This window comes from Kogia breviceps, chromosome 12 (genome assembly GCF_026419965.1).
Source record: "Kogia breviceps isolate mKogBre1 chromosome 12, mKogBre1 haplotype 1, whole genome shotgun sequence".
NCBI lineage: Eukaryota > Metazoa > Chordata > Mammalia > Artiodactyla > Physeteridae > Kogia > Kogia breviceps.
In genome coordinates this window covers 21,449,145-21,737,502 of record NC_081321.1, presented here as the reverse complement: position 1 = coordinate 21,737,502, position 288,358 = coordinate 21,449,145, and the positions used below count along the sequence as shown (strand labels likewise).

General features: G+C 40.9%; 6 protein-coding genes across 26 annotated transcripts; 2 read left to right on the top strand and 4 right to left on the bottom strand.

Moving 5' to 3' along the window:
- Positions 1-14,841: 14,841 nt before the first annotated feature.
- KLHL42 (kelch like family member 42) lies at positions 14,842-35,769 on the bottom strand. Its single transcript, XM_059081557.2, has 3 exons — positions 34,782-35,769; positions 24,454-24,647; positions 14,842-20,291 (listed from the first exon to the last, which is right to left on the bottom strand). Exons 1-3 carry the CDS (start codon positions 35,657-35,659, stop codon positions 19,840-19,842), a joined length of 1,524 nt encoding a protein of 507 aa, XP_058937540.1. The 5' UTR covers positions 35,660-35,769; the 3' UTR covers positions 14,842-19,839.
- Positions 35,770-39,798: 4,029 nt separating this feature from the next.
- MANSC4 (MANSC domain containing 4) lies at positions 39,799-53,219 on the top strand. Of its 2 annotated transcripts, none has more exons than XM_067008950.1 (4): positions 39,799-40,100; positions 41,392-41,944; positions 44,551-44,685; positions 47,079-48,870. In XM_067008950.1, the coding sequence occupies exons 2-4, from the start codon at positions 41,716-41,718 to the stop codon at positions 47,750-47,752; spliced, it is 1,038 nt and encodes a 345-aa protein (XP_066865051.1). In that variant the 5' UTR covers positions 39,799-40,100; positions 41,392-41,715; the 3' UTR covers positions 47,753-48,870. The 2 variants fall into 2 exon arrangements, with proteins under 2 accessions (XP_066865051.1, XP_058937552.1); XM_059081569.2 differs by lacking the exon at positions 39,799-40,100 and adding an exon at positions 53,169-53,219 and having other exon boundaries at positions 41,640-41,944; positions 47,079-47,763.
- On the bottom strand, positions 52,013-96,253 carry MRPS35 (mitochondrial ribosomal protein S35). 3 transcript variants are annotated; one of them, XM_059081570.2, is made up of 8 exons: positions 96,099-96,252; positions 92,760-92,806; positions 91,242-91,409; positions 89,099-89,159; positions 80,894-81,033; positions 71,492-71,601; positions 69,766-69,835; positions 52,013-52,296 (listed from the first exon to the last, which is right to left on the bottom strand). In XM_059081570.2, the coding sequence occupies exons 1-8, from the start codon at positions 96,208-96,210 to the stop codon at positions 52,027-52,029; spliced, it is 978 nt and encodes a 325-aa protein (XP_058937553.1). In that variant the 5' UTR covers positions 96,211-96,252; the 3' UTR covers positions 52,013-52,026. The 3 variants fall into 3 exon arrangements, with proteins under 3 accessions (XP_058937553.1, XP_066865052.1, XP_058937554.1); XM_067008951.1 differs by lacking the exon at positions 96,099-96,252 and adding an exon at positions 95,798-95,850; XM_059081571.2 differs by lacking the exons at positions 69,766-69,835; positions 71,492-71,601 and having other exon boundaries at positions 96,099-96,253.
- A 7,780-nt stretch (positions 96,254-104,033) lies between these two features.
- REP15 (RAB15 effector protein) lies at positions 104,034-104,847 on the bottom strand. The gene is given in 3 exon segments (XM_059081584.2): positions 104,034-104,190; positions 104,192-104,728; positions 104,836-104,847. Coding segments are annotated over 3 exon segments (705 nt in total). The 3' UTR covers position 104,034.
- Positions 104,848-105,717: 870 nt separating this feature from the next.
- Positions 105,718-286,230, bottom strand: PPFIBP1 (PPFIA binding protein 1). 18 transcript variants are annotated; one of them, XM_059081534.2, is made up of 31 exons: positions 285,997-286,230; positions 228,936-229,029; positions 174,590-174,688; positions 169,546-169,751; positions 156,424-156,510; positions 155,208-155,321; positions 154,051-154,182; positions 149,621-149,713; positions 149,207-149,299; positions 147,724-147,838; positions 145,968-146,000; positions 144,228-144,289; positions 140,801-140,885; positions 137,824-137,978; positions 127,913-128,028; positions 127,269-127,325; positions 125,935-125,995; positions 125,578-125,607; positions 122,227-122,398; positions 121,715-121,747; positions 119,556-119,706; positions 119,193-119,321; positions 117,069-117,219; positions 116,259-116,370; positions 115,343-115,431; positions 112,283-112,405; positions 111,608-111,733; positions 110,826-111,014; positions 109,165-109,344; positions 107,931-107,996; positions 105,718-107,559 (listed from the first exon to the last, which is right to left on the bottom strand). In XM_059081534.2, the coding sequence occupies exons 3-31, from the start codon at positions 174,651-174,653 to the stop codon at positions 107,473-107,475; spliced, it is 3,111 nt and encodes a 1,036-aa protein (XP_058937517.1). In that variant the 5' UTR covers positions 174,654-174,688; positions 228,936-229,029; positions 285,997-286,230; the 3' UTR covers positions 105,718-107,472. The 18 variants fall into 18 exon arrangements, with proteins under 18 accessions (XP_058937517.1, XP_058937519.1, XP_066865042.1 ...); XM_059081536.2 differs by having other exon boundaries at positions 140,810-140,885; XM_067008941.1 differs by lacking the exon at positions 149,207-149,299 and adding an exon at positions 283,897-283,971 and having other exon boundaries at positions 285,997-286,175.
- Positions 186,671-210,720, top strand: C12H12orf71 (chromosome 12 C12orf71 homolog). Its single transcript, XM_059081574.2, is given in 7 exon segments — positions 186,671-187,086; positions 187,402-187,559; positions 208,413-208,529; positions 209,410-209,722; positions 209,724-210,069; positions 210,426-210,577; positions 210,579-210,720. Coding segments are annotated over 7 exon segments (1,644 nt in total).
- Positions 286,231-288,358: the final 2,128 nt, after the last annotated feature.

Sequence of the window (288,358 nt, the reverse complement as noted above, 5' to 3'; positions counted from 1 at the left end):
AATTCATACTTTCCTGCCTTGTGAGACCAGTTGCCACCAGGAATAAACCCGGGAAAAGTGTGAGGCCTACTGTGGAGCCTCAAGAGGCCTGGGGAAGAAGGCTGGAGCCACATTCCAAGCCTTGGGGGCAAGATGAATGCCCTCACCCTTGAGGGCTGCCTTCATCTCACCACACGAGTCTGGGGGCGAACACCCACCCGAGCCATGGTGGAACCGATAGTCTCTTCCGAGGCCCCCTTTCATCTACCTCACAAAGCCCCAGACAAACTGGCACAGCTCACAGGGTTTTTTTTGTTTTTGTTTTGTTTTTTTTTTGCGGTACGCGGGCCTCTCACTGCTGTGGCCTCTCCCGTCGCGGAGCACAGGCTCCAGACGCGCAGGCCTAGCGGCCATGGCTCACGGGCTTAGTTGCTCCGCGGCATGTGGGATCTTCCCGGACCAGGGCACGAACCCGTGTCCCCTGCATCGGCAGGCGGACTCTCAACCACTGCGCCACCAGGGAAGCCAACAGCTCACAGTTTTTAATGAAGCTCTGGCTCCAGGCTAGAGCCAAAGGGGCATTACAGACTCAGAATGAGGTTCTTTCATGCCCTCTGAGATGGTGATACAGAAGGCCAGATTTCTGCAACAGCTTTCTGCTGCAGAGCTCAGTACTGGTCATGTAATTCATTTCATTTTTCCTCATCAAGTCTTGGTAGCATCCAGAATGGATCATTTCCATCTTTGTTTTGAAGCAGACCTGAAGCAGGGTCTTGGGTAGTTGAGGTGACCAGCTAGTACTAGGGCTAGGACGCAAACCTCTTGAGTACTGACCTTGTGAGGACATTTACGGAAAGCTTACAGAAGGCCAGGCACTGCTGAGCTTTACATGCATTGACTCATTCACTCACAGCAATATCCCTATGGGAAACCTACCGTTTTTCTTTTTTATGGATGAGGAGCCCCAAGTACAGAGAATTTAAGGACGTATAGTTAGTGCCATTTTGTCCCTCCTTTGTAAACATGGTGTCTTTCACATCGTTCAGATAGGAATGAATAAGGCGTGATGAGCATGGTTGGACACTTGGAGGATAAAATATTTTGAAGTCAGCTGACCCTTGTTTAAATCTTGACTCTAATACTTCTCAGTTTCTTCATTTATAAAATGAGGCCATCTATAGACTCAGGGTCTCTGCACTGGACGATACGAAACAATAGAATACAATCTAAATGGGGTCACTTAGAACCATGTAATTTGATGTTCCTGTCAAGACTTCAGCAACTCCAAATTATTTATAAATTGTTTGCCTTTTTTCCTCCAGAGAGAGCATGGTATTGGGGGGGGGGGGAGGGAAGGGTGATGCCCTTTGATTATTCTTAGGTTTGAGTCATGATAAATCCGCATACTGGCTGTGTGACCTTGAGCAAGTCACAACCCCTTGAGTTTTCACATCCCAGTCTGGAATTGGGAATAAACTTTTTCATCTGGAATAATTGTTATAAAGATTTTGTTACCTGGAAGTGGAGTACCATAACGAAAACCTAAAATGTGAGAAGAGCTTTGGAGCAAAGCAGTGGGTGGAAACTGGAAAAGCTGTAAGGATTGTGAGGAGAGTGTTTGTGAAACATTAAGGAACCTTGAATACACTGTTCCTATAATTTGGGACTTTGAGGAAACTGCTAGGGGAGGACTTAAAGGAGATTGAGGAAAATCTTACTGGAAACTAGATCCTCGTTATGAAGTGGCAGAAAGTTTAGCAACACCATCTCCTGCAGCTATAGGAGAAAGTAGAAAATAAATATATCCAATGAACTCGGTGATCCAGCTGACGATATTTCCAGCCAGAGGGTTAAAGTGGTACCTGTTTTCTTCTTGCTGCTTATAGGAAATAAGGCTATCACATGAAAAACTGTTAAACTGAACATGCCAGGAAACCATTAAAACCACAAAAAACAGTGGTTTTGAACATTTTCAGCCCTTCCAAGTGACAAACAATGATAAATTTTAGAAAGTGCTTTCAAGCAGAGATCAAATACAGGACACTTCCAGGAAAACATTGTCCCTCAGAGTACTATTCATTTAGATTAAGGCCCTGTAAAGACTTTAGGAGTTTTACTCATGTTCAAACAACGCGACTTTTAAGATGTTTAGGGACATTGTCACTTAGTAGAAGCTTAAGCCTTTAGGAGGGCCTCCCTCAAAGAGATTTATGGGTTTTTATCTAATGGAGTAAACCCCAAGAGGGTTCACAAAATGCCCATACATTTTTTTAAAGAATTATTTCAGCTTTGACTGAAAGTTACAGAGTAAAGGATAAAATGAAAAGAGGCCATTGGGTCCCCAAAACTCTACTGACAAGAAACAGGTTGAGAAAAAGTACTCAGCTGCAAACACATGTTTATTTTCATGAAAGAGTACAGATGACCCAGGGGACAGAAGCAAGAGTACAGAAGACAGAGCCAAGAGTGATGTAGAATAACTCCTAGTCAGGAGTATGACTGAGTCCTAATCAGGGAACTTCCATGTTTGCCCAATTGGAGTTCAGAACAGCTAAGGATTCCTGTGTGCCTCTTAATTTCCCCATTTTTCAGCAGAAATCTCTATGGTGGTTATCCCATGCCTACCTAAACATTGCTTGTTCAGTGTGAGTGTCTTTTTGTCCACAGGTCTACAGAGGGAGAGCAGCCATACTCAAGGTAACTACACCTGTCAAGCCTCATCTGCACCTAAACCTAATTTAGATGACAATATTCTAGACTTGGAGCTGATGGTCTAATGGGATGAGATTTGGGGGACTTTGAGAAAGGGATGAGTGTATTTTGCATGTGGAAGGGAGATGAATCATTAGGACCCAGAGAATGGACTGCTGTAGCCAGCTTCCAAGATGGCACCCTATCATTCACACCCATGTATTACCCTTCTACATTGCACCAGAATTTTTCTGTGTAATAGAATATGGTAGAAGTGGTGTTATGTCACTTCTAGATTAGTTTATAAAGGACACTGTGGACTCTGTCTTGTTCTCTCTCTCTTGGATCCCTCACTCTGGGGAAAGCCAACGGCCCTGTTGTGGGCAGCTCTATGGAGACGCCCACATAGTGAAAAACTGAAACCTCCAGCCAAGAGCTGTGAGAATGAGCTTGGGATTGGATTCTCCAGCCCAGTAAAGTTCTCAAAGACAACCGAAGGCCCAGCCAAAATCATGATGGAAACCTCATGAGAAATTCTGAGCCAGAATTACCCAGCTTAGTTGCTCCTGGATTCCTGAACCTCAGAAAATGTGTGAATAATAACATTATTTTAAGCTATTTTAGAGTAATTGGTTATGCAGCAATAGGTAACAAATATAGATAGCTAACGCAGAAAAACTTCTTTACAGTGTTGCATTAATGTGGTTAAAAACAACAAAGGTCGGAAACAACCTAAATATCCATCGACAGATGAATGGATACAGAAGATGTGGAATGGAATGTATGTACAATGGAATACTACTCAGCCATAAAAAAGAAGAATATAATGCCATCTGCAGCAACACGGATGGACCTAGAGATTATCATACTAAGTGAAGTAAGTCAGACGAAGAAAGACAAATATTATATAATATTGCTTACATGTGGAACCTAAAGTATGACACAAATGAACTTATCTACAAAACATAAACAGACTCACAGACGTAGAGAACAGACTTGTGGTTGCCAAGGGGAAGGGGAGTGGGGGAGGAATGGATTGGGAGTTTGGGGTTAGCAGATGCAAACTATTATATATGTAATGGATAAACAACAAGGTCCTATTGTACAGCACGGGGAACTATATTCTGTATCCTGTGATAAACCATAATGGAAAAGAATATGAAAAAGAATATATATATATGTATAACTGAATCACTTTGCTGTACAGCAGAAATTAATGCAACATTGTAAATTAACTATACCTCAATAAAATAAATTTTTTAAAAAATGTCTGTGTGGTGAAAAAGATTTATTACCTAAAGATGCATTTTACTAAAAGACATGGAATATAATCATTAAGAGCCATTTGCTACATGTCACTCTGTGTATGCAAAGAACATGAACATAAGGAAATGCTTTCTGCAGTCAAGGTGTCATCTCTGGAGAAAGGAGCACAGACCTATAACCTATGAGTCTTCAGGTTGGTAAAAATCCTTTGCTTCTACCAATGTGCCAAGAATGTCTTCTGAACAAACTCCTATTGATACACTTTCGGCGCCAGAATGGCTCGATAATTGAAAAAAAGAAAAGCTAGTGTTTACTAATCTGCATGCTCCCCACCTGGGGGTATGAGGGGGACTGGATTTCAATCCACTTAAAAGGGCTCAAGAAGACATAGGCTTGGGTGGGAGCAGGGACTGGGCATTCTAATGACCACAGCACAAACTCTGGATCCCTACTCACTCTCAGGAAAGGGTTTTCAAATCCAGTGTGACAGACAGTCAGGGTGGAGGCTGCAAGAAGAGACAGGGGGCTGGAAGAGCCTAAAAAGAGTAAATTCTGTGAACCAGAAGTTTCCATCCTATTGAGGATAACGGAGGCATCTCCCTAGCGCCTGACTGTGACACAACAAGCTGGAACTGGCTGTCACTAAATAAAGCAACAGGAAAGGGAGGACATTCTTGTCAGCAGTCCCCAGTTTCAGCGGGATGTTTTGACTACAGAGCAGCACTCGTCACTGCGAACTGACAGCCGCTAACCTTCTACACGTCAAAAGACATCTCCTTGGGTTCTTTTCTTTCAGAAACCTCCATCTCCTGCCTTCTTCTGACCACATGAAACCCTGGGATCGTAGGACCAAATTTGTTTTTGAACCTATCCATGGAGCCCTTTAGATGCCTTTCTCTTTCATTACTCTCTTTCTCTCTTTCTTTTCCATGTGAGTTGAGTGCCAGTGAGAGAAACCAGATGGAAACTAAAGCTCTCTGTTGATGACTGAACAGGTACACCACAAACAGCAGTGTAAACGTTCCAGCCCGCCGTCTCCCACACACCCAGACTGCCCCAAACCCCACCTGGGAGGACCAGTTTCAAGCAGAGGGAGGATGGTTCCATTTCTATGCTTATTGAGCCTGGTAATATTTGCTTAAGAACAACATTTGAATAGAGGCCCCTCAGAAAACTCACATTTCCACATTTACTGGGGGATTTCTGTTTATTACCAATGAGGTTCAGAAACCATTCTGTATACTTGCTAAGTGAAAATAAGCAGCCTACAAAGGAGCAGGCCAGGAATCATAACATTAATAACCCTTCGTGAGCATTTACTGTGCCTCAGGACCTGGGGCGGGCACATCAGGTCCGGATAGATGAACGTACGTGAGATGAGTTCAACACGCCCATTTCACAGATGAGAGACTGAGGTGCAAAAAAGGCGAAGGAACCGGTCCGAGTGAAAATGACTACCTCTGGGGGGCAGGGTAGAGGTGCGGTGGGAGAAATCTTGAACTCCTGTCTACTCTTAGAAATTATTTACCATTTTTATCATTTGATGCGTTTTAAGTGACAAGGAAATAATTTCATTTTTTTTAAAAAAAAAGCATTTGCTGAAACTCACAGAGCTGGTAAGCGACCCAGGAACCCCAGAGCCAGTTTATCGGCCCAGCCGGCACACAGCCATCGGTGTGGCAATCGTTACGATTGAAACGCTAATATTTAATCAAAGGGCTTGGGGACGTCTCCGGAAGGCGACCCTCACCAGCAACAGGGCAGCAACCCTGGGATAATGGCTTCTACAGTACAGGGGGGCCAACGCAGAGGTTCCGGAGCACCTCCCAGAGGTCGCCGTGCAAGTTAGTCAGACCCCGCCCCGCCTAGCACCAACTTCCGCTGTACCTCTGAGCTGGAAGTCAGTTTCCAGTTCTCTGCGGCTATTCATAACTTTCTCCAAAGAAATAAAAGCCAGCTTTGGAAGAACATACGTGTTACCTTGGCCACGTCATGCACGAATACACAAACACCCTTTCCATCGAGCCAAGACTATCAGTAAATAATGTCGTTTGACTCAAAACAGGGCATGAACGTTTCTCAGTAGGGCCAGCCTCGTCTGGACCAGTTCAGATGACTAAGGAACCTCAGGAAGTGGAACCATGAATCAGAAAGCGACCTCCTTTCCTCTGACTCAATGCTGAGCTCATGAGCCCAGGTGGTGCTGGCGGTACTGTGCTCCTGGAGGTGCTAACTCCTTGCAAACATCCAAAACCCAAGGAAAAACTTATGATCTTCACTGCTGCTCCCTAAACTAGGCTCTAAGATCACACTGTACTAAGTGCGGAACATGTATTATTTAATCTCATAACAGTATATGGTCCCCGTTATTTTCCCTTTTTTTTTTTTTTTTTTTTTTTGCGTTATGCGGACCTCTCACTGTTGTGGCCTCTCCCGTTGCGGAGCACAGGCTCCGGACGCGCAGGCCCAGCGGCCATGGCTCACGGGCTCAGCCGCTCCGCGGCACGTGGGATCTTCCCGGACCAGGGCACGAACCCGTGTCTCCTGCATCGGCAGGCGGACTCTCAACCACTGCGCCACCAGGGAAGCCCGATTTTCCCATTTTTAAAGCTGGAGAAACAGTTTCCGAGAGCTTGCCAAAGCCTTCCAACCAAGTTTGTGCCTTACCAGTGGTCTTTCTGTTCTATTACACTGCCTCACATAAGAAAGCAATAAGCAAGAATTAAAATGGTGTAAAACATTCTGCGAGCCTCTTACTCATAATTTTGACTGTGATCTTTGTCACTTCAGTTTTGATAAGCTCTATCGGTAGTAACATAGTTTAAATACTTATGTCATTTCTTCCATTCTATTCACAAACTTGGGAAAGTACTACTTAACTTTGCGTGCAGTTATGATAATTAGAGCATTACCTATTTTTCTCTCATATACCAAGAGGTCTAACATGTATTAATAAATTCTTAAGAAGGAAATAAGCAGTGAACTTTTCCAGGAGGTATTAGCACCAGCCTCAAAGGCAGTGCATGAGTTGCCCACACTTTTGGGGGGTCCACTGAACCCCGCTAGGAATGACAGAGCCACAACTGACCTCACGTGGGCCCTGTGGTTACAGAGCCTGGGCTTTGTGTGGTTAACCCCTCAAAAGCAGTTTGAAGCCTCTCAACGTATGCACAATGCTTGCAATTCAGATTTTTCCCACTAGGTGGATGGTAGTGCTTTGTATACTTATTAATGGTTTTGCTGAATAACTAGTAAGCTTTCCCCAGGACCTGATAAACATTCAAGTTTATAAAATCAGTTATACCAGCTTTAATTAAAGACAGTGAGCTCCACTGAAAAACAAGATTTTATCATTTAAAAGGGGCGAGAGAACAATAAAACCGGGTGGTATAAAAAAACTCATCTATAATATCAAATCCCACTTAATTATGCTATTTTGTAAAAATAACCTTTCTTAAATAAGCATGAGAAATAATTAACCTGATTTGGGACAAAGAGAAGTCTTCAAATTGCTATAATTTGGTGCTTAACTCACTAAAATTCAATTACTGCTAATTATTGTTGAATCTAATTTTGGTTTTACTTTTTCTAATTTTTAAAATAAATTTATTTATTTTTATTTTTGGCTGCATTGGGTCTTTGTTGCTGCGTGCGGGCTTCTCATTGTGGTGGCTTCTCTCGTTGCAGAGCACGGGCTCTAGGCGCGCGGGCTTCAGTAGTTGTGGCCCATGGGCTCAGTAGTTGTGGCTCGCGGGCTCTCGAACACAGGCTCAGTAGTTGTGGTGCACGGGCTTAGTTGCTCCGTGGCATGTGGGATCTTCCCAGACCAGGGCTTGAATCCATGTCCCCTGTGTTGGCAAGCGGATTCTTAACCACTGTGCCACCACAGAAGTCCCCTCTATTTTTTTTTTAAATGAATGCCTCACCACCACACCTTTTTAAAAAATATTTATGTATTTATTTATGTTTATTTGGTTGCACCCAGTCTTAGTTGCAGCACGTGGGATCTTCATTGCCTAGTTCATGTGGGATCTAGTTCCCTGACCAGTGATCAAACCCAGGCCTCCTGAATTGGGAGCACAGAGTCTTAAATACTGGACCATCAGGGAAGTCCCTACTTTTTCTATTTTTAAGAAGACAACTTTAACTTTTTTTTCCCCATGTGTGGAGCCTCAGTTGTCAGGAGAGTCTCAGGCTGCAAATACAACTGAGATGAGAAGCTACTACAGCTTCTCGTGTTGCAGCTAATCCACGTCGTAAAAACTCCTCGAAAGATCTTACTTCCCAGGCCCTCCTCAGTCTAGTTTTCACACAAGACTTAAGGAAGACATAGGTGGCTCTTTGATTTGTTCCATTTCCTGGTGACTATCCCCATGACTGTCCTTTATAGGAAAGACTTAACTTCTCCAAGAAACTCCTTTCCATTTTAATTCCTAGATCTTTGAATCCTAGAGTCAGCATTAAACTATAATAGTGATACTACTAATAAATATAATAGTTGATGCTTAGGTTGTGCTTAAAACAGACCAGTCAATATATAAGCATTTTATACATTTTAACTCATTTTAAGCTATGACACATGAAATATTAAAGATTATCTATAAAGCACTCCTAAAGAGCTCCATACCTCCTTTTTAAATGTTTATGCCAAATGTCGATTGAATTATGCCATTTTTAAACAGAGATAAACAGAGTTTATATGTTCATATAAATCTTATACCTTCATATGCATAGATATGTAATCACATATATGCACCTCTTCTCACCACTTCCTGTAGCTTACTTTCCCAGGTGGTTTGTGGATCTCTGAAAGGTAACCTTCCCTTCTGACCCCACCTGTCATTCCTCCACTGTACCTTTCTACTCAAGAGCATGGTTCTCTGATCAGCAACATCTACATTTACCAGGAGCTTGTGAGGGCGGGCTTCCCGAGGGCTTCCCTGGTGGCGCAGTGGTTGAGAGTCTGCCTGCCGATGCAGGGCACACGGGTTTGTGCCCCGGTCCGGGAAGATCCCACGTGCCGCGGAGCGGCTGGGCCCGCGAGCCATGGCCGCTGAGCCTGCGCGTCCGGAGCCTGTGCTCCGCAACGGGAGAGGCCACAACAGGTGAGAGGCCCGCGTACCACAAAAAAAAAAAAAAAAAAAAAAAAAAATTGTATCATCTCCAAATAACATCTCCCTTCCTTAACTACTTCACACTTAATGCCGGTGTAGGATAGTGGACACTTAAATTTATCACTCACATTCTAGTTCCTTTTCCTTCTCCCAACAGCTCCTTTGTGTCCCAGTCCCCTAGCTACACACACACACACACACACACACACACACACACACACACACACACACACAGATACATCTGTATATCCTTTCTCTCAAGCGGGGATCCAAGAAAGCTGATTTCAGCTCTGGCCCCAGAGGGAGATCAGTGACCTTTGCTATAGAAATCAGTTCATTCCATACTCCTCAGTTCCCCCCAAACACAGTGTCAGTTCAGTGTTACCTAAGCCAGTTCAAGCAGAATGAATCTCAGAACTAACACAGGAAATGCTGTAACAAAGATGATCTTTTCCCCACTGGATGTGCCATCTTGAAACCGCAAAAGCAGACAGCCTCATGAGGACACAGGAAACCTCATACGTGGGGATATAGTTAAACTGCTGGATCAAAACTTGACTTAAGTCTGTGCTATCCTTAGATTTCTCACTTATCTTCTATCTAATGATTTCCTTAATTGCTTAGGCCAGTTCATTCTGAGTTTTCTCTTACTCACAGTCCAAAACATCCTGGTAAATTCAGCCAGCACCCAAGTAACATACTATTCTAGGCTCTACGGCACTCATTTCTGGGTCGATGTATAATGCGACTATATGAACACCCTCTTTTCTCTAATTGCATTAATGTCCACATCTATCCCTGAACTAGACTTCAAGTTCCTGTTAGGACAAAGTTTTTGTTTATTTTATATGCCAATGGCAGCCTTGCTAGTATTTGCTTAATAAATATCTGTTGATTAAGCATTTACCAAGTTTGGGCTTCCCTGGTAGCCCAGTGGTTGAGAGTCCGCCTGCCAATGCAGGGGACATGGGTTCGAGCCCTGGTCCGGAAAGATCCCACATGCCGTGGGGCAACTAAGCCCACGAGCCACAACTACTGAGCCTGCACACCTAGAGCCCGTGCTCCACAACAAGAGATGCCACTGCAATGAGAAGCCCATGCACTGCAATGAAGAGTAGTACCCGCTTGTCACAACTAGAGAAAGCCTGCATGCAGCAACGAAGACCCAACACAGCCAAAAATAAATAAATAAAATAAATTTTTTTAAAAAAAGAATTTACCAAGTTCAACTCAGCACAAAATATGCTAGAATTTAGGACACTGACAGCTTTAAAACAATTAAGTGTCTAAGGGAAAAAGAGCCAATTTCTTCACCACACTGGCAGAATTCAGTTCCTTGTGTGAGATTCTCATTTCCTTGTTGGGTGTTAGCAGGGGTTCACTTTCAGCTCCTAGAGGCTTCCTGCCTTCCTTGCCGCAGGGCTACCTCTATCTTCAAGCCAGCAATGGCACACTGAATCTTTCTCATGCTTCTAATCTCTAGTTTTCTCCATTTCTGACCTCTAGACTTGGATTTAAAGGGCTTTTGTGATTAGGTCGGGCATACACAGAAAATCTCCCTATCTTAAAGTTAATTAATTTGGGACTTCCCTGGTGGCACAGTGGTTAAGAATCCACTTCCCAATGCAGTGGACACGGGTTCGATCCCTGCTCAGGGAACTAGATCCCACATGCATGCTGCTACTAAGAGTTGGCATGCCACAACTAAGGAGCCCGCGAGCTGCAACTAAGGAGCACATGTGCTGCAACTAAAGGAGCCCGCCCGCAGCAACTAAGACCTGGCGCAACCAAAATAAGTAAATTAAATAAAATAAAAAGAAAGTCACCCATACTTTTAATTTTAAAAGTATGGGTGACTTTAATTAATTTTTTAATAAAGTTAATTTGGGATATAGCGTAATCACAGGAGTGCTATCTCTTCATATTTGCAAGTCCATATTCAAGGGGAGGAGATGATACGAGGGTAAAGAGTACAGGGATATCTTAGAGCTCTGTTTACCACAGACCCCTACCTTTTAGCTTGACAGATGGATCCCCCAATACAGACTACATCTCCCAGGCTCCCTTACAGTTAGGTACTGCCATGTCCCTACTGCAGGCCAGAGAAATGTGGTAGAGCAGCTTCCCAGAAACGTCCTTAAGATACTGCTGGTGTCCAATATTTGTCCCCTTGTTTCTGGATTCCTTCTTGCCACCTGGAATATGTAATTCAATGTCTGGAACTTTTTCAGCAATTGTGGACATGAATGACCATAAGAATGGGAGTCACATACAAGGATGATGCAGTGCTAGGGTAGAAAAAGCCTGGGGCCCTAATTCTGTAGAGAGCTATACCCAGAGGTGTGCTGTCCAATGTTAAACAACAGGCTCTTTGCAAGGCAAAACCCTGACTTGTAGCGTTTGCCAATTTCTGTGACGTGACTACTCCACCGTAGCCGATTTCGAGTCACCCATGTGACATCAGCGAACACAGAGTCGGGAAGAGATGTTACCAACTGGTTCTCACGAGCCGGAACAAGCCAGCCCAGCACAGCACGGGCTGCGCCAGCTCCACGCTACTTGCCTCCAGGCTTCTGTTTCATCAGAGAACATTAACTTCTCTTGTATTTAAGGTATGTTACCTTAGGGTTTCTGTCCCATGCAAATATACCTGGTCCTAGGGTAATTTTCTCTAGTTCTCTCTCGACATTGAAATTTTCTTCACTTGGAATTTTGTCTAGATTGATGTGTCCAGCTCAAAGCAGGAGAGTGTATGGGCCCAGGGTTTACTCTACACAGCTTTCGCAGGAGCTGCCGTTTCACCCAGCCTCCTCTTAGAAAGACTGACCCCGCTACTTACACAGCAGAGCTTGAATAACTACAAAGCTCAGAAGGAAACCGGAGGGTGATTGTGTCAGAGAAGCAATCACCATGCTTGACAGAGACCCCTGGGCAGGCACCAGGGTGGGAAACATTCTGAAGCCATGCAACAAGTCCACGAGCACGTGACATCGAAACGCCACTTTACAAAGCTGCCTTTGAAGATTGGTGATTTTCAAGACCCGCAACAGAGCAGAGGAGACTTCAGAACAAAGAAACATCAGCACTACTAGAAAACACCTATTCACCTCTTGGAAAACAGAGCTGGGAAAAGACACAGACATGCCTTTTCTTTAGGTTTTAGCGGCACAGGATCACTGTGCATGCATCTGCCCCAGCGCAGAGGCTGGCCATTTACCCCCAGCCCAGAGGTGATAGCTAGCATCTCCTCTCCACAACAGGAATTTGTACCAGGGGCACTGGGCTACTCTGTGGCAGGACACCTTGGTGTCCCTACCTGAACCCTCACTCAGCAATGACACCAACAATCCCGGGAAACGCAGGGTGGTCTCTTTTATTCCAGTTCCCTTCGTCCCAGCACATCTTCCACATAAGTCTGGATGTGGACTTCCTCCCCTACTTCTTTGGTATAAGCTGTTTTTGAGTAATGGATTTCCTTATTCAATTTCCACAATAATCCCATAGAGTGGATACTGCTGTTACCCTTCTTTACAGATAAAGCAACCGAGGTCCAGGGAGATGCAGTAGCCTGACCAAGCCTAGACAGCTAGAAAGTGGCAGGACTGGGAAGCAAACTCAGCCAGTCTTGCTCTGTAGCCCATGCTTTTAACCCTCCTGCCTGCAGCCAGGCGGCCACAGAGGGTCACATAATATGTGCCTTGCAGAACTGCAAAAGCCAGAGTTTGTTTCAACCAAAGGTGCATGAACAAAACAGTCAGACTGGGTTCTTGGAGGAGGCAAAGAAATAAGGTGGGAATTGTATCCCCCAAACCCCTCCTGTCACGTAGAGGCAGCCATCTCCACGAGAGCAGCATTCCCCGGGATGTAGTCTGGAAGGGCAGAACGCCACTGCCTCAGGTTGTCCCAAAGCTGAGGAAGAGATCGGAGCCATCAAGCTGAGGAAGAAGGGTGGAGACAGAAATCACAAAGGTGGGCTCCAAGTTCAAGGAGCTGGGCTCCATTAGATCTGGGCCACTGGCCCACAGAGTTGCCAGAGATCAGATGTACCAGCATCTCATTGGGTTTTTAAAGGGTTTTGTTGCCAAGGAAATGTCTGTGGCCTGCAGACGGGGGCCTGGGATTCCACAGCGCCTATAGAGGGTCTCAGGCTTCCTCCCCACAGCTCCCAGAACCCTGCCAGCAGGAAAGCGGCCGCCACCTGGGCACACCCATTCGCGCACGGCCATGGAACTCCCTGCTGCGGAGCAAAGCAGAATCATGGGCTCCCAAGTTGCCCGGAAACCCACTCCACCACCAGGGCCCTTGCCAGCCACTGCCTGCAGGAACGTGTATGCCATTTGGACAAGTGACTGTTGCATGCCACTTTCCCCTCTGCCTTTTCCCAAATGGCAATTTGGGACCTGCAGTGCCTCAGTTTCCTCAACTGTAAAGGGGGGTAATATTCATATTTACCACATGGGATTGCTGTGAGGATTAAGTAAGTTAAATAGAAAAACGCCTAGATTTCCTGGCACAGAGTAAGCGCTCCGTTAGTGTGGGGTGCGTACGAAATAGTCAAGTTCTTTGTTAGTTTATAGACATGGTCACCTGTGGGCTTCAGAGGGATGGATAATCCCTGACAACCCTGGAGTTGGGACTCAACGAGCTGCGATGTCACCTTTGGATACAGTAGCTGGATCTGATTTTTGATTGTTTCCCTTGGGGAGAAGATGAATGTGTCTTTGATTTTTAATAGGGTAGTAGTAGTAGTTTAAGTTGGGTCATCCTTAAAATTGTATGTATAAGAAGGGCATGTGCGTGCACACGTGTTCCCACAGGTGGGGAAATCAAAGGAGAGAAGATGGACATCGGCGACTTCCCTGGCGCTCCAGTGGTTTGCACTCTTTGAGTTTCCACTACAGGGGTCCTGGGTTCAATCCCTGGTCAGGGAACTAAGATCCTGCTAGCCGTGGGGCGCGGCCAAACAATAAAATGAAGAAGATGGACATCCGTGGGCCATCATCTAGTAACTGAACCCCATTTTGTTTTATTTTTATAAATTTATGTATTTATTTATTATTTATTGGCTGCGTTGGGTCTTCATTGCTACGCGTGGGCTTTCTCTAGTTGTGGCGAGCGGGGGTTACTCTAGGTTGTGGTGCGCGGGCTTCTCATTGAAGTGGCTTCTCTTGCTGTGGAGCACGGGCTCTAGAAGGGCGGGCTTTAGTCGTTGCGGCACGCAGGCTCAGTAGTTGTGGCGCACGGGCTTCGTTGCTCCGCGGCATGCGGGATCTTCCTGGACCGAGACTCGAACCCGTGTCCCCTGCGTTGGCAAGTGGCTTCTTAACCGCTGGGCCACCAGGGAAGCCCCTGAACCCCATTTTGTGACACTGGCCCCCAACTCCTCTCAGCCTCGCAGACAGCGTCATAACTAACACAATAGAAAAGGAGTTGTGTGTTTCAGTTTTCCTGGAGTGAGGGGCGCTTACAACAGTGGGAAATGGTAGAAAATACGAATTGTGGAGGGCCACAGCTGCTAAACGGTGAGATTTAGACTTTGTTCTTTTATTCGGAATTGTAAGGACTCAGAGACCCTCCTCCCCATCCCTCTTCTCCCAACACTAGCAGCTCTCGCGAGACGCCCCACGTGACCCCTCCTCCAGCCAAATGTCACCTCTCTAACTGGCTCACGTGATCGTCAGGCCTTCCAGGCAATCAGCAGCTCCCACAGCGGGGGGGCCTGTCTCACGCACTGTCTGCCTCCTCCCAGCCCTGAGTCCACAGCTCATACTTCAAGGACAACATACACTGATTCAGAACTATTTTATTTGAAGATATTTTCTTCTGTAGTTCTAAACACAAAGGAATGCTGTTTGAATAAGTGCTCCATAGGCATCATCGTACTGAAATGAATCATGTGATGTGTTTACATTTTAAGCCACGCTTGAAATTGAAGACTCGATACAACCTTTTTAACAAAGAATCAGTCATAACAAAACATAACTATTCATTCTACGGATTATCATTTTGCCTAAAATGACCACGAGATATGAAAACATTGCAGAGACATCTAAAGAGCCCCCATTAAGTATTTTTTTAGAAAAATGACACAAGAATGCAAATGACATTTTCTTTCTCTTTACTAGTAAGAGACTATGACATCCATTTGACAAAGCACCAGCCAACTCCATCAAGGTCATTTCAGCACCCTTTGCAACTCAAAATTGACCGTATTTTACATTTAATCTGTCTCCTACAGGAATGGATAAAAATGGTTACGTCAAGTGCAGAAGTCAGCCTGTGTCCATTGGTGTGTATTTTGTATCACGTTCCTAAGTTAACACCAGAAAATGAAAAATAAATACTCTCATGTGAATGAAACATACCCTTTGACAGTTATCACAAAGGCAAAAAGTCAACTGACGTTCAGTCAGGACTAGTGTTTCAATGTCCATTTCTTTATTAATACTCTTTACGGAAGTGTGTGTTAAAGGCATAGGTACAAACGCACACGTGAACAGCTTGCTTCTCTCCCAATACCTGCTTCCCTGGCTTTGCTCCTCCTTTTCATGGGATCAAGCTGCTGAGCTCTCAGCTCCATAAGCTGTGGAGCCTAGTAAGTATTTTAAATAAAGCATATCTCATATCATTCTTTTCTGAAAAACGAAGTACAGAGAAGACTACGGAAAGTAGTGAGAAAAGAGCATACTGTGAAAAACAGAAACCATAGGATGGAATGTTCAAATCTAGAGAAAAGCTGGTTCATGATGACTGTTAGTCAACCCTAAAGTAGGGGACAGATTGGAACCAGGACTGAAGAGGCAGGAAGGCCAGGGAGCCCCAGTGTGCCTGACAAAAGTGGGCGTCTTCCAGACGAACAGTCTAGTTATGACCGTCATGGCAAACATTTTCACAAGGCTGTGAGCTCTTCAAGGCCAGGGATGGTGGCTTACTTATGTCTGTATCCCCACTTCTTAGCACTTTCTTTCACATGATAGATATTCAATACATATTTCTGGGAACCAGGGAACTGAGCTGAATCAGCTCACTGCTTTCAAAGCCATGCTGGGTGGTGTCTACACTCATGTAACTCATTCACTCCTCTGCCTAAGGCAGGGATGGCAAATAGACTTCATCTCACTCTGATGGACTGGTAGTGGATGCCTGGAAGCATTAATGACACAGATTTTAAGACCAAGTCCTGTCCGGGAGGAGAGGAGTGCTGCTCATTTACAATGCCTCCTTGAAAGAACGGTGGCACAGATGCTCTGTATTCCCACCCCTGGTGCAGGAGAAAGGCATCCAACAACTCACCCATATTCCCTTTCTGCTGCTATGCTGTCTCTCGAGTGCTCTGCATTAAGCCACTGCTTATTAAATGCTGGTCGACCAGGGAGGCCAAAGCCTTTCCACTTGATTTACCTGTGCAGCCAAACAGGTAGAGTCATGAATTTACCTGGAAATCTGAAAACACGGCATCCACACTGCTCAGTAATGGTTTATTGAAAGAGAACAGGCATTGACTTGATTACTCTCTCTGTCGAGAAACAGCTTTATCCATCTCAGTACAACTTTAATTGATATCTAAGGCATTTGGAATTACTTGCGATTTTGGTTAAAAAAAAAATGGCAGAGTGAAATTCTCTTTGGTATTCATGCTTAATCTACATCTACTTGCTTCTTACTAGTATCCATAAACTTCTCAGTACTTCATTGTTAAGATTTAACAAATATAGTTGAAATAGTCAACTCCTACACATTCATCAGAAAAACAAAGGGAGAGGCCTCTGAAACTAAGGGTGCAGAAGAGAAAGCCAGAAAGAATGACGGGAAGAACCAACAACCTTCCTCTAACAATTCACACTCAGGACTCATTCGGCCATTCAGACCATTCTCAGTGAAACAGGCCGCTTCTGGCACGGTGGCCACCACTGGGGTCCTCCCAGTAACTCCCCTCCCCACAGAGAGGTCAGCACCCCTCAGAAGCATCTCTGAAAAGAAGGAGAACATGTATAGAGAAAGAGAGAAAACAAGGGGAGACTTTCAAAGCAACATTGCCTTCATCACAGGTACAGCCTTTAGTATAACATTGGCACCAGTGAGCGAACAGGGCTAAATTAAAATTACCCTCAAAATGCCAACATAGCTGATGTGTACAGCAGGAAGGATAATGTCCCAAATCCACAGATCTGTCCTACTGTACTTTCCACTTTGCCTAAGTACCACTGGCAGCCCTAAGGAACAGTCTTGTTAGGAGTCTGTGTATCTTAGAGAGAGCTTAATATGCCAGATGCGTGCAAATGCAAACACACACACACACAGATGCACATACACACACACACATCAGACCTGGTTTATAAAAAGAGCTTTGTGGATCAGAGTATGCCTTCACTTGGTCCAAGCATCTAATTGTCAGCATTCGGAAAATGGACCCAAAGAATGTAATGAGGAAGAAAACTGGTTGGCAGGAATAATACTGTATTTTTTTTACAATGTGGGTATTTACGAGCTAACCTCCAGTTGTTTGTCCAGAATTAATTCGACTGGCTAGAATCTTATGAATGTATAAGGTTAAGCCTTAAAGACGTTAAGATCTATAGTAACAAAAGTTAATGCTATCTAAAATAAATTAGATTTTTAAATATATGTAATGAAATACTTGGTCACTGGAAATTCAATTCTATAATGAATATAAATTAATATAAATCTATTATTAAAGTACCATTTCCAGGAAGATTTCAGTTCAGAGTTGTTGGCTAAGTATTTGAGAACAAATGGATATGACTTAGAAACCCTTAAGTCGTGTTGTAAGGAGAGTGCCGATAAGATTTGGTAACAAGATGCAAAGATCTGTCTCCAGGTCTGCAATAAAGACACCTCATTTTACCTAACAGAAGTATTCCTGAAAAGTTATGCAACTAGAATTTTTACAAGTAGACCCTAATTTTAAATATACCATAATATATGTAAAGGAGGCCACAGCTGCCCCGAAACCCTGTGGCGACTCCTTGGGTAAACTGAAGCCTGTCAAGGCTACTGCGTCCTCTGTGACAGCTGCATGGTGAATACATACTAGAGGCGCTCAGCACGTGTACCGAGTGCATGAATTTGCTGCAAGTTTTTCTTTTGCTACGGGAGTTTCTTAAAGAGAGGCATGCTGAAACGGGAATGTCAGGACAGAAAGATAGGGTCCAGCTCACAGTTTAAACGTATTCCATCACAGAAAATCAGAGAATCTCAGAAAGTGTTTCTCAGTGAAAATAAAATTTCTTCACGTGCGTGTATACAGGCATATCTTATTTCGTTGTGCTTCACTTGGTTGCACTTCGAAGATAATGCGTTTTTTACAAATTGAAGATTTGTGGCAACCCCACCTTGTCAGGTATAAGGGTTGGCATTTTTTAGCAATAGAGCATTTGTAAAGTAAGGTATGTACATTGTTTTTCTAGACATAGTACTATAGCACACTTAACAGACTACAGTATAGTGTAAATATAACCCTTATACATGCTGGGAAACCCCCACATTCTTGCAACTTGCTTTATTTGTTTTATTGCAGTGGTCGGGGACCGAACTGTCTCCGAGATATGCCTGTATATTTTTAAAGAAATGCTGATCTGTAACTGGCAGGAGATTGCATTCATTTGTTAACTGACTTACTGTAAACAACTGCTTGAGCTGGGTTCCACAGGATTTAACAACCAAGGCAAGCAGAGCACCTTAACAGATTCCAGAAATCCTACCAGATGCCATTCCATCTCTGTAGGGGCTTCCTCCCCTCTCTCCAGCACACACGTTTCAAAGCTACCCTCACCTTACCCCACAAAAGCAAAGCATGAATTAAAAAGCCGAGATTAAATTAGAAAGGCACCTGACCGAAATATAAAGTTACTATTTCAAACTTTAAAAAAAGAACTAAGTCAAATCCAGTCAACAAAAGTAACTCTCAAAGGCATTTTTTCCCCTTATTTGGTGCTTCCTTCCCTTCTCACTTAAATTTAAGACTCGATTTTAAAAACATAGAGGTCTGTCCTTTTAAAAGAACAGAATGAAACAATATATCCTCTTTTAAGAAATACAGAACGCCTAGCAATACAACCTATCTGACCACATAAATCTGCAATCTGCTACATAAATGAAATAAGAGGTTATACCTTCCTATTTACTCAGCATTCATAAGTGTAAAAAAAGACTGGAAAAATAGCTGAGAATGTTTTTATGCAGGTTTTGGGGAGGACCGGGTGCTGGGTTCCACTGGTATAAGTTGCCTGGAAAGTTGTGTGCAAATAAAATATACGAACATAGAACGTACTTTAAACACGCTGCAATACACACGGGTGTGAGCGGGGGAGACAGACAGTGTTAATGTGTTTGTCAAGTAAATTAATAGCCGAAAACATAATCTCTCACTTAAGGTATCAATGACATTTCAAGTGACCTAAATAAAACTGATTTTAAAATCATCTTTACCATTCATGCCAGTTATTGACTTTGGCCCTTTACCACGCAGGCACAATGAATCTTCTTCACGGGGATCAGTTTCAGTCACTGGCCCAAGGGTATCACATCTGAATGAAAACATTATCGGGGATTTGCTCCCATAATTTAAAAATCAATAATTAAAAAAATAATAAAGTGGGTCTCTTTTTTCCACAAGTGTTCAAGTAAGCCTATTTACAGCTTTTGTATAAATGGCCTAAAACCCACATTTTCCCTTTAAAAAAAATCAGTCTCTCTCGAAATCGGACATTGCTTTTTTTTTGTTTTTTGGTCTTGAACCAGGTCTCTCTGAAATGCTAAGTCAGGTCAGTCACGTCTCCGCTTTCTTGGGCAGGTAAAGTGAGGAGAGCAGCAAGTTGTGCCCGAAGGCTGGGAAACGCCTAAAGGCTTCCCAGCCGTCCGAAAAGATGTTGTACTTGAGGAAGACTCGGTGTTCCAAGCTGGTGGACAGGGTCACGTCTCTGCTCATGATGTAGATGCCGTCATTGTGAAGCGCGCACGTCAAGTTGAGGCCCGACTTGGACGTGTTCTCCTTGAGGTAGAGCCACTGGCGGGTGAAAGTGTTGTACGACTGCACGGTGAGCATGTCCTCGCTCTGGCTGCCTCTCCGGGTGGGCCCCAGCTCGTGGAGACAGCCGCCCACGATGTAGATGGTCTCCTCCACGGACACCATCTGCTGCTTGCGGATGTGGACGTCGCACGTTTCAAAGAGCGTCCAGGTGTCGGCGGAGGGGCAGTACTGCAAGATGTTCAGGTTCCGGTCTGAAAAGGCAGGAAGAAGCCGCATGATGACGCGGCAACCGGGAGCGAGGCCGGCTGCCTGGGCTGGACATACGCGCCTACCTCCACCTGCGTGACTGGCTAACAGAGAGGCAAAGCTATCTCGGGAAAGCCGAGGTTGGGGAAATCGTTTCCGAAATGGCTGGGAGGAGATCCGTGCGGAATCCTCCCCACCGGCCGGCCGTTCAGGTACGTCCCCTGCCTGGGGGGCTGTGAGCGTCGGTCAGGCCAGGCCAGGGAGGCGAGCCGCTGTGACGGGAGCATCCCCTCCTCCCTGGGACCCTTGCACCTTTGAGAACCACCAGGCCAGCGCACAAAGAATCCGAGCCTCATCGGTATCTACGGAATGACTGACTGCTTAACGCAGACAGCGGGCAGGGCCCCAAGAGGATCTATCCTTGACAACAGATGCTACAGAACAAGCCAAGCGAGCCGAGCAGGATCTCCGGAGCTGTCTAAAGGAGAGGACGCGGAGCTGCCAAGTCAGGAGAGATGCAAGAAAATCTCACCTCTGACCTTCAAGCCACAGAATCATTGGCAATTCTGTTTCCCAACTGTAACACCAGAGACACACTGGCCAAGGCCGTTCCCCCTTCCCCGGCCCCGTTTCACAAGAGATGGTTAATTATCGTGTGGATAATATCGGATGGTAGATGAAAGCCTCCCCTGACCTCATTTTGAATAGCTTTTTCAAGGAAAAGTATTGCCTACTCCCTTTTTGAAAAATGCTTGTGAAATTTAAAATATCTAGTTTCATTTTTCTTTTTTTTTCTCCTTTTCTCTTCAAGGAAAGAATAAATGGAGTATTTTAAACTGAGAAAAAAAATTTTTTAATGCTCTGAATTAGCCAAAATAATGAACTTTCTGTAAACAACAAAATCAGTGTAAGAGACATGCCAGCTTGGGAACTGAGGTCCAACTAAAGCGCACAGCCTTTTGCTGGCTGCGGAAGCCGGGAGGAGTACTTCCTCCTGAGACAGAAGGACCCACCCGCAGTGGGCAGTAATTAGAGCTCCACTGTGCTCTCTGCTACCAAGTCAAGTATCTCCTAAGAGGGCACAGAGGGAAGGGAAAGAAGTCCAGATCCAGTGTGTGCACCCGTCTGGAGCCTGCAGCAATGTCAAAGTTGTTACGGCTTCTGTTTTCCACCAAGACTATGACCTCCTGCTGTTTCTTTTCTTTGTAGCGATTGTGATACAGCAGCTCATCTTAGGAGTCAGCCCTGGGGAGTTTGGTTACTAATCTATCCAACTAGCGCTGCTTAGTAACCCGGCTCCCCGCCCCACGAATAAAGGACTTATTCTAGCAAAGCTTCAATGTATTTATTTCTCAGGTCCAGGTCTGAAGGTCCTTCCAGGTCTTCTGTAAATGTTTTCTCTCCTCACCCAACAAGGGCTCCGACCATGATGAGGTCGTTTGAGTTGGCGGAAAGATCTTCCTGCTTTTACATTTAGAGTTGATTCTGACATTTAACAAATCACCTTTCTTCCCTTTACTGGTTACTACTACTTTCTATCGAATTTCATTTCTTCAGTGCCGGCCAAAGAATTAAAATAATCAAACAGCTATCATAAAAATCACAAACTATTCCTTACTAAATTTTAAAAGTCTCACCTAACGTAAGAAGTCGGCAGGCTACGACGCCAACTTTAAGTCCTGAATTTTTTTTTCATGACAATTATGACTTCTTGTTTTTTTTTTTTTTTTTTTGACTTCTTGTTTTAAAGACAAGGAACTATTAGGAAGTGCTGGGAAGAGGAGCCCAAGCAGAGGAGGAGGGGGGCTTCAGAGGACGAGAACTGCCCTGCCCTCCCATCGTAGAAAACTCATTTTCAGTCCTTACACAAACAGTCATCCATCCGCGTCACCTAACCATCCCATCGTGGGGATTTGGCGCGGGGGAAGCCGGGACAGGAACACAGTGGGTGGCCCAAGGGAAGAAGGCACATTAGTAGTGGCTTGTGAAACTAGAAAACACACAAGCAAGGGTTTTCCAGGTCAAATCTACAGAACATTTGCTCAGCCAGGGTCATGGAAAAACTAGGAAATCTACCAGCTGCATAATCTTCAGGTTACAGGGCTGCCTGTCAGTGCTTCCCTGGCTCCTGGTTAGAAGAGAAGCCAAGGGATATGTGTGCATCGGGTCAGCCCACAGGGCGCATTCCGTGTCACAAAATCTAGGGAGGAATCAGAATTCTTAGAAATGTGCAAAAGTAAATAACTGCATTTACTTTCCTAGGAGAGAAGACACACAGATACACATAGAGGTACATACGCGTGCACAGGAATTCCCCCGGATCTATGGTTTAGTTAAGTCTATAAAGTTGATCACTGGAACCTGAACACCAACGTCGAAGGTGAAAGAAATGACTGCTAGGTCTCATTTTCTTTCAATTATCCGTAAAGGAAAAGCTGGCAATTATCTCATCATCAGTGGAGAGTCACTAGGGACAAGTAATGAAAACTTGGAGTGAAAAAGAAAAAACCCTCACTGTTCTCCTCTTCCCATGTCACCACTGCCTCTTCTTAAATGCATAAATAAACATGCCACCTGTAGAAAGCTGAATGGTGACCCCCTGAAATGTATGTTCATCTTCTAACCCCCAGAACCTTTGAATGTGACTTTTTTTGGAAAAAGGGTCTTTGCAGATGTAATTTAGAATTTAAATGTAATTTAAGAATCCCAAGACGAGGTCATCCTGGATTACCCAGCTGGGCTCTAAATCCAATGAGATGTGTGGCTTTATAAGAGACAGAAGAGGCTCCTGACACCTTGACTTCAGACTCCTGGTCTCCAGAACTGTGACAGAATACATTTCTGTTGCTTTAGGCCACCAAGTTTGTGGTCATTTGTTAAGTCAGCCACAGGAAACTAAAACACCGCCTACCACCCTCCCCACCAATCAGCTGCTTAGAGGTACTCTAAACAGTGTTCATCAAAATCTGTTGCTGTCACCAAAAAAAAAAAAAAAAGTAAATCAGATGCTCATAAAATACCTTACATTTAACTTCTTCCTCAAACATATAACCCCAAAAGAAGACACACCTGGTTATGTTGAGAAGAATTTTTGGCGCCTACTTCATATTATTATTATGTGGATTTCTGTTCTTTGCAAAGTTATAAATGGTCACATGCAGCTTCCTGGGGCCATCAGCAGCACGCCTTTTATCAGCCGGGGCTGGAGAGCTCTGTCCGGCCCATATCACACCATACAGGGGTGATAGGTTATCTCACTACGTCAAATATAATGGTGACTCTACTACTTCAATGTGGCTAAGAGTCCAGTTATGCCTTTTCTAAAAGTTCTGGGCATTATACAGCCAGACAGACCAAAAGAAGAAAGAAACTGCCTTGGCCATGAGATAACTTGGAAACAACTGCTTTAAGGGAAGGAAAGAGATAACAAGAAAGACACACATCTTCCTGGTGGCCCACCATTGCCTTTCTTACTGTTAATAATAGAAAACCAAGTAACAGAAAACCAAGCTGTGAGATGCTTCCTACCAAGACCAGCAGTATCAAACCTCTGGAGAAACTTTTCATTTCCACATCATTAACTATAAAATGCCCACCCACAAAAGTGGAACACACATATGTACGGTTTAATAAACAGCACAACCCCTTCCCATCACTGGTCAGGAAAGAACTCTCTTTGTGTACTTGCTCCTTCTATGATATGGGAACAACAGCCCCTGAGCTGAATTTCTGGAACCTGTATCTGATATGCTTGTGCCCAAACACAAGGGAGAAAGTGAAAACAAAGACCTGCAAGAATGCTGCGGCACTAAATTCCACAGTGCTGGACGGGGCGGATTCAGTGTGCGTTTGAGAGAAGGATGGGAGTTACCCAGCCAAGTCCCAGGATGGCTGACCACGAGGTGGGGTTTCCAAAGCAGGAAGAAAATACATTTTGTTCACAGCTCCCCCTCCCCCTTTCAATTTTCATGCTCGCACAAAGGCATCAAAGGCCCCTCCTGTCCAAACTGCCCCTGTCATACAGGATGCTCTTTTTTCCAGATATGTAAATATATACTATGTAATACATAAAATCACACTAGAGGGTTTCCTCCAGCCCCTCCTGCCCTTTCCCCGGCTGCCAAAGCTCACGTGTAGGAGGACCACTTACTAGGCCCCTTTACTTACCTCTCGTAGTATATCCTCCAATGACATAAATTTTCCCCTTACACTCACACGCAGAAAACTCAGCCAGAGGGTTTGGTAAGGGTGCCACGAAATTCCAGACATCCTGCTCAGGGCTGTAACATTCAACGTTAGAAACGGCCTGCCCGCCAATGGCATAGAGTTTTGAATTAACAGCCACGAGTTTGAAGTTAGACCTGAAAGAGAGACACAAAGGCCCACAAAGTCAGTTCTTTTGATCATTCAGAAGACAGGGACTTCCCTGGCGGTCCAGCGGTAAAGAATCCACCTTCCAACGCAGGGGACGCAGTTTCGATCCCTGGTCGGGGAACTAAGATCCCACATGCCTCGGGGCAACTAAGGCCCATGCGCCACAACTACTGAGTTCACACGCCTCAACGAGAGAGCCCATAGGCCGCGAACTAGAGAGCCCACGCGCCCTGGAACCCGCGCGCCCCAACCAGGGAGAGAAAACCCACACGCCGCAACTAGAGAGACGCCCACGCACCACAACGAGGAGTCCGCGTGCCGCAACTAAGACCCGACGCAGCCAAAAACGTAAATTAATTAAATAAATAAATGATAATTTTAAAAAAGAAGAAGTAAGACAAAAGGGACTTTCCAGTCCAGTGGTTAAGACTCCGCACTTCCAATGGACTGGGCACGGGTTTGATCCCTGATTGGGGAACTGAGATCCCGCAAGCTGCACGGTGCAGCCAAAACGAAAATGTACAGCTTTTGAAAACAAAAATTAAGACAATATAAACAAGAAAAAAAGAAGTGAGCCAATGGCATGATCTGCTAAAGCAGCGTGAGGACGCCGCTGGGTATTTGAAGGAAATGAGCTCTCCAATTTGGGTGCTATTCTGCCTGGGGACGAAGGAATGACTGAATTTCACTCTTGTCCCCAGGAATCCACAAGTTCGGTGCATTCTCCAAACTTTAGCTATTGAAGATAAGCAATTCAATATAACAAGGACTCAACTTGCTTTGCTTAAACCAAGAACCACTTTGTATATGCTAAACTCAATACCTCTATACTTCAATTAAAATAAATTTAGGGGCTTCCCTGGTGGCGCAGTGGTTGAGAATCTGCCTGCCGATGCAGGAAACACGGGTTCGTGCCCTGGTCCGGGAAGATCCCACATGCCGCGGAGCAACTAAGCCCGTGAGCCATGGCCGCTGAGCCTGTGCGTCCGGAGCCTGTGCTCCGCAACGGGAGAGTCCACAACAGTGAGAGGCCCGCATACCGCAAAAAAAAAAAAAAAAAAAATTAAAATAAATTTAAAAGTATGCTTCAATAAAAAATAGAAAAAACCCACAACATTGTGGATCAACTATACTTCAATAATAAATCAATAATAAATACAATAAACTCAATACCTCTTTCAGGAGTGGAGGCAAGTACCCACCCCATTCCCTTGCCTCTCTCTATTCCCAGTGGGTGGGTCCATCCTAGGTACACACCAGTGCTACCCACACAGACAAGCACATGCAAAGGTTGTTTGCTACAGGATGGTCCAGACGCCCCTTTACCATGAGTTCACCTAAGCAGATCACTCACCCATCCTCCTCGATATGAGGGCATCTTCTATATTGCGTCACAACATATAAGGTAGGGGAGAGGTAAGCACTGAACTAATTAAATATTTTGATCTGGCATTCTTAGGGTATTCACACATGTTAACTCAACAAACACCTCTATCAACAAATGATCACCTATAACAAGAGTTAATAATTTTAAAAAGAGAAATGCATTGCTTTTAAGGCCCATATTCGGTAATACAATTAAACTCTGCCTATCGGCTTCAGATACTAAATAAAAGCCTCATGACTTCTGAATTGGAAAGAAAAAAATTAATTCCTTTCAATGTAGTACATAAAGATTAATGGACTCCTTGAAGGCCAGGAAGGATATAAGCATTTGGAAGTGCTGGGTCAGCTGACCGTGATACGTGCAACCATCTCAAGTTTACAGTAACACAAGAAGCAGCATAAAGCAGGAGACCTGCTTCTAGACCCGCCCTGCTGATAACCAGCGATCTGACCTTCGTCTCCAGCGTGGGGACCATACCCATCACGGGGTGGTGGAGACAATTACACCACACAGCTTATCAGAAAGTACTACACAGAGAAAAGATACCATCACTATAATTTCCCAGTTTTCTAGAGTTTGAAATAAAGAAGCTAGACCCGGTGAATTTGGAGGCCTCATCTAATGCCAACACAACGAGTTCTTCAAAAGTAACAACATCCTAAGAAAGAATGCGGGGGTAGAGGCTCCAAATGGAAAAAGCATGTAAGAGGGTGGATTAAAAAGTAGCAGCGAACAAGTAGCCATCCATGCCTGATCTCCTGACAGATGTTTAATAAACAATGGTGCATTATGATCTAGAACGTATGTTAGTAACAGTCACCTACTGAAAAATTAAGATTTTTTTTCAAAACTCCCTGTAATGTTTACATTACATTAAACATGAGTTTTAGCTTAGTTTTGTTTTTCAAATCAGAGAGTAATTAGAGTACTCTTCATCAAGAACCTCATATTGTCCCCTAAACTCAGCCAGCCACTCCGTTTTTCACGCCAATAGATTTCACCGGGGTGTCAGTTACTGGGAGGTCCTTGGTTCGTGTTGCTTACCTTTCCTGCTGCCAATGGTCCTTAAAATCTGACCACGATGCCCTCTCTGTGTGTGCAAATTTGGGGATCCGAAGGAAATAAAGCTTAAAATTTTACCAGCCCACAATCTGTTTGCTTCCCAAAGGTACGCAGAGAGTAAATTTTTGTAAGATCAAAACAGTTTTTGGGGCTTCCCTGGTGGCGCAGTGGTTGGGAGTCCGCCTGCCGATGCGGGAGACACGGGTTCGTGCCCCGGTCCGGGAGGATCCCGCGTGCCGCGGAGCAACTAAGCCCGTGAGCCGTGGCCGCTGAGCCTGTGCGTCCGGAGCCTGTGCTCCGCAACGGGAGAGGCCGCAGCGGTGAGAGGCCCGCGTACCGCAAAAAAAAAAAAAAAAAAAAAAAAAAAAACAGTTTTTGATATTCCTCCAGCATAATCATTTGTCCTAAGCAATAGGTAAGGGGCTTCTTTCTGAGGCTGAACGAACAGGCAGTTAAAAGTAAACAACTCTGTCTCTCCAGACCCCAACATGCTCAAATGCACTTGAAAAGAGAAACACTTTTCCAATATTGAATTTGTTTTATGATGCAATTGCCTCCCCCAAACAGGCCCCTTGACGAAGAGGCAGACCGCCAAGGATTATGAACCCAGGCTTGTACAGGGAAGTCTCAGCTCCCCTACTCAACAGCTCTGTGAGCTTGAACAAGTCATTAAATCTCAGTTGATCTGAGTCTCAGCAGGGAAAAGAAAAGCACGTTGTAAGAGTTGAAAAGGGTAACTTGCAGAAAGAGGTCACTAGAGGGAATGCTTGCCTGCATGTCACTGCCTCCGTTTCTTAACCTCAGGAGGATGGGTTTCTCATTTGTCAACTGCAATAGTCACTGGCTGTGATGGACAAAGTGCTGGACTTCTGCACAAAGTGCTCTCGCTTCCACAAATTCTTGCCTTTTCCCATTTTCTGAAAATAACTTTTCCACTCTTCACATTCTGAAGGGTAAAGGTATGAATCCAAGCTATCACTTATTTTTAAAAAGTATCTCTAGTTGCGGTGAGCAGGGGCTACTCTTCTCATCACAGTGGCTTCTCTTGCTGCGGAGCACGGGCTCTAGGCGCACGGGCTTCAGTAGTCGTGGCACACAGGCTCAGTAGTTGTGGCTCATGAGCTCTAGAGCACAGCCTCAGTAGTTGTGGCTCACGGGCTTAGTTGCTCCGCAGCATGTGGGATCTTCCCGGACCAGGGCTCGAACCCATGTCCCCTGCATCGGCAGGCGGATTCCTAACCACTGCACCACCAGGGAAGCCCCTACAGTGTTTTCTTAATGTTGATCCCTGACATACTCCATTCAGGAGGCAAAAAGAATTTTAAATCAAATAACAATTTGTTGTAGCTACATACTTGACTTACAGTAAATAGAAATGAAAGTGAGAAAACTGAGAGGACGATCTAATTTCTACTTCACTTAGAAGAAATAAAAAGCTTTTGAAATCCTTAAAAGCTGAGGAACACGAACCAAGCCAAGCACCAGCACACAGGTATCAAAGACTAACAAGAGCTACTATAACCATCGGAAGGGCAGGATGATTTGGGGTCTGAGTGGCTTAGAGTGCGGGCCCTGTGATATGTGCAAGTTAACGACACTCACTGAGCCTCAGTTTCCCCTTTGGGAAAATGGGGCCAATAATAATGCCCATCTCAGAGAGATGCTGCGAGCAGGACACAGGGAGGACATCTAAAGTAGTGACCACGACATGCAGCCCTGAGTGAGAGCTCAAGAAATGTAAACCACTGTTAGGATTTGTTGCTTGGAAAAGTTGTTACCATTAGGGAAAAACTTAGAATCGAAGGTAAGCTCCTTTCCCTGGCCCTTTCTCCAGCTCTCCGGGGAGGACTGGGCAGCCTGTGGACCATCAGGGCCTTTTGTCTCCTCTTTCCCCTCTGCCACTTCCCCCAAGCATTACCCTCCCCTAGGGACCAGGGAGGGGAGAAGGGAAGGTTAGGGGACAGAAAAAAAAGTCATGGTTGCTCCCTACTACCTACCATCTCTGAGAAAACCTAATGCACAAAGCAGTTTAAACTGCTGCCCAAAATTATACTGGGGGGGGGGGGGGAGGTGGACAGACATATAGTTTACTTCATACTGTCCTCGTGCTCCACTGCAATTAACCACAGGGGACAAAATCTCTCGAAGGTTTCATGACTCCAGAAATGCTCTAAAGTACTAAACTTTGGCTCAGGGGAAAGGTGACAGTCAAAGCTGACAACTCTAATTCCTTCTCTGCCGGGAGACTTGTTACAGAACAGGATGGCACAACGCGACTCCGATTTCAGAGCAAGGGTGAAAGGCAACAGAAGATACTAGAGATAACTCTAGAAATAGAGAAATTAATGAACTGATGGCTGCATCAGTGCCAGTTCCTGCACGTTACTGCTGATTAAAGTGAGGAAGGGTAGAAAGCAGTTCTGTGGGCACACAAGCCTTTACACGTAAAAAGTTATGTCCTGACAACCCCTGAGATCAAATTCACGTTCAGACCACCGGGCAGCGTTGTGTACTTGGACTTCAAAGCAGCCTCTCCAACAGTGCTGTGTACTCACACTGCTGTTTTCAAGCAGTGAGCGCAGCACTAAACGTTTCTTTGTGTTTTCTGTTCGTTTTTGCTTTTGCACCATTTTCTCCAGGGTGCAAAGGGCTTTAGAAAATCTCCCAGTCCCAGGGTTCCCGCCTATCTCTTGTTATTTAAGATTCTGGGATCACTGCACTGTTCAGTCCCTGGGGAAAGCGGGCTGCTCTGCCTTTGACCCCTTTGTCAACCATCCGAATACATCGCAAAGGCAGTGAGTCCAGGCAGATGTGAAACGCTGTGTAACCAGAGGCCTAAAGGTGCCCTTTGTACTCCAGGTTCTAAGTTTCCTCCAGTGTTTTCGGAGCCTGTGTTGAACGCATTATCCAGGGATAATCCCACTCTAGGTTTCATTTTTATTTGTCTCGTCATCCAAACTCAACTATAAACTCCCTCTGGGCAGGAGCCATATCGTATATCATATCATATCTTTGTTGTTTATTCAGTAGTGACTAGAAAAACGCTGGCACAGAGGCTGAGGCACACGTAATGAAACTCTGAAAAGCAGTGCAGCAGCGTGAGATATCCGTGCTCCACTTCTCGGGAGAAAATCACTTTTAAAAGGAAAAGTTAAAGGTCTGCATGAAGATGGTCACTGTCAGTCATTAAGCCAAAACTTATAAACTCTCTAAACGGTAATATCTAGTCAACGGATATTTACATTTCGGTTACTCTACTTTTTACACACCTTGAGCAATTTACTGCCTGTGCCTCAGTCTCTGCCTCTGTAAAATGGGAACCTGCCTAATATAATCCTTGTGAAGAATAAGTGAGAGGATACATGCAAAGCGGTAGGAACAGTACCTAGTACAGAGTAAATGTTTTTTTTTTTTTTTTTTTTTTTTTGTGGTACGCGGGCCTCTCACTGTTGTGGCCTCTCCCATTGCGGAGCGCAGGCTCCGGACTCACAGGCTCAGCAGCCATGGATCACGGGCCCAGCCGCTCTGCGGCATGTGGGATCTTCCCGGACCGGGGCACGAACCCGTGTCCCCTGCATCGGCAGGCGGATTCTCAACCACTGCGCCACCAGGGAAGCCCCCAGAGTAAATGTTTAATTAAATGTTTAATTAAATGTTACTATTATTTTTCAGCTATTCTAAATAACTATAATGACTGTTACAAGATAAAAATATTCACTGTAAAGTTACATTTTAAAAGAACAAAACGTATATAGATATATATACATGTTCACTTTTATTACAATAATGTAAAATATATTCCACGATTCAAAAAGGCCAAGCATTTTTAAGCATCCATGATTTATTGGACACCATGTTAGCAGTATGGATATACATAAGCATTGAATAAGCAATAGGCCCCAATTGGAAGGGAGAGAAACAAACATAAACAGATTTCAATTCAAGGTGAGGAGTGTGCTAGAAAAGCATGAAGTTTGATCATTTAGCCCAACTGAGGGTTCAGGAAGGGACTCCTGGGTGAGACCATGTCAGATCTGAGTCAAAGTATGAAGGAGATAAAGAAGGATACAAATTCCGATATGGAACCCAATTTTAAAAAATATAATGAAAAAAAAGTGTAGGGAAAGAAAAAGAACAATAATAACTAGAAAATACCTAAGAATAATTCTAACAAAAAATACACAGACCGTGCAACGGTAATAAAAGAAACCTTTTCTGAAGGACCGAAAGACCCAAATAAATACATGGAAAAACAAGCCATTTTTCCAGCTGCAAAGCATCAGAAACCTGTGAATCCTCCTCCAAATTAACCTATGATACAATGTAATTCCAGTCAAAATTCCGACAGGACTTGACAAGGTAATTCTAAAGTATATCTGAAGGAGAAAATGTATGCCGAATAACCAAGAGAATTAAAATAAAACACAACAAATGGGTGTCTGTTCTACCAGACAATAGATTCCCAAGCTACAAAAATTTAAAAATGTGCCATTGGTAGAGGAATGGCCAATCTACCAATCTGAAAACAGGAAAATTAGCATAGAATAATCGATTTAGCAAATCTCAGTGAAGAATTAAGGCTATTGGGACATTCAGAGAACATGTTATAACCTTATAGTATGCCTTATATGAAAATAAATCCCAAGCAGATTCAGATGTCAAGGTAAAGTGGCAAAACTGTAAAAGTAATAGAGCATGAGATAGATGAGTATTTAGATAGTCTTGGCTTGTAGAAGCCTTTCCTATGCAAGATTAAAAGCTCATAGGACCCACGTGACCAATCTGACTACAAAATATTTAAAATCTCTTCCTATTAGAATACCCTATAAACCTGAAGTCCAAAACTGGAGGCTCACAAGGCCAGTTGTGGCCTACACTTTGTTTGTCTACAAGGTTTGTGTTGTTGTTGACTTGTTTGCTTTTTAAATGGAGTAAGTTGCCAACATTTAAAAATCAGGATATCTGGATGTCTGGCAACACCATTCCTCACACCTCTGCGGCAGTAACCAGCTGTGGCCAAGAGGTGGCGCCCTCTTGCGGTGGGTCAGTAGCTCTCTGGTTCATCATAACTCTCACCCACCCCTCTACTCACTGACTTCACCGGCCTGGTCACTCAAAGCATTTCACTTTTGAGCCTTCTGATAAAGTAAAGGCAGGGGAAAAACATGTGCAACACGACCTAAGAGACAAGAGACTAATATCTATATACATGAAGAGAACTTCTAAAATGAATACGAAACAGATAAGCCAATTTTTAAAAAAACGGCAAAGGTCGTTTATAAAAGATATACAAATGGCCAATAAACATATGAAACAAACAACCTCTCTTCCAAGCAGAGACATTCACACCAGTGTTTTTGCCCATTAGATTGGTAAAAATTTAAAAATGATGATAATGTCTTATCTTGGCAAGAGTATAGGGAACTGGCAAGCTCCAACACTGTTGACAGGAGAGGAAACTAGAACAATTCTTTGATGGGCGATTTGGCAGGAGCTAGCGAAATTTTAAATGCATGTACACTTTGCCCCACCTATCCAGGGATTCTAGGCATTTGCCATATAGAACTAACTCACATATGCCTACTAAGCTAGGCACTCGAATACCAAGATGTTCAACACGGCATTGTTTATTAACGGCAAATGGAAACGACCTAAATGCTCATGAATAAGAGAAGAACTAATTACAGTACTGTACATCCATAGGCTGGAACACTGCACAGCCATTAACAAGAGTGAGGTAGATTTACATTCGATGATATAGAAAAAACTCTCAGGGTGGAAATATCAAGGGCCATAATAATCAGCATAAGCTAATCAATTTTAGAGTAAAAATATGTGTAAGATGCACAGACACCCCAACATGTATATAGATACGTGTATACATTTTCCCCTGTTAACCACTATCACCATTTTTATAAATATACCTTTATAATGTATAAATATAAATGTTTATCTACTTTTATAACTATAACATGTCTACAGATACACGTATTTTTTTACTCCATGGCTTTTCATGTCATTTACAATTTTTCTAAGCATGTATTCATGCATTACTCAAATCCTTTTTCTTTCCCCCCTAAAGAGGACAGTAAGGGCATTCCTGGGGGCGGGGGGAAAGGACTACCAAGGATTTGTGGAGAAAAGAGAATCCCATGAGGTGCCGTGTTAAGAGTTGTGGAGCTAGGGGTGGCGTGTCAAGCACCAAATGTACAGCGGGAGACACGTGTAGAGTTGACAACCTGCTGGGCCTTGTACCCCTAATCTGAGCACCGCCCATCACCCCTGCATGTTCCTTTGTTCCTTCAGCTAAAGCTCTTAGAATCTGTTTAAAAATAACACTCTGATAGCAAATTTTGAATACATCGTCCCAATGGTGTAAATAATGCACTAAAGAAGGGCTGGAAGAAAATAAGCCAACCTGTAGACGGTTATCACCTCCAGAACAGAGGGAGTGGGAGGGACAGTCTTTCTGCTTCTTCATTCTTTGACATTTTCCCAGTTTTCTAGAATAACTATGTATTCTTTATCACCGGAGAAAAACACTTTCCAAATTGAATTTTATATTATAGTAGAAATAATGCCAGTGGACCCTCCCCGCCTTAGGCTGGCGGGGGGGAACCTTGAGTCAAGTAAATATGTGTAATGACCTTCCCATTCCTGTTAAGAGTTTTTTTGGGGTTTTTTTTTTTTTTTTGCCTGGTGAGTCCCCCAACTCCTCGTTCCACACTTCAGAGCAGGAACCCTGATGGGGCTTGAGATGGGTACAGGTGGACGAGAAGAAAAGGTATTCCTGTCCTTTCTTGGGTTACATTGATTCTTCTTCCCATTTCTGAATAGCTCTGGGCCATCTTGGGTCCTACCATCTTTTTTTCCCCTACCACTTCTTCCTATAATGCTCTTTGCTCTTGTTTCCCAATACTTTTCCTGGCTCTGTTCCTTCCTCCTCCCTCCAACCTCCTCCTTTTCTCTGCCTTTCTTCAAGTCACCCAAGTGCATGTTGGGAGGGATTTGCAGAATGGGAAGGGAGAAGGCTGGCATGGATGGTAATGTTCTAATTCTGCAGGTGACCAATGCCAGGCTCAAGTCTTGGGTCCATAATTCAGGCTGTCTGGGGAGAAAAGTGATATGCAAAAGAGAAGATAAAAAGTAAGAAAGGTAATCCTGTATAGCTAATATTAACACAAGTCCAATGATTATTTTCCGATCATAGACTGGTGCCCTCAGTATGGAAAGCTTCAAAGTCATTAAGAACAAGATCCTCCAAAGTCAGTGTTACAGGTTACTGCCCGCGTGTCATTATAACCAGGATTAGTTCCTAAAAAACAAAAAAACGTAAAAATACAAGCAAAATTAAAGAGAGCTTTCTTTTGAAAATATCCTTCTAGGAAACCACAGACATCTTTTTTTTTTCCACTGAGACGCCAAAAAAGGCAATTTGTCTAACGGCGCAATACCTGCAAGGAAACGACTCAGCTAGTTGACCTCACTAGGGCCTCTGCTTCCTAGCAAGTTCTTAGTTCATCGGGAACTCTGCCAGAGTCAAGGCCAGCAACACTCCCGAGGATGTCATTCCCACCTCAGCACAACCTCCTGTGACTGCCCAGTAAACACGCGGGAACGGAGTCCCGAACAGGTGGATGCTTGGAAAGCGGCAGAGCGGCTGGGTGCTTACCTCTTCTGGTTCATGGAGGCCACCTGCAGCCACTCGTTGGTGCTGGGGTTATAGGAATGCGCCGCGGAGATCTCCTGGCTGGTGATCCTGTAGCCGCCCACGATGAAGAGGTAGTTGTCCAGGATGGCGGACCCGTACCCCCTGACATTCACCAGGTCGGGAGGAAGGTTGTTGGCCAGCGGGAACCAGCGCTCAGTCATCTCCTCGTACCTGAGCATGGACGGGGGCTCCCCTTGGTAGGGGTGAGGGGCCAGGGGTCCCCCCAGGAAATCCCCCAGCGCCACGAGGACAGGAGTTCCGGTCATCCGGGCCTCTCTCAGCCTCTGCTTCAGGCTGACATCCCCGGGGGCTTGAGGAGAAGAGCCCAGGAGGTGGAACTGGGGCTTGCACAGCACCTCGTGGAAGTGGACGGCCATGAAGCGTAGGCAGGCCTCCTGCAGGTCGGGCAGCCCGTACACCTGCGCCAGGCGGTACAGCTCCAGGCAGTTGGTGAGCCGCACCTGGGACAGCAGCAGCTGCAGCAGGGACGTGACCTGCAGATACGAGGCGGCCTCCACCAGCTCGGACAGCAGGCTCACCTCGTCCATGTCCTCCTCCTCCTCCTCCTCTCCGACACCTCCCGGCTCCCCGCGCCGGCCCAGGAGCCAGCCTTCGCGGGCGCCGCCGGCATTGATAAAGTCCAGCACCAGGCGCAGGCCGGGGGCGCTGAGGCCGCGCAGCTGCTGCACCTCGGGGCCGCCGGCCTCCGGGCTCCGGGCCTCGCGCATGCCGGAGCGGTAGAGGGCGCGGAAGTAGTCGCTCTGCTCGATGAGCTTCCTCTTGCTCACCGGGTAGCAGCGGTCCTCCAGGCGGATCTGCACCATCTCCTCGGCCGACATGGCCGGGGGCCCGGGGGCGGCCGGAGCTCCCGCCAGCTCTGAGCGCCCGCCTCCCGCCCCCGCGCGCTGGCCGAGTTCCGGGGCGGCCGCCGAGCGCGGGTGCCGGGAAGAGGCGTCGGAGGAGGAGGCGGCGGCGGCGGCGGCGGCGGCGGCGGCGCAGGGCCACCCGCGCCCGCCCGCGCCCGCCCAGCCTCTCCGGGCCGAGGCGGCCCCTCCTCCCGGTCCCGGGGGCGGCGGCTCGGCCTCGCCCCCCGGGACCGGCGGCCCAGCCCCTCCGGCCTCCGTCCGCGCCAAAAAAGGCCCGGGCGGCGATCGCTCCCCGCTCGGGTCGTCCCGGGCCGTCGGCCGGGAGGGGATCCCAGCCCCCAGCAGGCAGCCTCCTCCCACGCCTGGCTTCTCACTTCCGCCCGCAGGACCCCCGCCGCCTGGCTTCGGCTTTCGGGGAGGGTAGGAGGTGGCGGGCCTCGAGAAGGCGCGTCCCCGCGGCCGCTCCCCGCGCGCCGGGCGCCGCGACCCTGCCGCCCGCCGGATCTGCGGCGATGCTCCGGACGCGCGGGAGGCGGGACGAAGCCGGTTGCCTTTTCTTTCAAGGAGCCTTACCAGCGGGAAGGGAAAAGGAAAAGAAACGGCCGTGGGAGGAAGGGGATGAAATAAGTCGGGGTCCGGGAGTCAAAAAGACATCACATCTGGGATCGCCAGTCGTGTCGAGTCCGGCATCGTGTCCCGGGGGGGCCGAGGCACACGGGCCATCTCTGAGCGTGTAGGTGGCACCTCGAGCTGATTCTTCGGAATGGTCATCGCGTAGGAGCCATCTTGCAGGAAGAAGGGCCAGCCAGATGGCAGCAGGTTCTGCAGGTCTCGGCGCACGGGGTGCCCCAGAAAGAAAGGGCTGGGAAGCAGAGGAGCTTGTATTTGCTGCTGGCGCCTGTTCTCTTTATGCTATTAAAAGAAGTGCAACTCAACTAAATAAAGTTAGATCACGTGCCTTCTTTCAAATATTTTCTAACAGCCATTGCATTCCCAATTTCAGTTTGGTTGGACTAGCCATCACGGAATGTTACCTCTGGGCAAAAGGTCTGGCCGCTTTTGCTCATATTTGCCTGCAGAGGTGGCTTTTCTTGCCACCCGCTTACCCCTCCCTTACCCCTGCCCCTGCAGTCTGAGGACTTCATAAGGAAGGATACCTCTTCCCCATCTTCTTACACCGAACATTGCAAATAGAAAGCTCACCCCAAATAATAAGGATCTTGTGCCGCTCATGACCTATGAATTAATCCTCAAAAGGGGGAGTAGGCGGTAATTGTTAGGTTACCTTTGAGTAGAAGAAGGGATAGTATTGGGAGGGAGCAGAGTGTGTGTGTTGGGGGGGGGAGAGAATATGTATTTGGACTTTTTTTTTTTTTTAACAAGTTTTAGCTTTCTTCATGAATGACAAGTTGTTAAATAGTAACTTCTTCATAAGTACATTGCCCGGTATTTCAAACAAAAGATACCTCCTACAAAGCTAATTAACATTTTATGTTAGGAAGGGGAAGGGTTAAAAAACAGAGAAGAAAGTCATATCGTAAAACATGAAAAATTCTTTCAACACACTGTCAGTTACGTTTGCACTTCTTCCTGTGTAATTAACAGCTTCACAGTGAGGTGTTGTCATGCCTTATTTTCTTTATAATACACCATGAACAAGAAACTAAAATTCTGAAGACAGAAAAAAATTCTAGTAGATTCTGGCCTCCCTGGGAAAAGTGAAGGAAACAAAGATGGACCTATGAACTTGCCTCTTTCAACGTATTTTCTTAGATCCTGGGGAAAACGTCTAGCTTTCACCTTGTTTCGCCTGGCCTTTAAATCCTTACTGATAAAATTCAGTTCTCACCTGGCCCTTTCACACTCTGTTCTCAATGAGCGTGTAGTGGAGACATCTAAGGTCCTTTGGGGGTAGGTGGTCATGAATTTAGCATCCTCTAATGTTCCATGTCCAGCATTAGGCATTTAGCTGGGGAAATTTTGCTGGAAGTTGCCCCCTGTGTCAGTCTTGGACCTGGGATTTATTTGTCCCTCCATCGGCAACAATGCCAGATTCAGTGGGGCAGCAAAGAACAGGCTCTTAGTCTCTCCTCAGTCCCTTTAGAATCTTTCACCAGTGGATGTTTTTGTTTCCCAGCCATCATAGATATGCCTCAGACTGGTATTCTCTTGCTTTTTAAAAACAGACCCAAAAAAAGAAAAATCACGTGCATTAGAAAGGCAATTCACGGACACTAATATTATCAGAGCAGATCTTGGGCAGGTAATCTGGGGTGTCAGCTTGACAGTACTGGGCACTGATCCTGTAAGCTTTTGGGCCCCTGACATAAGGTCATTTAGAATTGAAAGCCTCTTAAAGATCAAGTCATTTTAATAACTCACAAAGTAAGTTTTCTGTTAAGCTAGAAATGCAAAGTCAGAGCAAGATAAACTTTATTTACAAAAGGCCTAAAATTAGTTTTAAGCTTCATGAAAATGTTGCTTGTCTATAGCTGGAGGTATACTTTTATAGTTATCCACTGATGAATGAATAATAAAGAGTGGCCTTTGTGGCACCATGATTCACTTCAAACACATCATGAGCTGTTTTACAAAAGCCTAAAGTAATGGTCAAACACAGAGTTAGGCTATTTCTTTGAGAATTTTTATGGAAGGTATACCTTTTGACCTAGAATGGAAAAAAATCAGAGTACAAGATGTTTGTCACAGTGTTGCTTTGAATAATAAACAAATTGAAAAACAATGTATAATGTTAGGAGTAGCTAACATTTATTGCAAGTTTATTACATGTTGTAAGTGCTCTTGGTGGATTATAATCGTGTGTGTGTGTGTGTCTGTGTGTGTGTGTGTGTGTGTGTGTGTGTGTGGTACGCGGGCCTCTCACTGTTGTGGCCTCTCCCGTTGTGGAGCACAGGCTCTGGACGCACAGGCTCAGTGGCCGTGGCTCACGGGCCCAGCCGCTCCGCGGCATGTGGGATCCTCCCGGACCCGTGCACGAACCCGTGTCCCCTGCATCCGCAGGCGGATTCTCAACCACTGCGCCACCAGGGAAGCCCTATAAGCTATTTTAATACTCCTTTACAGCTAAGGCTCAGAGTAAATTTTGGTACATGGGTAGAATGAAATACCATAGAGCTATTACAATTTTAGATGTAGAGCTTTCTTTAGAGACACTGGACATGTAATTTTACACTAGATTTTTTAAAAAGTTTCTGAAACAGTGTGAATCCATTTTTGTAAAATTGTATATAACTATCTATTTTTTGAATGGAGATGTCTGGAAGGATGTTTACCAAAATGTTAACATTGTAAGATCTTGAATGGTTATTATTTCTTATTGTACTGTTCGGTATGGTTGGGGTTTTTTAAGTGAATGCATGTCAATTTAATAATTAATGATATATTCCAATTTCTGAGGCCCCATTTTACAAAATGATTTCCGCCAATTTTATGAACTGATGAAATGAAAATGTTAAGTAAATACTACAATTAAGGATGACATATTGACCTTGTTTTTTAATCTTTTGAATTTAGGAAACCTATGCTATTACTTCACTACCACTTAAAAATTGTTTATCTCTATTTTTTAGTCCTTCCAATACTTCTAAATCAACTTTGTTTCTTTTTTGTTTTTTTAATAAGCAAAACTGAAATATTTTGCTTTCATTAAAGCATAGGGGGCAATTTAAATGAGTTTCAAGTAGCACAGTTCTTAAAATGATTCTATTTAATTCAGGCTGAGCATTTCATGTAGGCAAAACTTTCACTTTTTTCAGTCACCTATTTCAGTGTTTTCCAAACATCTTAGGAAATCACCTGAGACACTTTTTATAAAAATAAGAATTCTGGTTCCCACACCAGAGGCTCATGGGGGGATGTTTCTCCTCTACATCTCAGTTCGTTGAAGTTTCCTCCCTCTGTCCCTGCTGTTCAGTTTTTAACCTCTCCTTTTCAAAATACCCAGTTCCAAGAAGTTCCCTGTTTCCAGACTCAATGTTGATCAATCACCCCAAAATTTATTGTAAAAATTTTAGAGCCTGCTTTTACATTGGAACTTGTAGATTCTTTATTTACTTATTTATTTTAATTGTTTATTTATTTATTTTTTGTAGATTCTTTAAAATGCAACCTTGGTCTCCCCTTGAACATCATCTGACAGCAAAAGGATTAAACAACTGTGGATTGTTCCATTATCCCTGCAGGGAACATGAGAACTTCAAGGAATTATATATCACAGGAAAGAAACCACATTTAATGCGACTAAAAGATGTGGAGGTTGGAAGGTTAGAAAGTTGACTTTCCGGTTTATGTCCCCAGGGCATGAACTAATCAAAATAGCTATGGAACCTCATGGTAAAACAGGGAGTACTCTTTTGTTCCTCATCTGTCTCCTGTTTTGCCTGATTGCTTGCAGGTAAGCAACTGAAACTTGCTTTCTAAGAGAAGTTCATTAGAATAAAATATTTTTTATTTTTAGTGCATTTTATGTGGCTTATGGAAGGTAAGGTGTTAGTCCATGATATAATTTTTGCTCAGAAGAAAGTGAAATTTTTTTAAGTTATTCTGTCTTTTGACTGTCATCCTCTTTAGTACCAATCGTTAATACTATGATTCTAAAAATCAAAAGATATGATTATTAAACTTATTAGTAGACAGGTGAAGAGATGAAAGTTCAAAGAATGTTAACATTTTTGTGTCAAGTGAGTGAGTGTGCAAAAAAGTATAAGAGAAACAGATCACAAGAGAGAAAAAATTTCATCTTTTTTTTTTTTTTAAAGAGCAGTATGGTACTTTATGCCCCAAACTAATTACCACTAATGCTTTGTATAAAAATGGATACAAAAAAGCAATAGTTTCATGCTTTGAACTAATTGCATCTTGGAATGTATGTGACATGGAACCGTCTTCACAAAGGAAGCCATTTTCACTGTCTTTAATATTTTTTTCAAATGTTTTGGCATTGCAGTGGAAGTAACTTTATTAATATGTAGAAATTTAAAACTATTTCCCTAATGCACATTTCTTGTAACTACATCTGCTTCAGAGATGCCTTTATGTATGTGCTTTCCCAAGGACTTCTTTGTAACTTGGAAACATAAATATCAGAAAACAGATTAGGCAACTCCCAGTTTGAACTTCATCACAATTTTCAACTATGCTTTTTAGTCTTGATTGAACAAAATACACTTTAATGGGTGTTGTGCTCCATCTACATTTTAAGGATATTCTTTTGGCTGGATCTTTAATCTTCTTTTTAAAAAGCTTGCAGCTGGCCTTTGCAAAAAATGCCTGGCACCAAGAAGTGACCAGGATTCATATTCAGTGTTTTCAAAATCACTGCAAAATCTAAATTTTTTATTTCATTTTCAGTTTTCATTTACTTTCGATTTTTTTTTTTTTTTTTGTAAAAACAGAGAATTTAAACCCATGCTCAAAACTAGTTTTCTAGTGAACCTGAATATTAGAACTTCAAATCAAAGAAAAAAAGATAATTGAAAAAAAAAAACCCTGCAGTCACAAGTTTCTTAAAAAACCTTACAGAAGTGTCCTGACAAAATGATGTCTTGTTTCTGGTGAAATGGATCCTTCCTTTATCTGACATCAAGTGACTAAACTATTGTTTTCCTCCGAAAGACCCTTGGCTAGGATTTCAACTTGCCTTTATATTTACTTAGTAAAAGGTGTCTGTGACTTCACTTTCACAGAAAGAATAAAAGCAGAGGGAAGAATCTACGTCTTCCAAAGGCTAAAGGACAGAGTATTGAAATGGCCTGGAAAGTGTTCAGCATTAACAGCAGCAAGTCAAATGTTCACCTGGGGTGCAACTGGGAAGAAACAAAAGAAAAATCAACGCGCAGTCAAAGAGCCGCTTCATTTTTCTAGAAAGTGACCCTTCACAGAGTTCCAAGGGAGCCTTCTCCCTTAGCAACAGCCCCGAATTCAGCTCCAGAAACCGTTCTACACCCTGATGGTCAGCTGCAGCGTCCGCCTGGTCAACAGACTTATTGCCGAGCCTTCGTCCCAGGGAAATGCACGTGGTGGTGGTGGCAGCAGACGTGATTTTGCTCTTAAGCATGGGGTGGACCTCAGACTCTCTCTGCTCACCCACTGTGTTTTACAGAGACTGCTGGATCCGACGCTTCCCGGGTCTCCTAATTGATCTGGAGGAGTCTCAGAAGCTGGGGGCCCAGTTCTTGAAGTATTACACCGAGAGCACTGGTCAGAAGTGCAGTCAGAGCTGCTGTCTTAGGAAGGATGGTAAGTGTCCAAGATAGACCTGAGCAAAAATCGGGGGAAACTTCCAGAACGAGGACCTAAGAAAGGACCCTGAGGCAGAGGGTGCAGTGAACAGCTGACGAGGACTAGAGAAGATGCCCCGGGATGAGGGAGTGGGCAGAGAGGGAGAGACACTGAGACTGATTTTGCAGTTGGGGCCAGTGCAGGCTCCATTTACAAATCTAGGAATGACCCGGGAGGCTATGAACCTACAGGTAACAGAGAACCTCTTCTCTTCACTAAAGTGCTAAATGAAAATATTGCCTCGAGGGCTGGCTAACAATATTTCTATAGCCCAGAATGTAGCATCTATGATTTCAAAAATATTTCCTTTTCAAGGTTCTTTTGGTGATATTGGTATCGTATCACACTTTTGAAACGTGCTTGCTTGGGTTGACCAAGTGTGGGGATGGTACCGAACAGGAACTTAGATTGTGATTCATGTTTTGAAAGAAATAGGGAAATGTATGTCAACTAGAAAAAGAGGAAAGGAAAGGAAAGGAGGGAGAGAGAGAAAGAGAGAGAGAGAGAGAGAATGAAAGAGAGAGAGAGAGAAAGTTAGTTTTCAAAATATCCTAACAGAATTTTTTTTTTTTTGGTCTGATATCTGGATTCAGGGTTAAATATCATTCATATAATATAATCAAGGCCTGTAACTAGGAAAACATTTCATTGTTGCAGAATTTCAAGTTGCATTTGATTAAAGACTTCATTTTTTATTTTTCCAAGATTTGAAACCTACTTGGAAGAGACAACAAAAGCAACATAGCACTTTAAAATAATTCTCTTGTTGTTCCACACTTTCTTCTCGTGATTTCTTACCGACATTAACTGCCAATGCCTCCTATCCAATTATCCATGTAAGATTTCTGGGATGCAAATTGGAGCTCTTTGGAGAGTCTAAACCGACTGTCAAGAGACCACAGTGTGAGAAGTTGTCACAGGCTTAGCCCTCAAAAGTTAATCAGGCACAGAAGAGAGCAATTAATTTATTAAAGGGAAATTTTGGAAAAGGTAGCAAATCTAGATATTCTGCTTTCAGATGCTTATAACCCCAGAAGCCTTCACTGAGAGGAGATGAGGGAGGGGTGATACCTTTTCAGCATTTTCCCGTGGCGTGACTTTACCTGACTCTCCACACCAGGGAAGCTGTGGCCTCTGGACTTCCAGGGATACTAAAAGCATCCAGTAGAATTCCAGGATTTTAGAGCCTCTGTGGCTTCCAAGTTGTGGCTTTCTTTCTCCAGAAGAAGAAAAGGCATGAACACACATCCCAGTTTTTACCTAGAAGCCAGAACTTTAAAATACACAATCCTGCAATAGCTAACCTACTCAGACTCTGAAATATGCATGAAGAATGTAAAAGATCTTGAGAAATTGCTCCCTACAGCATCCACTACTTTCTTATCAGAAATTTAGATGTCTAAATTTGAATATCCTTTCTTCCTTTTCCTTAAACTTTACAGCACAGGCCTCGGGGAATGTATCTGTAATCTATAATGTATTAGCAATGTATTATTAATTGACTTTTGTCCTATTCTTTCTCCTTCTGGAAAAATAAAGAATGTAGAAACACGGGGTGTCCCAGAAGTAACAGGGGAGACGGAACCCCCGCAGTTAACCTTACACAGCAGCAGAGCCGTTTCTGCCAGCAATGCCACAGCAGCTGCAGGCACACTCGGAGGTCTGGAAATTGTACACTCTCCCTCCGTAATCTCATTTTATTAAAGAAGCTGATACCTTTGGGCCAATGAATATTTCCCATCACACGGTTCCTGCTACGCTACAGCAGGAGTTAAATCTGTGCTGCAGTGAAAGGAGGGCAGACTGAAGATTTGCATTCAACAAATCTGACCTTCCCGAAATAACACGGTATCTTTTATGGAGCAAATCTACTTAGAAAAGGGGAGCCGGCGAGAGCAAGTGATGAGCCCCTCCCCACTAGAATCCCAAATGCTAACCACCTTGTCTCTCGACTCCCTTCCTCTCCGAATGACACCGATCAGCTTTTCACTGGACGTGGCTTTGCAGCATGGGGCTAGCACACGCCTGCTGCAGGGGTAGAGGTAACGTTCACCCAGCCTGCTGCCTTTACGCCACCTGGGCCTCTCCCAACAACACGGGTCGGGTCATCACTGTTTTTGCCCTTTCTATCACTCCCCCTTCTGTTACAGGCTTCGTCTATTTTTTTCCTCTTTCTCTCTCTGGTGAACTTCAGTACCTTAGTATTCTGAGAGGGTATTGCATCTAGAAATCCGATCTATATAAATCCCCAGAGGTTTTTGTAGCCAACTGGATTTTCCTGAACATTAAAATACTGGGACTGGGAAATGATTCCAGGTAATCTGTAGCATGGGACGTGTGAACGGTTACTGAGAATATTGGTAGCTCTTTTCTTTTGAAGAGGCCTTTTCCCATGTTCACAGAAGCATTTGCGATAGTTCATAATGTTCTGTAAGATGTCTGCACATAGCCCTGCGACGTACTGTTAACCCAGTGTTCTTGAAAGAAATGTAAGCTACTCAGAGCTCATCAAGCTGCTGAAATCAAGACCATCTGCAGATGTACTTTGCCTGCTTCCTTTTCAGTTTCCTGTAACTTGGCTGTCTTCTTCCACGAGCCTATTCATGGCGATGTCAACTGCCTCCATATTCACTGCCCAACCCTGGAGAGCTGCGTATTGGAGCCCGGAACCAGCGCCATTTTGTACAACATAACAGATGGTAATGATTTATGTCCTTTGTATGTATTTTGAAGAATGTCAGTAATATTTTAGTAGAGGCATATAACCTAGGAATTGGTTGGCAGTAGCCATGTATGAATCTAAATCATTATTTTCCCAGTGAACTCTGTCTGGAAAAGTTTGGGGCTTCCAGGGCAGAAAACTAAAAGGGAATTCCCATTAATTTGGTATGTTCAGCAAGGATGAGTTCACCCCAGATAACAAATCATATGTGACTGAACAACAGCATTGTATTTCATTTATTCCAAGAGCCTTCAGCAAGAACCAAAATAGGTATTTCTACTATAGTGGTTAAGGATACCACTAGGAAATAAAGAAAATGCTAAATGTCAGTTCTGAGGTTCGCTGATGCTGTATACAAGGATTCTACAAAGATGGATGTCAGGGATGGGGAAATGCACTTACTGCTACACATGAGCATAGCATTGGTCCCAAGATTATGACATTTTCCTTTAGAAAAATACATATTTCAGTGTCCTTTCCCGTGTATATAATCTCAGTACAAATCAGTAAACATCCAAGAATAGATTTTTTGCCAACACAATACAAAGGAGGTGAATTTCTTGATCAGTCTGTACTTATTGAACACATAATGTTCCACGCTGTGCTCCACATTGCAGGAGATTACAGCCGTATCTCTGCCCTCGAGCTCCTCCTAATCTAGTTGATGCAACAAGTCTTACAATTAGTGCAAGACATACAATTAAATACAAAAATGTGTGATGCTGCCTCAAGTACGAAGGCTCAAAAGAAGGGGAGACTAAAGAAAGCTCAATTATTCAGAGGAGGCTTCATGGAAGAGGCCAGGTAGAGGCAAGATAAGGAGCTCCGTATCACACCCCAGGAAAGCACAAACACTGGTGTGGCTCCAATAGGGGCACGTTTGGGGCTGCAATGGAAATACGGGTAGGATAGGGCAGGCCAGGTAACAAAAGGACAGAGGAGAGTTCTGGTTTGACTTTGTCAGAAATATGGAACCAACAAAGGTATTTCATGAGAAAGCACTATCATTAAAGTGATGTCTGGTTATCTTAGTCCAGGAAAATTATAGGTAGGATGCAGATTAGAAACTGCAGTCAGGGTAATCTTATATCTGGACAAGGTGACTGTAGTTGCAACGAAGAGGAGGGATGGTTGCTAGCATATCGGGAAGGGCTTGGATAGCATTTAGTTACTTTTTGGAATAAAGAAGAGAACTGAGGGGTCGGAAATCCCGTTGCAGTGCAGAGTCCAGCATGGGTGACGGAAGAACGATGATGCCGCTGAAAAAGACCAAGAGGCAGACCAGATGATGGCTTTGAGAAATGCCAGCGGTGACGTGAGATGTTTAGGTGGGAACCTCCAGTAGAGCACAGGAGAACTGAAATCAGAGTTGAAGAAACAGGAAAAAATTGGGGATGTGGATTTCAGGGCCATCAATGTAGTGGTGACAGTTGATGAGGATAATGTCTTGGTGGCCGGGGGTGGGAGGGTGGTCGGTATGGGATGACGAGAAATACAGCAGAAAACCAAGGACTAAAGACTAAAGATTATCAGACAATCAGTGAGGACCAAGGAGAGAACCAGCACAGAGGAAGGGAGAAACGAGAGGCAGGCAGTCTGAGATTAAGTGCCAAAGGAATTTGGGGTCCAGGGAGTCACGGGAGAAGGATGCAAGGAGAGGTGGCCACCAGTATCAAGAACAAGAGAGAAGCCCAAGCAGTGAGATACAGTGATCAGGAAACAGGGAAAGCACTGACCACCCCAGAAGCAGAACTGGCAGGATAGTGAGGGTGGAAACAAAATGACAGAAGGCACTGAAACAAAGTCAGAAAGGAAAGCAAGGGAGTGGGCGGTGGTGCGTTGAGAGGGAGAGCAGCCCAAGAGAGACTGAAAGGTAAACAGTGTGACAACTCTAAAGCTGTTGAGAGTTTTTGAAGCCAGAGGGAAAGGAGTTTTACAAGGAGAGAGAGAACACTGAAGGCCCGCAGGCACTGGACCCGCGGGCACTGGGAAGGGATGAGATTTAGGGCTCTGCTAATAATTTTGAATAGTTACACTTCTCAGGCCCCATTTTGTTTGACTTTAATTGTCATAGTATCAAATGGTTACTGTTTCTGCAGCTCTTGCCCAATACTGCTGTTGTTCACAAAAGCCCTGGCACTTTTCTCCACATCGTTCGTTTGCAACAGAAAGTGTCTTAGAAAGTTAAGAAAAATTCAAACGTGGCTAGTATGTTTCTAAGCCTTTCAGAAGTACGCAGTGGTGGAACTTGAAATTAGCTTAGTTCAATAACTTATAGCGGCAAAATCTAAGACTTCTCCAAACTGTACTTTAAGGTCCTGTCTTCTAAATTCAAGATAAAATTTAAATGATGCCTTATTTATATTTCAGGTATAGATCCAGATTTGCTGGTTTTTGAACAATCACTGCCCACATATCTAAATACCCGTTCTTCATCTAACATACAGGAGAGACTAAGGATTCTAAAAGCTATGTATTTAGATGAACAACAAACGACCATGATGAACCAAATGCTACCATCAGTAGAGGCCCCATCATCAACCGCATATCAAGATTTGTTTGCAACCACAAATAATACTAGGTATTCCAAGGAATTAACCACAGACTCTTGGGCCAGATTCATTTCTCTGAATGACTCCATTACCACAAACATAAATATGGTGTCAGCCAGTACTGAGTTCATCAACAATCCAGATAACAAGACTATTTCTCCTTTCTTCGTGCCTATAGACACAAAACTTTCTCATATGCCTGTTCCATCCCAACTCAACAGTAGCAAACAATCACTGAACAAAACCAAAGGGTACAACAGCAGAAACCGTACATCTGAGAATGAAGACACAACCCCTGATGGGGCACCTGTGACTTCCAAGACGTGGTTGGTTCCTGTGGCCCTCTGCACCTCTGTCATCTTTCTCTGCTGTTGTGTAGTCAGCCTGGCATCTGGATGCTGTCGAAAGCACCAGGGCCAGTATAAACTAGGACAGAGAAAGTCAGGATCCAAGCAAATTAAAAAATGTACCATTCTGAAGGAGCGCTCTTAATGGTAAAAGAGGTGTCAGCACTGTAAGCTTTTAAGAGTATCATTTTCAGTTTTCTGTAAGACGAGGGCAGTTTGGTTAAAAATAAATAAATAAAAAGCACAGATACCCATTCTTACCGATCTCTAAAGAATGCCAATGTTTGGTAAACATAATTGCTTTTTTGATTATTTCCATTTTTTGAACAGTGTACCTTTTGCTGAAGTTCCAAAATTCTGATCTCTGCAGTTACTCAGCACCATGTAAGAGATAGTTTTAAGTGCTGTACATGTATTAACTTGTTGATTCCTTGAACTCTGTGAGCTAAGTATACTACTGTTAACTATTATACTGTTCTTATCACATATTAGAGATGAGGAAACTGAGGAAAGAGAGGCTAAGTATCTTGCCTAAAGTCACACAGCTAGTATGTAGCAAAGCCTGACTTAATAGACAACATGGTTCAGAGGTCCATGCTCAGAATCACTGTTGGACTACTCGATGAGTATGGAAAAAAGATACAGGGAGGAAAACACCGTAACATCATATTTGGTTCCTGTCAAGGTCATATTATTGTCACATATTTTAATGAAATATTTTAGTGGCTTGAGCAAAAAAGCACTATAAACGATTACAGTTACTAAGCCATGAGCAAAAGCTTCCTGATTTTTATATAATTTTTTATGTTCAATTGATTAATCTTTCTCAATCTTAATCCATCATCATCTTTTTCTAAAACTGACATGCCTCTCAATAATTATGGCACTAAGATCTTTGAGTTTTCTGTTGACTTCTGTTGAATAAATCTTGGGAGTTTTAGTTTATGTCCCTCAGTTGTATCAATTGTTTTCCCAGGTGCAAATATCAGCTCTAGGTATTTCAAGCTCTGTCCACTTATACCAGATTCAGCCCCTAAATCTTATACTCCGACTCTTATGTGTAGAAAACTGTAATTCAAGTCTCTAATGATCTTAAACTTTAGGCCCTTAATCTCATCTCTGAAAATATTTTTTAATGTGAGGACATTAAAAGACAGCCATTTAAGCATAATGAATAAAGAGGAAATCCTATTGTAAGATTAATAAAACAGTACTCTTCCCTCAGAATATTAACCACAAATAAAAGTCTGAATTTTTAAAATGTAATCGATTTACATTAATTTGCTATTCATAACAAGTATCACAAACGTTATCAATTTCTTTCTTAATACATTAGGGAAAAAAACTCAGGCAATTTAGGGGGGGAATATCAAGATTTAAATTACCTTAAAATATTTAAGTTATTCAGGAAGCTGTCTTTAAAAATTATTTGTATATACATTCTTTTAAAAGGTTATTTAATTTTCTTTCAAATATATACAAACTGTTTGAAGGTTTTCCAACTAGGGCTACCAAAAAGAAAAGTTTTTTCTTCCTTGGGATTTCTCAGAATTTTATTTGTTCCCTAAAATTGGTAATTGTTTTATAGAAATGACCATAATTTGGGAAAAACATATTTACCTTTGTAAGAAAACAAACACACTCCTTCTCTTCTTCAGCCCCTACCTCTGACCATCAGATAAACTGAGTAAACTTAAGACTGTAGAGGTGACCTGAACAGTCAGCCAAGACAAAAACGACTGGGCCTAGAAACCATGGCCTTATTGGAAGCCGAAGGGACCAAAGAGAACTTCTGAATAGAATTTAAAACTTTAAGAAACAAAGATCACAGGGCCTAGTCAACAACTAAGGCTAAGGTTGTTACCACCATTTAGGAAATAACCATGATATCGAAATTTTTCCAGCACTGAAACTGCTAGACCTTTGGGGAAAAAAAAATCTGTAATAGTCCAGTATTATGACATATTTACCAATTTCGGAAAGAAAATATGCAAAGAAAAATCTAAAGCTCCCTACAATTAAGAAAACAGGTTTGTTCTATTTCTTAGTTGCCTATGTGTTTAAGCGCCTTCTGAGCTATCAAATTTAAAGAGTTTTAAGTCAGAAGTGATTGCATATCATCAGTAGAGCAAAAAGTGTCCCCTAGAATCCTCATTGTAAGGATGAATATGATGTTCACTGTATACATTAGATCAATTAGAGCTTAAGGACAAGAGTCTAAATAATGACAAAAAATGCTGTTTAATTATTGCTAACATTACAATGACAGCAACGGCTACCCTTTTGAGGCAGTTTTGTATTAATCTTACAGCTCTAAGATTTTGCCATTAGCTGTCAATGCCACAGCCTTAGAGTCTTCAGGTCTTTGCTCGGAGTTAGCCAAACTTGCAAAGGTTAAAAGGGCACAGTCTTCTACAAGACCACCCTTGCTTGTGACACCAACTATACGTTCGGGGTATGGGGAGTCCCCAAACCACTCTCAGGTTCGATAATTCACTAGAGGAATTCACAGAACCTAATGAAAGCAATTATACTCACAGTTATGGTTTATTACAGGGAAAGGATATAGATTAAAATCAGCCAAGGGAAGAAGCACCTAGGATGAAGTTCAGGAGTGTTCCGAACTCACAGGTTTTGGTGTCCTCTCCCCGTGGAGGCAGGATGCATTACTCTCCCAGTACCAGTGTGTGACAGTATGTCCAGAGTATCACCAACCAGGGAAACTTACCGGAGCCTCAGTGTTCTAAATTTTTATTGAGGCTCCATTACATAGGTTTGACTGATCAATTACCTGGGCAGTTGATCTCAACTGCTGGGTGGACTGATTTACCAAGAGACTCAAAGCCCCCCAACCCTAAACACATGGTTGGTCTGCCTGGCATGCCTAGGACTCTCAGGTGTAGCGAGCCCCACCTAAAGTCCATTGTGACTGACTCCTGCCCTAACCAAAGACACTTCTATGAGGTATGACAGATTATTACCTCCCAGAAGCTGACGGGAGAGGCCAGATTCTCTTTGAGCAAGGTCAAATTCTTTATTACATATCATTACTCCATCTGCCTCCATCTTCACTGTATTATTACTACAGGATTGAGGACCCTAATCTACCACCTCTTTACATGTTCCCAAATGACAACCTCTCCTCAGCTTCTACTGTTTTCAAATGTGTCCTTCTTCAATCCTGTTTCCACATCTGAGTTTTCCTCAACTCTGACTCTCTAAGAAATGTAACACTTCAATACACTTACGTATGCTTTAAACCTGATCTAGAAATTCAGTTGTATCTACTTTGTTTCTTATTCGCTATTTCCATCCAGTGGAATGGATGGAACTCAAGGCCCTATTGTTGTCCTTTATAACCTACGGACTCTTGGCCTTGCTAATACTAAATCATATCTTCAATTTATATAAATCTTTTGAGCAACTGTTCCAAAATTCCTTTTGGCATTTTATGTTCTCAAATTCTGTCAACCAAAATAAGTTTTAGGCAAATAACAGCCTCCATAATTCCTTTATTTCAATTTTAAATTAATCACTTGTCGACAACTTTAAGTGGTAAGAAATGACTTAGAGATATACTTAAAAGTACTGAATTGACAGCTAAATTAAATGAAATGTTTCTTAGGGCAGTTATTTTGTCATTTACTCCAATTAAATTCAAGGTCTTTATACCTCATCTCTTTCCTGAGCTGTGGAAGTTCTAGCTGGGGCATCCAGAGAGATGAATACCAGCGAATCTCCATTTCCACTTTTCTGCTAGCTTGGGCTTGGAGAAATGAGCCAAAGAAAATGGAAAGCAGGATGCTAAACAGAATTGAATCAACATAAAGTGACCCCAAAAATAGAGGAATGGAACAAACTTTTTAGGTTAGAAAATACTGCCAAGGACCTGTTTCTAATCAGAATCAGCATGTGCAAAAAACTCACTAGGCAGATAGCAGTTATGTAGACAAAACACTGAACTTCAGTCAGGGGACTGGGTTCTGGGCCTAGCTTCCCAAATAACCAAAATCATTATTCAAAAGCAACCAATAAGTACTAATCTGTAGGGAAAGAAATGGAGCAGGTGACAAAACAACAACATTGTGTGTGTGTGTGTGTGTATATATATATATATATATATATATATATATATATATATATATATATATGAATACTAAAGTTGTTATGGTAGAAATAAAATCCAAACACTTTAGAACTAGAAGGAATCACAGAGATCGAATTAGTCTGATTGCCCCAGTACGTAAATAAGAAAACTTCTGAATAATCACTGCCTTTGTACTAATTTAGGATGAAAGGAATAATTTTAACTCTGATGTAATAAAACAATGGTTTTTTAACATCTTCAACTGTATATCAAATTAGATGATTACATATCTATCATAAAATTAATAAATCAAGGCAATTTTTCTATATAATTCATGTCAAATTTAATAGCCTCTTCACTGATTCTTTGTACTGAGAAAGGGTATTTTCACTGTCCCCCTCATTCTTAAGACTAACAACAGACTTTCTGTACTCTTCAACTTCTTCAGTACCAAGGAGCTCTTCTTTACTTAATTGCAGATTTTTCTCAGCAGCTTTAATTTGGAGAAGGGTTTCCAGGATGTTTTTTTCTGAGGCGCTATCTTTCCATACATACTCTTCCATGTCTGCTTCAGTCTTCTTTTTCTCCCATTCTTCAGTTTTCTGAAAGGAAAAAACGAGTTCTGAATTCTGAAACTTATGACTCCAAGTCTGGTCCACACTGTGTGTACACCCTGACTGAGCTCCCTTATCTGGCACTGCTGTCCACCTGCACCAGCAGCTTTGGGCTGCACACTCTGTCACAAGAGCACCTCGATACCACTCACTAATTCTACCCACATAAGTTACACCTTATCTGCCCTGCAAAGTGCACTTACAAAGCAATACTGCTTCCCAAAAGATGCAGAAAACTCACTCCCTGCAACTTTCCAGTCCCTAAACTCTAACACATCAAACATTTCAAATTTCTGAGGTTCCAAATATGAGAGTTGAAAGGAGACTGTATTTATCCCTGTAACATGCCTCTGGGAATGACAGGGAAGACCAATTATTACAGTAAATTTAAAATATAAAGTTCATGTGATTTTTAGTCATAATGACTTGATATATTCTGGAATTTTGTCTTATTATCTTTATTTTCTGTTCCTATAATGGAAACAATTTTCATTACTACTTACTTTTTCTTACAAAAATTATTACCATGTTATTTTAGGGAACACTGGTCGGTTTTAGATTAATATAATTCAGATTTATGATTTAAATGAAGATGTAACACTCTGTGAAAAAAATCAATCAACACAGCTAATATGTAATATGCCCTGGTTCAGAGAAGTGCTGAATAGCAGCCACATTCTTTCCAAATTAACACATAACAATATTCTGAGCCACAGGCTATTATGGAATGATCCACTAGACTTACAACTTTTGAAGGTGGTAAACCCTTCCAAATTATAAAGTTTTTAAAGTATTAAAAGTGAGGCATATTTGTAAGGCTGTCAGAAATAATACTTTAACTCTGAAAACTCTTGAAACAGACCACAGCTTGAGCAGACAGAGCTCCAAGGCTCCTCAGAGCCAAGTGAGCACCAAGAAGGAGGCAAACAGTCTCCAGCCACGCCGCCCTCCCAACCCCACTCCTGCTCCAAAAGCTCACGAAAAAAGCACTAGGACATTTGTCCCTCAAGGAGGAAGAGGAGCCCCACCAAAGGCAAACAAGCCACTGCGGATGCCACCGACTCAGCGAACCCCATTCGGATCACTAAAGCCCAGGAAAGGAGCTCCTCCACCACCGCCACAGAGACCCACAAGAAGAAGAAACCCTCCTTTAATCCTTTAAACTGTGTACTCTTTCCTTTAAGAGAAACAAACGGATGTAGGGTGTTTCCTCAGATCCCAGATTCCTGAGCGAAAGTGGGGCCTCTGTACTCGCAGCCCCCCTATGTCTGCCCCACCCCCCTATACTGAATTTATGGCGGAGGACAATGTTCCAACTTACATTCTAGAAACATCTTATCTGATTGAGAATCTGCTCTGCACCCTCTTTTTAGCTGGTAGGGCGGCTTTCGCTTGGCAGGGGGACAGGGATAACATGAAATAACTTCCTTCCTATTATGTCCCGCCCCCAGAGCCCTGTTGCAAATAACTCCTAACAGCCAAACTCTGAAATTTGTACATTAAAAAAAAAAACTGACAAAATTACCCCACCATACCTAATGTTTACTGTAATATATAAGGAAGGAATAAAAAAAGTCCGAAATTAAATATATCACCGGCCTGTCTACTCTTGCCAATGCTTTAAATGTTCAAGACACTGTCATAGTTTCTTCATAATTCTAACTTACAAGTGAAATAAACTTAATTTAAGAGGTCAACAAACACATTTTATTTTATTTTTTTTATTTATTTATTTTTGCGGTACGCGGGCCTCTCACTGTCGTGGCCTCTCCCGTTGCGGAGCACAGGCTCCGGACGCGCAGGCTCAGCGGCCATGGCTCACAGGCCCAGCCGCTCCATGGCACGTGGGATCTTCCCGGACCGGGGCACGAACCCGTGTCCCCTGCATCAGCAGGTGGACTCTTAACCACTGTGCCACCAGGGACGCCCGACAAACACATTTTATAAAGCATTAAGTAAAAGTCACTCCATCTCATTCTGAACTGTTAGAAGACAAGAATTAAGGGACTTGTTTAAAAAATTATGTTTCACCCAGGTGTTTCTGGATTTTAACTGACTTGAAATAGATGCTTAATCAGAGGAGATAACCAAAGTAAATCCACTAACGATTTTCAACATTTGTTATCTTCCCCTTATATTTGACATATACAATTCTACATTGGTTTGCCAAGGTATGTTCATAGGTGTGCCATGGTATCGATTCCCTGAGCACTCAGGTGCCACGTGAGCCTGGTGCAGCTGGGTCAGCCACAAGCATCCTCCCTCCTTTATTTATCTCAGTAAAGAATTTTTCTGTGTGTGCAGTGACATGAAAAAGGTTAGGAAATCCTAAACTACAGGATAATGTACATTTATACTTACTGCTGTTCTAAATAGTCTTTGGTAACGGAAAGTCACTTATACTCTGTGAAGGCCATGGCTTCCTACTAATCCTGTACAGATACAATGCAGTGCTGGGCTTCAGCTACAAGCTAAACAAAACTCTAGTTTTCTACATATTCTAGCTTTAGGATCCAAACTCTGCACAACTAAATATAAATTCCAAGATAATAATAGTAACAATACCCCAAACTGAGTACTTACTATATACCAGGTACTTTAATACTTACATGTATATATTAATTATTTAACATAATTCATATTAAGACATACTGGGTTAGATCTTGACACCTCTACTCAAAAATCTAAGTTTTCTATACTCAGAAAACTAAGTATCATAGAAGTTAAATAGAGGGGCACGGTCACCTGGGAATGTTTCAGATTTCAGAATTTTTGTATCTTAACTTGTAAAGTTAATGCAGCACGCACACAGTAAATTTTGTAACATCTCCAGAGGAGGTCTACGGCAGCACCCCCTAATCAAATATATTACTACTTTTCTAGCAACATGTATGAATATTCACACTAAATGGGATTAACAAAGGCTATAAATAGCTTCTCATCCGTTCAGAGTTCATTTTGCCACCAAATAAGTTATGAAAAGACTAGCAATTTCCGAAGTTTTCATTTCAGAATTACAGGTAGAGGGCTTTATACCTGTGATTCTCTCAAGGTCACACAGGGAGGGGTATGGCACAGTATTTACCATGGGCTTTGGTGTTTTATAGAACTGAGTTTAAATCCTACCTTCATCATTTACTACTGTGACAGGCTTGCATTTTACAAGAACTGACTCCCCAGAACTGTTCTGAGGATTAAAACAAGTAAGGAATAGCTACATACTTAAAGAGTACCTGGCTCACAGTAAACACTAAATAACCATCTACTACTAATATCACAACTTATTAAGAAGAAGAATAAAGAAGAGTAGGATTCAAACCCTTGCTGGCACACCTCCAAAATCTATGTTCCCATGTCAAGGGCGCCACTACCACCCCATCAAGCAGTAAAGCGCAACTTTAAAGGTAAATATAAACACAAGAAGTGTCCAAATGTTTTGCCATCATTATTCCCAATCACAAAATCATATGACTGATATTTATCAAATGTAGATTTAAAAAATACAGAAACAAAAGGTCTTTATTTATCACTGATAGAAAGGTAATATTTTTCATGATGCTTATTACTTCTTGTCTTGATAAATGTTATCACTGATTAGATTTAATTTTCTCAGTTAATAGCCCGTTCTTAAAAATAACTGAATTATCTCCAGTTTTCCAGCAGTCTCCTCTGGGTGAATGCTTTTTATGTCTAACCAAACGTAGAAAACACAAAAACATACACAGAGAGAATTTACCTCTTATAAAGACCTGTCTCAAGAAAAAGAAAGCTAATTTTTTGAAGTCCTATGTTACATGTATCAATAAAAAAGATCTTTAGAATTTCTGTTTTTCAAGCAGGAAGAATAAAGATTAATTGTTATCACTGTATTTTCCTTTTGAGGGAAATCTTTTCTAGTCATTAATACAGAAGTTTTCACAGATGGCTGCCATCCGAATGGGGCTTATCAGTGAAGAAAGAACAGAGCTCTACGGAAGAGCTGTTGGTTTAAATGATACGTTACGAAGCAATCCCAATGGACCTCTCATAGGGGCCCCTTGAATTCTGGCTCCTGGTTCGGCTTGGCTGATGGGAGGCACCAGCAAGAGACCTAGAGAATGATGGAGAGGGAGGTCAGGGTTGTCCTTCCCAACTCTCTTCCTGATGGAGGGTATGGCCCACAGTTCCCGTCCAGTCGCCCATCCATACAGCTCTCTCTCTGGTTCTGCAGCACCTCGCTCCCCTGCCCCTTCACATATGCGGTGTGATGGCACCCCACTCTCACCACCCCTGAGAACTGCACCCTCACTTGTTTCTGTTACTGACCCTTTGTAAAATGTCTCAATAAAATATCCTGAAAAGGAAGAAAAACAAAAAAGCAATTCCAAAATCACCTTCTAGTAATGACAAAAAGGTAATAACATTGTATATAATGCTTGTCACTTCAGAATATTTTTCATATAAGAGGTATAAATATAAAACCCTTGAGGGAAAAAAAACTCCAAATTTCTTTCTTTTAATTTTACATTATGATTTCCACTTTCAAATAGGATGTAAAAGGTCACAGGATGCCTCTGCTTTGGCTACAACTGGAAAAAAGCCAGGTAATCAATATACCAGAGTTTTATTTTTTTAATTTTAAAAAATATTTATTTTATTTACTTACTTATTTACTTATTTATTTATTTATTTTTGGTTGTGTTGGGTCTTCGTTGCTGCACACGGACTTTCTCTGGTTGTGGCGAGTGGGGGCTACTCTTCGTTGCAGTGTGCAGGCTTCTCATTGCGGTGGCTTCTATTGTTATGGAGCATGGGCTCTAGGCACCCGGGTTTCAGTAGTTGTGGCATGCAGGCTCAGTAGTTGTGACGCATGGGCTTAGCTGCTCCACGGCATGTGGGATCTTCCCGGGCCAGGGCTCGAACCTGTGTCCCCTGCATTGGCAGGTGGATTCTTAACCACTGCGCCACCAGGGAAGTCCCACCAGAGAGTTTGAGAATCAATTAGGACTAGATGAATGTGACTTCCAGGCTGCAAGCATATGGGGAGCATCCTTCTGAAAATCCCTGCCCATTTTCTTCCCTGAGGCCATTTTCCAATTCTGTATCAGGCTGGCCCTTGGCCCACACAGAAGGACTCTACTCGGGAAAAGAGAAATGAGCAAGGTTTGAGCTGTTACCCAGGGCTTGTATGACAGATTGGATTTGAAGAGCCCCAAACATGACTGGTTTTAGTTCTGGGGCTACTTATGGGAAGCTGAGGAGGCTGAACCAAGCTTCTGAAGAGCAAATCTCCTATAATCTCATAGTGTTTAGGAGACAAAGTCCTACTAGAGGGAGGAAGTCGTTTCACACAACCAATCTCCCTCTCAAGACATCTTCCACATTCTGCTGCAAGGGCTAGAAGTTAACAAGTTAAGCTCAAAACTTCTGAAGAGCACAAGTGACTCTTAACCAGACTTTGAGATGTGGAAGCAGACTAACCAAGTTCCCAATCAGAATGCCTGAGAAGAGACAAAGGTGAACTAAATCTTAAAAAACTGTAACCCAGCCCTGCTCCAGCTCAATTCTGATTGCATTAAAAAGATAAGCCCCTGACCCTCTCTGCCCAAGAGAAAAAAAGAGGAAATTCTTTCTGATGGATGACATCAACTGGAGCCTCTATGGTTCTTTTTCATATAATGTCTGTCATGCAATAAACAATTACCAGACACTTGAGACATTTGAAGAAAAGAAAATCAATCAATACTTCTGATATCTGCTGCGTGTCCTTCTAAATTCGTTTTTTTTTTAAAAGCACAACTATGATTACACTTCATTTATAATTTTGTACCCTGACTTGTAATTCACTGCCAAATTTTTATAGCTTCTGAAATTACACCCAGGATTGAAGTGGGCAATTGTTTAAGAGCTTCTTTTTGTGAAGTGTAGTTGACGTGTATTAATTTTAAAGCATAAACAATAACACATTCAAATTACTGGGGGGGCAATTAAAAATACCAATGTAAGCTCAAATTGATCACCATTCAGGCAGTTTGATTAGTTTGTAGACGTCAATTGTAATAATTTAACTATTAAACATTTACAATTTCACCATTTAACTTATGTATGTATATAATAAATATACATATATAAAGTCTCTTTTCTTCCCTGCCTACCATGAGAGAACCTGCTCTGACTACAGCCCTAGAGGAAGGAACCTTCCATTCATTCCACGTGATCCTGTTCTCTTTTCTCTGCAGCTGGCTCAATTATTTACTCACTCATTTGTTCACTCAGTACATATTTATTACACAACTACCGTCCCGGGCACTGTCTTGCCCTGGAACTGCCAATCTAGTAGGAAACCTAGAGTTGAGGAGGAACTGGGCAGATGAAGACTGTGATCCCAGTAGAGGAAAGAGCATCCATAAAGGCTGGAGGCAGGAACGAGCTTAGGACATTCAGGCCTGAATGAAGGCCAAGGTGAGGAAAGTGGCACAGGATGAGTAAGCACCTTACATATATTAATTAATTTAACTTTCAAAACAACCCTATGAGGCAGTACTATTACTATCTGTTTTACAAATCAAGAAATTGAAGCCCAGAGCAATTAAATAATCTGCCCCAAATCATAGTGCTTCTTAGTGGTAGAACGTATTCCAAGGAACATAGAAACACGGAAAAAAGAACAAAAGAATAACTTAATTTGACCCTATTAACTTTTTTCTCCTTGTAAGCATGAATTCAATAGAAAGACAAACACAATAGCTACTTCATGCAATGGTCAATGAACTCCAATCTAATAGAAAGCAAAGAAGTATCTGTTCCACTAAATACACAAATGTGTCACCTTCTACCATCTTATTTATAACTCCCTTTGCCTAGAACATGAATCACGGTAATATTCCACTTCTCATGATTACAAGTAAGGCATTGTGCTAGATGAGGAAAAACAGTTTTACCAATTAAAAAAATTCAAGTTACTTGAAAATCATAAAAAATAGGAAGAAGTAAATATCCATAATGGATTAAAAAGCTACTGCCAATACTTTCAGTTCTCAAAGCTAAATTTTTAACTGAGTATGTCAAGGAATTCAATTCAAATCAGATCAGTTTTTAAAAAATTTACTGAATGCTGATATGCCAGACATTGTACTAGAAGCTGGGAATATACAGATGAATGAAATACACAGTCCTGTCCTCAGTGACCTCACAGTCTAATGGAGCTGGGCAGACATGTATACAGGCAATTACCATAAAAGCAATAAAAGGAATGCTAACTGACAGAGGGAGAAGGGAAAAAGGATGGGAAGAAACATCTGAGACAGGTTACATCTGAGGTGTATTAAAGGATTCCTATGAATTTGCAAGTCTGATCAACTTGAAAAGGGATTATAAGCAAAGAAAACAAACAGCATATGCAAAGTTATGAAAGAACACATTATGTTCATTATGGTACAGGATACATAACCTACAATTCCTGAGTAGCTGGTAATGAGGTGGTAAATTGCTGTGAATAGACATACTAAGTAGTTTAGATTTTATGCTAGGTAATGGGGAACCACTGAAGAATTGTATAAAGGGATATGATACAGCAGACTTGCTTTTTAGAATAATTACTTTAACAGCAATCTGGAAGATGGATGAGACAGGAAAATCAATAAGGCTATTATAGCTATTCAGGTAAAAAATGATAAAGACCCATATCAGGATAGTAGCAGTAGGGATAAAAAGGAGAAAATAGTTTTAACAGATATTTAAAAGCTAAAACTGAAAAGACCTGGTGACTTATTAGATATCAGGGGAGAGGGGGAGGGAAGAAAACAGTATAACTTTCAAGGTTCATGACTTCAGTCACTGGGTGGGAATTTTTCTTAATGGCCTTTAAGTATATGATAGACTCCTGAGCATCAGATATAAAATGAAGTCTTACCTGAAGGCAAACAGATATGAGAAGTGTTATTCTACTGTATCATCAACCCACTCAAGAACAGCTGCCTACTGCCTACCACGTCAAGTCAAAAAAAAAATCTATGTTAGTGTATAGGAATGCAAGAGATTTCTGTGCGTTAATTTTGTATCCTGCTTCTTTACCAAATTCACTGATTAGCTATAGTAGTTTTCTGGTGGCATTCCTATACACTAACAATGAAAAATCAGAAGGAGAAATCAAGGAAACACTCCTATTTACCACTGCAACAAAAAGAATAAAATACCTAGGAATAAACCTACCTAAGCAGGCAAAAGACCTGTATGCAGAAAACTGTAAGACACTGATAAAAGAAATCAAAGATGATACAAACAGATGGAGAGATATACCATGTTCTTGGAATGGAAGAATCAACATTGTGAAAATGACTGTACTATCCAAAGCAATCTACATTTTTCACAGAACTAGAACAAAAAATTTTACAATTTGTATGGAGACACCAAAGACCCCGATTAGCCAAAGCAATCTTGAGAAAGAAAAACGGAGCTGGAGGAATCAGGCTCCCTGACTTCACTACAAAGCTACAGTAATCAAGACAGTATGGTACTGACACAAAAACAGAAATATAGATCAATGGAACAGGATAGAGAGCCCAGAGATAAACCCATGCACATATGGTCACCTCATCTTTTACAAAGGAGGCAAGAATATACAATGGAGAAAAGACAGCCTCTTCAATAAGTGGAGCTTGGAAAACTGGACAGCTACATGTAAAATAATGAAATTAGCTCACTCCCTAACACCATACACAAAAATAAACTCAAAATGGATTAAAGACCTAAATGTAAGGCCAGATACTGTAAATCTCTAAGAGGAAACAGGCAGAACACTCTTTGACATAAATCACAGCAAGATCCTTTTTGATCCACCTCCTAGAGTAATGGAAATAAAATCAAAAATAAACAAATGGGACCTAATGAAACTTAAAAGCTTTTGCACAGCAAAGGAAACCATAAACAAGACAAAAAGACAACCCTCAGAATGGCAGAAAATAGTTGCAAATGAAGCAACTAACAAAGGATTAGATTAATCTCTAAAATATACAAGCAGCTCATGCAACTCAATATGAAAAAAACAAACAACCCAATCCAAAAATGGGTGGAAGACCTAAATAGACATTTCTCCAAAGAAGACATACAGATTGCCAACAAACACATGAAAAGATGCTCAAAATCACTAATCATTAGAGAAATGTAAATCAAAACCACAATGAGGTATCACCTCACACTGGTCAGAATGGTCATCATCAAAAAATCTACAAACAATAAATGCTGGAGAGGGTGTGGAGAAAAGGGAACCCTTTTGCACTGTTGGTGGGAATGTAAATTGATACAGCCACTATGGAGAACAGTATGGAGGTTCCTTAAAAAACTAAAAATAGAACTACCATGTGACCCAGCAATCCCACTGCTGGGCATATACCCTGAGAAAACCATAATTCAAAAAGATACATGTACCACAATGTTCATTGCAGCTCTATTTACATTTGCCAGGACATGGAAGCAATCTAAATGTCCACTGACAGATGAATGGATAAAGAAGATGTGGCACATATATACAATGGAAATTACTCAGCCATAAAAAGGAACGAAATTGAGTTATTTGTAATGAGGTGCATGGACCGAGAGCCTGTCATACAGAATGAAGTAAGTCAGAAAGAGAAAAACAAATACTGTATGCTAATGCACATGTATGGAATCTAAAAAAAATGGTACTGATTAACCTAGTGGCAGGGCAGAGATAAAGACGCAGATGTAGAGAATGGACTTGAGGACACAGCAGGGGAAGGGGAAGCTGGGACGAAGTGAAAGAGTAGCATTGACACATATACACTACCAAATGTAAAATGGATAGCTAGTGGGAAGCAGCTGCATAGCACAGGGAGATCAGCTGGGTGCTTTGTGACCACCTAGCGGGGGTGGGATAGGGAGGGTGGGAGGGAGGCTCAAGAGGAAGGAGATATGGGCATATATGTATACATACAGCTGATTAACTTTGTTGTATAGCAGAAACTAACACAACATTGTAAAGCAACTGTACTCCAATAAAGATACTAAAAAAAAAAGAAATTCAAAAAAAATCTATGCATGTATGATACACAAATCCTTCCTTTTTCTTGCATTTTTCATTCTAGTTCCCATACCACACCCTCAGTGCTGACACTAGGTACATGTAAAAAAACTGTCTTAAAAGAGACATACCAACCTTCTAATCAGTTTCTTCATTAACAATACTCAAAGACTAGGGAAATTATTCACAATCAAGAGCTCAGCAACAGAGCCTTTAGAATAAAATATGTCTGGGTCTCACCTCTAGATATTTTGATTCTGCATGGAATCAAATTTCTAAGCATCTGTAGCTCAGAAAAGCTTCACAGGAGAGTCTGATACAAGCCCCAGCTGAAAACCGGTTATGGAGACAGATAAATTTTCAATTAATAGTTAAGTCTGAGAACTAGCAGCTAAAGTTTGGGTTTGATTTCATCTCTTTTATTTCCTAATATTTTATCATGGAAGTCAAAGTTGAATAAAACTAAGTAATATGATACCATGGAAAGCATATGAAACTGTGAAGCTGCAATTCAGGTCTGAGCTCCTTAGGTTCACAAAGTGTGCAAAATGCTTGATGTCTCCTCTAAGTCTTAATTTTTCAGTGACTATAATGAAGAGGTTGTAACAGATAAAATTTTTGATTCCTGATCTTTAAAGTTAGTACTAATTTAAAATGGGTGGCCATGCTAAATGCTTCTGTTGTTAAAAAAGAGACATAGTATTTTAAAGCACTTTAAAAAACTGGAACAACTCTTCCTTCACCCCCACCCCCTTTTTGGTTTCCTTTTTGTATTCATCCAAAGTGATCATTTGAAACAGCACAGAGGTGAATAAAAGTCAGAGACAGAGACACAGTTGACTCTCCAAGCAACACCACAGATCCACTTTTAAAAGAAAGACCAGATGTTCCATTTTTCTGGAATCAAGTGAAAGGTAACATGCAAACACTCTTTACTGGTACTGGTCTCTCATGAATGCTCAGACTCTTCATGGTAGCTCAATTAATATGTTTAACTAGTTTTTTTCTTTAATGAAGACTTTAATATTAGTTTATGCATAATTAGTTAATATGTAAGTTAATGCATAAGTACATTTCACCTTAAAGTGATGTATCTTGCTAGGAGTAGCCAATATTATCCTACAGATTCCATTAACATATTAACATTGTCAAATATAAATTAGCATCATGAATTAAACTCACAGAAGCAAATGTTTGTAGAGAACTTCCAAAATAATATAGCATTAGAACACTTTTTCTTTAAATATTTGAAAAGACACAAAATCAAATGAAAAACAAACCTGACCTACATGTAGCCCAAAATCATACATGCATGAAAATTAAGTATCTCAAACTGTTGCAAAGATATTTCTTACAATTGGGGCATAATTATTGATTATTAATAACTATTAATAGATCATTAAAAAGCTATACCAGTAAGCTAATTATTGCTAACATCTAACAAGTATGCTACATTTTTTATATTACTGAAAAGGGAGTTTATTTGTTACTCTGTCACTTTTTAAAGTTGAAAACCTACTTCAAAAGTCCATTTTTGGATCTCCAAAAGAATAGACAATGTTTTAATAGCTGTTATTAAACATTTAGTTTAATATTATTAAATGTTCTTAAACATGTAGTTAACTAGCACTGACCCAGATATTCTGAAGAACAAAACACAGTAAGATCAGATGCATGTTAATGAGTCTTACAAGATTAGTTAAAGGACAAAACATACAGGGAAAACAAGCCATGGAACATGGACTAAGGCAACTTTTGTAGTCAAGAAAATAAGACAGTATAATTTGCGATCTATGCAAAGTAGGAGTCAAAGAATAAGAGGCTCAAATATATCTGATAAATGATTAGTATCCAAAATATATAAAGAACTCATACAACCCAACAGCAAAAAACAAACAAACAAACAACCTGATTAAAAAATGGGCAGAGGATCTGAATAGACATTTTTCCAAGAAAGACATGCAGATGGCCAACAGGCACCTGAAAAGGTGCTTAACGTCACTCATCATCAGGCAAACGCAAATCAAAGCCACAGTGGTACCGCCTCACACCCATGAGAATGGCTATTACCAAAAAGACAAGAAATAACAAGTGTTGGTGAGGATGTGGAAAGAGAACCTTTGTGCACTGTTGGTGGGAATGTAAAGTGGTGCAGCCACTATGGAAAACAGTACGGAGGTTCCTCAAAAAACTTAAAAATAGAGCTACCATATGATCTAGCAATTCCACTTCTGGGTATTTATCTGAAGGAAATGAAAACTCTAACTCGAAAAAGATATCTATACCCCCATGTTCACAGAAGCATTATTTATAACAGCCAAGACATGGAAACAACCTAAGTGTCCATGAATGGATGAACGGATAAAGAGTAAGTGGTGCATATATATGCAATGGAATATCATCCAGCCATAAAAAAAGGAGGAAATTCTGCCCTCTGCGACAACGGGGATGAACCCTGAAGGCATTATGCCAAGTGAAAGAGAAAGACAAACACTGTTACGATTACGTGTGGAATCTAAAAGAACAAAAAAGAAACAAAAAAACCCTGAACTCACAGAAGCAGAGAACAATTGGCGGTTGCCAGAGGCTGGGGGTGGGAGGTGGGCAAATTGGGTGAAGGTGATCAAAAGGTACAAACTTCCAGTTATAAAATAAGTCAGTCACGGGGATATTATGTACAGCCTGGTGGCTACAGTCAAGAACGCCGTGCTGTGTACTTGAAAGTTGCTAACAGTAAATCTTAAAAGTTGTCATCACAGGAAAAAAATTTTTATTAACTTTGTGTGGTAATGGATGTTAAGCCGACATACTGCGGTGGTCATTTTGTGTTTTATACACACACACACACACACACACACACACACAATCATTATGTTGTATACCTGAAAATAAGATATTATGTCAATTAATATCTCGGTTAAAAAAAAGAGGTTCGAGTGGGTATCAAAGCCTTGAAGGATATACAAGAAATAAATAAGTAGAGAAAAATTAAAAATTAAATAGTAAATTATATAACCTTTATAACATTTTTTATAATATTTATTACTAAACCAACTTGCTTCTACTAGTGTTCCTCAATAGAAGAGACAGTGTTTTCTCCTTAGGTATTAATCTCCATATCCAACAACACCAAGCAAATAAGAGGCAACCAGTAAACATTTGCTCATCAATCAATAAACAGTGCATTTTAATGAAAGCACATTTAATATTTGCCATGAGAATGGTTTACTCTTTCATAAACGCTAAAACACTGAAAGAGGTGCCTTTTCACACACCTAGTAAAATGCTACTACATCAGTTCAACATTGCCCTCTGGATACAAATCTACACTCTGTAAATAAGCTCTACTACCTGTTCACAGCCTGGCTCTGAATTATTTTTCAGTCTCATCTCCTACCTCTGCCCTGTTGGTCGTGTACCCTGGCCACATCAAACTTCTGCCTGCTCTCTAAACCCACCAGGCCTAGAGTCCTTCACCTACTGCACACTCCTACTCATCTTCCAAAACCAGTCACCATTTCCATGATGCTTCAAGGGAAAATTAATCCTTGTATGCACCTCTCACAGCACTATGTTCCAACCTCCCTTACCTAGTGTAACAGACTATATTATAACCACCGAATCCCTCTAGGAATAAAGGTACCTAAAACAGAGGCTCATTCATTTTGATAATCCGAATGATACCTATCACTGTACCTTGTAAACAAGAACAAAATCATTGATGAATACTAAGAAGACAAAACAATGTCATTCAAGCATTCTCTGATATAACCTGGAAATCTATGTGTATGTGACACACACAAAAGATCACTATGAACCCATAAACCACTAGACTAAATGGCATTATGGCTCTGCAAAAGGATTCATCATTTTTATCAGAAATGCTTGCAATAAGGTCCCCTTTAACAACAAAGTGAGTATAAAATTATCCCTTTTATCCATTTTGTTACATGACTTTTCAGAACCAGCTTAATACAAACCTAGATATATTTCTGACTGGCAACAAGACTATCATGAAGTCCAAATCAGACAGCCCAAAATTCAAATTTTAAAAAGCAACCATTAGCAATTAAATATCAAAATCACCCAAGAACCCTTTGAATCTGATTTCAGATCTCTACATTTTCTAAAGCAAGTGTTTATTTTCTTTCCCCCACCACTGTCTGTGTTCTAGTCTATCTTTTGTGCAAGTCACTTTGTAAAATGCTTCATTCAATCATCTCTTAACCAAATCACTTGTGGAAGGTTTAAAGAACAACATGCAACGAAGTTAACATTTATTATCAGTTGTGTCAGAATGTGAGTCAGATACATGTTGTAAAAATTCAAATACAACAGGGCACAGAGCTGACTTGATCTGTATAAAGTCTTTTGGGAAGTTAAATGTGAGCTATACACAGAAAGTGAAAATAAATGAATTTGAAATTCTAAGATAAATCTTTCTTCATTTTAGTAGTTAACAACGTTAATAGCCACCATTTAATGAGCACCCACTATTCACCAGACATTTCACATAAATTCTCCCTGATCTATCCAAAAGCCCTTAGAAGAAATCTGAGCCTGACATTAAATGGATGGCCAAGGTTATTACACAGGTAACAAGCAGCGGGATTCAAATCCAAATCTGAATGGTTCCAAAGATTAAAACCTAATTCACTTCTGCGCTAACATTGTGTAATACTGAAAGATTAAACCAAATTTCTACACATCTCTTTGCTTCTCTGAACAGCTGACGAATAAATGGTTTAATGTCTATCTGTTTCTCAATACCTTCTTAGAACTGCAATAATCATTCTGTGAAGCATTACTAAGACTCTATGCCTGAAGTCTATGCTTTGTGAAGTCCATGCCTTTTGAATATGAAAATTAATAAAGAAAACCTCAATTAAAGTTAAGTTGGGAATGGCCTGTAGAGGGAGCTCTCATGCATTCTCACACTCCATTATTTGCACGCACTGACCTTCACTTACATGCCCCACTGGAAGAAGCACACCCTGCACTCTCAAACAGAAAGTGCAACTACTTTACAATCCCAAAGGAAGAATTTCTCCTTGCTCAGCAACAGCCCAGGCAATGAGAAGCATCTCAGCTCCATAAATGAAGTCATCACCACCCTAATCTCCTACTTTCCTCCCTTGAACTTTCATTTAGAAGAGCCCCTCCCAACTCCTTCCTTTTCCCTATAAAAGCAGGCTCCCTTTTCTTTGTTCTCTGGACTTACCTACAGTTCACCATAAATTGCATGTCCCAAAGAGCAATTCTTTGCTGTTCCTGAATAAACCCATTGTATTGTTTTAGAAGTCAACAACTTCTACTTTAATAATTCTATATAATTAAACTGTTTTGAATAGCACACAACAGTAACTTTCTTCTACTGGTCTAAACGCATACTTTTTCAGAGAAGTTTCAATATTATGTTACATAAAACTACCAACTGCTTTCTCTCAATGCTACTTAGAGGTAACCTCCACGGAGTTTAGCTTTTAGGTATTAAATGCTCTGAAACTAGCCTTAAAAATAAAGGAATGAATTAAAAGGGGCTCTTTAAATATTTGATTAAATACCAGGTGGTAACATCAATTTCAAGTATGAATTCCATGCTGGTGAAGGAAAAAAGAGTTTCAATTCAAAAAAAATTCTGTTCCACCAGCTCCGCAAAATTTCACGGCTCATCTGCATTCTCTTAAAGCTTCTTCACTGATGGTACTTGTTTAGAAAGGATCAAGAGCCAAGTTTAATATAGGAATTATTTAATTATGTTTAAGACAGCTGTATGTGGCTACTTACTCTGGCATCAAAGTAATTAGCATTAAGATCAAAGACTTCTTGCATGAATCCAGAATACAAACTTTTTGGATTTTATGTCATGGAACCACAGAAAGAATCCAGTAAGTCAACTTTCACCGAATTTATTTATGCCTGTCATTTCCTTTGGGGCAAATTCATTTTACAGGCTGCTGGCAAAATAAGAGACTCAAAACTAGTTGGCTTTTATTGTTTGGTATTAACTCTTTAAGCAGCAGCCATAGAGCTGAAGCTAATTCAGCCATGTTGTTGGTACAAAAGGGAACTGAATGACCTCAAGCCAAAGGCATTTATAAAATCAGTTGACAGGAAAGAGATTAACTGCTATTATGATGTTGCTCCTGAAGCTAGGAACTAGAAAATCGGGATGAATTATGATAATTAGAATACCTCAAAAGCAGGGAAGAGCTACCAGCTACTTTCTGTTCTTTACTAACCTCGCAACAAAGTTTTATTTTTTTTTAAGTTTTCCACTCATCCCCTTGTGCTACAACTGTTTTATTATTAAGATCAATGAAATCTGTAAGAACAGCTGTATGTGTTCACAGAATTTCTTAGGGATGAAAGGAGTTCCAAAGATCATCTAATACAACTAACTAACATCCAAAGAGTACATTCCTTTTGTCATATCCCCACTAAGTAGCCAATGGATGGAACATCTTCTACCTATTAAAGTAGCCCACTCCATCTTCAGATGAATCTTGTAGAGAGATTTTATTCAGTAAATAAATCTGTCTCACTATTGCTTCTACTTTGTTGTACCCTTAAAAGTCATGAAAAACAAATCTAACTCTTCTTTCATATGAAGTCCTTTGAACGTCTAAAGAGAGTGAGTAACTCTTTCTCCAGCTACCCCATTCCTTCAAATGTTCCCAACATGAAATGCTATTAAGTCCCATGTCTATGTTGGGCAAGCTTCAAAAATTTTAATTTGTGTGCAAATCTAAAATTATTTTCATTTTTAAAAATATTATATAAAACTGTGAGTTACCAAATTAGTTATCAACTTTAAATGAGTTGATGCTCATTCACAGTAAAAAATTTCTCATAAATGTGTATACTTATATTAAAACTCAATAAATTCAGTCAGACACAAGACCGTTTTTATACTATTTAAATAATTAATTGCCCTTAATTGTCTGTAATGTATACCAGTGAAATGTTCACATGAAAGGCTATTTGATAACTAAGATTTTAATAAACATTTAAAGTAACTTTCTACAAAGTTTGGGAGCTTTATTCTACAGTTTATTTGAATAACAGGATGAATTATATAGTTCAAGTAATATAGATGATGATCTCCCTTCCATAACATTGACAACTCTCACCTAAAGTCTTACAAACAAACAAAAAGTAAAAAATTCTGAATTTTTTAGCCTAAGTCAGAAACTCTGAATTTTAAAGGCATTTTAGTCATCTGATTTCTGAAGGTCCTCAGATGGACTGAATTATCTATTTCAAGATACTCACTTTCAATGTCATTAGGAGTTATCTATAACATTTCACATGTCCTTAGCTTAAATAGTGGTTCATTAAACACTCATCTGAGTGCTGGCTACACAGACTGTTTTGAAAGGTTAACATATCCAAACTACAATGACAAAGTTATTAAACATTCATACACAATCACTTACCCAAGACTCATGGTATAAAACTGTTAGTAGATACATTGCATAATCATAATTCTGTCTCTTTAAGGGGCACCTTTAAAAGACAGAGAGGGAGGAAGTCAAAATTCTAAAAATTCAGTACATGGAAAAATTTGCAAAGTATACAAATACTAAATACAAAGGATAAGTTATATTCAGGAATTCCCTATCTGACTTAGGAAAATTCTGTTCTTGGAATAAAAATGATCTATGTAGTTTATGACTTGAGGATATTGACCACTGATGTTATTTCTATTTTTATTTAGAGGATATCTTTGCTTTAATCACTAACAAAGTTATTTATATCTGATAATAGCGTTACATTATTTTTAATATGAATGTGTCCAATCCAAGTGTCCTTCATGATCTCAGGGCTAAGAGTCTGCGATGGTGTGAACATACCTGCTGAGTTCATTTAAAGAATACAGAGAGACTGATGCTAATCTAAATGTTCACCCTTATTTCCCCAGAGCTGATTTTTTAAAAAATGAACTACACTACACAATGCTATATATTTTTTGTTATCATATTTAAAATGAAACTAATGACCTAATACTAGATAAAATTTCTACATAAATAAGAGCTGGCATTAACTTTTAGGCTAATAAAATAATACAGAAAAGGAAATAATTACTTCTAATTTCTTTAAATATAAAATTATCATATGACAATTGACTTTAACTGGACTCTGTTTATTCTGTACTTAGGTTTAATAGTCCTCTATTCTACAAAGTTGTTACCATAAAACACACACACACACACACACACACACACACACACACACACACACACACTCTGACACTTATAAACTTAGCAAAAAAAACATTATCAGAAACTTACAGAATTTCTAACAATAACATTTTTAAAGTATTTTTTTAAATTGCACAAACTAAAAACACAGCATTATTTTACATTCTGTAAAGCTAAAGCTAGCAAAAAGATATTATTCATAAATTTCAAATTTATTTCTCCTATATGGTAATAATCTAAAATCATGGTTCCCAAGCTTTTCCCACCTCCACACTGTTGCCATCTCTGTATGTATGTCATGCTACTTCTTTATACCACTAAGAAGCAAAACATAAAACCTAATTGATACTGACACCTCCAAATGCTTCGAAATTAGGATAAGGAGGGAGAGAGGATATCTGCCCACTTGTTTTTCTTTATATTTTGACATAATTTAGAAACAACCAAAGAATAATTCTAGAAATAAAATAACCATTTAGCAAAAACATACCAATAGCCTTTCTTTACCTCAAATGACCTAATTTATAAATTCACATACAATAAATACTGCTTTTACAAACTTCTATGCTAGCACTGAAATTCTGCTTATTTACAAAAATGCCTTGATAAATTAATTTCCATATTTAATTTAATAATTTTGATTTTGAAATATAAGATTGCTATACTTTGACTTTGCAGAAACCTGATTAAGTATTACTCACTGGCAAGTCATTCTTTCGTTTCCATCTAACATCTTCCCTGCGTTTTACATACACAAATATATTAAAAATAACAATTTAACTCAGCTAGGCAAGCCTCTCCACGCACGTAAGATCACAGCAATAGGGGGCTAGTGTGAGGATATTAAAAATACGAATGAGACAACTTCTCTGACCTAACAGGTTAACACAAGGACTGCCAGGGGACTGGAGGACAATAAAGCAACACATGTGATAGATCTGCTGAACTTTTCTTCCTTTACCTATCTGTCTTGATGGTAAGCACATCTGTGCTCTTGCAGTATCGATCTCCTACAAGTTTAATAAGTTTCTTCTTTGCGTGATCATCTAAATTCAAACTGGAAAGTTTAACCTTAAAAATACAAGAAAAAAAATTTTAATTACTTAATATACTTTGTATAATGAGAAAACAGTGGCAAAACTATTTATACTAACATTAAAAAAGAAACCAAAGGAAACTTTTTCAAACTCCTTCCTTTACAGAATTAGTAATTCACAAGTATCATGAAGCCTGATCTTACTCATGGAAAAAAAAAATAGTGGGAGCAAAGTGTTTGGAGTTCTTTGAAAGTTCTGGGCATTAGTACCTTTCCTAAAAGAACCAATGACATGTCTCTTAAATAAATGAAATTACAGTGCTTATGAGTATTACTAACTAGTAGAATTCAACTCAATTAATGTCAGTAAAGCTGTTTATAAAAATAAATGGATGAAACACAGGGGCTTTAAGAATTTCTACCATGCAATTATGAGACCCATATCACTGCAACAGTTTAGGGGCTTTTATTTTATTTTATTTTATTCTTGGCTGCACTGGGTCTTCATTGCTGCATGCGGGCTTTCTCTAGTGGCAGCGAGCGGGAGCTACTCTTCGTTGCAGTGCACAAGGCTTCGCATTGTGGTGGCTTCTCTTGTTGTGGAGCACAGGCTCGAGGCATGCGCACTTCAGAAGTTGTGGCATGCAGGCTCAGTAGTTGTACGCGGGCTCAGTAGTTGTGGCTCGCGGGCTCTAGAGCACAGGCTCAGTAGTTGTGGTGCATGGGCTTAGTTGCTCTGCGCATATGGGATCTTCCCTGTCCAGGGATCAAACCCATGTCCCCTGCATTGGCAGGCAGATTCTTAACCACTGTGCCACCAGCAAAGTCCCAGGGGCAATTATTTTAAAAGCTACAGATGTCTCATGGAAGCCAGAATACAGCATCCATGAAGGGTCAAAACATTTGAAATAATTCAGCTCAACATTTCTCAAAATGTTAATACTAGTCCCAGAGGCAGCTAAAAAGAATGATTTCTTTAAAAAGGCTGTTTCTATTGAGTCCATTTAGGAAATGTTGAGTTAAACTGGGTTCTTCACAGCAGAATTTCTTAGAGGAGGCAACATGTTAAAGAGCATGCTGAATTTCAAGATGCAGCATTGTTATGCAATAATTCCAAAATTTATTTAACCTCAGATTCCACTTTTCAAGGCACAATTCATGAAATTAGTCTGCCTTAAAACATATTTTGGAAAATGCTGGAATAAATGAACATACTTTTTAATTTGCAGAGGATTATGTCTTGGGCTGAAAGAATTATTAGAGATGAATAGGTTTGATCCAGGAAAAAAGGTTAGACTACAATACAGGTAAATAAGGTAAACAACAGACTAGTTTTCCATGGAGAGCATTAAGAATAAGCAAAAATCAGAACTGTATGAAAAGGCTAAATAAGGTTTTGAAATCCCACCTATTTCTTCCCTCTAGCTTCAATAACCCTGCATTTCACTCAAGACAACCATAGCATAAGAGCTTATTTATTTTCCCACTAGACTGCAAACCCTTGAGAGTAAGAACAATAGCTGTCTTGTTCCTGGCAATGACCTAAAAAGCATGCAACATATTGGCTGGATGAATACATAAATTTTAAAAAGGGAAGATATGTTATTTCTTTTTTAAGCACAGTGAATTTTTTTATTTGGATAGAAAAAATAGGAAATAAAAAAATAAATATAAATGCACTCAAAGAACATTAGTAAGAACATTGACTATTAAATATCAATACCACAGAACGGTCATATGTTGCAGGCAATGTGAAATTACCACAGTCCCCTGAAAAGAATTTATGTCAACAACCAGGTTATTAGCTTGATGGATAAAATAAGCAGTTTTATGATGATTCTGATTGTTAGCAATATGGAGAATTACCTATAAGAAAATCATAAAACGTACCTACATTATGATTATAATTATGAAAATGTATGTATATCTGCATGCATACAGATATAGTACAGAGAAAGAAATAGATTTTACATTCAGATACTGAGCAGGTAGTGATTTTCCCTTTTAAAACTCTCAATAAAATCATGATGTTTAACAATACATTTAAAAATTTACCATTTAAAAAATCTGTGTTCTAGTTTTTTATGTAAGAAGCAGTCAAAAACATGTGGAAGCAATGCTGATCATTACTGTGACAACTGTTTTAAAGCTCATTTTTCACATTAATATTTTAATGGTCAAAAATGATATAGTCTTATGCCAGAAGCTCATAAATATTTTGCAGAAACAGCTGTGCAGCGCACTCACGCCACCTGCTAGCACTCAAAGGCACTGCAAAATTGTAGTCTTTAACCTGGACTAGTAGTTTTACATTGAAGTTGAGTGATATTTATTTGTCATTCTTTTTCCAAAATTCAAAAGAATCCTTAGACTTTACTTTTTTCAAGTTACTGTATTTTAAAGAGTCAACATTGTACTATTAACATTATCCCCCAAACAACATTCACATTTCAAATCATAGTTATAGGTGTATCTTCAAATGTCTCATTTAAAAGAACTACATAAATTGAAAAATGTCTAAATGTGTAAAATATTTTCTTCATTTACAAGATTATGCAGTTAATTAAAGAACTATGGTATTACACATAAGACAAGAACTGGGCTTGATGTCTAGATTTGCTACCTATCAGATAAGTGACCTTAAACAAATCATGTGATCTTCCTGTCTGTTTCCTCGTTTATAAAATAGAAAGGATTCACAGAATTTTTGTCAGGAATAAATGAGATTAAATAGAAGAAAGCACATTTTTTTTCATATTTTCTCATCTTTTATTATTTTATTTTATTTTTAACTTCTTTATTGGAGTATAATTGCTTTACAATGGCATGTTAGTTTCTGCTTTATAACAGTGAATCAGCTATACATATACATATATCCCCATATCTCCTCCCTCTTGCATCTCCCTCCCACCCTCCCTATTCCACCCCTCTTCAAATCCTATACAAATGTTATTTTTAATTCTGAACTACTTTTATGATTATCAAAAAAATATGATACCAACTTTCCTTCTCTGAATTTAAAAATTTGAGTATCTCTGAAAATTATTTTATAATATTTTATTACCTTCACAGTACTGCATTAACTCATGCTGGACTACCCATGGTTTAGCCTTACTGTTTTACCTACTTTTACCCTTGAACCACATGACACCACCCTGGACACCACCCCTGAGCCTCAACCGTCAGCAGGTAGAGTGAAAAGAGTCCACAAGGGCCGACAGGAGTCAGGCAGAAGGGATACAAGAGATCGAGGAAGGTATGGCATGGTGGCATGAGACAAAAAGGAGACACACAGGGATGGCAGCATGATATAATAAGTGGTAACTGGTGGCATACTTCAAATAAAGAGTGAGATTATTTTTATATGAAACAAAATAAGCAAATTTAGAACCAGTAAGGACTTTATATGTCTATTCTAGTACTGAAGACAAAGGCCCACAGAAATTAAGACCAAAAACATGAATTAGAATCTAGGATTCCTGGGAATTCCCTGGTGGTCCAGTGGATAGGACTCGGCACTTTCACTGCCTTGGGCCTGGGTTCAATCCCTGGTCGGGAACTAAGATCCCGCAAGCCGTGCAGCACAGCCAAAAAAAAAAAAAGTCTAGGTTTTGTAACTCTGAGTTCAGAGATTATTTTTTTTGTCATAAAACAGAGCTCAACTGTCGTTTGTTGTTGTTACCATTATTATTAAAAAGAGGTAACATTTATTAGGTTCTTAAAAATGTATCAGGTATTATTATTTTATAATAGGGACACTCAATCTGTGGAATGATATCAGCAAAGTAGAATTTTAAGTTCTTTTTCTGTTTTCCTTTTGTTGATCTATATTTTATGAAATGTATACAGTAAATCTATATAATCTTTTGTGATTTTAAAATATTTTCAATGTCTCTAAATACATAAATATATTGCTATGATATTTAAACTGTCCTATGGAATTGAAAAAACACTGGAAAGCTTCATAAATTCATTTCATAAAGATGGTACAAACCTGATACCAAAACCCAAAGAAAGAAAATTACAAATCAATTATGGCTATATCACTGAAAATATTTCTAAAGCTTCAAGTTTGTCTATTTGTTAGCAAATAATGCAAAGATGGCTGCAGAGATTTTCAACATATTTTTGCAGCACACTTGGAATGTTCCGATTTAAAATACAGATTACATGGAGTACAAAAATGAACTTTTTGTACTGGAAGGCCCCTCAAAAAGGTGGGCAGTCATCCTCCAGGATAGGAGAATCAGAAGTACATTAGTCAGGGCTCCCTGGAGAAATGGCTGATTCTGGGAACGGTACAAGGAATATATAAAATGAGCTAGGAGCATTCTGTGGTGCCAAAAAATAAGGAAGTGTTTAAAAAACAAATGATGGGGCATGACAAAGGAGCAGAGGGGCCAGCTGAAAGAGTGCCCAACTGCCAAAGATGAAACCATTTGAGCAACAAAATAAAGTGTTATTGGACCATAATTCCAAAGGATAAAGTAAAAATCCATGAATCCACACTGATACAAGCAAGTGACTGAGTAAATAAATGAATGGAGGAGAACAGACAAATACCCCACATAGAAGAATTCCAAATAATCTATATATCTCCCTCGAGGCAGTGGAGCATAACTTCCATAAGTGTGGGCTGTGCACAGTGACTTCCTTCTAAAGACTACACTGTGGAAAGGAAGAAAAAAAAGAGTAATTTTATAGTGGAGAAAACTGGCCAACACTACTTCAGCCAGGTGATCTAAGATGCATCATCAGTGGTAAGTCATGTGAGGAGCCTATACCCTTGCTATGATGTGACGAGAACGGCACTTAACTTCTGAGGTTTTCCTCCCCAAAACACCTAACAATCTAACCATGAGAAAAACATCAAACAAATCAAAACTGAAGGACATTCCACAAAATATGTAACTGGTACTTCTCGAAACTGTCAAAGTCATCGAGAACAAGGAAATTCTGAGAAACAATCACAGCCAAGAAGAGCCTCAAGAGACACGATGACTAAATGTAATGTGGTACCCTGGATGGGATTCTGAACAAAAAAAAGGACATTAGGTAAAAACTAAGGAAATTTGAATACAGTATGAACTTTAATTAATAATGTATCAAAACTGATTCATTCATTAGTTATAACAAATGTACCACAGTACCATAAGATGTTAACAACAAGAGAAATTTGGTGTGAATATGGCAAACTCTGTACTATCCTTGAAGCTTCTCTGTAAATCTGAAACTATTTTAAAAGTAAAAGTTTAATTTAAAAAATGGTTCATCGGGTAAAACTGCCCATACCTGCTGTGTGAAAAAAGACACATGATGTGCATCAAGACTCCGTTAACAAAGGTTTCCAATACTAACTTAGGAGTTAGTTACTAGGGCACCTGTGCAATGGCATGTGGCATGTTCCTGGTAAGTGAGAGGAGGGATTTGATATTCCTCCAAAGCAATATGAGATTAGGACAAATAATCCTAAATAAAACATTATCACAGCAAATCAGTCAGTGGTAAAGTAAAAGAATAATGTACCATAAACTGATCAGGACTCAGAAATGGTTCAGTAATTGAAAATCAATTAATATCATTCATTACTTTAAAAATTCGAAGGAGATCATTTCAAAAATGCTAGTAAACTAGGAACAGGATACATCGTTAACACAGTAGGGATTATTATCTCTAAACTGAAATCCAATCTCAGAGGCTAAATACTAGAGGCATACCCATTAAAGTAGAGAACAGCACAAGGGACTACATAAACATTTCAGAAACTCTGTCTAACGCAAAAGACAAAAAGAAAAAATAAGCTACAGATATTTTAAAAGGAGAACTACAACTACCATTAATTATCATTTATTTCTTGAGAAATCACCCAAGGAATCAACCGAAAAGTCCTAATTTTGGTCTCCAAACACCAAAGTTCACTAAAAGGTATCAGAGCTCCTGGAGAAATAGCTAATTCCAGGTCTGGGATAAGGAATATTCTATATAGTAAGGCTGGTCCATCTTGTGCCAGAAGGCAAGGAAATTTTCCAATGCTAATGGGCTTGTAATAAAAGGACATAGGAATCAGTTTAGAAGAGATCCTACTGGCCAAAGTTAGGACATACTTTGAACATCAAAAAGAATATGATTTTACTTGATCAAGATTTGCTGAATATACCCATCTACACATTACCTGTTCAAGGCAAAAGCAAAAAATGACAACCCATAGCCTCACAATGGAAAGACCGGGTTGTCAGCCTCTTAACCAAGTGATCAATCTCAGCATACTAAGAATGAGGCAACCAGACTTTACGTGCCCTCTCATGTAATGCAATATAAAATACACAGCAACATCTATCAAGTATTCTTGTCAAAATAGCTTACTGTAATCTAATCAGTCCCTTAAATCTAACTTCCACTTTATAGGAAATACAGAAGATAGAGACATAAGGTAAATGACACCGGGATGCATGGAGGCAAATTCAGAAGGCAGGAAGCGCTGCAAGGATAAAATTTCTGTCTCTTTACCATGTCTGTGTCATGATGGGGATCGCAGCTTGGGGGAGCGGGAAGTGGCGGCATGAGGTCCTTTCCTGTTCCAGATTTTAAAAGACCTAAGTGATGTTATAAGCAAATGTAACAGTGCTTGACTGGATCCTGGTTTAAACAAAAAAGCTATTTAAACATTTTGGTGAGAAAACTGGGGAAATCTGAGCATGGAGTACACATTTTAGATGATATTAAAAAATAACTGAAAATTTTATTAGCTGTATTAATTATATTGGAATTATACAGGAAAATTTTATTAATTTTTAGAGATAACACACTAACATATTTTAGTATGAAAAGTCAGATATTAGTAATTTTAAAGTAAACACTTAAACCAAAAACACACAAATAAACACACAGGAGTGTGTATGTGTATAAGTGTATCAAGCACTCAATATTTTAAACTCGTCAAAATATTAATTACTATTGATACAACAATGTGCCATGTGTATGGGTATTTATTATACTACTCTCTCTAAACATTTGGAATTTTTGATAAGAAAGGTCAAAAAACAGAATTTGGTAAAGTAGCCAAGTAAAATATTAAAAAATAACTATACCATTTTTGACAAGGGTGTCAAAACAATTCAATGGAGGGAAAATAGTCTTTTCAACAAATAGTGCTGAGACAGATGAATATCCACATACAAAATAAAGTCGGTTCCTTACCTTACGCCATATATAAAAATTAACTGAAAATGAATCACAGACCTAAATGTAAGAGACAAAACTCTCAGAAGAAAACATAGGAATAAATCTTCACGACCTTGAATTAGACAATGGTTTCTTACATATGGCACAAAAAACACAAGAAACAAAGAAAAAAATGCATAAATCAGACTTCATCAAAATTAAAATTTTTGTGCTTAAAAGAACACCATCAAGAAAGTGAGATGACAATGCATGGAATGGGAGAAAATATTTGCAAGTCATATATCTGATAAGCAACTGGTATGAAGAATAAATAAAAAACACAACTGAAAAACAAAGTCAAATTACTCAAAAGATAGGCAAAGAATTTAAAGACATTTCCCCAAAGAAGATACACAAATGGTCAATAAGCACATGAAAAATTGCTCAACATCATTAGTCATTAGGGAAATGTAAACCAAAACCACAATGAGATACTTCACACCCATTAGAATGCTGAAAACTATAAAGACCGACAACAATCATTAGGGAGGATATGGAGAAACTGAAACCCTCAAACACCCGCTTACGAAACAGTGCAGTCACTTTGTAAAACAGCTTGGTAGTTCCTCAAAATGTTACACATGGAGTTACCATACGACCCAACAATTCCACTTCTAGGTATATAGCCAACAGAACTAAAAACCTACGTCCACACAAAAACCTGTACACAAAGGTTCACAGCAGCATTATTCATAACAACCAAAAAGTGGAAACAACTCAGATGTCTACTGACTGATAAGTGGATAAATAAAACATGATGTATCCATAAAATGAAACATTATTTGGCAATTTAAAAAAATGAAGAACTGATACATGCTATAACAGATGAAACTCTGAAAGCAAAAGTATACATATTGTAGGATTCATTTACAGGACATATCAATAGGCAAATCCACAGAGAAAGAAAGAAAGAAAGCAGATTAGCTGTGGAGAGGAGCCTGGGGACAGTGAAGAGCAGGGCAGAAGGGGGACTGACTGCTAACGGGTACGGGACCTCTTTTTATGGTGATGGAAATTTCTGGAGTCAGGTAGCGGTGATGGCTGCACAACTCTGTGATATACTAAAAACCACTGAGCTGTAAACTTTAAAAGGAGTAATTCTACAGTATGTGAATTATATCTCAATAAAGCTGTTATTAAAAAGACAAAAGAAGTATATAAGAAATCAATATACCATCAAAATGGGCAAAGGAGCAAAAAAAAAAAACCACTTTACAAAGGTATACATTCTCACCTTCATTTGAATTCAAAGGCATACATATTTTAAATATAAGATATATTTTACCTATCAAGCTGATAGGTAATAATAATATCTAGGCTGGTGAGAGTACAGGAAAACATGCTTTCTCACCATCTGCTGGTGTTGTATTTGTTACATCGCCTGCAGGAATTTTATAATATATAATCAAAAACCTTTTACAATATATATCAAAAATCTTCAAAAGATCTATATCCTTTGACCTAACTTCTCATTTTAGTAAGTTATCCTAGGAACATAATCAGGAATATATACAAATATTAATCTCAAGAATATTCATTATATTTTTCTAATAAAGAAAACTGTTAGAAAGCCTAAATGTCCCATGATATGGGTAATTTAAATAAATTATGGTACATCTATGCTATAGAATTATTTGTTTGTCTCTCCCACTTCAGTCTCAGAAAAGGACTATGTCTATGTCTGAATTGATCAGTGTTGCACCCCTAGCCTCAAACATTGTCCTGGCACATTAACAGACCCTCATTTACACATTATTCATTAAATAGCGTTTAATAACACTATTAACATTAAACAGTGTTTAATAACATTGAAAATTTTAAATTCACATTGTTAAACAAAATTTGAGCAGACGACTAATCAAATATAGTATCATCCCATTAATATACACAAAGGTTGACTGTATATATACTAAAATGAGCTCCTGTAGACAACAGTGGTTATCTGAGTGGTGGATTTACAGGCAATTTTATTTTATACTTGAAAAAACTTTTATATTCTCCAAATTTCTAAGATAAATATGTATCAGTTTTAAAATCATGCATACAAAATACTATTATAAAATAATATGCTCCAATAATGCTTATTTTAAAAAAATTAACTCTTACCCTTAATGTCACTACTCGTGCTTTGGGGTTTCGAATAGATGGTCCCGCTGATACATAACCAGCTGTGTCAATTTCAATTGGAAAATGCTTCCTGCATTTCTCATCACTGTCTAATGCAGCTGGCCACTCGGTGCAAAAATCTGAGAGTTAAAAAAAAATTTCTCATTTATAGTTTTGCAAGTAAATTCTCCTTATAATGTATGCTACCCGACAAAATCAAATTGTTGAGGGAGATCACCTTTCAAGATACACGAAATGAAACATGAGAAAGAACAGATTCTCTTCTGCACTTATATATACATCATCATCCTGCATGTGTCTCTTTTCTTCCTAAGTGAATCCTAATTAGGGAATTCAATTAAGGGAATGATTTGGATAGTTCAGGTTTGGTGGGGAGCAGTTAAAAGGGAGCTATGACTTGATGGAAGTTTATTGTATCTTTGCACATATCTGTTATGAGACAGTTTATTTCCTCGCCAACTAAATGCAAGCAGTTCATAGTGCCCTGAGAATTACTGTTTTTGAAAAGGCAACAGATAATATTAATTCACACCCAAATGAAGGTTACTAAAAATCAGCTGAAGGGAAGTGAAAGAAGCTCCGAAAAAACTCTAAGAGGGAATGCCCTGGAGGTCCAGTGGTTAGGACTCAGCGTTTTCCCTGATGCGGCCATAGGTTCAATCCCTGGTCAGAGATCTAAGATCCAGCAAGCCTCGCGGCACAGCCAAAAGAAAAAAAAAGCTCTACTGAGACGTGGTCAACCTTCTTTCAGAAACTGAGTTCAATGGGGCCTCTAACTGTAACAGGTACTAAAGCCTCGGTCACCTTTAAACGATCCTTCCAGTAATTCACGTTTCTTCGATGTGATTTCGGAGCCACTGGGGCTCAGTAGAAAAAGGAACAGACCTGTCCTCACCTTCTCGCAAGACAGCTAGCTAGCCTAGAGAGGAGTGGGTCTGAGTCTGAGACCTGGGCTACAACCGAAAGTTGCAAGCACTGAGAACACCGCTCACAGCACAGAGGTGTAAACTCAGGCCTGAAATGAAAAAAAATCTTTAAAGGAAAAGAGAGAACCCTCAGCCTCCCCTCCCGCAGCTATCAGTGCTACTAGTATTGAGGGACTTCATAGGTGGGCAGCTGATTTTATTTTGCCCTACTCCTATCAAGTTAGCATGGTACAGGGCTCTCAGCTTGGGATGAAAACTTCTGGCATTATCAGGTTCCCCTCAATAGAAACCTCATTTCCTAAATAGCCTCATTCTAAGAAAAAGTAATTGGTTTCTTAGGTCAAACACATTAGACCCCCATGGATCCGTGCTTTCTCCAATAACATTTTCCCTCAGCTAACAACTTGCTTATAATAAGCACTATATTTAGCTCCCATTTAGGCTTTAATAGCAGTCAGCAAAATGTCCCTCTGGATTACAGAGACTTTCCAAGATCTGGGACTAAATATACGTTAGCAAATTAAGTATAGCTCACACCATTCCCTAAAAACTGTGTTTAAGAGATCAATACTCACACACTTTGAGGGGAAAGAAATATCTTCGCCATTAAGAACATTTTGACATTTAAATAAAATGAACAGAGCAAAATTACTGAGGTTAAATTTCATTCTCATTATGAACTAATTCCAGTTTCCTGTACTATAAATGCAACACTGCCAGGCACTTTATAAGACAGACTAGTTTGGGGAATTTTATGAGTTACTGGATTTGTACCGACTTTTTTTTTTTTTTTTTTAAACTTTGGGTAAGTCATTTCAGTCACCAGATGATAATTACAGCTTTTAAATTAAATTACCTGATTATATGTTCAAGAAAACACAGCCAACTGAAAAGTACATAATAGACCCCTATTAGCCTCTTATTCATCTGATAGGTAGAGCAACAGACTAGACTTCAGAAGACCTTGGTTTTTACTTAACTTCTGCCACAATTATTAAAGTTTTGGTAAATTACCTAACTCTCCTGTGCTTCAAATTTTCCATTTGCAAGTTAGATACAAAATCTGAACTGACCTACTTGAAAGAAAACTGAGAAGAAATATTTGAAAAGCCTTTGAGTTATTTGGAAGATAAAACCTAAATCTAGAAGCTGGCAAAAGTGTAAAGGCAAAATTAAGGAAAGATTAAAACATTCACTTAAATACTGTAAAATATAATGCTACTCTTCTAAATATGCTGTATGAAAGCCCTTCATTTGAAAATTATTAAGTATTTTAGAACTACCTCATTACAATGACCAGTTTCTAAATTATAAATGCACATTTAAAAATATTGTTTAAAAAGGAAAAAAACTGAATTTATCCCAGGGTAACGCATTTGTTAACTGGCTTTACAAAGGATCAAAAAATGATGTATGATTTGTGTCATATGGGGCACAAATGTGCAACGGTGATCTGTGTCAGTCTAATATCAGGCTAATATCAATGAATATAGAAATATACAAAGGGACAGAAATGCATCCTAATGTCCCAAAACAAAAGACCACATAAATGAATGAAAGTAGCAAGAGATTTTTCTTCCCTCATTTCAAGAGTAAGGTTATTATTGCTACTTTTTAGCCCTCTTTTTAAAACCTCTTTATTTTCTCTTCTTCCTCATAATTTTCAATGGAAGGCCCTCCCAAAAGCTCAAATTTCATCATCATCATGTTCACTAACTTATTTCTCCTTTTAGCATCATCAGGCTACCTGTGAAGTTTCTAGGTTTCATTTTCTTTCCTGAAAAGACTTAACAAGTATATTGAGCATGTATACATCACCTTTAAATCAGCATAAATTTAAGACTTCAAAGGTACTAACTCTTGCATTAAACTACACAATCAATAATAGCTACAAACCTAAAACAACTCAAATTTGCTTACCTATATATAGTCCAATACAACTAGAACAAAAATTGAATTGGAATATTGTATATATATTATGAACCATGAACAAAAAGTGCTCTTTGCCTTTACCTCCATGTATGTGGGAAGAAGAAAGGTGGTAGTAGAGGTGAGTAAAATCTCTATTTACAACTAGCAATCAACAGATTTTGTTGAAATTTAACAAGTCTAGAAATGGAGGTATAATCATATTCAGGTGATTAGTTCCATTTTATATATATCAAACTATACATGTAATTTACATGTATATATACTATGTATACAGTATATATAATATATATTCTTTATTTATGTGTTTAAAGAATATATAAAATTATACACACACACACACACACACACACATACAAATAATAAGACCTAAATAATGACTAAAAGAGAACATGTCTGGAATGAGGGACCAGGGAGGGAAAGGAGAAGCAAGAGACTATTACTTTTCATCATCAGCTCTTGTACTATTTAATTTTACCACAGGTATATATCACTTCTAATTCTTTTAAAATTTTGAAAAATGTCTTCAAGATCACCCTTTTCTGTAAAGTATCCCATTACTGGCCCCACTGACTATTCAGCTACTCAGCAGCCTCCTACACTATCTTCAGTTTGGACCATATTGATTTGCATCTGTTGTTAACACTCTACAATATTTTCTTCAGCCTTTTTAGGTATAAGCTTTCTATAATTCAACAATAAGTCCCTAACCTACCTGAGCGAGGATTATGGTTTCTGATCCCCAGAACTTATTCAGCAGATAACTGCAAGTTTGTACTCTTTGAAGATCTCCCTTTTCCCTCCACTCCTCAGTCCCTGGTAACCACCACCCTACCCTGTTTCTATGACCTCAGATTTTTCAGATTTCAAATATGTGGTAATTATATAGTATTTGTCATGCTGTCTGACATATTCCACTTAGCATAATGCCCTCAAGGGTCCCTCCACATTGTCACAAATGGCAGGATGTCCTTCTTTCTCGTGATTGAATAATATTCCACTGTTCGTGTGCACATGTGTTGTGTGTGCGTGTGTGTGTATACACCACATCTTTTTCATCCATTCATCCATCCACCGATGAACACTTAGGTTGTTTCCATATCTTGACTGTTGTGAATAATGCTGCAGTGAACATGGGAATTGAGATATCTCTTCAATATTTTCTTCATTTCCTTTGAATACATGCCAAGAAGTGGGATTGCTGGATCATACAGCAGCTCTATTTTTAATTTTTTGAGGACCCTTCATACTGTTCTCCACAGTGGCTGCATCAATTTGCATTTCTACCAACAGTGCACGAGGGTTGCCTTCTCTCCACGTCCCCATCAACCCTTGTTATCTCATCTTCCTGATGACAGTCATTTTAACAGGTACTGTGCTTTTGAATTTTTTTTTTTTTTTTTTTTTTCCCTGATGATTAGTGAAGTTGAGAATCTTTTCATGTACTCACTGGCCATTTGTATGTCTTCTTTGGAAAAATGTCTATTTGATTCTTCTGCCCATTTTAAAATCAGATTGTTTTTTTACTATTGAGTTATATGAGTTCTTTACGTATTTTGGATATTAACCCTTATCAGATATATGATTTGCAAGTATTTTCTGCTATTCCATAGATGGCCTTTTCATTTCACTGATGGTTTCCTGTGCTGTGCAGAAGGTTTTTAGTTTGAGGTAGTCCCACTTGCTACCTATTTTTGCTTTTGTTGCCTTTGCTTTAGGTGTCAAATTCCAAAAAATCATTGCCGAGACGAATGTCAAGGAGCTTACATCTAATGTTTTCCTCTAGGAGTTTTATGGTTTCAGGTCTTATGGTCAAGTTTTTAATTCATGTCAAGTTGATTCTTGTGTATAGTGTTAAAAATGTGGTCCAGTTTCATTCTTCTACATGTGTCTGTCCAGTTTTCCCAACATTTACTGAAGAAACTATCCTTTCCTGCTTAAATATTTTTGGCTCTTTTGTCATAAATTAATTAACCAAATACACATGAGTTTATTTTGGAGCTCTCTGTTCTGTTCCATTGATCTATGTGTCTGTTTTCATGACAATAACATACTGCTTTGATTAGTACTATCACTTTGTAATATAGTTTGAAATCAGGATGTGTGATGCCTCCAGCTTTGTTCTTCTTTCTCAATATTGCTTTGGCTATTTGAGGTCTTTTGTGGTTCTGTACAAATTTAAGGAGTTTGTTCCATTTCTGTGAAAAACACCATTGGTATTTTGACAGGGATTACACTGAATCTGTAGATTGCTTTGGGTTTTATGGACATTTTAACAATATTAATTCTTCCAATCCATACCTTATACTTACTTGTGTCTTCTTCAATTTCTCTCATCAATATTTTACAGTTTTCAGTATATAGATCTTTCACTCCTGGTTAAAAGTATTCTCTTATTTTATTTTGCATTCATGTATTTCGTTTTTATTTTATTTCTTCCAGTTTTACTGAGATATAATCAGCATGCAGCACTGTATAAGTTTAATGTCTACAGCATAATGATCTGACTTGCATACATCATGAAATGATCATCACAAGAAAGTCAGTGAATATCCATCATCTCATACAGATACAAAATTAAATAAATAGAAAAAAAAATTTGTTTTCCTTGTTATAAGTACTCTTAGGATTTATTCTCTTAACAACTTTCATACAGAACAAATAGCAGTGTTAATTATATTTATTATGTTGTACCTTATATCCCTAGTATTTAGTTACCTTATAACTGGAAGTCTGTACCTTTTGACTGCCTTCATTCAATTCCCCCTCCCCTGACCCAGTATTTTATTCTTTTTGATGCTATTGTAAATAAAAGTATTTTCTTAATTTCTCTTTTAAGAAAAAGAGAAATTTAACTTACAAATGTAAAATTAAATTACATTTAAATTTTAAAAATTAAATTTTAAATTAAATTACAAATTTAAAAAATCTCTTTCTGGGGCTTCCCTGGTGGCTCAGTGGTTGAGAGTCTGCCTGCCGATGCAGGGGACACGGGTTCATGTCCCGGTCCGGGAAGATCCCACATGCCGCAGAGCGGCTGGGCCCATGAGCCATGGCCACTGAGCCTGCGCGTCCAGCGCCTGTGCTCCGCAACGAGAGAGGCCGCAACAGTGAGAGGCCTGCGTACCGCAAAAAAAAAAAAAAATCTCTTTCTGAACTCCCATGTTCACTGCAGAAAATGCAACTGATTTTTGATACCGACTTTGAATCCTGCAACTGTACTAAATTTGTTTATTAATTTTAATAGTTTTTTGGGAACCATTCAGATTTTCTATGTATAAGATAATGTCCTCAGCAAGTAAAGACAATTTTACTTGTTCCTTTCCAACGTGAATATCTTTTATTTCTTTTTCTTGCCTAACTGCTCCGGCTAGAACTTCCAGTACTATGTTGAACAAAAGTGGTGACAGTGGGTATCCCTGTCTTGTCCTGATCTTAGAGGAAAAGCCTTTAGCTTTTCATGGTTGTAATATGGTATTAGCTGTGGACTTGTTATATGTGGCCTTTATTATGTTGAAGTTTGTTCCCTCTATACCCACTGTGTTGAGAGTTTTCTCATGAAAGGATGCTAAATTCTATCAAATGCTTTTTCTGCATCTACTGAGATCATCATATGATTTTCATCCTTCATTTTGTTAATGTGGTGTATCACGTTGATTTACTTGCAAGTGTAGAACTACCTTGCATCCCTGGAATAAATCCTTCTTGATCATGGTGTATGATCCTTTTCATGTACTGTTCAATTTGGTTTGCTAGTATTTTGTTGAGGATTTTTGATCTATGCTCATCAGGGATATTGGTCTGTAATTTGTCCTTATCTGGTTTTGGTATCAGGGTAATGCTAGATTTATAAAATGAGTGTGGGTGTTCCCTCCTCTTCTACTGTTTAAAAAGAGTTTGAGAATGATTGGTAATTCTTTAAATGTTTAGTAGAATTCACCAGTGAATTAGGAGTTTGGGATTAATATATACGCACGAATATATATAAAACAGATAACCAACAAGGACTTACTGTATAGCACAGGGTCCTATACTCAATATTTTGTAATAACCTATAAGGGAAAAGAATATGTATATATTTATATATAAACGTATAACTGAATCACTTCGCTATACACCTGAAACTAACAAAACACTGTAAATCAACTATGATTCAATTTAAAAAAAAAAAAGAATTCACCAGTGAAGTCATCTGGTCCTGGACTTTTCTTGGTGGGAGGTTTTTGATCAGTGATTCAATCTCCTTACTAGTAACTGGTCTGTTCAGATTTTCTATTTCTTCATGATTCAGTCTTAGTATATTATATGTTTCTAGGAATGTATCCATTTCTTCTAGGTTGCCCAATTTGTTGGCATAAAAATGTTCACAGTAGTCTCTTAGATCCTTTGTACCAATATTTCTGTGATACCAGTTGTAATGTCTCCTATTTCATTTACAATTTTGAGGCCTCTCTTTTTCTTGGTGAGTCTAGTTAAAGGTTTGCCTACGTTGTTTACCTTTTCAAAAAACAAGCTCTCAGTTTCACTGATCTTTTCCAGTGTCCTTTTAGTCTCAATTTATTTCCACTCCAACCATTATTTCCTTCCTTCTACTGACTTTGGGCTAAGTTTGTTCTTCTTTTTCTAGTTCCTTGGGATCTAAAGTGAGGTGGTTTATTTAACATTTGTCTTTATTCTTAATGTAGGCATTTATTGCTATAAACTTCCCTCTTGGAACTGCTCTGGGGATATCCCATATCTCAAGATATTTTTTTGATTTCTCTTTGATTGCTTCTTTGAATCAATATGCGTTTGGGGGCATGCTATTTAATCTCCACATATTTCTTAATCTTCTAGTTTTCTTCTTGTAATAGATTTCTAGTTTCATATCATTGTGGTTGGAAAAAATGCTTGATATGATTTCAATCTTCTTAAGTTTATTAAGACTTATTTTGTGGCCTAACATATGATCTATCCTGAAAAATGTTTCATGTGTACTTGAGAAGAATGTGTATACTACTGGATGGAATGGAATGTTCTGTAAATGTCTGTTAAATTCACTTGATCTAACATGTAAGTTAAAATCTGATGTTTCATTACTGACTTTCTGTCTGGATGATCTACCCATTGTTGAAAGTGGAGTACTGAAGCTCCCTACTATTACTGTATTGCTCTCTATTTCTTCCTTCAATTCTGTAAATATTTTCTGTATATTAAGTGCTCCTACTTTGGGTACACAAATATTTACAAATATTATATCCCCTTGATAAACTGACCCCTTTATCATTAGAAATGAGATTCCTATGAAACTAATAAAATATTAAGTTCATATTACAAAATAACCACATACCTTTAAGAGCTTCACAGTGCTTTTTAATTGCTACAGGAGTCAAATGCAGAAAATTGGGAATCTAAAATAAGAGAATTTTAAAGGATAAATTAGCTAAGTGTCTTTGTGTGTGTGTGTGTGTGTGTGCACGCGCGTGCATGTGTGTGTGTTCGGGTGGCCATGCCACGCGGCTTGCAGAATCCTAGTTCCCCAACCCGGGATTGAACCTGGGCTCCAGCAGTGAACCGAGTCCTAACCACTGGACAGCCAGGGAATTCCTGCCTAAGTGTCTTAAAAACATGAAACAGACAGTTTTCTCACAAAACTAAATCATAAGGCCCACAAAACTTGTAATAAATAAAATCTGTTTTTTTTAAACAATACTGATTCCATGTCACAGGTGTTGTAAATTCAAGAAATGAATTTCCTAAAATAAAGATTCAGTACCAAGTATCTTAAGAGAATGATGGTGGAGAAGAAACATTATTTTTACAGTATTATTCTTGCCACAAATCTACAGAAGTATATATTTCCCTTATAAAACTGAAAGCACTTTAGGACACAGACCATTGTTTAATAATCCTAATTCCCCTGGAATACATATCACTGAGATACAGTTTCTACTTTATACTTAACAGACATTTTATGAATTGAATGGATGAATAAATGAAGTGAGCAGATCTTAAATGAACAGTTTAATGAAGTTGGGAATATCTTTATGATACACTGAGAGGTTCTCTAAACATTTATAGGGCCAATGGAAATTTAGGTAAGGTCAGAGATTTGATTCCTTCAAATAAATAATTAACATTTCCTAGTATATTTCTTAAATAATGTTAAGCATCTAAAGAGAAAATTTAGTTTAAAGAAACTCACTTGGAAAGAAACTTTGAACAAACAGAAAGTTACTCTAAACATTATGTCTGGAATCTTAAGTGCTAATCAGAAAAGGAATATTTTAATCAAGAGAAAAGAGGCAACAAATATTGGGATTATGAGGTGGGTGACTTCATTTTCTATACTTTTATTTTACTTGCTTATTTATTCTATACTTTTATTTTTGAAACATGATTCAAAATCATAAAAGGAAAATATAATAGCTAATGCTTACACAGCATTTATACTGGCACTGTTCTATGAACACTGTACATATTACCTCAGTGTACAAGCTTGTTCAATGGGACTTACTAGGAACAGATCGTATCATCGGACTAAGCATTAAGGTGATTCTTAAAAGGGATGGCATACATTAAATGTTTGGATTTTTATGTTTATTAAAATTCCATTTACAACCATCATTATAAATATATTGCTATTCTCTTTCACCAAGTGATATTTTCCACAGACCTTTTCTTTAAACTAAGTTCAATTCTTCTCTTCATTTGAAGAAAAGATTAGTTTTACAGGTGTTTGTTTTCTCGTCTCTTGGAATGTTCCCATTTCCAAATTTCATCTGCCTATCTCCAGCAGCAAACAAACCCCTCTTGATATTACGATCTCATTTTTTACCAGCAACTTTTAGCAAATTTTTGTTTTTCATGAACACTCATTTAGCAGAAAATACAATTCCTTGATGATAATTTCATAGTATGTAAAAGGAAACCACCTAAGATATGCATTCCCAGGCTACGCATATTTGTATTTTCTTTAAGAAGTCTGTTTTTCAGAAATCATTATAGATGCTATCAACTCATTACAGATGCTATCAACTGAAGCATTTAACATGACCTATTTTTCTTCAAGAAATAAAGAAGTTTAAGGACTCTAACAATCCTACTAAATAATTTTCTGTAGAAGTTTTAAATCTCTTTTTCAAAAGTAACAACTTCACCTCCCAGTTCTCAAACTCAAATTAGGTTATTTCACTTTTCTTAGTTCTGCTTGAAAGACACAATATAGAAAAGATACAATAGAAACGAAAAAGCCAAAAGGAAGCCATAGGACCAATCAATTACATTCTTAAATGCCTAGGGTTCTTTGAGCCTTCTTTGCCGAGGATAACCAAAACATAATGTCCATTATTTTCTGGAAAAAGATTGAATTAAAATACAGTAAGCTGCTATGCACTGAACCTTGAAGTGTTGGGAGAGAGGGTAGGTATCAGAGGGAGATCAGCATTTCTTTAGATATAAGTTTTAGTCAATGAAACAGCAACTTATCTTACCTTTAAAAGTTCCAGATTTCCCTCCTTAGCCATGGGCACCCCTCTTTTTACCGGATAACCCATTCGAACAGGAAGAGGTACTGCTGAGGGTTTAAATGGCGCTGCAACAGGGTAAACACTAGGCCAGTCCTGGTCAACAGCCATTTTCTCTGTCCTAGGAGGTAGTGCCTGAGGAATGTAAAATAGTTTAATATTTTAAATATAAACATATTCTTTAATTTTAAAGCAAAAAAGCTGCAATTAAGAGAAACATAAGAGGATTTACAACCTACATAAAATCTGACCTCCCACAGCTAATGCTGCTGAAATGAAAACACACTAAACATACCTAAATATCTCTGGCACAGTTTCCTTAAACCCAGTAGCAAGGATCCCCTTCAACAGCACATTTCCTTCGCAAAAAAATTTCTCTATCTTATTTATTTACTTAGACTTTTTTTTTTTTTGCGGTATGCGGGCCTCTCACTGTTGTGGCCTCTCCCGTTGCGGAGCACAGGCTCCGGACGCACAGGCCCAGCGGCCATGGCTCACGGGCGTAGTTGCTCCGCGGCATGTGGGATCCTCCCGGACCAGGGCACGAACCCGTGACTCCTGCATCGGCAGGCGGACTCTCAACCACTGCGCCACCAGGGAAGCCCCTATTTACTTAGACTTTTAACAAACTTTCTACATATTGTTTATGAAGGGGTAAGTAATGATATATTGTGAATAAGTTTTAAAACTTTGATGAAAGTCAGTACATGAGGTGACAATGAGACAAACTTGGAAATAAAGGAAATAAGAAAAAGGAACATAAAGAATAAGAACTCAGAAATAAGTAAATTAGGATTAAACTTAATGAATAGATACATAATGAGAAATAATATGTTTCCTAGGCCCAGAGAATAACTACATGATATTTTAGTCAGTCACATTAACATATTTATTTTTTAAACTGTATTTGATAGACAGGGATGCCCAGCATTCCCTTTAAACCCAAAACGAAGGTTTGAAGAGGCAAAACTAGGCAACACCCATCTAAGTAATATACATGTAGTATATGTCCTGGAAGCAGTTAATATTCCTGTGAAAATGACTACTCTATTCGATTATAATTGGTGCCATTTAACTTCCAGCTAACGTGCCTTTGTTCTGACTCCATGCTGCCTAAGTGACCGTATAATTTGGATTCCTCCACAGATACCTACAGGGTGAGACCAAACTGGTTAGATTAACGCATACATCCCAGGCTGCATGACTGTTCAAGGCATCATCAAAAATAATTCTTTATTCTGGTTTATATACCTATTTCCTGGGAGTATGTGAGTGAGTCCACGTCTCAAAGATGATCCATTCTCAGGGAACTGACAACAGGCAGTGAAAGACTAGAGCCAGGGCTGTGGTAGTCACCCAGTCAACAGCCCCTTGAGAAGAAGCCTTCTCGCGCAGCGCCCTTCTGCCTCATAATGAGTATCTGCCTTACTTTAGAATTTCAAAAACCAGTAAGACAGTCTATACTAGAGTACGTTAGCTGCTTACCTTTCTTCTCGGTGGCCTTTCATATCTGGATGTTCTTTCTGTTGTAGCTGAAAGACAACACAACAGTTACAGAGAATTTTATAACACAGAGCTGTTCAACATTGTTCATGATCCCACAATTCTCACATAATTTAAAGTATTCAGTAATATAAAAATGAAACAATAATCCATTTTCTGTAAGTTCAGGGACTAAATCATTTTAATGAAAATGAAAATTCAGAAACAGGTAAGAAAATCCAAGAGTTACTTGAATATAAAATATATTGTGATTAACGAAATGGTGAACTCATCAACTAGAGCAATATTTTCAGTAACTTTTAAGGTTCATCATCAAATAAGCTTACTTTCCCAAGATAAAATATCTAATTAGAAATAAGTATTTTGCATCTTTAAAAGTAACTGGCTTGAAATATTCTAATATATACTTGCTCATTTTGAAATTATTCTGTTCTTTACACACACACAGACACAAAACAACCTTCAGTTTTCCTTCTCTACTGTTTATTAGCACTGCCAATGCTACAATACCAATAATAACAAAAATCACAGCTATTCCTAATAAATCACATAACTGTACAAGAGGGTAAATTACTTATACACAGTATCTACCTTTTAAAATATTAACTTATGTCTCTCTAAATTAATGTTTTGCTATACTAAAATAATATATGATAACCGTATTTATTCAGCACTTTCACATGTCCAGACACTGTGCTAAATGCTTTTCATTATCACATTTAATCTTATTCTTCACAATAACTATAAGTACTACCATTATCCTTATTTAGAGGTCTTTTAGCCAAGAAAACTAAAGACCAAGTAGTTAGAGTGATGACAGCATAGCACAAAAGACCTCACATTCTGAACCACTAACTCTAGCTTCACAAGGCCCCATAACTACACTGAACTTCCAGTACCAGGTCCCTGAGTTTTTCTCTGAACTTTCTGTTCTGTCTGTCTACAATGTGCCTCCCTTTCATCTGCCTGCCTTCTGTCCCCTACTTCGTCTCCACTTCATCTCTTCATCTGACAAATTCTTATTCATCTCTCAATAGTAATTCATTGATTCATTCAAAAATTGTTTGAGTGATATTGTGTACCAGCAACTCAGAAGGCAGCAATGAACAACAGAAACACAGTCCTTGCTCTCACTGAATGCAGTCTGTCAAATAAGGTAACTATTTAGCAAGTAATTTCAATACACAGTTATAAATATTAATGAAGAGTACAGCAGGGGACCCAATCTAGTCAATTAGTTGGGGAAAATATCCGTGAAGAAGTGGACTTCAAGCGAAAACCTTAAAGACGAGCAGGAAGTAGCCATGGGAATAGGCAAGTAGAAAAAGTGTTCCAGAGTGAGAGAGAAGATGGAAAATCAAAGTAAACAAGTTCAATATGGCTGAAATTTAAGAGTAGGGCATAAGGAGTGCTAAGAAAAGTGATATTTAATAGGTCAGAGATATACTTAATAGGCATCTCAACTAAAACACATCATAGGCAGAGCTCTTGATTTCCTTCTTTCAGTCTTCCCAGTCCCTCTAAATAGTATAACCATCCATCCAAGTTCTCACGATAAAAATCTAACATGCTTCCTTGAGACTTTTCCTCAAGCTCCATATCAAATCCGTCAGTAAGTCCTGTTAGCAGTACTTTCAGAATATATACCAAATCCAACCACTGTTACTTCAATCCAAGTCACTATCATCTCATTTGGAGTACTACATCAACTCCCAACTGGTCTCCTGGCTTCCACTCTTACCCCTGGCTCTCTACAAGGCAGCCAGTGATCTGTTAAAAGTAGAAATCATATTATATCACTCCCTGTTCCAAACCTACCAATGTGATCCCAAACTTATAACAAAATCCAAGCCAGATGCCCATAAGCCTTTACCAGATGAGGTCATTACGTATTTGTCTGTTATCTTATACTTCCACTCTTCTCTTTACTCACTTAGCTCCAGCCACGCTGGCCTTCTTTCTGCTCCTTGGTCACACCCCTAAGCTTGTTCTCACTTTTGAGCTTTTGCACTTGCAATTCCCTATGCCAACAATGCTCTTCCCGCAGATCTGCTCAAATGTCACTCCCCCAAAAGTTCTTTCCCGACTACCCTATCTTATCCTACAGCCACTATTCCCCCAATCCATCATTCTCAAGACCCTGCTTTATTTTTCTTCATAGCACCTAACGTTGTACTGACACTGTTTCCCTGTTTATGATCTGATTTCCCCCCAAGAATGTAAGCTTCATGAGATGAAGGGCCCTGCTGTATCCCAGTACGTAGAACACCACCTAGCACACAGTAGGAGTTAAGTATTTGTAGAATGAATAGATGAATGAAAGATTAAAAAGAAAGTGTTAAGACTAGAAAGAGCTACTATGATGCATTAAGGAATTTACCATTTATCTCAAAGCAATGAAAAACCATTTGTAGATTTTGAACATGAGAGTGGCAAGTTAAGATTTGCTTTTTGCACACCTCACTCTGGCTGTTGTGGGAATTCAAGGTAGGAGAACAAGAGCAGAGAGACGAGTGAAGAAACTATCGAGTGAAGAAACTATCGTAGAAGTGAGAGAGAGCGGCCTAAACTGGACAGTTAGTAGTATGAACATTAGACATATTACAGAAAATATCACCAGGATAGGACCTGGTGAATGACTGGACGCGACCCCTCGACTGAGCTTTTCCTAACTCTTGCGGGCTGCTCCTCGGTGCCCCCCGCCCCCTTACTGTATTCACGCTTCTATTACAGCACCTCACACTGCACAGCACTTCTAGTCTATGCACAACTAGACTTTTCCACTAGATTCCTCCAGGGCAAGAACGGTATCGGGAACCCCTAAAATCTCTCTTGAAGGAAGGTCATCTCAATAATGCCTACTGAATAAAGGCCAACCCCATTTGGTGGCATAGCTAGCCCTGGAATTCAGAGCTGTAGTTTATTCTAGGACACTTGTACGCTTCTCTTAAATTTCGGAAAAATCCGTGGTTCAACACTGCCCAACAAACACTACGAGCACCAGAAAACCAGGGAGAGACCTGTGCCGGTGGCCCTAGGAGGGAGCATCTGAAAGCGCAAGTCATGCAGAAGGGAGGGAGAAAGCTCGCGGCGCCCAAAGGACCCGGAAACAGAAATTGGCTGCCAAGAACCAGGTGACACTCCGCAGAGGGCAGACCCAGATCCGCGGCTTTCCTACTAGGCGGGCCAGCGACAGACCGGCAGAGGACGTACCGGCCTCCCTGGGGTGGCTCTGGCTCCGCCACCGCGGCGGCCATCATGGGCCTGTATTCCGCCCTCTCACCTCCCCCAAAGCCCGGAAGCGACGGAGCAGACACTCACACGGCCTTGGTCTCGGAGAGCGAGTGGCCGGAGACACAGAGGTGGAAAAGGCTCGAAGAGTTCTGGCCCGCGGCTGCAGGACCAGGTACGCAGGGAGCCGGGCGGCCGCCATGGCTGCGAAGACGGCAAGCGGGAGGGCACAAGAGCGCTTCCGGGTCAAGGGGCGGGTCTGAGGCCCTATTGCGCAGACTCGCCGCGTCTTGCCCCGCCCCTGGGGAGAAACAGGAAACACGTGGGCCTGCGAATTCAGAGCCGAGTGAAATGTGCAAGAAAATACCCCCCGCAGAGAAAAAGTAATGAAAAGAAAGTAAAAAGATTTTTTTTTTTTTTTTTAAATCGAAGCAGTCAGTCCAAAGACAATTGTAAATAAGGGCCATAGGGATGGGAGAAATGCGGCTTACAGAGGGCAGGTGAGGGCAGAACCTCAGATGGCCCAAGAGTCAGGTAGTCTACCCTAAGCCCCTGCTTCTTCGCAACTGCTGCTTTTCTGCACTTTCTTGAATTAAAGGAAGTCTTCAGCTAGTGCAAGTGATATGCTTTGAGGAGAGAGGCAGTATCCGATAGTAATAAAAGGATGGCCTCTTGAACCAGACTAGTATTGAGTTTAAAACTTGACTTCACCATCTTTAGGATGTGTGGTCCTAATCAATCAAACGTCTGGGTAGAATACTGGCATACACTGAGCACCCCGTGCGCATAGGCTGTAACTGCTATCAATGATTTGGTTAGCTTGTTTGTAGATCGGATTAGAATTACAAAAAGGCAGAACTCATCAGGACCTAGAAAATAATGGTTATCCTTTAATGAGAGCTCTTATTTTCTACCCTAGAATGGATTAACATACAACTCTTAATAAAATTATCCTCTCTTCTTTTCAATCAGTATATATAATACTCAAAGGACAAAAGTATGATAACAAGAACAACTGGAAACAAACACAACTGTCTCTTGCTAAGCATACCAAGTAGAGCAGAGCTGTGCAGGTGTCCCAGGGTATTCTACCTGTGAACATCCAGTGTGCCATGGGCGTCAATAGTATGTGGCATGATAGGGACAAATATTTGTAATAAGCACCATCCTCATCTTTTCTGACCTCTTATTATCCTATTATTGCTTCAAAGCAGAAGTATGGTGTATTAGGTGTGTATTTGTTTGCTAGGGCTGCTGTAACAAAGTACCAGAAACCAGGTAACTTAAAACAACAGAAGTTTATTCTCCTACAGTTCTAGAAGCTAGAAGTCCAGAATCCAGGTGTTGGCAGGGGATGTTTCGTTCTGGATGTTTTGAGGGAGAATCTGTTTATGCCTCTGTCCTGGTTTCTGATGGTTGCTGGCAGTTTTTGGCTTTCTTTGGCTTGTAGACACATCACTCCAATCTCTACCTCCATCTTCACATGGTATTATCCCCTGTCCTCCATTTTTAAGATTAAAAGCATGGCCTTTAAATCAGATGGATGTGGGATTTAAATCCAGGCTCTATTTCTTTGTGATCTTGGGCAAGTCCACCTAACCTCTCTGAACTTCAGTTTCAGAGAAAATGGGAACAATATTATCTTCTTGAGGACCACAGCGATTAGGTGAGTAACGTTTCAGAAGGCATAATATAAAGGTGGCCATTAGAATTAAGCTCAGGGTCAATGCAGCAGCCACTTTTTCTCTCAATTTTGTATATTTTAGTAGGATAAAGTACAAGGCCTATCCCATAGAAATTTAAGGACAAATGAGTAGGAATCCTTATAGAATTAGTTCATATCCAGAGACTTCTCAATTTCTGAACAAGATGTTAAGACACTTAGTTCCTTGTTCAAACTGCTTATGCTTTCTTTTGTTTTACTCTCTCCCTTAAGACTAAAGTAGATCGATATGACTGGAATTAGAAGAGCCAGAAAAATACTGATTGTTTTCCCTGATATCAAGTACTATGAAGTTCATTCTATAATGAAAGTTAAAAACTCACCTGTAATGCTATCAACGGGCAATAATGCTATCTGTTTCATGCAGTGTATAGAGTAAAGCATGTACTGTTATGTACATAGGAGTTAGTAAGAATAACATAATTTTTCAGTTAGAAAAGATCTTAGAGGTGCAATCACTCAATTATGATAGAAATCTTTTCATTAGCTTTAGTGACCAAATAACCCAGAATACTGAAGCTAGGCTGGTTTCATGGGCTTGTGACTTATACTTAGAGGAGACCTGTGCTTGGCTTAATGCTCTGCTGTCCCTGTCTTGAAATTTTTAATAGTTTTTAAACAAAGGGCTCCATATTTTCAGTTTGCACTGGGCCCCACAAATTATGTAGTCAGTTCTGTGTAGATCAATTTTAAATATTAAGATTTTTAATAATTGGTATTTGAAAACTACATTAATCCAATGACTTTGACAGAGCTTTTTTTTTTTTTTTTGCGGTACGCGGGCCTCTCACTGCTGTGGCCCCTCCCGTTGCGGAGCACAGGCTCCGGACGCGCAGGGCGCAGTGGCATGTGGGATCTTCCCGGACCGGGGGCACGAACCCGCGTCCCCTGCATCAGCAGGCGGACCGACTCTCAACCACTACGCCACCAGGGAAGCCCCAGAGAGCTATTTTTAATCAAAACTAACTTTATAAAAAGTGAGTGAACCAAACTTCCAGTTTTAAGATAAATAAGTACTAATGATGTAATGTACAGCATGATGACTATAGTTAACACTGCTGGATGGTATATTTGGAAGTTGCTAAAAGAGTAGCTCCTAAAGGTTCTCATCACATGGAAAATGTTTTTTCTTTTTTTTTTTTTTGCATCTATATGAGATGATGGATGTTAACTAAACTTATTGGGGTTATCATTTCATAATATATGTAAGTCAAATCATTATGCTGTATAAACTAATACAGTGCTGCACGTCAGTTATATCTCAATAAAACTGGAAAACACTAACTCAAAAATAAATAAATATGCACTTACAGAAAAAAGTGAGTGAACAAAGTATGTCTATTCACAAGCATGGTAAATTGACCATATGCAAATATCCAGGCATGCAACTCAAATATCCATCAAAACAGTATAGATTAAATACTTTATGGTGTATACATCCAACATAGAATACTACTTAGACACATACATCTTAATCTTAATACACATACATCTTAATACATCTTAATGTATTGAACATTAGAATTATCAATACTTTAGGAGGTTAAAAAAAAACTGTCTAGGCCTCTCTCTGAGATGCTGGTCAATTGGTCTAGGTGTGTTTGCAGACTTGGTGGGTTTTTTGCTTTTGTTTTAAGTTTCCCAAGTCAATCTAATATGCAGGCAGGACTGAGAACCACTGATGTCAGCCTTAAAAAGGATGAAGTGGATGTAAATGTATTAGCATGGAAATTTTTCCTCAATATATAGTTTTTAAAATGCAAGTTACGGGCTTCCCTGGTGGCGCAGTGGTTGAGAATCCGCCTGCTGATGCAGGGGACACGGGTTCGTGCCCCAGTCCGGGAAGATCCCACATGCCGCGGAGCGGCTGGGCCCGTGAGCCATGGCCGCTGAGCCTGCGCGTCCGGAGCCTGTGTTCCGCAACGGGAGAGGCCACAACAGTGAGAGGCCCGCGTACCACAAAAAAAAAAAAAAAAAAAAAATGCAAGTTACAAGACACTTATAATTCCATTCGTGTAAAATACTTTCCATATGCACTACACATTCTTGAAGGGTAAACAGTAAACTGGTATGGGGTGTTGGTGAGACTCCTGAAGACTTAACTTTCTATACTTCTGTACTTAAATTTTTACATCAAAATGCAGATTTAAAAAAATGAGAATACAGTATTTTTAAAATCAGCCAATGCTTCACATCTTTGTTTTCATTAAAAAAAAAAAAAAACATGGTGAGTCTTTGACTTATATCTTACAACTATTTATTTTTTTAAATTTATTTTTTAAAATGTATTTATTTTTGGCTGTGTTGGGTCTTCGTTGCTGCACGCGGGCTTTCTCGAGTTGCAGCGAGCGGGGGCTACTCTTCGTTGCAGTGCGTGGGCTTCTCATTGCGGCGGCCTCTCCTGTTGCGGAGTACGGGCTTCTTATTGCGGTAGCTTTTCCTGTTGAGGAGCACGGGCTCTAGGCGCACGGGCTTTTGTAGTTGTGGCATACGGGCTCAGTAGTTGTGGCTCACGGGTTCTAGTGCACAGGCTCAGTAGTTGTGGCACACGGGCTTGGTTGCTCCGCGGTATGTGGGATCTTCCTGGACCAGGGCTCGAACCCGTGTCCCCTGCATTGGCAGGCAGATTCTTAACTACTGCGCCACCAGGGAAGTCCCTCTTTCAGCTATTTATAACACGAATGTTTACAATTTGTATTAGACTTTTCAAAATTTTGGTAGGCTTACACTTCAGTATAGAAAATGTTGTCACAGGCATTGTCTCCTTTGAATTAGTTGAAGTCATTCACATTTTACAGATAAGAGAACAAAGAGTTAAACCACTAGACTCTGCTCTTAAGAGAATTGGGGCTCAAACCCCCATCTGATTCCAGTCTGAAAACTCTTCTTACTCTGTTACACCACCTTCTGGATAGCTAACGCTATACAGCTTTGCTGCAGACAGGGGTCACTATACACAAGGAAACATAAGTTGACTGAGTACCATAACCTGCCAGGCTCATTCCAACTAAGAATAATTCGGAAGCAACTGACAAAGGATTAATCTCCAAAATTTATAAGCAACTCATGCAGCTCAATAACAAAAAAACAAACAACCCAATCCAAAAATGGGCAGAAGACCTAATCTTCTCCAAAGAAGATATACAGATTGCCAACAAACACATGAAAGAATGCTCAATATCATTAATCGTTAGAGAAATGCAAATCAAAACTACAATGAGGTATCACCTCACACTGGTCAGAAAGAATGGCCATCATCAAAAAATCTACAAACAATAAATGCTGGAGAGGGTGTGGAGAAAAGGGAACACTCTTGCACTGTTGGTGGGAATGTAAATTGATACAGCCACTATGGAGAACAGTATGGAGTTTCCTTAAAAAATTACAACTAGAACTACCATACGACCCAGCAATCCCACTACTGGGCATATACCCTGAGAAAACCATAATTCAAAAAGAGTCATGTACCACAATGTTCACTGCAGCACTATGTACAATAGCCAGGACATGGAAGCAACCTAAGTGTCCATCGACAGATGAATGGATAAAGAAGACGTGGCACATATATACAATGGAATATTACTCAGCCATAAAAAGAAATGAAACTGAGTTATATGTAGTGAGGTGGATGGATGTGGAGTCTGTCATACAGAGTGAAGTAAGTCAGAAGGAGAAAAACAAATACCGTATGCTAACACTTATATATGGAATCTAAGGTAAAAAAAAATGTCATGAAGAGACTAGGGGTAGGACGGGAATAAAACACAGACCTACTAGAGCATGGACTTGAGGATATGGGGAGGGGGAAAGGTAAGTTGGGACAAAATGAGAGAGTGGCATGGACATACATACACTACCAAACGTAGGGTGGATAGCTAGTGGGAAGCAGCCGCATAGCACAGGGAGATCAGCTCGGTGCTTTGTGACCACCTAGAGGGGTGGGATAGGGAGGGTGGGAGGGAGGGAGACGCAAGAGGGAAGAGATATGGGAACATATGTATGTGTATAACTGATTCACTTTGTTGTAAAGCAGAAACGAACACACCATTGTAAAGCAATTATACTCCAAGATGTTTTAAAAAAAGAGTAATTCTTGCTTAACAACTTGAAGAGATGTCTCTCGCACCCATTTCTCCCTGCTTATCGAAGACAGAGGGCTAAAATGCTTTCCTTGAACGTTTGGTTTCCTGGAATGAAGGAATGTCATATTTAAGAAGTTTGGAAATCAGCGTTCTAATTGTGATTATATTTCATCCAACCATTAGCAAATGATGTAAGCTTTACCATCAACTCCTCCTAATCTGACCTCTTCACCCCGCCTCCTCTGCCACTTTGGTCCAGGCTACTCTTTTCTCTCCTCTGAATTATTATAACAGTTTCTTAGCTGCCCCGACCCCGGGGCTCTGCCACTCTTTCCTCCCTGCAATCTAGTCTCCACCCAGCAATCAAGTGAGGTTTTTAGTGTGTAAGTCAGATCAAGGCATGTCTGTCCCCATATCACTCAGAGCAAAATCCAGAGTCCTTACAAATATGATCTGCTCCTCCTGTTTGCTGGCTCCTTCTCCGACCTCATCTCCCAACAATCTCCTTCCGGGTCACTCTGCTCCATCCACACATCCTCTGTTGCTACGCCTCAAACACATCAACTCCACTCCCGTGTCAGGCCCCTGGCACCTGCAGTTCCCTATGCCTAGAACATTCTTTCCCAGATACCTGCACTGATGCTCTCTCTCTCTCCATTCAGATCGCTGGTAAATTGCCCCCTTTTCTCTGGGGCTTCCCTTAAGCACGTCATATAAAATAGCATCTCCTTCACTCTCTCCCCTTACCCATACTTAATTTTCCTTTATACCACCCCGACATTTATTTAAATATGCATTTAAAATATATGTGCATGGGGCTTCCCTGGTGGCGCAGTGGTGGAGGGTCCGCCTGCCGATGCAGGGGACACGGGTTCGTGCCCCGGTCCGGGAAGATCCCACATGCCCGGAGTGGCTGGGCCCGTGAGCCGTGGCTGCTGAGCCTGCGCGTCCGGAGCCTGTGCTCCGCAACGGGAGAGGCCACAACAGTGAGAGGCCCGCATACCGCAAAAAAAAAAAAAAAAAAAAAAAAAAAATTATATATATATATATATATATATATATATATATATATGTGCATGTATTTGTTAATTGTCTATCTTCCACCATTAAGAGGGAAACTCCCTGAGAGTGGGGACTTTGCTCTTTTTAATGCTGGACTGGCAGGGCATGGAACAGGGCCTACCAAGTAATCGGCATTTAATAATCATGTGGAATGAATTGATCTTCCATGTACACTTTTAAGCATTTTTTTTTTCTTTTGCTTCTGTCCTCTAGAAGCATGGAGGGAAAATTATGTTTCCTTCCCTACAGTGCTGTTATAATCCCACCCAGGCTTTTTTTTTTTTTTTTGCGGTACGCGGGCCTCCCACTGTTGTGGCCTCTCGCGTTGCAGAGCACAGGCTCCGGACGCGCAGGCTCAGCGGCCATGGCTCACGGGCCCAGCCGCTCCGCGGCACGTGGGATCTTCCCGGACCGGGGCACGAACCCGTGTCCCCTGCATCGGCAGGCAGACTCTCAACCACTGCGCCACCAGGGAAGCCCCCACCCAGGCTTTTAAGTAAAGATGTTTTTTATACGTGAATACACTTTCCTTACTGCAAATGCTCAACAGATGTTAATCATTATTACGAGGGATCGTTAAATGGGTCACTGTGTTTAAATCATAGGTAAAGCTAACACTTGAGTCCCAGAGGGATCCCTCCAAGGTCCTCTCTGTGCAGAGGAAGCAGCTTGGGATGAGGTGGGATCAGGGTAGAGAGGAAGAGAGCCAGGCTAGGTTTTGCTTAGGGGTCCTGAAACGAAACCGGTTGTGTCAATGTCATTAAACCTGTTCTACCCACTTCCCACCCACAGGAGTCAAAACACACTTTACACTTTCAAATGCTAGACTTACTCTACCAAACACACAATTTATTTTTCAAATCGAACTTTAAGGATGACTTTATTATCCTCTCTTCCCACTTTAATTGTTGAATAATAAATAAAAGATTAAGCTAAATTGTTACATTTTCCCTGAAATACAGGCAGGATTTTTTCTCTCGATAATCATGATACTAAGATGTTTTGACCCAGGTGATGGTTTTCATTCAATGTGGGGTCGGGGGAGAGGAGAAAAAAGAAATCCCATGAGAGGATAATGTAAGAGGATGAACTTGCTTATTAAAATAAAATATTTTTTTCCTTTTTATCTTACAGGCCCATCTCATCTCACATAGCCAGTTCAGAGGATGCTAATATGAACCTTGCCCACCTCTCTCAGCCCGTCTTGCTTACTCAGACAGTTTCCAAGCAGTTCCCTGATGGAGACACAATCTTCAGTTTCCAGGATGAATCGTGCCACCGCCGTCCCTCCCAGCAGATGGCCCCTCACAGTCTCAACGTTTGATACTGTCCAGGACAACAGTATGTCTGATGTCTTCAGGCTATCCTGGCACACCAAAGATGATAAACAGGCCCAGACAATCCTCTCCTATCAAGTTACAGAATTCCTCCAGCTTATCAAACCTACTTCTATTGCTGAAAGACCCCTCTGCCCTGGATTCTGGATTGGAGGGGTCACAAGGCTCAGATTCCACGGGAGGAAGAGAAGACATCTGTAGAGTCTGTACCGCCAGCTGGAGCCTTATTTGCTTATCGGATCCCCAAAAGGTCCGAATCCAGTCCTCCCCGAACAGTAAGGTTTGGTGTTTGGTCATCTTGGTGGTAGTAAGCCAGCTGTCAATGCCTTTTTCATGGCAGAAAGTGACGAAGTGGATTAAGAAGATCTCATTGAGAGTGTTTGGAGCTGGGCATAGATTGCTCAGCGTGTCTTCAAATCCAAGATACTCCTTCAGTTTCTGGGCTGCACGGCCTATAGCTCCACCGACCACCTCACAGATGCCGAGAACCTCTTTGCCGTCCTTCAGAGCCAACTGCTGCGATGGTTTTGGCCCCGTTTTCCCTGCACCCACTCAGCACTACTTCCGCGTATCAACCAGGCGAACTGCCCTTTCTCAGAGTAAGAGTTTTGCAGTGAAGTCACATCTGCTAACATGGTCCCAGTTTTCTAACTCTTCAGGGAAGCATATATACACACAGCTAAACAAACATATAGGTCTTCCCGTTTGTCAGCTGGATGTGTTGTACTCATACAGATTCCTGCTGGTTTATTAAGTTAGAGATATTAACTTTCACAAAAAAAAAAACACATCTGTCTTTTACTTGTATTCGCTCTACTTTTAATATTTGGTAACCTCTTCCAAGACATGTTTCCTTTTTCCAAATTTTAGTTTAATTAAAAATAGCACTTAGGGCTTCCCTGGTGGCGCAGTGGTTGAGAGTCCGCCTGCCAATGCAGGGGATGTGGGTTCGTGCCCCGGTCCGGGAGGATCCCGCATGCCACGGAGCGGCTGGGCCTGTGGGCCATGGCCGCCGGGCCTGCGCGTCCGGAGTCTGTGCTCCGCAATGGGAGAGGCCACAACAGTGAGAGGCCCGCATACAGCAAAAAAAAAAAAAAAAAAAAAAAAGGAGGGAGAGAGGCAGACTTTTCATTCTAGATCTTTAAAAAAAAAAAAAAAAAAAAAATAGCACTTAGTTCTTTAAAGAACCATACATATAGAACTCACTTTCTTCTACAACTAACTTCTCCAAACCTGTAGGCAAGTCATTTCCCTTTGCTTTTCTGATATCCCTCTGCCATGAGTCCTCAGCCCCCAGCTCAGCTGCCCGTGTTTCCCTTCATACAGAAGTTTCTCAAGCAAAGGCCTCAAATTTCTATGTGTTGATACATGCTATAAATCATACTCAAGCAAATTTATGGGAGTTTGTGAACTGTAAAGAGTTGGTGTTACTATTCTCTAGAGCAGAAATAAAGGCTACTGGTTACTCCAAGCAAAGGAAAAGAAAGTAACAGATGATAAAAATATGAGGCAATTATCAATTGACTTTATTTCTTTTCATATGGTAATACCAGCAGTGCATAATATTTTGTAAATAAAATATATATCATCAAAAAAATTTAACCATATCACATATCATCAGTGATGTTACATTGTCCTGAATAAAGAATACTTGGCATCTATAACAGTCTCCTGGTTATTTTTAACCAGGTTTGAATAACAAATTGTTTTGCAAATGGTGACACATATTCACATTAAAATAAAACACAAATATGGTAAGAGTCCAATACAGTTACCAAATAATGAATGACAGGGAGCAAAAGAGTATTATTAGCATTGAACTATTTTAGTTATGAATAAATAGTAATTTAGTATCACAGGTTCCTTGATGAAAAGCTTGGTAACTTGTTAGCTTGAAAGATCATACCACTGACATTCAAATACAGTTTATTAAGCAAGTCCACTGACATATACTGAACGACCCACCCTATGCCAATTTGTGAAAACCTGTCTTTACTACCATTGGCTATCATGAGTAATGATGAAGTACTGAATACAAAATAGAATATTCTTTCTAATGCCTCTAGAAAACAATAAACATAATAACAGTTTTTGTTGCAGCTTTCTATTTTCTTTATAAAGATTATCTGGGACCTGCGCTACAGAAAAACATGAACTGCATTTTATCATCACAATATAGCCATTATGAAACTAATTTTGCAGGCTTTGAGTTACTGAACTCTGATTGAGACAAAATATTCAGACAAGTATTCAGCTTTTAAAAAAAAAATCCCATTCACTAATAGCCTGAGAAATGTACAATTACTAACATTAGGAAGACTGTTAGTATTTTGATGTAATGATATATTTAGCAAAGAGGAAGATAAGAAGCTTAATACTGTAAAGGGCTTTGTTTTGTTTCGTTTGTTTCTTCAGAAATGATCTCTACAAAATTTAGGGGAGTTTCTGAATGCATTCAAGTTAATAGTATTTAAGTGTCCCTTAAGTTCTCCCTTATGAGGTAAGAGGATCCAAGATTAAGGCTGAAATTCTTAAAAAGCTATTCAACAATTTTGTGACGTATCATCAAAAACGGGGTATTTCATATATGTCAATTCAGTTTTGGAGAAAGAAAGATCACTCATGACCTCCCCAAGAACCAGCTGGTATACGAAAATTTTGATCACTGTATTTTTTTTTAATGTGATCTTTTTATCATCTTCCTTATGTCACAAAATAAAAGTTCTGTTTTTCTATGTACTAAGTATATACATATATTTAGAAAAATATATAAAAATGGGACAATATGTGGAGGCATGTGGAGGTGTGGCTGGCATTTAGTGGGCACGCTGAATGCTTAAAGAGATTCCACGTGTTGATTTTGAAAGCATACAACGTCCTGCTTCCAGGGCTGCAGTGCTGTCAAAAATCATTCCCTCACTGGTTACTGCTTCCCAAACCCTCCACGCTGTGAATGTAGATGGAAACACTACGGCAAAATACTCATATTAAATGCAACACTTTAAATATAATATATCACAGATTTTTTTTTCTTTACATTAAATAGAGGAAAAACAATTATACTCTCATTCACCAGTGTCTTATTTGTCATGGCAACTTTAGAATCGGCACCTATTCCCTGCTTTCCGTTTCCACTTCTAAACGAGAAGTGGGAACGATGAACGATATACGGTCTGCTGCTCATTGTAGATACTGTGAGTGTTTGAGAAATAAAGTGGAACAAAGATGAAGGGCTCCCCGCGCTCATCCAGGTGCTGCGGTCAGACGTTTGAGTCTTCATCGGTGATGCTGGCGCTGGGGGAACGGGCAGCAAAATCTTTAAACATGTCGTCTTCCTTTAACATGTGCTGGAAGACAAGGAGGTGGGAGTCACACACACCGAGTGCCACGAGCTCTGCACTACCGGCTCTCCACGACACACGCAGTCCTTCGGGGTCATTGTCAAACTTATTTTTATTTATTTATTTATTTTTTTTTTTGCGGTACGCGGGCCTCTCGCTGTTGTGGCCTCTCCCGCTGCGGAGCACAGGCTCCGGACGCGCAGGCTCAGCGGCCATGGCTCACGGGCCCAGCCGCTCCGCGGCACGTGGGATCCTCCCAGACGGGGGCACGAACCCGTGTCCCCCTGCATCGGCAGGCGGACTCCCAACCACTGCGCCACCAGGGAAGCCCGAAACTTATTTTTAGAAGAACATTTGAAATTCGTTTTACAACTTACGGTTAGATTGTTGATGCCCTCGGAGAATGCACCTATCTGTCTCACTGTCCCTTCTGAGTCCTCCATCTGCAATGAACATACCATGCCATGACTACTCATTTGCAATAATTTCAAGGAAAGTACAGCAAAATGAACACAAATCTAAGAAGAAATAGTCCAAGTGGTACTGGACAGGAGAGGAGCCACAGAGCACTCCTGTTGCGTCTCCTCCCACTAATGCAACTGGATGTTAAAAATGAGAAGAAACACTTTACCGGCACATGTAGCCTAATGCTCTGATGTTGACCATGGCAACAGCAGACTGTTCGAAGGCAATATTCAGATGCACGCCCTCATACTGAAAAGGCTAAGAAGTATGAGCTGTCGATTCCTGACTAGTGGTTTTTTTTGTTTTGTTTTTGTTTTTTTTTTCCGGTACGCGGGCCTCTCACTGCTGTGGCCTCTCCCGTTGCGGAGCACAGGCTCCAGACGTGCAGGCTCAGCGGCTATGGCTCACGGGCCCAGCCGCTCCGCGGCATGTGGGATCTTCCCGGACTGGGGCACGAACCCGGTTCCCCTGCATCGGCAGGCGGACTCTCAACCACTGCGCCACCAGGGAAGCCCCCTGACTTGTTTTAATACATAGATTTCCTTAACACCGAGACGGTATAACATAGGTAAATAGCACAGGCTTTGAAACCAGCCGGGCAGGTTAGAACCCCAGTGATTCTACCAGCTCTTCTATCTTGTGTGAGTTACTTAACCATTCTGTGCCTCAGTTTCCTTATCTGTAAAATGAGGATAACAATACTCCCCACGTATTAGGATTACCCTGAACATTAACACGTTACGTGCTTAGGGTAGTGCCTGGGATGTAGTAAGCAATCTGTTAAGTGCTCGCTTTTATCTTATTATTATCTTTATTTGTAGGCATGTAAGGAAAATGTCTTTGCCTAGCAGACACAGTGCACAAAGTTTTCATTTAGTGTTTCAATGCTGGAAGAACTTTTTTTTTTTTTTTTTTTTTTGTGGTACGCGGGCCTCTCACTGTTGCGGCCTCTCCCGTCACGGAGCACAGGCTCCGGACGCGCAGGCTCAGTGGCCATGGCTCACGGGCCCAGCCGCGTGGGATCCTCCCGGACCGGGGCACGAACCCGCGCCCCCTGCATCGGCAGGCGGACTCCCAACCACTGAGCCACCAGGGAAGCCCCAATACTGGAAGAACTTTAAAACAGGCATATAGGGTTACGTTTACCTGCTCTAACCGGTCCAAGTCATCCTCATCATACAGGTGCATGTCCAAACCAGGCTTAAATCCTTTCTTAGATGTACCTCCTGAGGCCTGTCCCAATTCCATTGGACAAACATATTCCTCCCCATCTTCCTGTTTCTTCTTTCTCAGATTCCCAAAATTGCTGAAGGTGAGTTTCTTTGGCTTTTAAAGAAAAGCAGGCAAAAACATCCAGGGACTTGATAAAATTCATATGACAAAGGATCAATAACACGTATAATTTAATTATTCACACTACAGAGAAAAGCAACTGGATGATTAAGTGGGTATAAGAAAAACAAAGGCATCCTAGGCATATGACTGACATGCTAATGTGATCAAGGATCCTTATTATGACTCTCAGAAGATTAAGCTTGTCCTCCTTATTCACACCAACTAGCTGGGTAGTCACTGTGAAAAGCAAAATATGCCAAGAGCCTTAGTTTTGATAGACAGACCTTATTGCAGTGAGATTTCTCAGGGCTGAATTCAATTTTGCAAGGTTTTCTAATCTAAGATCAGCAATAGAAAATGGCTATTACTGTATTTTCTTTTTGGGTAAGGCTATGATTATCCTGTATGCCTGTTATGCTTCCATAACAGGACTGGTAACTGCTGAAAAGAAATCTGCTCTACTGGAGAGAGAATTTCCAGTGAGAGAAGAGAAACTCCATCCTTTCACTGGATAGTCCCTGAGACTATATGTTAAGGAGATGGTGATCAGGCTGACGCTGAGAATTTAAATAGAACAGAATCTCTCAGAGATTTCAAATCTGGTACATCTTTTAAGGGAGAAAGGGAGCTAAAGAGGAGGCGTTGGGTAGGTAAAAGTGGTTTAAAAAAAAAAAAAGTTTGTGGAGGAGCCACATTTGTGGAGGAACCAATAAACCCTACCTCTACATTCCGTTAATTGAGAAAACGGACTCAGAAGAGCTCACGGAAGAGTGATTTAAGGAAGAAAAAGTGATCTGAATTTTGTACGATCCATGAATCCAGGTAAATCTGGAGATACCCATTCTCTGCTGGTCTACTGTGGATCATTTCTTTTTTTTTTTTTTTGCGGTACGCGGGCCTCTCACTGTTGTGGCCTCTCCCACTGCGGAGCACAGGCTCCGGACGCGCAGGCTCAGCGGTCATGGCTCACGGGTCCAGCCGCTCCGTGGCATGTGGGATTCTCTCGGACCGGGGCACGAACCCGTGTCCCCTGCATCGGCAGGCCGACTCTTAACCACTGCGCCACCAGGGAAGCCCTGTGGATCATTTCTTAATGATCTTTTCCTAGCTTGCAAGGCTGGTTAATGATACGTATGAGAAGAAATCCTCCTCTTATGCTTGATTTGTCCATAGGATAACTGCGGTCAAAACCGGGCCCAAGTCATGGGCTTTCTGCATTGGCAAAACGTCAATTATAGAAGCCAACATCAGGTTCCTTATATTGTTAACTCTAATAAAATAAATGATTTGAGCAAAGATTCCCCCCAGAAGGAAACCTTCAAAAATGCATTTTCCTAATTACTCTTAAAGATGCATTTACCTTCAACCCATCCACAAAACTTAGTAAACCTCAGAAAATGGGATAGCCAGGTAACAGTCAAAACTGAGCCTTTGCTAAAGGCAACTATTAAATGGTAGGAGCTTGAACCAACCTTCACTTTGGCAGTAGCTGTTAAGAGTACATAATCTGGTAACTCCATGGCATCCCGTTTCTGGTGTTGGGCCTCCGCACCGATCAGAAGGTTGAAATGAGTGGCCAAATGTCTTCGCAGCAGGGTCTTGCTTGGTGGGATGTTCAGTAACTGAGCCATTGTTTCCACGTTAAAACGAGGTTCTAGAACCTACAGGAAAAATTAAGATTCTTTAAGACACCAGGTATCATGTACATGCCTGCATTGTGCTTTATCATCTGCAAAACTCTTTCATTTAGTTATCTCCAATGGCCCTCTCAACAGCTCAGTGAGACAGACTATGGACTCTGACCTTCGATTTAAATATCTTTTCTTTGTTTTGCCTAAGCTAGTGAGAAGTAGAGCTGGTCCTGACCTCCAGGCATTACAAAGTTGGGGCTTCTGCCTCTCTGAAGTGGTACCTTTGGGAACTAACTCCTTATGCAACATCAACGTGCAGAAATATAGTCTGTATCTTTGCAGGGATTTTACAACATGATCATACGAGAGCCAGTGGCCAGATGTTATCCAACGTGAAAGAAGATAATGAAAGAGAAATGGGTTTAAATCCAATCTAGAGTTATATGATATAAATAAACAATATGGGACAGAATACTCTGAAGGAAAAGATTCACTAGAAATGTTGCAGGCGAGTTCCGTTAGATGACTTTAGGGTCATGACCAGCAACAGGTAATAGCCTACTCGTGAGACTAATGGAAACACAATGATAAGAAGTCGGTTTTAAATGAAAACAGAGTTTTACCATGAGCCCACCATGGACACCACTGCCTCGGAGATTGGGGGCATATTCCGCCAAGTCCACAGAGCGCAGCCACTCCATCACGCGATGATTGGTCCACTGCTGAACCTCTGATGGGGTGATGCTATTCTGTGGGAACAAAGCACCACCCAGAGCTTCAGTCACTGACTGTGAGGTTCCAAATATTAAACCTGCCATGTTCATTCTGAAGAGCCTGCCTCATGGAGCGGAGTCGTTCTACATCCCGCTAAATGCTGATAGAGAAAAAGGTAAAAAGGTGTTTGCTAGTTTGAATTCTCCTTTAAAGAATCCGTGTCCCAGAGTTTTAAGTTTCTTGCACACTAATAAAGCAGTGCTTTAGGAAAGGTAGTCTTTACAGTGCTACTTAACTTTGGGGCTGAAGGAGGCAGGAAAATAAAATACACCCAAGAAAGGAGGAAGGAAAACTAAAACACAATCTTTGGCTTTAGTTATATAGGTAGAACCATCACGGGGGGAAAGCAAGGAATATAGGAAGACAAAGCCTAAGAAGTCAATGAGGCTGGATTTGAGCCTCTGAGGGAACCAGACGCTTTCCTCCCCTGAAGGCTCCAAGAGGAAATGGGTCTTAGTGTCTCCACACGGGCAGTCACATGCATGGAACGTGTATGCTGTGTAAACCTCAACCTCAGATGCTACCTCGTCAGAGGGTCGCCTCCGCAGACAGTTTGGCTCAAAGTTATTGATCCTCAGGACCTGGATGGCCCTCTTGATACTGAGATGATGGAGCACGCTCATGACCTTCAAAGACAGTAAGTCATCCTGCAAAACAAAGCAAAAAGGCGCTCACTGAGCAGACCTAGAGCAGGAGAACCTTCTCAGGGAAACCTCAGAAAACTCAAAAGCAGAAGTGCACCTCTAACAATAGGCCTCAAGGGCTTGTCAGGATTTTCAAAGCTTTTATGCAGTAACAAAACTCTTTTTCCTGTGCTGAACAAAATTTTCTCTAGGACCCCAGTATACAATAGAAGGGAACCAAAATTCAGGTTGTCCCAACTGAAGCTGACTTCTTCTACCTGTTTCTCTCTCCTCCACTGAGATAAGATTGTGGGACTACACAGCTCTGAAAAACACCGTTTGAAAAGCACTCGCTAGGCCACTACGAAAGGCAACCTGCTTCGATTTGATTTGATAAAGCAGATAGCTGAGAGCAAGCAATGTTCACCAATGACCAAGAGAAGGTTTTCTGAGCTAAGGCACATCACAGTTTGGGGGAAATCCAGAAGAGTGCTCCTATTATACTATCCCCCCAGCCTCAAGAAATCTCTGGTTCTAGAATATTGTGCTTTACCTAGCAGACACTGTGAACCGTTTTGGAAAAATTATATGTTAATCAATGCAAAGCTTCTGGTGAGAAGCAAGAGAGAAGAGAAATGAAGAAGTTATATGTAGCAACATATATCACCAAGTGATTCCTTTAAGGAATAACTTTCACCGGTCTGTGGCTACTGGGAACTTTTCAAACACACCAAAACAAATTATTTTAGAAGAAGGTGATTTGGGGGAGTTGGGGGGGGCCCGTGTCAAGATAAGCACCAATCTATTGCCAAACACGCCCAGGAAATAAACAAGGAAAACATCCATTTTAGGCACACCTTACCAAGAACACATTTCTTACACGGGAAAACAATTAACCTATTACAGAGATTTTTTTTTTTCTTTTTTTTTCCTGCAGTACGTGGGCCTCTCACTGTTGTGGCCTCTCCCATTGCGGAGCACAGGCTCCGGACGCGCAGGCTCAGCGGCCATGGTTCACGGGCCCAGCCGCTCCGCGGCATGTGGGATCCTCCCGGACCGGGGCACGAACCTGTGTCCCCTGCATCGGCAGGCGGACTCTCAACCACTGTGCCACCAGGGAAGCCCTACAGAGATATTTTTAAAATAAAATTATAAAACAGTTTAAATCCTTAAGACTACTTACTGAGCAAAAATTATTTCCTGATTTTTTTTCCAGATTAATGTCTTAAAAACAGAGCCTGAGGATAAGTTAGAAAGGGCATTTAACATATTTTAATCTAAGATTGAGACACCCATTCAAAACATTTCCACGTGGGTTATGTACAATGTTTACAATGTAAATAAAATGGTCATTAGTTTAGTTTAAGGGATTTTAAAAGTAGGGATTTCTTTGAAATCAAGACACGCTTCTTTGAGGGGGGGGGATGTTAAAAAATCTTTTAAGTAATTTTAGATTTACCGAAGAGTTGCCAAAGATAGTACAGAGTCCCACGGACCCTTCACCCAGCTTCTTCTAATGTTGACACCTTATATAACCAAGATATTCAGTGAAACTAAGAAATTAACACGGACAATAATAAAATTCAATTAAACCCCAGGTTTTATTCGGATTTCACCAGTTTTTCTACTAGGTCCTTTTTCTGACCCCGGGTCCAATCCAGGATACCAATTTCAAACAGACATTTTGTGACTTAGGATTTCCGGGGTCAAATTTTCTAAGGTAATTTATTCCTTTATAGCCACAAAGGTTATACATTTGCCTTTTGTGATTTTCAGTCTCAATTTGCTCACATTCCCACAGGAACATACCCATGCCTAGATGGGCAGGCAAACAGGCACAAATGCTCTGTGACTTTCTGCTGCTTTCTAACAGTGGAAACTTGGTTAAGTTACTCAATTTCTCAATTCTTTTGTTTCCTCATCTGAAAGCTGGGGATAACAGAGTGCTAAGTCAAGGACTGCTGAGAACTGAGTATTAATTATGAGTAAAGTGTTTGAAAGAGTGTCTGGCACACAGTAAGTATGCAACATGCCACATGCTGGTGTTATTTTTCCTTCAGTTCACATGATGTGCTCACCACGGTTCAGACTTTGGTTCAGGGATGGAGAAGAAAATGAGCTGAACCCCAAATTTCTTTGATATTGAAAAATTCCTAAGTAAGTTAGCTCTTTGAAACTTTCAACTTATTTTAAAAAGATACTGTGGTAGCTGAATCCACAAAAGGCCGTTTAAATAAAAGCATCTTAGGCAGAACACTCCTAGTACCATGGAGTCTAGAACAAGTTCTCCCGGAACCCATCTCTCCCCACTGCCGTAAAGTAGGGAAAAGTCCTCTTCTACCCATTGGACAGAAGGCTAAAAACATGAAACAGTAATGAAGGAATGAGAGTGAAGGCCTAGCTCTGCTTTACTCCAGTAACTCCAGCAGAACTGGGCTGAAGTAAGACGGGCTGGGGGTTTCAGGAAACAGTGCTCAAAAGTAGAAGGGAAGGGAAAAGAAAGTCCTAGTGGATGACAAGTCCCAGCCTTCTGAGTGGTCACTGCTTATGGGAACATATCCCTTAGAAACTGCCAGGGCTGCAAAACTCTACCTTCTCTCATTTTCAACATTTTTATAACATATAATTCACATACCATAAACTTCACCCATTCAAAGTGTACACTTCAATGTCTATGTTATTGAATATATACAAAATCAACTTTTTGGATAACTTAGTTTCAGTTAGGTTTCACGTAGCTTAAATCAGGATTTCAAAATTTCCCAAGGCTATTGCAATCACCAAATCTTACAATTTCAACTTAGAAAACTATGCCTGCCCCTCTCCTCAAGTTAAAAACAACCCCTTCACACTACAGCAGAATCACTGTGAAAACACTGTATTTTGCTTACTCTGTTTCTGTGTTTTTCAGAGAAAAACAGTTTTAGCCGCCCCCCCCAACCCCAGGAGTGAGTTACTTACAACAGTCATGTAATGAAGCATTCGACCATCTACCCGTCCTTCATCAAACTGGGTCTTGTATTGGGGGAGACCAATATCATCCAACCATCCTAAGGATAGAAATGAGTGTCAATAATGAGCCACAGAATACCCATTCTTGTGATGAAAAAAAGAAAACCATAATTCAAAAAGAGTCATGCACCACAATGTTCACTGCAGCACTATTTACAATAGCCAGGACATGGAAGCAACCTAAGTGTCCATCGACAGATGAATGGATAAAGAAGATATGGCACATATATACAATGGAATATTACTCAGCCATAAAAAGGAATGAAACTCGTTCATTTGAAGAGTAGTGGATGGATCTAGAGACTGTCATACAGAGTGAAGTAAGTCAGAAAGAGAAAAACAAATACTGTCTGCTAACGCATATATATGGAATCTAAAAAAAAAAAAAAAAATGGTACTGATGAACCTAGTTGCAGGGCAGGAATAAAGATGCAGACATAGAGAGTGGAGTTGAGGACATAGGATGGGAAGGGGAATCTGGGACGAAATGAGAGTAGCATCGACATATATACACTACCGAATGTAAAGCAGTTAGCTAGTGGGAAGCAGCCGCATAGCACAGGGAGATCAGCTCGGTACTTTGTGACCACCTAGAGGGGTGGGATAGGGAGGATGGGAGGGAGGCTCAAGAGGGAGGGGATATGGGGACATGTATATGCATATGACTGATTCACTTTGTTGTACAACAGAAACCAACACAGTATTGTGAAGCAATTATACTCCAATAAAGATCTATTAAAAAAACCAAAAAAACAAAACAAAACAAAAGAAAAAGCAGCTCTGTGTGTGTGTGTGTGTGTGTGTGTGTGTGTGTGTGTGTATAAAATTCATTCATTCACTGATTCATGAATTTAAAACCTCTTACTAGTGACCCAGCTGAAATCCAGCTTTCCATGATTGGTTTCTTCTTCGGATCCCAGGGCTTGCAGTGCCAGCTGGAGTTTCTTTCGATGAAGTGAATGCTTGATTCCAAGTTCCTGAATTAATAAAAAGAAACACTGGCATTACAACTCTGTCAACATGGGCTGGATGCCACTGGCAAAGGATGCAAATTCCTCGAAAATCAAGCCAGCGTTGAAGACCCAATAATTACATTAAATCAGAATACTAACCCAGGCTGTAAAATGTTGCTGAACAAAAAGCCCCTGGAAAGACCACTGCAGTTGTTTTAGTGGTACGTTAGATATTCCGCACTAGGTTCCTTCCTTTGCAAGATAGGAACTGTACCATGCATAACAGGAATCCTACCCTTATTCTGTACTGAATGTTAAATAATTGGGAAGAAATGTTAAATAGCTGGACATTAAGTGTAGGGCTCTTTTTTTCCCTTTTGCAAAGTGAAATTGAATTGCATATATTACACTGAGAAGACGGACCAATGATAAAGCCACAGAATGGTTTTGAGAGATATGAACTGAAACTTTATTATTATGTCTATATAATTATTTTGTCATTAAAGTGCCCAGTGGCTTAAGTGTTTCATAAGGGACCAGGTCCTCCCTTTAAGTCCATGAGATAAAATAAGCATGAAGCAGGAAACTCAAACTTTTTCCAGAATACTTACTAGCTCTACCCACTCCCCTTTTTGGAATATAAAACAAATCTACATTCATATTCCTCTCTCTCTCTCTCTCTCTCTCTCTCCATTGTGCAAACAAAATAGAGAAGCATTCACCTTCTCTAGATCTTGTTGAGAAGCCTGCAAAAGTGTTTGGCCAGATGCAATCCAGCGCTTGCCAGAGTTCAGGTAGGACCCCAAGCCCTGTTCCACAAGCCAATTGCAAACCTGTTCCTTGGTCCACTTGGCAAATGGCATATCCAAGTCACTACAGGAAAATGAACAATCGCATGAAAAACAATTAAAAGCCAATCCACTAAGTTACCATCAGGGCTGAACAACTGGCATATCCAGGTCACTACAGGAAAATGAACAATCGCATGAAAAACAATTAGAAACCAATCAGCTAAGTTACCATCAGGAATGAACAACTGCATATTCAATAAACATGGAGATTCCCTGGTGATACACATTTGACTATGGGAAGCCTAATTTTTAGTACATATTTGGTGGAGTAAGTGATACTGGAGATGAAAGCTCTCCCTTGTAAGACCACAGTCTTCATGTCAAACAAAACCACAAAAGATTCATCATGATTTAACATGTTTTATAGAAGAAGACTGGGTTAAACCAACAGCTCAAGTTATTATACTACTTTCAACTAATGTTGTTTAAAGATTGAATTTACAAACAGAAAACACTATGCCAGACTGAAAGAAACTCAAGTCTAACTTGAATTAACTCTAGTAGAATTATGGTTTCTCTCCAGATGGTATTCAATGAGAAGAGGGCAATATGCCATCACTGAGTAATGAGAAAGTACAATCAAAGCAAATTTCTGCTTTCTTTTACTATTTTTTTAAAAATTAATTTTATTTTTCTATCGAAGTATAGTTGACTTACAATGTTGTGTTAGTTTCTTTTACTGTTTTTACAAGTAGTGTTCCTGTTTGGGAAAAAAAATGTGGCGATGAACAAAATTTATTTTTTTATAACAGCACAAGCAAGTCCTCTACTGTGTACAAAGGGAACATGTGGCCAATGAGACTGTTTGGTATTTGAAGAAGGCCAAAGAGAGTTTCCTCCTTGATGAAACTTGTGGCCAGCATTCTGCCTGGGTGGGAAGGACCATGTGTAAAAGGTTTCTAGCCCATTATCATCTTAAAAGATTTAGTATCAATGATTGTGCTAAATATTTGCCAACTCCACCCTTTTTTATGTTGAGCAAATCAGCATAGCAGTTCCAAACCAGCCCTAAACTGTGATAAGGGTGTAGGAAAAGTTCTTAGAGTCTTAATAGATAAAAACATTACACAGTCCTGATAAATTGAAGACTTCAGATAGAATGTATGTCTTTTAAGTGTTTTCACAGACTCTTATCAATTACTAATGTTTACTGAACAGTTATTATTTGCCAGATACTTAACACAGGTTAACTCATTTAATCATCTTTTGGAGTAAGTACTAATTCATACTATGGGAAACAGAGGTGCAGAGCATGGAAGTAATTGCTCAAGGTCACTCAGCTTGTAGGAAGCGGTGAAGCCAGAAATCATGTCCAAGCAGTCTGTCTCTAGAACCTATTCTTTTTTTTTTTTTTTTAAAGTAAAGCACAGCTGAGTCACAGTGTTGTGTTAATTTCCAGTGTACAGCAAAGTAATTCAGGTATACGTATATATCTCTCTATATACATTTCCTTTTCATATTTGTTTCCATTCTGGTTTATTACAGGCTTTTGAATATAGTTCCCTGTGCTACACAGTAGGACCTTGTAGATCCATCCTATATATAATGGTTTGCATCTGCTAATCCCAAGCTCCCAATCCACCCCTCCCCCGCCTCCCCTACCCCTTGGCAACCACAAGTCTGTAGAACCTATTCTTACCCACTATGCTATCCCATCTTTCCAGAGCTATGCTTTAGAGTATTAATAATTGTTTTCTATGTAAAATTTAAGTCCAAGAGCCATTCTAGTACATTCTAGTACATTCTAGTACAGATGCTGCTGATACTTTAGCTCCGGGTCCTCACCTAACTCACAGAGCCCTCATCTTCCGTACAGTTTTTCACCAACCCCAGCCGAACTGCACTGCTCTAAAGATGATGGAGCCTTCCACAAGGCACAGCAGTAAGCAATGGATTTGACTGTCTAACCCAGGGTCAATACTAACACCACAGGTGCTCACGAGACCTTGATACTCGGGTAGAGATGCAAGAGACCATTCGTTTGACTGTTCTTACCTGTTAGATTGTCCCAAATCTCGAGACCAACCCAGTCGAGGTCCTGCAGTTGCCCTTGTCCCTCCTCTTTTGAATTCAGGCTCAGACATGTCATCTGGGTTAAATGTAGTTGATTGACTTCTCCTAAGTCTGAAAAGAAGACACAACACACTGGACCTGAGGAAGCCTGCGACTTTAATCAGAACATTTTAAACTGATGCTTATGTACGGTTAGAATAGAAATTTGGATTTAAACTTTAACTGAGATTCAATGAGTTAATGAATCCCAAATCACAATCTCCATCCATAAAGGGATCACAAAAGCCTTACAATTCCGTAACTATTACATTTGAGCCACATATAAGACAAGGCTCTGTTACTTACTTTCCAAAGAGTCTCATGATACCCCTAGATTTCTTTTTGGAATCCGGCGATGGTGGCGATATCTGGAAGGGACTGCTCCCCTGTGAATCTTTTGGCTGAGACGATACACCAGCCAGATCTAAGTGCTCAGGTGTCTCCTTCTCTGTTTCAGCTATTCCAAGAACAGAACACAAACTTGGTGAATTTTAAAATATGGAATGAACATGACTAGATGTTAACCTCCTTGGTTTAAGCAACTGTTAAGAATTCTTCTGTTGGTCTAATAAACCAGTGACTTACAAAGAACACCCTGCAGATATTAAAAATGGAACACAAATCTATGTTCTACTCTACAGCCTACTCTATTTGTGTACCAAGTTCATTAACTTACAAATTACAACTTCTTCGAGAGTCAAAGGTGGGATAGGATTACCATATTCTTTCCTTGACTGATTTGAATTCCTAACGAAATTATACTCAATCTTGCTACAGCACTTGGCACTGTTGACTACCTCCTCTAAAACTGTCACCTCCTTTAGCTTCCTGACATGACATGCTCCTAGATCTGTCATCTGAAAGTTTCTTTGCTGTACCACTGTTTTCTCTTCTTCTTCCACTCCAAGATTCTGTCCTGGGTTCCCTCTGCAGGATCTTTTGACAAGCTCGCGCACCCTATGCTCAGCACGAAATGATGGCTTTGCTTGTTTATAAGCAGCTGGTATCAGAATCTCTGAGCCTCATAATCTCTCTCCCCAGCTTCAGTATCTGGATGTCTGTGGATATTCCCAATCTGATGTGCCAGGGATATCTTGGACTCAACAAATGCATCCAATTTTCCTGAGAGTCTTCTCTTACATTTTTGTATTTCATATTTCATTAATACTAGTTAATCTTCTCCCTGTTACTCCAGTCCAAACTCTTTGTCATTTTCTTTTCATTCCCTCCTTTCCTTTGGCATTTACATCAAATTGTTTACCAAGTTCTGGCACATCCAAATCTGCTACTCTCAGATCTCCTAGCATCAACTATCCTAGTCCTTTTAGCTGTCTTTTAACAGACGATCCCACACTAGCAAACACAAGGAATGCTGTTTCCTCAATGTGAGAATGTGCACTTTTATACAGCAAAGTAAAAGTTGTACAAAAACCACAGGGGCAGTGTTTCAGCAAGATCTAAAAGTTGCAGAGGCTGACTTTTCTATGAAGCAGAGCTGTGATTATAGGTTATGGTAAGCAGCATTTGCCTCTTAGTGTTGACAATGTATTTCTTCTAAGAAAGATGCAAAAACATTTGAAAATAGTTGTCTGAATAGATCATTTTTATTCACCCTGTGTTCATTCTGGACATTTAAGGGTACAAAGAGAGAGAAGTCACCTTTGATGATCTACATGAATACCTCTGTGGCTATCTATACAAGGTAATAGGACCTATTGGGAAAACCCAAAAGAACATTTCCGTTCAAACCCTACAGCCATGACGGTTACAGGTGTCCCTGAAAATGTTGCCCAGCCCACCTTTATTTTAAAAACATCCTGTTTTTAGTTTTATTTTGAGGATTTTTTTCCCCTACTGTATCCTGCCCTTTAAAGAGGAAAACTGAGCTTCCCCTCTCCTAAAATCGCCTTGGGGGTGACTCCTCAGATATCGCATAAAGTTACCTCTGCTATCACTAAATGTCACCCGCACCTTCAAAGCAATAATGTGTCAGAAGAATGTTCCCCTAAGAGAAGTCAGTCTAAAATGAACGTTTTTTCAATGTCTTCCACAGACCTGTTTGGCTAAAAACATTTCTTTCTGGAGGCTGGGGAAACGTAACCATGGAGAAGGAGTTGCAAGGCCCTGCGAGTTAGCGTGATGTGCTATGCGCTTTGGGGTGAAGGAGCTGGATTTATGACACCAGGGCAGCCCTGCCCTGCACTCGGCTGGCCACTGGGCAAATCTAGGTCCTCACAGAGCTGCTCGCAAGGTGCCATTAGCATGGGTTACAGCTGCGTTTAGGTTTGGAAGCAAAGGCTCTACAGAGAGTCCTTTTGAGCGGGAGATGCAAGGAACACTGGAGTAGAGGACTGTGTTTTCTGAGGCTGCCAGCTCACTTTTTAGAGATTACAGACGCCAAAGAGCAGGGATTAGCTCGGTTGGGAGCGAGGCGCTGGCGAAGGAGGCATGCAGGGGTACGGTACCTAAGGTGGGTGCACTGGCACTTCGTTTACGGTCTTCAGAAATCCCAACAATGCACACAATCACACGCAGCCCAATGGAGAGAACACAGGGGAACGACAAAATGAAACACAGATCAAACTCCTACGTCACAAGATACACACAGTGGGAGGGAAGGCAGGCACCGCACCGTGCTTCCGACGCTACACACAGACTCCATTAGCAGGGTCAACATGGGGTTAATTTTACCCTCTTTCGGGATAGATGGGAAACTGCTTCTGATGACGTCAGAGAGAATCACGGTTTCTGGTCTTTCCTCTACGTTTACACCCAGAACAGAGAGCAGGGTGAGAAAGTCCACACTATCTTTACCTCTGAATTAAGCCCACGGAAGCATTTTTTGCTAACTTTTCCCCCCAAGTCATTCACCATCATTTCTGAGGAAGAGAAATGTACAAATAGATGAATAAGGGAAAAGACTGATCTCTTCCTCATTCTGGAAGAATTAAGGCAAAAGCATTTTGGCCACACATACCCAAGTTTGGCGCACTTGCTGTCCTCTTGTTACTTTTGATTTTAAAAAAGCCACGACCAAAGGAAGATCTGGTTTTTCGAGTGCCAAAGGGACTGTCATCCACAAAGGTGTCCTGCCCCGGAGCTTTGTGAGGGAGGCTCCCAAACGGGCTGCTTTCTACCAGAGCTTTAGCCTGAGAGAGAAGTGATAATAAATGTGCGTCAGTATTAGTGCGTCAGTATTAGTACTGTGCCCGGCACAGTACTAAATATGTTACACACGTGATTTTATTTAAAAGAATAACTGAACTAACAAACTGATTACGAATGTCAAATGCCTTGTTAGAAGTTAAAAAAAGGTCAGTTCTGAAAGCTACTTAAGGAACAACAACAAAGATATATTCATCACTAATCTTAATCCATGTATTTAGGGCTTTAAATATTTAGGATAGATTTAGACATTCTCTAATTTTATTTTAATTTTATTTGCCTCATTCCCTCAAAGACATGGAGATAAAAATATTATGTAACTAGCAGGAGATTTCCTACTTTTCTATCATTTATGACAAAGATTTGGCTATGATATAGTTCTCAGTCTTTATAACTCCATCGGTAGAAGCCCAATATAATGTAATTATTCTATAAAGTAGGCATTAGTCCCAAGCTTCTATCCAAGCAGTATAAAGAGTTTCTACTCCAGTTATTTTAAATATTCCTCTCAAAGAATTACTAATAAAATAAAAGCAAAATCAGCAACTGTTTAAAATGTATATTTTTTGAAACAGGATTCTGGGTTATATTCACATCTTGTCTGTGAGTTACCAAACATGGATCACCCGTTTTCAAAGACAGTGAGACGTTCAGATACGCGTAACTAAACCCACTAAAATTAAATTTTTCTTGATTGATTCAGAAGCCACTTCAGATCTCTACAATATCTCAGGATCTTTTTCAAGAACTTCAACTGTGATTTTTAAATACAGGCATACCTCATTTTATTGCATCTCGTTTTATTGTGCCTCGTAGATATTGTGTTTTTACAAACTGAAAGTTTGTGGCAACCCTGCATTGGTGCCATTTTTCCAAGAGCATTTGCCCATTTTGTGTCCCTATGTCACATTTTGGTAATTCTCACAATATTTCAAACTTTTTCATTATTATTATATGGAGATCTGTGACATGACTTTTGATGTTATTATTGCAAAAAGATTACAACTTGCTTCAGGCTCAGGTGAGAGTTCGCATTTTTCAGCAATAAAGCACTTTTTTTTTTTCCCCCCCTGGTACGCGGGCCTCTCACTGCTGTGGCCTCTCGCATTGCGGACCACAGGCTCCGTACGCGCAGGCTCAGCGGCCATGGCTCACAGGCCCAGCCGCTCCGCGGCACGTGGGATCCTCCCGGACCAGGGCACGAACCCGTGTCTCCCGCATCGGCAGGCGGACTCTCAACCACTGCGCCACCAGGGAAGCCCTAAAGCACTTTTTAATGAAGGTATGTACATTGTTTTTTTTTTTTTTGTACACATACTGTTACCGCAGATGTAATAGACTACATACAGTATAGTGTAAACATAACTTTTATATGCACTGGGAAACCAAAACATTTGTGTGACTCACTTTATTGCAACATTTATTTTATTACAATATTTGCATTATTATGGGGGCCTGGACCTGCACCTGCAACATCTCCGAGGTATGCCTGTAGCTTATTTTTGAGCTTTTTGGTTATTTGAATTGGCAGTTATAGTAACATGGTCTCTTATATTGTTTTAGTACTATCCAAGGATTCTTTTGTTTGCATGTTCTCATTTCTTGAACATCTCTCTTGTCCTCTCTTTTTTGCAGAAGTGGAGAGACGGGTGAGGGGATACAGGCTTTTAAGGTGGTTATTTTCCTCTATATACCTACCATTCATAGTAACTAAAAGTGTACAAATGCCACAATGTAGTGGTACTGTTATCTATGTCTTAACGCTGATGCCAAAATCATTTCACACCACTTACTGAATTAGCAAGACAAAAAGAACAATGGCTTGAATTACGGCTGTGTCCACTGTCTGTGTTTTGTCAGTTATACCTATATCACGACTCAAGGCACTAAGAGCCAACAGGCAAGGGACTGCGTCTGGAGATAGTACGTCTACTGGACTGTGACCTGTGCAAGGTTAATGACCGATAATCAGATGAAAGAAGAACCAGAGCCCATGCTGATGATGCCTTTAAAAATACCAGCATGTTAGCTGCAGATGGACAGTGGTTATATAAAATAAACAGCTGGTGATCTTTCTAAGAAGGGCTTTTTGTGAAGTCAAAGGAAGGCCGGGTATGGTCATTATGATCATCAAATAGCGTGAATGAGAGTTTGGGGCTTTTTTTCAATAATTTATTGAGGTGAAAGTCATATAACATAAAAGTAACTATTTTAATATTCTTTTTTCCTTTTTTTTTTTAACCCCATATTTGTTTATTTATTTATTTTTGGCTATGCTGGGTCTTTGTTTCTGTGTGAGGGCCACTCTTCATCGTGGTGCGCGGGCCTCTCACTGTCGCGGCCTCTCTTACTGCAGAGCACAGGCTCCAGACGCGCAGGCTCAGTAGTTGTGGCTCACGGGCCTAGTTGCTCTGCAGCATGTGGGATCTTCCCAGGCCAGGGCTCGAACTCGTGTCCCCTGCATTGGCAGGCGGATTCTCATCCACTGTGCCACCAGGGAAGCCCCAAAAGTAACTATTTTAAAGTGAGCGATTCTGTGGCATTTATCACATTCACAGTGTTGTGCAACAAACACCTCTATCGAGTTCCAAAACATTTCCATCACTCTAAAGTAAAACTCCTGGGCTTCCCTGGTGGCGCAGTGGTTGAGCGTCCGCCTGCCGATGCAGGGGACGCGGGTTCGTGCCCCGGTCCGGGAAGTTCCCACGTGCCGCGGAGCTGCTGGGCCCGTGAGCCATGGCCGCTGCGCCTGCGCGTCTGGAGCCTGTGCTCCGCAACGGGAGAGGCCACAACAGTGAGACGCCCGTGTACCGGGGGAAAAAAAAAAAAAAAAGTATTAAAGTAAAACTCCTTGCTCACTAAGCAGTTTCTCCCCATTCCTCTCTCGCCGACCTCTGGCAACCATCAGTCTGTGTTCTATCTCTATGGATTTACTTATTCTGGTATTTCACAGAGATGGATTCATGTCATATGTGATCTTTTGTGTTGGGCTTCATTCATTTGGCATGTTTTGCAGATTCTGAGAGTTTTGGTTTATTGGAGACATTTAAGCAGTCTTACGTATTACGTATTAAGCACTCTTATGCATTATATATTAAGGAGTCTACTATGTATATTAGAACTCCCAAACATTTTTACATTGTAATCTGGACATAAAAATTACCTCTGAAGTCTTCGGAATAGACTCCTTTTCCTGTTCAAAACAAGAACAGTGTTTAAGATTGTTATAGGAATCCTTTAGCTAGTCAGAATTTCTCACATATATATAATTCAACAAATTAAAATCAATTTACATCTATTCCTAAGCTACAAAATCTCACCTTCATTTATTTCCTACAATGTGTTATTAAAGTCTCCACTTTGGGCTTTATTTTCAATCTGTTATACTCATATTTCTTAATATTTATCATTAACTATGGTATCTAATAATTTTCCATTATTGAAACCACAAATGGGAAAAGATGAAGATCCCTAAATGTTTTCTTCTCAGGGTAACAGACAGAAAAAACACAGGACCAACCCCATCTGATGACTCTTTCTTCAGATTGCCCAGGCTGCTAGACTTCTGCAGACTTGAAGTTCTAAAAATAACAATAATAACAATTATGATTAATAATAAGTGGCTCTGGTGTCCCTGTTTCTAAGTAGAATGCCTTGGAAAGAAACTAAGATTGTATGTGAGTGGAAACCTGGAAATAAAGGAAAATCTGGATTTAGGCAGTCACTTATGTGCTTAACTAAATTATAACGTTCAGTTCTTTTAAAAGCAGGGGCGGTTAACGGCCCTGCCAATAACTCTAAATGTTCCGCACATGTCAGAATAGCTGGAAAAACACTTAGGACTATCCTGTGATGTCAATATTTGAAAATAAACCAGTGTTTTTCCAAGGACTAGTGGCGTATCCTTTGCAAATACACATTCACACCAGGGACTTTAAAGATACTCGTGTACTTTTTATATATAATCCTCCTAATGAAAATACAGGACAAAAGTTTTACTTTCCAATTTACAAAGGAATCCATTTTCTGAGTCTGGCAAAGCACTTCATTTTACAGTTCTAATCAAGCATCATAGAAGAATCCCTATTGTTGCCTATAGTAACTCATTTACAGTCCTAGTAAAGACAGAGTGACGGAGGGCCTTTCTCTTTCACATAAGTAGCATTCAATTATACGGAGCTGATGTTAACTCAAAAACTGAAGGCAGGAGTATGTGACCAGTTTAAAAACAGAGCGAAAAAAGTAACATCTTTGCTCTAAGACACAGAATAATATACTACACCAACAAAACCTTTAAAAGGCATTTCTCATGTATTTTTGTGTAAATAAGTTGCTAGAAATGTCAACTACCAAGTACAGTAAAAGATAATGGAGAGCAAAGAAAAGATCCCATCTTTGAGTACTGCTCTGAAAATAGATTTTCCTAATGTAATACAGACATTAACTTGGATAAACTTAGCTATTAGGTCAGCTTATTAAGTTGCAAGTGCAAAAAACCATGGCAGCCTTGTCAGCCATCACATCATTCTCTGAGATGCTTTTCTGATACACTTATATCCAGAATATAAGTCAGTACAAAAATGAAATTAAAAGCACTGAACTTCAAAGGAAAACTGATGAAGAAAGGCTAAGATGGCAGAAACCTGGCACGAGATAATGGTAAAAGAGCGAGTGTTGATGTGTTACTTTACAAACCCCACTCCACGCCCCCCCCACCCGATCATTACGGCTGCATTAGTTCATTCATGCCTCAGAGTCATTTGCTTTTAATACTAGTCATTGTTAGTGTGACAGAAGCTTCCTCTTTCCCAAGCATCAATCATATTTGTTTACATTTGATAAATCAGAACTTACGAAAGACTATGGCACAGTTGAGTTTCAACAGCAGAACCAAGGATTAGTTTTCCATCACTAAAATATTAAAGCAAAAAGGTATTTATGAGCTTCATGAAATGAAAAAGACCATATATATTCCAACTGAACAGAATTGTCAAAAACAAAACCTGTGCAAGGACAGTTATTTCTCTATCTTTTGATATTCTATTTAATTTTACTTGATCTAATTGTAAGAGTAGGCAATTAATTTGGGAAGATGGTCCCCCCAAATTCTATTTGCCTACAGAGGAACTACTGTATCCCTCTCCTGTCTCCTTCACAGCGTCTTCCAAACAGCCTCAGGCACATACATGACTGCCTCTATTCTGCCTGCAATCCTCTGATGGCCACCTATGACCTAGGATATAAAATCCAAGTTCCCTAAAATCCCTCTCTAACCTAATCAGCACACCTCCCCAGCCTCATCTCCAGTTACTTCCTACTTCACACCTTTTATTTTAATAATACAGAAGTGCATGGGGTTCCCTGGCACAAGTCTTGCTGTTTCTTGCTTCTCTGGGTAAAAGATTATGTCTGAAAATAAATGCAGTGCACCCCTGCTTTTGGAGGATCTACTTTTCTGGGTATTTATATCACAGTGTTAGATCATAAATGACATATACTTCTCCTCAAATGAAGTCTCTGGCTTAGGAGGCAATTTCACTTTTTCAGAAGTTTCCAAGCCTTTAGATGCTGGCAATAATGAAGGCATTGAAACTTGCAAGATGCTGGTGTGGAACTGTAATATAATAATAAAAGGCCAAAAATCAATCCAACAAACAAACAAAACACAAGCCACAGAGTAATAAAAAATACATAAGACAATTAAGTGGTCTATTTATGGCTAAAATTTCATACAGCTGTGTTTAGAACTCTATTCTTATATTTATAAAATGGTTTCAGGATATAAACATCTGTAAGTATTAATCAGAGAAAACATTCTGGAAGAAAGTAAATTTTGAACTTGCTTCTGAAGACACCGAATATTGAGAATAAGACATAATAAATAGCATTAAGTAAGTTAATAGTAAAATCTAACAACTTTAAGCCCCGGTTGAAATCTTGGCCCTGACACATTTGCCTAAGTGACCTTGACCTTAGGCAATCACTTAACTGCCTTAAACTTAGGCAAGTCAGTTTTCTCCTCTGTAAAATGACCATGACAATGCCTACCTTACAGGGTTGCAACGATTTGAGATGAGATCTGGTTAAAGAGCTTCGTAAACAAAGCACTATTTCCATTTTAATTTCTACCTTTAGTCTAATATAGAACATTGGTCAAGCCAGTTAATTATTATTCTATATGTGAACAAGCTGACTAACTTCGATGAACAGAACTGACAAAAGGTGTAAGTGTATAAATTATAATAAACAAACAAATTATAATAGACCTTGTGGCCACACTACTTAAACCACGTTGATTAATAGTAACAATATTATAGCAAAAACAACAAAAAAACGTAATACGTTTCCCCCCAGAAATGCTTTGTATATCCTAAGGATAGATTTGGTCAAAGGATTTCTAATCACTGGTTTTCAGGAATTTCTGACAACCAGAGACGAGTTAGATTGTGAGCCACTCCATGAAGCAATAAATGAAACACTTCAAAAAATATTCCAGGAAAAAAGTGAGTGAACTCACTTTTGCAAGTCAACCATATCTGAGTCAGCTAGTCAGGTAGGGACTCACACCCGGAACACACTTCTGAATGCCAACCAGTCAACAACAGTCTCACCTTCACAACCACACACAGCTGACGTCAACTCGCTCCTGCCGCTGAAAGCCCAACCCCTGAGCTCCTAGCATCCTAAAAACCCTCCATACGATCCACTCAAAGACAATGTCCTTGACCAGCAAAGTTCACTTACTTAAGTATGCAATAAATTCAGCTTTGTGATTTTTGTTTCAGTTACTGAGTGGTATCCTCACCCTGTGATACTATAAAAGGTGCAGTCTGTTAAAGTAACCAGACTGGGCACAAGATGGAGTCACTCATGCTAAGCCCCATGTTAGCAAGCCTGAAAATAATTATATTTTCTCTGCTTGGCTCTCCCAGAAAAGGAAGGCCTAGGTCAACCAGTCAGCACTTCCTGCTCAGCACAAGTTACCTGGCTGGGCCCCCAAGACCTCTCTTTGTTCCATGTAAGGAAATAACCCTGCTTTAACCAATCAGCAAATGCCAAGTAAGACTTTGCTGTTCCTGCTCCCTTCCACCTATAAAAGTCAAGGGGATGCTGCTGGATTCATGAATCGCTGAATACAGCCAACAGGATCTTTAAAATTTACTCAGTTGAATTTTGTTCCTTAACAAGTCGTACTATTATAAAATAGGAGATTACTTCACTATCATTTTTTTTTCAGTTTGAATCTTTACAATTCATCCTGGGCAATTTATTTAGCCACCATCCCCGTTTCCTGAAGTGCTGGTACTTCCTTGGGCTCCTAATCACAGGGAAAAATAGCTCCACCAGCAGACTGACCCATTCTCTTGACTTCCTTTCAAACTTTAGGGCTTTCACTCCATGCTCAAATCACCCTCCTGGCTTTTCTTTTAAAAAGTGGTTGAACACCCTCAATCCTCCTCAAATCATTCTTATTCCAAACTAAAAATCTGTGATTAAACTACAATTCACATAGCAAAGACTTCTTTTGGTAAGGATATGAGATTAACTAGGTGTATCCTATGTAAAAGCAGCCTCTTTCTATAAATGTAGCACATGCCTTGGCTACCACAAGTTATTTTTTTCTTTCAGTATAAATATTTAACAATTAGGGGATTATTGACGGTGAGCCACAGCCAGCCCCTGCCTTTGCAGGAGACCCTGCAATGCTAGCAGATAAAAGAACAGAAGCCTAAGATCTGTTAGCAGGAAAGTCAGCACTGGAACCCAGGACTTTTGACTGCAGAGGCCAAACACACACTTCCACGTCTTCTGTCTCTCTCAAGGCCCAGCCCTGTCTTCTGAAGAGAGACTGTGTGGCTGACAGGGTCTTCATGCTCTGGCCAGGTGTCAGGCCTGAGCCTCTGAGGTGGGAGAACCGAGTTCAGGACATTGGTCCACCAGAGACCTCCCAGCCCCATGTAATATCAAGCAGCAAAAGCTCTCCCAGAGATCTCCATCTCAACACAAAGACCCAGCTCCACTCAACGAAGAGCAAGCTACAGTGCTGGACACCCCATGCCGAACAACGAGCAAGACAGGAACACAACCCCACCCATTAGCAGAGCGGCTGCCTAAAATCATACTAAGTTCAAAGACACCCCAAAACACACCACCGGATGCAGTCCTGCCCGCCAGAAAGACAAGATCCAGCCTCATCCACCAGAACACAGGCACCAGTCCCCTCCACCAGGAAGCCTACACAACCCACTGAACCATCCTTACCCACTGGGAGCAGACATCAAAAACAACGGGAACTACGAACATGCAGCCTGTGAAACGGAGACCCCAAACACAGTAAGTTAAGCAAAATGAGAAGACAGAGAAATACACAGCACATGAAGGAGCAAGGTAAAAACTCACCAGACCAAACAAATGAAGAGGAAATAGACAGTCTACCTGAAAAAGAATTCAGAGTAATGGTAGTAAAGATGATCCAAAATCTTGGAAATAGAATGGAGAAAATATAAGAAACGTTTAATAAGGACCTAGAAGAACTAAAGAGCAAACAAATGATGAACAACACAATAAATGAAATTAAAAATTCTTTAAAAGGAATCGATAGGAGAATAACTGAGGCAGAAGAATGGATAAGTGACCTGGAAGATAAAATAGTGGAAATAACTACTGCAGAGCAGAAAAAAGAAAAAAGAATGAAAAGAATTGAGGACAATCTCAGAGACCTCTGGGACAACATTAAATACACCAACATTCGAAATATAGGGGTCCCAGAAGAAGAAGAGAAAAAAAAAGGGACTGAGAAAATATTTGAAGAGATTACAGTTGAAAACTTCCCTAATATGGGAAAGGAAATAGTCCATCAAGTCCAGGAAGCACAGAGAGTCCCATACAGAATAAATCCAAGGAGAAAAATGCCAAGACACATATTAATCAAACTATCAAAAATTAAATATAAAGAAAAAATATTAAAAGCAGCAAGGGAAAAGCAACAATTAACACACAAGGGAATCCCCATAAGGTTAACAGCTGAACTTTCAGCAGAAACTTTTCAAGACAGAAGGGAGTGGCAGGACATATTTAAAGTGATGAAAGGGAAAAACCTATGATCAAGATTACTCTACCCAGCAAGGACCTCATTCAGATTCGATGGAGAAATCAAAACCTTTACAGATAAGCAAAAGCTAACAGGATTCAGCACCATCAAACCAGCTCTACAACAAATGCTAAAGGAACTTCTCTAGGCAGGAAACACAAGAGAAGGAAAAGACTTACAGTAACAAACCCAAAACAATTAAGAAAATGGTAATAGGAACATACATATCGATAACTACCTTAAATGTAAATGGATTAAATGCTTCAACCAAAAGACACAGACTGGCTGAATGGATACAAAAATAAGACCTGTACAAATGCTATCTACAAGAGACCCACTTCAGACCTAGGGACACATACAGACTGAAAGTGAGGGGATGGAAAAAGATATTCCATGCAAATGGAAATCAAAAGAAAGCTGGAAATAGCAACTCTCATATCAGACAGAATAGACTTTAAAATAAAGACTATTACAAGAGACAAAGAAGGACACTACATAATGATCAAGGTATCAATCCAAGAAGAAGATATAACAATTGTAAATATTTATGCACCCAACACAGCAGCACCTCAATACATAAGGCAAATGCTAACAGCCATAAAAGGGGAAATCAACAGTAACACAATAATAGTAGGGGACTTTAACACCCCACTTTCACCAATGGACAGATCATCCAGACAGAAAATAAATAAGGAAATACAAGCTTTAAATGATACATTAAACAAGATGGACTTATTTGATACGTATAGGATATTCCATCCAAAAACAGCAGATTACACTTTCTTCTCAAGTGCTCATGGAACATTCTCGAGGATAGATCATATCTTGGATCACAAATCAAGGCTTGGTAAATTTTTAAAAATTGAAATCATATCAAGTATCTTTTCTGACCACAATGCTATGAGACTATATATCAATTACAGGAAAAAAATCTGTAAAAAATACAAATACATGAAGGGTAAACAATACACTACTAAATAATCACTGAAGAAATCAATGAGGATATCAAAAAATACCTAGAAACAAATGATAATGAAAACACGATGACCCAAAACCTGCGGGATGCAGCAAAAGCAGTTCTAAGAGGGAAGTTTATAGCAATACAATCCTACCTCAAGAAACAAGAAACAACTCAAATAAACAACCTAACCTTACACCTAAAGCAATGAGAGAAAGAAGAACCAAAAAAGTCCCAAAGTTAGCAAAAGGAAAGAAATCATAAAGATCAGATCAGAAATAAATGAAAAAGAAATGAAGGAAACGATAGCAAAGATCAATAAAACTAAAAGCTGGTTCTTTGAGAAGATAAACAAAATTGATAAACCATTAGCCAGACTCATCAAGAATAAAAGGGAGAAGACTCAAATCAATAGAATTAGAAATGAAAAAGGAGAAGTAACAACGGACACTGCAGAAACACAAAAGATTATTAGAGATTACTACAAGCAACTCCATGTCAATAAAATGGACAACCTGGAAGAAATGGAGGAATTCTTAGAAATGCACAACCTGCTGAGACTGAACCAGGAAGAAACAGAAATATGAACAGACCAATCACAAGCACTGAAATTGAAACTGTTATTAAAAATCTTCCAACAAACAAAAGCCCAGGATCAGATGGCTTCACAGGCGAATTCTATCAAACATTTAGAGAAGAGCTAACATCAATCCTTCACAAACTCTTCCAAAAGATAGCAGAGGGAGGAACGCTCCCAAACTCATTCTATGAGGCCAACATCACCCTGATACCAAAACCAGACAAAGACGTCACAAAGAAAGAAAACTACAGGCCAATATCACTGATGAACATAGATGCAAAACTCCTCAACAAAATATTAGCAAAGAGAATCCAACAGCACATTAAAAGGATCATACACCATGATCAAGTGGGGTTTATTCCAGGAATGCAAGGATTCTTCAATATACGCAAATCAATCAATATGATACACCATACTAACACACTGAAGGAAAAAAACCATATGATCATCTCAATAGATGCAGAAAAAGCTTTCGACAAAATTCAACACACATTTATGATAAAAATCTCTCCAGAAAGTAGGCATAGAGGGAACTTACCTCAACATAATAAAGGCCATATATGACAAACCCACAGATAACATCATACTCAATGGTGAAAAACTGAAACCATTTCCACTAAGATCAGGAACAAGACAAGGTTGTCCACTCTCATCAATATTATTCAACATAGCTTGGAAGTTTTAGTCACAGTAATCAGAGAAGAAAAAGAAATAAAAGGAATCCCAACTGGAAAAGAAGAAGTAAAACTGTCACACTTTGCAGATGACACGATACTATACACAGAGAATCCTAAAGATACCACCAAAAAACTACTAGAGCTAATCAATGAATTTGGTAAAGTAGCAGGATACAAAATTAATGCACAGAAATCTCTTGCATTCCTATACACTAATGATGAAAAATCTGAAAGAAAAGTTAAGGAAACACTCCCATTTTCCACTGCAACAGAAAGAATAAAATACCTAGGAATAAACCTACCAAAGGAGACAAAAGACCTGTATGCAGAAAACTATAAGACACTGATGAAAGAAATTAAAGATGATACAAATAGATGGAGAGATATACCATGTTCTTGGATTGGAAGAATCAACATTGTGAAAATGACTCTACTACCCAAAGCAATCTACAGACTCGGTGCAATCCCTATCAAACTACCATTGGCATTTTTCACAGAACTAGAACAAAAATTTTCACAATTTGTAGGGAAACACAAAAGACCCCGAATAGCCAAAGCAATCTTGAGAAAGAAAAACGGAGCTGGAGAAATCAGGCTCCCTGACTTCAGACTATACTACAAAGCTACAGTAATCAAGAGAGTAAGGTACTGGCACAAAAACAGAAATATACAGAACAATGGAACAGGATAGAAAGCCCAGAGATAAACCCATGCACATACGGTCATCTTATTTTTGATAAAGGAGGCAAGAATATACAATGGAGAAAAGACAGCCTCTTCAATAAGTGGTGCTGGGAAAACTGGGCAGCTACATGTAAAAGAATGAAATTAGAACACTCCCTAACACCATACACAAAAATAAACTCAAAATGGGTTAAAGACCTAAATGTAAGACCAGACACTATAAAACTTTTAGAGGAAAACATAGGCAGAACACTCTATGACATAAATCACAGCAAGATCCTTTCTGACCCACCTCCTTGAAAAATGGAAATAAAATAAACAAATGGGAGCTAATGAACTTTAAAATCTTTTGCACAGTAAAGGAAACCATAAACAAGACAAAAAGATAACCCTCAGAATGGGAAAAAATAGTTGCAAATGAAGTAACTAACAAAGGATTAATCTCCAAAATATATAAGCCACTCATGCATCTCAATATCAAAAAACAAACAACCCAATCCAAAAATGGGCAGAAGACCTAATCTTCTCCAAAGAAGATATACAGATTGCCAACAAACACATGAAAGGATGCTCCACATCACTAATCATTAGAGAAATGCAAATCAAAACCACAATGAGGCATCACCTCTCACTGGTCAGAATGGCCATCATCAAAAAATCTACAAACAATAAATGCTAGAGAGGGTGTGGAGAAAAGGGAACCCTTTTGCACTGTTGGTGGGAATGTAAATTGATACAGCCACTATGGAGAGCAGTATGGAGGTTCCTCAAAAAACTACAAATAGAACTACCATATGACCCAGCAATCCCACTACTAGGCAAATACCCTGAGAAAACCATAATTCAGAAAGAGTCATGTACCAATATGTTCACTGCAGCTCTATTTACAATAGCCAGGACATGGAAGCAACCTAAGTGTCCATCAACAGATGAATGGATAAAGAAGATGTGGCACATATATACAATGGAATATTACTCAGCCATAAAAAGAAATGAAATTGAGTTATATGTAGTGAGGTGGATGGACCTAGAGTCTGTCATACAGAGTGAAGTAAGTCAGAAAGAGAAAAACAAATACCGTATGCTAACACATATATATGGAGCCTTAAAAAAAAATGTTTCCGAAGAACTTAGCTGAAGGACAGGAATAAAGACACAGACGTAGAGAATGGACTTGAGGACACAGGGAGTGAAAAGGGTAAGCTGGGACAAAGTGAGAGAGTGGCATTGACATATATACACTACCAAATGTAAAATAGATAGCTAGTGGGAAGCAGCCACATAGCACAGGGAGATCAGCTCAGTGCTATGTGACCACCTAGAGGGGTGGGATAGGGAGGGTGGGAGGGAGACGCAAGAGGGAGGAGATATGCGGATGTATGTATATGTATAGCTGTTTCACTTTGTTATACAGCAGAAACTAACACACCATTGTAAAGCAATTATACTCCAATAAAGATGTTAAAAAAAAAAATAAGGGGATTTTTCCCTCTAAAATAGCTCTTATTCCTTAACTGATTCCTTGGGGTTTTTTTCTTTCCATTTCATTGAGATATAATTGACATATAGCCACTGTATAAGTTTTAGGTGCACAGGATAACGACTTGACGTACCTACACTGTGATATGATTATCACAGTTGAGTTTAGTTAAACTAACATCTATCACCTCATACAGATACCAGAAAGAAAAACATTTTTCCTCATGATGAGAACTTTTAGGATCTACTCTCTTAGCAGCAGCTGTCAAATATACAATATAGCAATGTTAACTGTAGTCACCATGCTGTACTTTACATCCTCAGTACTTAGTTACAGCCAGAAGTTCATACTTTTTGACGATCTTCATCCAATTCCCCTTCCCACTAATTCCTTGTAACGGCATATTTTAGCTCTCTCTTACATTTAAAAAAGAAATGCTCTTTTCTCCTTGAATTCACTTTCATTCAATTCAAATTGCTTATTCTCATTACGTAATTATGAGCAACAGATATAAAAAGTAAAGATGCCATTTGATTTCTTCTCGCTACTTACAATAAAATGTTAGAAGAGAGGTGACCAAAGAAGCAACTGTTAAATATAAAGGAGCCAAGATTATTTACTTGAAAAATTAAACTGTTTCTCATTCCTAGTCTCCCTAGACGGAACATTACATATTAAAATTAAGAAATGGTTTCAGGGCAAAGATCAAGCACAGGTGCTGTCAGGAAAACAGTCTTAAGATGAAGCCACAGGTGTAGCTTTGTGAAGACAGGAAAATTCAAGGTGGTGCTGTCTCACTGAACCTTTCAAAAAGATCAAAAACTCTAAAAACAAAGGGATATCCCATAGTGGCCTTACAGGGAACCTAAGGCAGTGAAGGGCTTTTTGTGAAGATATTTGCGGATATGCTTTCATCTAATGGAGTGGATTAGGCTCAGTAGTTGTGGCACACAGGCTTAGTTGCTCCACGGCATGTTGGATCTTCCCAGACTAGGGTTCGAACCCGTGTCCCCTGCGCTGACAGGCAGATTCTTAACCACTGCCACCAGGGAAGTCCTTCTAGTTGCTTTTTTCAAGTTTAACAAAGTCAGGGGGAAATTTTCTTCCATGATATATTTTTTTTAAAAAACTGAAAGCAGTCACTGTTTATTAACTGACCAGATTACAAAAATAATCATGGTAGACATCTTAGTTCATCCTTCTAATAGACATGTTGATCTGGTCTAACCCTATTGCCAACATCTCTACCTTCTAAAAAGTGGGTGGTCTTTTTCTTCACTCCACCCCATGAAGATAATTTGAAGGGCCACAGGAAGGCGTTTGCTTCTTTGAAGCATTTTTCAGCACTACAGATCCCGTAAATCAGATCCTCCATGCAGATGACGCCATATTTACCAAGAAATCAATAAATCAATGTGTTATCTGTCAGGGCAATTTGCTTCTTATTGTTTTGCCATAACTACGCTTGTAGGTCAGTTCACTTGCCGACCTCAGGTTTGGGTACCCCCATGCAATACACGGCTCCACAACCCCCAGCATGTTAACTGAAGTCCATCATCTTTCACAGTTACCATCACAAGTGACTAAAATAAATTTACATAATCTCACTTTACCCCCACTTCACTTATTCCCTACTTATTCTTCAGGAAGTAGATTATAATCTAGTACTGAAGATGACATCCATCTCCAAGGGATTCATATGTCTTTCCTGAATTACATAAGTGGTTTTGACGTTGCCCAAGTGTTTATTTATAAATAAAGAGAGGGAAAAAAACCACAGATTTCAAATAAAGACCCAGAGGTCACAATAACTGCCAGGAGAAAGCAAGTCAATAATCCAACTGAGAAAAGAACCCATGTCTTTGATGCTATCAATGGCACTTTAACTTTCAATGACAGAGTCTCTTTAACATGAAGAAACTATTGAGTCTATAAATACCTCTTCTGGAGCACTTGTGTTAAATGGGTCATGACTGGGAGATCCCATTACTGGCGTAGATGACAGGTTTTTCTCCAGATCGCTAAAGCCCTGTGCGTCCAGCAAAGTGGAGAAGGAACTGGAAGGGAGCAGGTCTTCAAAGTCGCCATCTTGGCCTAAGCAACGACAAAGCGGAAAGTGGACACCAGCAGCTTTTCATTTTTTACTTTTGGAGGAAGATAAGAATCCCAGTTATCTTGAATACAAAAAATTTTCTGATCCTTAAAAATCAGAGGGTGAACTCCTGGCATCATTTGAAGAACAACAACGTGGGACCTAGGAAACAACATCTTAACTGTGAGCACTTAAGGCCCAGGGACTCTTGGGCCACATGAGTATCCAGTAGTGGTATTAGTAGAGGTATTAATTACTAGTGGTTTCATAGACACAATCATAGACTCACAGCACTGATGTTAATAAAAGTTAACTTAGTCCAACAATCCTCCTGTAATTCTGTGTCAACATTTGGGTCTTTATAAATTTCAGTTCAGAAATAACCCAGCTGAGGAATACCAGTGGTACAACAAAACTGATTCTGAACAGCAACAAAGTCACCATTTAGACAACTCCACTTTCATCACTCCTGTGCTCTTGACAAAAACGTAGAAAGGAAAAAAGGAAAAGAAGAAAAAATAGATGACCCTTTGATCCCTCTTAAGAGGGGATTTCATTTTAAAGTAGAAAGAATGGCCTAATGGAGAGAAGGAACCACATAACCAGCAAACCTGCAACTTTGAGAATTTTTTTACATCTCTAGAAATGAAAAGGATTAAGTGCTGAACAACAGTGCCAGATATTCTTTTTTTTTTATAAACAGAATGGTCCTTCCAACTATTCTCTGAATAATACAAAATGGCAAATCATATACTTGTTTAAAGATACTAACTAGACATAGCTTCTTAACTTAGGTTTTTATTAGATTTTTACTCTAATTTTATTAGAATTTAGGTATTCTTAAAATTCCCTGAGGATTATCTAAATTAATATAAATCGTAGTGAGAAATCACTGTTTACATAACTCTTCAATAGAACAGGACATAATTTTCAATGGTCTATAAACATCTATCCTGCTGTACACGGTTTAAAACTATCTTCTTTAATTATATATTTATATGCACAGAAAAAAAAGGCCAGAAAGAATTACATGAAAATGCCAGCAATGATCATGCCAGTGCAATTTTGACTGATTTTTTACCCTTTTTATCTGTTTTCCAAGTGTCTTACAATGTAGTCTAATTACAGAAATCAATCTGCTCTTCCTTGATTTTTAAATATTAGAATTATAGTGTTGAGATTCTATAAAATCAAACAATGTTTTAAATGCTATGACTATGTAAAAATTAATTACTTGAGAATTTGCAATATTCCTTAGAAGAGAGACTCCTGTGAAGGTTTAGAAAATGGTGAGTGGTAAGAATTGTCATAAGTCTACACTGATAATTAGAGGTTCATTTGCTCATTCAGATATTTATAAAGTCTTAATAGTAGGCCTTCTGGACAAAAAGATGAAGATCCATTCTTTTCAAAGATCCTGGTCTAAAGCAGCATTTTCTTTCCTTGTGAACCCATCAAGATTAAAATTTCAAAATCCGAGTGTCCCCATGAGTACCTTCCAAAAGACTTATTTATTTCCAGCACTTACTTTTTTTTTTAATAGCTACTGATATGTGTAATTCTAGGTAATTTCTTTTTTTAAAAAAACATCTTTATTAGAGTATAATTGCTTTACAATGGTGTGTTAGTTTCTGCTTTATAACAAAGTGAATCAGTTATACATATACATATGTTCCCATATCTCTTCCCTCTTGCATATCCCTCCCTCCCATCCTCCCTATCCCACCCCTCTAGGTGGTCACAAAGCACCAAGCTGATCTCCCTGTGCTATGCGGCTGCTTCCCACTAGCTATCCCTTTTACAGATGGTAGCCAGCGCTTACTTTCAAAGCAAATAACCCCAACTAGGCAGTGCTAATGAACAAGAGAACTTTCAAAGTTCTTCACATTTTTGTGTGTTCTGAATGACCGCCAAAGCTTTGCCACATTTGTGGATGGCCAACTGGCCCATCAGCAGATAAAATAATAATAAATACAACAAAAGGCACACTATCTTTACCTAGATGTTTTACAGATTTTTTAAAAACACATTCAAAGCTGAACACAATCCTCCTCAACCACTTGCATGTTCCTTCTCTAGGCTTACCCCTCTTGGTAAATGGAACCATCATCTGCTAGTTGCCTTAGTCAGAAATGTTGATCTTTCTTGATGCCTTCTTCTTCTTCTTCACTCTCCTAATCTAATTCATCACACTATCGAGTTGATTCTAACACCACAATACATTTCCGATCAGCACCATCAGATCTTCCCACTGCAATACCGCAAGGGCCTCTTGATTGACTTCCCTTCCTTCCAACACTGCTGGAATAGTCCCAGCGGTTCACAGTCCACGATGGTCCATTTGTCACAAAGATGATGCGGTTGACTTGTTCAGACCCTTCAGTGGATCCCTCTGGGCTCGAAAAAGAGCTGAACTCCTCACTTTGCATGACCCGACCGTGCTCACCTCTATTATCTCAACTTGTCTCACTCTTCCCCCTGCTCACTACCTTCTAGGTACACTGGTCTCCTTTTGTTTCTTAATAAACACACCAAGGTCGTCTTCCCCCAAGGCTCTCGCAGGTGCTGTCCTCCTTTCTCTCTGCAATGCTACTTAATCAACTCCGTCGAGAGGCTCTCTCTGGGCAACCAACCAACAGTGTACTCATCAGCTGACACTTTCTGGCAGAGAACAGATGCCTAATAACATCACTGAATGAAGGAAATGAGCCGCCTAACTTGAAATAGTGGATATACTTCATGAAAGAAATTGAGGCCAAGTGTAAAAAAGTTCATAGCCACTTAAAAATCAAGTAAAGCAGAAAAGTCTTTAGAGCTACGCTACCTTTTTTACCTTGGGCCAGTACCACTGTATCTTGCATTTTCTTGTACTTGTTCAGGCACTGTCGAAGGTCTTCTATTTTCCGATCCTATTAATAAAATAAATTATCATCTTTAATATTATGATTTTAAAACAACAAAAGTAATTGTGACACAAAGAATAAGCAGACATGAATTATTTACATTATTCAAAGAATACTTCTAAACTTTAGTAAAATTGGTAATGTCCAGAATATTTTGCCTACATACATCAGAGACATAGAAAAAGTACCTCTAAATTTAGAGATCCTATCCTTCAGCTGCCATCTTTAAAAAACAAAAACAAAACAAGGTAATAAGATACAAAACAAAACAAAACAAAAAAAACAAGAAAAAAAATCAACTTCCTTTACTCTCCTCTCTAAGTCAGAGCTTGAGAGAAAGATCTACACCTGCTATCTTTACCAGCTGCCATTAATCACCATCTGGCTTTTCCCTTCTCAAAACACTCCACCAAAGCAGCTTCAATTAATGATCAGTGACCTTCTCTTTACTAAAAACAATGGACACTTTTCATCCTTTTTCTAATTTGACTTCTAGATGGCACCTGATTGACCCCCACTCTTTCCTTCTTTCATTTTTCTCTCCACTCTTTCTTTTCTTCTGTTTTGATTTGTTAATTCCTTGACCAGATAAACATTCTACTTCCATAACCCCCACTATCTTCCCAACCCAGAATATAAAATGTTAGAGCTTCAACGTGTTGTCTTTTACCCTCTTCTCTCTTCCCAGGCCCTCAGTGTGGTAAATTATAAAAATGGGATCCCTAGCTTCCCCCACGTGGATTTGGGGCACGGCCATGTGACTTGCTTTGGCCAATGATATGTAACAAATGTGGTTCAAAGCAAAGGCTTGAAAAGTATTTGCACATTGGGGCTTGCCCTCTCTTACTGCCCTAGGGAACCCTGAGGCAACTACATGAAGAAGCATAGGCTAGTCTACTGGAGGATGAGAGACCATTTGGAGAAGAAACAACCCAGCTGGGGTCAACCTAGACCAGTCAATCACCAGACACGTGAGTTATACCATCTTAAATCATCCAGCCCCATTCCAGCCACCGCCTAATGGTAGAGATCAGCAAAGCCAGCCCAGACTAGAAGAGTAATCTAGCCCACCTACAAAAGTATGAGAAATAATAAATGTGATTTATCATGGAGCAAAAGCAAACTGACACATGAACTATAGTTTTGTCCCCACCAATCTATATATTTCAACTCTACATTTCTCCTAAAATTGATGGGGTTCACTCCCCACCAATCTATAATCCTACATTAATCCTAAAATTTAGGTTGATTTTCCAATTTTCTATGAGAAATCTCCTTGTAATAATGTCCCATGAACACATCAAATTGAGTACATCTAAAATGAAGCTCAAAAAAAAAAAAAAAATAAATAAAAAATAAATAAAATGAAGCTCATTATTTGCCTCCAGTATCTGGGTCTCTGCTTGGATTCCCTGAACTCTTGGCCTCGCACTGTTGTGGCCTCTCCTGTTGCGGAGCACAGGCTCCGGACGCACAGGTTCAGAGGCCACGGCTCACGGGCCCAGCCTCTCCGCGGCATGTGGGATCCTCCCGGACCGGGGCACGAACTCTTGTCCCCTGCATTGGCAGGCGGACTCGCAACCACTGCACCACCAGGGAAGTCCCCCCTGAACTCTTTTATGGGCACCATCATTCACCCCACTGCTCAAACCAGAAACTTACTCCCAAATGCAAAGATTTTAAAATCTTGTTGACCTGTGAATTTCTCTAAAATCCCTTCCTTCCTTACCACTTCACTGCCATTGCCTTATTTCAGCCCGTCTTCATTTCTCACCTATTTTAACAGCCTCTTAATTCTTTTGTCTTCATTCTCCCTCCCTTATTCTTGCTTCCATTCTGCCACTGGAGTTAGCTTTCTAAGCTGGTAATTTAATGATCTCACTGTCCAAGGTCTAAAGCTAAGAACCCAAATCATTAAATCATTAGCCTCACCACAGCACTTCTCTCATATACCCAACTCCTCCACCTGTATCTCCTGCTCCAGAACTTTCCCAGCACGCACTGGCTGTTTCATGCCTTGGCTTTGAGACATGTTTTCAGTCATGGCTCCTTTGCCCAGAATCCTTCATCTTCCTGATGAATGACTCTTTTGCTCTCCCTCAGAATTTGCCCAAATATGTCCTCTTTGAAGACTTCTTGGAACCACCAAGAAGTTATGTCACTCTTGCTGCTCCTACAGAAGTCTGAGCATCTAGTAAGCCCTCATTCAACATGGGGAGTTTCATTTGTTATTGTTGCTTTTTGAGGGAGAGAAATTAAAACAAAATGAATTTTAGTGATTTTTTTTCAAATTAAATCTATGTGGGCAGCTTGCTAATGACTTTTCTTTTTATTTGATGTGGGGAAGACTAGAAAAAAGAAACCTATATATGGGTAGGTGGGTAGGAGAGTTTATTTCCATTGAATAAAGAACAAAAAGAATGAAAGGCAATAAGTAGATACATAAATAAACAAAACAGAGTAGGCAAGAAAGAATTAGAGAAAGAAGCTTATGGTGAGAGAAAAAGATCAAGACAAAGTTCTTTGGCACTTGCTTGGTTTTTATTTCCTTGAAATTACTCTTTTCGTGGGAAAATGTCTCCTCGTTCTATTCATTAAAGGACACGAGGGGAGAGCAGTTCTGATGACAGGCGCTAAACCTGCCTGCTGGGTATATGGCTGGTCAGGGAAGCCAAGAAGAAGCATGCTTCCTTAGTAGGGTCCCTGCATAAGGAGAAGCAACAGCCAGAGGAAAGGCGCTCTTGGAGACCTTGGCATTAGGTCAGCATAGCTAAAACAAAGTCGAGTGCCATCCTTGATTACATGGGGCCTGTGCTTGTTTCCTGGTATCTCACCATCAGGAGAGCAGAGACAATCTCGGATGTGAAAGAAGCCAGGAGTGTGAAGGAAATAACATGTTCCTAGAGAAGAAAACCAACATGATCGTGAAGCTAAAGTTGCCATGGCTACCTCCTTCAGAGTTCATAGGGCAGTCCAGAATTTCCAGGGGCCACAGAAAGGATGTACTATGGCCTGTATCCTTTGTCTCATTTGTCACCTGAATATAAAGAGCTGATCTGATAACCTGAACATTTTCTAAATTCAAGGCAGTGGGTGGGAGGGGTAGATTCCCAGTGGAGCCAGTGCTTCTGGTCTCCATTCCCGTCTGTGCAGCACAAGTACGTCTATGACCTGCCCCCCGAGAGCAGGCCCACTTGGGCAGGAAGGGAGAATGCCTGTCCCTTACTGTCAGCCGTGTTTAGGCGATGTTCCTTCAAACTGGGATATCTGATGAGAATTCATGGAATGATCAAAATAATGTTATCACACATCCAAATAAACACTTAAATTTCATCTTCATCTAGTTACCTTTTCTTCATTTGCTGCCATCAAAGATTCCACAGCCTTTTTCATTTTTTGTACTTCAATATCTGAAATATCACAAGATCAAATCAGAAGTTTGTTTAGTTAACTTGTGTGACAATAACAAGAAGGTACTGACTCTTCAGATTGGAATGTTGCAAGGTAAAGGTGTTAATAATTTGTTCCACTTTCTTTTTTTTTTTTTTTTTTTTTTAAGGCACATGTACCGTTCATATTCTCTTTCAGGGAAAACCTGAAAAATGAACACTTTCTAACTCACCTTAATAGTCATCATTCCAGAAAGAAAACAACTGCCCTCTCTCAAAGCAAGAACAAAATCCTCATCATAAGAACACTGAAGATGAAATTTCAGTGCTACAACAATAAAAATACAGAGTTTTCGAAGAAGAAACTTATAAAGCAGGTGAAAGCAGTGAATGCTGTATATATGACAAAAGCAGAGAAAATGATGTTCGGTTATAACCAAGATGGAGACACAAATGGTAAGAGCCTGAAGGAACGTGATATTTACATGAGTGTCATGCTAAGAAGCTGGCTGTAGGTTCCATACAGAAGGATAACAAGTACTTTGCTTCATCTATAAACTTCATTTCCAGTACTATTTTAAACCGTTTTTAAACAATACTATTAAAAAAAATTTTTTTTTTGCAGTACGCGGGCCTCTCACTGTTGTGGCCTCTTCCGTTGCGGAGCGCAGGCTCCGGACGCGCAGGCGCGGCGGCCACGGCTCACGGGCCCAGCCGCTCCGCGGCACGTGGGATCTTCCCGGACCGGGGCACGAACCCGCGTCTCCTGCATCGGCAGGCGGACTCTCAGCCAGTGTGCCACCAGGGAAGCCCATTAAACAATACTATTTTAAAAGGCCAAAGTAAGTGATTATCCTTAAAATGTGATATTCAAATACAAAAGCATGTTACTTTAGTAATAAAAAACCGAACATTTTAAATATGGAAAGTCAACCCAAAATGAAATCACAAATTAAAAAAATTGAAACAGAGGAAAAAAGTTCAGCTAAATTTGTCTGCTTTTGAGGACAAAAAAATACTACTGAAGGTAAATTTTTACAACAGTGGTGCATCATGCAGCTCTGATACAATACTTTCAATTAAGGTATATTGTTTAGGAACTGCTTTTCTTTTTTTTTTTTTTAATGGCAAATTCCCTTAAGAACTTAATGTCTGGAGGAAAGTCCACTAAGGCTTTATCTTTACACTGCATTAAATCTAGTCTCTGTTAGCCTGGGTACAATTTCTTTTGTAACACAAGAGGATATGTTTATAGAAGCCCTTAATATAGATCTCAGTGAAAAAGCGGGCTACAAAACATTGCAAAACAAAAGCAAAGTTCAAAATAATCTTCAACTGTGGTAAACGGTAAAAACAGTAGGTTTTCATAGGAGTCTAAACATTATTTTCCCCTCTGACCCTGTATCCCCTGAGCCATGGAGAAAACGCTTCCTCACCTCCACCACTCTGCGTGCTCTGCTATATCCTGAAGAGCAAAAGGGCTGAACCAGGAACAATAGGCAAAATGGTCTTTTACTCCTTGTTTTATTGTTTGTTTATTTGCCCTCTATTTTGTACACTCTGAAGAAATGGGGAGCTTATTGATGAAGCAATTTTACATCCTTGGGGAGAGAAATGTTTTAAAAACACATGCAAAGAACAGTCCAAGTAGTACTTTTGGTGAATGTAAAGGCTGATGGAAATACACCAAAAACCTTACTTTTGTCTTTGAGCTTCTTTTTAAAATTTTCATCTGTGCAGGAAAACCCATTGAATTGGAAGTTAGCATACATTACAACAATAAGTAATATTTTAAAAGCACTATTATTTGGTCTCCTTTTACCTAAAATAAAGAGACTCTAACCTCATAAAGACTGAATATTAAGCATTATTTTATGACTTTAGGACTGATACTACAATATCTGTGAGGTTAGAAAGAAAACCTAATGTAGTTAATCAGAAGATGTAAATCTGAGTTACTACCTCTGTAACTTCATCTTCCTGAGCCTTGATTTTCTTGTATTAAGATTGGGCCTTCAGAGTACAAGTGCTTCTTAACAACCAGCTTACGTTGCATTGGTTGTTTTTTACATTTCCATTACAGTCCGATATGTGACCCTCCTGCATGGGATTAGGACATTGCTTATGTCATATTCATCTCGCTGCTCAAGTTCAACAACACTGAAGTGGTCCATCTCCTGTTCACCAAGATGAGTCCACTGATCACGCAGGTAGATGTTATGTCAACACCAGATTCCATGAAGTTTCTAAACACTTGCTCTTAATGCCTGGCTGTGTACTGCTAACAAGTGGTTCACAGACCAGTGCTAGCCCTCAGATCCGACTTTGGGTAGCATTACTCTAACATAGCCAACATAGCCTCTAGCCCACATAGCCTCTAGGATTCCATTTCTTTCCTTAGAATCTTGAAAGCATGACCTGTCTGTGAGTGTCCTTGAAGAACATACATTCTACACATGCCAAAATAGAGGGGAAAAATCCATTTCCCTCAATGTTGGATGAATTGAGTTTTCTGATGGACAGGGGATTGTGATACCTACAGGTAAATAAAGCCAGGGTATTCTAGAGCCAAGAAGACTTTGGAGGTAATCTAATTGAAGCCCCTCATTGTACAGACAATAATAGATAAAACAGACAAAATAGATAAAGCAATAGATAAAAATGTACCAAATCTACACTAACTGGAATTTGTTCTGTTTTGAATGATCAGAAGTTGCTTTTGCCATATCATTTGTTATAACAAAGAAAGGTTAAATTTGACTGACTGTTGTCAGATGTCACAGGCATATATATTTCCAAATGTAATTTTTTTAAAAACCCACATTTCATTCCAGTTATTTTCTAGCAGGTATAACCTACATTATAAAAAATTACAGTCCATATAATGTCCAGGAAAAACCCCCTCAACTTATGAAAACAATTTTTTGGAAAAATTCATACAGTTTTCCCCAAACAGAATTAACCTATTTTGCTTTCTAGCAGGTTGAGGGCTCAACGCATGATAAGCAGTGTTCATTAACTTTCCAAAGATACACAGCCTTCCCTCTCTCCTCTCAAAAAGGCAGGCGAGGTTCCTAAATGCTTTACTTTACGTTGTCTCAAGTTCAGTTCAGAGGAGACTAATCTTGGGACATAGTTTTGGTTCCTTTTCATTCTTTTTGACACTTCCTTGTATTGCAGTTTGGACATGATGGGAATTTACCATGTAGTAATATAAAATAAAGTCCCACTAAAGTACAGAGGTGCCCTTCTCCAGCTGCTCAAGAGGAAGTTAACTGATGCCCAAGCACAGTAAACAGGCTGCAGGAGTCCCTGCAGTCCTGGGCCCAGATGGCCTCTGTTACCCCTCTCTCTCTTAGATGCTAACGGTACACATCATCTAACATCAGTTTCTTTTACAGATCTTGGACGACTTTAGCAAAATAAGAGAACAAATGTTAAATATGTATGCTTACCTCGATCAAGAATTTCAATTCCTTCTCCTTTCATCTTGCAAACCAATTTTTCTTGTAGTCTTTTTACTTCAGATTCCTTCTCTTCCAGCTGTTCTTTCAGAGATGCCAGTTCCTCCTACAAAATGATAAATTCATTTAAAAGGAGTAGATTACGGCTAAACGGGGATATTCAGAGAGTCTGTTAACTCTTAAGTCAATAATTAGTTTTTGTGAATGAAACAAAAAAAAACTACAAGAATTCAGACGCAAACTTCAGAAACCAGACAGTGGCAATGGTAAGCAGGAAGCAAGACAATTAATCAAAGTACAACTTATAATAATTATGGTATAATTATTTCAAGTTTCCTTGTGAGCAAATTTAAAATAAATCTTTTAAAGTGTGATTAGGACTGGGGCAGCCCTAAGGTTTAAATCTTATGTTAAGTAAAACATCTGACCAAGTTAATCAAGGAAGATAATCAAATTAGATGCTTAGTGTCATACAAGCAAAACAAAATGCAAATTGGAAAATAATATATTAGACTTGCTTGACATTTATTCAGCATTTCAAGATGGCACTCATGTTCCCTGGACAAGATAGAGCTTAATTAGTGGGTAAGGTAGCACGCGATGAACAGCTTTAGCCAAATCACGGGACTAAATAATTCATCCTCATCACTAAGGTAAAAGAATAGAATCTCCTACAACAATGGAAAAAAAGAGATTTAGAAAGCAGATTTTAAGTCTTTTTTTTTTTTTAAACTACACAACTATTTAAGACCCCAAATCTAATGTGCTATCTATTTACTAATGTCTGTTTCCGTTTCATTTTGGTAAAGAATTAGCTTTGACAAATTTAAGTTTTGTATTTAACCCAGGAAACAAAGCTACGCAACGCTAGTCAGTGCACCTTTATTTTTCTTAATATAGTTTCAGTCTCTAAAGAGACGTACTGTGTTTAGTATTACGAGAAGACGTAGCTCTCCAGTGGAGCTAAGAAGTTGGCCCTGTAGTTTTTGTTTCTGGTAGGAGTGGACACCAAATACAAGGAATTTTCAGTAGCACTGGCAAGAAGTGCTGCCTGTTTTCACTGTGCTTCTAAGCAGGAACTCCTACTCACTGCCAGGACAGAGTTAACCGATATATGCATTTATCATCAAGAAGGAAGGAAACAGTGTCTCCTGTTGATACCAGAGTTCTTTCACAGGTGAATTGCTGCAATTATTTTATCATGCTTGAATCTCAGATAGTCCAAGAGAGTGAGATTTAATTTATAAACGAATACTTTTATTTTACCTGCTTATTGTTTTCCACTATTTCATATGTTTCTGAAGACAATATGAGGGATCGTATTGTCCCTCTAATCAGCTCTAAACACATTTTTAAAGAACAGGTGACACACACACGAAATGAATGCACACACCACGAAAAACGCCATCACAGCAAAACAAGACAAGCCAGAAAGCAACAGGCCATGGACCCCATTACCCAAGGTCTACTACACCTTCAGGGACTCCCACTTTTGTTCCATCCGTTGCTTTTCATACTGCATCTGACCCACCTTGATTTTCATGCTAGAAAGTTTGGCCATTAAAGACTGGTAGAGAGACAGGAGTGAAAGAAAACTACAGATAGAAAAAGACAAGCTAAGTAACCAAGGAAACAGTATCAGTTTATAAAGGAGGTTAGATAATTAAGAGAAATGACAGGTTATGCTCTATCAGATTAGTTAAACCCTGATTCTTATTCAGAACAGGAGTGTTTAAATTCAAGATGGTCTCCAGCTTGGGGAAAAACTTCATTCCCTTGTAAAATGCCTTCTCTAGCATATACTAAGTAGAAAATGTATTTTGTTTATATTATTGATTGTAGATAGTGAGCCATTTATATAACAATGTTTGCCATTGTGAGAACTTACTTTGGTAGATTTCAGCTTTTTTTCATTCTGAAGTCTTTCATTGTCCATTTCACTGACTCTTAACCTCAAATCATTGATCTCCTGCATTAGTCCCTGTCCAAAAAGCGACAAGGAAATACATTAGGAAAGCAGTAACACACTTAGCTACCAAAATAGCAGCTTGGAAATCTTCAGTCAATAGCTCCTGAGTTAAAGCTGGATGAATGAGATCAGACAAATGAAAATGAATGTGTCTCCTTGAGAATTAAACCATCTTTACATCGAAAACATTGCCTCTGCCCTAAAATGATGGGATTGATTATGAAAATGAAAGGTGACTAAAATTTTAAGAAATGTAGTTGATCACTTACTACCATTGAGCAAATATTTCTAGATGAAAAATCACTATGTGAACTCTTATCTTTTAAAATAAACCAGAGAAGTTTTCTTTAGTAAAGTCATTTACTTTTAGAGACTTTTCAGTGATATATGGATATTTATAAAAATACTTTTATAATTTCTTATTTTTTCTACAAAAAAATAGATTGTTCATCAGCCCAATCTTGGAGAATCAAATGAAATTTAAACACTTTAGACCAAGGATTCACAACTTGAGGGTAGCTGAGGGCCCTACCATTTACAAATATATTCAGTATCATAATAATTTTATATTTGGAAAATGAAAAAGAAAGCAATCCTAATGTTTTCTTAATACAAATACAATCATACAACTTTTCTACTTTTATTTTAAAAAACTAATTTGCTTATAAAATTTGTCTAAATATTCTGAGCAACAGGGACATATCTTTGTCCAGAGCCCAGAGAATAGGAAAAGGAAATTAGAATGTGAAACAATACCAACTCATCCAAAAGAAGGGCTCAAATACTCTGTGAAGACTTTTTTTTTTTTAACCACAAGGCATGAAGACCCCACCAATGGTTAACGTGTTTTTGTTCCTTTCTTTTCAAGACATTTATTCCTGAGCCATAGATTCATAGATGGAAAAGAATTACACAAGAATGCTGTAAAAAACAAATAGAACAATGCAATAAGAAATAAAACTTTTTTATTGAGGAATTATTCTAAACTTCTAAGTGTAAGAATTCAATCTCACAGGGGCTAGAAAAAAGGATGCTGTTGTGAAATACACTTCTCAGAAAACCTACAAGCTTTTAAATTGTAGTTTCTTGTAAAAGGGGGAAAAGTACTCCCCAGTATTATATAATAATTACTTACTAATATTAATTATAATTACTATTAATACAATGTTTCAATAAGAAGATGTCTATTTTCTCCTTTTATGAATGAGGTAAATAACTGTTTGACATCATTTAATAACATTTTAGTTGTCAGTCCTTACGTACAAGTTCAGAATTCAAGTTCAAGGAAAAAGTCAGTTTCTCCCATTTATTTATCTCCCATTTATTAACCATCTTTGCATAATATGAATTCTTAGTAGCCTTCCTTAATCAATCTGGTCTTTCTTATATATATTTTCCCACTTTCTTATTGGTAAAAAACAGCTTTGAATTCTACTGGATTGTTGTATTTTACCACTTCCTTTAGAAACAGTGGCAATTTGTAAAGAAGAAGAAACAAATGAAGAAAATAGAATTATAAATTGAGGTCATTTTTCTACTTAAAAAAACCCTACCCAATCATCCTTTGTGGCAACACTATAAATATGAACATAAATTTCTAATCTGAAAGAAGCCCTATCTTCCCATGAAAAGTCAAGCAGGAAAATCTGGAAGTAGCTCCTTAACATGAAACTTTTAAAAATGTAATACAAATTATTTCCAACTAACTTCTTATCAGAAGTTCAGTACTGTTTTAAAAAGAAAATCCCTGTTATCTTTTCCTTTCCAGAAAACTCTTCAGGGCTCCACAGAAACTCATTTCTAATATCTGTATTCTTACCACAAGGGGGCACCATTGAACGATGCCAAACATCTACCAGCAATTCCTGGGACAGGCAAGCCCTCAATCTTCCCGTTTCAAGACTTTTACCCCCAGTCTTTTGGAAGTATCTGTACGTCTTCCCCCATTCTAATGTTTTGTTAGAAATTCATCTCCAAATAATCTAAAATTCTAAGACAATGAGCATTCTATGCTCATTCTAAGAAAATGAGCATATTCAATTTTAATTTTTTTTAGTTTTAATTTTGAAGACTATTTTCATGTTTAACAAAGTTTATCATATATCCCATAATCTCTGAGTATGTGCATGCTACATTTTAACAGTAGTATTGAATGTTTATTAGAAAATTATCAGGGATTACTACAAGTTTGATAAGATCACCTTGCATATGATGGAGAGAATGCACGAGAGAAGCAAGGAAACACCAAAAAATGGATTTATAAAAAATGCAGACAAACTCAAGAGATGTAAACATTGCTCTGGGGTCTTACAAAAAAAAAAAAAAATCCTAAAACAGCTACTTCAATTTAGTCCCAATATTTGGTTAACATCTCATATCCAAATTAACCACAGTTGTGCCGGTTAAGACTTTCCCTAAACTTTGTGTGTATAATAAGGCCACCTCTTAATGCCCCAAAACTATAAACTTCTTTCCTGACACCAGAGTCAGCTCCACTGCCATGTTATCCATCTGTTGACTGAATTCTACCAATGTGTTCTGTAGCAGCTGTGGAGTCAGGGAAAGACACAAGGGAAAAGAGGAAATATCCAAACAGATTTTTAAAGAAAGCACAAAAGCTAGAATTTTAATGAAAGTAGGTAACTTCCTAAGTTTTGTTTTAAAAGCCCCAGTCTCAATTAAATGAAAAACATACTTATATAGGTGACTCACAAAGAGCTTAAAGATTAAAACATGAGCTAAGTTGGGGATTTCCTTTTGCTATTGAGCAAGTAATACATATACCAAGACTTTCCATTATAGTTACATCTTCGACAGAAAATTTAATTTTAAAAATAGCAATGGGGTAAACCTTATTAAATTCAGCTCTATGAAGGACTTTCACACAGTGGATAACATATGTGGATAATATATATTATATCGTGATGGCATGTAGTGAGCATAAAACAAATATTTGAAATGAAATAGAGGGGGGGAAAGTTTCTCCTCTCTCCTTCTTGGTACCCATTTTTCTAATTCAGTATGACACCTCTCCATACCCCAACTGCGGAAACAAAATAAAGAGAAAGGAAGAGATGGCCCTAGGAGAGAAAAAATTTCTACAGTTCTTTATATTTATTTTCAAATGAATAGATTTCACATGGATGTGCTCTGAACTCCCCCCTTGACAAAAAAGCAATTCACAAATTAGAAAACCTGGATTAACAATAAACTAGGTTAAACAAACAAGAAAGCATGTTTAGCCAGGAAAACAGGTATTTCAGGTTGTAGAATCTACCCTGAATTTCACAAAAGTATACTGAGCTGTATTTATTTGGAATGATTTACATGTGGGTTAGACCAAAAGTAGAAGGCCAAATTAAATGACCTCTAAAAATCTGTGATTTTTATGATTACATAATGAAAGCATGTTTGCTATACACATTAAAAAATCTGCTTAGGGGCTTCCCCGGTGGCGCAGTGGTTGAGAGTCCGCCTGCCGATGCAGGGGATACGGGTTCGTGCCCCGGTCCGGGAAGATCCCACATGCCGCGGAGCGGCAGGGCCCGTGAGCCACGGCCGCTGAGCCTGCGCGTCCGGAGCCTGTGCCCCGCAACGGGAGAGGCCACAACAGTGAGAGGCCCGCGTACCACAAAAACAAAACAAAACAAAAAAAAAAAATCTGCTTATTATAGAGTAAGTGATCAGTGTGCTTAAATAAGAACTACTAGTAAAATCATGCACTTGAACCCATTATTTCCACAATGAAGAGAATCAGTATGGATGGACAGATGGACAGATGGACGGATGGATGGATGCATGGATGGCTAGATAGACAGACAGAAGCTCCAAATGTCTGAAAGTCAAAAGTATTTCTAAAGGCAAGTGAGAGGATTAATATTTCATATCAAAAGTCTCAAAATAAAAATTACCACTATCAGTTAGTGATAAAAAGTCAGTGTAAGTTTATTCTTAAAAAGAAGCATGGGGCTTCCCTGGTGGCGCAGCGGTTGAGAATCCGCCTGCCGATGCAGGGGACGCGGGTTCGTGCCCAGGTCCGGGAGGATCCCACGTGCCGCGGAGCGGCTGGGCCCGTGAGCCATGGCCGCTGCGCCTGCGCGTCCGGAGTCTGTGCTCCGCAACAGGAGAGGCCGCAGCGGTGAGAGGCCCGCGTACAGCAAAAAATAAATAAATAAATAGAAAGAAGCATGGATAATGAGGGAACATAGTAATTAACTGCCTCTCCTTCACAACGCCAAGGAATTTCAACTCGTTCTAGGAATACGTGTGTGCGAGATATATATAAGTATGCATATATATGTGCACCCATATGTATATGTATATAAAGAGAGAGGAAGGGTAGCACTTACTTCTGTGTCTCTGAATCTATCTTCGTAATCCAATCTGTCCTTCTCTACAGCTGTCAGTTTTAACTTCAAGTTAGATATTTCAGCCATCAGGTCCAACTTCTGAGTTTCTAAGGATGTCCTGCTCAGCAGCTCCTATTAGAATTTAAGAGATACATCCAAAAGTTGTTTCATTGTAAACAGCCACATACGGATGAGTCTCACTTATGACAGCAAAGCAGTAACTCTTAAGTAGAGGATGTGAATATTAATTACTAAATAGATACATTTGGAAAAAATTATTTGCTTTAGTTACCCTTCAAAGAGCCGAACTCATGCTCAATAAACATTATATTGATACACACATATATAAACGTATATATTCTTAAGCCTGATGATAACACTGATGATGCCATTACTTTTGCTACGTGCCAGGCACTGTTCTTACAGGTATTCAGCGGTTCAGTCCTCAAAACCACCTTACGAGATAGAAACTCATAGGATAATTCTTGAATTATTCTTATTCAACAGACGAGGAAGCTAAGGAACAGAGAGGTTAAGAACTTGCAGAAAGTCATCCAGCAAGGAAATGGCAAAGCAGAGACTCAACCTTGACAGTCTCGCTCCAGTGTGTATTCTACCTGCTGTATTACAGGCCCTCTCATAGACGAACACCATATGTGTGTGTACCCGCATACATTATAAAATTTTTCCAATACGTCATATAAGGTACTTATCTTTTTTCTTAATCACAAAATATACATTCATGGTTGGAAATTAGGAAACCATATGAAAGCACAAAGGAGAAATTTTAAATTATCTACAATCCTATTAATATTTTATTCCAGCCTCTAATTGCAGTGAACACTTTCTACTGTGCGTATGTGTTTAGAGACCTGTTACTCTAGGTTTTTTGCTTAAAATAAGCCAGGGGGCTTCCCTGGTGGGCCGGTGGTTAAGACTCCACGCTTCCACTGTAGGGGGCGTGGGTTTGATCCCTGGTCGGGGAACTAAGATCCCACATGCCGAGCGGCGCGGCCAAAAAGGAAAAAAAGTAAAGTAAACCAGGCTAAGTGAATCACGAAATTCACCACTGCATCAGAGCAAACACAACATATAAATGTAGCATCTCAAACAGTCCAGCAGAAAAACCCCACCTCGGTACCGGCTTCTGAACATACCTGTTGCAGCATTTCTTCTGTGGCATTCAACTTCTCTCTATGCTCTTCAAGGCAAAACTCCAAATCGCGAATCTTTTCTCCCTGAGCCTCTACCTGGTCTGTTAACACACTTACCTGTATTTAGAGCAAAATATTGTAATGGATTAGGAAGAATTTGGGTCTTACTGACAACTTTATTTCTCTACATAGAACAAAAACTGGGATGATATTACCACTCATTTGGCTGTAAAAAAAAGAAATCTGAGAATTAATAAGAAACCAGACCTTCACACTCTTATTTATGTGAGGCTTATTGGTCTGAGCACTCCGATTCAATTTTCAAGGAAGTTAGGGGCGATAGGGGATATGCAACACTTTATAGAGAAAAAGCATATACAGAAATTATCTTTTTTGAGGGATGGTGGGGGTAGGAGGTGGTATTAGAGATTAAGAGAGGAAATGAAGTTAATGTTTGAAAGAGAAGTTATCAAGGACTATTTAAATCTGATGCTTGACAAATAAAGAGTCCAGGGAATCCAAATTCCATGAGATCTTTCGTGATCACACCGTCCACGAATGTGTTCGAAAGCCAGGGAGTAGCTCAGAGGTCCAAGAGGAGCCACTGGCTTAGTCCTTCATCCTCAGTGCTTATTGCAAACCTGAGTTTTCCTCCCAACGATAACCAGCCTAGTAAATATGCTTCAGTTATTTCAGCTCAACATACCAAAGTAAAACTATGTGCCAAGGATTTAAAAGATTATCAAGGAGAGGAAAACTCTAATTTAGCCTACAAACAGGACTCCACTACCCACTTTGTGTTTTGTTTGGTCCATGGTATCATTTTTAAAATTGAAAAATTAAATATATATTCAGATTCAGAAATACTTCTTCATATGTATGGAATAGATGTATGAATATATAGACACACATATATAGTATAAAAATCAGAATTTCTGCTATATGTTAAAAAAAAAAAAAAAAAAGGTCACGTCAGAAAATCAGATGACACTGTGCCTGTCATCAGACTGGCCCTTGAAGAGCAGAGGCTGAGAAGTGTTGTTCACATGTATGCTTGTTCTGCCACAGTCCTCACCTCTCCTGAACGTGTATAGATGGTCTACTGCACTTATTTCTATTAGCAGTCTGGCTCCTGCGAGCATCTGAACTTGCCATCCCAATTTAAAATGGTCTTTTTAAGTTAGTCATGAGGGAAAAACAGCATTTAAAAATCACTTGCCTGAAGAACGAGAGATTCTTTATCATTTTCTAAACGTGCCAGCCTTTCTTGATACACATCTCCATTCCCAGGGAGGTGTCCATTTGTCTGAAAAAGGAAGTAATATGGGTAAGCCTGATCCTCTTTAAAACTGAACTACTGTGAGGGACTTCCCTGGTGGCGCAGTGGTTGAGACTCCAGGCTCCCAATGCAAGGGGCCCGGGTTCAATCCCTGTTCAGGGAACTAGATCTCACATGCATGCTGCAACTAAGAGTTCACATGCCACAACTAAGGAGCCTGCCCGCCTCAACTAAAGACCTGGCGCTACCAAAAAAAAGAAGAGTAAAAATTGAACTACTGTGAGTAAATAAAAATTGCATATGTTTTTAATCCAAGGAACCTGAATTGAATTCAGCACAGCTGTTACTGCCCTTAATAGAAAACATGAGAAGGAAACATGGTTCATATACAAAACAACAAGAACAAAAAACAACTCATCAAGAAGAAAATAATGACCCCAAAGGAACAGTGGCTACTGAGAGTCACTGACAGTGAATGCCCACCCGGGCACGCAACGCTTTGTGAGAGCTGGGCACAAAACCGCTCTGTCCCCCTGAATGCCTCTATCAGCAGGAATGACCTGCGAGGTCCTTCCATTCCTGCCCTCTCCTCTCAAAGTCCCAAATCCAGGACTACCAATGCCGGCCTTTACACGGGAGACAGCAGGGGCAACTTACACCACTGGCCTCTTCCTGCTACTCAAGTCTTCAAATCACAGGACAAATCTTCCCTTCCCCTTTGAAGCCTTTCTCTTTTCCCCCAAGAGCTTAAATACTGAGTCCACAATGACCTCCCCTTGCAGCACTGACTAGCCATGCGCATCGGTGACTTACCACGTTCCGCTCTGAATTCAATAACTTCTCGCGGGTTTGCTTGTTCACCTACTGTTACTCTAAGCTTCCAGGCAGAGCCTGCAAACTGGTATCATCTTGTAGCCTCCACAGCAGCCAGCCCGGTGCTCTACTTAGACTAGTGCTTACTCTTTTTTTCCCCTCCCTTCTGCCCCCTTTTTATCAGATTTGGGCATATTTATGGATGGCACAAATGCCAAAGGAAGTACAGATTGGGAAAGGAAGTGTAGATTTTTTTTTCCTCAGCTGTCTTGTATTGCAATATATACAAGTGATTGAGGAGACAGATTGAAAAGGCTCACAGAGCACAGACAACATAAAAATGTCATTTTGAAATACAGTAGTATATGTGCTGTGTCTCTTGGTATCTCATTTAAATAGTTCCTAATCACATAATGTGTAATCCCAATAGAATTTCCTGATTCCTCATTCAAATACAACAGAAATAAAAGCCAGTGGAGTCCAAAATGGTTAGATGGAGCCACCCAGAGTTCAACTGAAAAAGCAAATAAACAACCTCAGACTTCAAGAAAATACACACTGTACATGCTTACTGCCCAGAACACGGCTGATGTGACAGCATTTTTTTTTTTTTTTTTTTTTTTTTTTTTGCGGTACGCAGGCCTCCCACTGTTGTGGCCTCTCCCTTTGCAGAGCACAGGTTCCGGATGCACAGGCTCACGGGCCCAGCCTCTCCGCGGCACGTGGGATCTTCCCGGACCGGGGCACGAACCCGTGTCCCCTGCATCGGCAGGTGGACACAACCACTGCGCCACCAGGGAAGCCCAGCAATTATTTTTCCAGAATTAAGTGCTTTTATCATTCTGCCTTTCCAATTAATGCATTTTTTAAGTATAAACTCTGAGAATAACAAAAGTTATGTGTTGGGAAGGAAACAAAAACAAACAAAAATGGAACTTCAACAAAAAAGAAAAATGCAGGATGTTTCTTCTCAAAACATCGGCGCACTGGATGTATTTCCCACGAGGCCACAAGAGAATCTGAAACTAATTTAGTAAGCATGCACTGTGTGGATAAAATTTTTAACATCACCTGCTTGACCACATACCTGCACAATTATCACAGCATAATTCTATTTATGTTGTAAACTGAAGTGCCCAGAATTAAATTACAAGTATTAGGAGGAGTCTGACGGAGTGGCCTGGTTGACTTCCAACCGTGGGGACTACCAGGGAAATGAAATTTATGTTAACTTCTTGAGGACAGTTTTTTGGAAAAGAGCCAGGATGTGTAACGCATGTTCTCGATCTAAGGAAGTGCTGAGACCGGCCCTATACAGCTTTAAATTCTTCATGTTGATTATGAACATTAGCAGGCATCTGCTTTTAAAACTACATACTGCAATGTTTTATAAACAGATCCATTTCATTGGGTAGAAAAAAAAAGCTTTCTGCTCAGTGAAGACATAAAACAAAAAGCCTCTTACTCCTGACTGAAGGAAATTAGAGCAAGATTAGAAGTGTTTCTAGGGCAAGTTCTACAAGTATTTCATGAAACCACTGCCTATGATATGGAAATAAGTTGTTTCAAAACCAGTTCTACAAAATTATCCATTTAAAAATACTAAAAATAGACCACAACGAGCATACTCACGTTTCTTAACACTGTATTGATATTTACAAGCACTCATAACACTCAAGAGTAGTTTATTTTTAGACACTAAAATCACTCTAGGAACATAAAGCAAAAGAGCCACTACTGGAATGGTTACATGCTTTCAAAGCACTGTGTTGACTTACTCAAGCAGGTAAAGGTCTATTCTATTCACGTTTATTTCTGTTTCTGCTAATTTTGTTACCTTTGCCTAAAAAGTGTTAGCAAGGGGTAAATTCCATTAGGCAAATACCCTACCGCCCCTATTCTTCCTCCGTCTCCTGTGCTCCACCCCCCAGACCACCCCAAGCCTCCCCAAACCCGGCATGCTCTCTTCACACACCAATTCTATTCCCTCTGCATGAACTATTTCCTGCCCTTTCCTCCTTGTTCCTCATTCCTTAAGGTCCACCTCAAATGGGGCTTGGTCTGGAAAGTCTTCCTGAATTGCCTGGTCACTTATATGCCAGTTACAGCATCCAGATGAACCTTCACTACAGCAGGCAACACGCTGAAAGGACTAGGCTAGACTTGGCTACCTAGGCGTCTCCCTCTTCCAACAGACTCTGCATTCTTTGTCGGTTCCTCTTTCCATCTGACGCGCAGTGAAGGACTGCTGCTAACTGCTGAATGACGGAACAATGATAGGTGTTCAATAAACATCAGACGGATAAAAGATGAATGAATGTTTGGTTTTATCCTGGCCTTCTTTCTTCTCAGTGAGACTTTTATTCACATTTCCTCTACCACCTGGTACACACACGCCTTTCCCCTCAAGCCTGTACCCCCGCCTTCCTACCACATTTAAGAGGTGACCTCAGGGTTTCCCTGGTGGCGCAGTGGTTGAGAGTCCGCCTGCCGATGCAGGGGACGCGGGTTCGTGCCCCGGTCCGGGAAGATCCCACGTGCCGCGGAGCGGCTGGGCCCGTGAGCCATGGCCGCCGCGCCTGCGCGTCCGGAGCCTGTGCTCCGCAACGGGAGAGGCCGCAACAGTGAGAGGCCCGCCCACCGCAAAATAAATAAATAAATAAATAAAAATAAAAAATAAAAAAAGGTGAGTTTAGGGGCTGCCCTGGTGGCACAGTGGTTGAGAGTCCACCTGTCGATTCAAGGCACACGGGTTCGTGCCCCGGTCCGGGAAGAGCCCACACGCCGCGGAGCGGCTGGGCCCGTGAGCCATGGCCGCCGCGCCTGCGCGTCAGGAGCCTGTGCTCCGCAACGGGAGAGGCCACGGCAGTGAGACGCCCACGTACCACAAAAAAAAAAAAAAAAAAAAAAAAAAAAAAGGTGACCTCAGAGCCTTTTTAATGGACAGTAATTGAGGTCCTCTTGCATGAACTCCCTCATACACTTCCTTCTTCATCGCACAACATTACGTACTGCCTCCTACGTCTCCCCTGTCTTCCTTCCTGCCAGTCTCAGGGGAACTGAGCCTTAACGCCTTCCTAAAAGCTTACCATTCCTCTACTTTGGAACCTTGATTTCCTGTTTCCCTGTGAACTGACCTACAATTATTGCCTCTTTCCTCCTCCTCATCAATTTCTTCCTCTCAATGAACTTTCGTCCATTCTCCTTTCCAACATCTACTCCAAGGTTCTGTGTCCACCCCTGTGCGCCCTCCCACTCCCCTCTGCCTGTTATCTTTCATAGAGATCCATCTTTCGTAGCCAGTTCCCACCTCCTCCTCCTCCTTATACTGCTCCATTCTCTTCTCCTCTACTGACTTCTCTTCTGTGTCTTGTCTTGAACTTCACAATTAAACTTTTCATCATATTCCACCAGGGAGGGCTTACTAGTGATTTTATGCGAGTTGGTCACTTACTCTTCCCAACGGTACCTTGGTACGAAACTCTCTTACATTTCTTTTGATTCCCCCATGATGCTTACAAAACCCTAAGCTCATAATTTAAAACGTATTTGGTATAAACTCTTGTTGAGTCAATTTAACATCCAAAACGTTGAACACCAGCCCAAATCACTTTACTCAAAATCCCAGAGATGCCTTCAGAATAATTCTTTCTAGTTCAACTCATGACGCAACCCTACGTTGACCATGTTCCGGCCAGCTGAAAGTTTAAGTCAAAATTTGAATCAACTGGAGGATTTCAACAACGTGACCGTCAACTAACGGTGTGCGGAAGGGAGGGACGGTAGCACACCAGGGGGGGCAGGGCAGGAGATGCAGCTGGGCTGTAACAGTGATACTTTAATTTAACTAAGGAACCCATGGTGTTTGCCAGATTTTCCTGGCATAATGGAGGAAAAATGTCTATCAAGCTTGATTCCTCACAGAATTATAGAATCCGAGGGCTAGCCAGAAACCACACCCGAGAATGTGAACTACCTGTGAATGTGAACTCACGTGGCAGGTGCTACACGTAATATCAAGCACCACCTACTTTAGCCTTTGCCATCTAAGTAGAAGCTCTTCTTTTCATATTAACTTCCCCTTAATCATTAAATATAAATACACAATCAAGTAAAAAGATGTAATAAATGTTAACATCTTGCTTTATGTGGGTCTCTTTTTTAAAATTTTTTTTACAGAAAATTTCAAATATATATAAAAGTAAAGACTATAATGATGAAACCCTCTGTACTCATCACCCAGTTTCAATATAGTTATTAATTCATGGTAGGTGGGAGTCTTTTGTCTGTTATTTTTGCTGAAAGTATCATGCTGTGTTTTCCTCTAACTTTCTTAGTTCTGTTGGTTTGCATTAGCCCACACTTGGCCCTCTTTTGTCCCCAACCTTTATTTTTGGTTTGTTGTTCTTTCCTGAGTTCTGTTGTCCTGTTAAAATCCAAGATCAACATACAAGCAGTGATTTGCCACAATTAAACTTATTTATAATATAGAACTCATTTTGAATAAAACATTCCCAAATCAGAATGGTGAGTAACTAAATTAAAATAGGGAAAAGAAAATCAGTCCAGTTTTATAAGGACAACAAATGTTAAGAAATAGTTGGACTAGTACTATCTCACACACACACACACACACACACACACACCCCTCCTCATTCTCGCGCGCGCTCTCTCTCTCTCTCTCCACCTAGTAAATATATATAGTTTTAAAAACTGCCATGCCCTTTTGATTTCATGATTCTGTTTCTTAAAATTCAGTATCAACAAAGGAAAGGGGGTGGGGAGTTCCCTGGTGGCCTAGTGGTTAGGATTCCGGGCTTTTACTGCCGTGGCCCGGGGTTCAATCCCTGGTTGAGGAACTGAGATCCCGCAAACCGCACGGTGCGGCCAAAAAAAGAGAAAGAAAGAAAGAAAAGGGAATGCGCGGTTCACTCAAGCTCCTTTAATTAAATGTTATCTTTAGCTACCAAAAGATATCTAATACAGGGTCTTTCATGTCCTAATCACAGTATTATATCTGTACCACCGCATGCAAACATTTATTGCCTGCTCTCCTAGGAGAGACTGAGGAGGAGGAGAGAGTGAGATAAGACTTGACTCTTTCAGCCACAAATATCACAGTCCTAAATATTTCATTTGGGTCCAACACCGCAATAAGGCATCTCATACTCTTTTGTCCTAAGAGTCAAAGAACACTACAGCAATTACGCTGGAAATCAAGCCACCAGGCAGAGCCAGTGCTCTGCTGCCCTGTCCTCGCACTTGACGTGGTGTAATTAGGGGGGGGAGGCCCACCTTTGTGCTGTAAACAATCATCTCAGGGCAACACCGCTACCATTTGGGGCCAGTGGAGCATCCTCTCCAACCGGCCAGTGCCCCTGTGTGCTACAGTACCTCTGACTCTGGGTCGGTCTTGCAAACAGCCCGCTTATTTTTCCTTCCGAAATTTCTATTGCAGTTCAGAAGAACAACGTTCTTCAGGAAGCCCTCTACTTATCCCCAAATCTCAGCATCTCTGCTCAGAAAGAAAACCAAAAGGGGAAATAAACCTCACACACATTTCATCCCATCCCCAAAGCCCAATCATGACCCTCTCCTAGAAAGACATCAGTTTATTCAATGTTGTCAGAAAAGTACATCAAAGACTGAAACTCAGAATGAGCCTGAATATATTCTGTACTTTCCAAGTCAAGATTACAGATGCGGTCAAAATTAGACTATGGCTTTGAGGTTTTGTTTTTCTGGGTTTTAATTTTCACAGTGCTTGTTTCCCAGAGACAGAAAGTATCTTCTTAACTAAACAGTGCTCTGCAGCGAGAGAAACCACAGCAGTAGGCCAGCCTCTAAGGTTCGCTACTCCAAAACATGTAACTACATCTGAAATGCTGGGGAGAGCAGCAGATGCCAAGTGCTTTCATCTGCCAGTCTTATTAGAAATACAGTGAGAGAGCTTCCCTCGGAGTACTTGAGCCAAATTAAAATATTAATTGCCAAGATACAATGGCTATCCTGTTACACAGCTAGGGCGTGCCAGCACCTCCCTCATTCGTGCATCCACAGCCAATACAGGGTGAGGTTAGACCGCTTCAGTGTCTCCTAAAGAGTTCTTTTAGACACTTTTCTTGAGGAGAGAAGATGGGCTGTACCCTCTCCTCGCCTTATTTTCATGCACATCACCATGCTCCCGAAGCTTCTGTAGCAGGGAGGGGGTACCTCATGAGGCTGCAACATTATCCCGGTCACAGGTATACTCCAAAGCCCCCTGAGTCCCAGAAGAACGGAGAACGGAAGGTCCCGTAGAAACTAAGGCCCAGCTCCTATTCTAGGAGTGCACCATATTCATTCATTCACCCGCTATTCATTCCTTCATTCATATTTATTAAAATCTAGCTATGTGACAGGATGCAGAGCTAGCGAAAGAACCTCTTCTACTTTGGGAAGGGGAACTTGAGATCAAGAAAAAAATGCTGTCCCTATTTTTCTGGCCACTTATTCTTTCTTAAGTCACTTTCATAAAAGAATAGAGGAATCTTTCTATTCAATCCCAACAACTACTGGTAGCCTGGGATTCCACTGAAAGCGCCTCTCTCACTGTTCACACAGCACTGGCCTCTCTTGATGGAGAATTCTGCTGACTTGGTCCATTTGCCTTCCTGTTTCTGTGGACCCTTTCCATGTGAGTTTTCCAGAAGCCTAAGGGAAAAACAGGTTTAACTTCAACCAGGATGTCTCAGTGAGACGTGGCATAACTCAGATAACTGTGACCACATATGGGATACAATCTTAGGATGTACCTTGTTTGCCAAGGCTTGAAAAAACATTCCCTGGAGGCGCACAGGAAAAGAGAAGCTGGCCAGAGAGCAGCAGGGAACAGAGGACGGTGGGATGGGGACCGATTCTGTGGCTGAGGGTCAGGGACTCGGGAAGAACAGCCAGCAGCCCTGGAGAGAACATACCCCGTGTCTGAACCCTTTAAATAAATTATGAGTATTGTTCTTTTTACAGAAACATCTAAACGAGGTACATTCAGGATTCATATTATCTTTTTTTTTTTTTTTAACATAGAGAAAAGGTAGAGATGCATTATAATGATTTAACAGGTCAGAAGCCAGTCAAGAACACTTCATTTCCCCCATTTTATATGCTACTTATCTCATGGCTATGGTGCCTGACCTGCAGATTTTACCATCAGTATTTTCATCCACTTTGTTGAAAACTGTCTTTTTGTAATTTCTGGTGATTTTGAGACTGCTTCATAATTAAAAATGCCAAATGATCAGATACTTGGGGAATTTCAGGATCTGGTCAAGGTCATGAACCTCAGCTCCATCTACTGGAAAAAGCATTGTAAGAATGTTCTAGGGCAATTCATCAAGTTAGCTCTAAAGTAAACAAAAACTACTTGTTTGGCTCAAACAGCTAGACATATTTGTCTATCTGCTCTCTTAAACTTTGAGCTTGATAAAGCACATAATTCTCCATTATTAGTATTTGTGCTAACACACACATTTCACAATCAAAACAGAATTATACCTCAGTTATTGAACAAATATGTTGCATTCAATTGATTTTTTTTTTTTTTAACCACAGGAGACACACTTCCAAGTCCTAAAAAAAACTTATTCATTCCTAGAAGGCAATAGGTATAGCTATCTGATTAAAACAAATTCATTCTTGTAGATTTAATACCCTTCACTCTAACAGGCTACTAGTGTTAACTATTTTCTTTTTTCTTATCCAGCTTCTGATCATATGAAACAATTGAACAGGCAGCAGAAATCAGTAGTGAAGGAATAACCTGCACCCTACAAGAAACCAGGGGATCTTCCTGGCTTGGGTAAAATAATAGAAATTCAAATGCCCAGTCGCACTAATGAGTAGATTAGCATCAATCAGTCAAGTACATGGACTCTCAAGCTGGCCATCATTAAACATGACGAAATCTTAATTACATAACTAGTATCATTAGTAAGTTTTTCTAAAATATTGTGGAAGCTTCCCCATTGTCTGGGAAATATCTGTACTCTTTTTTATCAAAGAAGTAAACTGTAGAAATAATTTGTAACCTAACCCCCCTTGTAACTGGACTCAACCCTTTCTTTCCCTCTTTGCAAAGGGTCCTGTTAAACGTTCCCCTCTGCTCTCTACAATCCACTCTTCAGTATTACCTTTTTGACTAACCCTCCGCCAGGCTCACCGACAAACACTCAACATACATTAGCTTGTGGGATCCTCATAACCTTGTGTGGCAGAAACTATCACTCCCATTTTACAGATGAGGAAACTGAGACAAACAGCTTAAGAAAATTTCCCCGAGTCCTACAAGCTTCTGAGAGTCAGAGCCAACATTTAAAGTTCAAGTCTGCTGTCTCCGGAGCCAGTGCTCGTAACTGCCAATTTACAGCCCTGCCTTCTTTATCATTCACAGCTTTTTTACGACAGGATCTCCTTTATTCGTTATATTGATGATTATCCCATGTACAATACACTTTGTAGGATTCTGGGTTCCTCCAATTCTAAGATGCCATTAAATTTTATCAAATTATTAATTTTAACATTTTTGATTAGAGTAAAGCACACCTAAAAACTTACCATTTTAACCATGTTTACGTAGACAGTTCAGTGGCATTAAGTGCATTCACATTGTTGTGCTGCCAACAGCTACGGAACTCTTTTTTTTTTTTTTTTTTTGTGGTACGCGGGCCTCTCACTGTCGTGGCCTCTCCCGTTGCAGAGCACAGGCTCCGGACGCGCAGGCGCAGCGGCCACGGCTCACGGGCCCAGCCGCTCCGCGGCACGTGGGACCTTCCCGGACCGGGGCACGAACCCGCGTCCCCTGCATCGGCAGGCGGACTCCCAACCACTGCGCCACCAGGGAAGCCCGGAACTCTTTTCATCTTGCAAAACTGAAGCTGTGTACCCATTAAATATTAACTTCTCATTCCTCCCTACCCCAGCCCGTGGCAACCACTATTCTATTCTGTTGTCTCCATGAATTTATTTGAGTACTCTAGGTACCTTATTATTAAAAAAAAGAAAAAAGAAACAATCCCAGCTAAAACATGTATAATAGATACCTCTTTTAAGATCATAAGACACATCACAACTTCTGACGTATTAAAATGGGAGAAAGCTATACTATCAGCAAATCATTAAATTGAGAGCCTTAAGACCCTCTACCTATTGGATCTAAAATTAAAGTCTGCTACAGGGTAAGCTCTGACTATTCATGTCACACCTATGCCTTTATTATTCCAAACACTCATTCTCATCCTTCCCTTCTTGCTTTGGGCTCTGCCTTTTCCCATCTTTCTTCTTTTGTTTTTTCATTTTCTACATGCTTGAGAAAATACATGTAATTTGCAATGACTGGGGTCCACGTGAGGGGACAGATATAAATCAGTTGGACAAATTTAAATAAGTTTAACCCTCCAAAAACTTACCTCCCTGGACTCCCATCTAGTTTTTTTATTGTCATTTTTTTTGGAGGAAAACTGAATCTTTGTAAGGTGTGTAAAGTATTTGTCATTTTGTGGCTACTTAACTTTAAAATGTCAAATATTAAGATAGAGAACAACCCAAAACACAAATTAACAAGCCATTATGCATCCAAGGAATAAATTTAACACAATAAATAACTTCAGTTCATCCAAATGTATATGCCATTTTATCATTCATGGAGCATCATTCATCACAAATATAATCACTGACCACCTACTAAAGGCCAAGCATTGTTCTAGGCAACATTGATACACTTTTGGTTTGTTTTAAACATAGGCAAAAATCTTTGATTCATGATGCTTCCATTCCAGTTGGAGAGAGAGAAAATACATATAAATATGGCAAATACATATTATATAAGAAAGTGGTGAGTTTTAGCAAAAAATAAAGCAGGGAGATGTACTATGAAGAATAAATATGTGAAATTTTAGATAGGGTGGCCAGGGAAGGCCTCACTGAGAGCACAACTCTTAAAGGAGAGTGCAAGAAAGCTAGCCATACAGATATCGGAGGAAAGCACTTTCCAGGCAGAGTGAACAGCCAGTGCAAAGGCCCTGAGGCCAGTTTCCCCAGCATGTTGGAGAATCAGTGAGGAATCCCATGTGCCTGAAGTGGAGTGAAAGAGGGGAAGTGCAATGAGACACTAGGTCAGAAAGCAGTGAGGAGCAAGTCCTAAAGGCCTTGCAATCCAGCAAGTATTTTGGCTTCTCTCAGTGAGCTGTGACTATCACTGGAAGTTTCTGAAAAAGGTATGAATGACATGATTTAGGTTCAGATACCATCATCACCACTTTCAATCTTTTCCAGAAATACTGTAACAGAACAGACTGAGCACATATTAATGGAAATGTTTTGGACACAAGTGAAAAATTCAACCGCAGTACTCTTTTTTTTTTTTTTTTTTTTTTTTTTTGCGGTATGCGGGCCTCTCACTGTTGTGGCCTCTCCCGTTGCGGAGCACAGGCTCCGGACACGCAGGCCTAGCGGCCATGGCTCACGGGCTTAGTTGCTCCGCGGCATGTGGGATCTTCCCGGACCAGGGCACGAACCCGTGTCTCCTGCATCGGCAGGCGGATTCTCAACCACTGCGCCACCAGGGAAGCCCAACCGCAGTACTCTTAAGCTATGGCTGCCATTGGCTGCCTCTGGATGCTGGCTGGGAATGGGTTCCTCTACCAGCATAAGTTCCTTTCCTATTATGTGCTGAATGGTCAGGAAAACATGGCATAAAGAAGGGGTGAGAGAGGAAGTAGAAATAGCCTAAGGAATATGCTAGGAAATGTCTGGTTTCAGAGCATGAAGCAATTCCCCAAAGAAATCAGCAAACCTGGATACTTAAATCTCTAGAGGAGAAACTTGCAGAGCAATTATAAAGTACAATAATGAGGCACTGTGTATTATAAAAAGTAAAATTTCTCTAACTATCAAGGTTGCATAGCTGCACCACCACTAAAAGATGGATCGTACTGTTTGTGCTTGAAATGGGAAGGTACAATATATTGGCCGGAAAGGTAAGAAGGTCCAGCATGGGACTGGATGGGAGCGCCGGTATTTGTGTCACGTCACATGAAAATGCTTTAGTCGTAGGATGAACTATTAAGGTTCCCAAAGTAAACAGCTTACATTTCCACCACAGACCAAAAACATATCTTGATTCTTTCATACAATTTTCATTAGCTTTTATATAAATACTGATACAATTAACTTCCAGGCTTATTCATGCATCTTCCTAAAAATTGAATATCCTTTAAATACTTACAAAGTAAACACCTTTTCTTCTTTCTCCTCTGAGTATTTTTGTGATATTCTTTAGATTTTATGTGTGTAACACATACTAAAACCACGGTATTTACCACTACGTCCCGGGAAAGGGCAGATCTGCCTGATGCCTAGAAAGAGGCTCATTGTTCAGTGAATAAGAACACCATTTAAAGCCCAATCCACAGCTTAACTCACGCACTGGAACTGAAATGACTGCCACAACCACTAGATGGCACTTGACATCAACTACTCCTACCAACCTCCCTTGTTATTAGAAGTATCTATTCACTGCTCTCCCGATTTTGAATTGCTACTGGGTGCTTTTTCAGTAAACGTCCCAGTATTACCAGGAAAGCATCTATTAAGTGCTAGGGTTCTTTCCCTCACAGGACTATTTGTTTTTAAGCCACAGCAGGTCATTCAAGCACAATTGAAAAGCTAGTCCACTTTTATGGGTAAAATCAGGTGACCAGCTGGCACTCATGAAATGTATACTAACAGCACTTAAAAAAAAACTATCCTGGGACTTCCCTGGTGGTGCAGTGGTTAAGAATCCACCTGGCAATGCAGAGGACACGGGTTCGAGCCCTGGTCCAGGAAGATCCCACAGGCCGCAGAGCAACTGAGCCCGTGCGCCACAACTACTGAGCCTGCGCGCCTAGAGCCCGTGCTCCTTAACAAGAGAAGCCACCGCAAGTAGAGGCCCGCTCACCGCAACAAAGAGTAGCCCCCGCTCGCGGCAGCTAGAGAAAGCCCGCACACACAGCGACGAAGGCCCAACGCGGCCAAAACTATATTAAAAAAAAAAAAAAAAAAAAAAATCCCTAGAGTCAAAAGGGAATCGGAATCTCTTAAGGGATAAAATCAGGGCAAACCTATTGCCCTGTAACTGTTTTTTCCTGTTCTGACCAGCTATTCTCTCTTCTAAATTTTGGAATAAGCAACAGAAGATTCACGGCGCAGGACCTGAAACAAGCAGACATCTACCATTTGACTCTGCAGCCACTCGATGAGCACTTCCGCCGTGGAGTCTGGGATCTGGCACCTCAAGCCTTCCTTCTCATCTGCTTCCATCACCTCTAACAACCCGCGCAGGTCTTCCACAAGGTGCAGGGCTCGCAAGCTTCCCATGAACGGGGAGGTGGGAGACTGGCAATCAAAAATCCCATTGGAGTATTCCAGGGCCTTAGAACCTAGGTTTAAAAAGAAAAATCACGGAGAGAGCAATTTATGGTGACTAATATACCAAAGCTGAAGGTGGCAAAGCAAGTCTAGTCACAGTGAGGAATAACCAAACAAGGAACAGGGAGAAGAGAATTCAATCACGTAAACCTCTCCCAGACATAGTCATTTGGTGAAATCATAAAAACCATGCAATTGATGATAAATACCAGTGATCAAATATCTAACAGGGGGGCCAGCTATGTGGAGAAGTAAGAGTATGGTAGGCTTTGGGGTAAGATGTGCTGACCTCAAGGAAACGAGGGCTAAGAAGGTAGTAGATCAGTTTGGGTGGAGCCATGTATTCCCCAAAATACAAATTTTAGAAACCATAAACTCTAAATGCCCTGTAAACAAGCCGCACGTTGAGGCGGAAATGGCATAGCATAATTTCAAAGGTAAGAGGGCCAGCTCCCAGTTAACTGACCAGAATTTAATCTCTGAAGAACTTCAATAACTTACAATGTGTACATTTCTATATGCATGTGCATGTGTGTATAAACATTCCCCCCCCCGATTTTGTTTGCAGCCTACTATCAAATGCTCTTGATAACATCAGCTTGAAAACATAGTTTTACAGCCCTTTTTGTTTTCTATTACTTATTAGAGAAAACATTCGACTCCTTAAATCCATACAACTGACTCACAGCCCATTCTGCAAGTACCCATATACACCTCTTCATCTCTTTGATTTTTATTTTCTGGTCTATCAAACATACATACCATCCAATATACATACTAACTTTCTACTTAAATTTCAACAGTTATGATATTTAGGCCATCACCTCACAAATCTGAAGGTCTTACAACCGATGAGACTTGTGGGCCCACGTGTAAGTTCTCTCTCCAGTTGGCCAGTTCTCCCAATAGGGAAAGGAACTCTCTTTCAGCTGGTTCATTCCATTGCTATTCCTAATACTGGACCGCAAGATGTGAACCAAACATCTACCAAATTGTGTTGATGGTGACCACTGATTTGCACAGTGGTAAACGCTAATGGAGCCAGGTAACTGTCTCAACCAACCCCCTCAGGAAGCCTTGTAAAGTTGAGACGAGAACTCAGAAAAAAATAGAGGAGAGTGTGTCAGGAGGAAGGAAGAAGAGAAAAGCATCAAAACCCAGATAGACTATAATGTCCTATTCCAGCAGGTTTAAGTATCAGGATCATCTGATGATATCGTTAAAAAACACACGAGCCCATGGTGGTAACCCTCTATTCTGTTCAGTCTCCATCACAAAACAAGGTGGGGAGAGGGGAGAGATATGTATTCAGAAAAATTCCCCAAATGTTCGTAGTCAGTTCTCCTCCTCTCCCTCTTACCTCGGTGGGAGAAATACTGATGGTCATTTGAAAATATAAATCCAGGTCCTACCCACAAAGCTTTGACTGCCTCAGTTTGAGGTGGGAGCTGGGGAATCTTGATTTTCTTAATAATTCTAATGTTGGTCCTGAAGCCCTGCCAGGGCTGAGGAACAAATACACCAATCTAGTGGAATATGTAAAACGAAATCCCTCAACTACTGTTCCAGAAATACCACTTTCCTTGACTAGAGGTTCACTAAACGTGTAAGGTTACATGAAACCTCTGGTAAGAGCCTAGAATTGGTTCTAGTTGTTATATTTTCTGAAATTGTGACAGAGTAAATGGTTGAATAGTCCTTCAACTATTTAAAAGCATGTATCATATAAAACAGATGAACAACAAGGATAGCACGGGGAACTATATTCAATATCCTGTAATAATTGTAATGAAAATGAATCTGAAAAAAGAATATATATATGTATAACTGAATCACTTTGCTGTGCGCCTGAAACTAACACTGTAAATCAACTGTGTTTTAATTTTTAAAAAGGAAGTTAAAACGTTAAAAAATTTTTTAAATTAAAAAAATAAAAGCATATATTGGGTTGGCCAAAAAGTTCGTTCGGTTTTTCCGTACGATGGCTCTAATAGTGCTTAGTTGCCTTTAACTTCATTCGAAACAATTTTGTTAGATTGCATGTGACAGCTGTCATATCAGCGTGCACTGAATAAAAACATCAAAATTGGTGAATTTTTGTGTAGCCATTGAAGATGGAAGGAAAAAAGTGGCATATTATGCTTTATTATTTCAAGAAAGGTAAAAACACAACTGAAACGCAAAAAAAAAAAAAAAAAGATTTGCGCAGTGTTACAGAGAAGGTGCCGTGACTGTTCGAAGATGTCAAAGGTGGTTTCCGAAGTTTCGTGCTGGAGATTTCTCGCTGGACGATGCTCCACGGTCGGGCAGACCAGTTGAAGTTGACGGTGATCAAATCGAGACATTAACTGCGAACAACCAACGTTATACCACGTGGGAGATAGCCGACATACTCAAAATATCCAGATCAAGCATTGAAAATCATTTGCACCACCTTGGTTATGTGAACCGCTTTGATGTTCGGGTTCCACATAAGTTAAGCAAAAAAACCCTTCTTGACCATATTTCCACATGCGATTCTCTACTTAAACATAACGGAAACGTTCCATTTTTGAAACATATTGTGACGGGAGATGAAAAGTGGATACTGTACAATAATGTGGAACGGAAGAGATCGTGGGGCAAGCGAAATGAACCACCACCAGCCACACCAGAGGCCGGTCTTCATCTGAAGAAGGTGACGCTGCGTATATGGTGGGATTGGAAGGGAGTCCTCTATTATGAGCTCCCTCCGGAAAACCAAACAATTAATTCCAACAGGTACTGCTCCCAATTAGACCAACTGAAAGCAGGGCTCGACGAAAAGCATCCAGAATTAGTCAACAGAAAATGCATAATCTTCCATCAGGATAATGCAAGACCGCATATTTGTTTGATGACCAGGCAAAAACTGTTACAGCTTGGCTGGGAAGTTCTGATTCATCTGCCGTATTCACCAGACACTGCACCTTCGGATTTCCATCTATTGATCTTTACAAAATTCTCTTAATGGAAAAAATTTCAATTCCCTGGCAGACTGTAAAAGGCACCTGCAACGGTTCTTTGCTCAAAAAGATAAAATGTTTTGGGAAGATGGAATTATGAATTTGCCTGAAAAATGGCAGAAGGTAGTGGAACAAAAGGGTGAATATGTTGTTCAATGAAGTTCTTGGTGAAAATGGAAAATGTGTCTTTCATTTTTACTTAAAAACGGAAGGAACATTTTGGCCCACCCACTCTCATGCCCTGAGCAAGAATACACTTTTCTAGGTTAAACATAACCAGTTCCTTAGTTTGTTAAACTCTTCACCTTCATGCTTACCTTCTCTGGGTAAGTTTTAGTTTGCCAATGACACTTTGAAAATAATATTCTAAGAATCGAATACAGTACTCAAGGTGTGGTCTAATCTACAAAAGAGGTCCAATTGAAGTTGGGTCTCCAGGACACAGAAGTATAACAAAGGAAGTCAAACCATGCATGACACTTCCCTGAAGAGAAGAACCTTCTGAAGAGGAAAATACTTTTGGTTTCTTCAAACCACCAAAGCAGAGTAGAGTCCAATTTGTGACCAGAAAAGCGAAGGAGCTGGGGCCAGGACGATTATATCCTGTCCCTGGTAGCTGGTAGAGACCAGCTGTACCCTGACCCTGACCACCAGGTGAGTGCATGACAAGCGCACCCGAAGCCCATTCAGACATCTCGTTGTAATTGGTTCCTAAATACGTGAAAGTCCTCCTCCGGGGACAAAACACAAAATAGGACATGAGACCTCAGGTAGCCACCACTCCTGGGCGACTGCGAGGGAGGGAAAGGGGCTCATCCACTAGTCAGTCCCCTCAGTGATGATGAGAAAACAAGGAGATGATAGTCGACGGCTTTTGCTCAGCTTCTATACTAGAGAATTGCTGAAGATTTTTTAAAAAGAAGATGATCAGATTGGCATTTTGGAAAAAAGATTCTGGTGGTCTGGAAAAGGATGGACTAGAGCAGGAAAGGAAGCGTGTCAGGGACATCAAGTGCTCTAGAGGGTTATTTAGATCAAGCAAGACAATGGTAGCACAGACAGGACAGATTTTAGAGAGGAGGGAATGGCAGGATTCGGTAGGAGGTAGAATTGGTAGAATTTGATTAACTAAGTGGGGGAACACGTGGGAAGTGTCTAGCATGACTTAAACTTCTGCTTTAGGAAGCTGTGTGGATGGAGGACTATGAAATTAGCCAAGACAAAGACAACCAGAGGGGCTTCTGAGGAAAGGTAATGAGCTCAATGGGTTTTGTTGTTGTTGTTTGTTTTAATTTTTTATTGGAGTATAGTTGATTTACAATGTTGTGTTAGTTTCAAGTGTAGGGCAAGGCGAATGAGTTATACACATACACATAATGAGCTTAATGTTTTACATGATGACACTGATGTGTCTACAGGACATTTCAGGGGAGTATCTGGTTGGCTAGTAGAGACAGGGACCTGAAGAACAGCAAAGAATTGGAAAAATAAATAGATGTGAGAGTCATTGGAGGAAAAGTGAATGTGGAACTCAAGGGAAAAGATCAAAACACTCCTGGATACTGGGTAGAGCAGTATCCCTCCAAGTGCAGTCCACAGACTCTCTGGACCAGAATCACCTTTCTCCAGGATGAGAAGCCCAGGTTGGTACTAGCATTTTTGACGTTTTCAAATAAAATTTAAGAATAATTCTGGCAAAAATTGGAGAAGAGGGACAAAGATGAAACCATGGGGAACCTAAAGGCATTGGAGAGAGACCATAAATTGAAAATGTGAAAGTGGAGAGGTAGTAAAAGAGTTGTAATAAAAAAGTCAAGAGAGCAAAGTAAATGTCATGGTTGCGTCTTTTAGAGGATGCAGATTACCTGCTATAATACCGTCCATCTGCTCCAACGCCGCAGCCAACATGTCACTTGCATCACTCATCATTTTGCTATTCGTCAAGGGCAAACCCCAACCTAGATCTGAAAAAATAATGATGTTATCATTACATCCTTAAATGACACATGCTTCCTGGCAGGTCTGATAATTCAACATCAAATTATAACTCCACCTAGCAGCCAAATACAGAGGATTTGTGAAGCATTAGAGCTGAATGAAATGAACCATTGAACAACCTATGACCGATCATCTGCCTACTGTACTGCAGGACCACATGCTATAACTGATCAGTTAATAAAATAAGTACAATGCAGTTTCTGAACCCACGGTGTTTAAACTGCAGTAGGATGGTTTCCGTGCTGTATACTGTAGGGCTCTGGGTCTCTGTGAGGGCACCAGAGGTGGCTGTGGAACTTTGTCAGGGCCACGAGGGATGCTGCGTACACAAGACTTGTTCTTTCTGCACCAGCCCCACCTCATCTCTGCTCTCTCAATTTTGCCTTTAATTTTTTTTTTTTTTTCACAATAGGGAATTACCGTAAGATTTGTCTAAGAAAATGGTTCAGGGACATATATAATAAGCACGTACACATCTACTGGTATTTTGCAACATGACAATAGCTATCATGTATTGAGTGAGTGCCTACAGTGGTTCTGACACATTAATATAAATTATCCATAATCCTTAATCATGAGAGAAACCCTATAAAATGCATAAATTCCTCTTCGTTTTATAAATGAGATCAAAGATGTTTGTTGATCTTTGCCTGTAAAGACAAGCAAGTAAGTATAACAAAAACAAGTTTACAAAGAACAGTTTTTAAACTAGGTCTGTCTGATTTCCACTATAATATTAAATTTTTGTTTCTCTGATCCTATCTCACAGATAGGTTTAGGCTGAAATTGTGTGACAATCTACTCACTCTTTTACCAGTTAAAAAATAACATTGAAATTATCCTTGCAAAAAAATCTGGTCATTAACAGGAAAAAGGCAAATTACGTGATTTTCAATATTAATTAATACATTTCAGGTACCAGCTAAGCACCCATATAAATTCTCCCAACAGGCCTAAGTAAGGCTCTTGCTACTCTGCAGATACTGTGGTATAGCAAACACATGGGAAAGAAAGGATATGTTGCTTAAAAGAAACCTTTGCCCTCTGTTTCCAAGTAACCAGGTCTTATCACTTTATTTTTACAAACATATTTACAGTTCTGATAAACAGCTGCTTAGATCAGTTCTCTATTGTGCATTCACTCTAATAAAATGCCATTTAATCATTGTGAAATCTTACTTTGATTTTATAGTATTCATAGATTTCATCCAAGAATTTCCCAGAACTTTACTCCCTTCAGAAGGTATAAAATATCACTACCATTTTATGCAGAAGTACTACAGCACAAAAATACCCAAGGCACGCATTTACAGTCACCCAGAAATCAGGGGGTTAATAAACTAGGTTATGAACCTAGGAGTTCTCAAAAATCTACTTGCATATTTAGCTAGTGCACAGTCCAGAGAGGTGGGGCACAAATTTAATGATCACGCTTCGGGCTGGAAACCTCAAAACATGAAAATTGAGAACACAAAGGATTAAGCCAAGGAGTGTATGGTCCTTGAATTTTATATCAGTAAGTGGCTTACATTCCCTTTCATTTTAAAAACTGAACTTCAAAGAGCTCTAGATAGTATCTAGATAGATTCTATCTATCTATCTATCTATCTGTCTATCTATCTATCTATAAAAGAGAGACAGACAGACACATGCCAGGCTCAGCTATAAACGTGGGGAATGCTGATAAAATAAAATAATGCTCATGTTAGAAAAGCTCTCATCACCTCACTAACTTAGAAAAACAAATATTCGTCTTTGTTGGCAACTATAATTTGTGTAGAGCAGGAACACTTTTCCAAGAAAGACAGGTAGTTATCTATTTCTTCTCTATTCTGTTAAATGTACCTTTCAAACTCTATGACGTGGAGGTATGAGAACTTAGGCCATGCTTTTCAAAATGGTGGTGAACAACCAATTTAAAAAAAAATTTCCAGTTTGTTAGAGACCAAGTCTTTGTTTAATATAATAAAATATGACAACAATATTAGAGTGTTATAAAAGTTTATAAATGCTTACTATCAATCTCTATGCTCAGCACATAGCAGCCTACATGTAACAGTAAGGACAAGACAGACAGTAAACACAATTAATAAATATGTATATAATATGGCAAAGGTGGTAGGTGCTAAAGGAGAAAAATCGAGCAGTTATCCTCAGGAGATCAGAGGGTTAGGAATTTGGAGAGGTTTGCAAATTAAACAGGGTGGTCAGGAAGAATGACAGATTCAAAGGTCAAAGACTTCTTTAATAAATTAAAATTAGTTAAATATAGGTGGTAGTTCAGTAGTATTCCAAGTGTAGAATTCTTACAAATTGATTAAAACAATGGGAGAGCTGAAGTCACGAACAGACATATAACAGAAGAGGAAACACTTTCAGCCAATAAAAATATGAAGAGATGCTTAACGTTATTAATAGTCAAGAAATTTAAGATAACAATGTGATACCATTTTACACCCAGTCAGCTGGCAAAAAAATTTTGGAGAGTACCAAGTACTGTAAAAGGATGTGAATGCACAGAATCTCTTACAGAATGGTAATGGGAATGTAAAATGGGCTAAAATTAAACATTTACATTCATTTTCAATCTAGCAATATTTACCCCAAGGTATATAACCATGAGCAATACACAAATGTTCATAGCAGGACTTGTCACAAGGACAAAAATGTGAAAACAACCCAAATGTCCATCAATGTGAGAGGAGATGAATCAACTGGTATATTTACACAATGTAATTGCATACAGTTTTCAAAATAAACTAAAACAATGCATGTGTAGTTTGGACAAATCTATGCAATAGAAAAGCAAATAAAAAAGTAAGTCTCTGGTAAATTCAGCAAGACCTTTTATAAAGTTAAAGACAATTAAATACAAATATATAAATACACGCACATATATTAGAAATACATACAGATTCAATATAACTATACAAAAAGAAAAGAGGGAACGATAATACACAATTCAGGATGATGACTGCCTTAAGCCAGGGACATAGAGGGACAGAATGGGAAAAAGGGTTATGCAGTTAAATGAAGGTTACTGTCAAGTTTTTGAATTAGGGATGGACTCAAAAGTTATTATTACACTATTAAAAATGACAAAATGGGAATTCCAGTTCTGATAATAGTGGAATAGATTGTATTGGACTTACTGTCCCACAAATAGCAATACAAAACACTGGATGACATATAAAACAATTTTAAAGAAATTGGAGAGTGACCAGAAGCAGGTAGAAACTATGAGGAATTCAGCTCTTGAGTAAAGGGAACCATAATGAGTGAGATTCACATTTATACATCTTTTCACTTGTGGGCACTCCCCTGTCCACATGATGCAGAGTGGTTAGGGCTTATGAAAAAAATTACAGTCTAAAATAAATGGCTCAGTGGATAAAAGGGGGTAAAGTTCTTACATTATGCACAAAGATGTTTAATACTAATTCATAGCAGGCTGTGATACGAATATATAATATAATCCATTAAAACTATAAAATAAAAAGACAAATTAAGCCAACTGAGTTGATGAAATAGACTACTAATAAAATCCTCAGTTAATCCAAAAGAAGGCAGTAAAGGTGGAACAATGAAGAGATGGGAGAAAAAGAAATCAAATGGCAAATGGTAGACAAACTCAATCATATAATTTATCATTACATTAAATATAAATGGAATAAACATTAATAAAAGCCAGAGATTGTCAGACTGGTTAAATCCAAAGACACAGTAAGCCTGGGAAAGAAGGAGTGGCTATATTAATATAAGAAAAATGACTTCCAATCAAGAAGTATTACTAGAAAGAAAGAGGGGTATTTTATAATGATAAGAGTCAATTCATCAGGAAGTCCTTACAATCATAAATGTTTTTGCAACTAATAACAGAGCGTCAAATGACATGAGGCAAAATCTGACACAATTAAGGGAGAATTACACAAATTCTGTCCATTTATATTTAACATAATTGTTGATATGGTTGGATTTAAGTCTACTGCCCTGCCTTTTTTTTTTTTTCTGTTTGTCCCATCTTTCATTTGTTCCTCCTTTTCAACCTTCTTTTAGAATAATAGACAAGGTAGGAAAAAATTCAGGTAATAATATAGATGTTAGTGACACTATCAACCGTCTTGACCTAATTGAATTTATAGAACAAAACATCCAAATGCAGGGACTTCCCCAGTGGTCCAGTGGTTAAGAATCCGCCTTCCAACACTGGGGACGCAGGTTCGATCCCTGGTTGGGGAACTAAGATCCCACATGCCGCAGGGCAACTAAGCCTGCGCTCTAGAGCCTGCAAGCCACAGCTAGAGAGAAGCCCGTGCGCTGCAACTAAGACCCAACGCAGCTAAATAAATAAATATTTTTTTTAAAAAAAATCCAAATGCAGAACATACATTCTTTTCAATCCACGTTATATTCACCAGGACAGGCCATGCATGTATGCAAGGCCACAAAATAAATTCGAAATGGGCATTAAAGGACTATATAGAAGAGTGAGAACAGCAACCTGAAGTGGTAAAGCATTAATGCTAAGAATAGAGCTTCCATATTTATTAAAAGTCTGACTTGCCCATGGCTTAAGCTACTTTAGAGGCAGCCTCACTTTGTGAGCATCTGTGTTAATAAGGCAATGTCAATTTTCATGCCTGGGTCAAAGTATTTTTAAAGGCTAAATAAAAGGGTTCAGAAAATCCCATGCTCTATAAAGATTTTCCTATATCCTCAGAAACATTTCTGAGAGGAAGATTCTCCTGGGCATTCTCACATACTTAATATTGATACAATGGAATAGTACTCTAATACAATGGAATAGTACTCCTCAATGAAAAAGACTGATACATATAACATTATGTTGAGCCGAAGAAGTCAGACATAAATGACTACGTAGGTACTATGTGATTCCTTTCATGTGAAATCCAAAAATAGGTAAACTATGGTGACAGAAAGTAGGAATTCCTTGCAGGAAGTGGTGAATGACTGAAGGAGATACTGGGGACTTTCTGTTCAACATCTTGATGGAGGTGTTGGTTATACAAGTTTATACATTTGTCAAAACTCATCGAATACATTTAAGATGTGTTCATTTCACTGCATGTAAGTTTCACCTCCAATTTTAAAAATTAGGATTCAAAATGGTTGTTAGAAATTAGAAATAAAACAATACTTTTAAAGGAACCAAATTAAAAACTGGATGAATATAAGTAGGCTGTGCATGGCCTTATAATGATAATTTATCATGGATAAAGGATAATGAATAATCCAATTCTATGCACCTAAGACCCAAAATAAAACTCAGGATAACCAGTTTCTTTTGTTCTAATTCTTTGCTTACCCAGAAAGCTGCTGATTACAATTTCTTCTTTTAGGTGGTCAAAAACATCTAGAAAGTAAAAACTTTATCATCTGATAATTCTCACACGATACCAGATTTATTTCTGGATTGTAAATAGCTAATACACACTTCTTTGAATGGCTTGTTGAAGGAAAAGGCACCAGAAAATACAACCACCACCAACAACAAAGGAATGGGGTTTGCAAGGTTGTAGTTCAAGCTGGAGAAACCCCTGATTTGTTTCAGAGATCAGCTCTGCTTGCAAGAGTCCTCACTTTAGTGGTTTCCTATTCCGATGGTTTAAGAAAAAGAAGTTAAGAAAAGTCTTGGAAAAGCAGTCTCCTGGAGGTAACATTCATATTTTATAGTATGGGTTTAAAATAAAATGTCAAAGCATATTTTGGGTATATTTCAAGCTTGGCCAGGATCCATTTAGAGCAGATTTGAATAAGGTAAAATATCAGGGAATGCTTCAGCAATGGGTGTGCTGGCTAAAGCACTGGCAGAAAACCATACTTTTTACAGGGTTGCTGACTAACTGATGTTTTAGGTCAGGCCAGCTACCCAGTCTCTCTGGAAGGAAGGGAAGGAAAGGAAGGAAAGGAAGGAAAGGAAGAAAGGAAGGAAGGAAGGAAGGGAGGGAGGGAGGGAGGGAAGGAAGGAAGGAAGGAAGGAAGGAAGGAAGGAAGGAAGGAAGGAAGAAAGGGAAGAAGGAAGGTTGTAAGAAAATTAGAAAGTCTGTTTCTAAACTTTGGTGAGAATGACATTTGTCCTAACTTTCTCAGCTTTACTTAGGTAAAATGTTTTAAGTTTGAAAGAGAACTTCAAATTCCATGCCCAGAGATGGACACTAAGACACTTCAAAGGAGAAATCCCTTCAGTGAAAGAATGTTTACACACGTTCAGCTAGGCTGGTGGAGCACCAAGTTATTACTTGGTCATTATGAAAACAATACAGTTTCATATAAATTACCCACAGATCTCTCACCAATGTTTTCCTGCAAGAGGCTCACTACGGATGTCAATCATTATGAGATGACTTCCCGTGTAGGCAGCAATACAATCTTAGCAAAGCAATGTCTTGAAAATTGGAGTAGGAAGGACTGTGGAGTGGTCCTCAAGGTGTGGGGCCTGATCCGCAGCAGCCCTCAGCATCCCCTCTGAGCTCAGATGTAAATCCTTGGGCCGAGATCTACTGAGTCAAGAAGTCTAGAGGCAGGGTTCGCATGAGCTGCCACGTGATTCTGACACGCACTCGGTCACTGTGCTAGAGCACAAGAGGCCCTCTTTCCTCTGGGGAAAGCGAACCCCACCCAGAGGAGTTGCGAACTGCCTACCAAGGGAAACAAACAAGGGCACAGCTCCTCTCCCCAGCTCCTGCTTCTACTTTTTTTTTTTTTTTTTTTTGGTGGTACGCGGGCCTCTCACTGTTGCGGCCTCTCCCGTTGCGGAGCACAGGCTCCGGACGCGCAGGCCCAATGGCCATGGCTCACGGACCCAGCCGCTCCGCGACATGTGGGATCCTCCCGGACCGGGGCACGAACCCGTGTCCCCTGCAGCGGCAGGCGGATTCTCAACCACTGCGCCACCAGGGAAGCCCCCTGCTTCTACTTTTGATCTAAAAATAACAGCTCTGAAGAAGCAATTCAGGTTTTAACCTGAAAAAAAATCTCTCCCTTTAAACTTCAACCACTCAGTCATTACGTCTGGAACTTTTTAAGATTCTTATACAATCCTCCTTGCTTTCTGGTTCTCTGCTATGTATCTGTCATCACGTATTTCCTCCTCCACACTGCATTAGTCCAAATCCTTTCACCTGCAGTCTTCTCTAACATCCCTAGAAAAGTAATTCAGGATCACTTGAAAAGGGCAACGTGGTAAGTAAGACATGGGGGTCGAGGGGGCAGGGGAAGTGTTGAAAAGAGTGGTGATGTTGGCAGCAGGGGAGACATCTCATGTGACAACACACATGTAAAAAGTCTGTCAAGCTGTAAAAATAAGTATAATGTCGAGGATATAACTGGAAATTTGAACACCATGTATCTGACAATAGTAAGGAATTATTTTAATGTTTATGTAATAATAGAGAGGAGCAAAATATTAATGGATGAAACCGTATGACACCTGGAGGTTGCTTTAAAATAAGAAAGGAGAAGGGAATAAGAGTAAAGATATAGATGAAACAAGATTAGCCATGATTTGATCATTGTTGAGATGAGTGATAAGTACATAGGGTAACACTATACTATTCTGTCTACGTTTTTATATATTTGAGATTTTCCATAATGAAATATTTAAACTTTTTCATCCATATCTTCAGACAATAGGATTTTCAAACACCCTTGACCCTGATATAATTGGCTTAAATATTTTATTTTTCTATCATAACCTCAAGCATACCAAGGGCTCACCAAATATTTACAAACCAAATAAGAAAGTACTTGTTACTTTAACCACCTGCATAAACACAAACATATGCTCAGAAAATGGAAGAGCCTCTCACAGAGAGATGGAAGGCAGAGCATAAAAGAGGGCATATTAATGACTGTGTATTAGGAAGAGTTACTTCTCCTGCTCACAAAACTGAAGAGCCATAAAAGATGGTTAAATATTCAAATAAATGAGGCAGCAAGGAAAATAGGCTAAAATAAAAGGAAACGAACCTTTTGGCTCTATGCTATTGTTATGTAGGAATGATAACAAGAAGGGAGTTGATTTTAAAAGTTCATTACAATAAGCCAAGATCTTTTACTTCTTGAATAAAAGGATGTTGCTGCTGTTTGAAAAACTGACGTGGATTAAATGTCAGTAAATCTGAAGATCTAGCAATAAATGGAAAGGATGGCCCATTTCCCTCCACCTACTATTATTAGCTATTATGATGACTGCACGAAATTATGGATTTGCCCAAGGTCACTCAAGAAGTAAGATTTCAGTCCAAAACCCAAGTATGCCTCTCACTCAATCCAACAGGTATTTATCAAACAGCTATTATGCCCTGACTAGGACCACCAACTTTGACCAGGACCACCTACCTATCTCATGTGCTTCTAGTCCAAATTATATGCCACCCCCGGGACACCCACCCCCGCCTGCCTCTCACACTGCACAGCATACCCTTCTCTGAACACACCCTGCTCTCTTACCTCTGTGTTGTCATTTCTCTCCTTGCACCACCCCTTTTAAGCCCGGGGACACATACTTCCGAGACAGCTCAGGCATCCTCTCCATCCATCCACACACGTTCAAGACAGCTCAGGCATCCTTGGGCCCTCCCAGAGCATCCTGGGTATGACTTCACGAGACCCCTAATTTTACAGCATCTGTCTCCTTGACTGCGCTGTGAGCTCCTTGATAACAGAGACTGTATTTCTGATCTCTGCATCCCTAGTGTCTCATGTGGTGGACATCAAATGCTTGCAGCACAAATGCATACGCCCCAGGAGCTCCTCAAACATGCACACTGTCATGTCATAACTATTCTTGCTCCTATACTCCCTGTTTTGGCAAATAGTGTGAGCTTCCTCTTAGCTGCACAGGCCAGAAACCTATCTTCTCACCTTAACTTTTAAGATAAATTTGATCACTGCTATCACCCTTGCTAGCTACCATCTCATAAAATGAACTTTCATGCTCTTCAAGAGGTAGGTGAACCAAATTCATCGTGCTACTCTGGAATGACGTTATTACTCCTATGAGTTTGCAAACTTAGTTCCCGATATGATGCAGAAATATCAGGGGTCCTGAGCAGGTTTCAACTTCTAATTTTTCTAACTTACTCTAACCTCTTCTTTTTAGGTCTTATAACCTGAGGACTCGTCTCTCTCCTATTTTCCCACCCAGGTCTACCAACCCAGTCTTCGCTGGCTAAGAGATAAGCAGTTCTGGCATATGTGAGACCCAGAATTGCACCCCTCAGGAGGGCAGGGCTGGGTAACAGCTCCTCGAAGCTCTGAATGGGAGGGAATGGGCAAGGTGACTATATATAAGCACCCTCTAAAGGAGTATGTTATAAACCCCTAAGATTAAAAGGTAGTGAAAAAGTTTAGTAGACTATAATCAAACATTTATTTTAATAAAATAGAAGACATCAGAATGTCTCACAAGAAATAAAAGTATTATTTTGTGAAACTTTTGATTTGGTTTTATGTATATACCTGCCTGCAACAAATACTGACTGAAGGCCTACCGTGTGCCAGGTCCTGGAGGCAGAACAGTGGAAAAGACAAGCAAAACAGACAAATCACTCTGCCTTTAGGGAGCTGACATTCCAGTGGTTTCAGCGCACACATGCGCGTGCGTGTGCGCGTGTGTGTGCGTCTGTAAGGACATGCATGCGTATGTACTGCATCGTGATGTAAGAAAGTATATTTTAGGGCTTCCCTGGTGGCGCAGTGGTTAAGAATCCGCCTGCCAATGCAGAGGACACGGGTTCGAGCCCTGGTCTGGGAAGATCCCACATGCCGCGGAGCAACTAAGCCCGTGAGCCACAACTACTGAGCCTGCGCGTGTAGAGCCTGTGCTCCACAACAAGAGAACTCACGACAAAGAGAGGCCCGCGCACCGTGATGAAGAGTAGCCCCCGCTCGCCGCAACTAGAGAAAGCCTGCAGACAGAAATGAAGACCCAACGCAGCCAAAATAAATAAATAAATTAATTAATTAAAAAACAAAAAAGAAAGTGTATCTTACACTGAGTCAAAAATATCTGCAGATTACTTCTTTCTCTACAGTGGTGCTAATTTAAAACATGGTCTATGAAACTGGTGCCAGTTCACCAACTGTTATTGGTCTACTGTGAGATAAGTATAGAAATTGAGAATAAGTATTCAGAAAATTTTATAGCAACTTGACCTTGCTGTGATATCCAATTACATGATAATTTTGCTGCCAAACCCAATTATTTTAAAATTGAATTTTATAAAAAAGAATCCATGATGGATTGGAATAAGAAAAACAAAACAAAACAAAAAAAAACAAAAAATGTAGTCCTTCACCAGAGATGGTTGGAGAAGCACGGCTCTGGAGGACACACTGGGTGGGGTTCTGGGGAACAGGTGTGTACATGGTACTTTAGTTGGGAACTGCAGCCACGGAGCACAGACAGAAGGGCTGACACATGCGCGAGAGAACCCCAACAAGTGGGGAGTACAGTTCAGGTTTATCCTTTCCCCATACATGTCCAACGAGGACAATAATTAAATGGAAAGGAGAAAAGTGTTAGCACTGACAATGATGATATATGGCTAAATTCAGACGTGAAACAAAAAACATTTGTATTAAATTAACATCAAGGGCAGTCACACATAGGCATACCTCATTTTAATTTGCTTCACAGATAGCAGTAGCTTTGTGGGTTTTTTTTTTTTTTTTTTACAAATTGAAGGTTTGTGGCACCCCAGTGTCGAGCAAGTCTATCCGCACCATTTTCCAACGGCACTTGCTCACTTCATGTTTCTGTGTAACATTCTGGTAATTCTAGCAATATTTCAAAACTTTTCTAATTATTGTTATATTTGTTATGGTGATCAGTGATGTCTGATGTTACTACTGGAATTGCCGTGAGGCACCATGAATAGCATCCATATAAGATGGAGAACTTAATTGATAAATGCTGTGCGTGTTCTGATTTCTCCACTGACTGGCCTTCCCCCCGTCTCTCCTCCCTATTTCCTGAGACACAAGAATAGTGGAATCAGGCCAGTTAATAACCAACCCTACAGTGACCTCTAAGTGTTCATGAAGAGTTGCACGTCTCTCACTTTAAATCAAAAGCTAGAAATGAGCTCAGAGAGGAAGGCACGTTGAAAGCGGAGGTAGGCTGAAAGCTAGGCCTCTTATGCCAGTTAGCCAAGTTGCGAATGCAAGGGAAAACTTCCTAAAGGAAATTAAAAGTGCTACTCCAGTGAACACAGGATGATAAGGAAGTGAAACAGCCTTATTGCTGATATGGAGAAAGTTGCAGTGGTCTGGATAGAAGATCAAACCAGCCACAACATTCCCTTAAGCCAAAGCCTAATCCAGAGCATGACCCTACCTCTCTTCAGTTCTATGAAGGCTGAGAGAGGTGAGGAAGCCGCAGAATTTCAGTTTGAAGTTACCGGAGGTTGAAGGAAAGAAGCCCTCTCTATAACATAACAGCACAAGGTGAAGCAGCAAGTGCTGATGTAGAAGCTGCAGCAAGTTATCCAGAGATCTAGCTCAGATCATTCATGAAAGTGGCTACCCTAAACAACAGATTTTCAGTGTAGATGAAAGAGCTCTCTATTAGAAAAAGATGACATATACAACTTTCATAGCTAGGGAGAAGAAGTCAATGCCTGGCTTCAAAGCTTCAAATAACAGACTGACTCTCTTTTTAGGTGCTAAAGCAGTTGGTGACTTTAAGTGGAAGCTAATGTCCATCTACCATTCTGAAAATCCTAGGGTCTGTCACAGAATTATGCTAATATCAACTCTGCCTGGGCTCTATCAATGAAACAAGGTCTGTGACAGCACATCTACATATGGCATAGTTTACTGAATATTCGAAGCTCACTCTTGAGATCGACTGCTCAGAAAAAAAGATTCCTTTCGAAATACTACTGTTCATTGACAGTGCACCTGGTCACCCAAGAACTCCGATGGAGATGTACAATGTTAATGAGATGAATGTTGTTTTCATGTCTGCTAACAGAGCATCCATTCTGCAGCCCACGGATCAAGGAGTCATTTTGACTTTCAAGTCTTATTATTTAAGAAATACATTTCATAAGGCTACGGCTGCCACAGAGAGTGATTCCTCTGGCGGATCTGGGCGAATTAAATTGAAAACCTCCTGGAAAATATTCACCATTCAAGATGCCGTCAAGAACATTTGTGATTCATGGAAAGAGATCAAAATATCAACATTCAGAGGAGTCTGGAAGAAGTTGATTTCAACCCTTCTGGATGACTTTGAGGGATTCAAGATTTCAGTGGAGGATGTAACTGCAGATGTGGTGGAAACAGCAAGAGAACCAGAACTAGGAGTGGAGCCTGAAGATACGACCAAATTGCTGCAATCTCATGAGAAAACTTGAAGGGATGAGGAGTTGCTTCTTACGGATGAGCAAATAAGTAGCTTCTTGAGATGGAATCTGCTCCTGGTGAAGACGTTGTGAAGACTGTTGAAATGACAACAAAGAATTCAGAATATTACATGAACTGAGTCGACAAAGCGGTGGCAGCGTTTGGGAGAATTAACTCCGGTTTCAAAAAAAAAAGGTCTACTGTGGGTAAAATGCTATCAAACAGCATTGCATGCTACAGAGAAATCACTTATGAAAGGAAGAGACGATCAATGTGGCAGACTTCATTGTTGTCTTATTTTCAGAAACTGCCACGGCCGCCCAGCCTCAGCAATCGCCGCCCTGATCAGTCAGCAGCCACCAGCATCTCACCCAGGCAAGAGCCTCCCCCAGTACAAACATTACGACTCCCTGAAGGCTCAGATGACAGCGTTTTTTAGCAATGAAGTATTTTTTAATGAAGGTATGTATATTGGGTTTTTTTAGACATAGTATTATTGCACACTTGACAGACTACTGTCTGCTACAATACACCATAGTGTAAACATAACCCTTACATGCACTGGGAAACCAGAAAATTCCTGCGACTCACCTTCTTTTTCAATATCTGCTTTAATGCACTGGTCTGGAACCAAACTCGCAATGTCTCAAATGTATACCTGTAAGGAACTACTTACATGTCTAACTACAGTGCATCGCAGCAGCAAAACACGTATAATTTCTGATCTTCTCTGTTTTAATACAGCAATAAAAGCTATTATATTTTGCACTAAAATTTCATAGTTTGTCATTCACACACCATGGCCCAAAGCACACTGTATTTTTTGTTTGTTTGTTTGTGGTACGCGGGCCTCTCACTGCCGTGGCCTCTCCCGCCGCGGAGCGCAGGCTCCTATACTGTATTTTTTTTTTTTTTTTTTTTTTTGTGGTACGCGGGCCTCTCACTGCTGTGGCCTCTCCCATTGCGGAGCACAGGCTCCGGACGCACAGGCTCAGCGGCCATGGCCCACGGGCCCAGCTGCTCCGCGGCATGTGGGATCTTCCCGGACCGGGGCACGAACCCGCGTCCCCTGAATCGGCAGGCGGACTCTCAACCACTGCGCCACCAGGGAAGCCCATACACTGTATTTTAAAATGGAAGAATTTATCAGCATATCACACTGACTGGGAAGAGTGGTAAAAATTGTGGGCTAGGGAAGAGTTTTGTAGAGAAATAAGACTAGAATAATTTTAAAGACTAAACTGTTTGTCTAGTAGGTAATTTCTATTGGTTTCTATTTCAACCGAGTGTCACTTATACTCTTGGCTGTACAGTAAGTGGAATGTCAACATTTTTTTTTCTTTTATAGCATACATGCCTCTGGCCATAATCAGCAGTACAGAGATGTCTTCAGCTGTTGCAGAAAAAAAGAATGAAAACCAGACCCCTGAAATTATACAGTTGAAAGTACAAAATATATTCTTAACATTGTTATTCACTATTAAGATATTGAAAGACATGTGGAAACTTTGTACAATTAATGAGGACTGAGCCAAGTAATAATAGGTAATATAATGCTTTTCAAGTTATTACTATTTCAGGTCTGTGTGACTAGCACTAATTGCTGCCGTGGGAGATGTGCTCAAGGGAAGGATAATGAGAATCAGGAAAGCAAGGCCAAAATTTATTTCCCAACCCAAGGGTTGGCAAACTACAGCCCATAGGCCAAATCTGGCCCGCTGCCTGTTTTTGTAAATAAAGTTCCATTGGAACACAGTCACACTCATTTGTTTATGTAATCATCGAGGCAGCTTTCATGCTACAAGCAGCAGATTTGAACAGTTATAACCACAAAGCCTCAAATATTTGCTATCCGGCCCTTTGCAGGAAAAGTTTGCCGACCTCTGCCCCAAACCCTTTCCTATTTGCTCATTTTCCCATTGACTGAACAATATTTACTGAGAACCTATAACATCTCGGGCACTATTCTAAGTGATGAGGGTATAGCAGTAAAGAAAAAGAAAGAAAATGGAAAAGGAAAAAAGTGAATAAAAAGTTGTTGCTCTGATGAAGCATACATTCTAATGGCAAGAAACCATAAACAAATAAATATTTTAAATATATAGTAAATCAGATGGTGAGAAATAATTTAGGGAAAGGGGATAAAGATAACATTAGCTTACTATGTATCAGGCACTGTTTTAAGTGCTTTTCGGGTATTAATTCATTAAATCTTCACAATAACGCTATTGACATGCTATTAGGTGAGAAAACTGAGGCACAGAAAGGGCACCCGAGTCATACAGCTCTAGAAAATGGATTTGAAACCAGAGCCCATGATCTTTTTTTTTTTTTTTTTTTTGTGGTACGTGGGCCTATCACTGTTGTGGCCTCTCCCATTGCGGAGCACAGGCTCCGGACGCACAGGCTCAGCGGCCATGGCTCACGGGCCCAGCCGCTCCGCGGCACGTGGGATCCTCCCGGACCGGGACACGAACCCGCGTCCCCCACATCGGCAGGCGGACTCTCAACCACTGCGCCACCAGGGAAGCCCGAGCCCATGATCTTAATTGCACATTCTGCTGGCTCTCTGTGCAAAAAGGGAATGGCAGGGAGTTACCGTTTTAATATGATAATCGGCAAAGGCCCCACTGATAAAATGACATTGAACAAAGCCCTGAAAAAAGGGTGAGAGAGAAAATCATGTGACTATACAGGAAGAACTTCCAGGTAGCAACAACAGCCAGTGCAAAGGCCCTGAGGAAGGAGAGTTTCATGTATTTGGTATTTGAGGCCCAGGTGGGGAGAGGGAGACTGAGAAGGGGAATTTACATACAGTGAAATGCACAGGGCTTAACTATATGGTTTGATGGGTTCTGACGAATGCACATACCTATGTAACACGCCCCCTAACAAGATATCAACATTCCTATCACCCTGTCTATATTCTGATGGAAAAGCTAACAGAATGTGATACAGTGTTTAGGAAAAAGAAAGGACTCAAGCCCGTGGCCTAATCAGTAGAAAGATGGAGTGGCCATTTACTGAAGCAAGTAACCCTCCACTCCCAACCCAAGCATGACAAGCACTCCTTCCATCCACCAAAGGAAGGAAGCAAGAAGAACCATAAAATTGTCATCCCCACCATCCTTTACGCTAAAGCCTAATGAAGTACCTGTATCTTGTACATGAAAGCCGTATGCCATGGCAGGCTACCCACGGGAAATCCACAACCACAGCATCAAGTACTCCCATAGCACTTTTTTTTTTTAAACCTCTGTTACCAGGTACCAAATGGAACCACGGGTTATCTCTACCAGACGCTATATTTGCCTAAAGAAAAGGGATGTCTCTGGCAGGTAGGCTCACCTGACTAGGTCCATGGAATGTTTTCTCTACCAGACTAAGCTCTTTAAGAATTAAGGTCCCGCTCTTAATGATTTCTATATCAAGCTTAGCTCAGGACATACACTCAATACAGGTTTGATGAACAGGTGAATAGCCATTTGCTTGTATCCATCAACACAAAATTATTCATTAATCACCACCAAATGTGCTATAGACTATTGCATATTAAAGAACACTACACTAATGGACTTGTTTGGCTCTTTTATGTCTTAGATCATCAACCCCCAGCTTTCAGGACAAAGGGAATGGGGGAGACAGAGAAGAAAAGTGGAGCAAGTAAAATATGTTCAATTGCCTTAACAGGAATTTGAAAGCTTGCTCTCACCATAGCTCTATGTTGAATGCCTCCTGGTGGGCTACCAATAACCCATTTAATCAGGATTTTTCCATACTTTGTCTGGTAGGACTAGTGCTTCAAAATAACATGGCTAATCCATCCATTCATTCGTACACACATATACACGTTTATTCGAAGGATATTTATCATTCACCCACCATGTGCCAGTAAATATTCTAGGCACTGAGGAACTTTCATTCAAGTGACCATCCCCAATTTCCACCTTTGCTTTCCAATAAAGTCCATCTCATGGACCTGGTTAGGTGAGCCTACCTGCCAGAGACATGCCTTTTCCCTAGCCAACTTCAGCATCAGTCTTATTTTCAAGTGGCAACCCCAAACTTGGATATTTTCAGTGATTGAGGTACACATTCTACTTAACGTAGTGTTTGCTTGAGCTTAAAAACAAGGCAAAGGAATAATATACTTGTATATACATAAAAATGTACTTTTTTACTATGTACTCATCAAAATATACTATTTTACATGATATATTGATAAAAATAAAAATACATATAGCATTTGTATATTTGTATAAGTACGAAACTATACTTTTTCACTATGTAAAAGTATATTTTTTTACATTTTTGCTATTTATACCATGTGTATTGAATGTCTTGGAATTATCTTAATCTCAGGATGCCTTCAAGTCCTGCCTTCTGTCAAATAGTAACACAGCATTAAAAATGTATTTCTCCTTATGAAACTCCTTGCTGTGTCTTGATTTTGTTGTACCAAGCACTGCTAGAGGAAGCTGGGTTGGCTCCACTTCAAATGCCTGCTATCTAATCTCGAATGGGCACTTAATGTTACTCAACAATCCTTTTGTTCATCATTATTTCCCTCCCTATCACATATCTCATAATGGCTGTCTCTAAAAATTCCTTCTAAACTCTCCCCTAGTCTATTCCTATTCCTGCCCACCCTTAATCTCAGTAGATTACCTCATACCCTAACCTTAACTGAGAATCCCAGGGAACTTTCCTCTATCTAAAATTTCTGTGTATACTTACTTGCCTGTTCCCGGCTCTTAGCCTTCTGTCATGGGAAAACTCTCCACTGTGTTCTTTTTTTTTTTTTTTTTTTTTTTTTGTGGTACGCGGGCCTCTCACTGTTGTGGACGCGCAGGCTCAGTGGCCATGGCTCACGGGCCCAGCCGCTCCGCAGCACGTGGGATCTTCCCGGACCGGGGCACGAACCCGTGTCCCCTGCATCAGCAGGCGGATTCTCAACCACTGCGCCACCAGGGAAGCCCTCCACCGGGTTCTTGATGCCACCCTAACCTTTTCCATATTCATCCCCTCATTCTCTCATACCTTCAATCTTTTCTATTCATCTGTTTCCTTCCACTCCACCAATAAACATGTTAAAAACCTTCTAGACCTAAAAATCCCACCCAAAAAACAAACGACTCTCACATTCTTTCCGTCACCCTTCGTAAGTTACAGATCTAGCTCTCACTCTTCACCATTGTCCCAGGCCTTCCTCTGCTTAGCGACAGTCGACAGCTCAAGTTTCTGTAAATAAAAAGAAACCAGCCAGAGACAGAACTGCTGGGGTAGAAATCTATGTTTGAAAGGAAAGCTGAGATGGTTGATAGCCTTACTGATATATTTATTTCTTATTTAGTGGAAGTTTTATAATATTCCATTTCATCTTAATAGTAAAGATTACTAGGCCCATTCACACACAGTCAGAAAGGGCCTTTGACCTTGGTCTCCTTCCACCATTGCTACAGGCTCTTAGATATACAGATGATGATGATGTCATGCAGTATCTAAACAGCCCTAAGTTCTGCTTCTTGCAGGGATGGGTAGTTTTGTTAGCACATTGCTGATAATATAGAATATGTCTAAGAAGAGACAAAGCCTGACTCATTTCGTAGAGAGAGGAGAAAAGCTCCCATTCATCCTGGTCTCCTAGGCTAGAAGAAATGAAAAATAGGTTGTGTCTCAGTGCCCAGAAGCCGAAGAAGGTACATACCAGTGACATTAACACATATAACATGCTTGGGAACGGGGTGAAGAGCAAGTTTAAAAATACAGATAGGGGCATATACAAGCGTGACAGGAGCCAGGGGTCTACAGAGGGAGATGCCTGGCAGATACATCCATCTTCCAGAAACTGGGAAACACCCTGAGGAGAAAAGGAAGACACCCTTCAGCTCAAGAACCTACATATCCAAAGGAATCACTAGACAGCGTCAGAATGACCTGCCAGAAAATTCTGCCGTAAACTCCCGGAATAAACAGTCAGCCCAGAGCACTGGAGAGCTGTGAGTGTCAAAACCACTCAGCTAAACAAGGCTTATGTGGCAAATAAAGGCTATGCATGGGTGGTGCAACCAAAACAAGTGTCAAGTAAAAACACACCACAGACCAACATGTTACAGGATTTCAAATCCTCCGAACGTGGAATGGGTTAGATGTTTTACAGGTCATGGACTTGGGTGGAAAGGGCGTGGCCAAAGCCCCCTTATTAAAGGTGCTGCTCTCATATCTATTTTCATTTATCTAACACTTTCTGGCCTAATGACTCATGAAATATGAATGAGAGAGTGCATTGTTAACTGAAGAAGCAACACTGCCGACACTAAGGTGTTCTGCTGGGTACCGAAAAAGGGTGAAAATTCAGCTAAGTTACAGATTTTCTTTGGTGATTTAAGGAAGATTCCAAAATCAGTATAGCTAGATTTCTGAGGCTTATTTGTATCAAAGCTCAACTGTAAGTGGTGGGATGGGTTGAACTGTGTCTCCCCCCACATTCATACGTTGAAGTCCTAACCACAGCTCCTCAGAATGTGACCTCATTTGGAGAGGCGGTCTTTACAGACATAACGAAGTTAAAATGGGATCATTCGGGCGGGCCCTATTCCATTCTGGCCGGCATCCTCATAGAAAGGGGAAATTTGGACAGACAGATGTGCATAGATGGAAGATGATGTGAAAACACAAGGAGAAGACGGTCATCTACAAGCCAAGAAGAGAAGCCTGGAACAGATCCTGTCCTCAGAAACCTCCAACCCTGCCAAACTCTGATTTTGGACTTTCAGCCTGCAGAACTGTGAGAATAAATTTCTGTTGTTTAAGTCTCCAGTTTGGGGTACTCTGTCATGGCAGCCCTAGCAAACTATCACAAGTGGTGAGGCCTAACATGAGATGCTGGGCTGTGGCAGCAGCAGACTGACCGTCTGCCAGGGATAAGAGGACCCATGATTACAAAGGTACAGGGCACCCCAGGAGGCAGAGTTTAGGGCTCAGCTGGCCTGAAAGGCCCAGCTACAGCTCTGTATAGAAGATTGAGCTTTCTAAGGCCGTGATGGGCTGGCCATGTTATGCTCTTTTCAGTAACAACATTCAACAACTGCCTTTATGACCCAGTAATGAATACGATACACTAATTCAATTAGATACAGCATATTCAGCAATTGCAATGTCATAACAAACACTTACAAAATGATAGCTTGCTCCGAGATTCAAATTTTATTCCTACTGAGAGACCCAGCAACGACCTGCAGGGAGCATCCATTAGTCGTTTGAAATTACAAAGGTATCAAGTATGCATGGTTGTTTTTCATACTTTCTTATACTCCTCCCCAAATAAGATTTAGGTACTCCCATACATCTGAAAAAAGACAAACACCACCCCCACCCGAATATTCAACACTGACTTTAAAAACAAAGAAACAAAACTGCCCCCAAATCAAAAGCAAAATTATCCTAATACGTAATATGTCTTCAGTGTTTGTTCAGGGAGAGGTCTATGCTAGGATCCTGGCAGAGGACACGTGGATATATAACATGTACATCAACGCAACCTAGGATGGAGGAATAGTTCTGTACCAACAATGAAACTGCTTAATAAAACGTGCAATTTAGATTTGTATTAAGATGACTCATGCCCAGCAAGAATTAGGTCTCCTCCCATCTCATCTGCCGCCAGCTCTCAAATACTTCAAGTCATTTTCACAAGAGCAAACACATCGTATGAAAGAATGCCACGCCTCTCTGATGAATTGGAGGCCCTCCTCCACATAGGAAAACCACAGTAGTCTTGGAGCTTTACGTGTTCGGTTTCAAACTTAGACGCAAGCTGATAGTGACATTCTAGACTGTAAATCACTCCTGATCTTCAACTATGAGATGAGGCTTCTGATCAGGCAGCACAGATGTAACCATGCTGGTTTAGAAAGACATGCACATGTTATCCTGGTCACGCAAAGAACAACTTCTAGAGCTCCACAGCAAAAGCCTTTTCATATTATTTACAATTATTATTAAGTCACTGGGCTATCAGGAATTTCCAGAAGTGGTCCAATATTCTGCTTCTAAATAGGACAAGCAGACCTATTTTAATTTGGAGATGAACCAACTGACATCTTCAAGTCAGGGTCACCATTCTGGCTGTGCAGGTTGTGTCCTGTACAGGATGCCCTGCCCTGGTGAGTGGAGGCTGAAATCCAGCCTGTTTCAGGCCCAGGTGCTGTGTGTCTCCCTGGAGGGCCACCATTTTCTAATTGCACAAAGGCTCTCTTAGGACCAGTGCCACATTCACCTTCTCTGCGGATACCCTTGGGATACAGGTCTATAATCACCTCAGCAAAGAGCGGTGGTTTGATGTTTAGTTCAGGAAGTGACACAGTCAGTGGGACTGGAGTTTAAAGAATAAAGGGGAGGGCTTTCCTGGTGGCGCAGTGGTTGAGAATCCGCCTGCCGATGCAGGAGACACGGGTTCGTGCCCTGGTCCGGGAAGATCCCACGTGCCACGGAGCGGCTGAGCCCGTGAGCCGTGGCCGCTGGGCCTGCATGTCCGGAGCTTGTGCTCCGCAACGGGAGAGGCCACAGCAGTGAGAAGAGTGGCTCCAAATGAGGAGACATTGGCTGGGGCCATGTCATGCAGAGGAATGACACTGAAGGGTCTTAAGCATAGCGAAGACCTGATACAACTTGTGTTTCTAAAAAAATCTCTCTGGCTTCTGTGTAGATAATGAATCAGAGGGAGCCAGAGAAGGTGTGGGAAGGTCCAGGTGAGAGCTGGCGATGATGATCACGTGACCGATCATTCTCCTTGGTGATCCCGCGAGGACGGTGAGGTGGACAAGCGATATTGGGAGATGGAATTGATGGGACTCTGTGAATGATTAGGTGCAGGCTTAAGTGTGAGACAGAAGGAATAACGTCCCAGATCATGTCCAGCCTATGGACACAAAAAAACTGGGCAGAGGATGATACCATTTATAAAGAACACTGCAGGAGGAGCAAGTTTGAGGGCTTAAGGTCATGAGTTCAGTTTTAGAGTTGAGATTTCTATAAACCAGTGGGTGAATAGTCTAGTCAATGCTGGTCCTCAAATACGATACAATTTCAATCAGGGTTTTGGAAGTACTCTGGGCATAGGATGAATACACGTTTATAGTTCTCAAATTATTCTCTGTGACCACACTCCTGACCCCACCCCCAGGGTATTTTTGGTTTGATCAGTTGCTCTGAGTGTAAAGAAATCTCAGAAGAAAAGGGGGGAAAGACAGCCCATGTGGTAGGCATTCGAGGCCACATAACACGTTGACGGCCATCTCCTTCTCCATCTTGCCCCCAGGATTTGCTCCAGTCCTCCTCCGTGGATTCTTGATCAATCCAGACACCAAATGCATTCAGAGCAGTGAGCCTCGGGGTGTGGTTCCCAGCCCAGGCAGCATCAGCAGACCTTGGGAACTTAAATGAAAATTCTCAGGCCCCAGCCCAGACCCACGAAATCAGGAACCCTGAGAGTGGGCCTCGGCAACCTGTACTTGAACCAATCCTCCAGGTGATTCTGACGCACATTCAAGTTTAAGGACCACTGACAAGAATCTATCAGGTTTTCTTTCACGTGTTGCTTCCTTATTTTCATAACTCTTTTTTCCTGTTAAAATTTCCTTGGCGCTCCAAAATCATAGTCAACATCCAAGTAAGGCTCCTTCCCCAGGGGATGCCATCTCCCTTTTGGGTTGCACACTATCTCCCTCAAGGTGCCTGGACACCCAGTTGTGTCTCCACGAGCCTGAATCCTACCCACATCCCCGAGTCAACTGTTGGTGGCACTGCCCTCCCGCCCTGAGCTCCTTCACTTCATTCCAGCTGCACCACTTGGAAGGCGGCCTTGTGTTATAAGCTATGCTGGCACCTTCCCAACAGGATCCTACCTTTTATGTGAATTCACCATAGTGGGTCTAATATATATAGAAAATCCAATCAAATCTAAACGGCTGTTCTGGATCAGTGTTCCTCAAGGTGGAGTCTACTGGCAAGTGTATGTTGAGAGGACAGATTCTAAGCCCCAGCTCTAGTCTATTAAACTAGAACTTCTGAGGACAGGGATCTGCATCTTCAATGCACATTGAAATTCCATCACCCCCGCTGTAGATGAGATTCATCTTGTTAACTACAAACTTAGATGAACTGCTTCTTGAACACGAAACAGTTAACTAAGACCTGAACTAAAATAAAACAAAATGACAGGAGCTTATCTTGTTCCTAACCTGTGGTCTACATCTTAAATGTATCCTGCAGACTGTCAAGTTTTAGAACAATGGTATCACACTTTGCCCTCTACAAATACTGGGGGATAATTTCTTATCAGGGTGTCTTTCCCAGCCTATACTTATGGAATTGACTTTTCAGCCCCAATGAATTTTATCTTTTTATTGTCAGTCCAGATACCCAGGCCATTTAGAAGATATCCTTTTCATCTATTTCTCTCAGAAGGATTCACTTGTAAATTGTTAATGTTTACCTTAGCTTCAACAGAATGTAAACACGGAATTTTAGGTGTAAAAAGAAAATACCAAAATAGCTGCCCAAAGGCAAATGACATTATTTATAATTAGTGACACATCTTTCCACAGCCAAAAATATTTCCCAGCTTTAGTTATGAAAGTTAAACTTACTCTCCCACAACCAGCTGCCCCACCAACCTCCTCCCATCAAGTGGGTACATGAGCTCCATACTTGTCCCCCCCAACACACCCCCAAAATGCCTGTAGACAGACAGATCCACTGTCAAAATAGTTACTAAAGGCAGGTTATATAACAGAAGCAGAAGAAAGAGAGAAGTGATTTTTAATACCATTGCCAGAGAAGTAGCCACAAAGCAGAAGAGAAAATGACAAGCTCTTTCCTAGAATTAGCACTGGGCCTTTCTCAAAACAATTTGTCTTCACCTTTATTTTGTCAAAGACATCTAAATCCTTTTTAAAAAGTTGCACTAATTCCATTTTCACCAGCCCTTTCTAAACTGAGCTGTGTAACGGAAAAACAGACACACACACACACACACACACACACACACACACTCCACATACATATACATCTGAAGTCTACAAAAATTACAAGCCTTGGGTGGTTCTAATGTATGCTTTTATAACTCTCATTTTCAAAAAATTACCAAATTCCATTTCTGAGATGCATTTTAAGAGGATAATTTTAATAGATGTTCATGGAAGGAACCTAGATTGGCTCATTCTGGCTAGCAGGAAAATGGTTTTTTTTTAACTGATATATAATTTAAATAAAGCAAAGGTCATCCTTTTTAGGTATACAATTCAATGAGTTTTTTAAAAAATTTCATAATCATTAACTTTTTAAATTTTTATTTTTTATTGAAGTATAATTGCTTTACAATGTTTCAGGTGTACAGCAAACTAATTCAGTTATATATGTATATGTATTAGTTTTCAGATTCTTTTCCATTATTAAAAAATATTGAATATAGTTCCCTGTGCTATACAGTAGGACCCTGTTGCTTTTCTATTTTATATATATTAGTGTGTATCTATTAATCCCAAACTCCTAATTTATCCCTCCTTCATCCCCTTTCCCCTTTAGTAACCATAGGTTTGTTTTCTGTGCCTGTGAGTCTATTTCTGTTTTGTAAATAAGTTCCTTTGTATCATTTTTTTAGACTCAACACATAAGTGATATCATAGGATATTGGTCTTTGTCTGTCTTACTTCACTTTAGTATGATAATCTCTAGGTCCATCCATGTTGCTACAAATGGCATTATTTCCTTCTTTTTAATGGTTGAATAATAGTCCGTTGTGTATATATACCACATCTTCTTTACCCATTCATCTGTCGATGGACAGTTAGGTTGCTTTCTTGTCTTGGCTATTGTAAACAGTGCTGCTATGAACATCAGGGTGCATGTATTTTTTTTGCAATTCAATGAGTTTTTGATAAATGTACACGATTGTGTAATTACCACCCAAACAATGTTGAGCTGTGCTGCCTAGTAAAGTTGTCACATGTGGCTACGGAGCCCTTGAAATGTGGCTGGTCCAAGATCAGATGTGCCGAGGTGTAAAATACACACCAGACTTCAAAGACTTGGTTTAAAAAAAATGCAAAAGATCTAGGGACTTCCCTAGCGGTCCAGTGGTTAAGACTTCGCCTTCCAGTGCACGAGATGTGGGTTAAGTCACTGGTCAGGGAGCTAAAATCCCACATGCCTTGCGTGCGGCCAAAACACCGAAACATAAAACAGAAGCAATACTGTAACACATTCAATAAAGACTTGAAAAATGTTCCACATCAAAAAAAATGTTTAAAAAAATGTAAAAATCTTACTAATATATGGTGTAATTATAATATTTTCCATATATTGGGTTGAATATAATACAGATTAAATAATTCTAGCTGTTTCTTTTTCCTTTTTTAATGTACCTATTAGAAAATTAAAGGTTAAAAGTTACTGGCTTGCATTTCCGGCTCAAATTACATTTTTGTTGGACAATGCTGATATCGATTATTTCTATCCCCCAAAGAGCACCCTCTGGTCCCTTTACAACAGATATCATTTCCCTATTCCCAGCTTCTGGCAACCACTGCTCTGATTTCCATCCCTAAAGTTTTGCTTTTAAAAGTATTTCCTCTCTTTGTCTTGCATCTTCTAATTTTCCATAATCATCTTGTACTGTTTTTATAGTTCTTTTAAAAAGCTATTTTTAACATTAAAAGATTTGAAGAAGTCTTGCCTGATCATTTCCTGCAATTTTCATTAACCAATGTCATTTTCATTAACCAGTTCCAAAGCTGGTAGGCCACCACAAGTGCATTCTGGGTAACAAACTGTCTTCCAGAAGAAGATGTGCACAAGTGGTTCATAACTAAAGGGAGACCACTGTGCAGACATTCAACAGTCTCTGTTCACAGATGCTGCCCGGAGATCTGAGCCAGAGGTGGGGAACCTCCCCCATAGCTTAATTGTATTCAGCCTCAGGGGAGTGGAGAGAAAGCTTTATCTGTGCTAAGAAAAGGTTGGACAGAAATATAAGGCACTGAATCGTAAACCCTTTAAAGGTGGGAGAGCAAGCAGGACAGGAGGCTTTGGCCGCAGGCAGTATCTACTGGTGGGAACTCCGTGGTGGCTGATGAAAATGGCCAGAGAGATGCGGACAGACAGCCAGTCCACATCCCGCCCGACCCACCCCAGGCTCACTTGTTCCCATTCTGCTTTTCTTCTGATCCCCTTCTAATTAAACTGAAGTTAACTATTGTAATTGGTATTCACATTTCCTGCTCCTATTCACGTTCACGCTTCATTCACTCTTCAGACACTTTCCACCATCTTTCTGATTTTCCAGAATATAAGAACAACACTGGAGGCCAGCTCCTACCCGCCTCTGAACTCTTCTCCAGTCCTTCTAGATAATCAACCTTGAACTCATCTCCTCAGATTTCCATCCCTGGCTCCCACCTTCACCCCTTTCCTTTGCAATCCCCTAGAGAATGTGAACAAAGGTCTTTGCATTCTGAGCATTTTACTGCTAGTCCTTTAAGGAAAGGTAGTAAAATGCTAACGAGGTAACTACAAGCACCTGTGGAGTCTACCGCCTCCCCATCCTTTCCCAAAAATTTCTTGTGGAAAATTTCTTCCACCGAGGAAACCATCTACCCAATTTAGAATGGTATCAAAGGGAGAACAACTGTTGTCCTCGACAATTTGCATCTATGTCATCTGAACATCCAGATGGGATGACACTCATTTCATCAATGCTTAGCCCCAAAAAGATCCCTTCTGGGTATTTCCACCCCAACTGGAAAATACACGAGAAGTGGAAAAGTTTCCAGTGTGGCTCCCTTGTAAGTTACACACTGGGAAAGGATGGTTCCCTATGACCACCAGAATCCCAGACAGGTTCGCGGATCTGGCACCTTGCTGGAGGATGCAGACACTGCCTGGAATGACAGGGACCAGCCTTGCTCTTCTGGAGGCTCCAACCAGTGAGGGGAGACATTCAGATAACCACACAAACTCAAGTATAGTTATTAAATGCACACATGATTTTAATACACGATCAGAGTTGGCAACGGGTCTATTTTTTAAATTTTAAAATAAAAGCATTTTTCCCAGAGGGGCAATGCCAGTGAAAGAGGAGGATGTTGCAGATTCTTCAGTGATGCAATGAAAATAAGCCATCTGCCATGCATCTCACATATATAATCTCTAATCATTACAATAACTCTGCAAGGAAGACATTATTATCGCTATTCTATGGATGAAGCAAAGTTAGGTTGAAAATTACTTTGCTGCTGCTAGAAGTGGCCTGGAACTTGATAGAGCACTCAAATGGAAAGCATGCAGTTGTTTATTAAAAAAAACTGAAAAATACAGGACATATTTTAACAGAGAGATAGGAAAGGATTGTAGGTTCTCTGTATTTGGTGTTGCACGAGGCACTATCAATCTTGGCCTGAAGTAGGTATGAGCCTTGACTTTAAGAAATAAAACAAGAAAAGTTATATGCTTATATTTGGCAATTGTACAAATGATTTGCACTGAGTTCTCACTCAATGTAAAAAGAAACTGACTCCATCGTGCAAATAGCCTGGTCACAGGACCTTGGGGAATTCAATCAAGCCCCAAATGAGGTTAATACCTGCAATGCCTACTGCAAAGGGATGTTGTAAAGACTCAATGAGACAATCTATACACAGGCTATTATACTGTCTGTGATTTTTCAAATTACTTCAACATGAACAAGTTAGCAAAGGTGATAATTATTTTTAACCTGTACTCTGGGGCAGTCAGCATTTGAATGACTAATCAAAAGCTCATATAAACAGAAAATCCAATCAGCTATGTTTCTCGCAGCATGACGGCTGCCACAGCACATGATTTTTCACTGATCAAATGATGTTCACGATGGGCCCTAAGTATTGTACAAATATTCCCTCTCTTGCATAAACTGAATATAAGGCTCTATTCAACCCAGTTGTCTAAACCTTTCAAAATGGTACCCTCAGCTAAAGATTCCCACTAGTCCTATTTCTAGACACGTTGGAGGAAATTTTGTCACCTGATCCTGACATGAAAGTTTGCTAAATCCTGAGAGATTAGCTAGAGGATTGTTCCATCTGCCTCTAACAAAACCCTTCTTTCAGAGTGCCATCCAAATGCACAAGAGGACAGACCCCAGGACCTTCCAGAGCGGCTCTGTCCAACAGAACTTTTACAATGATGGAAATGTTTTGTCTCCCCCGCCAATAAGGTAGTCACTAGTTACAGGTAGTCACTTAGCACTTGAAATGTGGTTAGAATGACTGAAGAACCATTTTTTTAAATGTAATTTTAATTGTCGCATGCGGCTAGTGGCTACCCTGCTAGTCAGCACAATTCTGGAGCTTACAAAACAACACTATAATGCTTTTATGCTTGTTTGCCATTACATGCTGTGTGGGGGGCAGAATTCAACCTGTGAGTTTCTTTCATGGCAATACTGGGTGACGAAGTTGGGAGAAAGGAAACCTACAGTTCTCATCTACTGCTCCTTGTTGACTAACCACATTCACCGGTGACGTAGAAACAAATCAGCTGAGGCTGGTTCCCAGCAGCAGCAACCTAGCTCCAGAGGGCCTCTGGACTCTGGAGGCAGATCTGGGTAATATGAACTGCACAAGACTGTGAAAACACACAACTCAGAGGACTGTCAGGGAAATTAAATGACCGAACATGTGAAAGCACCATTTAACTTTGCTCACACCAAAACACTGTTTTCACCACCATCTTCCTTTAATTAAGTACATGAGCTTTGATAAGGCCTTGTCGGTTTGGGAATAAACATATAAGTAGAGCATAGGAAATTATACCTGTCCTCTCCCTAATCCCCAAGATAAACACTGCAAATATTTCGGCTAAGAATTTGGTTTGGAAAAAGGATGTCTTTGTCACAATAATTGTTACAAAGTAAAATAAGCCATGGGGACTTCCTCTTTTCTAAAGAGCATCCTCTGTAGTCCATTCACCATGGTTTTTTTCCCCAAATTTCTTTCACTTTGGCAAAATTCACATAACACAAAATTCACCATCTTAACAATTTTTAAGTTTGCAGTTCAGTGGTGTTAAGTAAATTTATATTTATATTGCTTTTTGTCTCCAAAGGTAAAACAATATACTAATATGTAAAATCATATTATAGCAGCACAAGACAAATAAACATCAAATTCAGGATCGTAATCATGGGAGAAGCGGGGAAAAAAGGGGATCAGGGAAGGGATATAAAGGGACTTAAGTTTTATCTAAAATGTTTTATTTCTTTTCAAAAAAATAATGGATCAAATATGGCAAAATTTAAGACTTGACCAAACTGAGTTATAAGTATATAGGTGTGTTACATCATTTACTATACTTTTATGTATTCCTTTTTAATTTTTTTTATTTTGACCTAATTTTAGACTTACAGAGAAGTCACAAACACATTATCCATATATTTTTACCCCACTCCCCCTAATGTTTATATCTTATGCAACCATACTACAATAATCAGACCAGAAAATTAACTTTGGTACAATACCATTAACTAAAATAAAGAACATAGTGAAGTCTCCCTAGGTTTTCCACTAATGTCCTTTTCCTATTCTTATAATCCTATCTAGACTCCCACAGTGCATTTAGTTGTCATTTCTCTTTAGTCTTCTGCAGTTTGTGACAGTTATTCTCTCATTACTAGGCTGTGATTATACATTTTGGGCAAGACCACCATAAAAATGACGTTGTGTCCTCAGTGTATCATATGACAGGGTTCATGACATCTTCTTATATTGTTAAAATATTTCATAATTTCAAAAAATGAAAAATAAGTAGCTATATTAGTCTGGGTTCGCCAGAGAAACAGAACCAACAGTACACATATGAATGTGTATAGTATACACACACACACACACACACACGCATATACAAAAATGAATGAGAAAAGAGGCTTACTGTAGCCAATTGGCTCATGCAATTACAGAGGCTGAAAAGTCCCAAGATCTGCCCTCTGCAAGCTGGCGACCCAGGACAGCCAACAGTGTAGTTCCAGTCCAAGTCCAATGGCCTGAGAACCAGGAGAACCGAGGATGTAAATTCCAGTCTGAGTCCAAAGGCAGGAGGAAAAACAACGTCCCAGCTCTAAGACAGTCAGGCAAGATAGAGCAAATTCTCCCTCACTCAGCCTTTTGTTCTATTCAGGTTTCAAAGGATTGGAGGAGGCCCTCCCACACCAGGGAGGGCAATCTGCCTTAGTCAGTCCACCAATTCAAATGTTAATTTCATCTGGAAGCATCCTCACAGACACCCAGAATAATGCTGAACCAAACATCTGGGTACCCTGTGACCTAGTCAAGTTAACACACAAAACTAACCACAACAGTAGCTTAATTTCTAAGTTAGAAACTTCCCACTCTATTTAGTTAGGCTCCAAATCCCATCAAGTCAAATGGATTTGAGGAAGTGTTCCAATTTTCAAAACTTCCATTACTACTGGCTTCAGTTCTAAAACGTTGTAAATTCACAACATACTATCATTTTTGAAACCTCAAGAGCTTTATTACAGATGATTTTGCTTCAAGAGAAGAGGTAATGATGAGCCAGTTATACTATTTAGATAACATACCTGTGGATCCAAGAAAAGCTAGCCCACCAAGTCAAAATAAGGCCCTAGGAAAGAAATTAACACAAGGGGTATTGTTAACGGGGACCTCAAATCCCCTGATCTGTTATTAGATGTAAAAGCTGAGTTATCTTTTAGAATTGAATGCGCTCCTCAGCATGGCCTCCTAAAGATGGCGTGTGTTGTTGCTATTTCAATGTTGCTTTAGGAAAAAAATATCTGAACACATTATGTAATATATATCAAACAATTAACAGTGATTATCCTTTCTCTGGGGCAGGAGAAAAGGTGAGTTTCAGGGACTTTCACTACTTGAGTTGTAGTTAAAATGAAATATATATGTATACATATGTACACACACACACACACACACACACACAGAGAGCGAATATACAGAGAAACGGCAGTATGGTACAAATAAATAAAATTTGAAGTTTTCTCTGAGGCTTCCCCTGGGTGACGCTCTTTTACCTTCAGGATCACTCTAAACTTTAGAAGTTTAGGCTGAGAAATAGTTCTTTCCTATGTAAATATTTATGTTTAGTCCCATTTCCATGGTAATGGTATAGCATACAGCTTTCCTATCACCTTCACTGCAGCTGCATGGGAAGAAAGCTACTCATGAATCCTGTTCTAGGCTCCCATGGCTCCGTGAGGAGGTCACAGAGTTTTCATGAAAAGCCAGAGCACAGGAATCCACATCTCACTATGCCAAAGAGGAAGCTGAATATTTACTTTAAATCGCATTTTAGCCTGCCCCAGATGTGGACGCCATTGTTTGGGGCCAGTTCTACGGACCACTTACTTCGAACACACTGTTCCCCTCAAAGGAGTTTCTTTAAAGGAACCAGAATACAAGTTTGACTTTAGCCTAAGTCAAACTCTCCCAAGAATCTTTCAGGGAGGAGGTGGGTGGGGTATATAACTGCTCATGCCTTGGTTCCTTTGTCTGTAAAACAGAGCAACTAACCATACATAACTGATTGGGTTGCTGTGAAGATTAATAAGCACATATAAAGTGCTTAAAATAGGATCTGGCATGTAGTAAGTGGCCAATAAGTGATAGGGAGCATAGCATGTTGCTCCTGACCTGCACTCGCTGGGATTAATCTAGAACCCCAATTACTGGTGGGATCCGTGGCAGTCTGTGGCCACCTGCCAGGTGGCCTCTGTTGGGTACAGATGGTGTCTCCCCAACTCCAACTCTGCCTATTTCTTGTATCAGGACAGCATAACTCCTGAAACAGACTCACCTAAAACAATCTTTTAACAGAACCGAGAAATTTAATTGGTACAACAGCAAAAAAACTGAGAGGCGTAGAAAACTTTAAATGTAATCTTGTTAAATGGAAACAAAGACAGAAAAATATTTGAAAAAGATCTTATGCAACTGACAGATTCCAATGAGTCGAGGTTCTTTTAAGTCAGACCAGTGTTTCTTGGCTTTTTCCTTTTTTGGACGTGTGTGTTTGTGTGTGTGTTGAAATCCATGCTTCTTTTTGGATAAATATAAAAACCGTATGGTTTCTTTTAATACTGTTTGAAACTTGAAATTTTTAAAAAAGTGACCAAAAGCATATCTAAGCAATGTTAATTTAAGAACATGCTTTCGCAACATTGTAAATAAACTATACTCCAATGAAAAAAATTTTTTTAAAAAACAAGAACATGCTTTTTCCAAGTACACACACACTTCATTCCTTGGAAACTCTGAGTGGAAGCCCTACTCCCTTCCTGAGAATCACTGAATTGACCGAAAAACAGTACCCCATAGCCCCGCAGTTTAGACCAGGCTGGCAGCTGCTGTAACTACACTTGCCAAGATGATTTTGCTCTTAGAAAAGGTTATTTTTTGTTTAGTCTCTGCAACTGACAGCCTTCAATCCTACACCCACATTTGCCCTCAGAATTTGCACATTTGGAAACAGACAATGAACGATTTACTTCCCCACCTACAAAGTACCCACTGAGAGCTGACCAATCCCACATAATTCCACGATGCCACTGGGAAGGGAAGGGTAGACTGGGAGGTGGAAGGACTTGGTGAGCAGCAGAGGTGCCTAGAGGAAGACGGCAAGGAAAATCAAAGCTCTAATTCTAGAAAAACCAAGGCAGCTCATGTTACTGAAGAGGCCATCAAAGGAGATAACAGTGGGAACAAGGAAACAAGGACAACGAGGACAGAGATCCAGGTAACAGAACTGGTGTAAAACAGTGCAGACTCAGGAATAAGGTGCAAATCTCAGGAATAAGGCAGAAGCCTAGCTGGGACACTCGAAGTAGAAAACAGAGGTCCTCAACGATGCATTCCTCCAAACGTGTCCACAACCGTCTTCACTTGTTTCCTTCTAATACTAGGAAATAACACTCTCCTTTTGTTACTACCGAGCCCGCTGTCCATGCCATGGATCCCACCCTTACTCTCTCCAAAAGCAGCAGCCAACTGTTTGGGTTTTGAATCTCTCCCCCTGTACTGACTATGCACCGTTTTTGTATTTGGGGGGTGGGTGCGGAAACTAACCTTGCCTCTGCCTCCCCCTCTCACTTTCTCATCCAGACAGTGCTGAAGTATGGTCTAGGTCCACTGTTCCCACCTCGTCTCCTCCCATCCATTCCTCAACCAACCCAGTGCAAACCTACTGACTCCGTTCTCACGAAAGCCAACTGATAAACATTCATGCTGTCAAGTGCACTGGAAGTTCTGCTTTGTTTGCTTGTTTTAATCATGTCGAGTATCCAATATACTTTGAATTACCTGGAAGAATGCCTGACGAATGAAACTTCCATCCAAGTACAGGCTTACAGGATAAAAACCAAGTTCCCTAACAGGGGTGGAAGACATTCCAGCATCTCACTGACCCCGTTTACCTCCTCATGTTTGATCTCCCCACACTCCTGGTTGTTTCTCACCTGGGGGATCCTTGCTCACGTGTCCCCTCTGCCTGAAAGGTCCTCTCCCCCAACCCCTCCCCTCCTTCCACCTCACTAACTTCCACAACCCCCTAAATACTGAGATCGGAGGGAATCCTCTCTTGGAGACAGTTCAGAACCCCCCTCCCCCATCTCTGCCCGGCTGCACAAGGTGCCTTCTTCCATTCTCCCATGACATTATTATTATTATTTTTTTTATTTTTTTTGCGGTACGCGGGCCTCTCACTGTCGTGGCCTCTCCCGTTGCGGAGCACAGGCTCCGGACGCGCAGGCTCAGCGGCCACGGCTCACGGGCCCAGCCTCTCCGCGGCACGTGGGATCCTCCCAGACCGGGGCACGGACCCGCGTCCCCTGCATCGGCAGGCAGACTCTCAACCGCTGTGCCACCAGGGAAGCCCCCATGACATTATTTTTAAGTTCTATTGCTACACTTACCATTCTGTCCTATAAGAGGCTGTTTATGTCCGTTTCCCCAAATAGGCTCTGAATTCCCTCTAGACAGGAACTATCCTGGACACCTTACATGTCAAGAGGGAAGTAACCACCATGGCATTTGTCCTTCAGGCCTCGAGAGGGATCCTCATCAGCAGGGATGATATGGCTACAGGATATTTGGGGAGCAAGGCACTGGCTACTGTAGCTTTCTATCCCTTTTTGCTCTCTTCCCACATTTTTGACGATAACTTGGGTCCTTGCGTTGCCATGGTAACCAACAGTCCCAGAACACAGACTTCTGGCAGTTGGACTTTTAGCCACTGAGACTCAGGATCTGCAGGATTTTTCACCTCCCCGGTTTAGGGCTCGGGAGTTGGCAGCACCTCTTTCACGTGGGTAGCCACCAGAGCAGAGCATTACAGAGATTACAACATGTTGCATGCAGGCGTGTGAGTGTGTGCGTATTCTTACCCTCTGCCCCAGTTACTTACTGGGGCATCATAGAAAAAGCTGCCCTAAAAAGTGCCATCAGATGGTGGGAGGATGGGCATCTAAATGGCTACAACCTTTCTGGGAAGCAATTTGGTAACAACTATTAAGGAGCCTTTAATACATTTGTGATCTTTGATGCATTAAACCCACATTTAAGAATATAAAGAGAGACAAAGATTAACAAGGGATTAACTGCAGATTTATCTATTAAGAACAATAACTACTAATGGTCATTAATAAGAAAGTGGTAAAAAGTGACAGAATAGCCATATATATGTTTATTGTAGGCTGTGCCATAAAATATAATAATCTCAATTTCAACCAATGTGACTTTCATATCTACACATATATGTGATGTGACTGTACATATATATACATACACACACATGTACATATAAGTACATATAAAGAAAAAGAAGAGATTATAAGGGAGTCCACCAAAATGTTTTCATGATGATTATCATTATCTCTGGACAGGGGGCATCACAGGCATATTTACTTTGATCTTTATACTTTTTTATATTTTTCAAATTTTATACCATGATGATTTTTTTCTTTTATGATACAAGTTCTTTCAACTGTAGTAACAGATGATGTGAGGCATCTGGTGAAGACACTTAGTAGAGAGGGTCGTATGGAACAGGTTTTGAAAGGGAGAGGGCTGCCTCTTTCATTCTTCACTGCAGATTGCAAAACAGGATGAACTTCTATCAGAATGCGGTAGCTCCAAATAGAAAAAGGAATGCATAACGTTATTGCGTAAGTACCATTATTACCTTCTTCTTTTCCCCAATCCCACTTATTTTTTTCTTTCTTTTGAAGACCCCTGGGATGAGGGAGACCTGAGATTCGCGCCTTGGAACTCCATGGTGCACTCATTGCCCAGCAGCTCTGAATCATACCTGAGTCTCTCTGTAGGCTATTTCCCCTGTGAGGACAACTTTTCCTATGAGAACATTATCTCCTGTGAAGACACATCTCCTGAAGGTCCTTCAATCCACTTTGTCCCTCCTACCCAAGGGACACGGCGGACTGAAAACACAGGGAGACTCCTGGGGAAACGAGACCAAACACAGGACGACCCAGAGCAGTTGTGCAAACTAAGCATCACCCTGGCCTGGGAGGTTGACATGGCCTCTAAGTGGAGACAACCACTTAGATGGTTGGAGAGACAAGAATCCCAAAGAGAAGACACAACTGACTCGCAGCAAACTGGATGGTCTTGTGCAAAAGCTTGAGAAGTTTCTAGAGAACCAGGAAGATGATGAAGAGGGGGACTCTGTGCTCCATGAATCTGCTCGGGAGGGAGACTCTCAGCTGCCTAGCAGCTCCCCGCCAGGTACGGCTCAGGTTAGTCATTAAGGACATGAGAGCCATCAAGGCTTGGCCAAGTTCAACCCATCAGAAAATGAAGATATCATCCAGTTTCCACAGATTCCTCCAAGGCTTCAGAAACATGAGCTTGCTGAAGTGAGCACAGAGGTGCCTCACAGGCAAACAGGGGACAGGCCTGGTGGAGGGGCCAGGTGGGAATGCACAGAGAATTACTACCTGCTATAAAAGGGTCAGAGTGGAGTTGAAGGGAAGATACTGAGGAGCAACAAGGCAGAGAAGAGGGTAGGAAAGTAAAGAAAAAGCCAACAATGATGACCAAAATAGGTGTGCGTGTGTGTGTGTGTGTATGTGTGTAAGTATTAATGAGTACTGAAACTATGCATGTACAGTTGGGTTATTTTTGGTTAAAGGATTTGAGCTCCATATATGGATAAATATTGACCCCACTGTTGTCTAGGTTACACAATATCTAAAACTCATTTTCTTGGCCGATAATAAGCCAGGTCACTGGCAGCCAAAGGACAAGTATTGCAGAGACCTCCTCAATCTCATCAGGTCCACAAGACAAGGAGGACACTCACTCCAGCACACAAGCCTTCTCCTGTCTGAACGTCGGGTGGATCTTCCGCTGGCTAAGGCACCCAGTCCCCTCTTCATTTGGGGGAGAGAGCACCTCGAGAAGGCCACTGAGAGCCCCCATCAGCTACAGCACAAAAGAAACGACTCTCTCACAGAAGCAAGAGAATCTAACCTCAAGAATCCCTCGAATTAGGACACCCCAAATCACCAGATTTTTAAACTTTTTGATAGCCCCTATTCTACAATCCCCATGAGCTACTTTTTTCCCAATAAACAAAATACATATTCTTGTTATCCATGTCTTCTGCTCCCAGCTCAAGATGCTGGCTCGGGCTGAAAGTTTATATGTTGGCCTGAAGACGGAAATATATTCTCTGGGAAGTTTCAGTATTATCATCCTTCCTAACTTGAAGGCATTGTTCTTCCCTCCTCTCCCCACCCTATTTCACTTTATATATTTTAACCTATTTTATCATTAATCCAAATCCCCACTTTCAGAAGGCAGCAGTACAACCCATCAAATTCCCAACATGGCAGGATGGCTTTGGTTGAACCTGCAGGACTCAAGCAAGTGGCAGAGGATACCAAGTCCCTCAGGAAGCTAAGTTCAATTGGCAGTTTCAGGCGTTCAAGGCGGCGGATCTGATGTTCCCAGAAGACCTGACTGGTTCTAGTACACCTTGCCTTGGCTAGAATAAGTAGCCCACTTAGGAGGAATGTGAGGATTGGGAATGCCTAACTTTCCTTATTCATAAGACGGGGAAGGTAATAATACAGACTTCATAAGGTTGTTGTGAGAATTAATGAGATAATGCAAGCACTTGAATAATATCATTACTAATGTTATTGCTATTATTCATTCTCCTGAGGATATCCCCAGAAGCCCTGATCCAAGGAACATCCAAGAGTGAGACTTTAAGAGTCAATTCTCATTGAAATATTTCCCACACAGAAGCAATATTTACAAAAAGTTATGGGTTTCAGCAGATCTTGACTCAACCAAGTTCCCTCCCAGTCCATTCCCCACTGTGCCCTCTGAAATTCCTTTACAGTGGTCACTAAACTTTCCAATAAATGTCAACGTCTTTGAGGAAGGCTGTAGTCACACTTTTAGCCCCTATCATTGTTATCACCTCACCTCCTGGGTACCACCACCATCCTCCTTATTCACCCTCAGGTTGACTCAAGAGCCCTCCTTCAGCTTTTGCTACCACCCTATAGGACCTTCAGAGTTCATATGATTCTTTGGTTTCAAATTCCTTCCTTTCCACAATTTTAAATTTCTTTATCTCTTCCTTCCTCTCTTTTTTCCTTCCTTCCACAAAATTTAGCACATAGGAGCACAAGATAATTTTCTAGCTTACAAAAAAACAAAGCAACACCAAATTCAATCTTTGAGCTCCAGCTGGCTTATTATTTAAGAGATAAAGCCATGTAAACATATGACTATAAAGGGTTATGGCTGGTAATACAATAGTGTGTACATGGTCCATACCGACTACTAAACAATAATCAATTCAACATGGGGAGGTTGCTTGAGTCACAGATGCGGTTAGTTTCAGGTGGTGGACTTTAGAAACTGGCATGGAGTTCAGGTGTGCGATCCTGGCTGGCTGGTTATACATGAGAGACGCTGGGGAGGATATTGTCCCAGGAAAGACAGCACCATGGGGAGGAAGGAATCAAAGAGCAGGGCCTTCTTAGCAGTATATGCTCACACCCCGAATCTCTGCACAGCCAGACTCCTCACTTTATCCACCTCTCTGAGAATATTTCCCATTCAACTAGCTCACGTGAATGCCCTCCGCCACCTTCAGCTGCTCTTTGACTTCACCAAGACTTTGAGTCCCATTACCCTACCCGTTCCATGACTTTCATTCACCTCCTTCCAGATGCAACCTTTGCCCCTCCTTCCCAAGCCATGGCACATCCACCACATCTACTAGCATTCACGGTGCCTGCCCTTTTCTTCTCCCAGCTCTTCTTTTAATCTATACTCTCCAAATCCCCCAACAGAACAACGGTCTTGCGTCTCATAAGAGCCAATACACACACGTAGGAATTACCTTCTCCCCATTCCCTGGAGAATTCCCCCAGTGCCTTCTCAAGTCCACATTGCCTGGGGCACTCATCCTTAAAGAGCCTGCTCTAGGGCTGCTATGAGGCCAAGACTGATTCTTCCAGTTGACATGGTCAACTTTACTTAAGCTGTCTCCCTGTCCCTACCCTCACACCACGACTTGTACTTTTCAGCTCTCTTGATATGACTATTTTACCTACAGACTCCGACCTCTTGAGGGCAAGCACCAGGCCTCGGTTCCTTTTCACTGCAAGATCTTAACACAGTGTCTGATACAGAGTGATCTGTCTCTATATAATCTTTTTAATGATTTGAATATGTCCCATTTCTCTTTTTTCCTACATAATTTTCTTTAAAAATGAAATACAACAGCTTAGAGTTGCTATTCCTTAAGTCAAAAGTCACTGGCCAGCGGAGTGACTGAGAGCAGGAAAGGAGAGTTAGGGGGGCAGACAGGAAGAAGAGAAAATGGCAATCTGTGAAAAGTCAAGTGAGGTGGCTTGACCTTGATTGAGAAACCTAAGACCAGAGGAATTTAGCAACTAATTTGAAAATTTAATTCAACAAATATACATGGAGTCTTACTGTTGCTTTAACCAGACACCATGATACGCCTAAAAGAAAGATGACATCTCCTACCGTCACGGCGCTTGTAACCAGTCTTGTTGCTTGCTCAATTCTTTCTCTAGTAATTAAGTCAACCTCTAAGAAAAACTCACCCCAAAACTCACGTTAAGATTGCCCACACTGAATAAGAAGCCCTGTTCATTTGTAAGATTTCTGACATATTTGTGTTTATTTTTCAGTGTTGTATAAACCTGTTTGACAAGTATGAAGCCACCTCTGCGATTTAAGCAATGCACTTTACAAGCCTTTGTAATAAATATTCTTTATAAAGAATTGGAATGCTAAATACTTCTTGGGGTTGTTGTGCTACATCTTAGAAAGTGAGTCAAAGTGTTTAAAAATAGGAACTATTTCAGTACCTCCCCATTTATTACAGCGTCAAATATGCTATGAAGCTCTTAGCTACATGCCAGCCTAGGACCAGGTTCTCTGCTCTGTGTCGTGTCCAAAGGGCTGGTGGAGGCCACTACACACTAAGTGGACTGACAGCAAACTGGACGTGGCCATGAGAGACTCTAGCTTTGCAGAAACCTCAGGATTCTAGGAGAATGACTGCTCTTGCCGGGTACATGCCAATCTAATTCCTTCAAGTGAATTGCTCAACCTTGAGACCCATAAAGTTCCGATGCCTGAATTAGTGAGGTTTTGCCTTAAATATTCATATTCTGGAATCTATAACAACACCATCATATAAGCCAGCATGCAGGGTAAGAAATTATCAAACAAATGCAAGGAGTATTCAGCTGTCTCCAAACACAGAATTGGGATAGGTTAATGTAAATTTTACAGACCATCTCATGCCACACCAATTTCTCACTCAGCAAGATCTCAATGAGAGAAAACAGTGTGTGATCATACTATACCAGCAAAATATGGGCAAGTCATTTTTCCAGACTTAAAGAACATCATGTGAAAATTCATGGCTCAAAAGGATGCAGGGGCCCAAGGTCTACCTGGTCACAAAAATAGTGTCCAAGATCCTCTTACAAAACAATGAAAAGAAAAATAAAGCAAACTATAAATAAATTCATAGAGAGTGCTGATAATTACCCCTATAGTTAAGAATAGTTTTGTTTAGGCAGGAGGGATAGTTACATGCTTCAAAAATAGGTCTTTTCATTATGAATTGCAAGCAGGAGAACTGATATTCCATGCAGGGTACTCTCTAATCTCAAGATGGATTGGGGGGGTTTTCAATTGCACTTCCCAGAGTCAATCTTTTCCTGCTACCCCTTACTACCACCACAAAGAGAACAACACTCTGCTTTGAAACGTGAAACAAGACCCTCATCAGATAACACTGAGTCACTGAGTGAGTCAGTCATGAGCGAGGCAGGTATAAAAGCCTTAGGATAAACCTTAAAAGAATTATAAGCCTAGATCAAGAACCCCCCCCCCCACTAAACAATTTCTGTTTACTATCCCACCTGTCACAGGAATTTCATGGTTTTGATGCCCCTTTGATTTCAATCGAACATGCTTTATAAAGAACCACTGAGTGTTTTCATATGGGAGGGCAAACATCAATATCTTTTCAGATTGTGGCTGGGTTGAATGGAAAATTCGTCTCATTATTATTGAATTCTCTCAGTCTAGAAGGAAATCAGAATGGCAATTTACTTTGTCTTTCCTCATCTGCATCATAAATCCTTAATAAATCTTAAGGATTTATTATTTTAAGGGCAAATCCCCGAAACTAAAAGACACTCTCTCTCTCTCTCTCTCCTAGAACTTTCCTACACACCCACTCACAAAGAAAACACTTCAGACATTTAAAGTATTAATATATTTTTGGATAGTTGCTTACAAGCTTCCCTTTCATCAACTCCTCTGCCATCTGTCTTTGGGGCCTAGATTTTTCCCAAATAGGGATGGGAATGAGAAGGAGAATTTTTCTCCAGTAAAGTGACTTTCAAAAATTTAGTTGGTACCATATTGCAACCACCAACAGAGTGACTGATTCACATAGGATCAGAGATGAACGCGAAAACCACTGGGTGAAAAACTGACTGTCGAGGAACAAGATATGCACGTGGTCCCCAAGAATTACCCCACAGATGACTTATTAGTGATTAAGGGGATGAGGTACCTTTACAATGGAGAGGTCCAGTGAACACCAACTTAATCCAATGATTAAACTTAGCCTAACCACCATCCTGTACCTTCTAAAGAGAAGCAGTGTATTCTTGTTAGCAATGTTTAATCTAAATCTAATCATTAGGAAACCAATGGATGAACCCAGATTGAAAGACATACTTCTAGACAACTATCTTAGACTTTCCAAACATGTTAATATCATGAAATGAAAAACAAGAGAAAACAAAAAAAAGCAGGGAGACAAGATAGTTCAAAAAAGAGACTAAAGAGACATGACAAACCAATTGCTATTTACCATCCTTACTGAATCCTTCAAATCGACAAAACTACCACAAAAGATATTTTTTAACAGTTGGACAAGTCTGAATGGGGACTGTATATTAAGCCCTTCGAAACAGTCCAAGGAAAAAACACAAAATAGAGAGAAAACGAGAAAACAAAGATGGGGAAAATGTTAAGAAAAACTCCAGTAAGTAGGGAATCCAGATCTGTTACTAAAACATTGTATTTGCTATTCTTGTGTGATAGTAACGTCTTAAAGATGTACATATTTAAAGCATTAAAATTTTTACTCTAAACAAAACTTAGGTATTAATCTGATTTCTCAAGCGGTATAAACTGGGCAATTCTTTAATCTGGATTCATTCATCCCGGCACCTGCCTTTGGATTTACCACCCGGTTTAAGGAATTTTCAGTCTCATAGGTTAATAAATATTCATCCCCTAAGTCCCTCTAACTGTAAAAAGACAAATTGGTGCAGTTGAAAGAAGATTAGCATCTAGGCACTTTTAAAAAAACATTTCAAATTTCAGGAGTTTATTTAGCTTTTGTAAGAGTAATCTTGCCCTATGCAGAGCCAGGGTCTCTGCCCTCAAACTATCCACAGTTTTCAAGGCCTGGATATCTCATGTTTACTTTCAAAAGAACTTCTTGGGCATTTTCTATGTTTCTCACAAATCAAGAACAGTTTGCCACTTACAATACTAACAATTCCTACAAATTGTTTTGACACTTCCTTTTATTTTGAGTGGTGCTAGATTGTTCTGCTTCTTTCAACCTAAGAAGTAGCATAAGCCAAAGTCACCATATAATGCACTGAACGTCCTGAGGGACTTTTGAGAGAAGAGGGTGCTACCATAGTCCTTATTAACCTTTTATGGAGCATGCCTTTTATATGATTAAAGCTCTAGAACAAATGCACACATTCATATATACTAAACACTTTGCAAACAATTCAGAAAGTTCAGAGACTCTCTGAATCCTATGCTTTAACCCCAGGTTCAAAACCCAAGTTCTTAAATAAAACTTCCTGGCTTCAAATCGCAGGTCCACTGCTTATTTGCAGTGGATCCTGGGGAAGCTGCTTAAGCTCTCTGGGCTTTCCATTTGATCTTTAAAATGTGATGCTTTCGGGTTGGCCAAAAAGTGCCTTCGGTTTTTAAGTCAAAATAAAAGACACATTTTTCATTTTCACTAAAAACTTTATTATTTATTTATTTTTTGTAGAATAGAGGGTTTAAAAAAATTTTTTTTTAAATTTTATCTAGTTAGTTAGTTAGTTAGTTTTGGTTGCATTGGGTCTTTGTTGCTGCGCTAGGGCTTTCTCTAGTTGCGGTGAGCAGGGGCTACTCTTTGTTGCGGTGCGCAGTCTTCTCACTGCGGTGGCTTCCCTTGTTGCAGGGCACGGGCTCTAGGTACTCGGGCGCAGTAGTTGTGGCACGCGGGCTCTAGAGCGCAGGCTCAGTAGTTGTGGCTCACAGGCTTAGTTGCTCCGTAGCATGTGGGATCTTCCCAGACTAGGGACTGAACCCGCGTCCCCTGCATTGGCAGGCGGATTCTTAACCGCTGCGCCACCAGGGAAGTCCCACCAAGAACTTTAGTGAATAACGTATTCATCCTTTTGTTCCACTACCTTCTGCCATTTTTCAGGCAACTCCATAATTCCATCTTCCCAAAACTTTTTATCTTTTTGAGCAAAGAATTGTTCCAGGTGCCTTTTACAGTCTTCGAGAGAAATGAAATTTTTTCCATTAAGAGAATTTTGTACAGACCTAAATAAATGGAAATCCAAAGGTGCAATGTCTGGTGAATATGGCGGATGAATCAGCCAAGCTGTAACAGTTTTTGCCTGGTCATCAAAGAAACATGAGGTCTTGCGTTAACCTGATGGAGGATTATGCATTTTCTGCTGACTAATTCCAGATGCTTTTCATCAAGGGCTGCTTGCAGTTGGTCTCATTGGGAGCAGTGCTTGTTGGAATTAATCGTTTGGTTTTCCGAAAGGAGCTCATAATAGAGGATGCCCTTCCAATCCCACCATATACACGATATCATCTTCTCTGGATGAAGACCGGCCTTTGGTGTTGGTTGGCTGGTGGTGGTTCATTTCGCTTGCCCCATGATCTCTTCCGTTACACATTATTGTACACTATCCACTTTTCATCACCCGTCACAAGTCACAATTTCTTTTAAAAATGGAGGGACTTCCCTGGTGGTCCAGCGGTAAAGAATCAACCTTCCAATGTAGGGGATGCGGGTTCGATCCCTGGTTGAGGAACTAAGATCCCACATGCCGCAGAGCAACTAGGCCCGTGCGCCACAACTACTGAGCCCGGGAGCCTCAACTAGAGAGCCTGTGTGCCAAAAACTACAAGCCCATGCATCCTGGAGCCCGCATGCCACAACCAGAGAGAGAAAAACCCGCATGCCACAACTAGAGAAAAGCCCACACACCACAACTAAAGAGAAGCCCACACGCCACAACGAAAGATCCCCCATGCCACAACTAAGACCCAATGCAGCCAAACATAAAAAATAAATAAATAAAAGTGAAATGAAATAAAAATAAAAGTGGAACGTTTCTGTTACGTTTAAATGCGGAAATATGGTAAAGAAGGTTTTCCTCACTTAACTTATGTGGAACCCACACGTCAAAGAGACGAACATAACCAAGCTGGTGCAAATGATTTTCACTGCTTGATTTGGATATTTTCAGTGTGTCAGCTCTCGCCCACGTGGTGCAACGCTGACTGTTCTCAATTAATGTCTCCATTTGATCGCTATCAACTTCAACTGGCCTACCCAACCATGGAGCATCGTCCAGCAAGAAATCTCCAGCACAAACCTGCACGAACCACTTTTGACCCATTCGATCAGTCACAGAACCTTCACACACTGCACAAATCTTATTTTTTGTGTTTCAGTTGCGTTTTTACCTTTCTTGAAATAATAAAGCATAATATGCCAAAAATGTGGCTTTTTTCCTTCCCTCTTCAATATTAAAATGGCTACACATGGGCTTCCCTGGTGGCGCAGTGGTTGAGAATCCGCCTGCCGATCCAGGGGTCACAGGTTCGTACCCCGGTCCGGGAAGATCCCACATGCCGCGGAGCGGCTGGGCCCATGAGCCATGGCCGCTGAGCCTGCGCGTCTGGAGCCTGTGCTCCACAACGGGAGAGGCCACGACAGTGAGAGGCCCGCGTACCACAAAAAAAAAAAAAAAAAAAAAAAAAAAAAAAAGGCTACACAAAAATTCACCAATTTTGATAAGTCTTTTCTTAAATGCATGCTGATATGACAGCTGTCACATACAATCTAACAAAATTGTTTCTGATGAAGTTAAAGACAACTAAATGCTACTAGAGCCATCTTACGGAAAAAGCCGGACAAACCTTTTGGCCGACCCAATAGTACTAACCTCAAATTGCTATGGTGAGGATTTAGTAAAAGTGTCTGACACCTAGTAAAAGCTTGTAATTTTTAGCCACTGCCCTTCCTGTCATATACCTCCTTTGTTTTGAAAATTTGCATGGCTCTTAATGACCAGAGAATTAATTCCAAGCAAACTGCCATTGCATTTCCCTCCATCAGATTATGAGGTGCCTTCCCAGTCCTATTTAACAATGCTCCACCCTCGCCCCCATGCTCCCTGCAGTACTTGTCCCCTGGCTGCTGCTGCCTGTACTTTCCTGCCTCAGTGCCTTTGCTTATACTGTTCCCTCCCCTTGGAACTGCCCTAACCATGCTACTACTCCTTGCATCTGTCTTGCCACCCACCTACTCCCAAATGCACCCTTCAAGGCTCAGGTTAGATCCAAGCTCTTCTATGGAACTGAGCAGGTTGGAAATAAGTTTCTCCTTCCTTTGTGCTAACCATGGCTCTACCTGCAGTAAGTGTACATTTTATCCTGTTTTACAGAAATGTGCTTCCACAACTTTCTCTCCCACTAGACAAAGGCCCCTGTGTTCTGCTTATCTTTTCACACTCCAAAGCCCCTGGCCCAGTTTCTTGTACATAGTAGCTCCACGATAAATACTTGGTGAAATGAATCGTTAATCTGCAGGAAATAAATGAAACAGATAATATCTGAAATTGAATGTCATTTCCTCTCACATAAAATTTCACTAGCTTCTACTTTAATTAAGTCTAGTCCCTGGATGTTTATATTGAGGGCCAGGGAATGTGGCACAGTGTAGGTGTTTCCTGAGTGGAAAAGCTCAGTTTTGTACAACAGACAAAGCTACCTAACAAAAGGGCAGCCACAGCTTTCTATTTGCCTTAGTAGAAACTGATAGCCTATCCTCTCTTTTTTTATTTAAAAAGACGTTTTAAGCCTTCCTATTTCCTCTAGATAACGTTTAGATGCATTCACTCATTCAAATATGTTTACTGAACATTAACATGCTAGAGGCTGTGCACAAAGGTGAGTATCACAGACCCTTCCTCTGCAGAGCTCACACTTGGGGAGAGACGGGTATCTTGCCAGACGTAGCACAGGGGCTGTAATTTGAGCTAGAGCTGAAAGGAAGAGCGGGGCGAAGGAGCAGACAACACTGGAAGAGGGGACAGTCTATGCAATGGCCACAAGTCCTAAAAGGCATGCTTGGGATCCAGTGATGAGTCCAGTTTAGCTTGAGCACAGGGTGTACCTCAGTGCGATGGTTAAGAGATTGAAGTCTGAGGTGCAGGGATGGAGCCAGGTCACTGAGGAGCTTTGAATTGTTTCTTATGGGGAGAATGGAGTTTTTGAAGCAAGAGGTTGAGATGAACAAATCCATGTTCTAGAGAGAAGTTTCTAATAACAGCAGTGTGGGAGAGTGGGGCTGGAGTGGAGAGAAGTTGGTATCAGGAATGTTAGAGAAAAAAATCCTGCCAGCCAGGCTCCATGGTGAGACGGAAGAAAGAGTCCAGTGCAGTGCCAGCCCTTAAGTAGTTTTCTCAAAACGTTTGGTGGTCCTCCTGTTCCATCCTCAGGCCCAGCTGCAATACCCTCCATGCTACACCAGCTCTGACATTACTCTGACAGTTAGTAAGCATTTACCTGAGTTAATTTAATGAACACAGTGGAAATTATCTAAGTTGAAAAGATACATCAGATTCATATTGTGCCCTCAAGTGCCCAGGCACCATGGAGCAGATTTCTCCTGGCTCATTCTGTCATTCATTTATTTACTATTCATTCACTTGCTGAGGTCCCACTATGTGTTGGCCATTATTACCCTTCTTACCAAGGACATGGGGATACACAAGATGTTGCTCCTATCCTACAGATGTTCAAAGTGAGGGCAGAAGCGTTAACTGTCATTTATTCAACAAAAGGAATTACTAATCGGCCTTCATCTTATATGAAGCGGTCTAAGACTGTGTTCTGGATATTGGTCACAATAGTTAACTTGTGACTCATTTTTACCTTAAATGACTGGCTTTCTACATGAACTGCATAGCTGGGCTGAGGAGGGTTCCTGCTTACAATGTCTGGGATCACTTTGCTTATATTATACAGCAGATGTCTGTGAATCTGCCCGCTCGCTAAAATTTATTTGTAACCCCAAAATCAGTATCAGTGGCACTCTTGCAGTCGTTCATGGCCATGTATAGAGTGGCAAAAAATTTGAGTGCCCGTGTGCGTGGTCCCACCTGAGGTCAAACAAGGTAATGCTCTGCCTTCTCGTTTCAGCTTAGCTCTCCTACTATAAATAAGTGTCCTCTTCATGGTCTATCCTGTGCCATGTTTTTCATATTTCTGTGCTTCTGGTTGGTGATTTCAGTGTTTCACATGGTCCCCAAGCACGAGGCTGAAGTGCTGTTTAGTGTTTCTAAATGCAAGAAGGCTGTGAGGTACCTAGTGGAGAAAAAGCGTGTGTTGGGTAAGCTTAGTTCAAGCATGAGTTATATAGTGCTGCTCATCGGGAATTCAATGTTAATGTATCAGCACCATTAAATAAGGTCCCTTTAAACGGAAGCAAGGTCATGTATTGGTCAGTTGTGAAGACTCTGTGACAGAAGCTCACAGGAACCTAAGCCTGTGAATCCCCTAGGAGCAATGGTTCAGTAGGCACTAATTCAGCATTTTGGTGACTTTACAGAATGTCACTACTGCAACAAACAAGAATCAGCTGCATTCTGTCAGGTCAAGAGTGCAGAGAACACACTGATTTTTTTCTCAGCTCTACTTCCTGAGGATTCAGGAATGCCACAGAGGGAGGAAACAGAAATCATTTTCTGCTAAGTGAAGTAAGTCAGACAGAGAAAGACAAACACCGCATGATCTCGCTTATATGTCCAACCTAAAAAACAAACAAACAAAATAAAATGAAAACAGACTCATAGACACAGAGAAGAAACGGGTGGTTGCAGAAGGGAGGGTGATGTGGAGGCGGGTGAAATAGGTGAAGGGGATTAAGAGGTACAAAACTCCAGTTATGTAACAAACAAGTCATGGGGAATGTGGTCAATATTATACAGCATAATATATACAGCATAAGGAATATGGTCAATATTATTATAATAACTTTGTACAGGGATCGATGGTTATTAGGCTTATGATGGTGATCATTTCGTAACATATGCAAATGTCAAACCATTTTGTAATATACCTGAAACTAACGTAATATTGTACGTCAAATGTTATTTCAATTTTTTTTTTAAAAAAGACAAAAAAAAATAAAAAAACAAATTACTTTCTGGGTCCTGTAACACTTCAGTAGAATTAGTTGGTATTTCCTGTCCCTGTAAAGTCACTTAGACACAGTCTCACAAAGAAGGTCAACGTAAATGGGTGTTCTGGTATCGCCGTTTTCTCTTGGGTGAAAACTTTATGCTTGAAGTCTGATACCCCTTGAAGACCACTTATTTCTTGCTTGATACTTAGGTTTTTGACAACTCCAACAATCTGAGTAAAAGGCCTCTGAGAGGGGTGTTCTGTGCCAGACCTCAGACAAGATCAGTTTAGACCCTGAAGCTCCAAAAAGCCCACTTTTCTAACCAAATAATCCATTCTTTAATTTCTAAAAATTTATAAAGTCTCACCAAATTATCCAAAACTTTTGAGAATGCCCCAGAATCCCATGTTTCCCTTTGTAATCTCAAGCAGGAAACAACTCCCGGACATCAGTGTACTAAGAAGCCAGCTTCCCTACTCCAGGAATTCCATGCCTTTAAACCAGAAGCATTAATGGAGAATTCCATCCTGTCTTCTTGACTCTTTCCCAAGGTTGAGATAGTGTTTATTTGTTAAACAAAACGGTCATCCAAACACAGATCTGTTGAAATGCTTCCAAGTAAGATGAGAGGCCAAGGCAAGGAGGAGGAACAGCTAATCAGAAACCAAGGGTAAGAAAAGCTGGGTCCAAAATAAATATAGTACAAAATGCCCAGAATAGCCCAGGAAGACAGCTGATGACCTTTTCTTCTAAAATCTCTTAATATCACAGAATCAAATGGACCAAATATTTAAAGCCAAGCATATAACTACTACCATGAAGGTAAAGGAATAAAGTAAAAACAAACATACAAACAAGAAAAGATGATGGTACAACAACAACTTGTGTCTTGAAATACAAACTAAAACACAGACGGCAAATACAATTTACTGTACCTCATTTAGGAGTTGGTCTTTGGCCAGGGATTACACCTCAGTTCAAGGTAATGCTGACAGGAAGCTGTCAAGGCTATTTCAAACTTTGAAAGCAACCGTAATATTTCTAAGGAGATAGTATATATTATTTTTTGCCTGAAGCCTAAATGAATCCTGCTACAATGCCTGTGAATTGCCACACCCCTAATTTAAGTCTCCTCTTGGTTGGAGCAGCTCTGGGCCATAATCTGACAAGGAGAGGCTAGCATTATGGTATGCAAGGAACACTGAACACACCCTTGGACTCCAACCTCATTTCTGTGATTATAACGCACAAAGCCTTGAGCTACTGCTAAACAATGGATTTAAGAATGACCGAAAACCCTTCTCCCACTTCCTTACTCTCAAAGCGATGGAGACCCTGGCTAACTGAAATTCTGGTGCCAGAACCCAGATTTCCCCAGAATACCACAATATTAAACCACAGATCCACTAAGCGGGAGTCAGAATTCCCACAACCCTCTTCCTCCTTAAAAACACTGCTAAGACTACATACCTAAGTGCCATTAGAGATGCTAAGCCCTCCTCATGAACTGCGGAAATGCATGGCGACTTGAGAGAAACACACACCACCCGTGCAGCTACACAGCCAGCGTGTATGTACGCCCGAACATACATGCTCCCTACATATTTTGATTATTTAGACGTGTAAACATTTCCTGCTCTCTGTCAACAGTTACACTCTTGCATATCTGTATTAAGGAGAAAAAAAGTCAAAGGCACTGACTACCAGTTTCCCAAGAGGTGAGGAGAAAAGAGAACAACGAGAATAAAAAGATGGCTATGACTTTGGCAAGTTAAGCAAAGAGCTTCAAGCAGCCCTCAAACTCCAGCCACACGCTCCCACACTTGGAAGCGTCTGCTTGAAGGAAGAGTTTTAACAGCCCAACTAAATCTCCATTTTTTTTTTTTTTTTTTTTTTTTTTTTTTTTTTTTTTTTGCGGTACACGGGCCTCTCACTGTTGTGGCCTCTCCCGTTGCGGAGCACAGGCTCCGGACGCACAGGCGCAGCGGCCACGGCTCACGGGCCCAGCCGCTCCGCAGCACGTGGGATCTTCCCGGACCGGGGCACGAACCCACGTCCCCTGCATCGGCAGGCGGACTCTCAACCATTGCGCCACCAGGGAAGCCCTAAATCCCCATTTGATTGCAAAGGTGATCTTAGACATTTGCTGAGAGAGAGAGAGAGATAACTAAAGGGAAGAAAACTAAAAAGGAAAAGGTTTTGTAAATTTCATGAAGAAAAGAAATTCATTTATGTATTATCTCAGGTTATGATGAATCAATCAAGCACAAGACAAAAACCACATATGTGACACACGATTCCAAACACGATAGCCACCCCCAAGCAGTATTTTCAGAATGTTTAGTTCAAATTGCCTAGAATAAAGAATGTTTGGTCCAAGACACACAGTCGGGAGATAGAGAACTTCAAACCCCATGTAATAAATAATAAAGTGATAGAGACTGCAAGAAGGGTATGATCAAAGGGCACAAAGGGACAGAGCTGGGGTGGATGCTGTTCTTTGGGAAGGATGCTTTCTCAGTGGCTACAAATCGCCTGCTTAGAAACCACCACACGACCAGGCGGAGTGATCACGTGGGCAGGCCCGAGCAACGTCCTGCACGTTCCCATGGCCTTCCTCGGCCTAATGAAGAGGAGGCAGTGCTGAGGTCCCACTTCATTCCTGTGCCTGGGTCCATTCCACCTCAAGGTGGTATAACCAGACAGCTTTCACCACTGTCACCCGTGACCTCAAGAACCATCACCACATGGGAGAGACCAGCGGGTTGCCTGCACTCTAGGCAAATGATATTTCTTCTACATGTCAGTTGCCAGAACATCTAAATGTCTCAAAGTACAAACATTCCAAAGTTCTCAGTTTACTTTAAATCTTTCCTACATGTCCTCCTACACCAGCTTCATGCAGATACCGCTGGGTACAAGAGGATAGAGGTAAGAACAGTTGAATCCACTGAATCATTTCAATGCTAGTTTTTAAGATACCATTTTTAATAAATAATTTCTTCAACATCTGGACCCACAAAACGTATCCAAATTTTGTGATACTCCCAACTGTGGGACTGTAACATGAGAACTGAGAATTTAAATAGAGACATGAGATAGGGCCAAAGGCAGCTTTCATAATCCAGCTATGCCATATATTTAAATGCAATGTCTTGAATATTTCTTTATGTAGTTTAACATAAACATCCTTTGGTGAACAAAGCAAATGTACGAGAGCTGGTTAAAGTAAATGTCAGTGTGAAAATGAATGTATATAGACTCATCTGGCCTGTACAACAGTCTGGTCATTTGTTTCTTATTTGCTGTGACGTTCACTATGTTGTGAACTCAGGTCATATCTTAAAACTACTCCTTCCCCTACTATCATGAAAACCAAAATCTGCTGTCACAGAACTTCTGACCTGGGGCAAAAAACCCATGAAAGAATATAGCATTCAGAAAAATACAGCTACACCCCAAACCTGGTATTATTACATTTAGAGAATTCACAGAATCTTCCTCTGCCTCAAAGTCTCAGTCTCACTTTCTGATTTTTACAGATGAGAAAACTGAGACCCAGGATTAATAATACACCTGAAGTCCCACAGCTAACTTGTAGAGAAGTCAGAACCAGAATTTCAGAGTCTTTGGGTCCAATGTTGTCTTTGACTCAACTCACTCTAAAAGTTTCCTTTTTAGAACACTGGATTGTTCAGTTGTTAGGTCATAATCACACTGAGGGCAAAATCAAGCTTAATCTATACCATTTGCCCCAATATCTAGTCCAGAATTCACCAACAAGTGGAAATATGTCCCCAACCACAGCCAGTTGGAATGGACCCACTGCACCAGCTGTGTTCGGTGCTGAATCACCCACAGAGCCTCTCACCAATGCTCCTTGGTACCTAAGGACACTCGTTTGCAAAACGCCTCACAAGAATTGACAGTGTAATATATAAAGTTATGAATTTCCTTTGTGCAAAATAACCCAGCTTTCCTGTGAATCTCAGCTCCTCTGGTCTCTTCCTGAACTAACGGAGTAAAACAGTTCCAACGGCCAAGAGTGTCTTCACTGACACACCCTGGAGAGGGACCTGCCAAGGACACACAGACAATGTTTCTCTTCATCTTCCCTCTCAGTTTCAGTTTAAGGCGGCACAAGTAGGAAAATATTTTTGTTAGTGTTCACATACTTAAAAAAATAACACTGAGTTAATCTCATGTTTCAAAAAAATAATCTGAAAACTTCTACAGAGTATCAGATACAGAGTCAAATGGGTAATATTCGTAATAATAACAATCATAAGAAGAAGAGTATTGGTTATTATTTTTAGTGCCGGTGCAATGCACCCAGCAGCACACTCCTGACACTATCAAAGTAAAGTGTCACAGGAAACCTATAAGGCAGGTGTGTCCATATCCCCATTTTACAGATAAGGAAGCTGGCACAGACATCACAGGGAAAGAAAGCAGAGCTGCGATCTGAACACAGAACAGTCTCGTGGCAAAGCCCACGTGCTCTCACATCCTGTATTTGTTTGAAAAATACATTTATTCTTAGTTTGGTAACTTTACTAAGTTCATTCTTGACTCAAGATTCACACTTCAGGGACTGGTTTTTCAAAGCTTCCTTAAAACAAAAGTTAGACTTAATAAAGTTGTTCAAAAAATGCTTTGAGAGCTCCAGACTGCCTGCCCAGAGCAATTTTTATTTCTCTGTTCGTCTCCTAGACTCTTCAGGTCTCCGAAGCTGATTCTTCCTCTGGGCTGTCACTTGTCCAGGCTCTTGATCTGGCTGAGGACATATCCTAACCGTTTCTAGGGGAGCCCAGACACATCTGTCTTCCGGATCTATTTTCTCTTCCTGTCTGTAATCCCTTCCTGAACCCAACCGAAGCCCTCCTCAGTCAGGGGGGGCAAAACCTTACCACATCACACACATATAAGAGGGCGCTTCCAGCCAGCCGCACCCCCAAGAGTAATCTATGTTCCTAACCAGCATGCTTAGAACATCACGCTGAAGCAGACATATCACCTGTCTACCTAAAATCAACTTGTCTGCTTGTAAAGATGTTTACTTCAACATTATTTCACAGGGCTGCTGAATCCACATTACTGAGTTGTCCCTGACCAAAATACAATCATCACCAAAAGATATGCACAAAAATACTCACTGGAGCACTATTTATAATACACCCAAACTGGAAACTACCGAAATGGCCAACAACTATAAAATAAACATACAATTGAATACCATGATAGTCAGGAAAACGAAAAAAATAAACTATACACAGTATCCTAGAGGAATTTCACAAACATAATAAGCAAAATAAGCCAGACACAAAAGAATATAAACGATATGATTCTATTTATATAAACTTTAAAAATAGGCAAAACTATATCAATGGCATTAGAAATCAGGAAACTGGTTACTCTAGGGAGCATTAGGGGGAGGAGAGTTCTGGGGTGCTGGTAATTTTCTGCTATCTTGCGATGGTTACACAGATGTGTCCACTTTGTGACAATCGTTCCATCAAGCCATCCACTTATGATTTGTGCACTTTGCTCAGTGTATAAGGTACTTCAATAAAAAGCTGACTGAAAGACGCTCTGGAGAACATCTGGTCTGCTCTCCTTAGGTGACGTACGAGTAACTGTTTCCCGTAGATGTTAAATATCTCAAAGGCACACAGGAAATCCGTGGAAAGGCTGGTCTAGACATTAGATCTCTTAACTCACTCTCCAGGTACCAAAGCTACCTCTCAAAGTTGGGAGGATGTTTCTCTAACTTCCTTCCTTGTTGTGACTACAGCAAAGGTTCAAAAGGATTAGGATCACAGTCCCGTTAAAAACACAACCCAGAAGGTTCCAGGCTCCAGCAGCAACTGTGCCAAGGATGAGGGTTTAAACACTATTTAGAATATGGCAAATCAGCAAAGTCAGACGGCACGGTGTTCGCACCCTACGGTCGTCCCCTCTCACAAGCTGTGCGACCGTCCGCGTGCTCCTTACCTCTCTCTGAACCTCAGTATCTTTATCTGGATCACCATCACTGAAACATTAACTCCTACTTTACAAGGTTGCCACGAGGATAACACAAGGTAGTAGCGTCAGAGCAGTGCCTAGCACGTGGCAAGCACTCAGAAAAGGTATTCGTTGAATGAGTATTGATTGAATTGAATTAGTTAAGTGCTTGTCACTTAATAGAAGTTCAATAAATAGTTAAGTATCATGATGATTACTGAGCAAAAGAAACAGGGAGGAAAGGAGTAAATGAGCTTATATGGAAACACCTCACTTCTCTAAGCCTGTGGGGTCGTTAATGGGTCGACCAACAATTCTCACTGACTTACATGGGGCACTAAAACGACCTGTGGGATAAAGAGCAATAAAGGATGTGAGGAAAAGGGCAGTGCTTTTTATGTGTCAACCAGGTCTGTGTTTTCCTTCTCCACGCCAAATAAAGATTTGCTTACTGACTGTCACAACATGTCAAAGTTCTACAACCACCTACGTTATAGTCATATTGCTTTTAGAATTTACAAAATTTTAAAGGGGGTGGTGGGTCATAAATTCTCATAGACTTAACGAGTAGACTACATAGTCAAGTAACTTTACTCCTGGGAAAAAAACGTACACACTGAGTGAAATGAAAGCTTTTAAAGATGTCACAAATGAACAATGATGAGGAGGGAGTTTACTTACATTTAAAAAAACAAGTTTAATACTGGTTTCTTTCTTCAGCTCTTCAAATGTTCCATGTACTGATCACCAATCTGATCCATAAAGTTCTCTTATACTGAAAATAAATAAATATAAAGAAGATAAATTAAAAGTAACTTCAAACTATAACACACCATAATAATTTACCATATAATTTACCTAAATTATTACATAAGCAAAGAACTTCAAACTAGATAACACGTGTACAATTAAAAACAATACAATGGGCTTCTCTGGTGACGCAGTGGTTGGGAGTCCGCCTGCCGATGCGGGGGACGCGGGTTCGTGCCCCGGTCCGGGAAGATCCCACGTGCCGCGGAGCGGCTGGGCCCCGTGAGCCATGGCCGCTGAGCCTGCGCGTCCGGAGCCTGTGCTCCGCAACGGGAGAGGCCACAGCAGTGAGAGGCCCGCGTACCGCAAAAAAAAAACAAAAACAATACAGTGTGTTAAGGACCAATAGATTTAACTGCCTTCCTTCCATCTGTCCTTCTGCTGTTCCTTCCTCTCCCTTCCTTTTTCTTCCTTCCTCCCTTCCATCATTCTTTTTTCCTTACTTCCTCAGTTACTGGACAACCTCAAATATTCCTTGAAGCCTGACCTTCAGCAGAAAACCACCATCATTAACTTTTATAGCACAAAGTACCTGGCACATGTTAGGTACTTTATAAATGTTTGCTGAGTAAATGAATGAACCATAGTTTACCAATACTTAGTTGTTAAGGTTTAAAAAAATATGAGGAAATTTATTATTTTCTTGTCCAACAAGAATACATATAACAATATATAGAAACATATACACTGTTTTTTAGACCTGTCTGATTCCTGTATCTTTTCTTTTCTTTTTTTTGGGGCTGCATTGGGTCTTCGTTGCTGCACACAGGCTTTCTCTAGTTGCGGTGAGCGGGGGCTACTCTCCATTGTGGTGTGCAGGCTTCTCAATGCAGTGGCTTCTCTGGTTGCAGAGAATGGGCTTCAGGAGTTGTGGCACGTGGGCTCTAGAGCACAGGCTCAGTAGTTGTGGCGCACGGGCTTAGTTGCTCCGCGGCATGTGGGATCTTCCCAGACCAGGGATAGAACCTGTGTCCCCTGTGTTGGCAGGTGGATTCCTATCCACTGTGCTGCCACGGAAGTCTCCCTCATATCTCTTTTATTTTATTTTATTTTTAAAAAATATATTTATTTGTTTTTATTTTTGGCTGTGTTGGGTCTTCCTTGCTGAGCACGGGCTTTCTCTAGTTGTGGCGAGCTGAGGCTACTCTTGATTGTGGTGCACGGGCTTCTCGTTGTCATGGCTTCTCTTGTTGCAGAGCACGGGCTCTAGGCACGTGGGATTCAGTAGTTGTGGCTCGTGGGCTCAGTAGTTGTGGCTCACGGGCTCTGGAGCACAGGCTCAGTAGTTGTGGCGCACGGGCTTAGTTGCTCCACGGCATGTGGGATCTTCCTGGGCCAGGGATCAAACCCGTGTCCCCTGCATTGGCAGGCAGATTCTTAACCACTGTGCCATCAGGGAAGCCACTGTATCTCTTTTAAATAATGTATACTTAGAAAAAATTCCCAGCAGTATATATTTGGGCATGAATATCCTCACCATTACAGTACTACCATATATTTTGGTCGTGAAGGAATGCTTAGGAACAGTAAAAGTTCCAATACCTCATAACTACCTCCATCCAAATGAGAAAGCTGAGTGTCTCCAAGTTAAATACTAGAGACATTACCTCACATGTGCCTTTCAAATGTATTTATGATCAGGGCCAGTTCTAGACAAAATTATGAAGTAGGAGTGTAGCTGTTTCCTTCTCTCTGCCCTTTTGAGGAGCCAGTGATCTCGCATGTTTAATTAAGCAGGGAAGCGATAGGATCAGCTCCAAAATTCCAACAACTTAATGCATATGGATCTTGAGAACATTTTCCTTTAAAAAAAAAAAAAGAGCTTCAGAAGAGGCAGGTGTTTCACAATGAAATAAAATGTGTTACTAAAATGGAATTTGGGCATGAATGGGGGATAGAGGTTGTCTTGAAGGAATTTCTCAGCTCAAGTAAGATTCTGTCCATTCAGCCTCCCCTAGAGCTGACTTCATATATGACCCTGTATACACACCAATCCAGGTAAATTTTAAGCAATTAATAATGCATACATAAGTAAGCCTGATTTTAAGACTAGTGTGTGCTCCAACAGTAAACAGGTATATTAATCAGCAGTTTTCGAAGTGAGTGTCTAGGAACCCTGCCCCACAGGTGCTTCTGAGAACAGAGGCAGGGCTGAGTGGATATATGGGAGCAGGCAGAGCAATTTCACCTTCATCTGTTTTATACTTTGATCCAAGATTTCGTTGGAGAATTGGTTCCTTGAGCTGCTTATAAAAGGGTGCAAACTAAACAGTGATTACATTTTAAAAAAAAGCTAGGGCAGAAATCCCAATGAGCTTATAACGTAGCTGATCTAGAAACATAATCACACCAAAATCCAACCACCATCTCTAACAGAGCCTTTATGGGAAAATGTGAGTTCCAGCCTGGGTCCCAGAGCACAGGTCAGCCTGTGTCTGAGCAGGCAAGAGCCAGGCCTTCTCTTCCTTGCCACCCAGTGCCCTGGAACAAAGAGCAGGAGGGCCCCTACACTGCGACAAGGACTGAACCCACAGTGAGGGCATGAGACGAGGGTGGGGAGGGTCTGTGAATATTGCAGAGATGGGGAGACAGGGGGCTCCAGCAGGGAGCCAGACGCAGAGATTTCTGTGAGTCAGTCGCTTCTCCAGGCCCTGCCCCAGCCCCATCAGCGTCCTTGCTAGAAATTACATGTGCAAAGTTTAGATGCTTTACATATGCCAAGGCCTTGAATAGGAATGAGGAAGGAGAAAAGTCAGTGAAACAGTTTAAGGAGAAGAAAATATATATATACCTATGTTCTATAAGGTCCACTTCAAAGCAACATGTAAAAATTAGAAAACAATTTCTTTTGAAGCATATGATAAGAAAGTGTTGCCTGAACTTGCTCCAGAGGAATTCAGGTTAACTAAGAGGCAATGGGTATAGTCAATCCCTCCCTCAGCACAGAACTCCAATTATTTGGCCTAACCAGGACTGAATACATAAAAACATTTATAAACATGAACCACTAGATTTTTTGAGTTTCCATTGTGAGCCTTGTTTAAATAAGTCAAAGATATCCTTTGTGATACAGTTTTGATCAAATTCAAGAGACTTTAGTCATTTCCTTAGAAACAGATGTAAGCTATAAATATGAACTAACCAACAGTCAGCCGCTCACAAAAAGGCTCACTGACAAGTTTAATTTCAAAACAAGAACACATTATTAAACTGAAAAGTAAGCCATAAAAAAATCTGAACCCATGCAAACAACATTTCCAGCAGAAAAGCCCTTACTGTAATGACAAGGATAATTACAAACAACTTTTTCTATGACTCACAAACCTTTCCTATACAGAGGTTACAAAAAACAAAACCCAGCCTGTATTTGCGTCCATTTAATACAACAAACCCTTAACATCCTTCCCAAATCTCAGATATCAAATACCAAGAAAATTCTCCAAACCACTAAATAAGTGACTTCTGCATATCCCTTTGAGATGGAAAACACATTTATTACTACTGCTTATTTTTTAACTCCCTTTGATCTTGTAAAGCATGACCACCATAACTGAGAGTAACATGTTAGACTAATAATCGTTAGGAAGCAAAGTTACTGTTTACTATAATAATGCCATATTTCATATTTTAAAACTAAATGGAATCCGAAGTTTCTATTCATGTTAGACTTAAGTGGCCAAAGCAGGAGTCTGTATGCAGGGCAAACACGGTCTGCCACCTGTTTTTATAAAGTTTTATTGGAACACATCCATGCCCATTTGTTTACATGTCATCTACAGCTGCTTTTGCAAGACACGGGGACAGAGTTGAGTGGCTGCAACAGAGACAGTAAGGTCTGCAGAGTATAAAATATTTGTTATCTGATCTGGCCCTTTAAGAAAAAGTTTGCTGACCTCTGGTCTAGGAAACAGCTATTTCAGTGGACTAAATCCTGAAATGAGAAACACTAATCCTGGTGTAGTCATCTCGCTGGGTAACTACTTAAGTCACTTCACCTTTGACTGCTTTTTCTCATTTACAACACAACAAGTCATATGTATTGGGAACTTGTGTACCAGACACTGTTCTGACAGCTTTACTTTTAGTAAATGAATAACAAATTCATTCATTTAATTCTGGCAAAAACAGAGGAAAGTGAATGATTATTATCCCCATGAAACAGATGAGGAAACTGAGGGAGAGGGGTTAAATTACCTTGCCCAAGGTCACATTTCTGTTACATGGAAAAACTGGGATCAGAACTCAGCCAACCTGGGTCCCTTGCTGGTATTATTACTCTCTGAGCTGCATTGATAATAATTTTAATTTCATAAAAGTCACAGATAATAAAAGGAAATCTCAAAAGGTTTGTTAGTTAGAAATGTTAGGGAAGTACAGTAAAGTACACCTCTGCATGGTTCAGGATAAGATACCTAAAATAATAATATAACTGGACTTCCACAGACTCTTAAGACCCTTCTGATTCTAAGACTAGAGCTAATCTTAGGGTATTGGGAATAGAAAAGCCTACAATACTCTATTTTTTACCAGGAGTAATCAAAGACTCAAACAAACTGACCAATGTATACCTTTCCCTTGGTAAACAAGGTCTCTCCAGAAAGGGCAGTTCAGGTCCTTCAGAAAGCCTTCAGGATAAAGACTTAAGCAGCGGGACCCTAAATCTTCCAAATTTGTTCCCATTGCTTCTTATCCTCCACCATTTTTTTTGTAAACAAATTTATTTATTTTTCGCTGCGTTGGGTCTTCGTTGCTGCATGCAGGCTTTCTCTAGTTGCGGCGATCGGAGGCTACTCTTCGTTGCGGTGCGTGGGCTTCTCATTGCAGTGGCTTTTCTTGGTGGGGAGCAAGGGCTCTAGGCGTGCAGGCTTCAGCAGTTGTGGCTCGCGGGCTCTAGAGCGCAGGCTCAGTAGTTGTGGCACATGGGCTTAGTTGCTCCGTGGCATGTGGGACCTTCCCAGACCAGGGCTCGAACCCGTGTCCCCTGCATTGGCAGGCGGCGGATTCTTAACCACTGCCACCAGGGAAGTCCCGCCACCATTTTTCCATTTGGGAAAAGGCTGAGGGAGCATCGACAGAAATTATGGAATGACTATTCTTCATATCTGCAGCAAGAGAGCTCTAGCCAGATTATCATCCACTACATGGTTCAGGAAGATATCCCCTTGCTGAGTCATCTCCACCACATCCAGAAATTCTCCAGGATGTCTGGGGGAAGTGTGTCACCTAAATGTGACCCAGCGCTCTTTTGTACTGAAAGATAGGTTTATATGATCCAAATATACCGCTAAGTTACTCATCAGCAACTTCACACTTAAGAGATGATCATAGCCATCTTCTTAGGCTAGTTTTTGATTGGTTCCCATATCTGCAAAGTCCAAATCCTTGAGTTTGACATTTAAGGCCCTCCTCGTTTTTTATCCCTTACCTACTTTTCCAATCTTACTCCTGTTTCTGGTCTTCCGTGTAAACTGGATGGCCTGCTCTTTCTCCAGCAAATCACGTCTACTCATGCTCCGTCCCCATCTACTCCTGCTTCTGAGGCCACACTCAATCCAGACTCCCCTTTTTTCACTTCTCCTGCCAACATCACATCCAGTGTACAGGCCAAATCTCTGTGCTAAATATTGTGGAATATAATTTGTATTTCCTATGAGGGTTGGATCTTCACAATCCAGGAGGGGAAACAAGTACATAAAGGACTAAACGAAAGATGTATACTAAAGGTTCAAAGTGCTACAGGACCCAGATCAGGGGATCTCAAAAGATGTTAGAGAGAGGCCATCACCGAGTTGGACCTTGAAAGAAGGGGCGAACCTTATAGAGTGGCTGAGTTCATAAAGCTGTAGGGGTAACTATATAGGATAAAGGTTTACATCATAAACTTCAAAGCCAGATAGTCCTGGGTCCAAAATCCTGGCTCCTTTCGACCGGAAAATAGGGTGTGTAGGAGTTACAATCAAATAGATCAGGTTGATGCCTAACCATGCCCCAAACCATATTTGTAGCCAGTTCTCACGTCTTGTTCAAATGATAAAGCCTTTCATATTATGCCTCCATGCAGTGTTCCCATCTCTCACTGCCAACAGCGTTTCATGTTTCGACACATTCATTCATTTGGGCATCTAATCACACGTTGATTTCCACTGTTTAAATATTCCCAAAGTATGTTTTGCCTCCTCAATGAGATTCTGTTATCAAAGAATAGACTCTTTCAAATAGACCCTTGGCATTTTCAAATTGTAGGTTCAAGGTTCCTGACAAGTAGGGCTAGTTTAGCCGAGAAACAAATTTAAATTAAAAACTTGGGCTGTTTGGCTAGTGACATGGGGCCCAGCCAACCATAAACATCTGTATTCCAACACAGCTTTGTTTTCTGCCCAGCCAGTAACTCATATGAACAGACTGAAAATTTATTTCTTTGTGGGATGGTTAGACAAAAAGCTAATGGCTAGGACTAGTGAGAAGTAAAGATCAAGTGAAGCAGTACAAGAAGGTGATGACTCTTAGCCAAAAAAACAGAGGTTAAAGAGTTGAAGAAATTATATATTATGTATATCTGAGGCTGGACAAAGGGCTTCAGGCTAATCCCTTCAGTGTTAAAAAGGTTAAGTGTCCAGTTTTTTGTGTGATCTCACAGCACTAAGCACCATGCTGTAAACACCAGCTGAATGAACAACCTGGTAACCTCCGAGGTCCCAAAGTCCTCAGTGATCCTACTTTCCATGTCAAAATCAAATTCAACAGCCAAATTTCCCTCGAGGTTGCAAAATTTTAGTATTCACAATGGCTACTGACATATTACATCAAATAAGGGCCACATGTTTTTATTTATTTATTTTTAACATCTTCATTGGAGTATAATTGCTTTACAATGGTGTGTTAGTTTCTGCTTTCTAACAAAGTGAATCAGTTATACATATACATACGTCCCCATATCTCTTCCCTCTTGCGTCTCCCTCCATCCCACCCTCCCTGTCCCACCCCTCTAGGTGGTCACAAAGCACCGAGCTGATCTCCCTATGCTATGCGGCTGCTTCCCACTAGTTAGCTATTTTACGTTTGGTAGTGTATATATGTCTATGTCACTCTCTCAGTTCGTCCCAGCTTACCCTTCCCCCTCCCCATGTCCTCAAGTCCATTCTCTATGTCTGTGTCTTTATACCTGTCCTGCCCCTAGGTTTTTCAGAACCATTTTTTTTTTTTTAGATTCCATACATATGTGTTAGCATACGGTATTTGTTTTTCTCTTTCTGACTTTTTTCACTCTGTATGACAGACTCTATGTCCATCCACCTCACTATAAATAATTCAATTTCGTTTCTTTTTATAATATTTTTATAATATTTATATTATATTTATATAATATTTCTTTTATAATATTCCATTGTATATATGTGCCACATCTTCTTTAGCCATTCATCTGAAGGCCACATGTTTTTAAATTAACATGTTGTTTCACAATCACATTTGTGTTGTTTAGTAACAGCTTGTCTTTTTTTAAATTCTAAAGTTTTATGCCCAGCTTTGCCAATATTGGCAAATTATTTTTTATTTCCTAAAAAGATTCTAATTCAAAGATTCTAAGAAATTTTGGAATTCAACAGTTGTTATTCTTTGCACTTTTTACTGAATTGATTGAAGTGATTAAAGTCTGCCATAAAGGTTTATGTAAAAATAAATATATGCACGACTGCACGTGTTACGGGGCAGTACGCTGCGAGTGGAGGTGAGAGAATGAACACAGCTCAGCTTCCGGGCACACCGATTTTCTTTGTGACAAATACTTTAAACTTCATTTTTTCATGACAAATATCATGGACCACAGTGAAAACCTTACATAACAACATATTAAAACTTCATATGAAAAATATTATGAACCATAATGTAAAATTTACCTCGTATCTAAACAGTGGATTTCAATTCATTTGGGGGCAAGAATTTTAGAGTAGATGTTCCCATTATTTTCACACTTCTTGAAGCATAGGTGTAGTTTGGTAGAAATCAGAGATTGCTGACTGCAGTCAGTCATGTCCTCAGAGAGAAAAATACTCTATAAATGTTCTGTCCCTTATGAAAATATAGGAAAAACAACTGCACTACCCCTAAAACTCTGGGCTCCATACCCAAGAAATCCTATAGATTCAAGTCCTTCCTCCTCTATCATTAATTAATGTGTTACTGCAAATATCACTCAAAAAATATGAGATCAAACCACTTGGATCCCACAGCATTCTGCAAGAGCATTCTGAACTAGTGTTAAATTTGTATAGTGATCGTTTGAATAAAAACAATGACTTCAGCTCACTGGTACATAACACTTTATCATGCCAGTAGAATCCTGTGAACCAACATATCCCAGTGAAGTCATCATAGCACTGGAAAGTGGGCCGACCCGTGATGAACTCTATCACTGCTGACTCAGCAGTAAGGACTCTTCCCGTTAAACTGCCCCACACCAAACAGGTGTGTTTTCATTGTCAGACCAGGCCCATGACCTCTGCATCATGTGTGTTTAGAAAGAAATGGATTGGTGGGTTCACTGACTTATTTCCTAAGAATTACGCTCCTGAAATATAAGGAATTGAATATATATATATATATATAGGCTTATATATATATACATTCAAAATACAAGACCATCTTATAATAAAGAAGTGTCCAAGTATATCCAAAGCTGAGAGTTTCCTGCCTAAGATAGGTCCAACTCAGCTACCTCCTGTTAAAAATCCTGTCAACCAGGGCTTCCCTGGTGGCGCCGTGGTTGAGAGTCCGCCTGCCGATGCAGGGGACGCGGGTTCGTGCCCCGGTCCGGGAGGATCCCACGTGCCGCAGAGCGGCTGGGCCCGTGAGCCGTGGCCGCTGAGCCTGCGCGTCTGGAGCCTGTGCTCCGCAACGGGAGAGGCCACAGCAGTGAGAGTTCCGCGTACCACAAAAAAAAAAAAAAAAAAAAAAAAAAAAAAAAAATCCTGTCAACCAGCATAAGACCTGGAGCTTTATAGACTTACTTAAACTCGAATAAGATGTATTCGTTTAGAAAAACAGCAGTTAAAATACCTATTTGATTTTCAGCTTCCATATTCAGAAAGACACAATGACCTATAAATTTTCTAAATCTCAAAAGAGAATCCATAGCAATTATAAAAAAAAGGATACAGGATGAAACATTTAATGTTCCACTCCTCATGTACCCCTAACCTTCAACAAGAAAAAAAATACAAGGGACAAAATGCAGTTCACCTCTATCATGAAAGGTTCTATCCCACAAAAAGGCAAGCCCATTTCTTTCAAATCATACCGTCCAAGGTTGACACCCTAGCTTTTCTTATCCTCTTTGTGCTATCAAGAAATTGTTTGCTCTCTTTCTTTTCCTCCCCTTTCCTCTTGCTCATTTTAATGGGGACCACATTGGTAGAAGATGGCTTTTTCAAGGGTACACTGGCAACTGGCAGTGGTTATCATAAGCCCTAAAAATGTAGTAGCCTTTGACCCAGCACTCCACATTAACTAAGCTAAACTAAATGCTTGGAGAAGTGGGCAAGGATTTTTGTACCTAATTTTCACAATATTATTTATAAGAAAAAATAAAAACAATCTAATTGTGTCTAGCGACAGCTACACTGAAGTACACCCATTAGATAGAATATTAAGCAGGCCAAGTTTTAGAAGGGGGTGGTTACCAGTGGTTAATGACACAGAAAGATGTTCATGATATATGAATTGATTTTTGTAAATATACATGTACATAAGGTAAAAAATCAAGAAGGATAACCATCTATGGTTTTCAATACTTCCTTCTTCCTCTTCATCAGTGACCCTGCAGAAGTCTACTACCAGTCTCATATCTTTCAATAGAGAGAAATGGGTAGAGTGGGAAGGGGAAGTGGCAAATGAACGGACAAGTGTACCCATGTTTTTTCAAAACCTCTCCTACTCCCAGGGTCTGTCTGTGATAAGTCTTCCTTCCTCCTCTGAGATATGCTATCACAGACCAGCATGCTGACAGTGGTAGAATCTCAGATGAATGTGAGTTTATTTTCCTTTTTGCTTATCTGTACTTTATAATTTTACATTAAAGATCATGTATTATTTCTGTCCAAGAGAGCAGAACATGATGACTGAAAGTGTAGAATTTGGAATAGATCAGCCTGGGTTTTAATATTCCAGGTCCATAGCTTTTCACGTATATGATTTTGGTCAAGTTACTTAACCTAAGCCTCAAGTTTCCTCATCCAACAAATGGGCAGAATAATAGTACAGGTATCCTTTTATTAGGGATACTAATAGAAATGCCATACTGGATAAAGGAAATGATTACTATAGAGTATATAAAATACAACTTTATTTAAGTGTTTATACTTTTAAGTAAAATAAATTTAAGCCCCAATCTCCTAGGAGAAAAATATTATATAAATTAAAACATGGGCACACTTTCATTCAAAATGGTAACCAAAAATGTATATGAAGCAGCCCTGAGTTACCATTTTACATATACCAAAACAAAAAATCCTAACATTCATAGTTTCAGGGTTGTAGTGAAATTGCGGGTCATTCACGGTTAGTGGCAATGGATTTAATTCTTTCGTACTTGAGGAAAGCATTAATGCTCTATTGCAGTAAGACTTAGTAATTCCACTCCAATGCACTGATCTTAGGAAGTAATTGGCCTCAACCAAAATTTAATATACACAGAGGTGTTCAATGCAGAACTCTGAATAACAATAAGTAACTGGAAATACCTGAATATCTATTAGTAGAGGGATAGTAAATGGTTTAATCGATATTGGCATGTCAAAATAATAAAATTAAGAAACCACTCAGGTTGTGACAACGAAGACCACGAAGAAACAAAACAGTCTGATCTACTTTTAACTGAAGACAACAGGATCCAAGATATTTACCCTCTGTCGCTATATGAAACGTATAGAATACACTGGAATAACTGAAGTGAGGGAGAGCAGTGAGTACAAAAGCAGAGGCGTGGGCCAGCGTGGGCACCCTCAGCAGCTGGCCCAGAAGACATGCTCGGCCACGGCAACTATCTCTGTTGCAAGGGAGACCAAGTTTTGCTTACATTTCATGAATGGATTGCTATTGGCACACTTATCTCAGTGCAGATAGATGCCAGCTGGTCACACAGCATGCAAGAGGTCTCTGAAGGAAGACCGGGAGTTCCACAGCCACGAGGAGTCCTCATTCCCTGCGTACTTCTGAGGACGGCAAGGTATTACAGTTTGCACGCACCCAAGTAAGTGTACGGATGGATGGACGGTGTCATCGTTATCATTTAACCACGAAATGGACAAATGGCTTAAAGCAACCACGGGTGGATAATAACACCAATAACACAAGCGCAAGTGACACAAGAAATTGGCGAACTGGACACAACTTGTTCAAATCACACAACCCATAAGGGGTCCCCAGTCCCTCTAAAGTAAAGATGACATTCTCACAGCGAGAAAAGTTTCTGAAAGGAACATGTATTTTGAAAAGAGAAGTTTGAAAATATTTCCAGTATGTTTTCTTTTTGCCCAAATAACGTCACATCCATAAAACCTGTCCTATCTGCACTCTCTAAAAATGTGAACACAGAATTTACTAATCGGCCTTAAAATGTACAAAATTAAGAGTTTTGATTTTTTAAGCCCTATTAAAAATAGGAAACTGTGGCATGTTCCCATTATTTTTTTTAAAGAATTCATTAACATTAAAGAAGAAGATAATAGCTACCATTTATTAAGGGCTTACTGTTTATAGATCCGGCCCTGTTCTCAGTGCTTGATTTGTGTTAATCATTCAGTCTTCAACACTATCCCTGATGCAGAGACTACTATTACCTCATTTCACAGATATAAAAACTGAGACACAGATTAGCAAATTATCTAATCTAGTAAATAGTCAAGACAGGATTCTAACCTAGGCTTCAACCCTAGAAGGTCTGTTCTTAACCCCTCTGAATACTACACTAGATTGCAATTGACTGGCTGATTTCAACCAAACTTTTCTGGAGCTGGTGGATTAAAAATGAACAAGTAGTAAGCACTGCATGTCTCCCATTTGGATCTACATGTACCTTATAAATTAACTTTTTCAATAATGACAAAAAGCCCAAAATTTTTTAAACTGAGAGCATTATTTTTCTTGTACCATTAATAAATATAAAATTATTTTTAAAACATTTATTATATCCTTTTAATTCCTACTTTTGTGTGTTTACAATTAAAATATTCATGCAATAATGTATATATTATTTTATAATAAATATACATAGACTGAAGGAGATGCTCACATATTTAGTGACAGCAGTACCCTAGCAGAAAGTTTTAGGGACTATTGCAGAAGGTTTAAAACAGGAGAAAAACAATCGAATTTCACTTTTTTTTTTTTGATGAGGACCTTTTTTTTTTTTTTTTTTTAAGTCTTTACTGAATTTGTTACAATATTGCTTCTGTATTATGTTTTGGTTTTCTGGCCGGGAGGCATGTGGGATCTTAGCTCCCTGACCAGGGATCGAATCTGCACCCCCTGCACTGGAAGGTGAAGTCTTAACCACCGGACCACCAGGGAAGCCCCCAAATTTCACTTTGAAGAGATCCCTCTGGAGATAATATCAAATTTGGAAGCAAGGGATGCAATTATGGTTTCTAAAAGTATGAACTAGCAGAGAGAACGGAGGGGAGAGGGAGGCTGAGAAAAGCTTGAGATTTGTCACGGCACAAAGGAGCGGAAGCCAGCGATGGCTCTATGGTTTCTGACTCGCGGCGACAGAATTCAGAAGAGAATATAAAACAAAGTGTATGCATGTATATGTGTTTATGCGTATGTGTGAGATGGGGGGTGAAAAGTAAATTTTTTTTTTTTTTTTTTTTTTTTTTTTTTTGTGGTACGCGGGCCTCTCACTGCTGTGGCCTCTCCCGTTGCGGAGCACAGGCTCCGGACGCGCAGGCCCAGCGGCCACGGCTCACGAGCCCAGCCGCTCCGCGGCACGTGGGATCCTCCCAGACCGGGGCACGAACCCGCGTCCCCCGCATCGGCAGGCGGACTCTCAACCACTGCGCCACCAGGGAAGCCCGAAAAGTAAATTTTGATCGCACTGAGATTGCAATGCCCATGGAACCACAGGGTGAATGCATACAATGTAGTTGGGAAAACAGGTCTGGAGAGTTTCAGGAGAGAGCCCTGGGCTCATTTGAGACTGAGCTTCATCAGTTTGTAAGTGGCCACTGACAAGATGGGTTTTGATAAGTGTCAGGGGAGAAGACCTCAAGACAAAAGGATGCCAGCACTGAAAGAAGCAGTCGTGATAACAAAGCCACTGAAGAACTTTAGGAAGGAAGGAAGGGCCTGGGAGATGGGAGGGGACCTGGAGAGGAAGGAAGGAGAATGAGAGGCTAGGAACCACGCACGGGACACTGAAGGCTCGGGGAGGCTGCGTGACCCACCACGCCCAAAACCTTGCTATGACCCAGAAAACATGCAAAAATAATCCTACTCTTGCTACATCTGCTTAGCTGCCTGACCAGCCATAACGGATCCCTCTTTCCCGTCAGACCCTCACGCCCCTCTTTCACGATGTGAGAATGGGCTTTGGCTTTTTGAAGCAACTACAGATCCGTTCAGTGTCCTCTCTTTAAGAATAAACAGAAGTTACACTAAAGGCAAATTTTACTGCTTTTCCAATGCCCTTAAATTTTTTTAAATCCGGAATTTCTCCATAATGATAAAGAGACATAAACTTTATCTTGGGTTTGAATCAGTGCCTGATTCTACTTGGCCTGAACACTGAGTCGGGATAAAAACCTCATGAAGGCTAAACAACCCTCTTAGACTTAGAAATAGTACCATAAGTTGAATTTACCAGCTCACTTTCCCCTCAAGTCTTTATTACAGGAAATTTCAAAGATATACAAGCGTTAAGTAGGTTAATACGGGTGCCATGCACCTATCACCAGCTTCAACAATCACAACCCATGGCCGATCCTACGCCATCTACACTCCTCCCACCCATACCCCCATCTTACCTTGAAGCAAGTCCCAGAAATGTTAACATTTCTTCCATGAATATTATAGCATATCTCTCTAAAAGATACTACAACTATAAAACTATTATCATACCCCCCAAAATTAGCAATAATTCCTATTGTTAGGAAGAGGAATTTCTATTTCAAGCACACCACATTTCCAGTAAATCACATTTACAATTAATTGTCTCATAAAAGTCATATTAAAAAAATAAATTTTTTTTCTTTGTTTGCATTAGGATCGCGTCAGGGTCCGCCATGGAGGTTGGTTGATAGGTTTTTTACAAACTTTTTTTTGGGGGGGGCTCATTCTTTTAAAGACTATATTTTAAGAGCCATTTTTAGGTTTATAACAAAACTGAGAGAAGGAACGGAGATTTCCTATGAAATTTTCCTAAGAATTTTTCATCTACACTTTCCCCCCTTCATCTCTGTTCTTTCTCCTTGCGAGCTATTTATTGAAGAAACTGGGTTGTTTGTCCTGTAGGGTATTCCACAGTCTGACGGCATTCCCAGGTGCAACTTAACATGTTCCAGCTCACTTCTAAAATTCAGGTTGGTTAATTTTTGTCCTGTCCCTTGTGGATAGATAGAGGGGGGGAAATAGAGATATCACGTGGTACACTGAACAAAACCAGAGTGCTTGTCCATTCTGGTGACATTCGGTAATATGGAAAACAAACTGAGGGCCAATTTTGAAGGATGCTGTAACATTATCTTTGGAGCAGGAACAGAAGTTGAGCCCTGGGCTTATAAAGTAGTATTCAGATCACAAGGACAGGAAACAAATGTTCCAGACTGAGGTTTTCCTCCTCTCCCCAACTCCGTCTACCAGTATGACAGAGGCTGGCGGGAGGGGGCTCTAGAGCAAGCAGCTGAGCTGAATCCCAGCTGTGTGCCTTTAACCAGCTTACTTAACTTCTCTGGGCTTCAGGGTCCTTATCTGTAAAATGGAGACAATACTTCATGCCTACTGTGGGAGAATTCATTGAGATCGTTCAGAAAAAGAGCCTGGCACACAGTAAGCTCTCAAAAACAAAGTTATTATCTTTTAAAAGTCATGATTATCTCTAATTAAAAGTGAAAGTCTCTTCAAAACTAAAGCGCAACCTTGAAGTGCCCCCATTTTTCTTTCCCAACTAAGTGACTCAATTGTTGAGTTCTTGCCCATTTCTGTCTACAGCGGTACTTCTGAACAAAAACCACCCCTGCCGTGTGATAACGTATCTTCCATATTTTGCAAACAGCACGCAGAATCAGCTGTCCTCGAACAGCCACAGAACTCATCTTCTTGCCTGTTTAGGAAGCATTCAAGTGAGAGACAGCAAATTTTGTTTCCTTTGACTAAGGGCCTACCATGTGCCAAGCCTGATGTCTAGCATAGACACTTCATGAATTCTTATCTGCTGGCTTGCAGGGGGGAAGGAAATCCAATGGCCTATGTTTAAATTATGAATAACCCCAAAGTTCTCATTTAAAATATGTATTCCGTACCTACTGGGCTACGTGCTGCAGGGAGTGAAAATTTAACAATAAGGCACAGGAGGAAAGAGAGGTATACTAATGATCCGGAACGTCATGGAACATAATATAACATGAGGGAGGAAATGAAATGGTAGGGAAAAAATCAGGTAGGAAAAATAAAGTTAAGGGTCGTTGTGAGGGGGCTATTTAAAAAAGAGATGATGTGTAAGATGAAAGTTTAAACAATGTATAGAAGTTCAATAGACCACAGAAAGGGTTGGAACAAACAAGGAGAAAGAGCGGTTCAGACAGAGGAAATGGAGAGCGTGGGGACTGAAGTGTGGAGGGTGTTTGGAGAATGGTAGTAGTTCTGGTTGGATGGAGTGCAGGATGTGTGAAGGGAAAGAGAGAGAGGTGGCTAGATCCTAAAAGCCTTTGACGAGTGGTGGTCAGGAGATTGGACTAGGTTGGGTAAGTAGCTGAGAGGTATTGAGGTCTTCTGAGCCCCTGAGTGGCACGGTCAGAGCTGTGTTTCATATAAATTCATATGGACACAAGGAGGTGGGAGGAGACCACCTGTACCCAAATTCAGAGTCAAGTCAAAGGAAGGAAGGCACAGACACCAGCTATATTCTGTATGCACAAAATATATTGGAATATAATATGAGAGAAGAGGTGGAGGAGAACTCAAAGACAGCTCCAAAGTTTTGCACCTAAATGCCTGGGAAAAACAGCAGTGCCATTAACGCCGATATAAGTCAGTTCAAAGAGCTGGGAGTGGGAGAAAGGTGATGTAATAAATCCCACTGGAACGTGCTGAATTTGAATTTGATGGACTGGGCGATCACACACAGTGAGTCACCAGGACCAAGGGGAAAAGCGTAGAGAGAGGGCCAGTGAGAAAACCTCAGGGAAATAATATGTTTAGGATGTAGCAAGGCGGGCTAGTGAAAACAGATGGAGAAGTAGCGTTCAGAGAAGAATATTCAGGTTAGTACAAATCGCAGGATCGAAGGAATGAAAGAGCTTCAGAGGAGTCGTGAAGACAAAGGACAGATGGGAAAAGCTAAAGGAGTGAGTGAGGAAGTAAAGGCAATGAATGTAGTCCCCTTGTTCAACAAACTCAATATAAAAGAATAAAGAAAGGATGGGATATAGGCAAGAGCACTGAAGAATTATTTGGTCTTCAGGAAAAGGGACCTTCTGCAGGTCTTTATGCAGATCAAAGGTGATGGGGAGGAAACGACTGAACACCCAAGACAGGAAAGAAAGCGAGGGACCCTGGAGACAAAGAAAAGGAGGTAAATGAAAAGACAGAAATACGTTAAGGTGAAAAAAGAAAACAAAGCTTAAAAGTCAAGATGACCAGCTGTCAGATCCGTTTTGCCGGCCTCTGTAGAGTTTCCAAAAAATAATACAAACTTGTAAAGATTTCACCTAGAAAACCAGACATTTGATTTTTCTAGAGAAAAGAGAAGATGGGCAACACTGGACCGGGCTCGCACTGGACAACTGCTGCCGTCCTCTCCTGCCACACGGCTGTCACCTGCACATCTCCTCTTTCATTTCAGTAATTTCCATGGACCCTGTGGCAGTTTAGTTTGTGACCCCTGACCGAGATCTTTTCAATTAAAAAAAGGAGATGACGCCATCCTTAGAGACTGAGTGAGGACTCTAGACGGAGACTTGAAAACTGTGAAAACCCACTGTAACAGTCATCAAAGGCAATGGCTTAGGAAGTCCAACAGGATATGAATAATCAAAGGGTTGTTGTCTATCTGTCCGCTGAAGACAGCAAGGATTCATCATTTTGCCTGCCAGTGCCCCAAAGCCTGAAAGCGGAGGTCACAGGGCAGTTGTGGCATAAGACAGGAAGACGAAGCGTTCGAGGGTGATAGGGGGACCTCAGTGAGAAGACCTGCCCTTGATGGGGGGGTCCCAAGGGATTGGTGTCCTGGGGGAATGAAGAAGAGACATTGTGGGAACAGAGCAGATCAGGAGGAGGGAGGGAGGTGAGAGAGACCTGCAAGGCAAGATAAAAAGGGTCTTCCTGGAATTTTTCTGGCAGGAACTTGAAAGTATCATCTATACAAAAATATTAGAGGACAGAAACACATCAAAGGCTAAGTGGAAGAACTGGGAGACTTTGGGAGGAAGGCAAAAACAAGTATGATTAGTACAGAAGGGAAAAGTCAGTCCTGCAAAAATTTACCTTTAGTGTGTCTTCATTTCCCTGCTATTCAACTCCTAGCAATCAAACTAGAAAAAGTGAAAATATAACCAGGCTTGGTAAATCATGATAAATTAAGTTCAGGGAATTATATTTTTGTGAAATGAGCCATGTGAATGTTAAAGATTTTTCAACTACACACTTGACTTCCTTTCAAATATCCTTAAATATGATTTTGGAGGTAAAGGTATATGCAATCTTTCTTCTTATATGCAGAGGACTGTGTATAATATCTCAAGTTTTGAAGAAGAAAAGAGATCAAAAGTTCGAAGTTCAGTAAGTTCTCAATATGCCACACAGCACACACATGTAGAAAGCGAAGGGACCCAGTGTTCACACCCTCTGGTCCAGTGCCTAAACCTTTGGGGTCTACATATTCCGTAAGTACCTTTATGTTTAAAAGAAACCGGCACAAAAAACAAAATGACACATTAAATGCAGAGAGAGTAATTCTACAAGGTTACACTCCAACTGGCAGCCCGGCACCTCTGGGGAGAACAGCAAAGGTTCTGCACCACAAAGGAGCAGAGATGGGGGAGATTAAAGCTTTATCTTCACTGTTTGAGTTATTTGATTTTACAGTGAGAATGTATTCATAATTTAAAATAAAAATGTTTAATTAAAATTCAATAAAATGAAGCTAAAGCGTCCTTTCTAATTATCAAAGAAATATACACGTAAAAAAGACCCTTTATTTCAAATAGTACTAAAAAGACTGATGAGGTACAAAACCTGTAAGGTGTGAGACAAGAGGAAATCCAATAAGGTGGTTGCTGTTGTTTTTCTCTGAGTAGATGATGCATGCCCACAGCACAAAATTTTAAAGGTACAAAAGGACCTGCTCTAAAAATTAAGTCTCCATCCCTCTCTCCCAGCCCCCAGATACCAGTTCCTCTCCTTAGAATCCACAACTATCAAGTTTCTTGGGTGTCCTTCAAAGACTATTAAATCATGGGTGGGAGTATAAATCAATACACTTTATTGAAGAAGGCTTAGCAGCATCTATCAACACTTTAAATATACATAGCAGTCATTAGAGAAATGTAAATCAAAACTACCATGAGGTATCACCTCACACCAATCAGAATGGCCATCATCAAAAAATCTACAAACAATAAATGCTGGAGAGGGTGTGGAGAAAAGGGAACCCTCGTGCACTGTTGGTGGGAATGTAAATTGATACAACCACTATGGAGAACAGTATGGAGGTTCCTTAAAAAACTACAAATAGAACTACCATATGACCCAGCAATCCCACTACTGGGCATATACCCTGAGAAAACCATAATTCAAAAAGAGTGATGCACCACAATGTTCATTGCAGCTCTATTTACGATAGCCAGGACATGGAAGCAACCTAAGTGTCCATCAACAGATGAATGGATAAAGAAGATGTGGCACATATATACAATGGAATATTACTCAGCCATAAAAAGAAATGAAACTGAGTTATTTATAATGAGGTGGATGGACCTGGAGTCTGTCATACAGAGTGAAGTAAGTCAGAAGGAGAAAAACAAATACCGTATGCTAACACATATATATGGAACCTTAAAAAAAAATGTTTCTGAAGAACTTAGCTGAAGGACAGGAATAAAGACACAGACGTAGAGATTGGACTTGAGGACACACGGAGTGAAAAGGGTAAGCTGGGACAATGTGAGAGAGTGGCATTGACATATATACACTATCAAACATAAAATAGATAGCTAGTAGGAAGCAGCTGCATAACACAGGGAGATCAGCTCGGTGCTTTGTGACCACCTAGAGGGGTGGGATAGGGAGGGTGAGAGGGAGATGCAAGAGGGAGGGGATATGCGGATGTATGTATACTATAGCTGATTCACTTTGTTATACAGCAGAAACTAATACAACATTGTAAAGCAATTATACTCCAATAAAGATGTTAAAAATAAATAAACAAACATACCTTGTTACCTCACAACACATAAGACTCTATAAAAAATGATCTATGGGGCTTCCCTGGTGGCGCAGTGGTTGGGAGTCCGCCTGCCGATGCGGGGGGCACGGGTTCGTGCCCCGGTCCGGGAGGATCCCGCGTGCCGCGGAGCGGCTGGGCCCGTGAGCCGTGGCCGCTGGGCCTGCGCGTCCGGAGCCTGTGCTCTGCAGTGGGAGAGGCCGCAGCAGTGAGAGGCCCGCATACCGCAAAAAAAAAAAAAAAAAAAAAAAAAAATGATCTATGTACCTAGATGCGCATTGCAACATTTCAGAGATAATGAATTGGAAACCATGTAAATATAAAAAATATAGCATATCTGTCCAACAGAACACTGCACAGTCATTATTAAAACATGAGAGAGCTACATACAGTTGACCCTTGAGAAACACGGACGTAGGGGAGGTTAGGGGTACTAATCCTCGGCGCATTTAAAAATCTGCATATAACTTACATTCAGCCCTCAGTATCTGCAGTTCTGCATCCAAGGATTCAGCCAATGGTGCACTGTATAATAGTGTAGTATTTAGTGAAAAAAATTCACGTATAAGTGGACCTGTGCAGTTCAAACCCATGTTGTTCAAGGGTCAACTGTATACAGATACGGAAAGATGTTTCATGACACACTGAACAAAGAAAAAGGAAGCTGCTAAGCAAAATGACAGTATGATAGCGTTTTTGTAAGCCAATAAAACATTCCGGATAGGCATACCTATGTGCATAAACGTTGTATATGTCTGGGAGGATATTCAAACAAATTTTTTTTTTTTTTTTTTTTTTGCGGTACGTGGGCCTCTCACTCCGGACGCGCAGGCCCAGCGGCCATGGCTCACGGGCCCAGCCGCTCCACGGCATGTGGGATCTTCCCGGACCGGGGCAAGAACCCGTGTCCCCTGCAACGGCAGGCGGACTCTCAACCACTGCGCCACCAGGGAAGCCCTCAAACAATTTTTAATTGTGTTAATTACAGACGATTAGGAATGGGAAAGCAGTGGAGAAAAGAACAGGGGAAGGTTTCCATTTTTTAATACTATGATACTATTTGCATGTTACAATGAGCACATATTGCTTTTGTATTGTAACTTAAGAGTTTCAAAAATTAAGGTAAAAAACTCAAGCTGACAGAAATCAGTAATACATGGATGAAAATAACCATCTGTAAAAATATTTTGCATGCATGCTATTAAAAAGACTAAGATATGACAGATGTGGATTTAACATCCAAGAACTGCCCCAGAGGCTCAGGCATGAACTAACACATGATTAAGTTGAAGGATGAATAAGAATCATGCATTCTGAGGGCTGCTAGACACAGAGTCCCTAAGCTAGGGAGGGAAGCCAGGAGGGCCCAGCCATCCACAGAAATGCAAGTTTCTTTCTCTTCTTGTAGACCCAAACTCAGTAACTTTCAAAAAGTGATTGAAAATACTGGGGGTAGACAAAGTAAGGTAATGGACATGGAAAGAAGGAGTGCTAAGAAAATAAAGGTATTACAAAATCTGGAAATGCCAGAAGATCTCCAGGAATAGTCCTAAGGTCCACTTTTTAAATTACAGCCAGAAGCCAAAACTTCCTTTCTGAAAAGATGGGCATCAACTGAGTTTAAACTTTTATCCAAGAACATATAGTACATTTGTCATGAGGAAGTATTGTGATGAAAAAGTTGAGGAAAAAGGACAGTCATGTATAACTGATTCACTTTGTTGTAAAGGAGAAACTAACACACCATTGTAAAACAGTTATACTCCAATAAAGACGTTAAAAAAAAAAAAAAAAAAAAAAAAAGGACAGTCAGACTATTAGAATGCATGAGTATCCCTCTATCTCCAGTGCCGATTTGGGGGAAAGGATGCACTCACTGATTCCATGGAAGTTTCTCAGTCTTTCCAGCAGATAAACCTCTGGAAAGGAGAAAACTCTGTGAGGCAATGTTCATTCAGAAATGCTACAGCTAAAGATTATAGCAGCTGTGTCCAAATATCCTTCCAATACTGTCCTTATTTCTCAAACTCACAGCGTTAAGTTTTCTATTGCTGCCACAACAAATGACTACAAATTTAGCAGCCTGAAACAATACCTATTTTTTATCTCATCGTTTCTGTGGACCCGAAGTCCGGGCACAGCATGGCTCAACTGGGTGTCTGCTCCAGGTTTCACAGGCAGAAGTCACTGTAGTGACTGGGCTGTGTTCCTTTCCAGAATCTCTGTGGATGAGCTCATTCTGATTGTGGGCAGAATTCATTCTGTGTGGCTGTAGGACTGAGGTCCCCAATTCCTTCCTGGCTGTCGGCCAGGGATTGTTCTCAACTTCTAGAGACCACTTGGCTGGTGGCCTCCTTCAAAGTCAGCAGTGGCGGGTCAAGGTCCTCTCAGCTGTCCTCCTGCCTCCCTCTTCTGCCCCAGCTCTCTGACTGAGTCTTCGGTTTTTAAAGGCTTATGTAATTACTTACAGTTTGCCCACCCAGAATATAAATTAGTGCAGCCACTATGGAGAACAGTATGGAGGTTCCTTAAAAAACTAAAACTAGGGGGCTTCCCTGGTGGCGCAGTGGTTGAGAGTCTGCCTGCCGATGCAGGGGACACGGGTTCAAGCCCTGGTCTGGGAAGATCCCACATGCCGCGGAGCAGCTGGGCCCGTGAGCCACAACTACTGAGCCTGCGCGTCTGGAGCCTGTGCTCCGCAACAAGAGAGGCTGTGACAGTGAGAGGCCCGCGCACTGCGATGAAGAGTGGCCCCCACTCGCCGCAACTAGAGAAAGCCCTCGCACAGAAACGAAGACCCAACGCAGCCAAAATTAAATAAATAAAATTAAAAAACAAAACAAAACTAAAACTAGGGCTTCCCTGGTGGCGCAGTGGTTAAGAATCTGCTTGCCAATGCAGGAGACACGGGTTCCATCCCTGGCCCAGGAAGATCCCACATGCCGCGGAGCAACTAAGCCCATGTGCCACAACTACTGAGCCTGCGCTCTAGAGCCCGTGAGCCACAACTACTGAGCCCATGTGCCACAACTACTGAAGCCCGCGTGCCTAGAGACTGTGCTCCACAACAAGAGAAGTCACTGCAGTGAGAAGCCCATGCACCACAACGAAGAGTAGCCCCTGCTCACGGCAACTAGAGAAAGCCCGTATGCAGCAAAGACCCAATGCAGCCAAAAATAAAATAAATAAAAATAAAATAAATAAATTTAAAAAAAAAAAACAAAAAAACTAAAACTAGAACTACCATAGGATCCAGCAATCCCACTACTGGGCATATATTCAGAAAAGACAAAAACTCTAATTCAAAAAGGTACGTACACCTCAACGCTCATAACAGCATTAGTTACAACAGCCAAGACATGGAAGCAACCTAATGTCCATCGACAGATGAATGGATAAAGAAGATGTGGTATATATACACAATGGAATATTACTCAGCCATAAAAAGGAATGAAATAATGCCATTTGAGGCAACATGGATGGACCTAGAGATTATCATACTAAGTGAATTAAGCCAGACAGAGAAACACAAATATCATATGGTACCACTTATACGTAGAATCTAAAACAATGAAACAAAGGAACTTCTTTACAAAACGGAAATAGACTCACAGACATAGAAAACAAACTTATGGTTACCAAAAGGGAAAGTGGAGGGAGAAGGATAAATTAGGGATTTGGGATCAACAGATCCACATTACTACATATAAAATAGATAAACAGTAAGGACCTACTGTATAGCACAGAGAATTATATTCAATATCTTGTAATAACCTATAATGGAAAAGAATCTGAAAAAGAATATATATATGTACATATATGTATAACTGAGTCACTTTGCTGTACACCTGAAACTAACACAATATTGTAAATCAACTATACTGCAATTTTACACAAAGAATATTTACTGTGGAAAAGAGAATTTGCCCACCCGGACAATCAAAGCTACTCTCTCTATCTTGAAGTCCACTGATTACTGACCGGAATTTGATCAGCAGAGTTTCCTTCACAGCCTTACCTGGGTTACTGCTTGACTGAACAACCAGAAGACAGGCATCCTGGGAGGACATCTTTATAATTACGCCTACCACATTCATTTATATTCTGAGGTTAAAAAAAAAAAAAACGATGACACAAGTATTCCAATCTACCTGGATTTTTCAGTGTATAATAATGAACTGGCACTGCTCTTACATGAGTTACTTCGATTAAACCTGCAAATAACCCTGCTAAATAAATATTATCATAACCATCTTTATAATCAACAAAACTATGGCTCAGAAGTTAACTCGCCTGAGGACCCAGGAACTGGAAGTGAGAAAAATATGAATTAAACCTGATGTTAGCAGTCTAAAAAGCCCATTTCCTCTACGATTTCTGAAAACATGGCACAATTATGACTTTTTTTAAAAAAATGGTTTAGTTAATAGTAATGGGAATAAGGAATAGTGATGTTTAAAGTGGAGGGGGAGGAAACCCAACAGGAGTTGGCAACGAATTAGTTCTGTTAATTAAAGGTAAGGGGGGCTTCCCTGGTGGCGCACTGGTTGAGAGTCCGCCTGCCGATGCAGGGGACACGGGTTCGTGCCCCCGCCCAGGAGGATCCCACATGCCGCGGAGCGGCTGGGCCCGTGAGCCATGGCCGCTGAGCCTGCGCGTCCGGAGCCTGTGCTCTGCAACAGGAGAGGCCACAACAGTGAGAGGCCTGCGTACCGCAAAAAAAAAATAAAATAAATAAAGGTAAGGAAAAAATAAAATCAAAGCCAACTACCATTTGAAGGACAAACTGAGGTTAACGAACCATGTAGGTCCAAAGAAACCTGAGTAATTTCTACCCAGAGGATGTGGAAGACAATTTACATTATCAAAAGTCCTCATGATTTTGAAAATTACAAAACTAGCCATATAATGGAATACTAGTCCTAATACAAAGCAGGCTACAAAATACCATGTATGAGATTGTGCATGTGTACATATTCACACACGTTCACTTATTTTATTCAACAAATATTTATGGAGCATCTCTTGTGTGCCAGACACTTATCTAGTGGCTGGGGATATAGCAATAAACAAAACAAAGTCCCTGCCTAGAAACAGCAAATAAACAAACAAGTGAAAATATAAGAGATAGTGATAACACCATGGAGAGAATAAAGCAGAGTAAGCAAACAGGGAGCTCAGAGAGGAGGGTTGTTATGTTGTATGAGATAGTCAGGGAAGGTGACCCTGATAGGGTGACATCAGAACACAGCACTGAAGGAAATGCCTGAGCCATGCAGTTCTCTGGGGGGAAGCTTGCAATAAGCAGTGGGAAGAGCAAGTGCAAGTGCCCTGGGGTAGGAGCGCACCTGGAGAACTAGAGGAACGGAGAGGAGGGAGTTGTGGCTGCACCAAAGTAAACAAGGTAGGAAGAAGCAGGGGGAAAGGTCAGAGGAGTTGGAGAAGTTGGGGGCGGGAGATAACAAAGGACTTTTGTGCCATTTTAAAGACTTTGGAAATGAGAAGCCATCAGAGGGTTCTGTATACAAGAAAAATCATGTATAGTTTATCCATAAATAAAGAACTGAAGTTCGAAACACCAAATCTAGCAATAATTACCTCTTCATGATGAGATGATTACTTATGAACTTTTGTTTTCCAGTATTACTTATTATTTAAAATAAAAGTTTCGGTGCACAGAATGTCAAGTTAGGGGCTTCCCTGGTGGCCCAGTGGTAGCGAGTCCGCCGGCCAATGCAGGGGACACGGGTTCGTGCCCTGGTCCGGGAGGATCCCACGTGCCGCGGAGCGGCTGGGCCCGTGAGCCACGGCCGCTGCGCCTGCGCGTCCGGAGCCTGTGCTCCGCAACGGGAGCAGCCACAACAGTGAAAGGCCCGCGTACCGCCAAAAGAAGAAAGAAAGAAAGGAAAGAAGGAAAGAAAGAAAGGAAAGAAAGAAAAGAAAGGAAAGAATGGAAAGAAAGAAAGTCAAGTTAGTTTTCAAGTGCACAGAAGTGAACTACCAGTGGTGCTCAGGGGACAGTGGTTAGGCTCCCGGGCTCTGGATCAGGAGGGCTGGATTTGGTTTGCTCACTTTGTGTCCGTTCAATTTGCCCAACATGTGTTAACCTCAGTCCAGTCCACTTAGCTTACAATGAAGGTAATAAGACCCATCTCTTCTGGCTGCTCTGAAGGAGGAAAGCACTCGCATAGTACCGAGCTCATACTATGAGTCTCCAGAGCTGTATATGTTAGTATCACCTCCAAGGACAGATTCAGCCAGGCCTGCTTTACGGAACAGCTAAAGTGTGCCAGTCATCTGCAGCATGTGTGGGATGCAGATCATGTGTTAACCCAACCTGGGCTTCCTCCCCGCGTCTCCCTCTGAATGCCAGGTCCAATCTAAAAGATAGCACCAGTCCAATTTAAATTAATTTCCAAAACCCAAACGGAGAGAATCCAGGAGGTTCTTCAGCAAAGGATGCCAAATCTAAACCACAGAAACAAATGAACTTATTTTGCATTTAATTCATTCCTGAGGTTTTGTGAACTCATCTCTCAGGCAAATCTGTAATCCTTTATTTCTTTATTCTTTATTTTTCAGTCAAGACCTAAGCCAGCCAATAATTTATATTTATATTTAAAATTTATATTTAGAATGCAGGATTACTGACTGCTGCTTGAGAATAAAAGAAAAACTTGGATTTTTCAAAGATTAAAAAAGCAACAATATATATTACACAAAGACAAATTTCTGGGTGCAGAGTTTGAAAACATTCAAATGTGTAAAGTTTTCCATGTGTAATTTTTACCTGTCAACACAAATTCTCTCCACAGATGAAGAACTATTACGAAGACTTCGTTTTATCATTAAGAAAAGCCTCAGCCACTTGCATTGACTTTCTAGTTTAAATGACAATTACAGTTTTTTTGTCTTCTGACGGGGAGGAATAAACAACTTTACCATCTCCTAAGTCTGTGTGTCTTCTCTAGAATGTCAGCTTGGCCCAATTACATTTATTTTTCATGTAGGGAAAATAGCAGGGTTTGTTCCACATGGGTGCTGGGTATGTGCATAGAAATTTCACCATTTAATTTTTGTGTCTGGAAGGAAAGGAGATTATAATTATGCCATGAGGTATAACTATAATTAGGTTTTCAAATATCATAGGTATCCCTATGAGCCAATTGTAAAATAACAGAGAGTTCTGGTACTGTGTTACTGGGTTAGCTTTTCTTCCCCCTTGAACCATCACATTCCTCTAACCTCAGGAAGAATGAGAAAATCTTACATTTAAAAAGGTTTTTTTTCTTTAAAGATAAAGAAACTAAGCTAATACAAACTGTTACTAGTATTTAGCATTGATGAGACTTTCATATGTACTTGCTGGTGCTTAAAAAATCATTATGGTGGCTATAAGTTATATCCAGCAAAATAGGTTAATGGCAAGTTTAGGTAAGTACATTTAACCTTGTTACCTCTGGTGATGCTGATATGACTTTGCAATAACGTAACTTCCTAACTGAGGTCGTACAGTACACTTTACACATGATCCTTTATGATTACTTTACAGAAGATAAAACACATGTACAATTTACAGGTATTACACAAGTCTAAGCAGTATGTTTGTGTGTGTGTGTGTGTGTGTGTGTGTGATTTTTGTGTGGGGGGGGTGGGAGGCAAGAGAATTATATACTGAAGCGATTTTCCCCAGTTGTTTCCCCAAACGAGTAAGATATTTCTTGACCCATATAGAATAGTGTGCATGATATATAACATATAATATCCTGTATAATTACGCATATTCCCACTTTTTTGTACTGCTTCCATTCTGGGAAAGAAAAAGACAAAACGAAAATAAGCATCTTCAATTCTTGGTTGTATGATCTAATTACTGAAAGTAGCCCTGTTCGTTTAAAAATCACAGTTATAGGCTCTAAATGCCAAAAAATCTTGGAAAGACCACGAAAGTCTTTAGGGAAAAGGCAAAGGTATAGGAAACAGAGTATGTGAACATGCTAATAAAGTATCTGTAAAATATAAAATTCCTAATAATTGTATTGCAAAATATTTCAAGAGCCAACTTCCACTCAAACATACCCACTCATTACTAAAATCCTATGAGTGTATAAAGTATACACAAACACCCAAAGTCAAGTGGAACATCGTGGGGCTATGTTGAAGCAATGAACGGACTCCAGGAAATAAAGAAATAGAGCTTCCAACACAATGAGATCCTTTAAACAACTGAGTGATTCTCAGCATCCAGAATTATCAGAAAACAAACAAAATTAGAGGATCTACTTAGAAATCTATAGGGAAGAGAGAACTTTCCTGAATACTCGGAAATTTAAGAAAGCAGTTCACATTCTAGTAGTTCCAGGTTTGTCCCCAATGAATCTGCATCACTCATTTCTCATATAAAACCTATTATGGGGAGGGGGGATTTAGCACTTAGACAAAATATAATATGCCTACAGTGTTGGAGACTTTTTATGAACTGACCTAGTGGTAAATATAACATGAGTTTAGGAGCTGACAGAGTTCTTGTCGGTAGCAAATGTAGCCATGTAAACATTTATATGGATTCTCATTCTACAGACTTTCAGGTACTTGATAAACATCTTCACATTTTTATTTTTTCAGAGTATTCCCTTTCCTTGTGGAAAAGTAAGTATGGTTACCATGATGTTACTCCTAAGAACTTTAGTTTGATTCAAAAAAGCTCAGCATGAGGAGAAAAATTTTTCCTTCGTTAATTTAAAAATAACTCAAGCTCTACGAGATTTCTAAAGCAGACTCCCTCTTCTTTTTCCCAAAATACATATGAAGCCAGCAGCAGAGAATTATCAAAGAGGACTCAATGAAATTTCAGATTTTGAAATTAAACAAAATCCAAGCCACCTGGACAAGTCAGTAAGCCCTGTCTCAAAATGGGTTTTTGCGGGGGGCGGGGGAGGGCGTGTAAAAGTGGGGGGGGGGTCCTTTGACATTTTAAGACCCTTAATCCCCCTCTCTCCCCCTTCCTCCAAGTATATATGCCTGAGCAAATGTAAAATAATCTTCTTAGAACTGCAGGCCTATGTAGATTAAATCATTAGCCTCCAACAATCCAACAATTCCAAGAAGTAAGAGGTTAAATGATTTATTGGCAATTCTGCAAGTCATTCTTCCAACGTGCCTTCTCCTGGTCAGTGCTGGATGTCAGGGCTGTGTTTGCCTACAAGTAGCCTGCAAGAAGAAAACTCTTCTAAACCAAGACAAACCCAGATTGCCAACAGCAAAGCACAACAGATGCTTCCCGTTCCTTCAGGAAATGACAACTAATCCTAATGTGGATGACATTCCTGATTCTTGGGAGAAAGAAACAATAAACATGAGCCTCCATGTTGAATTCCTAACTCCTGTAAACCTAACCTCCCATCAAATCTTTCACAAAATCTGTGAAACTAGTAATGCAAGCTAAGCCCTCAATAGCTAGTCTTTTATCAGTTGGGGGGTAATAACATGAACCGGTTTTTCATTCGGTGATAATGTTAATCCCTGGCAAAGAATGGAAACCTTGATAAAGACGCAAGTCTCATGCAGTATTTCTTTCATTATTTATGCTTCATTAAAACACAGAAATGAATGGGAATGGCCATGGGAATGGCCATATTAGCCATCTATATGTCGGAAACCTTACAGTCAGGCACACAGAAAATCAAAAATCTACATCAAAACTTTGTTTTCTCCAGCAGATCTTGGAACTAGCATACCGACCAAAACAAGATGACTCAAAACCAGCATGTTATTATGCCAAAAAATGCTTTCCTCCAAAAGCAACAGATGTATTCAGGAAGTAGTTTTATTCTGTGGGCTAATTGCTAATTTCAAAATATTCTGTATTCATTACTCATAACTCAAGTCTCACAATTTAAGTTTTAAACACTGAAAGATTAAGACTGACAAATAAATAATTGGGGTTTCTCTCCAATGCACAGCCTCTTTCAACCATAAGACTATGATTTAAGCTATTCATAATTTTATGTAAAATGGTACCCAGCATGCTTATAAGAATAAACATACTTGATAATAGGATCAGGACCATTAACATAAAACAGAGCCTTTTTTCCCCCAAAATAATATTTCTTAAAAGGATTTGGGCCAATGGAAATACAAGCTGGCTAACAGTAAAAGGCTTTAATGCTTTAATTCTGTTTTGCAGTGCTGTTTCATAGCCAAGCGACTGTCACTCCTTCCAGAAAGGGGGAAGGTTGGGTTAAGATATTTTTTGCCTTCAATCCTGATTTATGATTTCCTCTGAAGAAAAGCACAATTTCTGCCAAGAAGAGGAAAAGCAAGGCTTAGCTTTCACATCAGGAAGGAAAAAAACCAAAGAAACTGGTGGCAACCTTTTTTTGCATATAATAATCACTATTGTTTAGCCCACTCAAGTGAAACACAAAACCAAAGAAAGGAATAAGGAATCTCGAGTCTTAACAGGATCTGCAGAAAATAAGGACCGAGAAAAGCCACGTTTAGAGAAATTTCCAGAGCTTTCTCGGCTCTCATCAGAAACAAGCAGTTACTGTACTCTCCATGACCTGTGCCACAGGAAGGAGATGCCTTTCTTCCACCATGCTAGCTAGCTCTCTGAATAAAATAATCTTCCCTGAGCCAGACTGCCGGCCCTACCCCAGCCAGTTCAGAACTATCCTGAGGGCTCAAGCAATACAAGTCTATTCCCTCTTCTGCTTGACAAGCAGACAAGTTTTATAACAGCGGCCCTGTCCCCCTTAACTTCCTAGGGCATCAAGCCCCAGTTCTCCAAACCACTCTTAACAGGACATGATTTCCAGACCCTGGTCACACGGTCTCTACACCCCACCACCGGAAACCGTAAGACTGAGCAACATTCCTCTTAAAATGGAATGTATGGAGTCCAGCACTAGAATCTCTGACCTGGAGCGTGAAAGGACCATTATCTCCAAGAAGCTGGTCACTAACTTGCATTAAATCTGCTAAACATAGTTAGTTTACCTTCCCTTAACTTTCTATTAGCAGAGCGTCACAATGTAGGCACCTGAAAACCACCCCTGGAAGGCTTTTGTCAAACCAAGTTACCGCCACTTCTAATTTTTTAAGATGTGAATTCACAACATGCCATATGACCCTGTTAATTAAAATACTACCAGCTTCACTTTACTATGTCACGTACAGATTATTTTCTGGATTTTGACTGTCATCAGTTGTCTCTCCCAGCTAGGTTTCAACCACAATTCCCAGCCACTGATGAAAATGCTGAATAAGAACCCAGTGGTGAGCTAAACTCCAAATCATTTCCTCCTAACACACATTTTTTTTTTTTAACCAGAGAAAATACAAATTTTCATAAAGCGGTCGTTTTAAATAGAATAATCAGCTTCACCAGGCTGAGAGATCTGCTGAATAGCAACATGGAAGGAATAACTGATTAAAAACAGTTTTGTTGGCCCGAGTGTGGTAGCTAGCTACACCAGCACCGGCACTGTCTTGATTACTCTTGGCTACGCACTATCTCCAGAACTTAGGAGTCTGGACAGGACTGCCGGCTAATGTCTACAAGTTGCCAGTTTTAAGGCATTTACCATAATACACATCTAAGCACTCAGTGTTAACCAGATGGGTATCGTTAAGTAGCCGTGGTAACAAATCGAATTTTGTTGAAACACTGGCATTCCCCAAAGTTGCCTTTTTGTGCCCTGCTCAATTTGTGAGACAGCAGGTTTATCCAAGGCACCTAGAAACTGCCTCTATAGTTATTTAAATAGTGCACATAGGGCTTCCCTGGTGGCGCAGTGGTTGAGAGTCCGCCTGCCGATGCAGGGGACGCGGGTTCGTGCCCCTGTCCGGGAAGATCCCACATGCCGCGGAGCGGCTGGGCCCGTGAGCCGTGGCCGCTGCGCCTGCGCGTCCGGAGCCTGTGCTCCGCAACGGGAGAGGCCACGACAGTGAGAGGCCCGCGTACCGCAAAAAAAAAAAAAAATAGTGCACATAATTCAGAAAGCATCCTAGTTAGTCAGTCTGGGAGACCTGGAAGAGGGAAAAATAGTAGGAACCCTTTACTCATTGGCCACGGCCAGCTCCATCTCCCCGTTCTAACAGAGGACACGCTGTTGGTCTCAAAGGTACAGAGAATGACTATGGAAATCAGATGAGGGGCAGGGATAAGAATGATGTGAAGGGCACCCCTCTGGTGCAACGTCGGTCCCTGAGCTAAGGCCCAAAGGGCTCAAGGAGCGTTCTTGGGGACCTTTTCCTATCATCTCATTGCAGATAAACTCTGTAGACCAGAATTGTTTTCTATGCAAGTCATAGGTCACCAATTCATAGGCAATCGGTGACCCCTAGAGAGTCGGCCACATAGCTCAGAGGCTGCTGACTGAGAGCTCATCAAGCACGGGGACTTTTCCATCACACGTCATGCAGAATATCAGCCCCATAATATGCCGGGTGCTTTGGCTTCTGCAGGGCAATTTGTGAAGTCAGTTCATACATGGTAGACGGGCTCGTTGTCCAGCAGGGCAACCAAAGGCTTCCAGCCTCCGGACAGTTAAGAGGGCAGCGAGCCAGAAAGGGCTGCAGGAAAACCCAACACAGCAGGGCACAAAACAGCATTCACACAAGTGCCCTGGTGAGCATAATCCCCAGCCCAGCTGGACTGGGCCACGATAGTGGCAGCATTGTTGAGGGCCCGCAGGAGAGATCAGACATGTCAGTCACCAACGTGAAGAAGTTTCGCCCGAGCTATCTTCATTTTCAATCGTCCCCTGCCCCCCACCCAGGGCAGTGACCGGGGTCCTGCCAAAGTATATTAAGTTCAGTGTCACCAGACAGCCTTGAACCAGAGAAGGGGAGAAGAACCTTTCCCCCGTGAGACACGGACTTGGAATCACACGCGCTCGTGCAGCGGGCTGAATATGGATGCATTTTCCTCCCCCACCCTCCGCCCCATTTGTCCCTTCATCCTGACCTCCAGCTTCCATTACCCAGCTGGGCCTCTCTCAAAGCTACCCAAACAGTTGTCCTCTGCCCCCACCATCCCTCCGTTAAGCCCACCCACGGTGTCAGCGTTCCTGACCGCAGTTTAGGGCAGCTCAGCGAGACGCTGGCTCTGGGGCTGACTGTCAGGGATTATCGCGGCAAAAGGGCATCCTGACGACCAAACCTATCGCAGCTCCATTCTCTTCCTTAACAACGAGTCTCTCTGTTCAGAAGATGTGGAAGAAAAATGTCCACAATACTTTCCCTTTGAAATGCAGGCTGCAGGTGACCGGAATTTAAAACATAGCGTCCATTTCAATTCACTGACTATACAACTCAGAGACGAACTCAACATCTGGCGTTAGGCAGGCACCCCAGTGAATCAGAACAAAAGCCATGTTAGCATTGATTAGAAATGTCTGAATCAAAAGATTTTAGAGCCTGAGAAGTTTGGGAATACCTAACGCACCTCCCTTGTTTTAAAGATAAGAAAACCGGGGGTCAGGGGTTCCTGAGGGACAAAAATAAACCCGGAATGCAGTCTGCGAATCAGAAATCAGGACTCCATGTTCTGCAGGCTCTTTCAATATCTTTAAATATCTCTGTCTACTTATGGACCAGAGTCTGTCAAAATTTATTTTTAAGTGACAGAAAATCTGTCCAATTAAACATATTCGGCTTTATTTCTAGATGGCAGCTTGACGCACAGTCTTCACATCCTCTAACAACACATCAACTTGAGATAGAAATCATTAATTCCATAAAAGGAATAGGAGAAAAATGAAAAGCTAAGTACCAGCTGAGCTGCCACAGAGACTTTGGTCAGTCAGCGCTGTGAGCACAGGGGGTTCTCCAGGGGCCTGAGAAGGCAGGACATAACACAAAAGCGGTCAAGGGCTTCCCTGGTGGCTCAGTGGTTGAGAGTCCGCCTGCCGATGCAGGGACGCGGGTTCGTGCCCCGGTCCGGGAAGATTCCACGTGCCGCGGAGCGGCTGGGCCCGTGAGCCATGGCCGCTGAGCCTGCGCGTCCGGAGACTGTGCTCCGCGACGGGAGAGGCCACAGCAGTGAGAGGCCCGCGTACAGCAAAAAAAAAAAAAAAAAAAAAAAAAGCTGTCAAAAGATGACTTGGCAGGTCACCTGCAGGTAACTTCAATTACACAATGCCATCAAGTGTTTTGGTTTTATTTTCCTATTTTGGCAAAATTTCCAAGACCTTCCATGCAGTCACCCTTCTAGTTCTCAAACAACTTCCTTATTTACAATGTTCCTTTTAAACTATGTCGCTTGCTCTTTGGACATGGAAAGGATATAAATTATAAATAAAGTCAGTTCCAGTTAATGCCAGGTTTGGAAAGATGGGACTAGCAGAGGTCTGTAAGCTAGGGTAACCACGATTATTTTTAGCATCATAGGGGCGAGGGATGGCGAGATGGGACATCCCCATCTTAGTTGAGGTGCCACCCCCTTGGGAATTCTTCCTGACCCAGGCCTGGGTTAGCTGCAGCCAGAGGACAATGAGCGCCTCTCTATCAGATCACAGTCTTCTGGAACCTTAACCAGATCTGTCATGATTATAAATGAACTTGAACTCTTAAGTACCATGTTACAGAATTTACTTTCAGTACGAGCTATGTGACCTCAGGAAGTTTTCCATGTCAGTTTTCTCACATGAAAATGGGAATAAGAGTACCTATCTCAGTCTCCTTGTTTGTAAAAAAGAATATAACAGTATCCACCTCAGAGTGATTGTAAAGATTAAAATGCTCTTATGGGGCTTCCCTGGGGTCGCAGTGGTTGGGAGTCCACCTGCCGATGCAGGGGACACGGGTTCGTGCCCCGGTCCGGGAAGACCCCACGTGCCGCGGAGCGGCTGGGCCCGTGAGCCATGGCCGCTGAGCCTGCGCGTCCGGAGCCTGTGCTCCGCAGCAGGAGAGGCCACAACAGTGAGAGGCCCGCGTACCGCAAAGAAAAAAAAAGCTCTTATGAATTATAGCACAGAAAAGCATTGCAACATCACAAGTAGTCAATAAACAGCAACTATTATCATACTGCGGCCCTTACAAGTCCTAACTAATACATTAGCTGTCCTCTTCTCTGTGCTTCTTTTAATCTTCCCCAGCTAGATAGATAAGCCCTTGCGTGTGATGGGGGAAGAAAACCCTGCAAGATTTGAAATCAGACAGGCATGGGGTAGTATCCAGACTCCGCTATTCACTACATTTCATTAATTTAAAAGATATACTTTTTCACATTTTAGCAGCACAGAAACTGAAATGTGTCTTACATTCAGTGAAAGTGGGCATTATCTCTGATCTTGAACAAGTTATTTAATCTCTGTAAAACTAGTGATATTGCCCTTCCTCTCCTAGGGTTGCAGGAAGGCACAAATAACATAATCATGCAACCCCCTAACACACGACAGGCAGCCCCGATTTGCACCTTTATGGGTCCAGTGTCTTGTATATAAAAGACGCTGAGGAGGTGAATCACTATTTATGCATATTGAATGCAGCATCCCATCATCCCTGGAAATTTTTTAAAAATAGGACCCAGACCCATTCCAAGCTAATGTGTGTGCATGTCCCTGCTGGAGCGGCCTACAGAAAAGGTCAGGGGCTTTCAGAACAGGCCCCGTGTAGGGGCCACTGACGGCGTCCAAATCCCTACCGAGACCCAGGTCGGGTTCAAAGTTCCTGCGGGGAGGCCAGAAAGTACAGGAAGGTGCTTTCTCCAAATCCAGTTATAATTCCTGACACATAACAAGAGTTACCTAGTGTGCAGCATTTACTTCATTAAGCCCCACTTCACTCTCCACAATAACCCTGTGAAACATAACCAACTGCACCAGCATTCCTGTTTTCTGAGGCCCAGTGTTTCAGTCATACCTCTTATTAAGGGGCAGAAATCCACCTGGTTCCCAAGCCTGTGTCCTTCACCACTGCGTCTTCTCTCTGGGAGGTTATGAACGTCAGCTGGAGAAGGAGGCGAGGTTCTCCCAAACTTCGAGGTCTCGCTTACAAAACAGCCCGACAGCATCCTTCCCACGAGGGTGTCAGGCCCTCCTGCTCCAGGTGGATAGAGGCAGATGGGGTAGACGGGTGGGGCAGTTCTGTGTGGAGTGAGTTGCAGTGGATTTCCGAGCCCAGTTGGTGCTGCCTCTGTCCTGGGCCCTGGCCAGCCCTGACAGGTGGTGTTTTTCATTTGACCTTTTCCCGTGTCACTCGTTCATGATTTATTTCCCATAGCTCCAAGCAGCATCCTGCAGCTCACCTCTGGCCCTTCCTTTCCTTGACAGGCTTCCTCCATCTTTTTCTCTTCCCTTTTTTAAAACTTCTGGTTCTTTGAAAGTTTCTCTCCTAATGACAGTCGTCTCTCTGTACACAGGATTGCATTTCCTGGCCAAGAGACTTTTCTCTATTCATCCTTTGCAGATGTGTCACAATGAAAAGTCAACTGTTGGAGATTCCTCCTCTGAACTTTCCAGAACGCCAATGATAAATGCACACGTGCAGGCACGTTTAGAACGACGGAGAAGCCAGAGGAAGACACGCACAACGTTACAACTTTCCTTGCCCCCAATTAGGATGTCTGGTCCTTGCACTATCAGATCTCCTGAGACCCCAGGGATCACACGGAGAAAGATCATCCAAGTGGAGGGTTCGAGAAGATACACTGCGCGCGTTTGACAGTCTCCCCTTCAGCCTTTCCTCTACGGCAATCACTACGCTGCATTAATCGCCTTCTCGGCTGAGGAAACCTGGAGAGCTTTTTATTTCGTGCCGCCTCCCATTTCTAGGCAATACATGAAAGCAGCTGGTAAATCACGCAATTATCAAATCATCACATCCCTCCAAGAGGTTCAGAGATGTGTGTTTTTAATACAGAAGCTAAGGCCAAGAACAGCTGCATAAGAGACAGTGACCTATTTATCTCTCCACTCCACCCATGGTGGAGACAGGTTGGGAATATCTCCCGTGACCTGGCGTTACAGAGTTCCTGGGTGATCATGCAGACGGAGGCGAAGCATACAAGGGCTACTTCACTGCTGAGGAGACTCACTGGAAGTGAGGTCCATCGGTCAGGACACACAAACTCTATCACCCATATGCTGGTGCCAGGCCCGAATCATCCGCAACACACCCAAGACTAAGAAGACGATGGGTCGGCAGGTCCTCCTTCACTTACTAAAAGATAGGAAATGCTGGGGAACAGGGCTCATTTTTGCAATACGGCTTGATCTGCAGTTGGAAAGATAGAGAACGTACAACTTTGGCCCTATTTACGCACCCCACTCGCCCACAAACCATGCCAGACAGTCTCAGACGCTTGCTGGGCACAACTGCCTTTCGGAAATGCCAGAAAACTGATTCGTCTTCTCAAAGTACATTAACTTATCCTTTGAAAATGTGACTCCTAAACCATTACCCTCAACCATGACTAAAATACTGTATCAGGCAACTTTGACAGAAGCTACACTCCCCCACGTTTGCCCTCCACCCGTAGGGTCCCCTGGAATGTTCTGAGTTTCATGGTCTGCATGCCTTACCTGCCTTCTGTGGTGGTAACCCACCAATCCTATAAATTCAACATGAATTAAATGCCCCAGAAACAACTGCCTTCATGTACACATATGATGAATATGCCAAACACGCAGTAATTCATGCTCGGGGAAAAGTACTCAATTACGTGTCAGCCGTTTCACAAAGAGAGAAGCTGGCCCCTGCTATACCATAACCAGGTGTAAATATTATCCAAGTGTCTCGAACTTCGGAGAGGCTAGAGATCTGTTTGATTTATCATTAATGAAGGGGAGTGACCTATTCCTTCAGTTTTGCTCAGGGATGCAAACCTTCTAACTTTGCAGATAAAGCGACTTACCATACTGCTGGGATTTTGGTGCTACACATTTTGTCCGTTTCTCTCTTAAGGGATTAGGTTCTTTGGGACAGAGGAACGGTCACTACTGTGCTCCAACCAGACCCCGTTCTTAGGGCCAGCTGCTGCCGGCTCACAGGGCAGGACGCAGCTTCACCCAAAGCAGTGCCCCCAGAAGGGGCGGCCAGGTGCCGACCGCTGGCTGACTCAGGGATACGTAGGTCCAGCTCTTTGCCTCGGTCAGAGACAACTGGGCAGGGCCGCCCCGGCGCCAGAGCTCACCACAAGGGCAGCCGGGGCGCCTCAGTTACTCCCACACTGTCAGCCAGCTTGTCCCCTGCCCAACCCTGCTGCCTTCTTTCCCTCACCCCTAAGCTCCTTCAGCATCCAACTCCTGGTGTGCTTCCAGCCAATCCAAAACAAGACAAGCTGCTTCCTAAGTGCAGCAAGTCATCTTTTAAATCGTACTGAGCAAGCTACAGGCCCTCGAGGGACATGTTCTATCAAAGGTCCTGTGAAGGCTGAGGACAGTCTTTGAAAAATTACTTGTGATTCCGTTTAAAAGTTACACATTTTCAAAATCAACTCAAGACCACTTTCCGAACACCAACCCAATCAACTGTCCCCGTCAACAGGGACAGGAGTTTAAATAATGCCCAGGAGTACCGCAGTTTCACAAGTCAGGGAGGTGAGACATTGCCAGGTGAGTGATCTGTGAGCCACAACATCACATCATGCGGTACTGGAAACTGACACAAGACCACGGGGTGCTGAGCTATGGTTTTTACCCTTGCCCGTTAGAGTATACCCCCTCCCCACATAAGACACATGTGCTTTATAACCTACATCAGAGGGAATCTTTACTCTAAAGCCACTTGAAGAGAACAGTGCTACATAGATGTACGACAATGAGTCCTCAACACTTTATTCCCAGCATTCCAAACTTTTAATAACAGGGGACAATTCCTGGGGCTCATCGATTATTGATGACTTTGTACTCTTTACTGCATCCCCGAGAAAGCAGATGGCAGACAGGCCTGTGCAGGAATCAAGAGCTACTGCTACCACGTTGCCCAGGAGGCAGCACACCGTCTCCCAGATAAACCTCAAGGAACTACCTAGTCATCACCCAGGCTCTAGTCCAGGTTAGGGGCCAGGGATGGAGTTCGGGATGCCACAGGAGTAGAAATCAGAGGAAAAGCAGGTGTTTGCACAGTGCCTCTATCTTATTACCAGAGATTTGGATTCAGAATGTTAAAAATGTAGATAATGTATCTCTATAAAAAACTCAACTTAAAATCGTACTACTGCTTAATGTTTTATAGCTTTTCACACACTGTCTCATCTGACATTCACAGCTCTCCCTGCAAGGGCTGGGCTGGTATTTTTATCTCAACTTTATGCCTGGTTAAGTGACTTGCCCAGGATGACACAGCTGATCAACGTTGGGATCAGACTGCCAGATTCTTGGTTCCGAGGTCCTTTCATATAAAATTCTGCCAACTTGCAATTTGTCTACGTATTTCTCCAGGCTTGCGTACAAAGCCCCAAAACCTTGTCTCCCTCCTTCTGCCTTTATGGCTCCCACCTTCATACTCTACAGACCTATATTTCATGGGAACAAGGACTACCGATGGCATGGGGTCCTGAACAGGGTCACAAATCACCACCAAAGGTCTCTCTGTCTCTCAGTAACTCCCAACACTCCAGACTCTTTGTTGATACAGACCACAGCTTCTGGAATACGGCTGACAAGAGACGAGGGGATCAAGTTATACGACTACCAGTGTTCAGTGTCTGTGACTAACCTGCTTCTTGTCAGTCTCATACACAAGAGGGGAAAAAAGAAGAAAAAGCTTTAAACAGCTCACCAATTTCCTAGACACAATAACTGTTCTTAGGAAAGCCTTCCTACCCCCGTCAATAGGTTTTGCTACTGTTATCTGAGGCACTTGGTGGATTTTACTCTTGCCAAGCTGGCATTCTGTTTCTGCAATACTAAAATGCTGGGGCTAAAGAGATCAGGTGGGGATGTTATGGTTTCAGGACCAGAAGCAAGCAGGTGGATGCATTACAGCTTGTGGACATGCTAATGAGAGCTAATTACTCTACTGACTCCACAAAAGCCAACCGGTAGCAACAAGGAATGCCTGGTAAAACCTGCTGGGTTCTCAGGCTTTGTTTGAAGGGCTGGTGCCAAAATGATCTGGCTGAAGTGATGGACTGGATTGTTATCTCAGGATCAGGAAGCCTAGTCTTTAGTCCTTTGTATCCTGTAAATCAGTAGTCAGGTCAGCACCAATTTTATTCTTCCAGATTTAACCTACTCTCTTAACCCTTAGCACCGCCACCCACTCTGCCCCCCATGTCCACTTTGGCTGCAGATTAAGAAATCAAACAATGGGCCTGGAATTTTAGGAAAACAATTGCCTACTGACCATTAAAACTGGGTGTGGCATTTTATAATGTCCTGCACTCCCTCTGCAACATTCGCAAGATGTGGCCAACAGTTCACTCACTTTAATCCGCGAACTCAAGACATAAAAGGGAACTGAGAAATCATGTAATTTTCACTTAATCACTGATACTTAACTATATCCATGTTTCTCTGAAAGCATATACATATGGTATGAATTATATAGAAGCACAACTGTAATTTATGAATTTATATAAATTACATTTTTAAAAGGCTTTCCCATCCTTGTCTCTCTATTGCTACTAAAGAGAGGGCAGGGAATGGAAAAACCACAACAGTACAACAACAGTACAGATGTAAATTTCTCAGAAGAGGAATGAGAGCATTAGTTATTCACCCAATAAAGCCCCATCCTCATTAACTTTTCCCCATTCCAATATTCGGTTGATGTATTGTTGAAAATGCAGGGGCTTCCCTGGTGGCGCAGTGGTTGAGAGTCCGCCTGCCGATGCAGGGGACGCGGGTTCGTGCCCCGGTCCGGGAAGATCCCACGTGCCGCGGAGCGGCTGGGCCCGTGAGCCGTGGCCGCTGAGCCTGCGCGTCCGGAGCCTGTGCTCCGCAACGGGAGAGGCCGCAACAGTGAGAGGCCCGCATACCGGAAAAAAAAAAAAAAAAAAAAAAAGAAAAGAAAATGCAATCATGGCTTCAGGGACAAAAAAACAACAAGGTGCAAGGCATATTTTAAAGTGGATTATAATTCTATGATAACAACATTTATAATTACTTGGTTCAATTTATTAAAATGGAAAAGTCTGAATAGACATACAGTAGAAGTTAAATGGCAAGACAACCCCTCATGTTGAGATTCTTTAGTCAGAAATAACAATAATATTAGCAAAGTTTTTTTTTTAAGTGGTTAACAAGGTCTAGCGTAAGGACCAGTCAGATCTAACCCAACTTTTATATGGTATGAAAAAAATGAAGATTTATTTAACAACTTTGTATTTTCTTGTGATTTTCTATAACTTTCTTTAACGCTGCTCTGTTACCTGAATGGTTATGATACATGGACAAGTAACAACTCCATGAATAATGTCAAAATCCTCAACTATGTGTAAAGGAATGCCTGAGTTATTGCCCTTCTAGAGAGCTGTCTGTGCTTTGTACATAAACACATAGACAAAGCATGTTTTATTTTGGCTGTGAGTATAGTCCTAAACTGGTGGTTCATCAGGAAATTCTCCAAGCAGAAGGGTTCCAGAGAAGCAGGCAACTTAGCCACACCAGAAAAGAAAATCTACTGAACGGGAAAATAAGTAGGGCAGATAAAGAAATGCTTCTTGCACTTAAATATAAATAACATTTACTAAAATTTCACAAGTCTGAGCAGGTTTACCAGCTATTCTGAAATTTTTAAACAAAAAAGAACAAAGGCATTTTCAGCATTGAGACTAGGAAACAATCGTTACTGAGCTTCCACAACGAATGGGCCAGGTACTGCGCTTTTTTTGGTACGCAAAAAACAATTCAATATGCTAAGACATGACTATCTTAGGGTTCCATCCAAGATATATCTGACTCGAAAACCTAAAACAGTTGCTGCTACCCTCTGCCCAACAATATCACCAAGAAATTACAGTGATGCAATTGTTTCATAAGCTCCAGAGTTTAATTATGCTTTTATTGAGTGGTGGTTTCCTCCAAATTAACGGAGATGAAAAGAGTGTTTAACCTCATAAAGTTGAGGTGAGAAGCATATTAAAAAGCCTGGGGCTTCCCTGGTGGCGCAGTGGTTGAGAGTCTGCCTGCTGATGCAGGGGACACGGGTTCGTGCCCGGGCCGGGAATATCCTACATGCCGCGGAGTGGCTGGGCCCGTGAGCCGTGGCCGCTGAGCCTGCGCGTCCGGAGCCTGTGCTCCGCAACGGGAGAGGCCACAACGGTGAGAGGCCCGCGTACCGCAAAAAAAAAAAAAAAAAAAAAAAAAAAAAGCCCGAGTGAAACGAATTTGCAGAACAGGTGAGCACTGGTTGTTATTGCTACCTCCCTCTTCGGGCTTCGGCTAATGCAGCTGGTGACCTGCAGGTGAGCAGGGCTGTGGCCTCCCGCGAGCCCACTGCGGGGCAGGGAGCCACCTCCAGAGGCCGAGCAGCACACAACCTGCAGCCTGAGAGAAGCACCTTGATGGCGAGGAGTAGAGAGGCCCCGTCCCGGCTCAGCCTACCTTCTCCTGCACGAAACAAACAAATCGTTGCGGGCCAACTCTGTGCCAGGCACAGGCAGCTGCTGGTCCCAGGCACTCAGCCACTCGGGAATCTCTGGAAGGCCCCCTGCCTGCAGAAGCTCACTCCCCTCCCCCCGCCCAGAGAAAGGAAATTTAAAACAAAACCGAATGGGCGGGGTCCCAACAAGAGCCTCATCCTTTCTAATCAACTTGCCCTGTTCTCGTTCTCGTTCTCTCGTTCTCTCTCTCTCTCGTTCTCTCTCTCTCGTTCTCTCTCTCTCGTTCTCTCTCTCTCTCTCTCGTTCTCTCTCTCTCTCGTTCTCTCTCTCTCTCGTTCTCTCTCTCTCTCTCTCACACACACACACAGACACACACTCACGCTCATGTGAAGGGTTTCCATGGTACATAGTGGGTGCCCATATTAGACCAAGCACTTTTATCCTCATTAGGAAACTCGACAGCAGTCGACTTTGGGACAGAATTTTAAACACTGATGACTCAGTATGGTGACTTCCAGAGCAGAAAGGGTTCATGTGAATATAGATGAAGGAAGGTTGAAGATCCCCAGTGGAAAAGAAAATCAACAGATTTGCCTACCTAAAATTTTTAAACTTCTATATCACTAAAAACAAAAATTTTTTAATCCGAAAAATTAGGAAAAAAATACTAGGTGAAAGTATTTGCAATAACTATGAGAAAGGGTTAATAAGGGTAAATAAATGAAATACATAAACGAGTTTATGACAAATGAGAATAACACTAATTCCCAATTGATAGAATGGGGAAAGTATATAAACAGTTTGTTGAACAGGAAATACGGCCAACAGGTATGTACATGTTTGACCTCATAAATAGCAAATAATTAAAAAAGAAAAATGAAATACCTTTTCTACTAGAAAGTTATCAAATGTTATTAAAATGAGACTATCACTGCTAATGGCAGCAAAAATTAGTAGAAACTTTTTTGGCAACTGATATCTACATGGATCAAGATATACAGGCACCGTGATCCACACCCTTTGGTTCTACTTTTGGTTGTCTCTTGTAAAGATGGGAATGATCGGAAAGACAGAGGTGCTCAGCAAACATTGAAAACAGGCTGTATGTGCTGGATGGGATTAAATAAATCATGAAACACCCATAGATGGAACATCTCACAGTCCTTAGAAATAATATTTAGCGATATTATAGTAGTGTGAGGATATGCAAATAAAACAATGTGAAAGGGAATTCCCCGGCAGTCCAGTGGTTAGGACTCCCCGCTTTCACTGCCGTAGTCCTGGGTTCAATCCCTGGTCAGGGAACTAAGATCCCGTAAGCCACACGGTGCGGCCAAATAAATAAATAAATAAATATTAAGTAAAAATAAAGTGGGACACAAAATTACACACTCAGAATATTTCAAATATGGAAAAAAAATACATGAATGAAAAAAATGGAAGGAAACACACCAAAGGTAGTTGTACTTTTGTGTGGCAGGAATACTGAGGACTATTTTTTTTTAATTGCACATTCTTTTTGTTTTTTCTATACTAACCAAATCTTCTAGAAGGCGCATATATTACTTTTATAATTACAAAAAATTTTAATAACAGCCTCAACTTCAAATCCACAAAAACAAACAAACAAACAAACAAAAAACCCAGATGTAAATCCAAAAGCTCTCCAAGCCTACAAACACCAAAACACTGTGCAGTAGACAGGTAAGGCGGTAAGCAGGGGGAAAGTGGCTTTGTTTTAAACTTAGGATTACAAAAACAATAGGCTTCTTAATGTGGAAACAAAAATTTTTCATGTCCCACTTATCAAAACACATTTTGGGAATTCACTAACCAAAACATTTTCCATCAGAGGATTTAAACCCACATACCAAAATTATCTCCACAGAACAAACCAGTTAAGCAAGGAGGAAGTTTATCAGGAACACCCTAAAAATTAATAATTGTTTTTACAGCTTTGATAAATCCACGCCAGCTCATGTTAGTACATAGTGTAACACACACAGTCTCCAGTTAGTCTGTCACTTCTAAACAGGAGAGAATGAAATCCTTCAACACACACAACCTCCGGTGAGTCTGTCACTTCTAAACAAGACAGCATGAAATCCTTAGCATAAGGCTTTTCCTCAGCAAGAATCACAGATATTCTGAAATTAAGCTTTTTGGGGTTCACCCTCCCAAAAGCTGATTTTGCAGTCTTTTGAGATTGTTTTCTTTGAGTAACAGTTAACTACATCAAGCTCTTTGTATTCATTATCTTGTTTCATCTTCAGGGGCCTACAGGGCAGGTTTTCTCAGCCTCAGCACTACTGACATTCAGGGCTATTTCTTTGTTGTGGGAAGGGGCCCGTCCTGTGTATTGTAGGACGTTTAGCAGCAGCCCTGGACGTGACTTACTGAATGTCAGTCCTCCATCCACCCCTAGTTGTGACACAAGACATGTTTCCTGACATTGCCAAATGACTAGTACAGGGCACAATCACCCCAGTTTAAAACCACGGCTACAAACTATGTACTAGTGTTGCCTCCATTTTACAAATGAAGAAACTGAGACACAGCTATAGGTTCATCTAAATCCAAAGCCCATGATCAAAAACTATCCTGTCTTTGTGCACAGGTAGGAGGTCCATCTTACAATATAACTGATACTACTTGAGTCTCCTTTGCATCCCCACGGAGTCTCATCTAGGCCCCAATGCATACTGGCCGAACGAACCATTACTTTCATCGCTTAAACATTCATTGAGTCCCTGCTGGGTAGCAGGGCCTGGCAACAAAGGCACAGTCTTGGCCTTCAACAAGTATATAATCTATTTGAAGAATTAAGATATATAACCAGAGATAAGCCATTTGGAGCATCAGTTTTGAGGAAAGCTTTCAGTTTCCTCGTCTGTATGATGGAGATAATGCTCATGTTGCCCTCACATTTAAGTGAAATGGAGCAAGCCAAGTTCCTAGCACAAAGAATAACTTCAAAAAACAACCAGATACCTAGTGCACGGTAATACACAGGCACAGGCAATGGCAGAATCATGGCATCTCAAAATCACTGGGCTGGAAGGAACCTTCACAAACAACCTGAACTCATCACCCACGTGGTACTTTAGCACTTAGAACTCTAAAAATGTAATTAGCTGCTTCCAGCAGAGTTTGCAGGCTGAGCTCAGACTGAGGCCCTCAGCAAGGGTCTCCCAGTGAACTACTTTAAGGGGGCCTAGAGGAAAGAGGAGGGTTTAAGCAAAGAGAAAAACAATAGGAAATGTAGAAGGTTGAGTGGACTTAAAGCACTCCAGGGGTGCAGAGCCTGGGTCTGAGCACAGAGAGCACGAAGACAAGCTTGGAGAAACAGGTCAAGATCAGATGACGTCACAAGTGACACAGTGGTGACACTGACCAGGTGAGACCTAGTAAATTTTTCTCCTAAAAAAGCAACGAAAGGGCTTAAAAAAAAAAACCAAAAAAATGACATTAAAAAAAACCAAGGGCTGCTACAAAGCATACACCCAACTTACATTATGAAGTTGGAGAACTTAATTTCTCAAATTAAAAGATCCGCATTCCAACTGCTTCACAGCATTCCCTGAGAACAATAGGCAAATACATGCTCTAGATCTAAGAAAGTGAAGGTTTTGCCAGAACAAAGAGTCAATTTTCCTCCCCGTGTCCACAGGTCCTCCTGTTGTTCTCCAGGGCACCAGCATAGCCCAAGGAAACAAGAGCCCAGAGCGGCCAGATCTTCTCTTTGTTAAATCTGAATTTCTATAAATGAAATCTCCAAAAAATTTAAGTACTGGCACAAATTTCTTAAAATACTGCATAAGTCAAACCAAACCTGTCTGCAGGTAATCTTCAACCAAGCCCACCAGCGTGAGAGCTGTGCTGCCAGCCAGAGCCCGCAGGAGATCAGAGCAAGGACCAGGCAGGGCAGGGTGGCCTTGTACCAAAGGTTTATTTGGAAGATGTGTCTGGCGATGAGGTGCAGGATATAGGGAAGAGACTAACTGCAGGGTCTACGTCAGAGTTGATGGGGATGTAAACCAAGGCATTGGCGGAAGGAATGGAGAGTGATTCAGAAAACACTTGAAAGGCAAAAATGAAAGGCAAAAAAAAAACACTTGAAAGGAGGGGGGGTCTCTAGGACACCACACGCAAACCTGACCCACTGTAAACTTTGATAATGAAGCTGAGACTTTTAAGACCAGAAGGTAGCTCAGGCTTAAAATTGAGCTCTTTGACTTCCAAGAACCAGGGCAATCTTCACGGACTTGTAACCTGTAGTCACACACAGAACCCCAGGCTCAGAAACGCCCCACACCTGGTTTAATGCTCTGCTGTCATCATCAAGATTCCTAATATTTTAAACTTTGAACTTGTGTTCTGTAAATGAGGTCTGATGGCACAGTGGACCGTGCACGTGAGCAGAGGAGATCTGTTTAATACGTGTGGCCAGCATTCCTTGCTGCCCTATTCATAATAGTGTTTGCAGGGCCCCATAAGCACAGAATTTCGGTGGACTCACGATGCATGGACGTCAATAAGACTCAAAGCGAGCTCAGGGTAAACGTGTTACAAATGCAACTGAGTAAGCAGGTGGGTGGGTGCTGACAGCAACAAGAGGCCATGCTTTCCATTCGATCCAGAACTTGCTGTACATGTAGAAACAAGGCAGTGTCTTTCTAAGAAACACTAACAACCAAAGTATCCTTTCATATCCTCTCTTACTCCTATTACTCCCCTGTATAACCACTGACACTGAAGATGACGGCACAGAAGAAGGAAAGACAGAGCAACCCATGGTTCTTTTCCCTTTCAGTCCTTCCTTCTATAAGCCAAAGATTGATAGACTGTGCAAATGGAGACGTGAAGTAGGGGTAGTCAGTTCTGTGCAGTGTTTCCTCTGTTCTGGTAGGAAGAATATACAAATGCATTTACAAACTACAAAATACTACAAAGTGTGTGACTTCAGTAATTCTGCATACGTGTTAAACACTCTTATATATTTGCATTTAATACTGGCATTGCATAATATAAAGATGAACAATGAAATTCATGTTGATAGTTTTTCATATTCCTTCACTTAGAATGACATTAAATAGCAAATAAACACCATGATGAGTAAAGAGAGAGACTATGGGAGAAAAGGAAAAGCTTTTTATGTTAGTACCTTTAACAGCACCTTTTCCTGCTTTCTGAGCAAGAGGACACACATTTTCATCTTACACTGGGCTCTGCTAATTATGTAGCTGGTCCCACTGAACTCAAGAATATTATGCCCATCTAAATATGCTGCCCACGCTTGGATACGTTTTTACTGACATCATTCAAAGCAACCCCCAAAGGACCCACCTATGGATTGATGGGAGTGGTGCTGATTTTTAGTACCACACTCTTAATTATTAGATTGCTTCAGTCCTTCTCTCATCCCACTCATGTCATTGCAACAACAAATCTGCTGAAATACCACAACCCAATGTCTTTCGGCCAAAGATCTTTCTAGAAATAATCAGTTAAACTGAAGATTAAAGACCTTACCAGGGAGGGAGGGTGAGATGCAAGACGGAAGAGATATGGGAACATATGTATATGTATAACTGATTCACTTTGTTGTAAAGGAGAAACTAACACACTATTGTAAAACAGTTATACTCAAATAAAGATGTTAAAAAAAAGACCTTACCAGAAGCAGCATGTAATACAGAGGTCTCTCTGCTGGACAACTCCCCCTTATAGAGAATTCCCTGGTGCTCTGGTGGTTCATCGTTAACGAAACCCAGGCTGCTTCCCATCACTCAGGAAGCTGTTCTGCGAACCACTCAGTGCGGTGTCTAAAAATTCCTCCTTCAAATACAGTCAAGTTTTCCTTTGTCTCATTTCATTCTCCTTTTCTGTGCCACTACTTTCCACTTCAATAAATTAATTTGCTGCCTGGAGACACATCCTGGCACATGTGTCAGTTTGAACTGTTTAGATGAGAGACTTCTGTCATTCCTTCAAATTTTTCCTCTGTCCCAATAATCCCGGAGAGCCAGGCTCTCAGGAGCCTGAGTTACTTGTCTATGAATTTCCTCCCACCGTCTCCTATTAGACTGAAGAAAAAAAAAAAAAAAAAATGCCGACTGCCTGGGGTGAACTCACGCAGCTCTTGTCTCTTCCAATCACATTTTTTCCCCCAATTTCCCCCATCCTTTCTTCCATTCCATCTGAAGGAGCATTCTTACAGATTTCAAAGCTAACCCGCACTCTCCACCTAATTTCAATCTATCCCTCTCCTTCTCCCCTCTTGTTTGCTGCTTTCCTATCACCGGCTCTGCCTGGACCTTCCTCAAACCCATGCTGTCAGAGCACGTATCTCCTTGTTCAACTCCTTGAAAGGCTGGGCTAACGGGACAGCCTGAGGTTCATCACCTCCCATGTATTCCTCAATCTTCTGCATTCTGGATTCCACGTCTACTGTGCTGAAACTGCTCTCCCAGCTCGCGAATGGCCAAGACGGCTGGACCAGGGGCCGTTTCGCAGACGCGTCCTTGTAATGGGTCTGCAGCACTGGATGGCGTGGATGGTGCACTTGTGTTGGGTGTGCTTTACCCCCTTGCCACCATCAACCCCCACTTCTCTGGACATTCCTGCTCTATCGCCTTCAAAAACTTTTCTTTGGCCTGACCATGTCCAAATGTCAAGAGTTCCCTGAAGGTTGTGTACTTGCTTCTTTTTTTAATTCTGCATCCTCTTGGTTGGCAAGTTCACCTACTCTTGCTCTTTAGGGAGCAGCCCTATGGAGAGGGTCCATCACTCGAGGGACTAAACTCCAAACCTGAATTTCTAAATTCTTGCTTAACATCCTCATGTGAATAAAATCAACTAACAATTCTTCATAGCTTTTCACACGCCATGTACAAGTGGTTGAGGATACTCACCCTGGAGACTGTACCTATCTGCATTTAAATCCTGAGTCCAGTGGCTTCCCTGATGGCACAGTGGTTAAGAATCCGCCTGTCAATGCAGGGGACACGGGTTCGAGCCCTGGCCTGGGAAGATCCCACATGCCGCGGAGCAACTAAGCCCGTGAGCCACAAATACTGAGCCCACATGCCACAACTACTGAAGCCCGCGTGCCTAGAGGTCGTGCCCTGCAACAAGAGAAGCCACCGCAATGAGAAGCCCGTGCACCGCAACGAAGAGTAGCCTCCGCTCAACACATCTAGAGAAATCCTGCGCGCAGCAATGAAGACCCAACACAGCCAAAAATAAATAAATAAATTTATAAAATAAATAAATAGATAAATAAATAAATCCTGAGTCCAACACACACAATTGTGTGGCCTTGGTGAATTCACTTAGCCTCTCTGTGTCTCAGATTTCTCATCTTGAATAAGAACAGTACCTTTTCTCAGGGCTGATGTCGGGATTAAATCTAAGTTAAAATATGTATGACACTTAGAACAGTGCTTGGTACATACCAAGTGCTATGTAAGCATTAGCTATGATTATTGTTGTGGTGGTTATTCTCCTAAAAACCCAATGAGACAGGTTCTATGATTTTACCTGTTTACACAATGAGAAAATGAAGGTAGGTTATTGTGGGTCATGATGGAATCTCAAACTCCAGATTATCAAATCTTAATTCACCATATTTCCTGTTAAAATTTAACTTTTGCTGTGTGCCTTTCTTCAGGTTGTTCTATCCCTCCCCTTTCCCCTTACCCCTCCTAACATTCAACATACTATTCCAAGAGTCATTTTCATACAGTAATAGTTCTCAGATCCCTCCCCAACTTACACACTAAAAAAGTCTCATTTTAAAGCATTTTGTCACTCTTTTTAAACCCTCTGAGATCTGGCTATCGTATAGCTTACCTCTCTTAACAATACTGATCTTTCTCTAGAACTAATCTAATTATATTTTACATTTTGCTCCAAGTCCAAGCATGCTCACCCCCCCCACACTGCCTCCTCAAAAACTCCTACTCATCCTTCAAGGCCCATTCAAATCCTACCACCTCTAGTGGGATCCCACTAAACCTAATCCTTTGCTCAAGTTCACAGCCCAATATGCTCTCTCACAGCACCATCTTCCACCACCTACCTTCAAGAGGGCCAACAAATTGATTTTTTAAACTTTAATACTTTCTACATTTCAAGAGTAATGCATGAGTGTTGTAAAATAAACATTAATATGCTATAAAAAAAATTAAAGGTCCCTCAACTTCTCTGCCATCTTCATCCCATCCTCCACAAACCACCCCATTTAGCAACTTTTCTCCTGCATTGACAAATATAACTTATACATGTATGCTTGGTGGCTTTTTTCTTAAAATACATATCACAGACATCTGTTTAAGTCAGTATATTTTTCCCCGATTTTTTAACAGCTAAATAGTTTTCTAAATCTGTTTTTTACTATGGTTATGTGTAAGGAGGGCCACTCCATTTCTGCCCCCATCTCCTGTATGTGCATAGTCTTAAGGATGAAGACCATGTTTTATCTGTCCTTATAGCTCCAAGAGGACCTTGTACCAAGGCCAAGAATTGCTTAACCAATGTTCAATGAAATAGTAAAAATATCCGTCATCAATCCAGTGTTCACTCTGTGCCAGGACAACAGCTGTTGATGCTTTACATATATTGTATGCAATCCTCATTACCCACCCAATTATTCCCATTTCACAGAAGACAAAATCACACAGCTCCTAAGGACAGGAGATTCTAATGTATAATACATTTGTCTGACTCGGGAGCCCACCCCCTTCACCTCTATGCTTACAGGTAATAAAACAGTCATAAGAATACCCTTTGCTTTTGCAACCAAAGTTGGAGAACAGAAAAGCTCCAGGTATTCTGGTGTAGGCAGGTGGGACTGAGGATAAGAGATGGGTGTTGTTTTGGAATGAAGGTTAAGTAGATGGAGGCAAGTGGTTGCAGCCATAAAGCTAATCTACCATCCAGCCATTCAATCTATGTCTACTGAGAACCTACTAGAAGTTGAATTACTTGCCTCCCCTTCTTAAGGCTCCTCACGACACTCTCCTTCAGTAATAGCTGCCACCATTTGTTGAAAATCTATGTACCAAATCTGTCATTATTATTTCTATTAATAATTTCTAATACTGACAAAAATTCTATGAGACAAACATCAGTACCACATCTTACAGAGAGGAAAACTGAGACCCGAAGAAGTTAAATTTCTTGCCAAGATTAGACTGTAATGAATAGCCAAGCCAAGAGTCAGCTGGAGGGTCTGTAGGGCTCCAAAGTCCGAACCCTTTTTTTTGTCATCCAGGATGTTGCCTTTTCATTCTGAGAGAAAAGATGAACTATGACTTCTTTAAAATTTAAACTGTCAGGATCACATTTGGCTTCAAGTAACAGACCCAACTTCTGTGGTTGAACCAAATGGAGATTTATTTTTCTCAAAATAAATCAAGAGGTGGGCAGACCAGGTCTGGTACAGCCGTTCCAGAAGGCCATCAGATTCCCAACCCGCTTACCCCTCAAGCTTCTCGTCTTTGGTCACAAGATGGCTTTTCCGCTTAGAAAACAGCATCCCTGCTCCGGGGAGAGAGAAGGAGAAGTACAAAGAGCAACAGCCTCACCTGCGAGCTCACAGAGGCCGTCCCCTTATAAGAGTGTGTGGGAGAGCCCCTCCCAGTTACTTGCATCTCACTGGCCAGGACTATGTCACTTAGACACCACCCAGCTGCAAGGGATTCTGGGAAATCAAACTTTTTTTTTTTTTTTTTTAACTATCATGGTGAAAGGGTAAGCTGGGACAAAGTGAGAGATTGGCATGGACATATATACACTACCAAATGTAAAACAGATAGCTATCAAGGTACCCTGAGAAGAAAGCAATAGAAGAACCTTAAATCTGTGTTTAAAAGCCCTCTTGGGTGTGCAAAGTCACCCACTGATGGGGGTGGAGGCTGGAAGAATGTGAAAGTTTTTCAGAAGCATCCAAGCAGCTGATGATCCAGGGGAAAAACACCAAGACCCAGGTGACTTCACACAAACCGTCCTGGCAGACTTGCAGGTTCGATCAGTGTTTCCTCTAAGTCGACACTGTTTCCCTTCCTCCAACTCACTCACTTGCCAGAGTTATGTTAGATGAGAACCTACAGGCTCATTTGACTCTTCCATCATTCATCAGAAAAAGTAGAGCGAGTTCAAAAAAAAAAAAAAAAATTAGAGCGAGTTCAAATTCCAATTCAAGCAAAATAAAATCCTTGATCATGTGTTGTTATGAGAAGCATTATCTTTAGAAAAAGATAGTGGTTGCAGGGATATTATTTATGCAACTGCAGCCATACTATCAAGTTAAGTAGACCACAGAGTTTTAGCCTGTTTTCATTTTCTTTCAAATAAAGTAAGTTCAATAAACTTTCCTCATAAAAACCTCATGCAGTTCTGTGATGGCGAGATTATATTTGTGAAAAGTACTATCTATGGAGAGAAGGGTGACAGAAAGCCAGCAAAAAGACTTCTGTGAGCTATATCCTAGGCTCACAGGAAATACAAGATGACATAGCCATATTCAATGATACGGCTCATAGTTACATTCATAGGATGGAAGAGGTTAAACAGTTTCCAATGGGCCCACCTACCTCTTCCCAAGACCTACCTTGCTTGCCTAAAGAATTTGTCCACTTACTTATGAATGGACTTGCCACTGAAAACAGCATCTTTAGTCTCTCTCTCACCAGGTAAAATTAAGTGTTCCCTTGTTAACCAACACACAACACGAGGAATCAGCACACCTGCTCCCTTGAACTTGCATCTGGTTTTGTTTTTTTTTTTTTTTTTTTTTTTGACAAATGCTTAACTTCTGTAAGTTAAAGGAGGGGTGAAAATACCTAGCGTTACTCTGGAGTTCAAAGAGTGTCCATAAAATCTGTGGCTAGCCCCCAAAGTTATGGTACTTGATCTTCTTCCTCCACGATCCACATATGAGGCATGAGCCTTTACCAGAATGACCGAGAGTCAATGCAATCTGAGTTTGTACAATTCCTTCAGTCACAGGCATTTTTAGGTGCACCTCTATACAGAAACCACTCCACGATCTTTCTATTCTGAAGTCATTACATTTGCCAACAAAAACAGGATGTGAAATGTGGGCCAGTCAAAATGTGAGTCACACCAAGTTCTGGGGAGACAGGCAACCAAAGTTCAGTAACAAACTGAGACAACACACCCACCTGGATCACTCAGAGTCCAAACCCACATTTCAGAAATAGAAGCTCTTCAAGGAGTACAGGCTGGTAGAGGTTTCACTCAAACCCTCCTCTCCTTCAAAAACTGCCTAACAAGTGTGCAAACTTAAAACTCCTGGCAGGGCCCACTTTTCCATCTAAAAATCCAGTTGTTTGGTGTTTTAGATCCTTAAAAGTGGGAAAAAGTATTGAAGGGAAAGAAACCCTCACCACTTGGCTTTTTGAAACATTATCAACCAATGCCAAACTGGCATCAATAATTACTATATTTAAAATAAAGAGTGTAAAAGAAATAGACGAGTCTTTGTATTTTCTAGGGTGGGTTAGTTCAGTTTGGGTTTTTTTAATCCATTAGCTCCATTTAATAAACTATCAGTCTTTACGGTGGTGATATATGTGACAAAAGCTGTAGGCTTTTGGCTAGGAAAATGGTTCTGACATGCACTGCTATGAATTTGAGAAACAAAGGCCATAACACACTACAGATGCAAAGAACTGCACAAGCCCAGAGTGGTTTTTGGATAGTGTCGATTTCGGGTCAGTTTGATGACTGATTTAATTGTGAAATTATCAACCTTTAGGTGAAGGAAATGCTGGCCAGAGGACAAACACTTTGTTCCCTTTGTCCCCAAACAACACCCAGTGTCACTAACCTTAACAGCTTTGACTCTCATACTTAAACCCATCTGTTCCACCATGGTTAAAAAACAATAATAAAATCATGGCTCCCTGAAAGATTTCACAGTTGGCTGCCCAACTGGGATTTTTTTTCTTAATTTGAAAACTAATATGACTTTCTAGGGAAATCTCTGGGAATAAAGAAGTCATCACTGCGCACTGTCTCTTGCCTATGTTTTCGCCTTGAAGGAACGTTTCTCTAATAAAGAATCAAGACACAGACCCAAATGTGAATAGATATTCATACATTTCATTCACTCATTCATTCATTGTTTTGAACAGGTAATTCAAATCAGGTCAGAAACATGTAATAAAAGACAGAATGATGAATGAGGTCTTCTTTGAGTTAACAGTTGGAAAAATGTGCTATTTGGGATATACATTTTTTTTTTTTAATGGGAGCTGAAAACCTCAAAAAGTTACTTTTAATGTAACAAATTACCAACATAATCTAAATTAACCATAAAAATACAAATATTTCATGAATATGAACAACAGATTTTAAAAAGAAGTCAGCTAGTAGGTAACTAAGGGGAAAAAAATGACCTTGTTCTGACTTATCTCCTGCTGGCACAGTGCGTGACAAAAAGACTACATAAACAGTTAATGAACTCTCTCTCACTGAACTGGTTTCCAAAAATGTCTACAATGCCCTTGAAATTAGGCACTATTGATCTGCAACAACAGTGTGCCCTGAATTTCAAGTCAACATCTGCCCACAAAGGCCAGATTATCCTTTTTTTTAAAGTAGCTATCTATGATAGTTGCTAGTCAAAGAATTTAACCAAAACCTGATCTTACCTTTCCCAATCACTCAAAAGTCTTTCAAGTTTTGTCCTTTAAAAGCACCATGTTTTACTATACCACATCTGCCTCCTACACACAGATGGGGAAAGAGAAATATTGGTTAAAACTAAGTATGTAAAAATTACTGTTACTCCACAAACTGTGAATGCAATTTAAAGCTTTGATATATTCAAATCTCTAAGCCAGGACTCGTTTCTTGGAAGGAAGTATAAATCTGAATTTGGTACATCAGGATAACATCCTAAAGACAGTACTTGACTAATTTTTACAGCTTTGTCTTTGGGTATCACAAACAGCAGCCTGAATGCTCCATCAGCCAAGGCTCCAGTGAGCTCACTCACACCAGCCCCCAGGAATCCTACCTCACCTCCTGCTCTTTCCTGCTGAAAACGTACATTGGAAAACACCGTATGTTTTATGTACTTCCTACAGAACAAACAGAAAAGACTTGGTCACCATTATTTCAGTGACATTAAGCAATTTCTGTTTCTTAGTCCAAAACACAAACCAAAATTACAATGTTCTGGGCCTTTCCAGTCAAGCATGCTGTGCCTTTGCAAAAAGCCTACTCTTAATCCACACTGTGCTAATTAAATTTTTCAAGAGCAATACAGATCCAGGTGTTTTATAAACAACAGCAAACAAAATACTTCTTTTTTTGCCCTGACACCTAAACGTCATCTGGCTAGAAAGAGGGAGAACCCCATCGACAAAGTCCTGTATCCCCACACTCCCCGACTTGGGTTTATTAGATGCAGTGATGTGGCTTCTTTCTTTCCTCCTCTCCCGGAAATGCCCTTACATACAGGCACCTGGGATGCAGCTTTTGACTCACAAAGAAGTCCACGCCCGTTTCCTGCCGACCTGGCAAGAAAAGGATCCTCACTGCTGAAGCACTCTGGTGAAAGAAAAGGGAAACTTGACTCAGAAGTCTCAGCCCAGACACTTTCCTTCTCCAAAAGAGCGAGCCTTCAGCACTGAGAAAGGAGGGTTCTGAGTAAGCTTATGACTCCATAATTTTTTCCCCAGAAAGTTAATCCTACCCAGTTAGTGACCCAGGCACACAAAATCTCTAAACAAGAAATAGAAAGTATTTGAAACGGGAAATAAACACAAAATCAGAATTCTATACTTCCACTTATCAAAATACCCTTTTGCTCCCGACAGGCAATTGCTTCCCCTAAATACCAAACTGGGGCACTAAATCAAGTTCTATTGCTCTCTGCACTTCTTATTGAAAGGATTTGTTTTGGTCCCACATGTTGAAAAATTCATGTTCCTCTAATTAAGAGTTTGTATGCCACGCCTTCTGCCACATTTCCCTGTTAAAACTCGCTTCTCCAAAAAAGATCCATGAAAACAACTACCAGCCCTCATCCTCCTCTCAAACAGCCACAGAAAACAGATCTGAAGATTCTCAGCAGCCTTCCTAAACCCTCCAGAACACAGTTGGCAACCAAAGGAATTCTCCGTTAAAATATGAGTGAAAAAGAGCTGGCGTTGAAATGTGCCCCCAAGAGACCGGTTTTCCCACAAGCTCATAATGAATACACCCCATGTGAATTTCTCACATCCTGACTGGACTGTATAAAAGGATTTTTTATGTTCCTATATAAGAATATATAAGAATAACAATGACAGACTTTCATTTAAATCAACATGGCCACAGGGGAGCTAAAAAAATAACAAAACTTTTGTTCTCTCTCCAAGAGCATAATTTTTGAGTCGATATTCCATAAACTTTTTGTGACATTTTAAAATAATACCTCCCCCTACACACACACACACACACACACACACACACACACACACCACGTCTCTGGGGGTCTCAAGTATTGCTAGGATACTGGGGTGTGGAGGGTTTAAGTACCCAGACAAGATCTTACAGGTCCTATCCTGGAGGTATTTTTCACACATAAGCTAGTTGGGAGCCGCAGGAGTTAACCCCTTACCCACCCCCAAAAAAGTGCCCGTTCCCACTGGGAAGCCGGAGGGAGCTGGAAAAGGAAATCGAGCGGCGAGAAGGAGGTGCGGCTGCAACCACACAACGGTGCCACTGCCCTCCGGTCCCAGAGAGGAGCCGAACTCCCTTACCTGCCTGAGCGAAGAGAACCGCCGGCACGACTTGCAAAAGTTCTGCTTCACCTTCGCCCGGAGTTCAAAGCGCCGGCACTCTGCCCCCGCCACAGGCTGGCTACCCCGAGTGCTCTCCCGCCCCGCTCCCGCCTTCCCCGCCCTCTCGGCCCTACACCATGTCAGGAATCCGGGAAGGCACCGAGCTGGGAGCTGACATCACTCCCAGTCCCAGGTACCTCCCCTCCCTCGCGCCCTCCCTCCTCCCCGCAGCAGGAATGAGCCAAAGAGAGTGCGCGGGGGGGGCGTCGGCGCGCCCCGCCTCGCGCTGATTGGGCCCTCGGACTGTCACTCAGAGGAGCCCACTAATTTTACACATTCCTCGCGGAGCCCGGCGAGGGCTGGAAGTGGGTGTTGATGGAAAAAAAAAATGCTGCCTTTCCTGCTCTCTCTAAGGGCTAGGAGAATAATGGTACGGGGCAGATCCTTGCGGGTCCTCTTTTAAACTTCTCTTGGTGCATTTACCATCTCCCAGGTCAGAAACGAAACTAACCCACCCAAGCCCCCTTTTGAAGGAAAAACAATCGCCTCTGTGTCACGGGCAGGTCCGAATCCGGCGGCGCGTGGAGCAGAAAATGGCTAGCTTGAAGTCAGGCAAATAAAAGAAACCGCCAGCTTGCTCTGCTACCCTTTTATCTTGGGACTGCTGGGCGTTCCCTTAGAAGGGAAATTTAGAACTTCAAAAGCACCTCGGGAAGATATGGAGGAGAATCCTCTGGATCGTTAACCCGGGGCGTTATCGACCGTGTGGTTGCTTTTGCTTTTAGAGACGAAAATCACAGCACGCGAGCTTCCAGGCAAATAAAATTGAACCTCCGAAGTAAGAAAAATAACTATTTACCTTTCTAAAGACCCTAAGTCTGCTGTTTTCATGCACAACTGAAAAGGGGGGAAAATCTCACAATTGAGTTCAACAAGCCACATGAGAATAATTACTGTTGAATGAAACCAATTGCAGTGGCTGAGCTATCAATTAAGAATTAACTAACGTTTAACCCTGGCGTATATCAGGCAGTGTAATACCCCTGGCTAACAGAACAGAAAGATTCTCAAGAAATGGGTCTTTTACTCCAAGGCGGGGCTGAATGGTGAAAAGTGGCCCTCTTTATATGAGATAGAGATATATTATCTGTCATCTTTTGGAATTACAATGACCTAATCATTGACTTTCTGTTGGTTTTTACTGTTTGTTTTTTGATGGATGACAACATGTCATACATTTCAGCATTCTGCCAAAGATTGTAGAAGGGATGTACAGAGTCCACCACTGTCTCATTTAATCCCCATAACCATCCTGTAAGGTGAGCGTCATTAGCCCCATTTTAACATAAAGGAATCAAAGGCTCAGCCAGGTTACATAAGTAAATTACTCCAGAACGCCCAGAACTCCAGTTGAAACCAGAGTTCATTTGATTCCGAAGCTATTTCTTCTCTTTAGAGTAGGGATTGCCCACAATCTACACACACTCAAACACTGTAATGCTAAAAATAATCCACAGACCAAGGCCAGTGCTCTCACAGACCAACTTCTATACTATTACCATCGTGCTGTTTGTCAAACCTACACTATTCCAAGCTCCTAACATATTTCTGAATCCATTTTCCCCCCCGGCACTCTTTCTGTGCACCACTTCCAAATGAATTTGCTAAAACAGTTTGGTTTTGCTATCAACATCTTCCTCTAAATCAGGCCCCCCTTTCCCTGCAATTCTTAGCTGGCCATTTAAAACTCTCCCTGATCTGGCCTCTATGTACCTTTCCCACCTTATCTCCCACTTCACTCCTGGGAAACATTCCACTACAAACTGGTCTACTTTCATCTCACCTTCTGGCCTACCTGAAGTCCCCGCTCTCTTCTGTGTGTGAGAGCTCTGTGGGGTTTTTTGTTTTGTTTTGTTTTTGAGAACTTTTAAGATCTACTCTCTTAGCAACTTTCAAAGATGTAATACAGTATTATTAACTCTAGTCACCATGTTGTACATTACATCCCTATGACTTAGTTATTTTATAACTGGAAGTTTGTTCCTTTTGACCCCCTTCTTCTGTGTGTTCCTTGCTGTGCCCTACAGAGGACAGAAAAAGTGGTCCGTTGTCCAGTTCTGCAACTTACTTGCTGTGTATCTTTGACAATAATATAATTAAATATATAATATAATTAAAATTAATTATAATTAATAATTAAATATATTAATTAAATAATTAAAATAATTAAATATAATATAATTAAAATATCCATCAGAAACCTAATCACCTCCTTTATAAAATGGGGCTGATAAGACTCAGATCAAAGGTTATTGTAAGCCTTATTGAAATTGTACAGATG

Excerpts from the sequence above, each read along its gene's own strand:
- MRPS35 (XM_059081570.2), bottom strand. The coding sequence starts at position 96,210 with ATGGCGGCCGCCCGGCTCCCTGCGTACCTGGTCCTGCAGCCGCGGGCC. Across the intron at positions 92,807-96,098 it reads CTCTCCGAGACCAAGGCCGT|CTACAACAGAAAGAACATCC; the intron begins GTGAGTGTCTGC and ends GTTGTCTTTCAG. Across the intron at positions 81,034-89,098 it reads GCACTGTGAAGCTCTTAAAG|ATTTTTGCACCGAGTGGCCA; the intron begins GTATGTGGTTAT and ends TTTAACTCTCAG.
- KLHL42 (XM_059081557.2), bottom strand. The coding sequence starts at position 35,659 with ATGTCGGCCGAGGAGATGGTGCAGATCCGCCTGGAGGACCGCTGCTAC. Across the intron at positions 24,648-34,781 it reads GCCTCCATGAACCAGAAGAG|GTCTAACTTCAAACTCGTGG; the intron begins GTAAGCACCCAG and ends TCTCTCTTTCAG. Across the intron at positions 20,292-24,453 it reads TGGAGGATATACTACGAGAG|ACCGGAACCTGAACATCTTG; the intron begins GTAAGTAAAGGG and ends CTGCCTTTTCAG.
- MANSC4 (XM_059081569.2), top strand. The coding sequence starts at position 41,716 with ATGCACGTGGTGGTGGTGGCAGCAGACGTGATTTTGCTCTTAAGCATG. Across the intron at positions 41,945-44,550 it reads CTGCTGTCTTAGGAAGGATG|TTTCCTGTAACTTGGCTGTC; the intron begins GTAAGTGTCCAA and ends CTTCCTTTTCAG. Across the intron at positions 44,686-47,078 it reads TTTGTACAACATAACAGATG|GTATAGATCCAGATTTGCTG; the intron begins GTAATGATTTAT and ends TTTATATTTCAG.
- PPFIBP1 (XM_059081534.2), bottom strand. The coding sequence starts at position 174,653 with ATGATGAGTGATGCAAGTGACATGTTGGCTGCGGCGTTGGAGCAGATG. Across the intron at positions 149,300-149,620 it reads AAAAGCTGAAATCTACCAAA|TCTTTAATGGCCAAACTTTC; the intron begins GTAAGTTCTCAC and ends TCTCTCTACCAG. Across the intron at positions 125,608-125,934 it reads AGAAAGAGTCATCAGATGGG|GAAAAGGAGTCTATTCCGAA; the intron begins GTTGGTCCTGTG and ends TGTTTTGAACAG.